Source organism: Choloepus didactylus, chromosome 18 (genome assembly GCF_015220235.1).
Source record: "Choloepus didactylus isolate mChoDid1 chromosome 18, mChoDid1.pri, whole genome shotgun sequence".
Taxonomy (NCBI): domain Eukaryota; kingdom Metazoa; phylum Chordata; class Mammalia; order Pilosa; family Megalonychidae; genus Choloepus; species Choloepus didactylus.
In genome coordinates this window covers 48,651,320-48,908,371 of record NC_051324.1, presented here as the reverse complement: position 1 = coordinate 48,908,371, position 257,052 = coordinate 48,651,320, and the positions used below count along the sequence as shown (strand labels likewise).

The following is a 257,052-nucleotide window of genomic DNA, read 5'->3' as shown; positions in this document are numbered from 1 at the left end:
AGACCATTTTCACCAGCATGTGACAGACTTGGGAATCCTGCATCTTTAGGAAGGGCTTATCCACGTGCAGTTCCATTTGAACTTGCCTGGGTGATCCCTGCTGTTGAGGCTACTTGCAGCCAGTCAGAGCCAATGAGAGAGACAAAGGCCCTGGGTGCACAACACCAGCCCATGTGTGGTCAGGCAGGAGCCTCGTTCCTTTCTCAAGAACTTCAGGCCCATCAGACTTAGAAAAAAAGATGGTTTTTGTGCCAAACTGTAACCTCCCCCAGCTGATGAATGTGATGAATCTGAGAAGACAGAGAGTGGTAAGTTTAGATCAGATGGAAAGGGTCCTGAACGTAATGCTTCCTGTCTCAACATCTGGAACGCTTTTGAAAAGTCAGTAAGGCTTAACAGGTGTAGGAAGAGTTCTTCTCAGAAATAGTATTTTGGTTCATTTGTCTGACTCCATAGCCCCTCCAGAATATGCCTTCTGTAATGAAAAAAATAGTGAACAGGAAGAAGAGATTTTGAGATAAATAATAAGGTACCCTCAAAGCTATCGTCATAAAGCTGCAAATGACCAGGAGGAGTTATTGCCATGTCTGTGGAGAAAGTTCTTGAACATCTCAAACACCTCTTTTCTAAGCAGCCTTCTCCCCTAATTTTATCTGTTACATCTTGATGAAGCATCGTTTGCTGCACGGATCTCTTCCATATTGGTTCAATCAAAGTGATTACAGCCTTTTAATTATTTTTATCTTTTCACTGACTTGACCCCTTACCCGCATTTCCTTCTCATGCCTACTCTGGCCCTCCATTTAAAGCCTCCTCCTTACTCACTCTGATGCTGCTGGTTTGTTCTCAGATGTCTCCAGTATAGCTTCCTTCTTGGCAAGCTTCCTTCCGATCCAGGCAAACCTTCCTAGGCAGCCTTGAATTCAGTAACTAAGTGGCTTGCACCGTTTTCACTGGGTGATTTTTGGTGTTTGCTTATTGAATTTGAATGGAGTTTGAAGTCAGACTCTGTTGAAAATGAGGAGTCAGGGGATCTGGCCTCAGCCTTTTTTTCCCCAAAGTGGAATATGAAAGCACATCACCCTTTTATTTGGATTTAAAAAAAAAAAGAAAAGCTTTCTCCTGTTCTGCTCTTGAAGTAGATGCAAAACAATTCCGTAAGTGGTTCTTATACATTTGGAGTCTGATTTTCACACCCAGTAAGTCTATTTAGCAGACCTACAAATTAGAAATTTTACATAGGCCTCGTATCACACATTTTAGAGGGAAACCTGGTAAATATTTTTACAATGTTTTCTTTTGATCTTTCCCTGTTTGAATAGTTCAATAATAGGCTACAGCAGCCAAGTTCTTTTATTTATTCTAATTGCCTTGTAAAATGCGTTTTTACTTGTTTCAATAACCCCCTTATGCCAAGGTGCATAAGCAAAGCATGCAATGGAGCTTGTCTTGGTTTGAAGTTCTTAGGAGGTGTGAGAGTGTTACTGCCTGTCCATGTGGGTAGCAGGTCCTTAGGTGACTGTCATTTCGGGAAGAGGAACGCTTAGGATCACAGTCGACCCTTAGCCATTTAATGTATATTGTGCTGAAAGTCACAGACTGCTCATCCACTTGACACCAGTGAGAGGAGAGGTTTTAAGAAAATTTATCTATTCTGCATTTTCCCTCCTTGTGTGCATGATTTGAGGGTCAGTATATATCCCTGTTGTTCATCCAGGCTGATAGACTCTCAGTGGTATGCTGTGAGCTTCTGGATCGTTATATAAAAAGAATTGCCTCGCCAATTCTAGGATCTTTGACCACCTTAAACCCAGACAACAGATCTTTGTTTGAAATGTGGAATGCTTAATTGGTGGTCTTGAGGCAGACCCTTGGGCTGAATAATCTTGGACAAAGAACTCCAAAACAGTGGGAGGATGAGGGGAAACATGGAGTCCCAGCCTCTTCTCATCTTTACTCTCGTTTTTTTTACTATAAATTTTAAGATTGGAAGAAACAGAAAGCTGTTATCAGACCATGTTGATAGGGTATAATTAACCCAGGTAGTTGGGGAAGAGAATGTACTGTAATTGCTATATCCAAATGCCCTAGCTTAACAGCTTGATTCTCCAACAAAGAACATGGGCTCTTTAAGAACCAGCTCGAATCTTGCCCTCAAAGACTTTCCACCTGCCCAGAAACTAGTTGATAAGGCAAGTGAGCTTTCAGCATGAGGGGCTTCATGGGTGTTGAGTCTCAGGGTTTCCTGGGCCAGGGTGGTTTCCTGCCCTTTGAGGAAGAAGAAACCATGAGCACCAAAACCATATCAACTGCCCTTTCTATTTTGTATGTTTTCCATGGTCTTGTTTTGAAGAATTGGGGTGGGGAAATAGCAGGTGAGGTTCAAAGTAAAGGAGAGAATTGGATATGGAAAGAGGGTGCCTTGCCTCAAGCACAAGCATCTATTCCGAAAACATAGAGGCAGCTCCTCACATGTGGGTGGATTTACTTCCCTCTCCATCTGAACTCCATGCCCCTCTTCCTGAAGGATTTACAATGTAAGTTCCAGAGAGGAATCCTACTTTCTGTGCACCAGAGTCAACCTGATAGGAATGGGCACCATGGAAAGAACCACCAGTGCTTCCCAGCTGCCCCTGGAAGTGGTTTTTTTAACGTGGAAAAAGAAAACTTTGCCTCACCAAGTTTTTCTTGTCATTGTCTCTTACAGTGTATTCCTGTTAATTCAAATCTGTACTCTGCTGCTTCTCACACACATATGTGCTTTTTTTTTTTTAGGCCTTAGCCTAACCCTTCCTCAGACCCTAGAGAATCATTATTCTACTTTTTTTTTCTTTTCTTTTCTTTTTTTTTTTTTTTTTTTTAATGGGACTAGAGTGAGAACCTAAAGTCGTAGAAAACCCTAACTTTAAAAAGAATCTGTAACCAGCATGGTTTGATTAATTACTTCACCTTTTTCCTCCTAACGACTTGAATGATTTTCTTTCCTAGTGCTATATAATAGATCTGAAATAAGCAAAACCTTTGCTGCTACTCTCCTGGGTTTACATCAGTTTTTTCCTTCCCTTAAGAATAATTTCTTATCTGTGCTTCTCTGATGACTGTTAATTTTTAATATGTGCAGGAAGAGGTGAGCCTGAGATCTCTTACTCCCCTCCTCACTGCACCCCCAAATTACACACTAACCTCTAACTCATGAGCCCATTGGCACATGCAAAAGATCCATGGGTCATGGCTTATCAGACACTGCCATCTTCTTTCTCATCATGCTGCAGCTCTTCGAGTTTGCCCCTGAGGATCTGTGACACCCACTCTAAAGGGCTGCAACAATGGGGGGGAAAGGCCTTCTTAATTTTGCCTTTCTCCATTCCTGTTTCATTATTCGGTCTTCAATGCCTTGCGCTCTTGCCTCTTCCTTTTTCCTCCCAGGAATTGTTTCCAGGTTACCCACCAAGTGCATTTCCCAGCTGTTTTTGCTCACCTTTTGCCCACCTCACAGTGACTCTGAGGAGCACAGACCTGAGAAATGTGGCCTGTGCTGAGCTCAGAGAACTGTGAGGACCACCCCTGCCAGTCAGACTCTGCTCCACCAGACAGAGATGGATGGGTAAATAGTGCTGTTGGAGAAGTTTTTATCTTCAAACCAGGCTCTGTTTCATCCCTGCACCTGGTCAGACTCTACCCCCGCTGAGGGTCAATGCAGAGGTGGTTAGCCCAGGCATCCCTGTCTTTAGCCTAAGCCTTCCCAGCCATTCCACTCACCCTGGAGTGCTTTAGTGTGCAGGAGCTGTTACTTGCTTGTTTCTCCACCAGGCCTGCTCCAAAGCTTAGCCAGCCCCTGGGCTGACAGTTCCCTCCATGGTGACAACACCAAGTTCCATTAGTTGTCAGGTGACTGTGTTCCCACCCAATTATTTGGCGCTTGAGGATGGGGGGAGGGTGGGTTATTTAAAATAAATAAAATCCGAGGTGGCAGTAGAGGATTACTTTTGCTTTAAAATCTTTGGACTAAAAAAAAAAAAAAAAAACAGAGAGAGGAGGACTTTTTTTTATATATAAGTATATATGAAGTAAATTGTTATGTAACTATTATTGTTTCCTGTATGTTCTAATTTTGTTTTATGATATAATTAAAGGAAATAAGCTGTGAAGACTTTTCATTTTGCTGCAGAAATAGCTTGACTTGGAGCTGTGGTTCCTATCTTCCTTGAACCCTAGGACTGCAAGGGTTCCTGAGGCTGAGTGAAGGGGCTTCTTTTTAGCATCATCTCATCCTAACCTTTATTTGAAACCCTGAGCTCCATTTGTCTCTAAGAAAAAAAAAAGACAATTATAAACCAGAGTTTCTAAAACCCTTTGCCTTAATTAATTTGGTTGTGAAAGTCCAGCCTGAGACCTTCATTGTCCTTGCCTTGATTACGAAAGGTAAAGGTGATCAGTGTGAGGGTTACACACAGACGCTCCCAAATCGGATGGCCTCGGCTCCGATCTCACTGTGCAACTACTCGCCCAGATGACTTGGCCACTCAACCCCCTTTGCCCCAGATCTTCACTGATAAAATGGGGATAACAGAACCTACTCTGTAGAGCTGTGGGGACTAAATGAGATAATACTTCACATATTAACACTCCTGTGTGAGATGCTTCTAAAACCTTTATTTCAACAAGTACTTCAGTGTCCAGTGTTTTGTGAGCAGGAGAGCCAAGTCAGCAACCTGAACTTAAATCTCAGAGGATCTACCCTGATCTACCCTACCATGAAGTGTCTACCCTTAGGGAGTCTTGGGGGATCCTTATGCCCACCCCCGTGTGACGGTTGTGGAAGGTACCTCCTTGGTGTCTGAACTTGAAAAGATCAGACTTCCCTTTTCCTCCATCCATCATTAATCAGTTCAGCCAGTGATGAAACATTTCCTGTTGCCTGTCCTCCCACAAGCCAGAGGCCACCTGGTTTATGAAGCACAAAAGATGCTCGGTAATAACTGGGGTAAACAATCAGTAAATAATCATGCAGGTATTTTAAAAAGGATACCTTGGCCCATCTTCCTTCCATATGGGTTTTCACTGTATAGTTATTTTGACTTTTCTGTATGTTTCAAAATTTTCATAGAATTTTAGGGGAGGGGTGAAATATAAGGAGGAGAATAAGACAGATTACAGACTTAAAGGTAAAAAGCAAAATTAAAATGTAAACTTAGAAATATGTAAAGCAAATTATACCCATGGCCTTGGTGTAGGGAAGGATTTCTTAAAGCCTAAAAATAAAATGTTAATAAATGCACCTAAATTCTAAAAATTAAAAACTAGTAATAACCTGATAGCCCTATAGCCTCAAATGCTGTGAGAACAGCTGTTAATAATTCTAGAATCCCTAGAACTGAAGTTTTAAATAGGCTTGGTAATTTGAATGTTGAACAATTTGTAGGGAGCTTTACTAACAGTTTTTGCCCAAACTAATTGAAAGAAAAACTAGCTAGATTTGTTCTTATCCCAGACTCCATCCCTTGCCAAGCTTGTAGTTTAAGCAGAGGACAACTCCCTTGGGGATCATAAATCCAAGAAAGTGAACTGATACGTACAACACATTGGAAATACATACCTTTTAAAAATTAACCTTTAATTTAAAAAAGGTGAATTAACATACGCAGTGTTGAGCAGGTAACACTGCTCGTGGCAAAAGCTCCTTATCCATTTTGCCAGGGCGCGTGTGTGTGCACGCGCCTGTGTGTGTGTGTGTGTGTTTGTCTTTTGCCTCAGGCTTGTCCGGCTCTGAGGACTGAGCAGGGAAGTCTGTCCAGGGTTTCAAGAAAAGTGAGCCTGAAGGGAAAGGGACACAAGATGGTTTGGTTCTTCACCTGGAGCCTGGTGAATCGGCCTTCCGGTGACCGTGATGGGGAGAGGGCCCACAAGGAACCAGCCTGGCATCAGCCTCCTCCTGCGATGGGGTTCCCCTGGGCATAGGTCAGAACCAAGCCAGTAGCCATCTGGACTGCACTAAAAGAGCAGTAAAAGGCATTGACTGGGATGAGGCCAGCCCCCCAACAACCACTACCACTCAACTCCCAAACCTCCAGCAGCCTGGAACACCACCCACACCCGGGTTTTTCAAAACCCCTTTCCAAAGACTTCCTGTGTGCTGTGTGCCAGGCTGACCAGCTCTGGCACGGCAGGAGGCAGGCAGGCAGGAATCTATAGCCAGAACCACAGCAGACTGGCCAGAGGTGCTCTGTACCCTGTGATGTCAAGGAGGGGGAGCCTTATCTTCCCCTGTAAATAATAGACTCCCTCATGGAAAATGGGGGCATTTTCCTCCTTGTGAGGATGCGGGTATTCAGTCACATTTTTCCTAAGCTGGAACTACCTTTTAGCTGTGAATCTCTGTCTCTTAGACAAGAGCTGGCGTTCAGCATTTGCCAGTTGATTGGGACGCAGCCCCAGCCTTCACACCTTCAGGGAAACTTCCAAGCTCGTTCAGTCTTTTCACCCTTCTAGGGCCAGCCAGACACATTCCACTCCTAAAACCCCTACCTTTCTTCCCCATGGCCACAAAGTAGGGTTCGTCCTTAAGATTCTGGACCACCTGCAAGAGAGGAGGGATCAGTAAGGCAATGGTGCCTGGAGCCTTGCAGGGAAAAGGTGGCCGGGAAACCCCCTTCCCTGGTCGCTGAGGAGGATGAGGGTGCTCCCAGGGCCCTGGTGGAAGAGGGCAGTGGATATGATAGGCTGGGAGGGCCAGAGTTGGGCCAGTTTCCCATCAGCTCCACAGCACTGAGCTCATCCAGAGCGATCTCGGTAAGAGCCTGGGGTATGGGCTGCACCGAGGCAGGAGTCAGTGGGGAGAGGGGTCCCAGAGAGAACCAGGGACACCCAGAGGAAGGAGAGGGGGGAGCAGGGTTAGAAAAGGAGAAGGACATGGATCCACTTCGTCTTCACCTATTCCTCACCTTTGAAGAGGCTTCAGGCTGCAGGGAGAGACATAGCCCCTGCGCTCAGGAAGCCCCAATCTGAAACAGCAACAGGACACTGAACCCCAAGTACAGTAACAAGAGCACTGTGGATTAATACTAATAGATGAGAAAATCATACAGGGGTGGGAGAGTAGAACATGGTGGAATAAACCCAGAGAGACATCCTGGAAGGAGAGAAGACTAATCCAGTCATGGAAAGCAGGAGAATGCCAACAGGGGCATCTTAGGTCCCAGGCATGGGGGCGGTGGAGCATCATTGCCCTCTCTCCAGGCCAGAAGAGGTTTCAGGCAGCCCCGACTGAGTTTCTTGTCTTCTGGGGACAGGCCCAAACCTCACCTGCATCAGGGTCCTTAGGAACCTCATTCTCTTGCCTGGAGGCTACATACAAAGTCAGCCGATGAAAGATGAACCTGGACAGGAGCAGGCTATGTATCAGCCCTTTGCACCTGAAACTCGGCTCGGCTTCCACTTCTAGCCCTCAGCCCCAGGAGAGATCTCAGCTTCCTCCCAGGTCTCTAGGGAGGGAGCTCACCAAGCATGTCTTAGGCATTTAATGGAGGCTGGACATGGGGGGAGAAAAGATGAGAAAAACCCATTCTCTGTCCCAGAAACTGAGTGATGAAGGAGGTGGTCATGAGACCCTGACTTTTCAGCTGGGCCCTGCCATCCTTGCTGTGTGACCTCAAGTAGGTCACTGTCCTTGGGCCTAAATTCCTTCCCCTCTATAAAAAGACAGTGGAATTAAGTGGTCTTCAAGGTGCCTTCTGGCTCAAACATTCTATGAAACACCCCTGCTGGCTGAGCTGGTAAGAGCCAATGCAGTGGGAAGGGGACCCTTGTTGGTGTGCCCAGCACCTGGCTCTAAGAGTATTGAAAAGTCAGATCCCGTCAGCAGCACCGCAGATCTGGATAAGTCCTGGCGGATAAGCTTCAGCAGATTGGTGCCAGGCTGGGGGAAGAGGCCTGGCTGCGATCAAGGGTGGAAGGCAAGGGACATGGTTCAGTATTAGTCCACTAAAGGTCCTAGTATACCTGGACACAACAGACTTGGATGCAGGTCTTCTGGCCAGCTGTGTGTCATTGGGCAAGTTATCTAACCTCTGTGGGCCCTGTCCTCAAGGGGTAGTATACAGAGTATATGGGTGAATACATGAGAAGGCCAAGCACAGTGCCTGCTTGGCAACTCTGAGTCTTCAGTCAAGGCTAGCTGAAGAGCACACAGCAAGGCAGGACAGAGACAGGCCTCCTACCTCAGTGTCCCCCTCAGTCCCTATAGGCCTGGTCCCCCTGCCAGACCGCGGCCTCGCCAGTGAGGTTGGCCAGCATCCGGCAGTAGCTGGAGAACCGGTGCCGTAGCAACCACTGCTGTCTCTCCGGGATGGATGTTCCAGGGTTCAGATCCTGAAATATAAAGAGGACAGTCCAGGTAGCACCACGGACACTTCCTCCAGGAAGCCCACAGACTTGAGAACGGGAAGGAGAACACAGCCCCCGCCCTCAGGAACCCCAAGACTGCGAGGGGAGGAGCCACTCGTCCTATCCGAGAACAGGCTTGCAATCTGTGGCCATACCGCATCTGCCCACCAGGGGGCAGTCACCTTGCTCTAGAGAGTGAGATGAAGCCCCTGAGACGGCTTTGGGTTGCAAAGGGAAGACTTCCCTTAGCCGGGCTGCCCCCTAAGGTGTCCAAAGCGAATAGCGGTGAGGAGCAGACCTGTGAAGATGAGCAGAGGCTCAGGGGCTCTACGGAGCGGAGCGGCCGCTCTCCCTGCGCAGCCCATCCCCAGGGCCGCAGAGCCTGCCCGTGTCTGCACCACATTCCCCCGAAGGCGCAGGGCTGAGCCTCTGGCTCCCCTCGGCCGCGCCCTGAACCTGCCCGCCCCCTTGCCTGGGCTGAGGAGCTCTTTTCTTCTCCCACCCCAAGGCCAAAGGGCTGACAGGAGGGGGCTCGGCCCGCCTCATCTCTCCGGAGACAGGCTCTTTCAGGAGTGAGGGAATGTCCGAGCCAGAGGGCTGAGGCGCATGGGGCCCTGCGGCGGGCGCGGGCCACGGCGAGCACTGCGGGCAGACAAACGGCAAGGTCCCCCGCGCTGCCCCGGGAGCCCGGCTGTCCGCTCTCCTCCCGCCCTCTGTTAGGAGCTGACCAGGGGCTGCCCTGGGCCCGCCTCGGTGCCTGCCCGCAAGGGAGGCCTGGTGAGGTTTCAAATCAAAGGAAGCGCAAACCAGCTGGAGGAGCTGCCCAGGGGGAGCAGGTGTGTGTGTGGGGTGGTGCTCCAGGCAGAGAGAGTGGAGGTGCAGTGCAGGGGAGGCCGCCTGGAGGGGCGAACCACAAGGCCTCGGCCCTGGAAGCTTTGAAAAATCGTTCGCCCTCGGCAGGAAACGGGTGGCACCCCTGTGAGGAGGGGTGGGCTGGGTGACCACCCTGGAGCAGCCGCCGCCTCCCTTTTGCTGTTTTCCCAATCTGTACGAGGAGGAGCAACGCGCGCGCACACACACACACCACCTCCATGAAGACCATGCTCTCCCCGGCAGTCTGATACTTGTCTCTCTCATGCAGGGGCTGTTTCTCAATCTTCTCCCTGTCAATCTTCAGCTTCCGGTCAGCTCCTTTGGGCTGCAGGAGGGTGGTGAGGAAGCCTGAGAAGCCCCCACTTTACCTGCCCACCTCTCTTTAGGAGGTGCCAGTGGACAGGCTTTAAGAAAAAGATCAAGCCCATCCCTCTGTATAGAGAGGGAGGCAGCCCCAGAGAGGGATACAGCAAGCTGAGGGTCCCCAGCGGAACAGGGCAGAGCCCACACTGCCAGTGAGGCAGGTGGCAGTGTGGGAGGGAGGGGACAGCCGCGGGCATTGTGCTACCTTGAACACCTTGATGAGGCAGTCAGCTGAATGCAGGGAGCCCCTTGTCACTGGGCTTGAAAGTGTCAATCTGGAGGTGGAAAGGGACGCCTTTCTCTCCACCTTTCTTTTGCGGTGTGAACTCCGTGCTGATGCAGTGAACCTGAGGTGCAGATGAAACAAAAAGAAAACAGGGTGACCGCAGGCCCCACCCATGTTCAAGGGATTCTGTCCAAAACCTGTTACCTGCCTGTCACCTGACAACAACTTACCCCAGCAGCTTTCCATCCCCAACCAGTGCCTATTCTTAAAACATCACTTATTAGTTTCTTTCTCTTGTTCAAAAACCTTCAGTGGCTCCCCATCCTTATGGAATGAGGAGCAAAAATCCTGTGGCCGGTTGAATTATGCACCCCAATTCAGACATGCCCTGAATCCATGTCCCTGTGAGTGTGAACACACTGTAAATAGGACCTTTGAAGATGTTATTTTTAGTTAAGCTGTGGCCCAACTGAATCAGGAAAAGTCTTAATCTATTACTGAAGGCCTTATGAAGAGAAAGCCATGGGGAGGAGCCAGAAGCTGGAAGTCGGTAGTGTTCTGGGGCTCCCAGAAGAGAAAGGAGAGGGCATTGCTATGTGACAGGAAAAGCCAAGGGACCCAAGGATTGCCAGCCCCTGGAACACTCACTGACTCTGGAAGGAAGCATGCCTTCAGGCTCCAAAACCATAAGACAGTAAATTCCCATGATTTAAGCCAACCCACTGTGTGGTATTTCTCATAGCAGCCCAGAAACCAAGACCATACTTGACCCTGGCATCCCAGAACCTGAGAGAGTCAAGGCCAGGCCTCCAGCACAGCTGCTGCCCCACGCCCATCGAGGAGCCCCCGGCCCTCCTAGCCCTCATGATTCCCAATGCCCCTGTGTAGCTCTCCCTAGAGCCCTGAATCCCAAAACTCTCCCCACTCAAATCTGAACCAAGACATCCCTTCCAAGGTAAGGAATTCCGGCAGATAAATTACAGAATGCCCAGTTAAAGTTGAATTTCATAATAGTAATATTTGGGGCATATTTATACTAAAAATATTTGTTATTTATCCGAAGTTCATCTTTAACTGGGCATCCTGAATTTTATTTGCTAAATCTGGCAATCTATTCCAGGGAAGCCTTCCTGGCCTGCCTTCCCACATGGCCCCTAAGCCATCTGTGTGCCTTCTTGACACCAGGATTCCAGGGCCCAGCAGCGGCCTTCCCCTCTCCTCACACCCCCATGCCCCACTGCCCATGCCCTCCCACCATCCTGTGACAGACAGTTAACAAACCTAACCTTACAGGGTAAGAAACAAAGGCTCACAGGTCACATGGCCTGGGCAACGTCCATGCCAAGAAGTGGTTCTGCCTGATTCTTAGGCAAAGAGCTTAGACTATGGTGGACATTCAGAAAAATGACTTTAAAAAATACTGTTTGATTATAAGGGGAAATGTATTCAATGTAGAAAGTACGGAGAACACTGAAAAGATATAAAGAAAAATACAGGCATCATCCCACCTCTCAGAAATAACCATGCTTGTTTCTTCCCATCTTTTCTCTAAGGTGCAAAGGTGCATCCACATACACACACAAGTACACAAGTATATAATACTATAACACACAAGCTTTTTTTTTTTTTTCCAAAAGAAAGAACCAACCTCAAATGAAAGTTTGTATTCAGCCTTTTTTTTACTTACAGGAAAGCAGTTTCCCTTTTTTTTTCCAGAGGTATATATTTTTTAAATAACACTGACCTACTTTTATTCTTTATAAAATTTAATTTTTATAACCAAAGACTCCCCCTTGCCCCTCTTCCCATCCACTGAGCAACCTTCAATCCGCCCTCTATCCCAGCAAATCCACCACTTGGGGCATCTCTCCTAAGTGATGTCACACAATCCTTGTCCCTAGGTGTCCGCCAAGTCTAAGTGCCGAGCGTCCTGCGCCACACTCTCACCCTTCCCGAGGCTGGACCTCATGCCATGCCACGCACGCGCCCCGCCCTGACCATCTGCCCCCCACCCCCACCCTGCCCACAGACGCCCAGGCTGCCCCCAGCCTCAGACATGATTTTTGATGGCTACGTAATCTCCACTGTTTGCCTGTACTATAACTTACTTAAAAGTTAATCCTCCTAATGGTTTATAATGTAGAATGTAGGGGAACTAGGAATAGAGACCAATTAAGGAAGGGGGAACAATAATCCAAGAAGAACAGATAAGCTATTTAACGTTCTGGGGATGCCCAGGAATGACTATGGTCTGTTAATTTCTGATGGATATAGTAGGAACAAGTTCACAGAAATGTTGCTATATTATGTAACTTTCTTGGGGTAAAGTAGGAACATGTTGGAAGTTAAGCAGTTATCTTAGGTTAGTTGTCTTTTTCTTACTCCCTTGTCATGGTCTCTTTGAAATGTTCTTTTATTGTATGTTTGTTTTCTTTTTAACTTTTTTTTCATACAGTTGATTTAAAAAAGAAGGGAAAGTTAAAAAAAAAAAAAGAAAAACAAGGAAAAAAAAAGATGTAGTGCCCCCTTGAGGAGTGTGTGGAGAATGCAGGGGTATTCGCCTACCCCACCTCCATGGTTGCTAACATGACCACAGACATAGGGGACTGGTGGTTTGATGGGTTGAGCCCTCTACCATAGGTTTTACCCTTGGGAAGACGGTTGCTGCAAAGGAGAGGCTAGGCCTCCTTATAATTGTGCCTAAGAGCCTCCTCCCGAATGCCTCTTTGTTGCTCAGATGTGGCCCTCTCTCTCTAGCTAAGCCAACTTGAAAGGTGAAATCACTGCCCTCCCTGCTACGTGGGATCAGACACCCAGGGGAGTGAATCTCCCTGGCAACGTGGACTATGACTCCCGGGGAGGAATGGGACGGAGAACATCTTCTTGACCAAAAGGGGGATGTGAAAGGAAATGAAATAAGCTTCAGTGGCAGAGAGATTCCAAAAGGAGCCGAGAAGTCACTCTGGTGGGCACTCTTACGCACACTTTAGACAACCCTTTTTAGGTTCCAAAGAATTGGGGTAGCTGGTGGTGGATACCTGAAACTATCAAACTACAACCCAGAACCCATGAATCTCGAAGACAGTTGTATAAAAATGTAGCTTATGAGGGGTGACAATGGGATTGGGAAAGCCATAAGGACCACACTCCACTTTGTCTAGTTTAGGGATGGATGAGTAGAAAAATAGGGGAAGGAAACAAACAGACAAAGGTACCCAGTGTTCTTTTTTACTTCAATTGCTCTTTTTCACTCTAATTATTATTCTTGTTATTTTTGTGTGTGTGCTAATGAAGGTGTCAGGGATTGATTTAGGTGATGAATGTACAACTATGTAATGGTACTGTAAACAATCGAAAGTACGATTTGTTTTGTATGACTGCGTGGTATGTGAATATATCTCAATAAAATGAAGATAAAAAAAAAACCACATGAAATAAAAGAGAATGTACTGAGAAAAAAAAAAAAAAAAGTTAATCCTCCTCCAACTGGGGAGAAATGCGGAAATGTTGGACTTTCTCACCTGGGCTATTGCTGATTTTCCTGCAAACATTGAGGACTGCCAATTTAGTGGGCCAGGCCCTCAATCTGGGGCTTTCCCTTGTGAGGCTAGTTGCTGCAAGGGAGAGGCTAAGCCCACTTATAACTGTACCTAGATGTTCCCCCACAGAAAGCCTCTTTGTTGCTCAGATGTGGCCCCCTCTCTCTGAGCCCACTCGGCAGGTGAACTCACTACCCTTCTCTATGTGAGACATGACACCCAGGGGTGTAAATTCCCCTGGCAACACGGGAAATGACTCCTGGAGATGAGCCTAGACCCAGCACCATGGGATTGAGAGGATCTTCTTGACCAAAAAGGGGAAGAGAGATGAAACAAAATAAGGTTCCAGTGGCTGAGAGATTTCAAATGGAGTCAAGAGGTCACTCTGGAGGGTATTCTTAAGCGCTGTATAGGTATCACTTTTTAGTTTTTAGTGTGTTGAAATGGTTAGAGGGAAATACCTGAAGCTGTCAAATCACAACCCAATGACCCTGATCCTTGAAGATGATTGTGTAACTATGTGGTTTGCACAGTGTGACTGTGATTCTGAAAACCTTGTGGCTCACACTCCCTTTATCCAGTGTATGGACAGATGAGTGGAAAATGGGGACACAAATTAGATGAAGAGTAGGGTGGGATGGAGGAGATGGAAAGATTTAGGTGTTCTTTTTTGCTTGTATTTTTATTTTGGAGTAAGGAAAAGTTTCAAAAATTGATTTTGGTGATTAATGAACAACTGCATTATGGTGCTGTGAATAACTGATTGTACACTGTGGAAGACTGTAGGGTGTGTGAATATATCTCAAACTGTATTTAAAAAAATGTAAATAAACAATGGGGGAGGAGGGGAATGGGATGTTTTGGATGTTCTATTTTATCTTAATTTTATTTTTATTTTTTGGAGTAATGAAAATGTTCAAAGTTTTTGGTGATGAAAGCACAACTATATGACGATACTGTGAACAACTGATTGTACACTTTGAATGATTGTATGTTATGTGATTATATCTCAATAGAATTGCATAAAAAATGTTAATCCTCTTCCAGTGGTCATTTTGATGGTTTCAAATCTTTTAATATGAAAAGCAATACTGCCAGGAACAGCTGGTAAACATATCTTTGTGCAGTGACTTGAACACTACTGTAGGATCAATTCCTGAAGTGGAAGTACTAGGTAAAAGGTATGAACATTACATTTAATACATTTTGCCGAAGTGCCACCCTACAGAATGGGTGCCTCAATTCATACTTCCAGGGAATGAGGGTACCTTTTTCCTCAAACCTTATCAACAATAGATTTTTTAAAAAGTCTTTGCCAGTATATATGTATATATAATTTTAAGTAGCATTTCTCTGGCTGGATTTTATGAGGTTGAACTATATACATCTATTGGCAATTTGTATCCTTCCTATATAAATTATCTGCTCCTTTGCCCATGTTTCTATTGAACTTTCATCTATTTTTCCTCATGATATATAAGAACTCTTTCTGTATTAACCGTAGAACACATTGTATGTCATTTATGGCAAGTTTTTCCCCATTTGATGTCACCCTTTAATTTTGCCTATGTATTGTGGATCATTACTTTTCATAAAGCTAAATCCCACACTTTGTAGTTTCTGCCATTGATTTAGTGTTTAACAAGTCCTGCCCTATGCTGAGATTTTGATTAACATTTATCCATATTTTTTTCTTCTAGTTGCATTCTTATTGTCCCCTCACTCCCACCCAAATCACCTTCCTTTCCCACCCAGGCTGTCTGCCACCTCCCTCTGACCTCCAGCCTCCATCCAGCCTCAGCCCCAGACCCACCTGCAGGAACGCAGAGGTCCCCTTACTAGGGTCCCAGTGAAATTCCACCTTGTTGAACTGTGAGGGCAGCACTTGGGGTTCTATCAGCCCCACGGACAGGGGCACATCTGCAGGCTCAGCCCTCCCCACCTACAAGGGCTTCTGAGTTAGAAGGTGGAAGGTCCTCAGTCCCTCTCTGCTCACCGTTGTCCAGGACGTGATCCCCGGACCAGCTCCACCGCCACCCCTCCAGCTGCTGCTGCTGCGTGTACTGCAGGCGCCGGTCATGGAACGCCACCCGCGCGACACTCTGCAGGCCCCAGAGTGTGCATCTTGCAGGTCAGGGGGTGCCAGGGCTTGCGGCAGCAGTCCCCACACCTGGGCTAGGCCAACCCTCCCACCTGCACTCCCACCTGCCTCCCACCCCAGGGGACATCAGGACTGAGATTCCCCACATCTGTGCTCAGCTGCCCAGCTGCCCTCACGAGCTGAGAAACGGGAAGTAACCCCGAGGCCCCGAGGAGTGTCACTTTCCTCATCTGTAAAATGGGGCTAATCCCTTCCCACCCTTAGGCACTCTACCCTTTTCTTTTCCTTTCCTTTCCTTTCTGTGCAGCACTGCTCACCATGTGCAAGCAATGACGTGTGTAACTCCATGCTCCTCTCACCCAGCGGGAGGCAAGCTCCGGAGGCAGGGACCACACCGCTCTCTGCGCTGCTGAATCCCTAGCTCACAGTACGAATTCTGGCCAAGAATGGAGACTAAATAAATATTTTTTGAGAGAAGGAATCATTTGTGTGAAAAACACCGTATAAATATATTTCTAAATCTCAGTTCCGCTCCTTACCGGTTGTGTGTCCTTGAGAAAATATTTAACGTCCCAGTGCCTCAGTTCCCATGAGTCCTGCCCCCCACCCAGCTGTTGTGATGGTCACATTCAATGATGAATTTGGGAGGCTTCTAACTGACAATGACACCACAGTGATGCCACCGGCTTCCTCTCCAGGGGGACAGTTATACCCAGTCTTTGCCTGTTCTGGGGAGAGGGCACACCTACCGTCAGCAGCCAGGGACCTGGGACAACATCACCCAGTGTAGGACTGGCTTGGGAAAGAGCAAGGCGGTGTGTGAGCTCCGCTCTGAGGACAGAGATGGTGCCTCCACCTCTGCCCACCCTGGGCCCAGTCTCCAGAGCTGGCTGCCCCCAATCCCTTCCCTGCCCTGGGCTCAGTATACCCTGGTTCAGGTGGGTGAGGGTCTCCACCTGCTGCTTCACAGCCGGCAAGGTGGCTGCACAGAGCACATTCTGGAATCCGGGGCAGGCGGCTTCTGCGCTGGGGAGGTTTGGCAGCTCCTCCTGCTTCAGGTAGGGCGAGGGCACGAGCTCCCTGCCAGGGGGACGAGGGCACTGATGGCTTCCTGCCCTGCAGGGGCCTTGACTCTCTATGCCAGACCTTCCCAGTTGCCCCAGGGAATAGCCAGGGCCTGAGGGGCCTCCAGGGGACCTCTCTCCGGGGTCAGTCCCAGATTCATGGCGGCTTTACAAGCAGCTGCCACAGTGACTTGTGTATGTAACCGCAGGGCTTGCCTGTTACCCAGGTAAGGCCCCTCCCAACATGTCTTAAGTGGGTGGGTTCTCAGGGTGCTCTGAGATATCCCAGGACCCACCCAACTCCAGATACAAAGGACCACTTCCCCACTCCCAAAGGAATGCAGGAATAGGAAACCCATTCCCCTGGGCTTGAAACAAGTGACCGTATCCCTGACCACCCCATCTTCAGACCAGGCCCTTCCAGGGCCATGGGAGGGGACCCAGGCCTTACCTGAGAAGGCTAATGGGGGCCCGGGATACAGTTCCCCAGGACTGGGCCACAGGTGCTCTGGCTGGTTGTGTCAAAACAGCATCTTGGCGAGGGGTCAGGGCCAGCTCGGTGACAACGAGCTCAGCACTGGGCTGGGCTGGACCCACTGGGCTGCCCAGTCGGGCCCAGCCTTTCTACACAGAAGTGTCCCACGAGAGGGAATGGGCCAGGGACCTCTTATTGGCTGAGCACCAGGGGTCCGAGGAAGTTTGGGACTTGCTGGGGCTGACCAGGCAGGGGGGAAATTGAGAACTTCATTAACTTGAAAGAGAGATGGGAGTACAGCAAAACAAAGTCATAGAGATGAACATCTACTCCCCCTCTGTCCCCAAGAGGCCCAGGGATACTGCGGGGTGCCCTCAGGCTTTAAGACTGACCCCAGAGCCATGGGCCACGTGGCGTCCTGGAGACCCCTGGACCTGGGCCCCTCACACGCCACTATGGGAGGAGTCTGTCCACTCCAGGGGACAGGACAAGCAGACGAACAGTATCACATGGACCCATTTATTTCTTGCCTCCAAATGTCTTCTCCCCTGTCCCCACCACATGCAGGTGCAGTGATGGCAGAACCCCTGTCCTTCCACTGGGGGCTGCCTGGCCAGGGGATGCTGAGTTTACAGAGCAGAGCCTGGCTTGCTGTGGAGACACCCAGGGGGTGATGCTGGGAGGGGGGCAGTGTACTGGAACACCCCATCCGCAGGAAGTGGAGAGGCTGCCGGAGGGCTGGTCTCTCTCTCTGTCCCTCTTCCCTCCCCTGGGCATGGGTGGGCTGTATTTATGGTGCTTCCTGGCCCACTCCCAGCACCTGTTGTTACAGTACAGAGCCCCAGCCCATGCGCCCACCATGGACTAGTATGTTTGGCATAAACAGAGCAGAGAGAGAGCTCTGAAAATGTGGACTCACCTGGAGTGACCCTGGCTGTCTAAGCTTTGTGATACTGGGCGGCCTGCCTGGAGGAGGGGGGAAGACAAAAGGGTGCTGCCCCTACCCTCCCAGGGCAGAGCACCTCCATCTCCAGGTACCTGGGCCCTTGGTCCTGTCCATGCTTCCTCCTCCATGTGGCCCAGTAAAAAGTGGAAGCTGAGAGAAAAGGGAGGAAATGGGAACATTCCTGCTGATAGGGGCTGGAGAAGCCCGAGGTGCCCCACCATGAGCTAGCTCCATGACTGCAAGAATAATCCATTGCCCAAAGTTGGAGTCAAAGCCGCCAGGCACTCACCAAAGCCTCCAAGGGATGTCAGAGCCCAGTCCCAGGAAGGAAGGGAGGGGGAGGGGGAGGGGTGGAGAAGGGTTGGTTCTGGCCTGGGGGGGAGCAGGTGATCTGGGGTGGGGGTGGAGCAGGGGTCCTGGCTGTAGAGTAGGGAGATAAGAGGTGGGATGGGGGCTTGTGCAGGGTATGGAGGCTGACAGGAGAAGCTGGCTGAGGAGTGGGGCACTATAATGTTTAGGTTCATGTGTCAGCTGGGCCCGGCTGTGGTGTCCAGTTATCTGGTCAAGCAAGCCCTGGCTTGATTATTACTGTGAGGACATTTAGGGGACTTAAGTCATCATGACTTGATTGCATCTATGGCTGATTACATCTACAATCAACTGAGGAAATTGCCTTCAACACTGAACGAAGTTCCATCCAATCAGTTGAAGGCCTTAAAAGGAGGAGTGATGATTTTGGCAGTCAGAAGGAAGAATTTCCTTCTCTATTTCAGCTGGCAGGCTTTTTCTGGGGAAGTCATTGAAAACCTCCATCCGAGTCTCCAGCTTGGGGCCTGCCCTATGGGATTCGGACTTGCCCATCCCCACAGTGGCGTGAGACAATTCCTGTAAAAATCTCATAATGTTTACATATATATATGTACACACACACACACACAAACACACACACACCCTTTAGGTTCTATTTTTCTGGAGATCGCTGACTAATATAGGCACCAACTCCAGAACCCAACCCCTCACCTCTTGCCTTCCATCTCTGAGCTGTGTCCTCCCTCTTCTTACTTTGAGTCCATCTCTCGCATCCTTCCCTCTTTGCCTTCCCTCGACCCACCCATCTCACCCCATCCATGTGTTGCTGGGCTTGCTCCTGGTTCTTCTTGGCCCTCTCCCCACCAGAGCCCAGTCATGGGGATACAAACGTCATCATCCTAGAAACTCCCAACATGGGTCATTTCAGGGACAATTTTCTGGGTGCCATTTTTTTTTTTTTGAGGTAAGATCCATATAACATAAAACTAACCATTTTAAAGTGAACAATTCTGTGACACTGAGTACATGTACAATCTTGTGCAACCACCACCTCTGTCAAGTTCTGAAACATGTTCATCTCCCCAAAAGGAATCCCTGAAGCCATTAAGCAGTTGCTCTCCATTGCCCTTTTCCCCCAGCCCTTGGCAACCACCAATCTGTGGAGACATTTGTAAAATATATTTTTCCCCATCCCAAATGCTCACCATTTTCTAGCCCATGGCATGACGCAACTTTAATAATGTGCTTTGGGGTTCCCTAAGCCGACACAGTAACTTATGCTCTGCAAAAATTGTTGAGAAATAGCAATTCAGTGCCCTTCACCTCTATCCAGAGTGTTTTGGTTTTCTATCCCAGGCAACATTCCAATCTGGAGAGCTGGAAAGTGAGGTCTACCCTTCCCCCAAGGAAAGAGGGACTGAGAGGTGAAGTGCCATTCATTCATTCATCATTCATTCGGAGAGCCTGGGTGAGACCCAGGGTGAGTAGAATTCTGCCCTAAATGGGGCTCAGGCACCCCTTGTTCCCCCCACACTGGTGGTCAAAGGGGCTTGGACTTGAGTTCCAGGGAAAATGAAGAGGAAGGAAGTGGATGAGAACACATGGTATTTTTCTGACACTGGAAACACACACACACACACACACACACACACACACACACACACACAGAGGAGGCTAACAATCCCCCGTGGCAGTACCTGTGTGGTCGGTGTGTCCGTGCACACAAAGGCCCCCACCCCAGGAGGGTGGCGCTATCTCCCAGCAAGGAGATGCTGGAGCGTTTGCGTGTACGACTCAACAGCGCCCCCTGGAGCTGGACAATGTGTGGGCCTCCGAGCCCGCCCCGCTCAGTCCTTTGCTCCGGAGTCACTCTCTCCATCCAGTAAACCTCTCCCGTGGTCTCACCACCGTCCCTTTTGTGAGCGGGTGTGCGCGCCCACGCTGAGCATCCGGCAGGGCAGTTTCTGTTGGAATGGCTCTGTTCACATTTCAACCTCGCGGCCTGCTTCTCAACCCTTCCTGCTGCCGGTCGGAGGCTTTTTTTGTTCCTTGGCGCTTTTGTTCTCTTTGGCCTGTCTCCGTGCTTCACAGCGCCCTCTCAAATTCCTCACGGCAGTCATCCCAGTGTGCAGTTCATTTTTTTGGGTACTTTGTCCCATGTCTGTTTTCCTACCAGAATGGAGGCTCTTTGTGGGTAGAGACTAAAGACAAAACACCTTAATCTTAATCTCATGCCAATGAGGCTCATCTAAAAAGAGGATGATGAGAGCCTCCACTCCACAGGGTTATTGTGAAAACTGAATGTAAAAGTGGGCATCTTTTTCTCCATTTGTATTGCCAGTGTCTGGTACACTATAGGTTTACTTATTTAACACTTTTAAGTGTCAGTGTGTGGAAGGTCTATTTAATTAGTAAACAGCTCTTCAATGCTCATTGTGACTTCAGGCTGCTTTTCAAACCCTCTGGCTTATGAGGTAGATGCCTTTTTTCCTTACTATCCCCTCCCAAGCTCAGAGAGATTAAGTAGCTAACCCAAGGTCACACAGCTAGGAGACAGAGTTGGAATTTGAAACCAGGCCATCTGGGTCACAGTCCCAGAGGTGGAATTTTACATGTGGAATTTTGATATGAAACCCCAGGCAACATTCCAACCTGAAGAGTTGGACAATGATATCCACTCCTGCCCCAAAGAAAGAGGGGCTGGGAGGGGGAGCGTTCCTCATTCATGCACTCATTCAACAGCTCCCGAAGCATCAGGGCCAGGAACGTGGATTCATGATCATGGTGATGACCTCGGACCTATCTGAGCTCCAGCCTCTCCAGCTGCAAAATGGGGATAAAATACTTTCTGCTCCACTCCTGGCTGGAGAGCCCGGAGCGTGAGTAAAGTGAATAAGGGTGGCTGGAAGGAGAGTTGGGAGATGAGAAGGGGCTCTAATTCTGGGTAGGGAGGAGGCGGGGATTGGTGGCCTCATCCTGCAAGGGGGGAGGGGTCCTACTTGGCTTGGGAATGCCCTCGGAATGAGCAGCAGGTGGAGCCTGCAGGAGGGAGGGAAAAGCGTGGCCGGCCAGGGGAGCAGCTGGCCCTTCCCTTAAGGTTGTCCTTCCCGTAAGGTTGTGCTGTCTGTGTGGACCCCCAGTCCCAGTGCACGTTTATGACACCTTGTTAGGTAGGACCGTACCCATTTTACAGACTAGGAAGTGGAACCGAAAGTGTGCAACTTGTCCAAGGTCATAAACTGGTAAGGCATGGGCCGGACCCTGAGTCCCCTCACGGCCCCGCATGTGTACCCAGCTGCCCTGGCCAAGACACAGGACTCCTTCCGCCCATCCTCACTGCAGAGCCTGTGGTGGGAAGGACTGAAGAGCCCCCTCCTTGGGCTCCTGACTCCAATACGCTGCCCTCCAGGGGATCTTCAGGGGGAGCTCCTTGAGACACAGGAAGCACTCATTGGCGGAGAACCTTCGGTGGCCTTCCATCACCCTAAGCGCCATTCTCAACCTGGGCTGTGCAAGCCGCCAGAGGACCCTGGCCATCAGTGGCACACAACAGTTAATGGCAAACATAATTTTTTGGTGCAAAAACACAGATCATCTTGGAGTCAAAGGCAAGGTTTGCACAAACATTTAATACAGAGCCATGTCTTTAAATTCCTTCAAATCCAAGGTGAACCACTTGGCCAACTCCACACCCCCCTCATGGTACCTGTAGTCCACTCAGCAGGACTCCTGGGGGCAAGGATGACAAGCCCCTTTGTGCAGGAAAAACCCAGCTTCCTGGCCTAGTATTTAAGGCCATCTGTCCACTTTTGCCTCTTTCACTCCTGCCATCCCTTCCCACACATACCTTGCTAGAGTCACACCAACTTACCAGCAGCTTCCGGAACAGGCTGTTCTGCTTCACACCTTTGTGTCTTTGCCCAAGCCGTTCTCTCTGCTGGGAATGCTCTGGTCCTTCTGCCTTCCAATCTTCTTGATGGCCTCTGCCAAAACTCAGCCCCACTGGCCCCACGGCTCCCCACTGCTCCCCACCCTCAGGTCTGCTCGGAGAGACCCTCTGTATTACTCACGCTCTAGGTCAAGTTACAGGAGGGCCTTGAAGGCAGGGCCCAGGCATCCCAGGGCCCCGAGCCACGCCAGGAACTTAGCAGGAGCCCGTGGTTTACAGGTCTCAGACACAGGCCTCCAAGATGGGCTGATGGGAGCCCAACATTGTGAATGTAATTAACACCACCGAATTGGATACTTGAAAGTGGTTAAAATGGGAAATGTTATGTGGTACATATGTTACCACGATAAAAATTGAAGAATAAGAAATGTAGACTCACAAAGGCCCTGCCAAGACAGCCCCCCCGCCCCGCCCGAGAGACATCCAGCGCTGCTTCCTGTGCAGTCTGCAGGGACTGGTGCAGGCCACGTGGGCTGGGTCTAGACTCTTCCAACCAGAGAGCCTCTCCCTGGGAGCTTTTGAGGTGGACCCGGAGGGTGGGGTTAAAGGCAGGTTCTGTCCTCTACCTCCAAGTCCCCTTGGTATCACCACCTCACACCCCTCCACCCGAGTAATCCAACACCCAGATCCCATTGCATTCCAGACTTCAACCTCCATCTTTTCCAACTCTCAGCAGCACCCCCACCCCGCCCTGCCCCAGTCCTCGCCCAGGCCACTCTCCAGCAAAAGAGCCTCCTTTGGGAGTTTAGGGCCCACAGTGATTATCACTCCAAAATGCTAATCCTTAACACTCCCCCACCAATCCACTGGGCTCCACCCCTTGCTCACCCCAAAGTGATGGCATTGCTGTTACCTTGGTAACAGATGTTTCCAGTGGGTGGGTAGAGGGAATGGACTACAGAAAGAAAGCAGTGGCTTCGGGGCACTATCAGAGACATGGAGGTGGGGTGTGGGCAAAGTGGCACGGTACCTGGGGAAGGGTAGCCAGAGGCAATGACAGCCCCCCACCCCATGGCTGCTGCCAGCCTTGTGTCCCTAGACTCAAGTGAAAAAGAAACAGAATAGAAGGAACATCTTCCTGGAGACATGAGTTTTCTGCACTGAGGAGAGGGAAACACCCCCAACTACTCTGGCCTCCCAAAAGAACAGGTCTCCTGAAGAGCCTCTGCTTGGGGGTGGGGGGTGGGGGCGGGGGTGCAAGTTGCAGACACCAGAGCCCTTGTTGTTCCCTTCTAGGGTGCCTGGGGCACAGAGAGGGGGGAACAGCTCATGCAGGGAGTGTTAGGGACAGTGCCACGGGCAGAGGCAGGGCGGCTCCATGCCAGGGTCCCAGGCTCCAGGAGCTGGGGACAGCAGGGGGCGGGGGGCCCTCCCCCAGCCCCTGGGGACCTGGCTGTCCCAGATGCCATAGCCGGGAAGTGTGTCAGGCACTTGCGTAAGTGTCTTCTATATTTCCATAAAATCATAATTACCATTGCCTGCCATGACCTTAGCTCATTAGAGAGGTATCTGCTCTGGGGCACTAGGGTGGGCTGGTGGGGGGAGGTAGGTGAGAGCAGGACCCGCCAGACTTCTTGCTGGGTTCTCTTCATCCCCAGCCCTATGGACCTCATGCCCGCTCCCTCTTCCCAGCTGGGAGATGCAAACTTAGACTCGGCTCCCAATGACTCCTAGGGGCCCCACCCCAGGAGCCCCGATTCCAGAGCTGGTGGGAAAGACCAGCCACTCATGATTTCAGCTTGGACTGTCTTCAGTGGCCCATGGGGCAGAGGCCGCAGCAGGTAGGGTTTGGGACTGAAGGTGTTTGTGGGAGGAAATGTGTCAGCCCTTTCGAAAGAGAAGCAGTCCTCATGTAGAGAATCTCAGCCGCTCAGAGCCCAGGGGCCCTCGGGGATCACCCAGGTGAGTGCTTCTGAACCTTTTGGAGATTCAGACTCTCTGAGGAACGGATGAAGGCTCTGGGCTCTTCTCTAGAAAATGCTCATCCTCCAAAATTCTGGAACTTCCTGAAGCTCAGCCATAAGCCCAAGGCTAAGAACCCCCAATAAGAGTAATATTAATAATAATATTTATTTATTGTGTAGGTACTCTGTCCAGTGCTTTACAGACATTAACTCATTTAATCCTAAGAGATAAACTATTATTATCTGCATTTTAATCCAACTCCGCATTTCAACCTACTCTAGTCCAACTCTGCCAGTCTAAAAGAAGGAAACTGAAGTCCATCCGGAAATGGACAGCTCTCCATCGAAGGTCACAGAACAGGAAGACACAGGCGGAACCAGGATGAGGACAGGGCTCTCTGAATGTGCTGGACATTGTACCATGTGCAAGTTCAAAGTCATTGTGTCCCTCTCTCCATCTCCAGGCTCTGAGCCTGGTGCCTACCCCCTCATCCTCAGCTCTCCTAGCAAGGGTTTCCCCTCTTGCAGTCTGGGAAGTCCTTCTGAGAGTGTGACTGCACTTATTCTCCTAGCACGGGCCCCTTGCTCTGCCCACCCCTCACTTCTGTCCTCTGGGTCTGAGATGGGACAATGTCCCTCCTTCCCCAGGAGGAACTAGATTGGCTGCCCTGCCGTGTACCCAAGCCACTGCAGTGGGTGTTGTCAGCACAGAGAGGAATGACTCAGATGTGGTTCTTGAAGAACCGGTAGGAAACTCAAAGGCTGCAGGCCAGAAAGGACATCCAGAGGTCATGGGACTCAGCCCCCTCCCCCTCTGCATCCCCCCCTCCTCTGGCTTCTGCACCGAGAGCAGAGGGCCCCAGGGTCGGTCCACCACCCTCCCTGGCCCTTCTGGCGGCGGCACTGATTCCTGTGGGAATCCTTCCCTGTATCTAGCAGAATCTTTTTCCATGGATAGGCACTTCTGAGTCAGTTTCCCCATGGAATACCAGGCTCCAAACTGCTGAAGAAAGCAAGGGAAGGGAGATGTTTTCTTCTCTGTACTTCAGGGAAAGCACCGGGAAATAACAAACCTCCCTGAAGGAAAGAGAGAAAGAAAAAAAAAAAAAATTAACTTTCCCTGCCTGTCTTCCCTGGGCTAAATGCCATTCTGCACTATCTCGTTTGTTCTCCTAGCACTTCAGAGAGGTAGGAACAAACTCCATTTTTCAGATGAGAAAATCAAGGCTCTGAAAAGATTCATGACCTGCCCAAGGTCACACAGTAACCTTGAATTGATGACTATATAGGTATTGGACCCTAAGGAACCCAGAGCCCTTGCCGTGTGTGTGTGTGTGTGTGTGTGTGTGTGTGTGTGTGTGTAAAGGGGTGGGGTGGGGCACTGGGGTGCCTCTCTCCAAGAGGTCTCCAAACACAGAAGTCCCTTCTCGATCAGGCCCAGGATAAATGGGGGCCCTGATGACTGACGCTATCTCAGGATGCTCCAAGCATCCCAAAGTCTGAGGTGGTCAGGGAGGGGAGGTTGGGCTAGCCTGAGCTGGGGCAACAGGGGATAGGGAGAAGTCTGGGAGTGGAGGGGCCTTTAGCGAGACTGATTTGAGGGCCAAATTCAGTCTCAAGAAAGCTAGGAATCAGAGGGAGACTGCAGTGAGTGGATTTGGAGGGGACGGGGACCAAGTCCCCCCCACCCTCCACAAACCCTCATGTCTGCCCTTGTCCTATTTCTGTCACTGGCAGATAAATCTCTACTCCTGGACACAGTAACCCAAGCAGTGCTCCAATGGTGAGCTCATCCCTGGGAGGACAAGGATGGCATGAATGGGTATCGGGGGAGAAGAGTGCAACAGCCCCTCTCCTCCAGAGTTCCAGATGGGACAACCTCCACCACCCTTTCCCTCCCTGAGTGCCCCACTACCTCACCACCCAGGTCAGAGGAGCCTCTGGAGGAGAGACCCAGGAGTCTCTCCACCCACCAGCAGTGAAGGGTTCTCTCAACCCCCAGCCTACATCTCTTGCCTTGGAAAGGCCAAGAGGTGAAGCTAAGCCCCTTGGTCAGGGCTGAAAGGGGCAGGAGGAAAGCGGGCTGGAGTGAAGGAAGGGACTTGGGGAAATGCATGAGGCCATGTGGAGAGGGGACAACTTGGAGGGCAAGACTCCTTCCCCACTTCCTACCTCCTGATCTAACTCCAGTTGTGACAGTATCTTTGGAACGGGGTGGGGGCTGGGTCTCAGGGAGGCTTGGGGACTTTAGGTGTGGGCACTGAGGCCTCTTCTCTGCTGAAGTCCAGTGCCTAGCCTGGAAAGAATAAAATTGTCCTGCTTTCCATTCACAAAGGAGGAATTCTCTGACCTGGCCTTGGATCTACGATGTCAAGTTGTCCCTTCCCTGCTGCAGGAAACCCCTACCCCCATCGTCCAAGCGTGTGTATATTTCCCGGCAAGGCCTCTCCAGGGCAGTCAGACATGGATTTACTGGGGCAGGAGGGTACCCTTCTTCCTCCTCTAAGGTCATCTTCTTTGTCAGGAAGTCCTAACTTGGATCTCACTGTCCGCTGTCCTGCTGTTGTTCCAGCCTATTTCTATTCCCCCAGCCCCATGCAAATTCTAATATGATCTCCCCAGTTTTCCCTTAACCTTGTCACGTCCCCCGCCCCGGTTTTTCGGGGTGAAACTGCCCTCTCCCTTCTTTACCCTCCAAGCCCCTCCCCATCATGTCGAGCCCCCCCAGGCTCCGCCCAGCTCGCCCTCCGGCCCCCGTGGCAGCCAATGGCGGAGAGCCTGATTTGCATAGCGGCGCTGGGGAGCCGGGGAGGGCGGGGGAGGGACCAGGCGACCTCCTAAATCAAAGTTGGGAGGCGAGGACTCGGCTGAGGGGCCGCCGGGTGCCGGGCTAGAGATTGGGGGTGGGGTGGGGGGATGGGGGGGAGCAGGAGGAGGGGGAAAGGGAATGGGGGGCGGGCGCAGAGGACGGCAGAGCCGGCCGGACACTGACAGCTCCGTCGCTCCCTTCCTCGGCTCATCCCCGCATCCCCACTTCCCTCCTCCGCTCGCTGGGAGCAGCATCCTCTGCAGACCCTCGGTCCTCACGCCCGGGGTCGTCAGGCTCCGGCTGCTCAGTTTAATTGCCTCCCCCTCCCCGACCAACCCCGGAACTTTCTCCGCCCGCGCCCGGGAGTGGGGGACTGCCTTGCCTGGGCGGGTGTCTACTGGGGTTCACTGGGGGGCAATCCCCGGAGGAGGGCTTCAGAGTCCCGTCGCTCACGCAGCCTGTCCCCAGCGGGCCTGCCGTCGGGTCTCGAGTCCCCTCTCTTTCCCTTTCCCCCCGACCATGACTGAAATGAGCGAGAAGGAGAATGAGCCGGATGACGCGGCCACCCACACCCTCCCGGGGACCGTCTCCGCCCTCCAGGAAACCAAGGTAACTCGGGGGGCGTGAGACCTGGTCCCCGCCGGGTGCACCCGGGGTCCAGTGCGTGGTCCCCACGGCTCCGCGCCCGACCCCGGGGAGAGGAGTGGGCCAGCGACGAGGAGCCGCACGGAGCCCGGATCACGCGAGCACAACACGCCGGTGCGCGCGTGACCAGCGGACCCGCTTTCACCACCGGCCAGGGTGGTTGTAACTCCGCTTTGTTGGAGGGAATCCGCGCAGCGAAGGCGCAGGGAGCGCGTACCGGTGTGTGGCGGCCGATCGAGGGCGTACGCGCGCGTGTGTGCGTGCGAGGCGCACCCCCTTCGGTGGCAGCCCGGTCTCCGAATCTTAGTCCGTGTGTTTCTTTGCAGGTTTCTCCGAATTTGTGTCTCCAACCTGTTTGGCCTGTCTCGGCGTCTCTATCTCGTTTTTCTCGGTTTCTCTCGGCGTCTCTAGGTGTTTATCTCGCAGTGCCTCTGGGCCTCTCTCGGACCCGCCGCAGTCCTGCGTTCCCTCTTCCATCCCCTTAGGCCCGGGGGGTGCGCAGCGCCCGAGTTCGCTCTGGGGGCTGCGGCAGCGCCGGCCGTCGCGGGCGGGGGTGGGGGGGCTGTTGTTGCGGCTCCGGAGCCCGAAGCTAGGCAGCATCACCCCCCGCCCTGGGAGCGGGACGGTGCGGGGAGAAGGAAGAAGCAAAAAGAGAAGTCATTGTAATTAATGAATGTCATAATTAACCCTAATTATGTATGATTGTTATTCCTGGGGGAGTCACAGTGAATCAATTATTTCCCAGCGAAGGCGGGCGGAGCCCAGGCTCCGGGCCCAGGGAAAGGTGGAGGAGGCCGCCGCTCACATTCCACGCCTCATCCCCAGTCCCTCCTCTCCTTCCCCAAGTTGTAGTTTCTGCTCCTTCCCCGAGTTGTAGGTTCTCCCGACTGACCCGCAAGAAGTTCTGAGGGAGCATCCTGAGCGGTTCTGGGTATGGGGGAGATAAGGGACTGCCACACTCCCTCTCACCCTGGTGTTTGGCTCCCATCCTGTTCCTCGTCATCCTGGTGGGGGGAGGAGCGCAGCGAGGATAGAAGTGGGTGGGGTGTTTGGATCCCCTCACTCCCTGGTATCCTTAGTTCATGGATAACTCTTCCCTGTGCCCCTCCTCCACCCCTCAGGATATGAGGTTAATTCAAGGTCAAGGTCATCAAGAGAATGGAGTGGGGGGTGATGAGTAGGGCCAAGGCACACCAGGTAGCCCCCCATCCCTAAACCAGGGGTACCCAGCTGGTCTCCATGTCCATGCCCCCAGATCCTCACTGGTCAGTCTTCTGGCCCCTTCTGAGCATGCGGCTCTGGCCTCCCAAGACTACAGTTAACTTCCTCCTAGAAAACCAAGTCTCTCCAGGAAAAGGAATGAGGTCCTGGGGTGAAGGGATATTTCTTGGAATATTTGTGGGTCCCAAGCACTGAGCCCCAGCCTAAATTCCAATGCCCCCTGACCTTCTCGGTTGCCCTCTAGTGGCCCTGGGCAGACCTACACAGTCCTCCTGCTTGCTGCCCAGGGGCTTGGGGTCTCCCAGCTTCCTACACCAAGGTCAACACTCTGTGTCCCCCTGCTTAGGAGCTCTCCCAAGTCAGGCAGGGCTACAGCACTGTGCTGCCTCAGCAAACCGCAGGCTGTGGTGGTGGTGGTGGGGGGGGTCAAGGCCTGGGGATCTCTACCCCTCCCAGCCCCGGGATCCCTGCAGTGCCTTCACCTCTGAGTTTGAGCCACGAAAATCCAAACGTCAGGGAAAGAGGGGGATTACACACTGACCTGGTCCCTCTGTAACAGACTGACTGTAGCCCTGTCCCTCTGACCCCTCCCTATAGTGCCTCCACTCTTGTAAAGATCTCGGTAATGACAACACAGTTTGGACAGTGGGATCAGGAGGGTGTGTGTTTGTGTGTGTGTGTGTGTGTGCGCACGCTCAGCAAAGCAGAGATGGAGAGAGACAGAACTCAGGGCCCTTGCCAGCTCCTTCCATCCCTCCACCTAAACCTGGCCCAAAGAAGCTTCTGTCCCCAGAAGGAGGGGGAGGAGGGGAGGCAGTGTGAGGCAGGTACAGCAGAGGTGGCTTATTCATCAGTGCTTGGTGTCCCCCAGGCATTTCTGGCCAGCTCGAGTCCAGGCTCCTGCCCACCCTAAGGTTGGGTCTCACCCCTGCACCCAAGCTACTCAGTGACCTACTAGGGTTGGCATATACCTCTCTGGGTCCCTATCCCAGAGCCTGACACATGGATCGTGCCCATCACCCCTCTTGAAGTCATCCCTGGGAAGACCCCGCCATGCCAGCTCTGCCATCTGAGTCAGCTGGCGCCACGTCCGCCACCACCCACCACCAGCTGCTTAGTGCCCTTTCAGGAGCTGGCGGGAAGTGAGGAAAGAAGGGACCAGCCTGGGGGTGGGGAGGTGGGGAGGAAGCAGGCAGGCCAGGCCTTGCCTCTGGGAGGGAATTCAGAAGAATGGACCTGACGGCGCAGGCTCCAAGCCAGACCAGCAACTGGTGTGAGGGGAGGAAAAAGGATCCGAGGGACAGGGCACATGATGACTTCTCCCACTAGGAATGGGTCCCAGGTCAGTGGAGGCACCAAAAAGAGAGCTGGGAGCAGGGGAGGGGGAGGGGGCGGGGAACAAGGAGTCCCAGGAGCAGGAGGCCCTGGCCAGGCTGAGGCAAAGTGGGGTTTGGGTAGCCAGGCCGGGCGACTCTGGAGTGGGCAGGCATCAGGCCTCCAGCCACAGCTTGACACCTGCCGACCACCCCGGATGGCGTGTTGTTTCAGGGGGTCTTCTCCAACCCATTGGGATCTGGGGCCCACATCTGAAGCAGGCAGAGTTGGGGTTGCCCTCCACACTGGTTATGGGGAACATTTGGTTCCAGAGGCCTCTGGTATCCTGCAGAAGGAGGCTGTTGGCACTGAGGCCAGGCGGTACCAGGAAAGTGCACAAGCTGGAGAGTGGGGAGGCCTGAAACCTCATCTTCTGAGGATTCCTACTGAAGTCATGGCCTTGGGAGTGGGGGAACATGATTGACGTCCTCAAATGCTTGAAGGGCTGATGTGCATAGGAGCAAGTAGCCCTTTCTGCAGCCAAGGTTGGAACAAGGGCCGACAGACAAAAATCACAGGGAGGCAGGTTTCAGCTCTATAGAGGGAAGCACTTTCCAGCACCTGCAGCTGCCCACACTTTCCCGAGAGTGTGCAATTCCCATCATAAGAGGCAACCGAGTCAGACAACCAGTCAGCAGAGATGTAGCCCGAGACATCGTGGGGTGGTGAGGTAGGGACTGCTCTAGGTGGCTGGTCTTTAAGTCCCTTCTAACCCTAACATCCATGGCTGATCTGGTGGAGAGGCCTTTGACACAGCCGAGTGGCAAGGCTGGGGGCCAAGACAGGGCCTGGGGTGGCAGGCCACTCCTGGTCACTTGGGTTCAGGAGCTAAAGCCACTGGTTCAAGTTCTGGCTCTGCTACTAGCTGAGGGTCCATGTGTAACTGGTTTAGCCCTTTGGTGCCTCAATTCCTCAACTGAAAAGTGGGACAATAATAGTCACCCCTCAGAGGGTAGTGCCAGGATTAAATGAGATGCTGCAGGTAAGGTGCTAGCTCAGTTCCAGTGCTCTGACAATGACCACCTTTCATAGATTATGTTTCTGTTTTTGTTTTTTTTTTTGAGCCCAAGCCTTGTATTGCTTAGAGAACATGTAGTCCAGCCTCCTACCTCTTGGATGTGGGGAAACTGAGGCTCAAAGAGAGGAAATCAAGTGACTTGCCTTCAGGCAGCTGTTTTAGTTTTGCCCCCGACTCCAGCACATCCTTCTAGAGAGCCCATGTGCTCTATCCCCACACCACCCACCTCCAGGCCTCTCGGGGTCCATCAGAGTCCCCACTGCCACATTTGGCCCTGGATGGCTGCATAATTGACCTGGGCTGGTATTTATGTTCTAATTAATTGTCCCCCTGTCCCTCCACCTCTGTCCCAATGTTCAGGCATCTGGGACCTGGGGCTCTGCTTCTCACAGATGCACAAAGAAGCTCACAGTGCTGTCCAGGAAGCTGGTTTTGGAAGGAGCTGGGCAACCCTGCATGCCAGATGCCCCCAGGCTCTGGCCTCTCAGCTGGCTCACTGGGGCCTGCCTTGTGCCCAAACACCCCCTCCCCTCTCTCCCCCCTCCATCTTGATGTCTGCTGGCCTCCCCAAGGCTAGAGAGGTGACCACTTCCATGCTGCCAAGCTGGCAGCCATGGCATACCAGCTGCCTGGCATGCCAGCTGGGAACCTCAGGCAAGACTCCCTGCCTGGAGCCAGGCCACTACCCTCTTTCTCTACTCTGGAAAGGAGTGGGCAGAGGAGAGGGGGCTCTCAAGAAGGAGAGGGGAGCCAGGCTCTGAGTTGGAGAAGTTTCTAGCCCTCGCTCTGGGCAAGCTCAATAGGATGTGTTCTGGCGAGTGATGGAAACCAACTCTGGCCTCACTGCAGAATCAACCTGGCACTCCGGAATGGGCTCCCTCTAGGATTCCCACTACATGTGCATCATTTATTCAACAAACATTGACTGAGTGCCTGTCTGTGCTGAGGTCCTGTGTGGGGATTTGAGTAGGTCCTTACCCTCAAGGGACTCACAATCTCCTGGGAGATGAGAAGCAAATGATCACATAAACCTGTAATGGGAGTCAGTACAGGGAGCTGGGGGGATTGGGAGTGGGGTGGGGAGTGAGTGTTCCAGGAAACAGAATTCCTGCAGGAGAGATGGCTTCCCAGTGGAGGGACCATTGGAACAACCTTGGAGGATAAACAGGGTAGAATTAGGTAAGGCAGAGAAGAGGACAAACATGTGCAAAAGCTCAGAGGCTGCAAAGCTCAGGCAAGTTTGCGAAACTTCAGCCGGGGTTGCAGGTGGGGAGCATGGGGTTGGGAGGGCAGATCTGGCCAAGCTGCATGAAGAGTCTCCCGGCCTGGGGGTAAGGGCTTGCACTGGGCCCCCAGGAGCCATTAAAGGTTTTTAGCAAGGCCTTGGCTGCATGGAGGGTGAGTGGGGGTGGTCAGGGTGGAGGCAGGGGTGCTGGGCAGGGGGCTATGGCCCTGGACCAGACTTGGGGTGTTAGGTGCAGGGAGTGATCAGGGATGGGCTGGAGAGATGTTTTGAGGGCAGAATCAGCCAGATGCCCTGAGGATGAGGATCCAGCCTGACCACTTTGGTTCCCAAAGTTTTATTTTTATGTCGCTTGAGTAAATGGTACAGCCATGCAATGAAATACTATGTAGCCATAAGAAAAAGAGAATAACAAAACTCTTTATGTACTGATACAGAACGATTACCAAGATTTACTGCTAAATGAAAAAAGCAAGGCATAAGACAGATAGTATACTAACATTTGTGCAACCAAAAAAAGGAAATAAAGCCTCTTGAATTTGTTTCTATCCAATTTCACATAAAAGTATAGATTGCTATTGAAAAAGTGGAAACCTAGCAATGCTGGGCCTAACTGCTCCCTTCAAAGAGGGCTTGGCGGTCCAGTTTGCCCCAGTCCCCCCCATTCCTTATTGTCCACCTGCCCAACCAGAATGCCTTTCCTCACGGAGATTACCTGCCTCCTCCTGCAGGCGTCTGGGAATGTGACCCATCATCTGGGACTCTGGAGCCTCTCTCTCAGTACTTCATCTCAGCTCTGATCCTCAGCTCCCCTGCTGTCCCTGCTGAAGGAGCTCCTAGAGGGAAGCCTGTCACGGGCCAGCCCCTTCTGGGCTTGCACACACAGCCCTTCTTCCTCTTTCAGCTGCAGCGGTTCAAACGCTCACTCTCGCTCAAGACCATCCTCCGAAGCAAGAGTTTGGAGAACTTCTTCCTTCGCTCGGGCTCTGAGCTCAAGTGCCCAACCGAGGTGCTGCTGACGCCTCCAACCCCGCTGCCTCCTCCCTCCCCACCTGCATCCACGGACAGGGGCCTGCCCACCCCGGCCCCCTCCCCCTGCCCTGTCCCACGCCCCCTGGCACCACTGAAACCAGTAAGGCTGCACAGCTTCCAGGAACACGTCTTCAAGAGAGCCAGCCCCTGTGAGCTGTGCCACCAGCTCATTGTGGGTAGGTGCTGGGCCCTGGGATGGGCAAGGCGAGGGCCTAAGGTGGGTGCTGGAGAGAGGGCCCATGGAACTATCTGCTATTGGGCTCTTGCTATCCGGGTCCCCGGTCTTAACTGTGCCTCTTGCCCTGGGCAGACAAATGAGCAACCTTGGTCAGTGAGTACCCCATAATGCTGTCTCTGTGTTTCCTAATGACTCTGGTTTCAATGCCAGTTCACACCTGACTGTGCGAGGGGTAGGTGCTCAGCCCCAAGGCTGGGGTGTCGAGGCACAAGCCCCTGCTCTCTCCCTATGCCCTAACCCACCTCCTTTGCTCTCTGCCCAGGAGGGTATCCTCTCCTGACAAGGCCCATTTGCCGAAAACAAATTCTTCCTAGGAAACTCCAAGCAGGGCCTGCGATGTAAGACATGTAAAGTCAGTGTCCATCTCTGGTGCTCTGAGGAGATCTCCCACCAGCAATGCCCAGGCAAGACGGTGAGTGGGGACCCTGCAGAGATGGATGGCTATGAGGATTTCCCAGGACTGACACCGTGGAAGGATGAATGCCCTCGAGGCTGGTTCTTCCTGTAGGGTGATCCCTGGGCTTGGCACGGCCAAGCTCTCATGGGCCTTGGCCTCTGCATGGCCTCTCTCTGCCCCCTCTTGCTACAGTCCACCTCCTTCCGCCGCAACTTCAGCTCCCCCCTTCTGGTGCATGAGTCGCCATCAGCCTGTGCCACCAGCAAAGAGTCTCCACCCACTGGTGAGTGTCCCCCCCCCACCCCCATTGCCCCTGCTTCCACTGTCACGTGGTGTGATGAGAAGCATGTGCTTTCCTGTGGCGGGCACTTGCGTCACGCTGGTGCTCCCAGAACTTGGCACAGCCACCATTTCCTTCCTCTGGATGCTCCTGTCTCGAATGTAGGGCTCATTCATTCATTTGTCATCCAACAAACACTTTATTGAGTGCCTACTAAGTGCCAGGCCCTCAGCTCTGAAGATACCCACTGGACCTCAGCTCTGAAGAAGACAGAGTTTGTGGTCTAGTAAGAGAGACCGGTGTCAACTGGGTACTCACACAGTCAGTTAATTACCATTAGGATAAGTGCCTTGAATGAGAAGGATAGGGAATGGAGAGTGTAAAAAGGGTGCTGGCCTCATCTGCAGAGTCAGATCTGGGGGCAGAGGAAGGCTTGAGGCTGGAAGGGGCAGGGAGTGAGAGAGAGAAGGACAAAGAGGCTGAAACCAAGGGGGTGAGAAGGGGAGGGTATAAAGGGACTGTTGGGTGCAAGGCCTTGGTGTCCATTTTAGGATTATTCTCTGGACTTTGTTCTGAGGGCACTATTTGTGTTTTTACAAGAGCATTCTGGCTGCTGTGTGGATGGGAGGGGCTGGAGTGGGAGCAGGGAGAGCAGCTGGGAGGCTGTGACAACTGCTGGGAGAGAGTTTGGTAGCTTGGACCAGGCTAGTGGCAGCAGGGATGGGGAGAAATGGAGACTCAAGAGTCGTTTGCGTGGGAAGACCAGGCGATAGTTAGATGCCGGCAGTGGGTACTGTGGGAAGAGGGCAGGGCTGTCACTGGGTCTGGGCAGACCCGGGAGGGCAGGGGGTGGGGGGTGGGTGCTGGCCTGGGATCCAGGGCATCCGATGGAACAGGCGGGGTCCGGACCGGGGGTTTCCTATGGATATCCAGGGCTTTGGGGCAGAGCAAAGCTAGCCACGGGGTGCCAGCCTGGAGGGTGTCCTCAGCAGGGGCCAGCGGGAAGGTGGACCCTGTCTACGAGACCCTGCGTTATGGCACCTCCTTGGCACTGATGAACCGCTCCAGCTTCAGCAGCACCTCTGAGTCCCCCACGCAGAGCCTGGTACGGTGGGCACCAGAGGAGGCCTCTGGGGGTGGGCCTGTGGGGATTGGGGACAAGGGCCCCTAGGGCTGAGCCCTCCCCTCTCTGTCCCCAGAGTGAACGGGAGGAGCTGACCGAGGATGGGGAAGGCAGCATCCGCAGCTCGGAGGAGGCTCCCAGCGACAGCGGTGAGTGGGAGGTGGGGCTCAGGGGCAGGAAGGGGGTGCAGTGGAGGAGGGGCGCTCCCTGCTGCCTCACACCCTGGCCCCACCCTGGCGTCTCCAGTATTCACAGCCCCAGGTGACAGCGAAGGGTCAGGACCAGAGGAGAAGAGCCCTGGACAGCAGGTGAGGTTCCCAGTTGCCTACAGGGTGGGTCAAGCCAGGGGGGAAGAGAAGGGGGTGCCGCTTCTCCTGGTCATTGGTCCAGAGCGGGCAACGTAGTGAGTGGGTACAGCGAGGAGGGGGTGGCACTGCTCCATCATTTGCTGACCCAGTGCCTCCCCCATCACTGACCCAATGCCTATGGTACCCACTCCTGCTCCCCCAGGGGTGGGCTGCAGTTGTCAGAGAAGTCTCTCCCCTCTCCATCCCTGGCCTAGTCTCCCTGGGGTGGGTGAGGACACAGGTAAGAGAGTCATTGACCCAAGACTCGCTGTGTCCCACTCATAACCCCCAGGGAAGAAGGCATGGTCACAGCAAGTGGAAAGTGGAGTGCGGGTGTCACCCTTCCTTTCACTGATGCAGAGCTCTTCCCACAGCCCCCCAAACCTCCCCTGCGGAAGGACGTGGGGCCCATGTACTCCTATGTTGCACTCTACAAGTTTCTGCCCCAGGAGCACAATGACCTGGCCCTGCAGTAAGTCCCCTTTGTGCTCTGGCTCTGCCCTCCCAGACCATAGAACAGAGTGTGAGAGGAAGCTTCAGGAAACTTCTTACACACTTGATCCTGCTGAGCCCAGACGGGAGCGGAGCTGGCTGCCCCGTGGCCAGGAATGATTTGTGCTGATGTCACAGCTCCTGCCTGCTGCCCAGGGCTCTGTCCTGGAGGTTATCTGCTGTACCTGTGGGAACACAGTGCCCTCCAAGGGCACCAAGCACCCTCTCCCAGCCGAGAGGGGCATGCGGGGCAGCTGGGTGCCCAGGGGCTGTTGGGATGGGGAGGGGGGCAGGTCCCCCCCTTGCCCCATGTGCCGCCCCAGTGCTCTCCTCCCTCAGGCCTGGAGATCGGATCATGCTGGTGGATGACTCGAATGAAGACTGGTGGAAGGTGACTGGGCAGGCTGTGGCCTTGCAGGGTGGGGAGCAGAGGGATCCCCTTCCTCAATGGGCGCTGCCCCCACATCCTCTCTAGGCCCCAAAGACCGCCCTTCCTCCGACCACCGACCATAGCTGAGCCTAGAACCAATGCCGTGCCTGGGCCTTGCTTTCTGAAAGGACCTTCCCTGCCTCAGCCTTGCGCCTCTGCCCATCGCAGGCCTTTCCCAGCTCAGAAGCCACCTGGCTGGGGGCTCAAATGCAGAGCGCCAGGGATCTGGAGGATGGGGACATTGGCACTGAGTGGGAACTGGAACTGCGGGAAGTGGTGGGGAGTGGCGTGGGTGCTTATTGCCAACCCCACCCACAGGGCAAGATTGGTGACCGGGTCGGCTTCTTCCCAGCCAATTTTGTGCAGCGGGTGAGGCCAGGGGAGAACGTTTGGCGCTGCTGCCAACCCTTCTCCGGGAACAAGGAACAGGGCTACCTGAGCCTCAAGGAGAACCAGGTGAGTGCCTGGTGGCCCAGCCTGGGCCCAGCAGTAGCTGGAGGGTGGGTGTGGTGAGAGGCAAGTGGGGACAAGGGCCGGTGCCCAGAGGATGCTTGCCTTCGCAGCAGGAGGGATAGAAGGTTAGTGGTGGGACTGCGGGGTCTCCCTGTTGCCCCCTGTTGGCGAGTTGGGACTGGCGGTCAACAGCGGCCGAATTACTTAGAGGGAGCTTGGGACGGGGAAGAGCACTGGATTAGGAGTTCAGAGGCTTGGGTTTGAATTCCGGCGCTGCTGACTCGCCGTGTGTCCTTGGGCAGGCCCTTCTCACCCTGTTACCTCCTCTGGGAACTGGGAGTGGAGGTGGGCATTAGACCAGCTAATCTAAGAGGTCAGCTCTGAAGGGCTGCTCAGTGTCAGCCGATGTCCTGGCCTTGCTACTGAGCCCTGCACCCTCACTGGTCCTGCTCCCGCACCCCAGCTGAGGGCCCATCAGCAAGACTCGGGGCTGGGTGTAGGCAGTGCCAGACCTCAGCTCCGTGTCTCTCCTGCCCAGATCTGCGTGGGCATGGGCAGGAGCAAGGATGCTGAAGGCTTCGTCCGCGTCAGCAGTGGCAAGAAGCGGGGCTTGGTGCCAGCCGACGCCCTGACCGAGATCTGAGAGGAGCCAAGAAAACTCAGATGCCACCCCTGCCCATGCCTGGCCCTTGCTTCTGGCCCCGGGAGGGGAGCAGACACCCTCGTCCACACCCCCCCTCCGCTGCCTCTCTCCTAGGTGCCACTCGCCATGGCTTGGGAGCCATCCATACTGAGGAAGTTTTCATTTCCTGGGTGGGGGTGCCCTGAGTGGTTTCCTCCTCCGGGACTCGGGGAGCAAGGAAGAGAAAGTAGGAAGGAATAGGGAAGCTCCAGATGGGTCCACTCTGAGCCCAGGTACTCCAGTCCAGTGCCACGCAGAGCCCAGCCCTGGGGGAGCATTTCTGGGGAGCTTCTCTGCTGCTTCTTCCAGAGCGTCTTCCCCTTGCCCCACACCCATCTGCATGCCCGACACCGCCCTCTCCCCAGAGGGCCTCTGCTTGGGTCTGTGTGTGTGTGTGACTGCATATGCCCCTCTGACAGCAGGGCCTTGGGAGGGGGCTTCCCGGGGTCCCTCAGCCCTCCACCCTGGGGTGGGAGGGGATCCGGATCCGGGGCTGTGGAAGCATCCTGAGCCCACCCCCTGGTCTCCCCACCTTTGTCATTCCATCAGTTCTCAGGAAAGTGCTGCAGGAATCTCTCCCATTCCTTGAAATCCAGGCCAGCAGAGGAGGGGAGGGCTGGGGTGCAGGGAGCAGGTGGCAAATCCTTGACTGTCCCCTCAAGCGGAACGACTAGAGCAGAGCACAAAAGCAGCCTCACCCTACCCTTGTCCACTGGAAAAGGACACCTATGAACAGTCTGAACACAGAAACCAAACTCAAAACAAAAAACTGGCCTACGCTTGGTCAGAAACCACTCTGTTTCACTGTCAGGATTCCAGGTGTCCCTAGTTGTGCCGGAACCCCACCCCCAGAGGCTGGGAGAAACACCCCTCAACCCGGGCCAACGGACTGATACTTCCTGTTCCTTGCCGGGCCTCACAGGCTGCCCCTGGGGCCCCATCCTCAGAGCTGCCCTGCAGCGGCCCCTGCTCACCCCTCTTCCCGAGCTCTGCAGGGCAGGGCTGCTGTTTCAGGAGCTCCTTTTCTAGCTGCATCTGCTTCCATATCCTGGACACAGAGCCCTGGGAGACCAAGGAGGACGGTGGGCTGATCTGTTTGGCCACAAGGAACCCCTGGGGTGGGACACACACAGAGGACCCTCCCTTGCAGGCTGCTTTACTTTGGTGCCACCTTCCCCAAGCTCAGAGCCTCCTCTCATGCCCTTGATCACGCCAGCCAATGCCACCCCCCATCCTGGGCACAGTCTCTCCCTCTCTCTCTCTCTCTCTCTCTCTCTCTCTCTCTCTCTCTCTCTCACACACACACACACACACACACACACACACACACTGGGAGGGACACAGACTCCCCTATCCAACAACCCCTGCCCCTTCTACCCTACAGAGGGGGCTCAAGCCACACTGCCCTGTTTGCTGCCATGAGGTCCCCCCTAGCAATATCCCAGGGGCGGGCCCAGTGCCCACTGTACATGAGGCTGCATGATGGGTCTGCTGGGGCATTGCTCAGCCCCCAGACCCCTAATTAAATGTTTCTTGTCCCAGACCATGTGTTCTTGTGTATCTGCTCCAGAGAGAGAAAGGAAAGGGGCAGGGAGTTGGGGTTGGCGGTTGGGGAAACTGGGAGGGACAAGACTGAGGGTAGAAGCATTTGCTGATCTCTGAGAGGAGGGATCTGGGGGCCTGGCGCTGACAGGCGGTGCTCCCCAGGCCTCACCCCGGGCCTCCCAGCAGCTTGAGAAAGGCAGGATCTGGGAAGGTTTTTGAGAGAAGGGGCTGGGGAAGGACGAAAGGAGAATGACGCTGAAAGGACCCGAGGAAGGGTGGAGGAGGAGGTTTAGGGGGCGCTGGAGGTCGGGGGGTGGGGCTGCCGGTCCCTTCGGGTTCGATGAGCACCTGAGTGACGCAGGGGGCGGGCACACACCTGTGCGCCCAGAAGTGCCTCCGAGACCGGCTGTGCCCGGGTGCTGGGGGGACCCAGTGCACACCCCAGATCAGCCTCGCGCAGCCTCGTCCCGGCAGCACCCCCAAGCCCAAGATAGAAACGCTGGCGGCGGGGACAACTGCGGACATGGGACCCTGAGATGACTCAATCACTCCTGTCATTGGGAACCTGGCACGAAAGGGGCCGGCGGCAGCGCCCCCTCCCGCAACCGTGCAGCCGCCCACCCGCTCCGGCGGAGCCGCCTCTTTCCCCTCCGCCTTCCCGGGCGCGTCATCGCTACGTCTTGGCCTATTTATAGGCGGAGGGGAGCCGGGAGGGAGCCAGAGGCAGGCTGCGGGGGTGCCAGGGTAAAGCCAAGCCAGCGCAGCTAGATGAAGAGGGGGTGGGGACCCCGGTCTGGTTTCCAGCCTCCACGCCCGCCTGCCCCAAACACACAAACAAGGTAGGTCAGGTGGAACCAGACCGTGGGTCCCCCTGCCTGAGCTTTCATTGGGCCCTTTCATCCAGGGAAGGCTACAGAGAGGTTGGGGTGCAGAACAAGGGGGTCCCACGTGCATCCTAGGATCCCTGGAAGTAGGGGTGGAAGAGGGGGTCACAAACCCAGTCTGAGCTTAAAGAGAAGGGAACTCACATAAATGGGCACCTACTGTGCCCTGGGGACCATGCAAGGTATTTAATTTTCTTTAATCCTCTCAATGACCCAGTGAAGAAAGTGGTAGTGTCCCTCTTTCACAGGTGAGCAAACTGAGAGATGTTAGGTGGTTTTTCCAATGTCATGCAGATTATCCAGTCCCACCTTGCCCCCACCCCTAATTTTCTTTAAAATTGTGATAACAATACACAACATGACATTACTTATCTTAACCACTTTCAAGTACTCAACTCAGTGGTATTAATTACATTCACAGTGTTGTTACCATCGCCACCATCCAATACCAAAAGTTTTGCATCACCCCAAACAGAAACTCTGTACCCAGTAAGCGTTAACTCCCCATTCCCCACCCCCCACCTCCCACCTGGGAGCCTGAAATTTTCTTTCTATGATTTTTCATAACCCTGCCTTTTTATATGTGGGGAAACTGACGCCCAGAGAGAGTTAATGGCTTGACTAAGGTGACTGAGCAAATCAGTGACCAAGCCAGTCCCAGAAACCATGTCTCTTGCCTCTCAGTTCAGGTCTTTCTCCACCCCTCCTGGGTCCCTCAGCGCCTTAAACTAACAGGATGCAGACAGACACCCTCGAGATGCTGGGCCAGTGGCCCCAGGGATCAAGACTCCCACTCCCTAGGAGGGGGCGAGAGCCTTGCGAGCAGGCCGTCTGCACCCCCCCCCACTTGTGTCTGCCACCAGCCAGCAGCTGGCCTGGGCTCCCGCCTCCTCTCTAGCCCATTTGCTGCTCTGCTGAGCACAGCAGCTTTTTTGGGTGGCTGAACCACTGACAGCATGTTCACAGCCTGGGGGCTGGGAACAGCTGGTGCTGCTATTGTAGCCTCCATCTTCCTCTGTGCCCATTCTGGGAGGGGATGGGCCAGCAACACTATTGGCCTGGGGCAGAGGACACCCAGGAAACTGCTGTGGTGCCAACCTTCCATTTGGCTCTGTTGTCCCTGACCCACATATACCCTCCATCCCCCCCGCCTCAGCCTGAGCTTCACCTGGCATGTACTGCATAGGACACAGGTAACTTAGGCTTAGGGAAGATGCAGAAAGAGCCAAGGACCAGGAGGCCTAAGAGGGTAGAGGGATGGATACTGGGGCTGGGGGTGGTGGAGGGAAACAAGGACAGAGTGGGCCTCTCTGTGCACCCCCACCCATCTTCAACCTTCTTCAGCCCCCTCCTTCCCCAGTGCTTGGGACAGGCTGGGGGCACCTGCTGAGAAGGGCAAGGAAGGTGGCGAGTGTGCTTCCAGCCTCAGCCCTCCCTGGGCTCTGGGAGCAGCCAGCCTGGGCGGGCCCTCTCTAGGCTCAGAGAGGCCACCGGGGAGGCCGAAGGACCCTGGACCCCCTTCTGCAGTGCTTGGCCCTGCAGCAGCAGCACTCAGGCCCTCTGTAGCTCTCCATTCTGAAGCATACCCTCCCACATCTGGAGACTGCAGCCCCAGAATCAAAGGCAGGTACTGGTGTTTGTGCAATGCTGAGGCTCTGGGGGAGTCAGTGCCCCCTCTGGGCTCTTCCTCATCTAGAAAATGAAGTTGGGTTTGCTCAGGGAGTCATTACGGGGGGGGGGGGGGGCATGAACTCCTTGAACCACTTACCCCTTCTGAGTAAAAACTGTGTGATGCAGACAGCTGTATGCTCTTGAGAAAATGGACACATTAAAAAAATTATTAGAGAAGTAGATTTACAGAAAGATCATGCACAAAAGAGTGGGCACATCTTTTAATCAGATTTTCACAGGGCTCCAGGACCTGGAAGAGATCCAGCAATTGTTTTAGGGGATCTTCCTGCTGATGGGAATGGAGCTCCCCACCCCCATGACCACCACTGCCTTGAGGTCTGGGTTGAGGTTCAGAAAGAAGTTACTGAACCCAAGACTTTCTAGGAGGTAACTTCCCACAGGCCCATAACCCCTGCCCAGCACTACCACCCCCAAACATGTTTTTGTGAGAAAACAGCACCATCTCCTGGTCCAGGGTGGAAACCCGTCTCTGCCATAGGCTCAGGAGCCCTGCAGACGGCTGGGATTGCCTCATTCCCCTTTCCTGCCTCCCTCTGATGTCCCAGAGGCCTCCCACCCCTTCAGGCCAAATCTGATAAGTGCCCCATGCATCAAGCTGGGTACTAGGCCAAGGCCTTTCCCCTTCTAGGCCTCAACTTTCCCACTTCAAATGGTAAAGGCTTGGAACAAGAGCTAAAGGATGAAGCACCCACAGGCCTCTGCTGCGGTGGCAACAGAAGTCAGAAACTGATGTCTTCTCATCCCAGACACCAACACACCAGTGGTGGCGGGGTTCCTTTGGACATTTCTCACCAAGTCTAGGACAACCTCCCTTCTGCTGCCCTTTCCCATCCTCCTAGGAACAGAACTGGATCAGGCCAAGGACACCAGGGCTGGAGGGGCATCTACTGCCCCCAAGCCCACTTCCACCCTTCCTTTCCCACCTACGTGCATCTTCTAAGGGACCCTGATCGGCCTTCTCATTGGTCAACCCAAAAAGAGTTCAAGAGAGGGTTGGAGGGCAGGGAGGGAACCAGGAGGGCCACCCCAATCCCAGGTTTACCCAATACTGAGGGAGGTGCCCTATTTCCCCAACTTTCCTGTCTCCAACCCAGACCTCTCACCTGAGCTGACTTCCCTGTATGTAATTGGCTGCCTGATTCCTCCCATCTAGACATCTGTTCCCCAAACCACCAGTCAACATATCCAAAACTCATCTAGTCTCTCCCCACTCTAGTCCTTCTCCTGATCACCAAAGGCCTCGCAAGCCCAAGATAAAACAGCTTTAAATATGCCTCAATAAAGCTGTTTAAAGATAGCTTAGGTAGTAGTTGAAGCTCAGGTCTGTTTCTGAACTGGTAGCACTTGGGAGCCCTAGGGCAACTTCAAGCTTGGATTTCAAGAAGTATAAGGAAAGTATATTGATTTTCTTAAAGAATGTGATCGCAACTAATGTCACAACTGACCACTGATTCCCAGCCAACGTTTTGAAACCACTTCTGAGGCTGGCATTCATGCTCTGCTGTGAAGGAGTTTCGAAGCAGAGCATTTTGGAGGCTTAGGCAAGCAGATTAAGAGGCTTGATTTATTGAATTATTGAATTATATAATTGCCAAGGCCACTATGTACAATCGAGAAGGGGAGCTTTATTTCTTGGTCTCTTCCTCCTTTGACAGAGTCTTGATAATCTCCTCCTTCTTGGCCTGGAGCCGCTCCTCACGGCGCTTGCGAGCCTCCTTGGTCTTGGATCTGCGGGCCTCAGCCTGGTCACTGGGTAAGGCAAGAAAAATGATGAGTCAGTGGCTGCGAAGATGGAACCACACTCCCAGACCATTCTCTTCGAGCCTAGTCAGTTTGAGGAATGTGAGTTGAAGAGTTCCCGCTTCAACTAACCAACAGCCCCTACCCAAAACGGAGTATGGATATTTGCCTCAAATACAACAGCTGTATTCCTGACTGCATGCAACTCAAAATTTAGGCATAAGCACATTTTAATTGTCTCAGGAAAACTCAGTAAAGCCCTCTTCTAAAACCAAGACCAACATCCCGATTCCCATAGGTTCTTTTGGATTTAACCCTGTGCCCAAGAAAGAGCTCAGAACCACCTCCCAAGAGTCCTTTGACCCTTACAACAGTCAAAGAACCTGCCCTCCCACAAGGCTTAGACCAATTCCTAAAAGAAACTTACGCCAAGAGCTTCTTGCGGGCCTTGTCTGCCTTCAGCTTGTGGATGTGTTCCATGAGAATCCGCTTGTTCTTGAACACATTCCCTTTCACCTTCAGGTACAGGCTGTGATACCTGCAAGCAGAGGGAGCAGAGAGACTGGGCAGAGATGGGATCAAGACCCTGTGAGCTGCTCCTCTACCCCAAGGACTCTAAGTGCCTAGGATTCATTTCTTTTCTCCTTTGTCTGTAGGGACCACTCTTCCCCCAGCCGAAACTCTGCACAGCTTCTAGACAGAAGAGCTTGTTTGGCAGATAAAAGTCAATACTTGGGCTATCATAGTGATGTATTGGAAAAAAAAATCAGAGCAGGATGGAATGAATAACTTCCCTGGAAAAGCGTAAGGCTCCTTCCCCAAGGCCAATGAGACAGAGCTCTTATCTTTGCAAAGAACAAGCTTTCAGAGCAGCAAATGGGTTTTGGTGGACCGGGGAGTGCTTACATGTGGCGGTCAATCTTCTTGGATTCACGGTATCTTCTGAGAAGCCGGCGCAGAATTCTCATCCTCCTCATCCAGGTTACCTTCTCAGGCATTCGAGCATTGGCAGTACCCTTTCGCTTACCTACGGGGAAGGTGGGTTAGTAATCAGTTATCGCCCAGGCCTACTGTGGCATGTTCACGCCTCAAGTCAAATACTAGAGCCAGATGATGAGTAAAAAAGACAGCTACCAATTTCTGAAACGCTTTATAATTCACACACTTTACTTCATTTTATCCTCACAACATCCTTAAGTGGTATTACTTCTATTTTACAAAAGAAGATCGCAAATATTTAACATCTTCTTTCCCTCATTCAATTTTTTGGTGAAGCACAAAAAAGGCAATTATTTCCCCATTTGCTTCACGCAGAATTATGAATATGATAGGACACGCACCAAGGCTGTACGGTAGGCTGGAAGAGGCTCTGAATGTGGTATGACTTTCATCTCCCTAAATCACTCTTACTCCAGAGAGTGGTTTTAGGATTAAATAGGACAACATTTAATCTTTGGCATAGAGCAGGAGCTCAATAAATGTGAATTCTTTCTACCAAGACTATCTTCAACTCCAACACATCTTAACAACTTTCTGATTTGTGCACAGGCAGAAAACACATCATGGAATAAGAAAAGGGCTCAAAGATGAGACAGAGAGGGAAGAAAAAGACCAAATATCTGACATTCTCACTCTAGACTCGATGCTTCTTAGGCCACGAAGAAAGGCAGAAAACCACCTACCTATACCCATATGCCTGCCCTTCCGGCGTGCCAAGGTGTTTTTCCGGCATCGAGCCCGGGAATGGACAGTCACTGGCTTGCGGATGATCAGCCCATCCTTGATCAGCTTCCGAATCTGCTGACCTGGGAAAACGTAATGCACCTGGTCACTGAACTGAGGCTCAGCCCCTAAAGCACCAGCCACAACCCACAATCCCCATTTTTAGATCCCTGGCCCAGTGGTCTAAAAATGGTAGAAATTCTGGAACTTCTGTATATTTCTTGCTCTTTTTATTTTTTTTACATTTCTCCCTTTTAAATGTTTTATATAACATAATAACAAAATATATATTTGGAAGTGTGTGCTCAAAATAGTACACAGCCAGCCACCTGCCTTCCCTATTAGCTATTGGTTTAAAACAGGATTTGGATTTTTTAAACACAAACCCCAACAGGTAAAAAACTTCCCAGAAATTAGGTAGAAGTAAACAGGGGTATCTTGTTGCTACCTGCAAGGCTGACATCTGTAACTGCCTTGAATACTAATATGCCAACAGACCCCTCTACTAAAGATCTGAGGCCCCAAGTCTTCTCAATTCCTCATTTCCTTGGCAACCTCTACCCCCAATCCCAGAGTTAACACATTCACAAATCCTGCCTGTAACTATAAAACACTTTAGAAATAATCACTAATATAACATTTCCGCCCTGTCCTTCTGGAAAATGGCAGAAAAAGGGAACCTCTGGCATTGCCCTATTTTTGTGACTCCATTTTATAGGAGCCATGGACTATGAGCTTCCCAGGTCTGTAAAGAGTCAACACAGTCCTGTTATTCCTCTAACACAGGCTAAGGGGAGAGGCAGGGAAGAGAGTGAACAAAGATTCCAAGTGCTCACGTGAGTTGGCATTGGCGATTTCATTGGTCTCATTGGGGTCCAACCAAACCTTCTTTTTGCCACAGCGGAGGACGCTGGAAGCGAGCCTCTTCTGAAGCCTGAGCATACTGTGGCATAGGAAAACTCCATCAGGCCCCAGAAGCCACTCCTGGGCAATAATGTGCATCCCCAGCAAGCTCCACCCTCTAAAGTCTTTTAATGTTGTGATACATCACATACACAGGAAAGTGGGTAAATCACATATAGGTACTTGCTCTAACAGGGCAAACACACCTCCCCACTTTTGCCACCCACACCACAACATTCCCAGAGCAAGGACCTTCCCCAAGTCACCATCTTTGTTAAGACCTTGAACTATCCTTGATGTAGGGGGCGATCTGCCTCCCTGGGATGAAGTTTTAGTCTGAGTTGCGCTTTAAATGTTCTGTTTCCTTGTCTAGAAAATGAGGCTAACGATAAAGTTGGAATGGAGGAGGAGTTCATGCCCTTCCTGGTGTCCAGAACTAAAAACAGTGTTTAAAGTGAAATATTCAAAGCCCGTGGACCTTCTTTCTAATCTGGGGTCTCAGGCAAGTTTCTTTGCTTTCTGGGCTTCTTTTCCTCGTCTTATAACAATAACAACAACAATAAATGACGTCCACATGGCCTCAGAGGTCTTTCTCCTGAGGGACGAATGGAGTGGAAGGCACAAAGAGCTGGCCAATCACCTCACCCTCGGCAGGCGGAGGCCTGTGGCCTGCGCAAGGTTTGTCCCACGTTACCTGGAAGCTGAGATCCGCTCGGCTCCAAGTACGCCCAGCGGGTTAGGGGGCCGCAGCCTGGTCTCCATCACTACCTTTCCTCAGCCCGCGTGGGTCGCCCCCGACACATGTGGGTCGCGGGACCACCCTTCCGCAAGTCTCGGGTTCGCAGGACGCTCCCCCACCCCCATCCTCTCGAACACGGAGCCCAGTGCGCTGCGGCCGACCCCAAGCTCCGAGACCAGCCGCTTCAAAGTTGCCGCCATCTCACCCCCCTTCGCCTTGGTCCATAGTACCGAAACCGTCGCCCCCAACCCAGATCAGCCCACATCGGAGACCCGCGCGCCCTCACCTCATGGCTGCGATAGCAGCGCCGAAAGGAAAGAACTTGTTAAGGCCAAGCCCCTCCCATTATCTGTGAAGGGGAGAGCCCATCCCGTGCTCCACTTTCGCTCGCATTCCCGTCCGTCTCTTTCTTCTTCCGCCACCCTAAACTCACCTATATTCTCTGTTCAGTTCCGAGAAAATAGGATCCCAATACTGGGTATATGTTTTTAACTTAAAAATATAGAAAAGATTCTCCTCCCGTAGAGCAAAGTGGTATAGTCCGACTTTCTAATAGGCATGCGCAGCAAGAGTATCTGATCACGTGGGTAGTGGATGGCCGGAAGTTAGCTGGATTGCGCAGGCGGAGTGGAAGGAATTTTGTGAGAGCGGCCTCCTGCTTGCAGGCATACTAGAATTGCTGGAAGGATATTATATTAGCGGGAAAAAAAAATTAGTGAATGGAGTGAGAGCGAATGAAGGCAGGTATCTTTCAAAACAATCTGATATTCCTTCTCATGGTAGATTGGGAGCTTCTGGAGCGCAGGATAGATCAAAAGACGTTACCTTGTTTTTTTGCGCCACTGTGGGTTCTTAAATTTCTTGGTGCTTCCATTTCTCTCTTTGTTAAATGGACCTAATCCTAATATTTCTGTCTTCCAATAGTGAAGATCACATGAGATGGCGTTTGCACTTTTCAAAGGAAGCTATTGAGACAACCTCTGAGAGCCTTTGGCACTAGAGGCATACTGTATTGGCTGGATGGATGATTGGGAAAAGGTGAAACCAATCAACAAAAACTCTTGGAATGGAGGCACACCCATAGTTCTTTCCTCCAGCTCTGGAGCACCCAGTGTAAGAATTCAAGAAGAGCATCCTGGAATCCAAGAAGCCTAGCTCTGAGTTCTGGCTCCAACTTCTTGCTTGGTTCCCTCTCTCTCTTTCCCGATTCATTTTTTTAAAAGCAGTTTTATTGAGATATGTTCACACACTATACAATCCATCCAAAGTATACAATCAGTGGCTCACATAATCACAAAGTAGTGCATTCACTCTCTTATTTGAAGTTTCCTGGCTGCTAAATGGAGCGGAGAAGGTCAAAAGAGGAAGGGGAGCAATATTTAACACCACTTCCTCACAATATGATTAGTGTTGTCCTCATTTTACATCTGAGTGATGGAATGGAAATTCAGAACCCAGGTCTTTCTGACTGCAAAACCCATGCCCTTGTGTCATGTGAGACTCTTGTTTCCTAGGGGCAGGCAGGAACCCTGTTCAGTGTTGAAGTTGTTAATGAACAAAGAAACAGTGCTAATGTGTGCATTCTTGGATTTTTGGTTGGTTTTATTCCTTCATCCTCACTCCCCCTCCCCTCAAAAGGAGATATGGTTAGGCTTGTCATTCACTGTGTTATCAGATGCCAGGGTGAAGAAAAGGAGTCGGTCTATCCTACAGTCTCCCCTCCAGAACATGGTGGGCTGGGCTTATTTTAGGGTCATAGGGCCTGAACAAGTCTTCTCCACTCTGCTTCTCATCTCTCAGCCTGAGTGGAGCAGGGTAAGGGATGGAATAGGGAGTGAATGGGTCTGGATGTCATGACTGACCCCTGAACAGCACCTTACAGCATCTCTAAACACCCCAGCAATTGATCATCCAATTTCATTCTTCTTCAACCTTCCATTAAACCCAGTGACAGAGGCACAATGCCAGCAATCCATTTTACAGGAGAGGAAACCAAGAGAGAGGTGTAGTAACATACCCAGGGCCACACAACCAGAAAGAGCCTGAGCCAGATGGGCACCAAAGTCTGTTGCCAGAATCCGACTCCTCTTCTCTCCATGGATCTTTCCATGAATGGGGTCCAGTCCTTGGACATTGGTCCCCAAAACATGGATTAAAGGGGAACAATTCTAGGTTAAAGGTCATGAGACCTGATTTTAGCCAGTCTTTTCTCCCTCAGCTCCACATTTCTTCCTTCTTTTCTTCCTCTTCCATGGAATGGGGACCAGTGCCACTCCTGGCATTTTGGAAGGGCCTGGGGATCCTAGCAATTGATTAGAGCAGTAGGACTCCCAAGTCCCTGGGGGACTGCCTCTTGCTGCTGTCCCAGGTGGGATCTCCCTTTGGACCCTCTATCCACTACCCCCCCCCCCCACTCCCGTCTCGGCCCTCCCGCGGCAGCCCAGGGCCAAATTGGAGGAGGAGGGACCTTTTTGTTGGGTTCAAGGCGGCCTCAGCCCCCACGCTGGGGAGAAAGGAGTTAAAGCCGTGTCCCAGGATGACTGGGACCGGGAAGTAGCGGATGCGGGAGTGGGCTGAGGAGAACCTCTGGAAGAACGGTTTGGGACAGGGGTGGGGGTGAGGAGTGCCAGTCATGACAATCTGCGCATTCCCCCCATCGGCGCTTGACGTGCGCTGGGGACCGCCCCCCCTCCGCCCTCTAAAGCGGGTTTTTTCAACCTCCCACTGAGTGTGCGGCCCTCACCCCAGGCCCGTTCCCGGCCAGCGCTCAGCCCCGGCCCGGGCCGGGAGGGGCGTGCCTGCCCCCACTCCCGACCTCCCATTGTCTGTGCCGAGCCCGCGGAGGGGCTGCGAGGGGCGGGGACGGGGCGGGCAGAGGGAGGGAGCGAGGGAGGGGCGGGTGGGAGCGGAGAGGGCGGGGGGAGATGCTGAGCCTCCCGGGGAGGAGGAGGCGGCGGCTGCTGAGGAGAGAGCGGGGAGGAGGGAAGGCAGGAAGCGGGTAGCCGAAGGCCGGGCTGAGCGGCTGGACTGGGTGCGGGCTGCGCGGCGCTGCGCTGCTCTCGGCTCCGACGGCCTCTCCCATGCGCTGAGGGCGCCCGGCTGGGTCGGGCGGGCGGCCGGAGGGGAGGCTCCTCTCCATGGTCCAGAAGACCAGCATGTCCCGGAGCCCTTACCCACCTTCCCAGGAGATCCCCATGGAGGTCTTCGACCCTAGCCCACAGGTGAGACGCGGTGGCCGGTCCCAGGGGAAGAGGGCCATTCCCGCGGACCTTTGTGGGGCCGACTCGAGGGGTGCGGGGTGGAGGGGGAAGCGGTTATATGCAGGGCACCGAGGGGAGAGGAGCGCTTGCGCACCCCCCATCCCACCGGGTAAATGATTGATGGGCGCTTGGCCCGGAGTTGGGCTGCGGTGCTGAGGAGCGGTCGGGGGCGGTCGGGCCGCCTGTCTCCGTCGCCTCCACTCCTCCCCCGCTTCAGGGTCCCTGCTGCTCGGGTACCGTTTCCAGTGGGCTGGCAGTGGGGGTGACGGCAGGGGGGTCCAGGCCTTGAGAAGGGGAGGTCGAGAGTGGTTGGACAGCGAGCTCAGGCGAGGGGTCGACGCAGAGCGCGCTCCCGGGCGCCGGGAGGGGGTGGGTGGGGCGGGGTGGCCCTGGGAGATGGCCGAGGCGATGGTCAGAGGGCGGTGCCAGCAGGCTTCGGAACCGCGGACGGTGGCCCTCGAGGCCGGGGGAAGGGACCAGCTCCCCATCCCAGACGCCTTCGCCCACCCCTAGCTTGGACGGGCTCCCCTCCCCCACCTCCCACCCACGTTGGCTTTCCTCGAGCCGCGGAAAACGCCTCCAAAGTTTGGAAAGTTGGATGGATGCCAACTCACTATCCTGGAGGGGGAGAAGCTGTGTTACCTGGGGGAGGGGTCTGCCGCCACACCCCTACTCACACATTTTTTCTATGCCCCTGGGTTATCCCCTGGAAGGGGCATTCCGGGGTGTGGTGGGTGCCCATGGGGTGATCAGCAGGGCCTGAGGGGATCGTGCCAGGGGATTCCTCTGGGACTTGCCCTTCTCCAACCCAGCAATGCCCCCAGCCTTAACCCTTCTCTTGGTATGGACAGCCGGGAGCAACTGTAACCACAATCATAATGTGGTTGGTGGGTATGTAGGGGGTTCAGGTCAAACCTAAAAATACCTCCCTCCTCCACCCCAGGCCCCTCGGAGTGTGGAAGGCAGCTGACTGGGGCCTTCCTTTCAGCTGTTCCCTGTCCCTCTAGGTGCCCCTCCCTTTTCCCAGCCTAGTGGTGGTGGTGGGATGAATGAGTCTGGGGCTCTCTGGGGATCCTGGTGGGTTTATAGGGGTCCTCAAACAGAGTTTGGGTATATGTCTGGCTTGAGATAAGGGGAGGGGAGGGAAGGTCCTCAAAGGGTCCCCAGGTGCCCTCTTCTTCTATCTACCCCTCCTCCGCCCTGTTCTCAGGTCCCAGGAGCCAGAGTCCCCAGTCTGGTCTGTTGCACATCCAGGTTCTTTAGCCAAAGGAAACTCTAGGATGGAGATTGGGGGGAGGGGCTCGGAGGTCCTCTGAACCCTCAATCACACACACACACACACACACACACACACACACACACACACACACCCTTTTTGGACTGGCCTGGGGCCAAATGTGTATGTGAAGTTGGGGCAGGCGGGGGCAAAGAAGCAGCCCCCTTTACAGGAGGCCTGGAAATAGCTGAAGCCCTTAACCCGAATGTGGGCTGCCCAAGGGGTGTTCGTTTAAGCCAGGAGCCCTGGTCAGTGAGACTGAGTTGGTCACCCCTGTGAGGCCTGGGGCAGGGCCGAGGGGTGTTTAATTGATGTAGCCTGGTGGGTACCATGGAGACAGGGTGTGGACAGTGGCAGCTGGGGTGGAGGCTTGATCCCTCTTGCCCCCCCCCTCTTGGGGAGAGGTGTGGCTTCTGTGATTGTGAAGAGGGGGCTGAGAAAAGGCCTGCCAGGGGTGGGGGGATCTGCCCCCATGGCTCTGGGCCGGGGTTGGATGCTTCTCTCCAAATATGGTTTCAGGCCCTGCCCCTCCTCGAAATCTAGTTTGGGGTTGGGGTTCAGAGCTGCTGCTCCCCTCCCCACTCTGCGGAAAATCGAAGTGAAGAGTTAGGCCCAGGGAAGACGCCAAGCTGGGCCCTGGGTTGGCGATTCCTCCTCTCTTTGGGGGCCACTGGCACGCTCAGTGCTACTCTGGCTCCCGCTGAGGGGGAGGGGACCTTCCCTGACTCTCGTTGCCCCCCCTCCCCAGCACTGCAGGCAGCCTCCGCCCTCCCACCCTCCAGAGACCTCTGCAGCCTGCCCAGAATCTTAATTAGCTTTTGCTGGCTAATGATCCTCTAGCTTCTCAGTGCCTCCCCCTTCCTAGCCTCTCTGGCTGTGCTTGGGGGTTTCTGCGCGTGTCCCCTGGGTCTCTCTTGCATTGCCCCCACCCAGGGCTGTGGTCTGCACCCTCTCCGTGAAGATGGGAGACCCTCCCTTCCCTTGGGCTGTACCACCTCAGGATGAAGATGCCGGCGGGGGAGGGGGGGAGGTAGTGCTGTCGGATCAGGGAATGGTATTCCCAGGGCTTAGCTGTAGCCATGCGCCTGCTGGGGTGAGGATTGGGAAAGGTGCTTCCTGATTCCACTCTCCTCCCTTCCCGGCTTCTCCAGGGCAAATACAGCAAGAGGAAAGGGAGGTTCAAACGGTCGGATGGGAGCACGTCCTCGGATACAACATCCAACAGCTTTGTCCGCCAGGTAAGGGGGGGCTGGGCTGCGAGGAGGGAGGTGGCTGGTGGAGGAGACTAGCGGAGGTGAACAGGCACTCTCCCCCACGTCATTTGTCACCTGCTGGAACTGCCCTATCACCCTGATCCTCCCTGACCTCTCCTGGATGCGCTGTCAGCTGCACCCACTCCCTCAGCCCCCGCGCCACCCCTCCCCCAGCACCAGGCGCCAGCCCCTGCTGCCTGCCTGCGTCATCTCATTCAGGGACAGCCTGGCCTGCCTCCTTCTAGCTTGCTTCGGGCTGTCACCCACTCCCCCTGCCGGCTGTCTGCTTCCATGTCCTCCCCCAGAATCGGTGACAGGGTGGGGTAGAGGCAGGTCTAGGCAATGAAGAGCCCTGGGTAGGTATGGTGAGGGAAATGGCCTCCTCACACCCAGTTTCAGCTGTTCTTTAATATGCAGAAAGAACTGGTGATGGGGGAGAGGCAGGAGGGCGCTGATTTTAAAGAGGACCTCTAGTCCTGCCCCCTTGTCTAAAGGGGGATAACTGAGAAGAGCTTTCTAGGATCTTCTGTGCTCAGTCAGGAAGCTGCCACCCTTGTTTCTATTCTAATTCTCGACCCAGGCCATCTTAGGCTCAGGAAGAACAGTGAGAGAGGCATGTGGTTGCTATGACTACTGAGCATCTCAACAAAGCCTGGTACCCAAAAAAGGAGAGAGGGGCTTGGGACCAGGCAAGGGAAAGTTGTTAGCTGAAGAGGAAATGGGCAGGACCTGTGAGGGCAGAGGGCAGTAGAGGAGGAGGAGCTCCCTGGAGGTCTGCTCCCCTTGGGCCAGGAGAGAGCGAGTGGTGCCCGGCAGCTCCACCATTGATCGGACTGCGGCCCTGTTTGATTCTTCTGCCTCCACAGCACGTGTCACATGTGAGCCCAGGCCTGACTTGAGTCAGGATGGGGCCTTCATCCCAGCGTCTCCTAAGGACACAAACAGACAGAAGGTCCATCCTTCGTCCCTCCTGTTGCTGAGTTGGGCCAGGATCAAGGCTAGGACAAATGACCCTGTGCTCAGTGTTGCCCCTCTTGGCAGAAAGGGGCCTTGGTTCCCTCAGGGTCTGCCAAAGCGGGCGGTCAGACCTGTCCCCTTACCTCTGCCTCCAGTCCTTCCCAGCTCTGATCCCCAGAAGGTGGTGGGGAGTTGGGGGGGGCAGTCCTTGCCACATCTCTGAGCTAAATATACCCTAGCAGTTTGCACATGTAGCAACTCTGCTTGTAACCTGAGCCCCCTGGGGGAACGGGCAGTCAGGGCCACCCCCTAGGCCAGCAGGGCCAGGCACCGAGGGTGCCACGATGGAAGTGCCCAGCCGGACCCTGGTGGTGGTGAGCTGGGGGTGGGGGTGGGGTGGGAGCAGCCCTTCAGGAAAGCTGGGGTGGGGGAGCCTTCATCCTGGCCTGTCTCCTTGACTCGTCACCATTTCCCTGCCTCCTGCCTTTTCTGATGTGCCCTGGTGTGTGTGTGTCTGTCTGTGTCTTGGGGTCAATAAGTGCCTCTCTGGGTCTGTTTCTCTGGCTCCTGGGCATCCGTCACTTTGATCTGAGTACTCCCATTAGGAGGGGCACAGAACCGTAGATGAGTTGGTTTTCACTCTCCTTCCTTCACGTCTCTTTTCCAACTTCTGTTGGGGACCCTTTGCCCAGCTCTTCCCCGACAGGTCTCCCATTTTTGTGACTTGTCTGGGAAAGGGATGGGCAACTGCGCTAGCTAATGACCAGAGGCATCTCGGGGGAGGTGGGACCTTGCCTTCTCTTTTTGAGGTCCCCTCCATGCTAAGCTAATGGACATTCCTGGGCAAATGCGTCCCCACATTGCTGCAATCCTGCTTCTCCCCATATTGCCTCCCACCCCTTGTCGCAGCACCACCCCTGCACAGACGTGTGCACATCCTCACACCTCAGGGACTCAGACACCTAGGGCCCCCCTCTCGTGTACCTGTGTGCATTCCCTAGAACACACCCTCCTGAACATACTACAGCTGCCCGTCCAAGCACATACTCAAACAAGCATGTTCATCGCACTCCTAAGTCTGGACAGGCTCACATGTCTTACACACATGCGTGCATCCCTGAAGCAGTTCCCTGTGCTCTGGATTGACCAGCTTGGTCAAAGCCAGCTTTCTGGCACACCCAGACTTCTGAGCCTGTCGTAACACTGGTACATGGCATCTCCAGTGTTAGGGAAAGGCCTGCCCCCTGTTCTGCTCTTAGCATGCCTTTTCTGCTTGTACCAACCTGGGAATCTTGGGTTTTCTTTCACATCTTATGAGGGCCTGAGGCTTGGGGCTCCAGCTGGGGTGGCCTGATCCAGCAGCGCCAATTAGAGGAGTAGGAGAGGTAGAATTCTATCTCCCCTGACCCTCAAGCAGAAGATAGCAAAATTTTTGATGCCCACTGGCATGCCGAGTGGGCTCCCCACTGCATACAGTGCAGAGAGCTGAGGCCTAAGCTGGTGGCTACAGTCCCTGCAAGGGATGCCATTGGGCCTCTGCTTCGTCTGTCTCAGCTGGTGCTGGGGGTCAGGAGAGGGAAGGAGGAACAGGGAGTGGAGATTCGTCCCCTGGCATTCCTCCCCTGCACTGTGCCCCTATCAGGTTCCCACCCCTCCCTGCGCCCCAAGCAGCTGTCCTGGGATCTGCCTTAACCCTCTCCTTGCTAGCTGTCACCTTTTCCAGGGCCATGCTCTTCTCAGGGGCCTGCAGAGCTCAGCTCCTGGTCCCTTACATTTAATAACACCTTGTGGCATCGTGCTGAGCTGGCTGGGGCTTGAGTCATCTCTTTGGGTGGCCCCTCCATGCCTTCCAAGGCCCAGGAGCTGGGGGAGGCGGCTTTGGCCCTAAGCTGGCCCTCTCTGTCTCCAGGGCTCAGCAGAGTCCTACACTAGCCGTCCGTCTGACTCTGATGTATCACTGGAGGAAGACCGGGAAGCCTTAAGGAAGGAGGCGGAACGCCAGGCGTTAGCGCAGCTTGAGAAAGCCAAGGTAGGAGAGAAGTGGGGAGGGCCTGTGCTGTGCCATTCCCTCCACCCCCAGGCCTGAGAGATCCCCGACAGGCCAGGGTCAAGCCTTGGCCCAGCTGCTTCCTAGTCGTGTGCCCTGGACCTCGATGTGCCTTCACTTCTTACACTGCTGTAAAATTGGGCCACAATAGCTGCCTCCTTATATAGTATAATAAATGTCTAATACTGTTCCAAGCACATAAGAGGAGCTTGATTGATGCTAATTTCCATTTCTTCCCAGAGCCAAATTTCCTGGGCTAGAATCCCAGCCCTGCCCCTTATTAGCTGTGTGATCCTAGGCAAGTCACTTAACCTTTCTGAACTTTAGTCTCCTCATTCATTGAAGTAAAGACAATAGTGCTAATCTTCTTAGGATTTTGAATGAGATGGTATATGTAAAACATGCAACAGTATTTGGCACCCTAAACAGTAGCTGCTGTTATTATTGTGTTGTTATTATTACTGTTTCTTCTTGGTGTCAGTCTGGGTCCCCCCACCACCAATACTTGCCATTCCCCAAAGCTCCTTTCCACCCCGAAAGGGCCGAATTCTATTTTTCACGTTCTGTTTTTATTGTGAAAATAAAAATGCGTACAGAAAACGACATAAACCATTCATGTACATCTTTTAATGAACAATTTACAAACATCTGCATAGTCCCAACCCCAGTCAGGAAATTGTACATGGCATGATGGTTTAACCCTCTGATTGTCATCCTCCCCCATGCTCCTCCTCCAGACCAAGCCTGTGGCATTTGCTGTGCGAACAAATGTCGGCTACAACCCGTCTCCGGGGGATGAGGTGCCTGTGCAGGGGGTGGCCATCACCTTCGAGCCCAAGGACTTCCTGCACATCAAGGAGGTGGGGAGAGTGCTTGGCATCTGGAGAAGGGGAGGGGAGTGGATGCCAGGGAAGGGGTGACCGGAGATCTGGTGGGGAGAGGGCTTGTGAGCCAAGTAGGACTGCATCTGCTGTGTGACCTTGGGCAAATCTTTCCACCTCTCTGGGCCTCTGGGTTTTACCATTGGTAAAATGGGGTGGTAATGCCTAGGTCACAAGGCTGTTGGGAGGCTTTGTGATGAGGCCTGTAATGGGGGTGGCAGCATGCACGTGTAGGGTCAGCCTTTGCTCTTCTCCCTGCCTTTCTGGGGTAGGCAGGCCCCTGAGGGGTGGGGACAAAGGAGGCAGGACTGTCAGAAATGGGGATGTGCAGGGCGGGGGTGGTCCATGGCCAGGAAAGATGCTGGTCCTGGAGTTGTGCTGCAAATTGGGGGGCTGTACTCAGGCTCTGAGGCCTTGGGAGTTGTGGGGAGTGAGGGTGTCTTTGAGGGTGTCACCCCTGGGCAGGGTGGGTGATCTGGGGGCGTCTCCTTCTGGAGGATGGCTGTTGGCTCCCTGCTTCTGATTCCCATCCTGTTCTCCCCACACCACCTTCCATGGTCGTTTGCAGAAATACAACAATGACTGGTGGATCGGGCGGCTGGTGAAGGAGGGCTGTGAGGTTGGCTTCATCCCCAGCCCTGTCAAACTGGACAGCCTGCGCCTGCTGCAGGAGCAGAAGCTGCGCCAGAACCGCCTCAGCTCCAGGTACCTGGCAGGGGTGGGCACAGGGGAGGCACCTCTCAGGGCGCTCCAACCCCGAGGCCAGGCCATCAAGTCCGGACGGTGCCCCCAGGGGGAGCACTGTCCTGAGGGGCCCAGAGCAGCCTGTGGCATCGCCATGTGAGAGAACGAGATCCCTCTCGCCCCCGTCCCTGTGCTAACAAGCTCCCTACGCCTCTCTCTGCCCACACAGCAAATCAGGCGACAACTCTAGCTCCAGTCTGGGAGATGTGGTGACTGGCACCCGCCGCCCCACACCCCCTGCCAGTGGTAAGAACTGCCTCTGCCCTAGGGGATGGGGTGGGGAGCCCCTGGGTGGGATGGGTGCCCCAATCCTGGGTACCCCAACACACTCAGTGCTACTCTGTCCATGAAGGCTAGGAAGTGCCACACGCTGGGCCCCTCCGTGCCCATCCCCTCATGTCTCTCTCCCATTTCTTTAGTGGCTCCATCTCTCTGCCTGACTCCCTGCCCCTCCATTCATTTCCCCCAGCCCTGTTCCATTCACCTCTTCTTCTTTCTTTTTTCCCCATCCCATCCCTGCGTTCTGTACTTGTGTCTCCATGTCCTCTCACTCCTCTCCACCTTGCCTCCCTCCTCCCTCTCTCCTGATCTCTCCGGTCCAGGTAATGAAATGACTAACTTAGCATTTGAACTAGACCCCCTAGAGTTAGAGGATGAGGAGGCAGAGCTCGGGGAGCAGGGCAGCTCTGCCAAGACTAGTGGTAGCAGTGTTACCACCCCACCACCCCATGGCAAACTCATCCCCTTTTTTAAGAAGGTAATTCCTGCTGGGTTCTCACAAGAGGGGAGGTCTTTTGGTCTGGGTTGGGAATGGGGAGTGGGGAGCTGGAATGGATTCAGATGTAGAACTACCCTGATTCTGCAGGGATCGGGGCTTCCTGCTAAGGAGGAGGCAGCGGTAGGATGGCACAGAGGAAGGGCACATACAGCTCCACAAACACCCTTCCCCACTCCCCAGGACAGGCTGTTTCTTGCCATCCCAGTACCCACTCCCTGGGAGGGCTGCCCTACCAGTAACTGAGGGGGTGGGGTCTGCTGGTAATGAAACCCTGACCTTTCTTTCTCCGTCACTACAAATGAAATTTTCCAGGGTTTTCCCCTCCCATCCCCATGTGAAGGGGAGAGAGGAATCGGACTCCTTTGCCCTTTTTGCACTCCATGGGGTTAGGGTGGGCACATGAGGGGAGGAGGGCAAAGGAACCCTTAAAAGGAGCAGGTTGGCACACATTGGGGACAGGAGATGGGTACCAAATTAGGGCTGTCACCCTCCTTAGCTCTTTCCCAAGATCCAGAAAGGGGGCAGGTTATGCTTGAATCTTCCCAAGTCCACTGGACTGACTGTCAGTCCCACTCCCAGCCCTGACCCAGGGTCCTCTCTGGCTCCTTCTTGGCATGGGGTCCTGTCCCCTCTCTCTGGCTGTCTGTCACTAACACGCATGCCCTGTTATCTCTCCTCATCTGCCCGCTCTCCCTCCCTCTCTTGCCCTGGCTCCTTCCTTGCCCTTTGCTCCTGCCTGGGTATCTTCCCCTACCCCTTCCCCCTCCCCCTCTTGGCAATCTCTGGACCCAGCCAAACAGAAGCAGAAGTCGGTGAGTATCACAGCTTTCCGTGTTCCTCTCCCCACCACGGGATGAGCTAGGAAGAACTTCTAACACCCATTCCCATATCTATCTACCATTTCCCCCACCCTTCCTGGTTCCCCCTGGCCATCCTTCCCACCCCCACCCCCATCCTCATCTCTGGGCCTTGGGACAAGGCGGGAGGAAAGGATGCATGGGGGAGCCTGGAAGCTGGGGAGAGGGGCTAATGTCATCTCCATTCTGGGGTTTCCCCTACCTGCTTCCCCCCCCAGACAGAGCACGTGCCCCCCTATGACGTGGTGCCTTCCATGAGGCCCATCATCCTGGTGGGACCGTCGCTCAAGGGCTACGAGGTAGGAGCTCCTGGAGGGGAGTGGATTTAGAGGGGCCCAGGTCTCCAGATCTTCAGTCCCAGGGGGATCCCCCAGAAGGGCTCAGATCCCCAGGATGTCCTGCCTATAGGCCTGCTGACCTTCAGAGAAACCCCGAGAGGGGCCCAGACCCACATGGAGATCCACTCAGAGGGGCCCATTCCACTGAAGAAATCCCTCAGAAGAGCCCAGGCTACCAGAGATACCACCCAGGAGGACTTTTGGAATCAGAGATCTCATTGGAGGCTCCTCAGATCCAAAGGAACCCCACCCTCTGTAGAGGCCCATTCAACTCAGGAATTTCAGAAGAAAAGAGAATGTGAGGGTGCAAATACCCACAGCCCACCCTTCTTGAGTAGCTTCCAACACCTTGGCTTCTCCCTCTCCCTGCCCACCACTAGGTTACAGACATGATGCAGAAAGCTTTATTTGATTTCTTGAAGCATCGATTTGATGGCAGGTAAGACCCTCCCCGGGAGCTGCTCCCCACTCCCACTGTGACTCTCTGCTGCAGGGAATGGGCAGGGTGGCTTGAATGACAACCTGGGGACTCTAGGACTCAAGGCCTGGAGCCTGGAGGGTGGGCAGGATATCCCAGCCCACCCTGATCTCCTGACACCTCTGGAGCCATCCTCCAGGATCTCCATCACTCGTGTGACGGCAGACATTTCCTTGGCCAAGCGCTCAGTTCTCAACAACCCCAGCAAGCACATCATCATCGAGCGCTCCAACACACGCTCCAGCCTGGGTGAGGGGGTCCCCCATGTTGCCCCTGCCCCCTCTTTCTGGGTTGGATATGGGAGTGGTGGGAGGTAGTAGGCAGGACCTTCTCCAGAAGTGCTCTGCTCACCCACTGTCCCCTGGGGGAGGCCCTCTTAAATTCCCCTCTCCCCGTGACTCCATGCCCCCCAGCCGAGGTGCAGAGTGAGATCGAGCGGATCTTCGAGCTGGCCCGGACCCTTCAGTTGGTTGCTCTGGATGCTGACACCATCAACCACCCAGCCCAGCTTTCCAAGACCTCGCTGGCCCCCATCATTGTTTACATCAAGATCACGTCTCCCAAGGTGGGTGCAGGAGCAGCATGGTGTAAAAGGAGGGCTCTGGAGTTGCACTGTCTGGGCTGAAGTCCCAGCTCCACTGCTGACTATAATTATGTAACTTAATCTCCCTGAGCCTCCGTTTCCTTCTCTGTAGAACTGCATCATAGGGTTATTGTGATGATTCAACCTAATGTACCTCATCATGTGTTAGTTATTATTACTATTGTTATTTGAGTCAGGCAGTTCAGTCCCCTGTCTCCACTCTGGTTGACCTTCCATCCTTGGTCCAGAAAAACAGAGAAATTTGTACTTTTCATCCCAGTGTCACCCTGCTACTTGGCAGTTGAGAGAGGTCTTTCTTGTCTTCTGATTTCAGCCCTTTTTGCTGCACTGTCCTCATTTGGACTTTGATAAAGAGGAAATTGGTGGGAAGGTTGTGATTTACTTCTCGGTCTTATTGCAGCTCCATTAATTTTCCCTCCTGGACGATAGTGGGGATTTGAGAAACATGGAGGGAGAGTTTAGGGGAAGGATTTGAAGTCAGAAGGCAGCATGGGGATCGAATCCTAACTTTGTTTTCTTGTTGTCATTGTTGTTGTTTTGTTGTTTTCTAATGAGCCTGGAATCTTGGGGGAATTATTTAGGTTCTCTGAGCTTCACAGTTCTTCACTTATAAAATGGGGATTATAATGCCTCCTTATATTGTTGTTGAGGATGTTGAGTGGAGGTGATTGATGAAAAGAGCCCAGTATACCATCTGATTCTTTTTTTAAATTTAAAAAATTTATTACAGGTGATTTTTTTTAATGTTTCAAAATTTTATTTTTTAGAGCTGTTACAGGTTTACAGAAAAATCATACAGAAAGTACAGAGTTCCCGTACTACCCCCTCCCCCCACAGTGTTCCCCAGTATTAACATTTTGTGTTAGTGTGGTACATTTGTGATAATTGAAGAATCACTATTGTTATAATAATATTATTAACGAAGAGCCATAATGTACATCAGGGTTTGCTCTTTGTCTGATTCTTGATGTCAGCCAGTGGTGGTCACTGTTATCCCGGCACCACTCTATGAGCTGAGTTCCCTGGGAAAGTTGCTTGGCCTTTCTGATTCTGTTTCTAATGGGCATAATGGGAATGATAAGATTATAGCACTTCCTGGGGTGATTGACAGGATCGTATGAGAGAGTGGATGGGAGAACACTTTGTGAACTAGAAAGTAGCAGATGCTTCCATTTCCCCATCCACAGAGCGCTGAGGTTAAGAGGAGGGACCTTGGAGCCAGACTGCCTGGGTTTACGTTCCAGCGCTGCCACTTACTAACTCTTACTAACTTACTAACTTACTAACACTTCCTTGCGCAAGTCACCTAATTTCTCTATGCCTCAGTTTCCTCATCTGCAAAACAGGGGCAAAAATCCTCAGAGGGTTGTTGTGAAGATTAAATAAATGAATAACCATGCAAAGTGCCTGGTTCCTAGTAAGCACTGTATCTGTTCTATTTATTTTTTTGTTTTGAAATAATTTCAAATTTATAGAAGAGCTGCAAGAATAGTACAAAGAATCCCCATTCTTTGAATATCCTTCATTCGGATTCACTAAATTTTTTAACAGCTTTATTGAGATATAGTTCACACGGTGCATGATTCAGCCATTTAAGTTGTATGAGGCAATTTTTTTTTTGATTCTCTAATTTTGATCATTTTGCCATTTTTTCTCTCTTTGTGTATATTCATATAATTTTTAAACTGTTTGAGAGGAAGTTGTAGATTATTATATCCTTTATCCCTACATACTTAAGCATATATTTCTTAAGAACCAGGACATTATCTTACACAACCACAGTGCAATTATCAAATTCAAGAAATGTTATCTAAAATAGAGTCCGTATTCAGTTTTCCCCAGCTGTCCCAATAGTGCCTTTATGGCAATCCCCACCCCCACCCCCCCCAGGCTAGGAACCAATCCAGGATCACATGTTGCATTTAATTGTCATGTCTCTTTGTCTTTAATCTGGAACAACTCAGCCTGTCTTGGGTTTTGAAGAGTACAGGTCAATTATTTTGTAGACTCTACCTTAATTTGTGTGATGTTTGCTCTTGACTAGATTAATTTAGGTTTTGCATTTTTGGTAGGGACGTCACCAAAGTGATATGTCCTTTTCAGGGTATCATATCAAGAGGCACATGATGTCTGTTTGTTGAATCGTTTGGGATGTTGACTTGATCACTTAGTTAAGGTTGGGACTTTGTTTATGTTATTATTATTATTATTATTATTATTATTATTATTATTATTATTATTGAGATAAGGATAATAATAGTCTCTACCTACTTAGGTTATTTCAGAATTAAATCAGTTGATCATGTAAGTGGCCCATTTAGGATGACTATTGTGATGGTTGCTGTGGTTATCATTAACACTGGGAGGGGGGTTGGGGGGGTTGGGGGGTCTGAGGAATGAAGCCTATAAATAAAATTAGAGGAGTCAGGAAGGAGAATCTTTGCCCTTCATATAGCCACAGCATGAACTTTACTGCTAAATCCCAAGGAGAACTTCTGGTATGAGACGCGGGAGAGAGCCTGAGCATTGTGTAGAATGGATGAAGGGTGGGTGAGGTCAATTCTGCAGAGGTGACCAGGGCTGAGAGTCACCGGGCCTCCCCCGGCCCTGACGCTGGCTCTCCATGCTGATTCCATCCGGGACTGGGTCCCTCTAGCGCTTCTTCTGCTCTCCAAACCAGGTACTTCAGAGGCTCATCAAATCCCGAGGGAAATCTCAGTCCAAGCACCTCAATGTCCAAATAGCGGCCTCGGAGAAGCTGGCGCAGTGTCCCCCCGTGAGTGCTGAGACCCTGGTGGTGGTGGTGGTGGTGGGGGCATTTGGGTTCTCCTGGTTTCCTCTGGCCTGCTCGTGAGACAGAGTGACCAGGAACTCTGGGGACAGAACCCTGACAGGGAGTCAGAGGCTGGGTTCAGGCTCCAGAAGCACCACTTCTCTGTGGTGAGTCTAGGAGCCTCTCCAAGCCTTGGTCGCCTTGGCTCTAGAACGAGACTTGGACCGGGGGCCAAGCCCCTTGCAGGTCTGCCAGTTACAGATCTGACAGCCCTTCGGCATGTCCAGGGACCTCTTTTTAGCTTTGTCCTTCAATCCCTTGGCTCCACCCAATGCACCCAGGCCACACTCTCAACCCCTGGCCACGCCCCAGCTCACCCCAGCCCCGCCCCTAACCCTGCCTCCACAGGAAATGTTTGACATCATCCTGGACGAGAACCAATTGGAGGACGCCTGCGAGCACCTGGCCGAGTACTTGGAAGCCTATTGGAAGGCCACGCACCCGCCCAGCAGCACACCGCCCAATCCGCTGCTGAACCGCACCATGGCTACCGCAGCCCTGGCTGCCAGCCCTGCCCCTGTCTCCAACCTCCAGGTACAAGTGCTCACCTCGCTGAGGAGAAATCTCAGTTTCTGGGGTGGGCTGGAGACCTCGCAGCGGGGCGGCAGCGCGGCACCCCAGCAGCAGGAGCACGCCATGTAGCAGGGGCCCCGCTGCTTCTCCCCTCCCACCCGGGGCTTTGGACCCGGGGGGTGGCAGGGAACACGGGAAAGGAAGGCAAGGGCTTTATTTTGTAAAAACAAACAAACATGGTGAGAGGCAGCCTGTGGTGTCTGTCGTGTTTGCTGGGATGGGAGCTGCCTGGTGGTGCCTCCCTGGGCCTGGTTCCATAGGCCTTGTTGGCTCCCTGGGGACTTTTGGATATGGGGCTTGATTAGGAAGCTTGTAAGAAAACCTGAGGAAGACTTGGGATACTCAGTCATGGGATCCATGCCCCCTTGAGACCCATTAGAGGGGGCCTCCCTCTCAGAAGTACCCCAGAGCAGGGGCCCTCAGACACAGGGAAACCCACAGAGCAGGGCCCATGAAACCCAGAGAGATTGCCTCCTCCTCGAGAACCCTAGTCCCTAGGGAGAGCCCTCAGAGAGGATCAAGCATGTGGCACCTTCTGTGAGTTGTCTCTGTACCTTCCAGCCTTCTCCCACCTAAACACATTCCAGGAAAGGCCCTGGTGTGGGCACCCCGCCCTGCCCCGCCCCTTTCCCTTGGGATCCACAGCCCGTCTCCGAGACTACACCATTAAGCATGGGGTTCTAGGTTAGAGCCGGAAGAGGCTCATGAAGCTATTCTAGCCCACTACTTTTCAAATTTGTCTTCAGCAGCAGAGCCTGTTTGTCCACGGAATCGTATGGTTGCTCAGTAGGTAGATAAGGCATCCTTGATCTGCTCGGAGGGAACTAGCGGCTTGACTTCCCCTTCACCTCCATGAAGCACCCCAGAGGCACTTCTGTGCCTCACCACCCCTGATTTCTAGGAAATAGTCTGGAAGCTGCTACTCTAGTGTAATCTTCCATCACACCGCAACTGAGAAACTGAGCCCCAGAAAGGGGAATTCATTCCTCTAGGTCACCCAGCTTGTGAGTGGCCAGGACAGGACAAGAACTCAGGCCTCTCAACTCCCCACCCAGGGCCCTCTGCACCCCTTGTGGCAGCCTCTGTGGTGGCAGTGGCCATCAGGTCACCTTCACATGGTGGGTGTTTGGGGAAGAGGACATGGGGCCACCTGTCTGTCATTGTTTCCAGTGGAGAATAGAGATTCACTAGCCTTCCCCAGCCTGCTGCTTATTGGGGGCAGGGGAAGCCCATCAACTTGGGAGACTCTGCCACCCAACTATGGAATGTGGGGAGAAGCATGGGGTTCTGCAAGCCTATGATTGGGGTCTGTCTGGTGTGGGCTGAAGGAGCTGGAGTCAGTGAGTTTGGGCTGAAATCTCCCTTTAACATATTTGTTAAACTGGGGGCAATGATTAACCACTAATGAGTGGCAATACTAATGAGTTGTTAATGATGATTAACTGCAAGATAGCATCGATGCCATGCATTGAAGAAGCAGTGACTAACTGCTCCCAGGCTGTACCATGGCTGCTTTGACAGTTCATGCCATCTCATGGCTTGTCAAGGTTGGGCATCCCTTGTCCCAGTAGAGGAGCAAATGCCATGAGGTCCATCCTCTGGCTGGGCTCTGAGCCATTTGCCCTGCTGGATAACCCTCCTCCCTCGGCCAGGCTGGGTGTCTGGGTGTTGTCACTAATCTGCCTTGCTTTGTTGTGTTTCTCTCATCCCTGCCTCATCTGCATGGTGTGTGCCATCTGCCTGCTAACCAGGGACCCTACCTTGCTTCCGGGGACCAGCCGCTGGAACGGGCCACCGGGGAGCACGCCAGTGTGCACGAGTACCCGGGGGAGCTGCGCCAGCCCCCAGGCCTTTACCCCAGCAGCCACCCACCAGGCCGGGCGGGCACCCTGCGGGCACTGTCCCACCAGGACACATTTGATGCCGACACCCCCGGCAGCCGAAACTCTGCCTACACAGAGCTGGGAGACTCGTGTGTGGACATGGAGACTGACCCCTCAGAGGGGCCAGGGCTTGGAGACCCCACAGGGGGCAGCACCCCACCAGCCCGCCAGGGCTCCTGGGAAGATGAGGAGGAAGACTATGAGGAGGAGCTGACCGACAACCGGAACCGGGGCCGGAATAAGGCCCGCTACTGCGCGGAGGGCGGGGGCCCAGTTCTGGGGCGCAACAAGAACGAGCTGGAGGGCTGGGGGCGAGGGGTCTATATCCGCTGAAAGGCAGGGCCACCACCGTTGGGAGGCAGGGCTCAGAGCCCAGGGGAAGGGAGGGACAGCGGCTCGCCACTTGGGGTGTATCTTGCCTCCAGGGAGCACGATCTCCCCCTTTCAGTTGCCTTTGTTCAGAGTGGGGTTTCCTTGGTGGCATCATCGCAGGTCCTGGGAGGCCCTTAAGCCTGTAGGTTTTTGACTATCTGCTGTTGGTGATGGGGGGGGGATACCCACCTTTCTGTAGTGTCCTCTTCCACCTAGCCAAGAGGGCTTCTCTCACCCTCCCAGAGAAAAGGTGCACTTCATTAATTCTTTCTCCTTGGGGCTCTAAATGAGGGTCCTAAATGGGGTGGCCATTTCTTTTCCCAACCCAGAGCATTTGGGAAGGGTTGGGGGGCTTTTCGGGAGACGGAGGCTGCAGCATCATTCCCATGAGGCCTCTCTTTCCTGCACCCCAGACCCAGGGCTCCTCACTGCCCACCCATCCCCCCAGTATCCAGGTAACGTTGTCTGGTAGGTGAAAGCTACAGCATAGAGGTCCCAGCTTGGGGAGCGTCCGGGTGGAAACTAGCAGGTATCAGATGCAGCGCCCTCTACCTGCCCGCCCCCCACCAGGGCCATGGCAGTGCCCATGCCTAGAACCCCGAGGTGTGGGTAACCTGAGACACTGTACCCACTCCACCACCTCCATGCCTCGGCCTTCACCTACCCCCAGGAATGAGCTTTGCCTACAACATCCCCTGCCTGCTGTCATCAAAAGAAGGGGACCCTCTGCATTCAAGCCCCCCATCCCCATGCCACCTGGGTGTGGAGCCCAGGGAACTCTCTGACCCATCTCTTTTTGAAACCAAAAAACTACTCCTCCACCCTCACCCTGAAGCCCCAGGGGAGGAGCCCTGTGGGTTGGGGCCCAGGGGTTGCTCACCACCCCAGTGGTTGCCTCAGGACCTCAGGTCTCCCTTGGGGGGCTTGGCTGCTGCTGCTGCTGCTGCTTGCTGCTACTTTGTATTTGCCTCTTGTGATCCTGTCCCTGACCCCACGTCCACTACCCCAGGAGAGGCCTTGGTACCCTCCATCCCCAGGGGTACCTCTCTGCCTCCATCTCTATAGCCCAGCAGCCCTGCCCCTCCCCAGCATCCCAGCTGGGCCAGAGAGAGCCAATCGTGCCAACGAGGACTGGGCCCTGCCCGGCTGCCCGCCTCAGGGATGGGCACCTCACGCCTGTCTCCACCTCCTGTGCCAATGCTGCCCCACCCCGCCCCAGAGGTGGGGTGCAGCTTCCACTCACTGGATAGAAGACACCACTGCCCACCCTTTCCCCCTCCCTGTCTTGTGTCCCGTGCTCCCATCTGTCTGTCTGTCTGTCTGTACTCCCCTAGGAGAAGTATTTTGCCACATATAAAATTGCCGTCCTGTCCTTCGCAGCCGCCTCCCAAGCCTGCTTCTTTGTTAGCACCACACAGCACCACACAGCCGGGCATGTGGGAGCCACCTACATGCAGGGGGAAGTGAAGAGATGGGTGTGGGAATAAGCAGTGCCCTGAGGTGTTGACTCAGAAGGAGATAGAGTCCCTTATTTTGCAGCCCTGGGAGGCATTACATTCAACCTCCATGGAGCTGCGCTGCTCTCAGCTCCCCATTCAGCCCTATGCCCCACACGACTCCCTACAAGTGGGGCAAGGGGAGATGGGCAGCTGAGGTGAGGAGATGGGGCTCCGCAGGTGAGATTCACAGCCATTGGCACAATGTCTTATAAACATGCACTTGTTTTTCTGCTCCCTTGGCCTCGGCTGCTTCCCACCCCCGCCCAGGAGAGGGAGGGTCCGAGCTCCCGGCTTCCTGCCCCACCAATGCTCTTGATGACTGGGTAGGATGACGCCTCCACAACTCCCCCTCCGTGGTCAGCTCCTGCCGGTCTGCCTTGGGGGACTGGAGGGAGTATACACATGGGGCAGGGAGAGGGAGGGGGACTCCTCCAGACCCAGCCTGAGAAAGTGAGGAAGAAAGGCAGCAGGCGACTCCACAGTCCTGCCTTCCCTGGCTGGCAGGACGTGGTCTTCTGACAGCTGTTCTGCAGCCACCTGTATCCTGCCTCACACAGCTCCTATAAACCACTTCTCCATCCTCCTCACTCTTGTTTCTGGGGTGGTGGCCCTGGAGGGCTAGAGCTCCTTGATCCTTCACCTGAATGCTCCTGCCCAGTGTGTGTGTGTGTGTGTGTGTGTGTGAGTGTGTGTGTGTGTGTGTGTGTGTGTGTGTGTGCAGCAAGGACAACAGACATCCCAAGAGCCTCCAGAGGGGAGGCTGGCAGATCAAAGGGAGACGAACTGGATGTACCCAGAGGTGAAATGACCGGCCCCAGGTCCCGTGGGAGGTGATGGCAAAACCATCTCTGCTGGGACTAGACCCTTGTCCCTGCTTCCATGTGTAGTGCTCTTTTCACTGCCATTCAATGCAACCATTTATTCCCTTATTTAATTGCTGAACAAACATTTATTGAGCTCCTACTACCTACCAGGCACAAGTCTAAATGGGAGCCATTGACCATTTCAATACAGCACAATGAGCTCTCTGATGTGAGAAGCAAGGGGTACACGTAGGAAAACAGCACAGGAGCCACTCCCCTAACATGGGGTCAGGAGAGGCTTTCTGGAGAAGGTGAGGCTTGAACGGAGTCTAGAATGATGGTTAGGAGTTACCTGGGAAGATTAGTGTGGGAACTGTTCAGGGCAGAGAAGCAGGTGACATGCATGGCGCATTTGGGCACTTTACTAGCAAAATGTGCTCTCAAAGGGTGGCCAGAGGCAGGTAGTGGGGTCGTTAGAAGCAGGTTGCAGTTAGCCTCGAGTCGTGTTAAGGAGTTTGGGCTGTCTTGAAGCTAGTGTGCAGACATTGAAGTGTTTTAAGCAGCAATAAAAAGATTGCCTTTGTTGCAGTTTGGAGCATAGATTGGAGGGCCTAGCCTGGAAACAGCTGCAAATACTCGGGGTGAGAAATGAGCAGAGCTTGCATTAGGCCACAGCAGTGGGATGGGAAAGGAGGCAACGACGACCAGAGACACCTAGTGGCTGGAATCAAGAGGTCTTTGGGAACAATCGGAAGTGGCCAGTGAGTGAGAGAGAGGAGGAAATCAGGTGAAAAAAAAAACCAGTTAGGGACAGAAATGAGTCTAGGTTTGGACAAGGTGGGTTTAAGGTGCCTGTGGGACATTCAAGAGTCAATGAGCAGAATACAGTCAGGTGCATTGTCTGGAGCCTGGCAGAGATACAGACTGAAGCCTGCTGTTTTAAATCAAGGGCAGGAATGATGAATGCCAGTTTACAGGCAAAGCTCAGAGAGGTTAAGCTACTTGACCACAGTTACACAACTGCAGAGCAAGGATTTGAACTCAGATCTTTGGATTTCAGGTTCTGTGGTGCCCATGACTTCCAAGTCCAGAGCTAATTTCCCTGCCCCAGGATGCCCCAGCTTCTGTAGCGGGGAAAGAAGGGAAAGATTGGAGGAAAGAAGCAAATATCTGAATATGTTTCTGTCTTGTCTCCACATGCCTTCTGCCTGAAATTGCATTTGCCTAGAACTTGCAGGCAGAGCATTTCTAGCTGGCTTGGAGATGTTGAGAGAAAGGGAGAGAGAGAGAGATTCTTGTGTCTTGGTAACCACAAGCTCTCAACGGACTCTGGCTGCACAGTCAGCATTTTGGTGGTTGTCAACAAGTGACGATTTCGACACCCACGAAGTCAGCTGGGATCAATCTACCACAGATGCCTCAGGGATACCAGCCAGGGTGGGTGCAGTGGCTGGGGCCCCCTCTCACCTGGTACCCTTCTCCTCCTTCCCTGTCTAGCTGCTTTCTCTTCTGTCAGGCTTTGCAGAGGGTTCTGGCCCAGAGGGAGCTGAGGAAGGTGTGGTCTCAGGAACTAGGTGTGGCAGATGTTATCCACCGTCCTGGAAGTGTTGAGCTGGGGCCACCACAGCCCTGGGGGATCGGGGGTTTCCCAGTCTGAGACCCTAAGAGAAAAGTCTTGTCATAGCTCCAATAATCACTTCCTCAGAAAAGTGTGCCTTGGTGCTCTCCTAAATTAAGCCCTCACACTTACTGTCGCTCAGGGTTTTTCCTTCCTAGCACATACCACATTTTGTAATTACATACTTCTGTATGTATTTGCCTCCCTCTCTAGACTGTAAGCTCCATGAAGGCCCAGACTGGGTCTTGGCATGTATTCTGACTCCTGGTTCATATTTGTCAAACGGATAAATAAGTAAATGTATTCCTGATGACAATCCAGGCTCTGGCCTTGCAGGGGAGGTGGCTTTTCTTGCTTGTTTACTAAATGTGCTCCCAGCTAGCAGTATGTCACTTTCAGTTCTGCAGTTTCAGGGCCACATGGGTGGGCAGGCAGAATGCACTAAGAGGTTCTTTCCCCCAGGGAAATGATGGTAAAATTCTTCAAGTATGGCTGTTCTCCTAGCACTGTACTCCAACATGACCCCAGCTGAAGCTGTGTCTCCTTTCCTTGCGTGGAAATGCAACCAGCCTAAATGGCTCCTGTGGTCAATTCTCCATCCTTCTAACTCTGGGCATTAAGCTTGGGGCTTCCTCAATCCTCTTAAACTTGTATTCACACTCCTTTTTCAATACTCCAGACACCATTCCTCAGGCTATAACTTGATTCATTTTACTTCAATCCAGCAGCAAGAAATCCCTACTGTGTTCCAGGCATTGGACTATGCATGGGGGTTGGGGAGAGTCCACAGATGAACAAGAAACAGAAATGCCAGTCCACAGTCCCAGGGTGGAGAGAAGCCCCATTTGGCTGGAGAACCAAGCCAGGGCTTGAGAAGTAGGTGGCTTTTATGGCAAGGCAGTGAAAAAGTCTCAGGATTCTTCCCGGCTGAGAAGGTGGTGAAAGGCATTCAGGAGGAGGGAAGGTAGAAGCAAAGGCACAGAAAGAGCTGAGCATGTGTGGGCAGGGACTAGTCAGTCATTCCACTGGGGGTCACCCACTGGGTGAATAACATGGGAGATAAACCTGCAAAGGCAGTGGGGTTGTTCATGGTGGCTTTTGAATGTTGGGTTAGGATGCTGATCAGAATCTAGTAGGCAATGGGGAGCTATAGAAGGTTTATGAGCTGAGTAACAGACACTTTAGAAGGTGAGTAACAGATGCTGATCTGTGCTTTAGGAAGGTTAATAGGGCTGTAAGGAGGATGCTCTGGATAAGGGAGAGGCAGAGGCAGGGAGACCAATTAAATGGTTGTTATGTAAGTGGATGGGAGCAATGATAGGGCTGTAGGTGGGCTGGGTGGGGTGGGAGGAGCCAGCTCTCCTGTGTGATGACTGGAGTCTCCTTCTAACCACCGGTCAGCCTGAGGTTCATTTGCCTTCCCCATTTCTTTTTTTATTGTCTGGGTTTTCCCATTTTAAGCAAAGAAGGAATTTCACAAATGAGAAACTCCCCCTTACTCTTCCTTCCTCCTGTCTGGCCTCCTGGCTCTCTTTGGGTCCAGGTTCTTCTCTGCTGGGACTTAGCATCTGGGATCCCCTCTGTAGGGCCTTTGGCCTCAGGGATCAAGGGAGCCAGCTCCCAAGCAGCAGCAGGTTTGTTAATGAATCCTAGAAGCAGCACTGATTTATCCCCTGTGGTTGTCCAACACCAGGGGACCTGCAAAAGGAGGGGAGAGCCAGCCCCTTCCCTGGGGAACTCACTTTGAGTGGGCCCACAAGATCCACACTAATAGAACAATTAGAGAACTGGTGAGGATTAGAAGGTTCTACCAGCTCAGAGAGGCTCCCTAAGCGCAATGTCCCACACATCTGATAGGTGCAAAAGACGCACCCCCCAGAGCTTCGCTTCAGTCTAGAGCTCAGGCTTGGCACTTCGAGGAGGGAGAGCTGGGATCCGGTTGAGGGGTGAAGGCGCTGAGTCTCTCTGGACTGGGGAGGGGGAAGGAGCAGCGTATCAAGAGAACTCTGTTTTTTACAGGGCGAGGGGGAGGGTATCGGGTCTGGGACCCCATTTTCGTCGCATCTCCGGGGCCGCAGACGGTCCATACCGCCCGCAAGGGGCCAGAGTCCCAGGGGATTCCCAGGTCCCGCTGGTGACAGGCAGGGCTTCCGTGACCTCATAGGCGAAGCCCCGCCCCGTCCTCCCCTTGGGGCGGGGCTCCGAGCGCCGGGGCCAGACCCGCGCCCCCAGAGGCAGCCTAGCCCTGTCCCTACACCGCCTGGGACGCGCCATGGGACAGCTGATCTCCAAGTTGATGGGCGTCTTCGGGAATCAGGGTAAGGGGGGTACAGGGCATCCGAGCGACCTCTCTGATCCCGCTTCTCCCGGGGCTCCCTGATCTGGGGTCGTCGGGGAGGACGCTGGGAGACCTCGGGTTCGGTGGATGCTGCGTGGGCGCTGCCCGCCTGCTCCGCTGTGTCCCCTAGCCTCTCGCCTGCCCGCTTCTTCGGGGCCCCGAGTTTTGGCGCGCCCCAGGGCGCAGAGCCGAGCGGGCCTCCTCTCTCTCGGCTAAACCCTGCGGCCGGCGGGGGTGGGGGCCGCTGCCGGTTTCCTGCGATTGTGACTTCACGGTCGGTTCTTTTCCCAGATGCCTTCTCTTGGCAAGCCTAGGGGGCCCCGCACCTCTCAAGCAATCACTTTTTCTGGATACGTGAAGCGGGTTTGGAGGTGGGGCTCTCAGCTCTTTTATCCACCGTCCGGGAGTGGCGCAGGTGTCCCGGGCCCGTGGGGCGGGAGCCTCCCCTATGGTTTTTTGGGGGGATCGCAGAAGTGGTGTCGTGGATAGAGGTTCCCCAGCTTGCTCGGAACACTCGTCTCCTTCCTGGGAGGCCTGGTGGGGCACACGAGCCCTTGGTCATTGGGTTTGGTCCTGACTTTGCCTTTCCCCGGCCGCGTCCAGAGCACAAGGTTATCATCGTGGGACTGGACAATGCAGGAAAGACCACCATTCTCTACCAATTGTAAGTAACTCCCGGGCAGGGAGAGGAGAGGGCTGGGCCTTCCCGCCAGACAGGCAAGCATTTGGGCCAATCACCGGAGCTCTTCCCTGGGTTCCCGGGTTCTCCTGTAGACTGAAGGAGTGATGGGGAGAACGCTGGTGTGACCTTCCTGGTACAGTGGTCCCTCAGTTCATCGGCCTCTCCGCCTGGCATTAAAGGCCTTGCACTGTCTGGGCAACTGCACGGCTCCCGGCCATCTACCCCAAACCGCTGCAAATCGAGTTACAGATAAACCTGAAGGTTGTCGCAACCTGTCTCTTGTTTTCTGCTGCCTTGCTCATCTCACCCCAGAGCGACAGTCCCCTCCTTTCTAAGCCCCATCCTCTTCCTGTGCTTGTTTAACTTCTCCCCCTTCCTCAAACCCAAAGGCAGACTGCCGCGCTCCCGGAGAGCCAGGTTTGGGTGCGGTTGGGCTCTGTAGCTCCGGGGTCTGCAGAAGCCGGCGCGTGTAGTTGGTGCTGAGTAAACGCCCTCTGGGTCTTTGCCCAATTCGTTCTGTTGGTGGCATCTCTGTAGATGGAACCGCTCCCGTTTTGGAGCCTCTGAAGTACTTTATTTACTTGGAACAAATTTTCCCCTGCAAAAGCAATATATATAAATGGTAAAAAAAAAAAAAAAAAAAAAAGGAAAAAGAAGGAAAAAAAGAAAACAGTACAAGAGTATACAATGAAACATAAATTGCCCTCTCACCCCCACCCATTAATCCCAGTTTATCTTCCCAGACGCAACCACTGTTATAACTTCTTGGTTACCTTTCAGAGGCATTCCTTACATTAATAAAAAAGTGTGTGTGTGTGTGTGCTTTTTCTATGTCACTTCAAACAGAGCACCTCTCTCATGGCTCTGACCTGCAATTGTCTCATTTTTCCTAATCCCCTGGTACTCAAAGTGTGGTCCACAGACCAGCAGCATCCACATCATCTGGAAATTTGTTAGCAATGCAGAATCCTGGGCCCTGGCTCAGAGCCACTGAAACAGAATCTGCACTTTAAGAACAAGACTCCCAGGTGATTCAACTGCACGTTAAAGTTTGGGAAGGCTGCTCTAAGTTTCTCTCTGTGGTCCAGGCCAGGCAGGGCTTTGTCTTGCTCCTGCCTGCATTCCTGTGCTCAGCCCAGGGCCTGGCCCCCTGCAGGTGTTTGGTCAACCTGGGTGAAGTGGTTCTGAGTTAGATCCAGCCTGCCCTAGGAGCAGAGGGGTGGGGGGCCAGGACTAGGAATGGGCTTAATGGGGGCTGCGCTGAGCCCTTGTTACCCTCTCCCACATCCCCAGCCTGACCAATGAAGTGGTCCACACGTGTCCCACCATCGGTAGTAATGTGGAGGAGATTGTTCTGCGGAAGACCCACTTCCTCATGTGGGACATAGGGGGGCAGGAGGTTGTGCGCTCCACCTGGAACACGTACTTCTCCAACACTGAGGTGAGGAGGGAATGGGGCTGGAGGTGCCTCCAAGGCAGCTGTGTGATTTTAGACCAATTTCTTAAACTCTCAGAGTCTCAGTTCCCCCATCTGTGAAATGGACATCATAACAATGGCTTCCTGGAGTTGTTGTGAGAATTTAATAATAATAATAATAATAATAACGATGATGATGATAATAGCTAATGCATTTGTGTCAAGCACAGTGCCTGTTAAAAATTTTGAATACTTCCTAGCAGCTTTGTTTGCTTGCTGGCATTCACATTGGAAGGGGTGGGCCCCTTGTCTCTAGTGGTCCTTCTTTCTTAGAAACACTGTCAGCAGAACTCAGTGGTTTAACTTCTGGAGTAAGAGTGCCCTGGGTTTGAATTCCACTACTACCTCTCTCCAGCTGTGTGGCCAAGGGTGAGATAACTCACTGAGCCTCAATCTTCTCATTTCTAAAATGGGGGATGATAATGGTACCAATTCCACCAGGTCATGGTGAGGCCTAGAAAGAGCAATGAATGCTCAGGGTTTAGCACAGCCTCTGGCACACAGTCAGAACTTGTGCAGTGTGCTCCCCTCATCTGGATAGAAAAGGGAATAAAAATGGGACTAGAATGGTGAGGTCTTGAAACTAGACAGCTGCTGCGAGGCTAGTATCAGGGCAGCTCAGAGACCACTGCAGAAGCACAGTGGGTTCAACAAAGCAAAAGCCCACCACTCACGGCTCCCTTCTGCTGCCCAGTTCATCATCCTTGTGATTGACAGCACAGACCGTGACCGGCTGCTGACCACACGGGAGTTGCTGTATAAGATGCTGACCCATGAGGTGAGCCCCCTGGGGTTGGAGATGGCCCACTCATTTTAGCTGTGTGTCCTCAGACTACCCACTTAGCCTCTCTGAACTTCGTTCTTGATGCCTCAGCCCCTAATCTAGCAGGTCAGGAAGAGCTAGTTATTCCAGGTGGGGGACAACAATTCCCTCATGGTAATTGATCAGGGAAGCCAGAATTCTGGTCCAAGTCCTGAGCCCGCCTCTCACTCACTGTGGGACCCTAGGCAAGTAACTCTACCTCTCTAATTATAAAATGGAGAGGATATCGGATTCCTACCTCATGGGATTGTCATAAGGATTGTATCAACTGGTTGTCGGGTTCTATGAATTTCCAGTATCACTTGGTGTGGTTGTTACTGTTGGGGCAGAGTCCCCATTCCACCCTACCTGGGATTGGCGGGTGCAGTGGGAGGGGAGGCTAGATCCTGGCCGGCTGACCGGGGTGGGCCGCTCTTCCCATAGGCTCTGCAAGATGCATCAGTCCTGATCTTTGCCAACAAGCAGGACCTGAAGGGCTCCCTGACCACCACGGAGATCTCTCAGTTCCTCACCCTCAGCGCCATCAAAGACCACCCGTGGCACATACAGGGCTGCTGTGCCCTCACCGGGGAAGGGTTAGTGGCTACCCCTCCTGGAGCTCTAGGACCTGGTCCAACCAATGGACAGCTGACTGTCAGATTCCTTCTCCTGTTTCTCGCCTTCAAAACCAGGCTCACAGTTGGCTCCTGGGCCAAGTCAGTTTAGCACCCCGCTCAGCTCCGATGCTGTGGGTAAGCAGTGAGCAAGACCGAGTCCCTGCTCTCAAGGTGCAATTCTATTGGGGAGAGAGGTAGCATTCCAACTAAACACAATGGCTTCAGTCCCAATAAGTGCTATGAAGAACATGACACAGGATATAACAGGGATGGAGAGTCACGGGGGTGGGGAGGGGTCTGATGGAACTTCACTAGCTGGGGAAGGCCTCTCGTAGGAGGCCACTTTTGAGCTGAGACCTGAATGAAGGGAAGAAGACAGCCATGAGAAGATCTGGGGGACAAGCCTTCTGAGCAGAAATTTCTGAGTTTTTCGACCTTTAGTTTCCCTATCTCTAAAGAGGAGAGTGACTATACCTAGTCCCCCCAGAATTTCTGTAGAGAGTAAATGACACCATTTGTTCAACAAACATTTATTGAGCACTTACTTTGTGCCAGAAACTGTTCTAGGCTCCAGAGAAACAGCAGTGAACAAAACAGACAAAATCCCTGCCCTCATGGAGCTTACTTTCTAGTGGGGGAGATAGATGATAAACAAGAGAAATAAGAAAAAGCCTCAGTAAGTTTAATAGTGGTAAGTGCTAAGGAGAAAGATAAAGGAAGAAAGGAAGATTGGAAATATGTGGGTGGTATGTTGCAATTTTATATATGATATCCACAGAAGGGCCACTGAAAAAGTAGCCAATGAGTAAACACTGAAGGTCGTGAAGGAGCTGGGCCACATGGAAAGAGCCCAGCATCAGGCCTGATGAACTCTCCTTCCTCTTGTCTCTCAAGTGGCATTGCAGCAGGCTGGGGGTGCCTGGGTCGAAGCAGGGGAGACTTCAGGCACAGTCAGCTCAAGGGACCACACATTTCCCTCAGTGGCCTTGCCCATCCCCTGAGCCAAGAAGAAGTCTCCCAACCCACAGTTATTTCCATTCAACCAGCATTTACTAAGTATTTCCCATGTGCCATGCACAGTGTCAGGTGAGGGATGGGTATGATACAGAGAAGACCAAGACTCCATTTTTGCTCTGGACTTGCTCACAGGCTGGAGGGGGAGCTGGCTTTGGAGCCTCTTCCCTGGACTTCAAAGTCACCCTGGGCTCTGCCTTTGGTGATAAAGTGGGTGGGGAGGGGTCCTTGGAGTCTTGCCCAGAGACATTGCTAAGGGGCCCAGGAAGGGCCCTTCCTCAGAGACCAGCTTTCTGATTCCCAGACATCCAGATCTCTTTATATCTCCTTCCTAACCTTTATCACAGTATGTACTTACAGACTTATTTATTGGACCATTTGTTTGACATCCATCTCTTCTAGAATGTAAGTCACAGAGGGCATGTCTGTTTTTCCATGGATATGGTAGGAACCCCAGTTTCCTGACACAGTACCTGATGAGCAGCAGGTACTCAGGCAGTTCATATTTGTTGATTGAATGATGATTGGATGTAACTTAGGCTGCCTGCCTCAGAATGCTCCAAGCAGGGGCTGGGGATTTGAAGACCATCTTCCTCGTGGAGTATGCTGATCTCTGCCCTGTTTCTCCCCGCAGGCTTCCCGCCGGGCTCCAGTGGCTGCAGTCCCAGGCCACTGCCAAGTGATGCCACAGCCTGAGGCAAACCAGATACTTCAGGGGTTTTGCATGCACAATGTGGATGGAAAACCTAAGTGACTATTACTTGTCTATGATTTCTGGTGGGAGCAGGGGCAAGCTGTGGAAGTAAGATTGCCACCATCTTCCCAAACCCCACTGAGGAGCTGGACTGCACACCCTGAATGGTTGTAGACAGGACAGCAGAAAAAGTTGCCCCTTCACTCCATGGCTGCAAGTCCTTCTTGGAGATACCAGGGAAGCTGTTGGATGTGCTGGGGAATTAGGAAACAGCCCCCTAAATTCAGCCCTCAACCTCTCTGTAGGAAAAATGTGCAGGAAATATGGGGATGGGCAGAGTAAGAGACTCCTGGAAATTCCATTTCCTAGACGCCCCTCTCTCCAGCTTTGTGGCCCTCAGCTATCTTTGTCTCATACCCTCTGCACAAAGAATATTCCAGAAGGCCCAAGGGGTGGGCTCAGGGGGCAGAGCCAAAAGCGGGGAGGGAAGAAGGAGGACAGGACATTCCTGACAAGGAAACCTGATGCTCCCTTTGCACTGCAGGGAGTTCCACTCCTCCCCCCTCTTCCCATTCCCTCTGAGATGTCAGCTCTGGCCACAGCTTTTGAGCTTTAAGCTACTACCCCATAGTACCTCCTTCACCCTGAATGCCTTTCCAATGTGAATCCCACTCCTCCCAAATGTCCCAGATTCCCACAAGGCCTGCCTATTTTGTCTGTCTTTTTGTAATTTTTTTTTACAGTATATTATACATTTTTTACATTATATTCTATTTTTATAAAAGTGTAATAGATGCCATTGAAAACTGGTCACCTCTTATCTTTTCCTGCCCCCCCTCTGCCTGTTCTTCATGCTGGTCTTGGTTTCTGTGCAAGGAACTCTGGCGGGAAAAATCTGCCCTGGAAATGGGAGGGGGATATTTTAGGGGTCCATTTGGCAAGGGACTGGCTTCCAGTCTCTGCCAGGTTGGAGGGTGCTGGGATCTGGTGTGCCAGGACTGGGAGCTTTCTGCTCTGCTTGGGCCTCGGGCAAGGAGTGGCTTGATATTGACTTGGGAGAAGAGGAAGTTAGGGGCCCTGGGGGTTGGAAAAGCCCAGGAGAACTGTCTAGGTAGAGCTGGAGGCAGAGGGAGACCCGCGAGGCCCATCTTTATTCGAGGGAGTGATGATGTTTTCCCAGAAGACCTGGGATGTTTCTGGGGACAGAGGGTCCCTCCCCTTCCTTAGCCAGGCATTGGACATCCGAGGAAGAATCCAGGCACCGATATAGAGGGTTCAGGGTTACTAAACGCTCTGGTTTTCCTGAGGTGTGATTACGGAGGAAGAACTCAGGAATTCTAGTCGTCTGCGCCCTGGTTCTGTGTTCTTCCCACTCGGTAATCTTGACACACCTCTCGGATAAAAACGATAGAAAAAAAGGTTAATACTACGTCCTTATTCAAAGGTAATCCTTTGTAAAAAAGCACAGTTGCGGCGTCGGGGGTATAGCTCAGTGGTAGAGCATTTGACTGCAGATCAAGAGGTCCCCGGTTCAAATCCGGGTGCCCCCTCTTTGTCGCTGGGTTTTCCCGTTTTGTTGTTCCTCTCCAGCCCCTTAAGATCTCGGATCTCCCTTCCCGGAAGGTGGGAATGGACCCCCGGCGCAGGCACTGCTGTTGTATTTTGCAGGCAGGAGAGGATGCAGTCCCCGGCCTGCACTCTACGCGCTTTTCCTGTGTGTGTGTGTGTGTGTGTGTGTGTGTGCACTCTACGCGCTTTTCCTGTGTGTGTGTGTGTGTGTGTGTGTGTGTGTGTGTGTCTGTCTGTCTGTCTGTCTGTCTGAGGGTAGGGTGCCGGCGAGGGCTGTACACCCCTAGGCCTGCGACCCAGAAGGTTCTTCCTCTGGGAGGGAGGCTGAGTTTTCAAGGGCCGTACTTGGGCTGGGGAAGGAAGGCCCGAAAAAACTCGCGTGAGTGTGTCGAGGAGAGAGAAAGGCGCCGAGAAGCAGCAAGGGGGCTCCAGCAGGGCGGAAGAGGGGATACCTGGCCCAGAGGAACGGGATCTGAAGTGAGGGATCTCGAAGATCTTGAGGGACTGTCCCTTTCACTTCTCTAAGTCTCGTTTTCCTTACACCATCAGTAGGAATTTTTAGGTCAGAGTTTTCGGAAGCAAACCTTGCGTCAAGTGAGTAATCTCCTGTTACACTTTTTACTTCTTTTAAATGTCCTATTCCACTTCCACTTCTGTCATAAACGCACCACGGCGCCTGCGCAGTAATAAAAGTAAGAAGCCTTCGCAAGGGCTTGTCGGCAGAGGGGGTATAGCTCAGTGGTAGAGCATTTGACTGCAGATCAAGAGGTCCCCGGTTCAAATCCGGGTGCCCCCTTCCTTGTCTCGTTTTTCGAGGCCCATTATTAATATTCCTTGTTATTTTTCTTAAATGAGTTTTATATTCTTCCGCCATTTCATGTTGACATTTCCTTCACCGTCTGTCTTTCGGACGAGGATGGGGTGTTAGGGAGTGCAAGAAACTAGATTCCAGAGCAGTTGTTCTCAAAATATGGTTTCCGGACCAGCAGCATCAGCATTACTTGGGAACGTTATGAGAAATGCGGAATCTTGAGCCTCATTCCAGAACTACTGAATTAGAATATTGAGAGTGGGACCCAGAAATCTGTGTTTTAATAGCCCTTACAGCTGATTGTAATGTATGTTCAAGTTCTAAAGGCTCCGATTTAAAAAAAAAAATTAACGTCGTTTGCTTCTAATGCTTCTAAGCTGTGGTCCCAGCCTGAGCTCAAGGTAGATCTCGGGGCACCCCAGACGCGTGTATGTGTCAAGAAGATCCCGACCGGAGTTGGAAATCCGTCCGGGGACCTTCCACTCCGACCTCAGGGAAGGTAGGGGCGAGGGAATATGGACCCGCCTAGCCGGAGCCGGCGGTCGGCAACAGAGCCTTGGACAGCTCCTAAAAAGTGAGGGAAACCTCGAAACTCTAGTATTGTGGCTCTCTATGTGGCCACTAGGAGGCAGCAAGAAGCCGTGGCTGAAGCTGCAGCCTCCGGTGATCTATTTGAGAGTCAGTCAAATTGGGATTTAAATTAGACATCAAGAAGAATTTACAGGCAGGCCTAGCCTTGTCCCAGAATGAGATGACAGAGGGTTTAGGGCTGGAGGAGGTCGTCTGTGGGACTTTAGGTCCTGAAGAAGCCAGAACTGGGATTCCGAGAGATTAGTCTTTAGTTATTACTTCCTTCCCAAGTCCCCTCTTTGGCCACAGTGCCAGGGACCCCCACTCCTCCTTTCCAACTCACACTGTACCCTTTTTTGTTCCCACCCATAACCCTCCTCCTGGGGAATTCTTCCAGTGGCGCTCAGCTTCCACACACTTCCAACCCCCGCTTTTCCCGTCCCTAGGCCCCAGCCCCTCGCCCCTCACTCTCACACCCTCCAGCTCCCCAGCTTCTTCCCCGTCACAGGAAGTGGGTCAGGGGAGGGAAGAGGCACCTCCTTGTCCTGACCTGATTCCCCGCCGTTTGTTAAATCTCCTAAATGGCAGGTATTTTTATTCTGCCCTGGAAGGAGAAAAAAAAAAAAGACTATTCCCAGGGCCTGTGGTGTAAATGGGGTGAGGCGTCCCCTGCTCTGGGGCTGGCTTTGAAGACTGACCGAGACAGAGAGTGGGGGTGGGGGGTGGAGGTGGGGACGGACCTCAGTTATCCTGACCGCTCTTCCAGGTTATTTCAGGGTAGGGGTAAAACAGGTCCCCTCTCCCCGTAACTCTGCCATGGCTGGGGGACACAGAGGAAAACCATGCTGGAAACTGGTGGTGATGGTGGTGGCGGGAGATGAAGTGGAGAGTAGCCATGGGACGGGGTGGGCTTCAGGCCTCTGCTGGGGAGAGAAGGTGGGACTCCCCGCAGCAAAGGGAGGTTCCGGGGGGCGACAAAGAACCGGAAACCCACAGAACTCTGAGGAACAGCCCCGAAGGTCGGGAAGCCTGGAAGAGCTGGGGAGGGGGCCCCGAGCCCAGAGGCCAAGGGGGGTCGCCAGTCCCTTCCTGGGGTCGGACCTCTGAGGCCTGCCCTCCGCGGCTTTCCTCGGGGGTGCGGAGAAGGGGAAGGCAGGCAGGAGCTAAGGTGCCGGGTGGGGGGACGGCGGGTGGTCCCCAAGGGTCCTTCCCTCCGAGAGCCCCCAGCCGCCTCACCCCCTCCTTACCCGCACCCCCGTTTTCCGCCAGCCTTGGGAGCGACTGCGGGAGCCCTCGGGGCAGGTCAGGAGGGCTGGGGAAGGGCCTGGGGAGGGCTCCCGAGGCGCCGCACCCCGCCCCGCCCCTGCCGCGCCCCGGGGCCGCCGCCGCAGCTCCGCCAGCTCCTCGCCGACTCGCGCTCCGGCCGCTCCCGCCCGCTCGTCCCGGCCCCGCGCTCCGCCGCCGCCCGGCAGCCCCGGAGACCGCGCCGCCTCCCGCACCCGGCCCCCTCCCTTGCCAGGCCGGGTCGGCCAGTCCCGGCACCCACCATGCGGGGCGAGCTCTGGCTCCTGGTGCTGGTGCTCAGGGAGGCTGCCCGGGCGCTGAGCCCCCGGCCCGCAGCAGGTAGGACTGGCGGGACCTGGCCCGGGTGGGCGGGCCGCGGGCGGGCAGGTGAGGGCGCGGGCATGTGCCCAGGGGTGGCGACGGCCGGGTCGGGGGAGTCGCTGTTTGCCAAGGCCAGGAGCTCTGTGGGCGGTAGGCAGGTGGACAGGGACCCCACTTCCCCAGACACACAGTGTGAGGGTGCACGGATACCCCGACTTCCCCTGCGCTCCTGGAAGGAGACTGGAGGGACACCAGGAGGGGAGGCAGTGAGAGTCATGGGGATCCCTGGCCACCCCTGGTGAGGCTGGGTTCTGATGAGGAGATGGGGAGCCCGCCTGAAGCTCCTGCCCCAGCTATGAGCCCAGCTATGAATCCCTTTTCTCTTCCCTGCCCCCATCCCTAACTTGACCCAGGCCCAGTCTGAGTGGAATTTGGGGGCTGGGTGGGAGCAAGCAGGGGTGAAGGTGGAGACCCTGCATTTCTGCCTGGCAAGGCGGTAGTGGCCTAACTTGCCTTCCTCTCCTTTTTGGGTATCAGAAGAGAGGCTCCTGCCCCAAGGAAGAAATGACTTGCTCCTTCTCAGTCCTCCTGTCACTCCTGATGTCCAAGCCCTCATGTCCTTTTGCCTTAGGTTGAGGGTTGGGGGATTCCCATCCTGCACACTCCCCTTCCCCCATACCAGTTTTCCAAAGTCCCCTCTCCTACTTGGAAGTCCTTTCTGAGATCTGCCTTGAATCCCTCATGCTATAAAAGGAAGACCATTTTTCAACACATAATTTTGTGTTCTGCTCCTCTCTCTCCTTATGTACCTAGACTTTCTCTGGGATAGAGAGGTGGGTATTTGCAGCCAAGTCTCTTGATAGAATTGGGCAGGTAAGGGTCTATGCCTCACAGGCATAGGTGCCCTGGGGCAGCATGAGGGAAGGGGATGGCAAGGAGGGAAGCTGTGGTTGGGTTGTTGTGACTCAGGGGTGTGCTGGCATTAGGCTCAGCATCAGTGACAGCATTCTTGTCTTTAGTGGTCCTGGGCAGGCGTGGATCCCAGCCTCCAGGGTATTGAGAAGGAGCATGGGGTAGGGGGATGGAGAGAGGCACTGATGGTGGGGGTGTGGCCAGAGTGCAGAGGCAGCTGATGTGGAGAGACCATTGGTGGTTCAGAACCACCTGAGATTCCCGTTCTAGTCCCACCACCTCACTTGCTGTGTGACCTTGGGCAAATTACCTTCCCTCTCTGGGCCCATTTTCTCCCTTATAAAATGAGGCTGTTGCCAAAATCTCTGACTCTTGGTGGGATTGTGGGGGGTATTTTTTCTCTTTTATGATTGTCTTTATTTTTCAGATTTTCCACAATATTTATAGGTAACTGATAATTTTTTAAAAATCAACATAAACAGGAAGGAGTTGGACATGTTAATTTCTGAGCTCCTTTGCAGCCCCGACCTGAATACAGAGTGAGACTGGGTTGATGAACCCCTGACTGGGTTGGATGAAGCATGGAGGGGGTCGGGAGAGGGGAATTGGAGTGTAACAGGATGGGCTGAGGGATGGTGGCTGGATCTGGCTGACCCCTTCAGGGTCCAGTGGGGCTAGTAAAGGGAGGCAAGGAGGAGGGGGACAGGTGGTGATTTGAATTGCGTTTCTAAACAAAGGAGACCCTGTCTTCTTGGCTTTGACAGAGATTGATCTGGGAGAAGTGGACTTTCTTTGCAGCGGTAAAGATTGAGGTCAGACCTAAGGAAGCTGTAGGAAGCCAGAAGGGCTCCATAACCTCCTTCTTAGGGTGGGGGAGTGGACCCTGTTTATAAACAGAAAGGACTCAATCTCAGAATGTGCTTTACACAGCTCTCAGTTCAAGACCTCATTTTGCTGATGAAGAAACTGAGGTCCCAAGGAGGGTCTGTGGCTGAGCTAAGGCAAGACTCCAGATTTCTGGACTCCCAGACCAGTGCTCTTTTCGTGAGGCCAGGTTGTGTTTGAGAGAGGGCCTGTATGGAGGCAGGGGTGTCTGCTGCAGACAGACATGGGGTGGACCTTTTTGGGAGAGGGACACCAAGGAAGGACAGGCTGGCTCGACTGATAGTGGAGCCCCTGCGACCAGTGAAAGACAGCCGGGAATGGGACCTGAAGAGGTGCTGACATCCTGCCTCAAGGCTGTGCATCCTCTGGGCTGGTGGTGGCGGGGGGGGTCGGGTCAGGCTCAGGAGGAAGTTGAATCTCCCCGCCCCCTTGCTGGATGGGCTTGTTGGGTGGAGGCTTGAAACTTCATCCATCATTAGAACAGGTGCAGGAGAAAGAAGATGAGTGACTTAGAGATAGAGTCAGGCGGCAGGGCAGACCAGGAGGGGCTGACAGACAGGCAGACAGACAGGCGGGAAGGAAGCCTTAGAGTGCATAGAGGGGGCCAGGAGCGCTGTGGGTCTCGCCCAGGTGGTACCCGAAATGGACATAGAAGGAAGAGGCATCTGGAGGGAGGTGCACCAACCCCTGGTGATCCTGGTAACTTCTTCCTTTCTCTGCCTTGGTTTCTCCTTCTGTAAAATGGGGGCGTGGGGGGCTGGATCAGATTGTCTCTAGGGCTTTTCCAGCCATGATTCTGCTTTTAGCCTCCTCTTTGCCACCAGGGACTTCCCAAGGATCTGAGACTAAAATCTAAACTTCTTACAGTGGCTACCAGCCCGTCCCTTCTCCCCGCAACTCATTCAATATACTCCACCCGCCCGGCCTCTCCATCCCTCAACATGCACCAGGCTGCCCTCCCCTCAGATCTTCAGATAATTTCTCTTCACGTGGGTCTCAGCACAAGGGTCACCTCCTCTGAGAGGACCACCATGATAGCTCTGTCTAGAGTAGCAACAACCACCAACCCTTTTGTCTTTTTCTTTTCTCCATAGCACTTATCACTCTCACATTGTCTTATTTCCATGTTATATGCAGTCAGTAATGCGTCTTTCCTAACTAGACTCTTCATGGGCACAGGGACTATGTTTGCCTTGTTCGCTGCTGTATCCCAGCCCCTGGCACAGGGCCTGACACACAGCAGAGTTCCAGTAAATGTGGATTGACTCTCTTAAAGGGCAACACACAGAGAGCCGAGGTCTTCTCCTGAGCTCTCTCATGTCTCATGTCCCCCTGGGGAGAGGTCCTCAGTTGGGTCCCTGCCTGCCAGTGGAAGGGGACAGGGTACAGCTGAGGTATTTGTAACTGGGAGGCAGGATTTCAGCTCAGAGTCTAGAACCTTCCCTGGGCCCCTCTGAAAGTTGGTCTTTACATGAAATCCAGGGAAGGTAGGAAGACTTTCCTGGGTGCTTTATGTACATTATTTTGTTAAAGCTCAAAACCACCCACCAAGCATAGGTTTTATCATTCCCATTTTACAGATAAGGTTTAGGGAGATTATACAATCTACCCAATGTCACATCATCAGTAAGTGGTAGATTCAAAGTTCGATTCTGAGCTTGGCTGATTCTGAGCCTGTGCTTTCTTCTTGCCTTGATATGACAGTGGGGCTGTGCCCCAAGGGATGGGGCTCCTCAGACCTGTGTATCGCAGGTGCTCAGGGATCTGAGGATGCGTTCCTTCACTCTCTCCTTCATTCAGTTGCTGCTGTGTGCTTCCTGAGCACATGCTCTGGGCCAGGCACTGGGAGTGCTGCTCTCCTAGAGCCTGTGGGTGCTCAGGCAGTGATGACATGCTGGGATCAGAACTGGGATAGAACTCTGGGTGGGACTGCACACAGCAGGGACATCTAGCATCAGGGGCAAGGCAGGGAGAGGTGTTGGGGAGGCTCTGGGAAGAAGTGACATCTTGTGAACTTGAAGGATGAGCAAGAACTCATCGGGAAGAAGATTTCTGGAGCAGAGTAGTCCTGGCTGAGAAAACTGCCGATGTGAAAGCCCCATAGCCAGAGAGAGTCGGGCTGGGTCATGGAGAGGGCTTTAGGGAGAGAGGAGGCTGGAGGAGGGGGCAGGGATCCCATCGCCAAGGGCTCCAATGCTGGGTGAAGGAGCTGGGGCTTCAGCTGGAGGGCCCTGGTGAGTGGGAAGTCTGAGAGAGATGGAACCAACTTTGTCTTCTAGACTAGTTTCTCTGGCTGCAGTGTGGAAGACTGGATCCAGGGCACAAAGGATGGAAGCTTGGAGTAGAAGTAGCTACCAGAAGAGAGGCAATGGTGGCTGAACCAAGTGATGGCCATGGGGCTCGAGAGATTTAGGAGGCTGGAATGGCAGGCTTGGGGGATGGGTGGGAGGAGGGTGGCTTGGCTTTGGCTCTGGGCTGGCAGAACCTGGCCTCCCGGACGTCAGTCCCACTGTCCCTTGCTGCGAAGCAGAGCAGTGCCACATGATGGGGACACTGCTGCTGTCCGCACCACCCCCCCCAAACCCTGCCAGAAAGCACAGTCTCTTGGGACAGCTCCCAGGTTCAGACTCAATGGCCCCCAGTTCAGGGCCCTCCGGGAACCCAGCCCAAGCCAGGCCCTGCTCCTGGGGCTCGCCCTGCATCTGAGAAAACAGGCTGGGGGTGCCGGCTGCTCCTTAACGCACTTTCTGTGGTTACGAGCAGATTCTGGAGCAGGCCTGCAATGAGTTCAAATTCTGCCATGGGCTGTTTGTGTGATCTAAGAAGTTTACTTAACCTCTTTGTGCTTCAGTTTCCCCATTTATAAGATAGATTTAATACCCCTGCTATCTCATGGGGTTATTGTAGGGACTAAATGAGTTCATGCGCCTAAAGCACATGGAAGAGAGCCTGGCACAGAATAAACATTCTCTAAAAGTCAGTTATCAACGTTATTATTATGATATCCCACTAGACTGTGTGCGACTTGGGGCCATGAGTGAATGAATGAACAGCCTGTGTTCTGGAAGCTTCTTGCCGTCACACACACTCACGTGCATAGGCGCAGAATGGGTGCTGGGAAGATGGCGCTCTCCCATGGAAGGCAGAGGGTGGAGCAAGGGTTGGTAAGTGTATGACTCGTGTGTGAGCACGCAGGGAGGAGGACTGTAGGCAAGTCTTTGGGGGAGTGTGCGCAGGCATGTGGGCCCTTACACACGCACACGTGAGCAACCAGCTGTGTTGGCTCCTTTCACAACTTGTAGGGGTGACGTCCTGTCCCAGCGACTGGGAGGGGAAGGGGCGGGGAGACAGATGTGGTGTGGGGTAGGAGGGTGAGGTTCAGGGTCAGGCCAGGGTAGGGCAGGCTTCTTCAGCCACCTCTCCCTCTACCCCTGGCCCTGCCCTCCTTTGTGGACTGTTGGCACCTGGCCCTGAACCCTCTTCTATTTATAGAACCTTCTCATTCATGTTTCACGGATGCTTGTGGCTGCCTGTGCCGTATTTTAGAGATAAGGAAACTGAGCTCAGAGAAGTAAACTGATGGGTCCGAGGTTGCACAGCTTGAGGGTGGCAGGACTGAGAGGTAAGCCCAGATGGCTCCTGCCTGACGCCCCTCTGGCTGAGGTCTCCCTCCTGGCCCTTTCCCCGGCCTTAGGCCTCCACCATGCCACCGCCTTCCTGTCTCAGTTCCAGGTCTGCTGGTGCCTGCAGATCCCTGATAGCCTGCTCTGGGCAGGCTGAATTCCTCCACTTGTTCTGCACATGCTCCCTCCCTGCACTGGTTCCTGCCCAGGCCCAAGGGCTGTTCGCAGGAGGACGTAGGGATCCGGGCAGACTAGCACAAACAGTTCTGTCTCCAGAGGCAGCCATGGCCGCCACTCAAGAGAGCCAAGACAGCTCTGGCTTGGGTCTGGGCAGTGGGCAGGCTGCCTTCCCAGCACTGGGCTCAGGTCCATCTGTAGGCAGCCAGTGGGCATCTTGGGGAGGGGGTCTGCCTCTCTCCCCATGTTCACCAGGAGCATCTGGTTGCAATTAGGGTCAGAGAAGTGAGAGGGGGCCGGCAAGGGTCCAGCAGTCACCAGCAGCCAAGAATGACTTAATTGAATAAAATGTCTAATGACAAACCAGGGCCCCACAGCAGAGAGTCCTGGCCCCAGCCCCAGGCTTGGTCCTGGCCAAGCCTTGCTCAACCTTTGTCATTGCTGGCTCCCAATAGAGTTACCCCAATATTATGCCTTCAATCATGCAATGATTGAGCACCGACTGTTTACCAGGTACTGAGGATACGCATTTGAAGGAGGTGGGAGAGTCCTGTGGGCACTCAAGACTACCAGGACATAGGCACGTAGTCAAAATACCAGTGGGTGCCCTAGGAGAGAGACAGCTACATTTGGGGGTTCTGAGGCATGGGGTGGGGGTGGGCAGAGGCTGAGAAGGATGTTTAACAGAGGAGTGGGCCTGAAATTGATGAAGGCCACAGGTGAGACTATCAGATCCACCTACCTGATGGTCTGGGTCCCATAAACACCTTCAGAGTAGCTGGGACCAATTGAAATGATTATATAAGGCATGTATTTGGGGGCAGAAGTCTTTCTGAAATGGAGAAGGATGATTTTTGTATCCTTCAGAATAAAGGTTACCAACCAGAGGGATCTGGAGTGAACATCAAGTCTTGGAATGGCACCCCATGGTCTGTGTGCAATGCAACCACTTTCTAATCCTGTGCCCCTGGCAGACATTGCTAATCAATCATAACAATCTTTCCTGCTAAACGTGAAAGGAGCCTCTGAATTCTTCTCAATTAAAGTGTTCCTGGCTGTCACTTATTGATTGGAGATGGCATTTGAGATGAAACCTATTCACCATTCTTGATGGTTTCTAAGCTCTTTGTTTTAAAGGGGAGGTGACCTGCCCAAGGTCTTGAAAGTTGTGATAGGACTAAAACAGTGGTTCTCAGAGGGGCAGGGGAGTGGCGATTTTGTTCCTCCCCACCCAAGGGCATTTGGCGATGTCTGGAGACATCTTCAGTTGTCACAATCTGGAAGTTGGGTGCTGTGGGCAGCCAGTTGGTAGAGGCTGGAGCTGCTGCTGGACATGTTACAATGCACCGGACAGCCCCCACCAAGAATTATCCAGCCCAAAATGTCAACAGGATTCTGCTTTCTGGGTTCTAGTTCCCTGAATCCCCTAGAATAATCCTGGAAGATGGGATTATTTGCCATTTCTGGCAGAGTAATAAGGAACTGGTTTGGAAATCTCCAGAGCAGTAGTTTTCATCCTTGTCTGAAGAGTTCTTTAAGTCCAGGGCTTCTCAAAAGCTCCCCTGGGACACTTTTTTTTTTTAATTTTTAGAATTGAAATATATTCACATACCATACAATCATCCAAAGTGTAAAACAATTGTTCACAGTGTCATCGTATAGTTGTGCATTCACCACAATCAATTTTTAAACATTTTCATTACTCCAAAAAATAAAAATAAGAATAGAAATAAAAGTAAAAAAAAAACCACCCAAAATGTCCCATACCCCCCTCCTCTATATTTTCATTTACTTTTTATCCCCATTTTTCTACTCATTTGTCCATACACTGGGTAAAGGGAAAGTGAGCCATAAGGTTTTCACAATCACACGGTCATACCATATAAGCTATATAGTTATACAATTGCCTTCAAGAATCAAGGATACTGGATTGCAGTTCAACAGTTTCAAATATTTCCTTCTAACTATTCTAATAAACTAAAAACTAAAAATAGATATCTATATAATGCATAAGAGTTACCTTCCAAATGACCTCAAGACTCCATTTGAAATCTCTCAGCCACTGAAACTTTATTTTGTTTCAATTCTCTTCCCAGGGGCACTTTTACAAATCTTAAGGTCCAGCCCAAAGAACACACAATTACATCAGAATTTCTGGGGTGGGAACCAGACATCAGGGACACTGAAAATCTCTCCGGATGATTCCATTGTGCACTGAAGTTGAGGATAATCACCCTTTGGGGGCAGGTCAACTTGGATTTGACACTTATCTCCATCCCTAAGCAGTTGTGTGACCTTTAACCCCCGTGAGCCTCCATATCTTACTGTTGTAAGGAATGAAAGGGTTAAGTGTGCAAAGTGCTTGGCACAGAGCTGGGCACATGGTTCTCAGTACATGTTGGGTATCCCTTGACCTGGTAGTCATATGTCTCCAAAAGACAGCATGTTATTGGGGCTTCTACAGAACAGGTGGGTTGGTTCCCCTCCCAGACTTCACCTTGGACTGCCAGGACTCAGTTTTCTGTCCCCTTCTCCCAGATCAGGATGCAGGCCGAGGCTCCGGATGGGCTGTCAAGGGGACCACGCAGGGCTGGCGGCGGAAAGCCCGGGAGAGCCCTGGGCAGATGTTGGAGCCAAACAGGACTCAGCTGAGCCAGGACCTGGGCGGGGGCAGCCAGGCCATCGACACACTGCTGGGCAATGGGACCACGGTGGTGGTGAGTGATGGAGGAACATGGAGGGGGAGGAAGCTGGGGGTGCGGGGCTCACCAGGTGGGGCATGTGTGCTTGTCCGACCCGCAGATCACACAACATTTGGGGTTGGCCCTGGCAGTCAGTGTGAGAGCGGATGGAAGCACCCAGACTGGGTCATAAAATCATAGCGTCTCAGAGCTTCATAAGCTGCCTACTTCCTCCTGGCTCAGAGAAGTGAAGTGACTTGCTCAAGGATGCACAGCATATTCATGGCACAGCTGAAATGGGCCCAGGCTCCCAACACTGTACCCTTCCACTTCCTAGGGCTTCAACTAAACAGTTGAAAGTGGCATTATTAGTCATATCCCCAGCTGCCGGTTCTGGCGCTCCCCAACCCCATTTCTGCCCCACCCACAAACTTCATGGCCTGAAAGTATTAATGGCTACAGAGGTGCAGGCTGTAGAAGGGCACTGATTGGGGCCAAGAAGAGAAAGCTATTAGGTTAAAGCTCAAGGAAAGAACCTCCTCTGCCTCGGGCAATTCTCCTGTGTGTGTGTGTGTGTGTGTGTGTGTGTGTGTGTGTGTGTTGGGGGAATCAGCCCTGAGGAAGTGGCATCCTTGCCCTGTCTGGCTCTGCTCTCCAGTGGCTTTATAGAGGCTGACGGGAAGTGGGGGAACCTACAATCGTGAGGGAGGGAGGGTGTTTTTTCACATGCCAATGAGAGTTTTTTGTATTATGTACATTTGCCTGTGTGTATGTCATTGTGGGCTGTTTCTGCGTGTCTGTGATGAGTGTGTGCCTGTGTGTGACCATGTGGGTGTGGGTTTGCTCACAGCTGTGTGTGCAGATGTCTGTGGCAGGGTATAAAGAGGTAGATCCTCAGGATGCAGGAAAACTATGAAATGAAAAGAAGGAAGAGGATGTGCTTTTTGGTATATATTTATTTTGTTTTGTTTTGTTTTACATTTTATGTTTTAATAACTATTTTTAAATAAAAAATACATATAAATAATCAAAAAGGTCAAATAGAGCTTAAAGCATAAAACAAAAATAGCAGTCTCTCCCCTCCTGACCACCCACCCCTCCTCAGAAGGTATCATCACTTTGGGCTGCTCCCTGGTGTTTCCTTCCGTATTTCTCAGTGATTTGCTTATACTGCTATATCTTGATTTATCATATTTATACATCATCTGCTCACTGCCTGTCATGGTAGATGGAGATTTGGTTTTTATACACTCACCCAGCATTGTTTTACTCTCTCATTCATTATTTTTTGTTGAATCCATATGCTCTGTTTTATATCATTATGATTAATGTTAAGTATTGTTCACTGCTAATCCAAGCAGGGTAAGACCATTGTTTACTTTCTTGTATAATTTTTGTTTTTTCTGGATTCCCACCCCCCACATCTCTCCGCCCATTTACTTAGTTTTCTGCACTTACCATGGCTAAATTTTCTTACACATCCATTGACCTCAAATATAATGTCCAGTTCAGTGCGTGTGGTCAAACCTGTTGGTTATTTCCCCCTCTCCTCTAGTCCTGCTCTAAGCTGGACCAGCTGCTCCCCCGGCCTCCCCACAGCCGCTGTCCTGGGAGACCCCTCGTCTCTCTCCTGTGTCAGGTCCCCTGTCCCCTGGGCCCTGGTCTTCTCTGTTTTGCTTTGCCCCCTGGTTTGTTTTGCTTCCTGAGAAAGGTTACAGAGGAGGAAAACATTCTTTTGAGAACTTGCATGTCTGAAAATGTCTTTATTATATCCTTACACTTGATAGATGGTTTGGCTGAATATAGAATTCTAGATTAAAGATAATTTTCCTTCAGAAGTTTGAAGGTGTTTTGCCATTGCTTTCTGGCTCCCACCGTCACTGTTGAGTGTCTGATGTCCTTCTTATTCTGATTTTTTATGTTATCTGTTTCCTCCCCATCTCTGGAAGCTTTCTGGATGTTCCCTGTAATCCCAGAGTTCTGTGACTGCAGTGATGAGCCCTGCTCTGGGTCTTTTTTCTTTCACCATGCTAGACGTTTGGAGAACTCTCTTAATCTAGAGACATTTTTTTGTCGGTTCTAGAAACTTTTCTTGTTTTATTTCTTTGATAATTTTCTCCCCATCATATTTTCTTCTTTCCACAATTCCTCTTGGTCAGATGTTCATTTCTGAGATCGACTGTCAAATTTTCCTCTTTCTTCTGTTGTCTGTCTCTCGCATTTTTTGTCATGTGTTTGTTAGTTTGCTTCCTATTGTTGCTGATCTATTTCCTGGGAGATTTTTCCAACTTTATTTTCTTAATGTTACTGAGTTTTTCTGCTAGCATATTTTTAATTTCTGAGAGTTTTTTATTATTTTCTGATTGTTTCTTTTCTTTAAAAAAAGCCTCTTGTTCTTGTGTCAGGGATATAATGTCTTCTCTCTCTGAGAAGATATTTTCTCAGAGAGAAAAATCAGAAAAAATTTCCGGATTTTTCTCTGCATAGTTTCTCTTTCTTCTGTGCCTTCGTAGTCTGTCTGTTTTAGTCTCTGCCTGTCATGCTAGAGGCTTTACTTGACTTCACTTGGCTTTCTGGTGGTCCTGGGTTGTCCTTCCATATTTAAGAACGAGACCTTGAAACAGTGATTGGATGCCCCTTGGAGCGGTGGGAGTGTGGGGGGGGACTTGTTGATGGGGACGGTGCTTCACTGCAGAGATTGGGTGACCTCAAGATGTCAGCATCTATAGATTTTTCTGCAGAGAGATCCCCTGGGGAGATGTTGAAGCCTGGCTGCTGGCATTCTGGGAGCAGCGTGGGGAAGGGGCTGGGGTGCCCACCTTTTGGTATGCTGTCACTTATCCCCCTCTTTCCGTCTGGCTGCTCACCCCCACATTCCACTGGGTGAGGTGTTGCAGTGACCGGAGCCCCTCTGAATAAATTTTCTCTGTGACTAGACCCCTCGGAGAGGCGTGGGGGGTCAACCCACTTTGGGTACAGACTTAGCCAATCCCTCTACTTCACCTTCTTCCTTGCTCAGCCTGTTGGCACCTGATGCCTCCAACCCCGAGCCTTTCCGGGGTTCAGCCACGAGAACCAGCTTCCTGCTTGTTGTGAAGACCCTCAGGTGCCCCTTCTGCCTTTTGCTCTGCCAGTTCCCGCCTCACATCTGTTTTCTGCCTTCTTGTAATACATTCGGGGTTATAGATGTCTTCTACTTTCAGCTCAGATTCAGATGCAATCTCTGTTTCCACGTTTTATTCTCCTTTTTTGTTTTTCTCAAGAGGAGAAGGGGGCAGAAAGGACTTTACTTTGACATCTTAAAATTACAAAGAAGTCTGTGAGTCTTCTTTTTTTTTTAATACAAGTAATACATGAACCCATTATCATTGCAAAAATCAATAGTATATGAGATAAAATGAGACTTGTTCTTGACCCCCATCTAATTTCACTCCTCTCCTCAGAAATAATCACTGTTACCAATTTAGTGTGGATTCTTCCAGAATTTTTCTTTACATTTACATATGTGTATGTGTCTAAACAGAAACATATAGTTTTGTTTTGTGTATGTGAGTGTGTGTTTTTTGTACTGATATAAATAGGAGCATACTGTACATATATCTTTTACTATGTGCTTTTAAAACTTAACAGTATCTTAGAGTTCTTTCTGGTTAGTAGATGTGGCTCTTCCCATTCTTTTTAAAAACTGCACCGTCATGTAAATGCTAACATTTGGTGAATCTGAGTAAAGGGTATGTGGGAATTCCTTGTACTATTTTTTTTTTTTATGCAATTTTATTGAGATATAATCACATAACATACAATCATTCAAAGTGTACAATCAGTTGTTCACGGTATGGTCATATCGTTGTGCTTTCATCATCCCAATCAAACTCTGAACATTTTTATTACTCCAAAAAATAAAATAAATATTAAAAAAGAACATCCAAAACATCCCATTCCCCTCCTCCTCCCATTGTTCATTTACTTTTTTTAATACAGTTTAATTGAGATATATTCACACACCCTACAGTCATCCACACCATGTACTCTTGTTCTGTGTGTTTTTTTTTTTTTTTTTTAATCATCATTTTATTGAGATTTATTCACATACCACGCAGTCACACAAAACAAATTGTACTTTCGATTGTTTACAGTACCATTACATAGTTGTACATTCATCACCTAAATCAATCCCTGACACCTTCATTAGCACACACACAAAAATAACAAGAATAATAATTAGAGTGAAAAAGAGCAATTGAAGTAAAAAAGAACACTAGGTACCTTTGTCTGTTTGTTTGCTTCCCCTACTTTTCTACACATCCATCCATAAACTAGACAAAGTGGAGTTTGGTCCTTATGGCATTCCCAATCCCACTGTCACCCCTCATAAGCTACATTTTTATACAACTGTCTTCGAGATTCATGGGTTCTGGGTTGTAGTTTAATAGTTTCAGGTATCCACCACCAGCTACCCCAATTCTTTAGAACCTAAAAAAGGTTGTCTAAAGTGTGCGTAAGAGTGCCCACCAGAGTGATCTCTCGGCTCGTTTTGGAATCTCTCTGCCACTGAAGCTTATTTCATTTCCTTTCACATCCCCCTTTTGGTCAAGAAGATGTTCTCCATCCCACGATGCCGGGTCTACATTCCTCCCCGGGAGTCATATTCCACGTTGCCAGGGAGATTCACTTCCCTGGGTGTCTGATCCCACGTAGGGGGGAGGGCAGTGATTTCACCTTTCAAGTTGGCTTAGCCAGAGAGAGAGGGCCACATCTGAGCAACAAAGAGGCATTCAGGAGGAGACTCTTAGGCACAAATACAGGGAGGCCTAGCCTCTCCTTTGCAGCAACCGTCTTCCCAAGGGTAAAACTTATGGTAGAGGGCTCAACCCATCAAACCACCAGTCCCCTATGTCTGTGGTCATGTTAGCAACCATGGAGGTGGGGTAGGCGAATACCCCTGCATTCTCCACAGGCTCCTCAAGGGGGCACTACATCTTTTTTTTTTTTTTTTTCCTTGTTTGTCTTTTTTCTTTTTTTTAACTTTCCCTTCTTTTTTCAAATCAAATGTATGAGAAAAAAAGTTAAAAAGAAAACAAACATACAATAAAAGAACATTTCAAAGAGACCATAGCAAGGGAGTAAGAAAAAGACAACTAACCTAAGATAACTGCTTAACTTCCAACATGTTCCTACTTTACCCCAAGAAAGTTACATAATATAGCAACATTTCAGTGAACTTGTTCCTACTACATCCATCAGAAATTAACAGACCATAGTCATTTCTGGGCATCCCCAGAACGGTAAATAGCTTATCTGTTCTTCTTGGATTATTGTTCCCCCTTCCTTAATTGCTCTCTACTGCTAGTTCCCCTACATTCTACATTATAAACCATTTGTTTTACATTTTTCAAAGTTCACATTAGTGGTAGCATATAATATTTCTCTTTTTGTGCCTGGCTTATTTCGCTCAGCATTATGTCTTCAAGGTTCATCCATGTTGTCATATGTTTCACCAGATCGTCCCTTCTTACTGCCGCGTAGTATTCCATCGTGTGTATATACCACATTTTATTTATCCACTCATCTGTTGAAGGACATTTGGGTTGTTTCCATCTCTTGGCAATTGTGAATAATGCTGCTATGAACATTGGCGTGCAGATATCTGTTCGTGTCACTGCTTTCCGATCTTCCAGGTATATACCGAGAAGTGCAATCGCTGGATCGAATGGTAGCTCTATATCTAGTTTTCTAAGGAACTGCCAGACTGACTTCCAGAGTGGCTGAACCATTATACAGTCCCACCAACAATGAATAAGAGTTCCAATTTCTCCACATCCCCTCCAGCATTTGTAGTTTCCTGTTTGTTTAATGGCAGCCATTCTAACCGGTGTTAGATGGTATCTCATTGTGGTCTTAATTTGCATCTCTCTAATAGCTAGTGAAGCTGAACATTTTTTCATGTGTTTCTTGGCCATTTGTATTTCCTCTTCAGAGAACTGTCTTTTCATATCTTTTGCCCATTTTATAATTGGGCTGTCTGTACTATTGTCATTGAGTTGTAGGATTTCTTTGTATATGCAAGATATCAGTCTTTTGTCAGATACATGGTTTCCAAAAATTTTTTCCCATTGAGTTGGCTGCCTCTTTACCTTTTTGAGAAATTCCTTTGAGGTGCAGAAACTTCTAAGCTTGAGGAGTTCCCATTTATCTATTTTCTCTTTTGTTGCTTGTGCTTTGGGTGTAAAGTCTAGGAAGTGGCCTCCTAATACAAGGTCTTGAAGATGTTTTCCTACATTATCTTCTAGGAGTTTTATGGTACTTTCTTTTATATTGAGATCTTTGGTCCATTTTGAGTTAATTTTTGTGTAGGGGGTGAGGTAGGGGTCCTCTTTCATTCTTTTGGATATGGATATCCAACTCTCCCAGCCCCATTTGTTGAAAAGACCATTATGGCTCAGTTCGGTGACTTTGGGGGCCTTATCAAAGATCAGTCGGCCATAGATCTGAGGGTCTATCTCTGAATTCTCAATTCGATTCCATTGATCTATATGTCTATCTTTGTGCCAGTACCATGCTGTTTTGGCAACTGTGGCTTTATAATAAGCTTCAAAGTCAGGGAGTGTAAGTCCTCCCACTTCGTTTTTCTTTTTTAGAGTGTCTTTAGCAATTCGAGGCATCTTCCCTTTCCAAATAAATTTGATAACTAGCTTTTCCAAGTCTGCAAAGTAGGTTGTTGGAATTTTGATTGGGATTGCATTGAATCTGTAGATGAGTTTGGGTAGAATTGACATCTTAATGACATTTAGCCTTCCTATCCATGAACATGGAATATTTTTCCATCTTTTAAGGTCCCCTTCTATTTCTTTTAGTAGAGTTATGTAGTTTTCTTTGTATAGGTCTTTTACATCTTTGGTTAAGTTTATTCCTAGGTACTTGATTTTTTTAGTTGCTATTGAAAATGGTATCTTTTTCTTGAGTGTCTCTTCAGTTTGTTCATTTCTAGCATATAGAAACATTACTGACTTATGTGCATTAATCTTGTATCCCGCTACTTTGCTAAATTTGTTTATTAGCTCTAGTAGGTGTATCGTTGATTTCTCAGGGTTTTCTAGATATAAGATCATATCATCTGCAAACAATGACAGTTTTACTTCTTCTTTTCCAATTTGGATGCCTTTTATTTCTTTGTCTTGCCGGATTGCCCTGGCTAGCACTTCCAGCACAATGTTGAATAACAGTGGTGACAGCGGGCATCCTTGTCTTGTTCCTGATCTTAGAGGGAAGGCTTTCAGTCTCTCACCATTGAGTACTATGCTGGCTGTGGGTTTTTCATATATGCTCTTTATCATGTTGAGGAAGTTTCCTTCAATTCCTACCTTTTGAAGTGTTTTTATCAAAAAGGGATGTTGAATTTTGTCAAATGCTTTTTCAGCATCTATTGAGATGATCAATTGATTTTTCCCTTTCGAGTTTTTAATGTGTTGTAATACATTGATTGTTTTTCTTATGTTGAACCATCCTTGCATGCCTGGAATGAACCCCACTTGGTCATGGTGTATGATTTTTTTAATGTGTCTTTGGATTCGATTTGCAAGTATTTTGTTGAGGATTTTTGCATCTATATTCATTAGGGAGATTGGCCGGTAGTTTTCCTTTTTGTAGCATCTTTGCCTGGTTTTGGTATTAGATTGATGTTAGCTTCATAAAATGAGTTAGGTAGTGTTCCATTTTTTTCAATGTTTTGAAAGAGTTTGAGTAAGATTGGTGTCAGTTCTTTCTGGAAAGTTTGGTAGAATTCCCCTGTGAAGCCATCTGGCCCTGGGCATTTATTTGTGGGAAGATTTTTGATGACTGATTGGATCTCTTTGCTTGTGATGGGTTGGTTGAGGTCTTCTATCCTTCTCTGGTCAGTCTAGGTTGTTCATATGTTTCCAGGAAATTGTCCATTTCTTCTACATTATCCAGTTTGTTGCCATACAGTTGTTCATAATATCCTCTTATAATTTTTTTAATTTCTTCAGGATCTGCAGTTATGTCACCTTTTTCATTCATTATTTTGTTTATATGGGTCTTCTCTCTTTTTGATTTTGTCAGTCTAGCTAGGGGCTTGTCAATCTTGTTGATCTTCTCAAAGAACCAACTTTTGGTGATATTTATCCTTTCTATTGTTTTTTTGTTCTCTATGTCATTTATTTCTGCTTTAAATCCTTGTTATTTCTTTTCTTGTACTTGGTTTAGGATTGGTTTGCTGTTCATTTTCTAGCTTCTTCAGTTGATCCATTAGTTCTTTGATTTTGGCTCTTTCTTCCTTTTTAATATATGCGTTTAGTGCTATAAATTTCCCCCTTAGTACTGCTTTTGCTGCATCCCATAGGTTTTGGTATGTTGTGTTCTCATTTTCATTCGTCTCTATATATTTAGCAATTTCTCTTGCTATTTCTTCTTAACCCACTGATTGTTTAGGAGTGTGTTGTTTAACCTCCAGGTATTTGTGAATTTTCTAAGTCTCTGATGGTTATTGACTTCTAATTGTATTCCATTGTGGTCAGAGAATGTGCTTTGAATAATTTCAATCTTTTTAAATTTATTGAGGCTTGTTTTATGTCCCAGCATATGATCTATTCTGGAGAAAGTTCCGTGAGCACTAGAAAAGTATGTGTATCCTGGTGATTTGGGATGTAATGTCCTGTAGATGTCTGTTAAATCTAATTCATTTATCAGATTGTTTAGGTTTTCAATTTCCTTATTGGTCTTCTGTCTGGTTGATCTATCTATAGGAGAGAGTGATGTGTTGAAGTCTCCCACAATTATTGTGGAAACATCAATTGCTTCCTTTAGTTTTGCCATTGTTTCTCTCATGTATTTTGTGGCACCTTGATTGGGTGCATAGACATTTACGATTGTTATTTCTTCTTGCTGAATTGCCCCTTTCATTAGTATGTAGTGGCCTTCTTTGTCTCTCAAAACATCCCTGCATTTGAAGTCTATTTTATCTGAGATTAATATTGCTACACCTGCTTTCTTTTGGCTGTAGCTTGCATGAAATATTTTTTTCCATCCTTTCACTTTCAGTTTCTTTGTGTCCCTGTGTCTAAGATGAGTCTCTTGTATGCAACATATTGATGGTTCATTTTTTTTGATCCATTCTGCGAATCTATATCTTTTAATTGGGGAGTTTAATCCATTTACATTCAACGTTAAAACCGTGAAGGCATTTCTTGAATCGGCCATCTTATCCTTTGGATTATGTTTGCCATATTTTTCCCTCTCTCTATTAATATCCTTTATTGTACCCATACCGAATCTCTTTAGTACTGAACCTTTCTCCAAGTCTCTCTGTCCTGTCTTTGTTTCTCTGTCTGTAGGGCTCCCTTTAGTATCTCCAGTAGGGCAGGTCTCTTGTTAGCAAATTCTCTCAGCATTTGTTTGTCTGTGAAAAATTTAAGCTCTCCCTCAAATTTGAAGGAGAGCTTTGCTGGATAAAGTATTCTTGGCTGGAAATTCCTCTCACTCAGAATTTTAAATATATCGTGCCACTGCCTTCTCGCCTCCATGGTGGCTGCTGAGTAGTCACTACTTAGTCTTATGCTGTTTCCTTTGTATGTGGTGAATTGCTTTTCTCTTGCTGCTTTCAGAACTTGCTCCTTCTCTTCTATGTTTGACAGTGTGATCAGTATATGTCTCGGAGTGGGTTTTTTTGGATTTATTCTATTTGGAGTTCGCTGAGCATTTATGATTTGTGTATTTATGTTGTTTAGAAGATTTGGGAAGTTTTCCCCAACAATTTCTTTGAATACTCTTCCTAGACCTTTACCCTTTTCTTCCCCTTCTGGGACACCAATGAGTCTTATATTCGGACATTTCATATTATCTATCATATCCCTGAGGTCCATTTCGAGTTTTTCAATTTTTTTCCCCATTCTTTCTTTTATGCTTTCATTTTCCATTCTGTCATCTTCCAGGTCACTGATTCGTTGTTCAACTTCCTCTAGTCTTGTACTATGAGTGTCCAGAATATTTTTAATTTGGTGAACAGTTTCTTTAATTTCCATAAGATCATCCATTTTTTTATTTAGTCTTGCAATGTCTTCTTTATGCTCTTCTAGGGTCTTCTTGATTTCCTTCATATCCCGTACTATGGTCTCATTGTTCATCTTTAGTTCTTTGAGTAGCTGCTCTAGGTGTGTCTCTTCTGGTCTTTTGATTTGGGTGCTTGGGCTTGGGTTATCCATATCGTCTGGTTTTTTCATATGCTTTATAATTTTCTGTTGTTTTTGGCCTTGTGGCATTTGCTGTACTTGATAGGGTTCTTTTAGGGTTTGTAGACCAGTTGAAGTCCTTATCTCTAATTTATCAGATCTAGAGCTTCGTGGAGTACACTTTCTCTAACTAACCAGCAGGTGGCGTCCACGAGCCACCTGTTCTCCACAAGCCAGATCTCCCCTGCTTAGCCTTTTTGGTGAGTGGGGGAGTGAGTCTTGTGGGGCCCAATTGGTGTACCAAGCTTGCGTGTGTAGTTGGTGTTGCCTGCCCTGTATGTGGGGCGTGTTTCTGGGCAGTCGGGGAGGGGGGGTGGCCCTAACAATCAAATCTCCCTGATGATCCTAGAGTTTTAAAGCTACTGCAATAGTCTAATCCTTCAGTTCAGTCCTGCCACAGTTTGTCTCTGCCACTGACCCACAAGTCTTTGGTATTGGCGTATGGCTCCTGAGACTTGCAAGTGGGCCCCTCTTCCAGGCTGTGCACCCCGGGTCCTCTGTTGAGGGATGACTGTGCTATGTCACAGGTGAGTGCCGTCCCCCCAGGGCAGTTCTGGTCTGCTGGGCTGTGTTGGGAGGCTCCCAGTCTGCTCAAATGATGGCTGAATGGGGCTCTGTTAATTCACACTGCTCCCCCTTCCCAGCTCTGGGACATTCAGCTGAGGTTGCAGGGAAGGCTAATGTCCACGCCCAGTTTTGTGGTGTGTGCCTGTTATTTGAAGCACTTCCGTCACACTGGGTTGTCTGGGGCAGCTCTGGGCTATGGGGCTGGCGATGGGCAGGAGTGTTTCCTGTCCACCAGGATGGTGGCTGTGAGCGGACACCCCCCTTTTCTTGGGAAGTTGTGTTGTTTAGTGAATTTTCTCAGCCACTGGATTATTGCCTTTTGTCTCAGAGCTCTCTTAGTTCTGCTCTTGACTTGACGTGCCCAAATTTCAATTCTTGAAGCTTTCTGTATTGAGCTTCTTAGAGTAATTGTTTTAGAAAAAGCAAAAAGGATTTAAAAAAAAAAAACAAAAAAAAAAAAAACGGCCCTCCTCAGAGATCTAATGGGTTATTGAAATGCTAATAGACAAAGCAACCAGGGCCATTAAGGAAAGGTGCACAGGGCATAGAGATCAGCCTTGCTTCGGGATTTGCATATGCGCCTCAAGGCCTGATCTCCGCCCTTCCCCTTTCTGTGTTCACCAGAACTCCAAAAATCCTCTGCTTTTATTTTGGAGTTTTTCGTGTTGTTTTTTTTCTATGCCTGTCTCCTCTCTGCTGGGCTGGCTGCTCTCAGAGTCTCTGGTGTCTGGTCTCAGTCTATCTATGGTTGGAGTTTGAATCAGTAGAATGAGTTTCCGATAAGAGCAGCCACTGCAATTCTCCCTTCTCCTTCCTGGAGCTGACAGCCCCTCCTCCCCCGGGACTGAGCCTGGCAGGGAGGGGCGCGGGTCCCCTGGCCGCAAAAACTTACAGATTTCGCTGATCTCAGCAGTTCCACGTTTTCATGAGTGTTGTATGAAGTATGCCCAAAGACAGATTGCTCTGTGGTGTCCAGTCCACGCAGTTCCTGGCTTTTTACCTACTTTCCTGGAGGAGTAACTAAAACATACAGCTCACCAGTCTGCCATCTTGCCCCGCCTCCCCTTGTACTATTTTTGCAACTTTTTTGTAAACCTGAAATTATTTCAAAATTAAAGTTTTTTTTTTTTTTTTAAATGCATGGCATTCTATAACACAGTTACACCATAGTTTCCTTAGCCCTTTTCCTATAGATGGACAAGTAAGTTGACTCCAGTCTGTGGTTGTTGCAATGGGATGTGATCCTGACCAGAAAGGAGAAATGTCTGTTGGAGGGAGCCACGGAGGGATAAGGGTGGTGACGTCCGTGGTCTTGCAGCCTGCAGATATCAGCCTGCACTGTGGGCCTCGGACTTTGGGAAAGCAAACTTCAAAAAGCTTGGAGGAAAGCCAGAAAGTTTAAAAAGGGGAAACTGGCTCATGAGGAGCAGATAGGAGAGTCTCAAAAATAAGATTCTGACTAAAAACTAGGGAGGTGTGTAAGAAGCTGGCGCGGCTCCACAGGGAGCCCTCTAATTTGGCGGAAGAATAAGAGAGAAAGGCAGGGGAGGGGAGGAGAGGGGCCTGTAGCCCTGAGCAGACCCTGAAGAAGGCTGAAAAATGCTGAGAACCGTGACAGGGTAGAGGAGGAGGCGGAAGAAGGCGAAGAAAAGGGGAAGGTCTTAGTACCCCTGGCCCTGAGGAGGAACCACTCTTTCCATTCTGCCCTCTCTTCTTGAACCTGCAGAAGCAAAGAGCAGGGCAGCCATGGTGGGCTGGTGGAGCGGAAGGCTAGACAGGTGAGGGGCCCTGAGAAAGTGACGCCTGGTGGATCCTGCCCCAGCCTTGTTGGGCCATCAGTTTAGTAACTGAGCCCCTGCTCTGGCCAGACGCCATGGTCCAAGGCTATGGCTCAGAGAGGACCGTGCAGACGAGCCACGGAGATGCAGAATTCTGGAAGCAGTTGTCTGTGGGAGTACAGAAAGGAAACTGGAGATCGTTGAGAGCCAGTATGGATTCAATAATCCCAGAGCTGAAAAACAGCAACACAAATTCTTGGGCCCCACCCTGGAGGGACTGGTTCAGAAACACTGGAAATGGAGCCTGGGAATTTGTTTCCTTGAAAGTTCCCAGTATGATTCTGATGGTCAGCTAGGTAGGAGAATTTCTGATCTGTAGCATTTCAATTCAAAGGTTGGTTACTAGTCTGACTACCAGAGCATGAGGTTTCTCAGGCACCACATGGCTGTACTTGAGCGTGAGGCTCCCACCATCTCCCTTTTGACAAGATGGAGAAACGCGGCTGGGGGCCTTCCTGACCCCCTCAGCAGCCACACATCTAGAGTCCACACTGAGAACCAAGGCCACACTAGAAGGAGGCCCTGCTGGCTGCCGTATGTCAACCCGGCTCTGTCTTTCCACCATTTTTATTGATAATGTGGATGAAGCCCTAGAAGAGACGAGGATCAGACTTGCCAAGGTAACGCAGCTGGAAGAGAGGGTTCGGATGTCACATGAGGAACCGAACACCCCAGAACACCTCATTATCAGGCCAGAATGAGGGTCTTCTTCAAGCCAGATGAAACTACCAGAATAAGGGTAAACGCTGATGCTTACAGGTTTAAAACCAGTTGGGAGAGATCTGGTTTAGCAGCAGTCCATGAGGAAAAGGTTTGGGAATCTTCACTGCCTGTGGGCTGGGGATGAATCAGGAGCGTGAAGCGGTTGCCAAGAACGGTGGTGGGAAAGCTGGCTGCCTTAATGGAAACCCATAGAAACTCGGGGCTGGGGCTGCGGGCATCCTGGGGGGCACTTCCTGGCCTGACCATACCTGGTGTTGTGTGCCCCACTTTCAGACGTTATCTAGAAACCAGAGGAGTCCAGGGGAGGGCAGCTGGAGGGTGAAGAGCCTTGACCCCTTGAACCAGAGGAAAGGTTGATGGAGTTGGGGTTTACCAGGAGTTCAGCTTGCTGGAGAGAAGGCTCTAGATGTGGCTGTTTTCTAATTGCTGCAGGGCTGTGACTGGAGCAGAGGGATTAGACTATTTTTCTCCACAGCACTCACTACCTCCTGCGTGAATTATCCGCCTGTTTATATTATCTATCTCACCTCTGGAATGTAAGCACCATGAGAGCTGGGACTGGTGTGTTTATCACTCTGTCACCAGTGCCTGGCATGGGACAGATTTTCCTTCGGTGATGAATGAAGTAGGGATCCCCACCCCCAGCACCTCCAAGGCGAGGGTTGTGGAAGAGAAGAGGATGTGCACTGGCTGTGCTGACGGACTCAGTGGCCTCTGAGGACCCCAGCTCTACTAATGCTTGGATTCCGACACGCGTGTGCACAAGCCCACCGTCACCTGGGTGGTCCGGTCCCGAATCCACAGAGGGGCCTGCTGCCCATTTCCTACTCCACCTTGAACTCATTAGGCCTTTCAGTGTGCAACCCAGGAACGCTGATGATCAGCCCACTTCAGCATGGCCAGACCTCAACCCCGCTCCCTCCTCCCGCTGTCTGCACACCCCCCACCTGGAGAAGATTCAGCTGTGGACTTGGCAGGAGCCCAGGAAAGGGGCCCAGAGACGCCTACTTCTCCTGCATCTCTGGGAGCGTCTTTGGTCATGTCCCTGAGAGCAGGGAATTTCTTTGGGCTAAGGAAACCCGATCTAGACAAAGGCTTGATGGCAAAGGAGCTGGCAAGAGGGGAGAAGAGTGACAGGGAAGAGGATACTTCAGCAGGTTTGATTTGGCCAGTTACAGAAAGTTTCCTTGGGTCTCAGCAGGAAACCACTGACACTGATCACCCATATCCCAGCTTGGTTTGTGCCAACGGGGGCCATATCAAGGGGCTTAGGGCCTGGGCAGGTGGGTGCCTCCACCTCCACCCACCTATGTCCCCCTTACCTCCCTCCATTGTTCCTCAGTATCCCTCCTGGCTGCATGGTGTGGGCTTCCCTTCTGGCCCAGCCCCTCCCACCCCACCCAGCTCAGCCCCCCTGCACAGCCCCCCAAACTAGCCCCCCTACCCAGTTTCTGGGCCCTGTCCCTTTGCCCAGCCACCTCACCACAATGCTTATTTCTAAGTCAAAACCTCTTGCTTTGGAGACCTTGAGGTCTTCACCCTGCCTTCCTGTCCCAGGGTGAGCCAGCAGCTCTGAGGCCCCTGGTCAGAACAATTTCCTTCTTAGATTTTATTCCCACACCCACTCCAGCACCACATCCCAGTAGAAATAGGATTCTTGTCGACACTCAGGCTTGTCAGAGATTTTCCACCAAGGCTAATCCTAAGGCCTTAGGGACGCTGGAATATTTGGGGGTAGGGGGAGGGGCAGGGGTTGGGGAGAATATAAGGCTAAGGCAGCGTCCCTGGAATGTGTCATGACTTATTCTTTGAGAGTCTGTAAGGGGAAGGCCTTGGACAAAGGTTCTCTTCCAGTCTGGGATTTACAAATCCTGCTCCAAGGTTTCCTTGTTTCATGGTTCAGGTCTGGAGCCAGAGTTTGGGAAGAACCAAGCGTAAGAACTTTCCGATTTGGAGGTCCTCTTCCTTTTCACCCGTAGTAGAAAAGACTCCCTTCCTCCCACCCCCATCTTCTCCCTGGCCCACCTTCCCTGAATTCCTCTTTCTTCTCTGGCCCAGGCAGAAATTCCCAGCTCATTTTCCCCCCATGGCAAGGGGAGGCTGAGGAACGCTGCGTGGGGGCAGGTATCACGACATCCAAGTCACTGGGCAGGGAGAGGGACGAGCGAATGCAGTGCCTGCCTGGTTCCTATAATCCTTTAAAGGTGGCAGTTCCATAGCTCCTGCAGGAGACTCCAGAGCCCCCACCTCTCCCATCAAAGGGCCTGGAGGAGACAGGACAGACAGACAGAGGCAAGAGGGCCAAGCAGCACTCCTTGAAGAACCCCACCCTACGGTGTGCTGGGGTGGGGGGGTGGGGGGAGGGATGGAGGTGAGGAGCCTGAGGAAGAAAGACTTCTGAGAGTAGAGTGGGGGGCAGGGGGAGGGGCTCTGGGGAGCTGAATTTCGAGGAGAGGGAAGATAAGAGACTTTGTGAGCAGGAAGGGCATCCAGGGAAGTGGGAAGCAGGATCTAGACGTCCAGTCTCCAGTGCTGTGGAAAATGTCTGGCCCTAGCCTGGCCCTGACACATGCCAGCTGGACACTTAAGTCCTCAATTTATCAAGGTTGACGTTGCCAGCCCCTGCTAGCCTCAGTCTTCCCAAGTGGGGTGGTAAATACTCATCCCCCGGGGTCGAGATTCAACTGCATGATGCCCCCCACCCCTTTCTGGGCTCAGGTGGTTCGTATCCCACCTCAGGTCTCTCTTGTTGACCCTTTTCTTTTTCCTTGGGCAAGTTTCTTGACCCCTCTGAGCCCATTTCTTCATTGGCAAACGGAGATGCCTCTGTCCAAGTGTTATTGTGAAGATGTTGAGCAGAAATGTACATAAAGGGCCTGGCCCAGGGCCGGGAGTGATAAGCATCAGCTGACTCTGCATCGGGCTCAGGTCCAGGGGGACCGACTCTCCTGATTTTCCTGGGACGGTCTTGGTTTTAGCGCTGAACGTCCTGAGTCCTGGGAATCCCCCCAGTCCCAGGCAAACTGGAACATTTGGTCCGGCCCTTGCCAAGCCATTGCTCTGAGTCTCGGTCTCCGCATCTGTAAGGTGGGATTGATAATGTCTCGTAATGTTATGAAAATCAGATGGGCTAATTAGTTGAGTAAATTCACCAGAAAGTTCTAGAAAAAAGGTAACACTCTTCCCCAGGCTTTACTTGGGAGCACACAGAAAGGATCACAGTAACCAAAGAGGATTTCCTGGCTTTTGCAAGCTTCAGGTGCTCCGCTTCATACCCTCACTGTTTACTCGTTAAAGCGTGGCGGCGGCCAGCAGCCTCAGCAAACCTGGAAGCGTTAGGAAGGAGCAGCTCAGACCCCACAGACCTGCAGAATCAGGATCTGATTCCAGGTGATTTACATGCACGATAACGTTTGAGAAGCCTGGCTTTTTACCATAGGCTTCAAAGCCAGGGAAATCATCCAGGATGTGGAAAATGCATCAATAAGTTCACCACAGTTGTACTGATAAAAGCATAGAATTTGGAAGCTACCTAAATGCCCAGTAATAGAGAATCAGTAAAGAAAATTGTGGTTTTTCTTCTCGGTGGACTGTTACGGATTGAATCATGTCCCCAACAGAGACAAGTTGAGGTCCTAATCCCCGGTCCCGTGGATGTGAGCCTTATTTGTAATTAGGATCTTTGAAGAGGCTCTTAGTTAAGTGAGGCCAGAGTGAGTGAGGGTGGGACTTACCCAGTGTGACTGTTGTCCTTACAAGCAGGGGAAATTTGGACACAGATTTGGAAGCAGGCAGAGATTGAGTTATGGATTGCTGGCAGCCACCACTAGAATGCTACAGACTCCGGAGAAAACATGGTCCTGCTGACACCTTGGTTTTGGACTTCTAGCCTCCAGAACTGTGTGATGATAAATTCCTGTTGTTTAAACCAACCAGTCTGTGCTACCTGAGAGTAGCCAATGAAGACAACCATCATGAAGCCATACAAAAGATGGTTGGAAAGACCATGTTCAACATACAAAACTGCTTAAGGTATCCTGAAAAGTGGCAAAAGCAGTCCACAAAGCTGTATGATCAGCATGATGATATCTATGTGAAATTATATTCATATGAGAAAAGACTGGAAGGAAATATGCCAGCATGCGCCCAGATGCTTCCTGGCTTTTTTTTCCATTTTTGTTTTTCCTTATCCTGTTGTCCTAATTCTCTGTGGTTGTATGATATATATGATATACATTTATGCTGTCAACATCTCTGGTTGGCTGATATCCTTTAAAAAGCCCGCATGTTCAATCAGTGCCAGGATAAGATGATTGTTTTATTTCTATGAAGGGGGTGGGGTGGGCATTAAGAAATGCTTTGCTTTGGCTAGAAAAGAAAGCCGGCTCATAACCTCGCCCCACTCCACCCCCTGCTTCCAGGGCCTCCTTAGGTCAGCTTCACCCCCCCCGGCCCCCAGCACCCATGCAAGAGCCCCTTGGCCTACCCTGGAGACCCCCCTCTCTGGGTGATTCCAGGGCCCCACTTCCTGCACTTCTGTGATGACAAGTGTTCAGTGTGGGCTTATTTCAACCCAAGGCTTGAATGCCTCCAGAGTGCATGGGTACACGAGGTGGGGGGAAATAACAGCAGCAACTGACGCTAAAGAATTCATTCCTACATTCTTACTTATGATTTAATAAACACAACTACCCCACGAGGTAGGTATTTCTAACATGTTACCCTCTTCTTAATTATGAGGGAACAGAGAGGTGAAGTCACTTACCCAACGTCACACAGCAGGTGAGTGGCACAGCCAGAAGGACCCAGGTCTTTCTGCCTTCAAAGCCTGAGCTCTGAACTACCATCTCCTTAGGGATAAGAATGAGTGATGTGTTGGTCCAAACACAGGGTCCATCCCTACCAATGCTTCTCAATCTTTGCAGTGTGAAGGATCCCCTGGGAAGCTTGTTCAAATGCAATACTGATTCGGCAGTTTGGGGGCTAAGTCCAGGATTCTGGACTTCTGGCAAGTTCCCAGGAGCTGCTGCTGCTGATCCCTGGAGCACACTTTGAGTAGCAGGGATCTAGAAAACATTCCTGTTGGTTTTATAGGGCCTCGGGGAATAGTAGAGGGAGGGATTGGATTGCCCCCTTCCCCCCAGTAATCCCACCAGCACTTCCTGGATGGGACCCAGATGACAGACCTTGCTGGCCAGGCCTCTCCGGCAGGCCCTGCAGGGTGCCCTTGGTTGCTTGCCCCAGCATTTCCAGGTGCCAGTTGGCTGGCGGATGACAGGCTGATGGTGACAGCTTAGCCGGAGTTCCTGTCCAGAAACGTCTTGAGCTCAGATAAGGTAAATGCCTCCCTGCTGTCAGAAACGAAGCCGGGTGGTCCTTGGGCATGCATAATTGAGGGAGAAGTGCGTTGTAACAGCAGCTGTTTAGGATGGAGCTCAGATCATTTTAAGGAAGCAGCTTCCACAGTCAGGACATTTCCTGGAAACATACAACAAACGCCTCATAACAGCTCCCCTATCAGACGCTTCCCGTGGGCCAGGTGCTGGGCTAAGAGCTTTACATGTATGTGCTTTGTCTAACCCTCAGAAGAACTCTGCAAGAAAGGGAGCTGATGAGGGAACTGATGCTCCGAGAGGAGAGTAGCGTTACGTTACTATTATGTAAAGGAGCCCATTTCTGAACTCGGGTCTATCTGACTCTTCAGCCCATGCACCTGACCCTACAGCAGTGATTTCCAAATTGTGGTCCACAGAACCCTAAGACTTCCCAGAGGTGCTTCCCAGGCTGCTGTGGGTACAGGGTGATGGACAGGAAGTAGCACAGCAGGCAGAGCTCCAGGCCCCTTTCTTTCCTTCCCTCAGAGTGGCTTGGCTTTAATGTGATTTATGTATTGAGCTTTCACAGAAGATTAGTCGGAAGAAAGGATTTCATGGTCAAAATTATTTGAAAACCACTGCTCCACATCACGCTGCCTCCCCAAACAATGTGGGTCATTGACCAAGGCTACTTACAAGCATCTCAAAGAAAGGTAGTTCTCTTTGGTGGACTTGCCACTTGGCCTGGTTCATGCTGGGTACCCAGATAGTCTTTGTAATGTCAGGTCCCCCTGGTCATAGCTTCTAGCCAAGCCTCTAGCTACTGGTCCAAGGCACCTGGAGGGCTGTCCTTGGGGGCAATGTGATTCCCCCACAGATGGCAGGTCAGATGTGGTGATGGTTGTGAATCATGCAAATTCCTTGGGCTGGACACTGCTGGGCACTACCTCTAAATCCTTTTAAAGAGACACACCAATATGGATTACTGTGAAGTAAGCCCTGGAATTGACTGGCCCAAAGAGGCCACTTGGGCCACATAATAATTAGGATTCAGATTCAGCTGTTGTAACAAATGTCCACCTTACAAGGCACTTAGACATGAGGGAAGTCTATTCTTTTCTCACACATTAATAGTGTGGGCGTAAGTCAGCAGGGGCTAATATAGGGTCTCCATGGTGTTGGGGACCCAGGTTCCCTCTGTCTTGTTGCTCTGCCCTCTGCAGCATGTGTCTTTTATTTTTTGTGGTCCAAGATGGCTTTTTCAGCTCCCACCATCACATCTGCATCTCAGCCAATGGGAATTGGGCAAAGGGAGGCAGCCCATTCCTGTTAAGGGCAATGACTCTGTTCATCTTCTGTTGGCCAGAACAAAGTCATATGACCACACCTAGCCATAAGGAAGGCTGGGAAATGTAGTCAAGCTGGGTGGCCATGTGCCTAGGTAAAGCTGGGAGGTTCTAATACTAAAGAAGGAGGGGGAGAGTGGTTATTGAGAGATCACTCTTGGTCCCTGCCATGGGTGGACTTCCTCCATTGAAACCGCTGGTACAAATGGTAGCATTATTTGGGGCCTGCAGTGGCAGAATACAAGGGTCCCCAAGATGGGCAAATCCCAAGCCATGTCACCCTTTTTAGTGGTCAGTCAAGAAACCAGAAGTGAGTAACTGTTGGAAGGAAAAGTCTGGGGAGCAGTGTGTGGTCAAGGAAGGCTTCGCCTTGGGAATTTGGTTTCTCACTTTTCTCTTCCCACACCTATTCTTGTAGTCTGTGCTGGTGAAGGACTGCCTGGAGTCTCCCTGGAAGTCCTTCCTCTGATCACCCCATGAGCAAGACTGTTCTAGCTAGGACCCTTTTTGTTCTGAACAGAACGCCACTTGAGCTGTCTCTAAAAAAGGATTTGTAGTGAAGGTTTTAAGAGCTATCATGGACCCAAGGGCTAGCAGTGAAGAACAGCCAGGCTTCAGGGACCTGGGGAACTGGCAGGAACCCAGTCTGCTTTTTCTGTCTCTCTGGGCACCCCACAGTTCTTGTCTCTTTTTCATTCATTCATCACATATTTATTGAAGGTTGCCATACGCCAGATGCATGTAAGGTCTTTCTCTTTTCCATGAATCAGCATCCTCTGCAGTCAGCTCAAGATGGTGGTTTCAGCCCCTGGGCCTCCGTGACTTTTCAGCTCAGCCCCTCACAGATCTCCTGCCACAGCTCCTCAGTTTCCCAAGTCCATCTTCCCAGGATTGGGATCTGATTTGTTCAGGCTGCACAAACCGTAGGTCATGGGCTTTCAATAGATGGGCTGCCTTTGGATCAGGTGACCACCTATGCCCACTCAGCCCAGCTGAGGAAGCGCAGGGTCATTGGGGTGGGATGTGGAGGGATGTGGCCACTTGGTAGGGCCTGTGGGTGTGGGCAGGGCATCCTGAAATACAGCAGTACAAGGACATCATGCTAAATCTGATGCCACATCTGAATTTTAGTCAGCAGGGCTCCATGCAGTGCTGATGATTCAGAAGCATCCAAAATTCTAGACCGAAAGGATTGGGTGTGTGGGGGCATCTTTAATTGTATAAGTGATGCTCAGTTCTGATGAACTTGGGTAAAGTCTGGGTTTCAAAAGGAACTGGACAGAGACAATTAATACAGACAAGAGAGGATCCCCAACCCCAAATAGGGGCTCTTCCTCAGAGCCTTTTCATGGGGCTTGAGTAGTTAGCAGAACTGTTGTAACTGCCAGGGCATGTAGACAGATGGGAGGACATGGTGAGTCAAGATCTTATTCAGCTCTGCTTCCAGAGAGTAAAAGGCAGAACTTTATGTTCCTGACCAAGCCCAATGTCATTAACACTGGCTTTTGTCCATTCCCCCTTCCTAACTGAACCTTGATCCCCATTTCAGTGTGGGAACCAGGTTGGGTTAAGTCAATCAGACATGACCTGGTCCCTGTGATCATCCAGGGGCGAGCGCAAATGGCCCAGTCATACTGAAGGGAGGGTCTTGTGTTCCACACCTGGTGAGGCATTTCTGTCTTTGAACCTGAACAAGGAAGGGTGTTGTCTTTGTTGCTATAGGCACCTCTTAGGACCACGGGGCGGTTAGACTTAGGACAATGCCCTGAGGACAGCAGAGCCATGGGCATGCTCTCTGCTGCTTGATCCAATCCGTTTTCTCCGTGTGTAAGCTGGGTGGAGCCAGGGTTTCTCTTACCTGTCCCTGAAAGCCTCTTCCTTGTTAGTGTCACATCTTCAGAGAAGAGCACGGAGAATCTGGAGACCCCTTCCTGTGTCCAGGATGTTTGGCTGTGGGAATGCTCTTCATGGACTTGGATTCCTGGAGGACGCAGCTGGTCCCTTCACACATGGCTTTTGTGTCACCTGCCATCAGCAATGGGGGAGGATGCACTCTGTGTGCGAGCTGCTCTGCATATTTTCAGCACAGCTTCTGGCACCATCAGCTGCGGGATCCTTGTGATTCAACTCGTTCAGCCAGCAGATCCCCAACACCCACCCTGTGCCGAGTGGCAAGCCCTGCACTCGACAGGGGCTAGAGGTGAAGAGATGAACCTGACACAGCCCCCGAGCCCCGTAATCCATGAAGAGGGCACGGTGGCCCTTCTGATGTGAGCAGATGTGGGGGAAGGGACTTTAACTGCTGATAAGTGGCCCAAGTCACCTTCCAGTGGGACCTGAGGGACAGTGAGGAAAGGTCACTGTTTTTGAGTGGGACTGACCTGGCTCCAGATGGTTATGTGCCCTTGGGCCTCAGTTTCCCCACTTATAAAATGGGACTAATATTAGAACTCGACTCCCAGGGTTGACCTGCAGTGTTCTAGTTTGCTAATGCTGCCAGGATGCAAAACACCAGAAATGGATCAGCTTTTATAAAGGGGATTTATTTGGTTGTACAGTTACAGTCTCAAGGCCATAAAGTGTCCAAGGTAATGCATCAACAATCGGGTACCTTCACTGGAGGATGGTGGATGGCATCCGGAAAACCTCTGTTAGCTGGGAAGGCACGTGGCTGGCGTCTGCTCCAAAGTTCTGGTTTCAAAATGGCTTTCTCCCAGGACATTCCTCTCTAGGCTGCGGTTCCTCAAAAATGTCACTCTTAGTTGCACTTGGGGTATTTGTCCTCTCTTAGCTTCTCTGGAGCAATAGTCTGCTTTCAACGGCCGTCTTCAAACTGTCTCCCATCTGCAGCTCCTGTGCTTTCTTCCAAGTGTCCCTCTTGGCTGTAGCTGCTCTTCAAAACGTCCCTCACAGCTGCACTGAGTTCCCTCTGCCCGTCAGCTCATTTATATGGCTCCACTGATCAAGGCCCACCCTGAATGGGTGGGGCCATGCCTCCATGGAAATATCTCATCAGAGTTATCACCTACAGTTGGGTGGGGTGCATTTCCATGCAAATCTAATCAGCACCCAAACGTCTGCCCCACAAGACTGCATCAAAGAATATGGCTTTTTCTGGGGGACATAATACATTCAAACCGGTACATGCAGTGATGACTGTGAAATGTCCGGCACACACGGTCAGCTCTGCAAGCGCCAGCATCCCTTCTCCACCCTCCCACTCTCACAAACACTGCAGTGCTCTGACAGATGTGGCTCCTGGCTCCCCTGTCCCAGGGATATCGGAGAGGTGGTCTGTGGGGGGTCTCTTCCGGTCTTGTGGCAGGTTCTGCACGGTGCTGCCCCCTGAGGCAACCCTTGCCGGGGCAGACGGGCTGAACTCTGCACTTGTGAGCCCTGAAGCGGGTTCTCAGGTAATGAGGCTGTCACTCTCCTTGGGATCTGCTGACTCATGGGAGGGATTCTCTGCCTAGGAATTAGAAGTAGCAGTTCCTTTTATTTCTGATGCTCCTTGAGTCAGAACAGATGAAAACTTTGTGTCAGTTTAAAGGTGCCATTGAAGGGCTCCTTGGAGAACTCCAAGAACAAGGATCCCCCAAATGTTGGGAATGAGGCATGTGGTGCATGGCTTCTCTGCAGAGGAGTGCTGGCTGTGGCTGCGGACTGTCCTTCCCGCTACTGAAGCAGGGGCAGTGGGCCGGGGCGTGTGATCCCGGCAACCCCACCCTTCTCTGTCTCTGGTGAGGCAGCAAGAGACACCTTAGCAATGGCTCAGGCTGTTCAGCTGCAGAAGCGTGGCTTCTGTTCAGGGCTCTCATGTCAGACACCCTGAGGTTTGGTGGAAGTTCTCACCATAGGAGTCCCAGGAACCAGGCTGCTTGAAACCAGATCCTTCCCTGAGCCTCAAAGCAGCCGTTTTAAACATGGGCCTGCTCAGGTTCCCTGGCGGAAGCTGTCTCACGCCTGAGAGCATCTGTCTACTGTCCGCTGCTGTCGTGCTCTGTTTGGCAACACGATCCCATCGTGGTCACAGACGGGGGGTGGGTAGAAATAAACCAGGCAAAGGATGAGCAGACCTTCAACAAACTGTGCTTTGTGGTCATTTATTTAACACATCCTCCAAACTGAGCACATCCTCTTTGCTATAAACACCACGGATAAATGCTGACCTTACCCTTGGGGAACACATGGTCTTACAGGAAAGGCGGACATAAAGATAGCAAGTACGAAAGCCAAATAAATCATCCCAAGGGGGTAAAATGTTGAGAAGGAGAAGCCCAGGGTATGAAGAGGGTATAACCGAGGCATCAAGGAAGGCTCTCCTGAGGAAGTGAAAGCCTGATGAACAAGGAGGAGTCGGCTTCTAAAGGGGGTGGGGAAAGAGATTTTGAGGCACAGACAGGTGCCAAGGCCCCAAGGCAGACAAAAGCTTGGTGATGTGGGGGACTAAGAGAAGACCAGCAGGGCTGTAGCACAGAGAGCAGGGGGAGGGGTGGGTGGGGACCAGATCTCTGTGTGTCGGGAGGGATTTGTGTTTGCCCACATGTAACAGCACTGAATTCAGGGATCTGACAAACAGCCAGGGCTGGTCTGGCAGCTCCAGTGTGTCGTCAGGGATCCAGGCTCCATCCACCTCTCCACTCCTCCATTCTTAGGATGTAGCTCTTGTACTTGTATTCACAAAATGACGGTTGGAGCTCCAGCCATCATATCTGCATTCCAGGTAGGAAAAGAAGGGCAAAAGCAAAAGGGACAATTCAGCCAAATTTGCTCTGTTTCAAAAGTCCCTTCTAGAAGCCTCACCTAGAACCTTTAGCTTATATATCATTAGCCAGTTTCTGTCACATGGTAACCCTTAAGATGTTCAGGGAATGAGGGTCTTTAGCTGGTTACATTGCTGCTTGCTACAAAATCAATGCTCTGTTAGTAAAGAAGGGGAGGGTGGGTGAGTATTGGACAGGCAGTGTCCAGCATCTGGTAAGGAGTGTGGCCTTCATTCTGCCTGTAGCTGGGAGCCACAGAATGTTCTAGGCAGGGAACTGACATGGAGGAGGGAAAGGATTCAGGGTTGCCCCAGGTAAGTCACTATAGCATACACCTGTAGCATGTGTTTTAGTGTCCTAGGGCTGCTGTGGCTTAAAAACTTAATCACAAACTCAGTGGCTTAAAACAACAGAAATTTATTCTCTCACAACTCTGGAGGCAGAAGTCCAAATTCAAGGTGCTGTCATGGTTGGTTCCTCCTGGAGGCGCCAAGGGAGAACCTGTTCCCCATCTCCCTCCTGGCTTCCAGTGGTCGCTGGCATTCCCAGGGATTCCTTGGCTTGGAGCTGCATCACTCCAGTCTTTGCCTCCATCGTCATACGTCCTTCTTAAGACCCTCTATGTCTCCTCTGTGTCTCTACATCCAACCCTCCCTTCTCTTTCTCTTATAAAGACCCCAGTCATTAGACCGAAGTCCACCCTATCCAGCAGGACCTCAGCTTAACTCAAATACGTCTGCAAAGACCCTATTTCCAAAGAAGGTCACGCTCACAGGTCCTGGGGATTAGGGCTTGAATGGATCAACAAACTATAGCCTGCAAAAGGACTAAGGAGCTGCCCAGACTCTGGCTTTGAACTTTTGGGCCACTCAGGATGTAGGAAGGCAGATTTATTTGCAAAATTCAGTTCCAGGGCAAGGCACCCCTCACTGCCCACCCTGTTCTCATCTTATTAAAGGGTAGGAGGAAGGGTTCTGGCCTCAAATCCCCTTGCGCTCTGAGGATGTGAGGACCTTGAGCCACAGCAGAGGGGTGAGCTCATCACATCCTGCTTGTCAGGGGCCCATAGTCCAGGGGCAGGCAGACATTCAAATGATGGTCTGACAGCTTGTAAACACGGCTTCCTTTATTCAGACAATTTTTTTAGGCTAACAGATAACCTTTAATAAGTGACTTTTTGTTTGAACTGGTGGGGGGCAGGGGGAGTGGACGAGACGGGCTATAGCTGTAGCTGTGGCAGGTGTCCCAGCTGAGCCTACGGTGGCTTCAGAGCTGGGGTCCTGCAGACTCTCACAGGGACAGTGTGTGTTCAGGCCCCCCCTGGGTTTTTTTGCCTTGAGGCGGAATAAAAATCTCACCCCACGTGATTCCCAGGATGCAGGGTGGGGGACATCTGACTCTTTGGGGACCTCTGTATGCACATTGGCCTGAGTCGGGGTGCACAAAGCTTTGTTTCTTGGCAGGGGTTCATTTGTTTTGGTGGCAGGTCCCCAGCAGAGGTGGGTGGAGAGAGGAGAGATGGGAACCAAGGAGGATAAGACTTGGCATCTTGGCTCCTGGGGAGGGGGTGAGAGCAGGAGCTGTAGGAGCTGCTTTCCTGAGGAAGGCTGTGGGCTCCGGGCGCTGGTGCTGCTGCTTTGGTGCCCGGGGCCAAGCTGGTGAGCAGCGTGTCCTGCTCTGGGCCCTCGTCTGGCACCCGAGGTTGGTGGCTGTGGCAGCAATGGCAGGAAGCACCCCTGGCATGAGCTCTGGCCCCCACCCCAGGGGCTGTGGTGTCAGGAGGGCCAAATCCAACAGGGTGGGACCGTGCGACTCAGGAACAGTCGGCACCTGAGCACAGGTGAGTCACCCCCTGAGGAGTCCCCTAAATCTTGGGCAGTGGGGGCTATTTGCAGAGTGTGGAGGGCCTCCTTGGACAAGAAGGGGCCGGAGGCCAATAAGCAGCTGATGTTTAAGCTGAGCCTTGAAGGCGTAGGAATTCACCAGGAGAAGGCAAGGAAGGCCGTTGCGGGCAGGAAGTCTAGCGTGTGCCAAGGCACAAATGACTGCTGGTGGCCGAGACTGGCAGGGGAGCGTGGGCTGGTGGGAGGGTGCACAGGGATGCACAACGGGACGAGAGGAGGGGAGAGGAGTGAAGCTAGAGGGAAAGCGGGGACTGACTCCTGTTGGGATCTTGCATGCTGGGCTAAGAGGTTTGGGTTCTGTCTCTAGGGCAATGGGGAGCCATGGATGGCTTGCAAGCACAGTGATGTGGTCACACATGTGTTTTAGATTCATTTGGTTGCTGTGACAAGGATGGATTAGAGGGGCTAGGGATGGATTGGCGGGGAGCCGTCTGGAGGCAGGAAGGGGAGGGAGAAGGCAGTAGCAGTGGGAATAGCCCCCTCTGCCTTTCTTTATCTTATCTCCCTGCCAGCCCTGCCCCCACTCCAGATCCCCATTTGTGCCACTTGTCAGAAGAGCACAGTCTGCCTCCCAGCGGTGGGGAGGGCAGGAGTCCCCTGTCCCCGCTCATGCTGGGCTGAGGGCAAGGGCCTGCTGGGCAGCTGGCAGATTGGAGGGAGAACATTGTTTGCCTTGCTATGTCTGCAGCCGCCGCTGCTGGACGGCCTGATTAATGACCCGCGGTGCCCACGGCTCCTCATGGGCTGGCGGCAGCCCCGTCTACATGGCAGGGGCCAAGCGAAGCTTCCTGGCCCTGCCTCCTCTTCCTCTTGCAGCTGATGCTCTGCTGGTGGGGTCCGGTCTGACATTCCAGGAAATGCTGCAACCTCGCCCCTCCCCTGGCTCTTCCATCCTTTGCCAACCACTTCCCCATCCTCCTTTAAATCCTGGCTCCAAATGTTCCTCCGCAGGAGAGGCTTTGTGGAATTAACTCCCAGCCCACTGCGTTCTGGCTTATTCTTTATTTTATTCCCAGGGCTGAGAGTCAAGCACACAGTAGGGACTCCAAAATATGTCTTGAAGGACTCCTGGCTGCTTCTCTCCCCTTTCTCACCCTCTGGCGATCACAGAGTGGGTCCTGTATTACCTTTTTGCTTGAGGGTCTGTGTCTGGTCTTGAATTCTGTTTGCATAAACCCCACCTCCTCCATCAGACTAGCAACTCCCCAAGATGAAGGTTTGGTCTCCTCCTTTAGACTTGTGACTTGTCAGGCACTGTTTTTCTTTCCTCTTAAACAGGGCATTCTCCAAGGGCGGGGACTGTGTCTTCCCCTCAGCCCGGAAGCGCCGTGAAGATGAGGGCTGGGTTCAGGGCTGCCCTGCCTGTTTCTCCCTCATGCCCCAAGCTGAGGGGTCTTCGGGCTGCTGGATAAGCCTCCTGGCTTGTCTGGGAATGGCAGGGCTGAGCGCAGATATAGCACGTGTGGATTTGGCTGGGGCCAGAGCTCTTGGGGTGTGGCTAGGGGCCTGGTGGTGAGCTTTCTGGGGTCCAAGGTTCCCAGGCTTAAACCAGCCCTTGGGCCGCAGACTCAGCACCCTGGGAGGGCGGTGACTTCTCCTATCCAGGAGTCTAAGTGAGAGGGGCAGAAGGCTGGCTCCTGGCATGCCTGCCTTCTCATGCCTCCCGTGGGCTCTGTCTTGGGTGGCGGCAGGAGGACAACCACAGCTACTATGTGTCCCGCCTGTATGGCCCCAGCGAGCCCCGCAGCCGGCAGCTGTGGGTGGACGTGGCCAAGGCCAACCGGAGCCAAGTGAAGGTCCACAGGATCCTGTCCAACACCCACCGGCAGGCGTCGGTGAGTGCCCCAGCCCCCGGCAGTGCCACCCTGGGATGGGAGCCTGGGGGAAGCCCGCCCTGCCTGGTCAGTGGGCATGACTGTGGCCAGAGGTCTGTGATCTGGGAGGTGCCTTCCAGGGGATCCCAGGGGATTTGGCTGGAGTTGGGAGTTGCCCACCTGCTGTCCCAGGAGGCTGCCCTGGGGGATGCCTGCCCCCAACCCTGTCCAGACAAGCATGGGGCAGTGCGGGTCCCAGTCCCTTGACCTGCAGCTGGGCCCATGCTGACTCTCCCATCCCCTGCAGAGAGTGGTCTTGTCCTTTGATTTCCCTTTCTACGGGCATCCTCTGCGGCAGATCACCATAGCAACCGGAGGTAAGGCTGCACCAGCAGTGTCTGGGGGAGGGTTTGGAGATCTCAGCCAGAACCTGGGGGTCTCCCTGGGGAGGTTCATGGGAGACAGGGTTGTGTAGGTGGCCTGAGGGAGGGACCCACATTTGGCACTCTTGGGAGCCCCATTCTGTATTGGGGGCTAGGGGTGGTCAGCGAATGTTCGGACCACCCCCTCGCATCAGCTGACGTGCTCCCTCTGGACCAGCCTGGGCCGGCATGGGCTGTCCCTGTGGTCCCTGTGTTTCTGAGTCGGTGAATGAGAGGGACAGGGAGACAGCATGGAGGGCCTGGGTTCCTGGGACCAGGGGCCCTGAACAGCAGCTCCCTGCTGATATAAGGAGCCCGCCTTTGATTCCTGCACATTTCCCCAGGACTGAGATGGGGAGGGGTGGTGGTCACCTCCTCTTCCTGCCCCTTCACCTTATAGTCTCTTACGGTCTGTATCTCTTGGAGGGGGCCATTTTGCTCCATATTCACCAGACACAGTGCCCACCAGGGCTAGGGTGGGATTGGGGGGCAGAGGCCTAAGGCCCGCTTCCAGTCCCATCTGCGTTGCCTTTACCTGCCCTCGGGGCTTCTTGTTAACCCACGGGGGAGAGACCCCCGGAAGCAGCCCCTCCAGGCCATCTGGTGACTCTTTTCCCCACCCTAGGCTTCATCTTCATGGGTGACGTGATCCACCGGATGCTCACAGCTACTCAGTACGTGGCGCCTCTGATGGCCAACTTCAACCCTGGCTACTCCGACAATTCCACGGTTGCTTACTTTGACAATGGTGAGACCAGAGCTCAGAGTTTGAGTCACAGCTCCAGGAATCCCTTGGTCCAGCCTCTTTGGAGGATCCTAAGGCTCAGAGAGGGCAAGGGACTTGCCCACAGTCACACAGCAAGGCTGCCACCCTACCTTGGTGTGCTTAGTTTTGTCATCAATAAGCTGGGAGTAAAAATGCCTGCTACCTAGCAGAATCTGATGAAGCCCTTAGTAGAGGTGAAATAAATGGTAGGTTCCTTTATTATTCATTATTTATTATTTTTATTATCTCTCACTCTTACCAGAGTGTCCCTTGAGCGCCCCCCACCCCTGTCACCAAGAAGAACAGATACTCCTCCAATTTCTTCTCCTTTTCATGCCAAGGGGCAGGGATAGGCAAGGAGGAAGGGGCATGCCTGGGGTAAGATGTGGTCACAGTGTCTGAGGTGCTAAAGCAGGACCTTCTGGCTCCTGCCCAGCTTTGGAGCCAGGCTGTTTGCGGGCTGCCCTGCCCCGGCCTCCAGTCAGTCCGCACTTTCTCTAAGGGATCCAACCTGTGGCCAGTCCATGCTGGTCCCTGTCCCTGCAGGGCCCTGCTGCCTGCCTTACCTCCAGCCCAGCCAGGTCTCTGCCCTTCTCCGCAGGGACGGTCTTTGTTGTTCAGTGGGACCGCGTTTACCTCCAAGGCCGGGAGGACAGGGGCAGCTTCACCTTCCAGGCAGCTCTGCACCAGGATGGCCGCATTGTCTTTGGCTACAAAGAGGTGAGTGAGCCCAGCTGCAGAGACAGCAGGGTCTTGAGGCTTTCTTTCATTCAGCAAATATTTGTAGAGAACCTGCAACATGCCAGGCACAGGGTTTGTGCTGGGGGATATGGCAGTTGATAAGAGGGCTGTAGTCCCTGCCCTTGTGGAGCTTATAGTCTGCTTGGGGGAGACATGCAGTAAATGTGGGGACAAATGTAGAGTACACTGAGACAAGTATTCCTAAATAGAGGTGCCTGGTGCCATGAGAGCCTATCACAGGGCCTTTCACCTTGGCAGAGGTCGGGGAGGTTTTCCCTGAGGAAAGGAATTGAAATCTGCAGGACAAGTAGGAGTTAAGGAAGCAAAGAGGAGAGAGAAGTGTGTTCTAGGAAGAGAGGACAGCATGTGCCAAGGTCCCGTGGCACAATAGATCATGACTGGTACAGAGCATTAAAAGAAAGCAGCAAGGCTGGAGGGGAGAGAGTAAGGGATGGAGCATGTGAGCGGAGGCTAGAGAGGGAGGTTTGTGGGGCCTCTTGTTCTAGGAGCAGCAGGAAGCCATGAATGAGTTTACACAGAGGTGGGGTAAGGGGATGGAACCAGATTTCTTTTGAGAAAGGTCACTCTGGTCTCAGAGTGGAGAACAGATTGCATGAGGCTCAGAGGGAATGCTGGGAGAGGATGTAGGAGGCCCTTGTCAAGGTCTGGAGAGAGGTGATGGGCAGCTTCTAGTAGGGTGTGGGAAGGTGGAGAGTACAGGTCAGACTTAGTAGGTTAATTGACAAGTCTTAGAGACATATTAGTTGGGGGTAGTGGTGATGGAAAGTGAGGGGCTGACGGCAACTCCCACATTTCTGGCCTGCATTGGAGATGTGCCCCCCCGAGATGGAAAAAAGAGGAAGGAAGTGTGCTCAGGGGTGGTGTAGGGCAAACTTGGAATTTGGATTTGGGCCCATCGGGTTTGAGCTGTCTTTGAGTCTTCCAAGAGCTGACACCAAGCAGGCAGAAAGGTCTGGGGCTCAGTGGGGAGGTCTGGGCTGGCCTGAGAGTTTTGGGGAGTAGATGGAGCTGCCTCTTCCCTGCCTGCAGATCCCTATGTCCATCCTGGAAATCAGCACCTCCCAGCACCCGGTCAAAGCTGGCCTGTCTGACGCCTTCATGGTCCTCAATCCATCCCCAGACGTGCCAGGTGAGTGCCCGGGGCCCAGAGAGGACCTCAGGCGGGCTGGCCTCAGCTCAGACCCAAACCAGGCTGGTGTGGGGGCGGCAGCCAAGGTGAGGGTGGGTGAGTGGGAGCTGAGGGGGAAAAGGGGGCATACTGGGTTTCCAACTTTTCTTTGTTAAAGCAGAGAAACCATTTTTTCCAATAAAATCTTCCATGGGACTCACTGTTCTGGTTGTTGGGGAGAAGGGGAGCCACTTAGCGCTCTCTCCACTTAGACAATCCCCAAAAGCCTGGTTCCTTCCTGAGGTGCCAGGAAAATAAAACCGGGAATTCTCTTCTTTGGAAATTCATCAGCCCTTCCCCCACCTCCCTCCATTCTTCCCTTCTTTCCAGCATCCCAGCGGGCTGGTAAGCAGGCATGTCCCATAAGCACATCATCTGCCATTTGCTCTCCCCACACCAAGCCTGTTGGGAGGGTGTGGGGGTGTGGTGACATCTGATTTACATGTACTTCTGGAAAGAGGTTTTGTGGTCAAGCCTAGGGGGTCTCAACCTATGGTTCTGGGAAAAGGTGGATCTGGTAGTTTTGGGGGTAAAGGGCCCACCCCTCAGCTGGCTGGCAGAGGGGTTGGTTATGCCTGGGTCCTCCCTGCCCGGACACTGGCCAGAGGCTGCTGGGCTGGTGGCCGAACCCCAGGCCTGGTGGGCTGCAAAGGGGAGGCAGAAACACCCCCACCTCACCTCCTCTTTCCTCCTTCCCCTTCTCCTTTCGCAGGGCCGGATGCCCCCTGCTTCCTCTCCTCCATCCCAACTGTCTCTGATACCATGTATTTGTGACCAGCCCCCCACATTCCTCCCCTGTCAATGCCCACACCCCAGTGGCCCTAGACTCAGTTGTAAAGCCCCTGGCACGGAGCCCCAGATACAGCAGGCACTCCTGCCATGTTGAGTTTCTTCCCTCTCCCCTTTTCTCAAACACATCTTGAACTTTCTTACTTGTTCTTCTATTTTAATGCCTTTGTTATGATGCTGCTACCCTGGGAAAATTGTTTTTTTAGCCAGCAGGACTGTTTTCTTGTCTTTGCTATCTTAGTACAGAGCAGTTTTTGAACTTGCACTCAAGAGGCAACAGCAGAAAACTCTTTCTTAAGCTCAAATTTGTGGCTTCCGTTGCTCTATGCTGTGGGGCCCTGTGGACAGCACATTATCCTTTAAGGCCCAATTCCAAACCTAGAAGCTAGAGCCACGGCTGATGTTCAACCGGTACCCACCCCAGTGTGGTTGTGACTGTTGTTAAAATACCGAAGCACTTAGCACTTCCATCCTCTTTGGTAAAGAGCTGTTGATCCAAGACCCCCCCATCACCCCACTTGCCTGGCCCCTCCCCTGACACCCCTGTACCTCCAGTGGTCTAGTGAGTGGCACAGCAAGGCCCCCTGCCCCGTGCTAGTTAGCATCTGCTCTAACCAGTTGGTTGACATCTGTGCTGAGCTGGTTGTTAAATAGCTTCAGTATCACCCTTATTGGGTTAGTTATTTATGGCTGCATAAAAGAGTACCCCAACAACAAACATATTATCTCAGAGTTTCTGTGGACCAGGAATCCAGGCACAACCTAGCTTGGTCCTCTGGCTCTGGGTCTCTCAAGGCTGCACTTAGGGTGCTGGCCAGGGCTACGGGCATCTTGAGGCCCCAAGGTGGGCTAGGGATCATCCACTTTGAGGAGCTCACGAGGCTAAGAATTCAGTTCCTCAGGGAAGCTTCTCTTGGTTTCTTACCTGTGGACCTTTCCACGGAGCAGCTCACAACAGGGCAGCTGGCCTCCCTCAGAGCACACAAGCCAGACAGCAACAGAGGGCAAGTGAGGTGGAAACCAGTGTCTTTTTGTAACCCAACCTAAATGACATCCCATCACTAGGTCCAGCCCACACTCAAGGGGATGGGGTTACCCAAGGGTGTGACTACCAGCAGACAGGGCCCTGGGACCCTCTAGGGCTGCCCACAGCCCTGATTGTAACCCCATCCTCAGTCACTGAGATTTCCCCACCCAGTATCTTAGTTGGATTCTCCCCCCCAACATTTGAGTGATGGTTGTAAGTTTGTCATCTCTTTCTAAATGAGGTCACAGAGCTCAGAGAGGTGGAGTAACTTTCCCGTGGTCACACAGCTATGACCATGTGTACATCGCAGAACGCTTAGGAGCCAAGACTGGTTCGCTTCATCTGTGTCCCCCTCATGGGGCTCTGTGCATGTGGTCTCAGGAAATGTGTGTTGGGTCAAGCTGTTGAATGAGGGTGAATTACAGGAAGTCAGATCTCCTGGGAGTAACTGGATCTGAGGCTTCTCTGTGATTTTGGAATGAAAGGCTATTTTCAAGCAAGCCAAGAAGATGTGGGGAGGTGGGGTAAGGAGAGCCCAGGAGGAAGCACCTGAAAAAACATGAGGGGGCTGCGCTTGCTCCCTAAGGCCAGGAGGAGAGGCGAGGTCTCCGGGGTGGGCCCTGCTGCATTCTGTAACTCCTGATGCTGTTTGCTGACATAAAGTATCCACCTGCCAGGTGAGAGCCAGGGCCTGACCCCCAGACCCTGCCCAGAGGCTGCATGCCTCCAGTCTCCCTTCCCTCCACCGCTCTGTACCCTCCAATCCTTCTTGTCATTGCTTTTGCCACAATCTTTCTAGAACTCAGATCTGATGCGTCCTCCTCTGGCTCCTCTCTGCCTCCAGGATCAAGTAAAACTCAGGGTGGCATTCAAGGCTCTATGCAGCTGGGCACAGCTTATCTTTAGAGGCTCATCTCCAAATCCCGCAGCCCTCACCCACTGCTCTCCATCTGAATCTCTGTGACACGGTTGCCTTGTACAAATGCCCTCTACTCCAACCTCTTGTACCACTTGCTAATTCTACCCACCACTTGGTGAAGCTCAGATGCCTCCTCCATGCAGTGGGATTCATGGTCTCTTTCCCTTTCCTTTAGCATTTTTAATAACTTTAACCCAGAGCTCCTCACCCTGCCCTGGCCATCTGCCTTCTACCCACTAGGCTGTGAGCAACTTGGGGGTCATGTGCCCCCAGCATTGAACCCAATGCCTGGGTGGGGCAGATGCTCAAAAGGTGAGTAACAGCAAGAATGAGGCGTGGAGGCAGTTGCTGGAGTGAGGGCACCTGTTCTAGTTTGCTAATGCTGTCAGAATGCAAAACACCAGAGATGGATTGGCTTTTATAAAAGGGGGGTTATTTGGTTACACAGTTACAGTCTTAAGGCCATAAAGTGTCCAAGGTAACACATCAGCAATCGGGTACCTTCACTGGAGGATGGCCAATGGTGTCCAGGAAACCTCTGTTAGCTGGGAAGGCACGTGGCTGGCGTCTGCTCCAAAGTTCTGGTTTCAAAATGGCTTTCTCCCAGGATGTTCCTCTCTAGGCTGCAGTTCCTCAAAAATGTCACTCATAGTTGCACTTGGGATATTTGTCCTCTCTCAGCTTCTCTGGAGCAAGAGTCTGCTTCCAATGGCCGTCTTCAAACTGTCTCTCATCTGCAGCTCCTGTGCTTTCTTCAAATTGTCCCTCTTGGCTGTAGCTCCTCTTCAAAATGCCACTCACAGCTGCACTGAATTCCTTTTGTTTGTCAGCTCATTTACATGGCTCCACTGATCAAGGCCCACCCTGAATGGGTGGGGCCATGCCTCCATGGAAATTATCTCATCAGAGTTACCACCTATAGTTGGGTGAGGCGCATTTCCATGCAAACAACCTAATCCAAACGGTCCAGCTTAATCCCCACTAATATGTCTGCCCCACAAGATTGCATCAAAGAATATGGCTTTCTCTGGAGGACATAATACATTCAAACTGGCACAGCACCACTGGAGGTGATGGGTGCAGCAGACTCCATCCTCTGCTCTTTGCTGACCCTAAGTGAGGACGGGGCCTAATCCCACATAAGTTTGGGGGTGAGTACTTTGGTAATCGCTTTCTTGTTTGTTAGAGATTTTTAACTTGAGGGTCCAGGCATAGACTTTAGGAGGTCTCTGAACTCCTAAAACTGTATGAAGAAGATGGTGGTGTGAGCAGAGTATATTCATATTCGTGCACTTTATGGGACAAGATCCATGACTTTCATTGGATTTTAAAATAAGCTATGAAAGGAGAAAATAAAAGCATTAGAAGTCATCAGTGAGGAAGACGAGACCTGGGACATACCAAAGACTTTGAAACAATGGTCCTAAAATGAGCCATGGCCTCTGTTTTCAGGGTGGCGACTTTTATGTGGCTAAAAGGTCAGATTCCTTTGGGTCTGATTCAACCCAGGAAGTAGGCACTTAGTTTGGATTAGGTTGAGCTGCAAATAACATTAAACCCCAAATAACCATGCCTGAAACCAGACAGAAGTTTCTTTCTCCTTTATGTAGAAGTCTGGAGGTCAGCAGTCTAGGCTAGTAGGGTGACTTCATGATCATCTCTTCTATTTTCTGTCTCCATCATCCTTAGCATGTGGTTCCAGAATGTTGGACTTCCATCTAGAAGTCTAGGATGGCTACTTGTTCTAATTTGCTAATGCTGCTGGAATGCAAACACCAGAGACGGATTGGCTTTTATAAAAGGGGGTTTATTTGATTACACAGTTATAGTCTTAAGGCCATAAAGTGTCCAAGGTAACACATCAGCAATTGGGTACCTTCACTGGAGGATGGCCAATGGCGTCCGGAAAACCTCTGTTAGCTGGGAAGGCATGTGGCTGGTGTCTGCTCCAAAGTCCTGGTTTCAAAATGGCTTTCTCCCAGGATGTTCCTCTGTAGGCTGCAGTTCCTCAAAAATGTCACTCATAGTTGCACTTAGGGCATTTGTCTACTCTTAGCTTCTCTGGAGCAAGAGTCTGCTTCCAATGGCTGTCTTCAAAATGTCTCTCATCTGCTGCTCCTGTGCTTTCTTCAAAGTGTCCCTCTTGGCTGTAGCTCCTCTACAAAAGTTCACTCTCAGCTGCACTGAGTTCCTTCTGTTTGTCAGCTCATTTATACAGCTCCACTGATCAAGGCCAACCCTGAATGGGTAGGGCCACGCCTCCATGGAAATTATCTAATTAGAGTCATCACCCACAGTTAGGTGGGGCACATCTCCATGGAAACACTCAAAGAATCACAATCTAATCAAAACTGAGACGTCTGCCCACACAATATTACATCAAAAATAATAGCGTTTGGGGGGACATAATACATTCAAACTGGCACACTACTAGAGCCTCAGCTTTCATGTCCAAATTCCAGCTAGCAGGAAGGAGGTGGGGGTGAAGATGGGTATATCCTTTCCTTTAAAGACACACTCTGGGAGTCTCATGGGATGCTTCCACTTTCATTCCATTGACCAGGACTTGGTTACATGACCACATTTGACTAGCTGCAAAGGAGGCTGGGAAATGTAGTCTTTTTTTCTGGGAGGCCATGTGCCCTGCTTAAAAGTAGGAGTTTTATTATTTTGGAAGAAAAGAATATACGTATTCTCTTATATAAGAATATGTATATGAACAAGTAGTGGTCTCTGCCTCAGTAGGTGATCTTGACATATCTGATCTTCAGGACCTCCACTCTTGCCCCCACTATTTCGAGTGATAGGACAAAGCCTGTTAATTTGACGGGAAGTCTGAAATGCATTAAGGCTGAGATTTTCTGGTAGGTCACAGTCAGATGGAGACAGGATCAGGTACATAATTTGCAAGGCCCAGTGCAAAATGAAAATGTGGAGTCCCTTGTTGAAAATTTATTAAGAACTTCATGATGCAGCAGCAGAGCATTAAACCAAAGGCAGGGCCCTGGGTGACTGCCCAGGTGACACCATCATGGGGCCGGTCCTGGGTGGAAGAGGTGGAGGAGACAGGTTCTGGATGGAGGGTGCCTCTCTCTGTCGGAGCACCACATCCCAGCCCTCCCCATTCCAGGGGAAGAGCTCGATCAGAGGTGTTTCACCCCTGTCCTCATCACCCACCCACCCCCCGTGGTTCCACCTGGATCCATCACTGGCTCAGCTTTGCTGATTGAGGGACTCACCATTCTGTTTTCTTTATCACCACGAGTGCCCATAGCTGACCCCAGCTGGGTCACCTGGCCTGTGCTTGTCCTTCTGGCTGGGGATTCTCAGCCAATCTCTACCTGATGCTGACTGATCTCTCCATAACAGCTCTGCTTCCCCTGACAATTGCAGGACATTTTTGAATGCTCTTCCTGGGATTTGGAGGGTGAGAGTGGAGTGTTCATTTTTAAGATCTATGGTAATAATTCCAGCTAACTATAGTGATCATGAGTTTGCACCACCATCTTCCGGTACAAAAGAAGTCACCAAGCCCACCCTCTAGCTGGGGGCAAGAAAATCATTCTTTGGTTACCATTAGGGTAATCCCAACTTCACTATGGTCAGTTGAGGACCCCCGGTCTTTCACAGGCCACAGCGTTCAGGAAGGGCCTCTGGTCTGCCGACACTATTATTGCCACAGATATGCCCATGGTCCAAGCCCATCTGGGCCTACAAAGCCAGGGACATCACTGCCCTTGAATCCAAGCTTGGCTTCTCCCTGGGGTGCTGTGAGGAGTGGAGTTTGTTTCTCCACTATTCAAGAATCCCTGAGCTACTGAGCCCTTCCCTGTCTGGGGGAATCTCTCCTCCCTGAGGCTCCAAACACTTTCCTTTCCACCCCGGATTGGGGGAGGAGGGGATGATTCTTTCATGGTCTCACTCCTGGGGAGGTGAGGGAAGGAGAGGCTGAAAACCGTGGAGTTCTTCTTACCATTACTGCCTTGTATAAACTGTTAAACATGGTTTTGAGCAGAGAGTCTGCAGGGCATGCTTTGATGGAGAGAAAAGATTCATGTGCAATTAGCAGCTTCTTGCAGAGGCACTCAAAGCAAACGTGGGCTTACATACTATCCTTTATTTGGCTGGAAGGGCCCTCAGCAGTCAGTGTAATTTCCTCTCTCCGTTTGCTTAAGAAATCCTTTATTTCATGGACACCATAAAAGCAACTTTGGCATGGCCAGTGTCAAAACTGACAGAGATTCTGAATTAGTGAGGTCAGTTAATGAGGATTTTACTTTATAAAGGATTGCAAGATAGCTCCTGCCCCTTGGATGGCCCCAGGAAGGCTTCAGACGGCCCCAGCACTCTGATCCTCCTTCTTTACCAGACCTTTCCTTTGGGGGAAGCAGACCGGAGTCTGGATATGTGTCAGAGGATTGCGTGGTGCCTTTGCGCAGGGCTGCTGGGTAGGGTGGTAGGAGGCTCCGATGCCCTCTGCAGAAGGCAGAGAAAGACCAGCCAAATTAGGGTGTGGAGGGCGGGATACTGTCACCAAATCTGGCTGATTTTATCTTTCTGCTTCTCGTGATAAAAGATCCTTTGAAATGCTCTTCAATGGGGCCTTTTGTTCAGCCAGGGGTACTTCCTTCTCCCTTTTCCGTTTTCTCTTCTGTTGTTCCCTCCACTCTGCTCCCCTAATCTTAACCTTTCCTTGCCTCTTCACCTTTCCCTCCTTGTTCTACTTTGCCTCACTTCTGGGAGGAACCCCCCCCCCATCTCTCCTCCTGGGCTGACAGCTCTTTGGGGAGCAGGACCCTCATTGTGTTTATCTCTGGGTCCTTTGCAGGGGCTCGAGTCAAGATTATTGATTGAATCAAATGAACAAATGAATAAATGAATGGAACTTCTTTCCAAACCACTCTCTTATATCTTTTATACGGTCACTGTCCATTCTAGGGGGAAGTTTGTGGCTGGACCTGTCAGTCTCCTGATTTTTTTCTGACCCATCCAACTCTCTCCCACTGGTGTCTGGTATTGAAACAGAACGTCTCTTTCTGAACCACTGACGTTTCTTGATTGGGTGGCAGGGTGTTCCGTGTCTGGACCTCAGGGTTTCTGAATCTTTCATGACTGGAGGCAGAGATAAAACAGAACATCTCCAACTCCCAGAAATGTGGCTGTGGGCAGCCTCGTCTCAGTTCCGAGAGGATCTGTTGGCCATGCAGATGGGTGCGTCATTGTCCCTGGGTGAACCCCAGACACTGGTGAAGTGATCCAAAAGCAAATAACTCAGGCAGGGGTGTTAAGGATTCTGTTTACAGAAAATTAAAATATTATGAAAGCCACACAATCAAACAAGTACAAGTTGGCAATCGAAGTGAGCAAATATTTAAAATTAGAGATATATTTCTGCACACCCATCCGCATGCCCCTCCCTGCCACCACACTCAGCCCCACCTTGCACCCTGCTGGCGGGGCTGTCCTTGTCTTCAGAGACCACCGGACAGTCTCTGGCTGCACCCATACTTGGGGCACATCCCTAACCTCGCTTCCCCAGCCTGGAATGTGGGAGATCCAGCCTTAGATCCTGGTGTGAGCTTTTCTGGAATCCCTCCTTTCCTGGTGCTGCTTGTGTGTCTCTGCCCCTGAAATCGGCTCCCTTGCCAAGCCTGTGTCTCCATTCATGCCCCAGCCATGAGTCCCCTTTGTCCCTCCCATTTCACCTTCCTCCTGTCCAAGGGCGAGCTCTGCCTTGGATGCAGGTGGAGAAGTCCTGGAAGCCGGCTCTGCCTAACTCGAGAAGGGGCATGTTGGGCTTCTCTCCCTTTTGAGGAAGCCGCCACCTGTGATGGTCAGGGAGGAAGGGGGTGCTTCCTTTAGGCTGCGGGCTGAAGTTATAATAAGTCACTGAGGTTTTCATGATGATTTGCAATCCATTCATCCACTCACGGTCTTTCCTTGAGGCCCTGTTAAGTGCCCGGCCCTGTGCTAGGGGGGTACTGAGACAGCTAACATGGGGACTCGACCCTTGAGGGAGTGCACAGTCAGGTGAGGGTGGGTGGCCAGTTAAGTAAACGCTGGTTGCGCCTTGCAGTGGGGTGCCATTGGATGCTGTGCAAGGGCCTGGGGAGCTCAGAGGAGGTGCAGCTGCCTGGATCTCATCACAAACCATCCAGCTCCAATGTGGGAGTTAAGGTGGTGGGAGGGTGGGGTGTGGGGGTGGGGCATCCTGTCAGGCAGGAAGGAAGGCCAAGGCCAAAGCCCCTGTCCCCTCCTCACGGGAGCTGGAAGGTTGGGGGGGGAGGAGCTCTGAGATAAGGACTCTTTCTGGGAGGGTCCCCACTGCCTCAGGCCCCCAGACACACCTGCCACCTGAGCGCTGCCCACGGCTCCTGTTACCTCATTTTCCAGTGGGGGCAAAGGCAAGAAACGCATCCAGTCTGGACCAGTCCCAGAGGAAGCCTGGGCAAGGGTGGCACCCGCAGGAAGAGAAGCAGGCAGCCCCGATCTCGGGGGCCAGCAGAGGGAAAGCGAGGCCCACAAGGACAATGGGTGGTGAGGGGATGATGCTTGAGGCCGGGAAGATGAAGGCAGGGGACCAGGACGGCCAGTTTGCTGACACAGCCCTAGGTTCAGGTTGCCTCTCCCGTGGTCTCCGGTCTATCCACAGTACCCCTGGGAGCTACTGAGGGAGCTGAGAGACTCACCAGAGAGGAAGGTAAGGTAAGAGGGGAGGGAGGGAAGGAGGAAGAAAGAGGCTGTCCTGCCTCACGTTCAAGTTTATACACATTTGCCAGGACCGAATGGGGGGTTAGGAGAGGCTGGAAATGCTCTAGAGCAGCCACAAGAAAAGCAAAAATAAAAGGAGTAGAGGGTGACAGGAAAGTGGGGCTCACAGGCTGTGGGCAGCTCTGTGGTCCTGGTGCTTGGTGTACACGAGGGGTCTTCACTAATGCTCAGAACGACCAGGTCAGTGTAGCGTAATTCATCCCCAGCTTGGATACGGCTCACAGAGTGTATGCCTCTTGTTCAAGTTCACGCAGGTGGGAAGGGCAGGGCCTATCTGTGGGGGGCAGGGACCTTGAGCCTCCTCTGCCCGTGTGGGTGCCCCCTCGATGCAGGGCTCGTCTTCCTCCAGGTTCTTGGCAGCCTCATCACCGTCCTCTCCTTCCCACTGGGCCTGGAGTGGTTCCAGACCCATGGGTACCAGGAGGACCCGCCTAGTGGCATGCAAAGGGGTGGTGCCACGTTTCAGAAACAGGCTCCAAGGTGGGGGTGCAGATCCCTGTTTCTTCCTGGGGAGCTTTGCCAGCCCTGATGTCAGCACCAAGGCCCCGTTTCATTGCACAGGATGCATTTCAGACATGTCTGCAGTCTCAAATATGTCAGGGGCTGAGGGGCCTACTCCCCCACCCCACCAAGACCTCCCCACCCCCCTGCTCCAGAGCAGCATGGTGTGGTGAGACGAGTGCATGCTTTGGTGCCAGACCAGTTGGGGTTTGATCCTGGGCTAGGTAGGAGCGCACAAGTCCAAGAGTTGTAAGTGACAAATAGTGATACAAATGTAGCTGATGTGGTCACCAGACCTGGGCTGAGTAGGAGGGGAACATTCCAAGGCCGAAGGTAAACACTAGAAACGCAGCTGATGTGTTCATCAGGGTAGATGCATGTTGAAGCCAACACACTGCCTGCCTGTCTGGATGTCGCTATTCAGGGCCTGCGTAGGAGGGGCCAACCCTGGGAGGGCAAATGTAAGCAGTTTCTGCAGCTCCTGGCACCTTCATTTTAAGGCAGAGTCATTTGGTCACTGGGAGAGAAAATCAAAGCAGCTGGCAGGACAGGGGCTTGCGGGAGCCTATGTGGACTCTGAAGGTCCCAGGGCTTTCCGAACAAAGTGCAGGGGCAAGAAGATAGCTCGTGTTTGAGAGGAGGGGACATAAATCCTTTGGTGTTGCTGAAGAGCTCAGTTCAAGGCAAGGGTAAGTTGGAATTAGGAGGAAGGTCTTGGTGAGACTATTATCAGGAGGTAATGGGGGGTTGTTGAAGGATTTTAAGCAGGAGCAGTCAGATGCCTGCCTTAGGAGGATCGTTTGACAGGAAGGGTTTAGCAGGTCAGTCCTGGAGGCAGGGAGCCTGGTTAGGAGACCACTGCAGCTGCATACAGTTAAAGACCACTGTGCCCAAGCCAGCCTGTGACCAGGCAGGGGCGCTCCAGGGCCTCTACTCAGGATGGGCATAAACCATACAGTCATCCATTGTATACAATCAACTGTTCACAGTATGATCATATAGTTATGCGTTCATCACCACAATCTATTTCTGAACATTTTCCTTACATCAGAAAGAATCAGAATAAGAATAAAAAATAAAAGTGAAAAGAGAATACCCAAACCATCCCCCCATCCCACCCTATTTGTCATTTAGTTTTTACTCCCATTTTTCTACTGATTTTTTTTCAATTTTTTAACTTTGTTTATCAAAAAATTAAAAACAAACAGGCAAACAACAACCAAAAAAACCCCACAACATTTCAAACAAAGCAATGGATTAAGGAAAACAAATAACGTAAAATAACTACTTTGCTTCCAATATGTTCCTACCATACCCCAAGAAAATTAATAAACCATGTCCAAACAGAGGAGTAAGAAAAACAAATAATCTAAAATAACTACATTGCTTCCAACATGTTCCTACCATACCCCAAGAAAATTAACAACCCCTAAGAAAACAATGGAATAAGAGAAAAAAAAAACCTAAAATAACTCTATTGCTTCCAACATGATCTTACTATATCCAAGAAAGTTTACAAACCATAATCATTCCTGAGCATTCATAAAGTGTGGTTTATGAATATATTACCATAAACTCCTAGGGATTGTCCCCGTTCTCTACTGTAGTTGTGCAGAAAAGTTGCTGGGGGAATTATTCCAGCAAATGGATCATTGGCTGGGAATTTGTCACCTTTTTATCATTTCAGGGAATTTATTTCGCCTGTAGGGAAATGGAACGGGCAACAGGATATCTTCCTTCATTTGATACATATTGACATCTGTCATGTGCCAAGCACTGTTCCAAGTGTTAAAGACACATACACAAGGTCCTGCTTATAGAAGAAAGTAGGTTAGTGGTTGCCCAGGGCTGGGAGAGGGTGGTGGTGGAAAGGGAAGTAACTACTAACGGGTATGGAGTTTCTCTGGGGGATGATGAAAATATTCTAAAATGGATGGTGATGTTGATTGCACAATTCTGTGAATATACTAAAAACCATCGACTTGTACCTTTTAAATAGTTGGATTGTGTGCTACGTAAATTATGTCACAATAAAGCTGTTATTAAAAAAAAAAGTCCCTACTCTTGTCATGGCAACATTCTAGTGGTAAATGCATAATTATGGCTGGAAACAGGGAGAGCTGCTCACGTGTTATCATAGTATTCCAAGGTGATTGGTCAGTCTTTGGGGAGTTGACAAGATGGCAAAAACTTATCTGCCACCTAAGCTGTCAGAGGCAAGCTCTCAGAGTAGCAAAGTCAATCCACTGGCCAGGGAGCCTTAGTTCCAGAGAACTCTCTGGTCCTAAACCCTTACCTCTTTGGGCTCTAGAGAGTATCTAGCTACAAGCCCAATAGTTCTCAAAGAAGGCTTTACGTGGAATTACCTGAGGAGCTTTAACAAATATAGTTTCCTGGGTGCTACTCCAGGCCTACTGGAATCCAAATTTCTAGGGAGAGAGCATATTTTTTTTTAATAGGCTTTCTGGGGGATTCTGTAGAAGCTTCCTCATAGAACAGTGTTTAGGATCTTCTATAATCTTCCAGAACTCCTCCCCCCAAGAAACAGATATCCAATGCTCCTTGTAATGCAAACAAGATATAATCATATAAAACCAGTCCTGAGTGTGTTCTGTTCTCTGTAAAAAGATGAGATTTTTTTTTTGCAAACTTTTTTAGATAAAATGAACCATTTCTTTTTTTTTAAATCTTCATTTTATTGAGATATATTCACATACCACGCAGTCATACAAAACAAATCGTACATTCAGTTGTTCACAGTACCATTACATAGTTGTATGTTCATCACCTAAATCAATCCCTGACACCTTCATTAGCACACACACAAAAATAACAAGAATAATAATTAAAGTGAAAAAGAGCAATTAAAGTAAAAAAGAACACTGGGTACCTTTGTCTGTTTGTTTGTTTGTTTCCTTCCCCTATTTTTCTACTCATCCATCCATAAACTAGACAAAGGGGAGTGTAGTCCTTATGGCTTTCCCAATCCTATTGTCACCCCTCATAAGCTACATTTTTATACAACTGTCTTCGAGATTCATGGGTTCTGGGTTGTAGTTTGATAGTTTCAGGTATCCACCACCAGCTACCCCAATTCTTTAGAACCTAAAAAGGGTTGTCTGAATTGTGTGTAAGAGTGCCCACCAGAGTGACCTCTCGGCTCCTTTTGGAATCTTTCTGCCACTGAAGCTTATTTCATTTCCTTTCACATCCCCCTTTTGGTCAAGAAGATGTTCTCCATCCCACGATGCCGGGTCTACATTCCTCCCCGGGAGTCATATTCCACGTTGCCGGGGAGATTCACTCCCCTGGGTGTCTGATCCCACGTAGGGGGGAGGGCAGTGATTTCACCTTTTAAGTTGGCTTAGCTAGAGAGACAGGGCCACATCTGAGCAACAAAGAGGCATTCGGGAGGAGGCTCTTACGCACAATTATAGGGAGGCCTAGCCTCTCCTTTGCAGCAACAGCAAGTGTACAATTCAGGGGTTTTTAAAGTATGTTCACTTTGTACCATCACCATTATCTAATTCCAGAAAATTTCCATCACCCCCCAAAAAGAAACCTTGTACCTGTTAGCAGTCACTCCCAAATCTCCTCTTCCCCCATTCCCTGTCTACTTTCTGTCTCTATGGATTTACCTATTCTGGACATTTCATACAAATGGAATCTGGGATATGTGTCCTTTTGTATTTAGCATCTTTCATTTAGCATAATATTTTTAAGTTTTATCCAGGTTGTAGCATGTGTCAGTACTTTGAGATATTCTTTTAAGCAGTGGATCCTCCCCCAGCTTCTTCAAACAGGAAGGGTGTATTAGTTAAGGTTCTCTAGGGAAACAGAATCAACAAGAGATATCTATAAATATAAGATTTTTTAAAAGTGTCTCACGCAACCATCAGTATGCATGAGTTCAAATTCCTTAAGGCAGGCAGCAAACTGGCAACTCCAATGAAGATGTCTGATGAACTCCTCAGGATGAACTGGCTACTTCAATGAACTCCTCAGGAAATGCTTCTCTGGTTAGCCAAAGTAGAAGTGAAGGTCCTCTACCTGTCTTGCTTGAAAGTCTTCAACTGACTGGATTAAATCCAGCTTGACTGAATTCTCTCATTGTGGAAGACACACCCTTCATTGATGTCATCAGTCACAGCTGCAGCCAGTTGACTGATGATTTAATAAACCAGCCTTCTGGTTTATTAACCAGCCGCAAATGTCCTTGCAGTAGCGGTTAGGACAGTGCTTGCTTGACCAGACAGCTGGACACCATCACCTGGCCAGGTGGACACATGAACCCGACCATCACACAGGGTGGAGATTTCCCAGCAATCTCACAGGACGCCCCTTCCCGGGGTGACCCTGCCTGTGCTCTGCTGCCACCTTGGGAAGTTTTCTTCCAAACCACCTTCAGCTGAGTGAGGAATTTATCTCCCCACCTACTCTGGGCTTCTAGTGATAAAAACCTAATTCAAACTAGCTGAAGCAGATTAGGGGGTGTATTGGGGGCTACTGGATTAGCCCACGGAACCAAAGGAAGAATTGAACCACTGGGAAGACAGGGACCAAAGCAGGTCCCAGGACATCAGGGCCTCAAATGCCATCAGGCCTTTCTGCCTCTCTCCATGAGGTGGCTTTGTGCTCTGGCTTTCTTCCTGAGGCTGGAACACGGCCATTCATGGACCCCAGGCTTGCATCTTCTTAGCTTCACCACCAGAGAGCCAAAGCCTCCTGGTTACAGTTGAGAAGTTCCAGGGAAGCCTCTGATTGGTCCGTCTTGTGTCAGATGCCCAGCCCTGGACCAATCACTGTGTGGCCAGGGAGGCAGGTTCATGGAAGATGGCCACTCCCATGCGGACCATGTGGAGGGCTGGGCTGGGAGCACTTCCCCCAAAGGGGATGCTGTTTCCAGGGGGAGGAAGAGCTGGGCAGACCAAGTACTAAATGGCCATTTTGTGAAACTCATTCGCAAAGCTGAGCAGCTGGCTGCTTGCCTTTCAGAGTGGAAGGAAATTCTACCTCCAGTCATGATTTCTTGGGTGGGAAATGTCAGGGCATCTCCGCTTGCTATTTTAGCAAAGGCCTTTTCATCTCCATCCCAATTTTTCTTCCTAAGGTGGGTGTTTCTGTCTCTCCAGACAAGAAACTTGAGGCCCAAGTAGGTTGCCTATGGTTATCTGGCATGTCAGATCAGAAATTGAATCAGAACTCAGGTTCCCTGACTCTGAGACCCTGTAGAAAGTTCTTGCAGGGACAGAGGCAGGACTCAAACCTCACTCCAGGTGCTCCAAGGTCAGCCTGTCCATCTGCAGACATTGGCAGAGCACTCACCGTGGGGCAGGTTCAGGACCAAATACAATCTAATGCCCTCACCCTGCAAATAGACCCTACTGTCCACATAGTGGGGTGAGCACTGTGGGAGGAGGGAGCCAAGCCTGAGCAGAGAGGTGGAGGGAGCCCGTCAAGGAGGGCTGCTCAGAGGAAGCAGCCCTTGAGCCAAATCTGGAAGGATGAGTTTGACAAGGAGAGAAGGGGTGGAAGAGCATCAAAGGCCAAGGGGACAGCAGCTGTGAGGGCACAGAGGCATGCAGAAGCCTGGGATCCCCTATGTGCTGACCCCAAGGGCAGCCAGGCCTCTGTGTAAAGGAGTGTAACCTGCTTGTATCACAACACTCACGTCTCAAGGTCAGTTTGCCTGTCCTCCTGTCTTCCCGCAGGTTGATAATGACGCAACCTCAGTGGCTGCATCCCAACCCCAGGTTCCACCCACTCTAGTCCCTGGCCCACCCGCCAGGCTCTAGAGACAGGCCTTAGAGCCCCCCCAGGAGTGAGAAGCCCCTGATGACATGCTGTGCCTCTGTTTCAGAATCTCGGCGAAGGACCATCTTCGAATACCACCGCGTGGCCCTGGACCCCAGCAAGGTCACCAGCTCTTCAGCCGTGGAGTTCATGCCACTGCCCAGTGAGTAGGGGTCATTCCCACTGGTGGGGAGCATCCTGCTCTCCAGGAGGCTCCAGCTTTGGGTTTGGTTCCCAGGCCCACCCCTGACCCCTGTGTGGGTACGTGGGCCCAAATTCTCTGGGCCCCCATTTCTCATCGGTAACATGGCCCTGACAACACCCCCCTCCAAGAGCTGTGGTAGAGCTACAGGAGGTAGAGCAGAGGATGTAAACGGCAGCTCAGACACTAACTGACCCGTCCCAGGCCTGGAGTGTGGTTTGTGATTGATTCATGACAGCTATTATTATTCTTGATACATCACTGAAACTCAGGAAGGAGGTACCTCCGAGAACTTTGGACTGAGCCCCCAGGAAAGGTAGTCCAGGAACTGAAGGGGTCCACACGTTTGTCACTGTATTTTCCCTAGAGGAGGGGTGATGCTGGGGTCCTCGGGGCAGGAGGCATTGAAAAGATTTAGCCAGCAGCCCTCCAAGGACCGTCCTCTCCTCCCTCTATGCCCCACTCTCCCACGCGGCGAAGGCCCCACCTGCTGGTGTAGACCCCATAGGAGCAGGGTTGGATACTCTTTGGGACGTGGTCAGAGCAGCTGCGGAGAGTGAGGGAAAGGAGCACTCCCATTCTTGTATTTTTTTTAAAGAGGGTTTTAATTTCCTCTCCTGGATCATGGGACCTCCTAGCTTCTCTCTGCAGCTGGGGCTGCTCCCCACCTTTTCCGGCATATCTTGCCTCTCTTTTGCCCCCTTCCTCTTCCCTGGAGATGCTGGGAGCAGGCAGGTAGAGAAAGAAGAGGCGGAGAAAGCTTCTTCTGTAATGCTAGGCCACACCTCAGCCAGGGCTCAGCAGGCCCTGGACCCCGTCCTTGGTATCCTCCCCTGGATATCTCCCCTGGAGACGCCATGGGGTTCCAGGGCTGGAGCTTCTCTGCAGGTCACAGCCCCCAACCAGTCACCTTCCATCCCAGCAGGAGGCCTGGAGCCTGATAGTCAGGGGTTCCTTGAGGACAGGTGAAAGCAAACCCCAAGGCCTAGGACTTGAATGAAACTGTGTTTAGGAGCAAGGACGTCCAAGGGCAGGGCTACTGCCTGGCAGAAATATCAAAGAAGAAGTGAAATATCCTGGGAATGTGTTTCTGGGACACTCTGTTTGTGCATTTAAACCACTGGCCACCCCTCCAGTGAATTTTGTGTGTTTCATAGCAGGCATGGCATACCTTAGCATTTCAGAACATCTGAAATGCAGGTGAGAAATAAATGTCAGTGGCTCTTATGAACACCCTAAAAGGCGCCTGGATTTTTTCTCATGGCCAATTGAACCGGAGCCTTTTAAGGGGTCTTCAGAGTCACTGGGACTGACCAGGCGATGGGCTCCCATGTCTGGGTGCAGCTGGTTGGGTGGGAGAGATCACTGCTAGCAAGGCTATGATTTGAGTTCCTGGAAGGCCACTTACATTTGTCCTGAGAAAACTCTGCTCCCACCTCTCAGGCTTTTGCCCTTACTATTTGGGGTGGGGCAGGGTGTTTAGCCAAGATGCTTGGAATGATTTCTTCGCCAGTGTGGATGGTTTATTTCCAAACCCTCACACTCCTTGGCTGGTGCCTCCTGGTCCCTCTTCTAAGGAAGAGACCTGTGCAAGGGTGGCCTGGGGTGAGGGTGGGAGCTGGGGCGGGGGAGCCCACGGAGGGGCCTGGAGATGAAGCACTCAGGCTGTAGGCTCAGATGGACCTGGATTCAAACTCAGACCTGCCACTCTTAAGCCCATGACTCTCCCCCAGCCTGAGTTGCCTCCTCTGTGCAACGGGGATAACAAGGGCATGTACGTATTGAGTCAACAAGCATTCGTCAACTGCCAGGCACTGTTCTAGGCCCTCGGGAAACATCCAGGGACAAAACAGCCAGAGAGCCCTCATTCTCATGCTCAGGCCAGTCCCTGTACATTTCCTGCCAATGGCTTTCCATCAGTCCTCCCAGGACCTGCCAAGCCCTGGTAAAAAAAGGACACAGTGCCACCAACAGCCAGTACCTCCCACAAAGCCACTGAAGGTGGCCACGCAGTGCCCACGACAGCCTCTCTCCTCCTCCCCGCTGCCATCTTGTTTCAAGTCCGTGTGATACAAATTGGGTTCCCAGATTAATGGGCTGTGGTAAAGCTGCATGAAAAGCCACACATAGTGAAGAAATACCTGCAATGATTATTAAATGAGTGGTCATTTTCTGTAGTCAGCTGTCACGTCTAGCTGCTGTCCACATTTTCTGTTCAGCAGCTTATGAGATGAGCCCTTATATTACATGCAGTTATTCCAGGCGAGTGCCTGTCTCTCTACAATAAAATGCATGGTGGATGTGACAGCTATTTGCCACTCAGCTCATTCTGTTCACTTACGTGGGCAGCAAGTGAACGTCTCTTAAAATCCAACCCCCCTTCTTCCTGCTGCCCCAGCCCTGTCTGCAGCTCTGCCTGGCTGGTGCCAGCAGGGTCCACGTACCGTCCAGCCACCTGCGCCCACTGCCCTCTCTGCTCTCCAGCTCTGTTCTGCCTGGCTGGGACCCAGCTCTCGCGCCTTCCTGACTCCTACCACTTTCCCCCTCACTGGCTGACTGCGGTTCTGGAACACGCCTGGGACAGGCTCTTCCCCGGCCTCTGCATACAGCGTCTCTTCTCCCCAGGAGAGCTGCTGCTGGGCTTGCTTCCTCTCTCCCCTACTGGCCTCCGCTCAAACATCTCCTCAGAGAGGCCTTCCCAACCCCCTGAGGAGAGCGGCAACCCCCACTGCATTCCGCCTCCCTGTGCCGTTCTGCTTTTCCCACGGCCTTTTCACACCGGATGCCCTGGAGTGAGTTCTTTGTGCCTCTGTTGGCTGTCCCCCCACTAGGCCACAGGTCCCACTGGGCAGCACCTCTGTGCCTCCTGGTCACTGCTGAGTCCCCAGCACAGGGCCCAGTGCCCGGCGCACAGGAGCCACTCAACAAATATTAGTCTAATGAATGAACTAGTAAATGCACACCTCATAGGCCATACTGTGAGGATGGACCGGGCCTCCAGTAGGTAACAAGTCCTGTTTATGGGCGCACACCCTGTGGCTGCACTGTTAGGTATGCTCGCACTTCATCCCCACAGCGGCAGACTCGGTGGCACAACTATCCCTGTTTTACAAATGAGGTAACTGAGGCACAGAGAGGTTAGGTAACGTTCCCAAGTCAGACCTGGGCGTGGAGGAGCAGAGGACAAAGCCCACTCCCTGTGGGGAGCCAGCTTGCTTCCAAGAGGAGAGGGAGGAGAGCGGAGAGGGCCTGCTTCGCCCTCTCAAACTTAGTGCTCAGAGACCCCCAGGAGGAGGAGAGAGTGGGTGGGTGAACAGGGGCTGGGAGCAGGGCTCTGACAGCAGACCCTGTGCCTGGACATAGTGCTCCCGGCCAGCCAGGGTTCAAGCCCTGCGTGGGAGTCAAACCAGAGCATCTTTAAAAATCCCTTTTGATCCTGTGGTGCAGGCGATGACCTGGAAGTATAATGTCCCACATTAGGTGAGATCCATTTATACATGCTACTAGTCCTTTATAGAGCCCATCACAATTGTAATTATGTGGTTTTTATTTGTTTTTATCTATTTAGTGTCTGTGTCCCCACATGACTGTAAGTCCCAAGAAGGTAGGGACAGGGTCTCATTGCTGAACACCTTCTTGGTGACTGAATGAATGAATGAAAAAAGGAAGGAAGGATGGAGGGAAAGGAGAAAGGAAGGAAAGAAGGAAGGGAGGGGGGAAGAGAGGGAGAGAGGGGAGAAGGGAGAGGTGAGTCAGGAATCAGGGCTGTACCTAAGAAGAGCTGCTGCTCATGGCCTCGAGGGTCCCGGCAGTCGGGGTTGCCCCTGCAAGCCCGCGGAGCAGGGCCTGGCGCTGAGGGCCTGCTCCCTCCTCTCTTGCAGCATGCCTGCAGCATCAGAGCTGCGACACCTGCGTGTCCTCGGAGCTGACCTTCGACTGCAGCTGGTGCCATGTCCTCCAGAGGTTTGTGCCCAGGCTTGCCCTCTGGCTCCCGCAGGCAGACTGTGGAGGAGGCAAAGGGGGTGACACGGCCCAACTCCTTGCCTGGGGCTCCTTGGTGGGTCCTCACTGACAGCAATCTGCCAACATAGGGTGTCTCTGACCAGTGCCACCCTGACCCTTAGGACAAGAATGTCACAGCAGTGAGTTTCCCCCTGAGGTTTGTGACCCATCAGGTGTCTGTGTGGCAGGGCATGGCCTGTGGTGAATCAGGCTTCTGAAAGACCATTCAGGAATTCCAGCAGCTGCTGCAGCTTTTTTCTCATATCCAGGAAAAGGGAGAGATGTCCCTTCACGGGAAGGGTTAGTTCACCCGAGAGTTGTGGACATCCCAGAGTCACCTAGGGCACGTGTTAAACATGCAGATTACTGGGGCCACTCAGACCCTCGGCATCTAAATCTCTGGGAGAGGCCTCCAGGAACCTGCATTCTCACATGGTGCCTCATCTGCAAACAGATGTGATAATCACCGGCTTTGAGACACGGTATGATCCAAAGACCCACTACCATTGGGCGAGAGCCCAATGACCCAAAAGTCTACCTCCAGATCTTTCTCAGGCTGCAACAGGATTTCCTGAAAACCAGGGATACGGTAATCGCAAGCATCCATGGAAAGTCGAAGGAACCCACAAAGCCGTGTTTACTTGGTTTTGGAAGCAGAGAAAATTCTGGGTGGCATTCAGTTTTGGGGATAAAGTTCTTATATCTAACTTATCTTCCACCCCTTGTTCTGAAATAATTTCGTTACAGATGAGACTTCCAGCTCTGTTTTCCTGTCCAAGAGAAATAAATGGCAGGAAGGGAAAAACAACAACAAAAAAGAGTTTCTTTGGAGACTAGGGCTCTCATGAGAGTGGGAAGCCCTATGAAGTCTAAGAACCTTTTTGGCAATCTCAAAAATTACAAAATTATGGAGTCTCCGAGTTCCCATGCAGCTGTCATGCAGCTGTCAGTGTTTCCTCTGCTCCTTTCCAATATCCTGGTGCAGAAATAGAAGCTGTCGTCCTGACGGGCAGCCTGCCTGACACACAGACATAGCCTGGAGCCGAGGAGGAGGGGAAGGGCTTCAGCAGGCCCCTGAAGTTCTTCCCACCAGCTGGGCTTTTATGTACTCTCTTGGGGCCACAGTTTGTTTTCCCTGTAAAATGGGCTGGGGTTATGTGGTTCAGAGAGATGTGGCTGAGCAGCACACTGGTATTTTAACTCCTCAAATGCCAAACAGCATTTTTGCCAGCAGTCAGGACACTTTGCATGAAAAGCACAGAGCCTCGGAGAGAATACGTAGGACAGGCCCCAGGTTGGTTCATCCTGGAGTGGAGCTTATCAAAGCATGGTTGGCAGACTGGGAGCAGCCCAGAAGCACCTGGAGAGCTTGTTAAAAATGTGGGTTCCCAGGCCCACTCCAGACCCACTGAATATGATGCTCTGGGACCAGGATCTCAGGAATTGCATGTTTAAAGTGGTCCATCTTGTGTGCTGTCAAGTTTGAGAACCACTGTCTCAGCGATAGTGAGGCTCCCTGGGGCTCCCTGCCACCGACTGACTCAGCGTCCAAGGAGAGCTGAGCCATGAGAATCGCAAAATGGGTCAGATGAAAGCAAAACCCTCGCCCTGATACAACCCCCAGTTAATGCACACACCCAAACCCAGGGGATAACCAGGAGAAAAATGGAACCAGAGATCACGACAGTTTAATGAGGGAGGGTTGGTTAGGCCAGGGGAAGGGCAGGGCCTCCGGCTGTGGATTCTGCCCAGGCTGTGGTTATGTCCACTAGGGACAGAGATGCTCCCTCAGAGAGCGGGTAAGACTGGAAATCCAACCCGGTCCCCCTCACCCCCTTGGCCTGGGCTCACTCTAGTGTGTGCTCCTCCTTGCCAGCTCTCTGGAGCCTCCGCTCTGCCCGAGGTTCCTTCAAAAGCCAGAGGGCAGGGCTGGTGCTGTGGGGCTGGCCAACATGGGCTCTCCCCCCACCAGCTGCTTTCCATCACCTGCTGGGTTCTCTGCCCTCCACGTTCCCTCCACTGGCCCTGCCGTCCACCCCACCAGGACTTCCGCTCTCCACTCAGCTCAGGCCAGATCTGATTTCATCCTCTCCTCATAACTCTCTCTCCCAGTGGCCCACTCTGGAGTGTGAGGCTGTCCTTGATGCTGGGATTTGGCTCTGGAAATGAGGGTCCTAATCCCTGTTTATGGTGTCATTGCAAGTGTTGTATGAGCTGCAGCAGTAGCAGTGGCTGGGCAGCACCCGGTGCTCAGGAAGCACTCAGTAGGTGGCCATTTCTCATGCCTTCCTCTTCAAACCTGGCTTAGTTGGTTCCGGCTTAGAACGTGATGCTATTAGACCTAAATCAAAGGCTCAATCCTTGAAAGATTCAGTTAGCTTTGCCTAAAAGAAACTTTAGTTCCCAGCTCCCAGTAGCATCCACTTCCCCCCATCCCCCTAAGCAGTGGGCACCTGAGAGGGAGGCAGAGGGGCAGAGGGGGACGGCTCAGTCCAGCAGAGCAGCCCTGAGCCCATGGAGACACCTTCAGAAGGCAAGACTGACAGTCCTTGCGACGCCCCGGTCCTCAGCCTCACCAGGGCTGGGATGGGCAGATGGTTGCTGGTGCAAGGGGCTAACTTGCTGCGAATTTCCTCTCAGCAGTGGGCTCAGCCTGATATCCTCCCCTTGCAGATGTCGCTGAGCTCAAGCAGGGCTTGGCGGATTCCCTTGGCCTAGGAGAGTAAAGAACAGAAACTAGAACCTGATGCCACGGAGAACATCCTCCGGTTCATCCTCGTGCCCCACCCTTTCCAGAGGGAAGTGTTTGCTACCTTCCAGCCCAGCTGGGCTGGGCAGTGTCCTCGCTGGGGACCCTTGTCAGCCAGTTCTTAATCCATCCCAGCCTCTGGCGGGAGCCTTATTTCTGCCCGTCGATGATCACACAGCGAGGTGGTGGTGCCCACCTGAGGCCCAGCCTCTCCTCTGCCAATACCCTGTCCCCCAAGCTTAGACCTCTCAACACTGAGGGAGGTTCTCTGAATGAGCAGATCTTTGTCCAGTTGAGAACAAGTGTGTGAACTCTTTGGGATCCCCAGCAGTTTCATAGCAGCATAGAGTCAAGAGGTCCTTACGGCAACCACTGCTGCCTCCATGCATCTGGGCAGGTGTGGCCCTGACCCTGGGTAGCCAGGACAGAGGGGGCTGGGATGCCACAAACACCTTCCCCTCCTCCTGGGGAAGTAGAGGGAGCAGGAGGGTCTGACTCCTGGTCCCACAGCTATTGGGCACCGAGCGCACATGACCAGTGGCCTCAGGATGCTTGACCATCCCGGCCCTGGGAGGTTAGCACCCCCTCTCCCCCCTCATCAGAAGGCTGTTTCCTCGCCGTGTATCTGAGTCAAGTGAAATGATGGGGGAGGGCTTCTGTGCCAGATCCCATCATATCTCTGACCTTTTGCTCCCCCTGCAGATGCTCCAGTGGCTTTGACCGCTATCGCCAGGAATGGCTGACCTATGGCTGTGGCCAGGAGGTGAGAGGTGGAAGTGACCTACTGTGGCCCATGTGCCAGGTTGTGGGGGGCAGTAAGGCTGTCAGCAGTCCCCCCACCCCACCCCTGGTAGCTCTCTCAAGGCATCTTTGGCTCTTGGTGAAATTCTCCCTCTACCTGGAACTTGTTTCCCAGACTGCTCTGAAGCCAGCTGGACCAGACTTGGGGAGGTTTGGAGGGTTCTGTGAGTCCCCGAGACAGGCACTTCTGGTGACTTGGGCTTGAGCGGGCAGCTCTCTGGGAGCTCTCTTGGTCTGTGCCAAGGGTACATTGGTGTGTTCTCTGCCACAGTGGGATCTTCTGGAGAGACCGGGGCCTGGATGATGTCAACGAAGCACCTGCCTGCGGCTCCAGCCCCCTGGCTTTTGAGGGAGGCAGGCACTCTGGGAGTGAGGAGGGTTGCTCCAAACACTTCCCATTTAGAGTCCCATACAGGTTTCTTCTCACAGCTGGAATTTTTCCAGAACACTCACACTTTGATTCTGGGCAGGGAGCACCCATCTATTCTCATGCCTGTTACTAACACAGACAGACCCATTCATCCACACACCTTTCTTCTTCCCTTCCTTTCTCCATCCCTTCTTTTCTCATTTTGACATTTGTCAGGCACATTGCATGTGCCAAGCCCTTCACTGCATGCTGCCCTGCACTTGCTCTTATTTAATCCTAACATGGCTCCCAGTTTTGGGAGCCAGCCCCCCATCAGAGGAGGAAACTGAGGCTTAGTGACCTGGCCTGCGTCCAGCTGGATGGTGCCAAACCCCACTGCTGTGCACTGGCCGCAGTCTGTTTTATACGTAAGGCTGGGTGAGCTGCCTTTGCCCTTTTCTGATGCTTACTGTGAGCATCAGTGTATGTTCAGATACGCTCTATTTGTTTAAGATTGGCCTCTCAGCGCCTTCCTTAGGAAGGACCTGGCGCAGTTGACAGATAAATTGCCCATAAGATATGACACTTTCAGGATAAAGTGGAAGACTTACATGCATTCAGTGCTTGGCTTTGGTTGGATTACCTCTGGCATCTTAAATTTTCTGGCAGCTGAGAAATGCAAGTGTCCAGCTGTCCCCCGGGTTGGGAGTCTGTGGCACAGCCTGGGGTCTCTCTTGTAGGCCGAGGGCAGGACGTGCGAGGACTTCCAGGACGGGGAGCACTCCTCATCCTCCCCCGAGGGCTCCCTCAGCCCCTTTGGCGGAGACCTCACCACCACCTCCTCCTCCCTTGTCATCGACGGTCTCACCACGGAAGGTAAGGCCCGAGCAGCTGGAGGGGGGCGGGGGGGGGGGCAAAGATGACACCTTGTGGGAGAGCTGCTGGTCTGGAACCATCCCTGACAGGGATTGTCTCAGGGAAAAGGAGGTGTTTTCTCAGTGGATAGGAATTTCCCCGTCCTTTTGCAGATGAAGGTCCTGAGGCACAGAGAGCTAGGGTCCCTTGGCCCAGCCCTCCCGGCTGGTGAGAAGCAGAGCCGGGTTTAGAACGAGTGGCCACACGCCCAGGCTGTACCCACTGGGCTGCCTGCCTCAGGGCCATGGGACGGAATTCACCTGCGAGCACAAATAACTGCAGGGGCGGGGGTGGTGGTGGTGGAAAACCAATGTCCCAGCCCAGAGCCAGGTATTTTATATAATTCACCTCATTTGCTCTTCATAACAACCCTCACCAAACCTTGTGAGGCCTGATCATCCCTGGGCAGGTGTGAACTCAGGCCACTCTCTCAGATGTGAGAGAAAGATGGCCTGGATTTTCCATACCTTCATTTCTGACTCAGCCCGCACTGGGCTGGAGTGCTGGGGAATTCCATCTCAACCATTCTGGGACTCGGCTCCCTGCTCGTGTGACCTTACGGGGTCAGAGGTCAGTCTGGGGCCGCTGTGCCCTCCATCTCGGGTTGGGGCTGATCCGCCCCCACCTCTTCAGGCCCGGCCGTCCCTAGGGGCTTCTCTGCCACCTCACAGCCTGGGAGTCATGGCTGAGGCAGAGGTCCGCCCACCTGGAGGCCCCACACAGCCCCCTCCACTCTAGGACCCTCAAATCTCTCCCCTCTTCCCTCACTGCAGACTAAAAGTGAGTCCTTGCCCACTGAGCACCAGAGTTGATTAAGGGACTCTGGGATTTTGAGAAGAGAAAACGTTTATTTAGCAAAGCTAGCCCCGTGGAGACAGGAGGACATTCCTCAGATCTGTCTCCTGAAGCAGGAGAGGTCAGGGGTTTTTATGCGATTAGACAAAGGGATAGAGATAGCAGAGATGCTGGCACACAGTGATCGGCTAGTAAACAATCAAATTGAGGGTTGCAAGTTGTCTACTGCTGTTGGCTGTATAAGCATCCAAATTAGGGATTCCAGGTTGGCTGTCACTACTGATCAGTTCCCTATTTTGAGGCGTGGGCTGGTGACGTTGCCGGTACTTGTAATGCTGGGACCTCTAACTTTTTTGGGGGGGTCGGGTGTTTCTCCTGTTGTTCCTGCTCACTTTGATTCCATTCAGGGTATTTTTTGCTCTGGGTCGCTTGAGTTTCAGGCTTCTTTTTTTGGCACACACTTCATCAGTTTCAGCCAGTGCTGTGGAGAAAGAAGGAAACAGGACTTTTCCTGGAGCAAATTCTTCATCAGTCCAAAAAGAGGAAAGTGATAGCTTTAAGAGGTTAGTAAGGGAGGGGCTATGTTAGTGAGTTGGCGATTTTGGTTCCCCCCCTTTTGATGTTCCTTTCCTCAAGCTTGAGGGAAAATGGGCGATGACTGCTCGAGCTACTTCTGCTGTATTAGGGCACTGCTGTGGGGCACCGGTTTCCCTGAGTTTCAGTGCTTAACTGGTAGAGGAATAATCTGGAGGCTTTACGTTTTTGAAAAATAACTTAATAAGCAAATTGAAAATTATAACTTATCTGGCGGACACCTGCATGAGAGTAACCTCTAGAATGACCTCCCAACTCTGTATGAAATCTCTTAGCCACTGAAACGTTTTATTTTATTTTATTTTATTTTATCTTATTCTATTCTATTCTATTATTTTATTTTATTTTAAACATTTCCCCCTTTTGGTCAAGATCCTCTCCCAAAGCACTGCAGATCTTATGGTGCCAGGGAGGCTCATCTCGGGGAGTCATGTCCCACATAGAGGCAAAGGTAATGAGTTTATTTGCAGTTTGGCAGGGGTGGGGGGCATTGAGTAACAAGGAGATTTTCTGGGGTGACTCTTAGGCATTGATTATAATTAAGCTTAGTTTTGACATTACAGATAAAAGGTTTTATAAGTGCAAGCTTCAAGATTGAGAATTTGGCTTATTAGCATATTTCCTTTTATGAGGCAAGGTTCATGTATTTTAGAGTTTATTCTGTTATACGTTTAAATGAGGATAATTTGCTCATAATTTTAAAATTTTTTAAAAAATAGGTCTTAAATTTAGATCTTGTAAGGTTTTTTTTTTTTTACTTTTTTTTTTCAATTTTATTGAGATATATTCTCACAGCACACAAACCATCCAAAATATACAATCACTGGCTCACATAGTTGTGTATTCATCACCACAATCAATTTTAGAACATTTTCATTACACCAGAACAGAAATAAGAATGAAAAACAAAACCCAAATCTTTCCATACCCCTTATCCCCTCCCATTGTTGACCCATAGTATTGGTGTAGAAAATGTGTTACTACTGATGAACGAATATTAAAATATTACTGTTAACTATAATCCAAATAGTTTGCAATAGCAGTGTGTTTTCCCATATACCCCTCTATTATTTTTTTTTACATTTGTAGTAGTTCATGCAAGAACTTATTTATATTTATAGTGTTAATCAGTGACACACATGACTTCAAACAACCACTTTCAATCAAATTCACCTATAATGCGGAGCTATTACTTATAATCCCAATAACAAGCCACCATCCCCTCTATCCATTCCCAAACATTTAAATTCAACCTTGTTAACAATTCTGTACATATTAGGTAACCACTCTCCTTTCTCTAGCTTCTATCTATCTCTGGGTACCCTGTATTCTATATTTTAAGACTTTGAGTTTACATGTTCTACTTAGTTCATATTAGTGACATCATATAATATTTGTCCTTTTGTGTCTGGCTTATTTCGGTCAGTATTATGACCTCAAGTTTCATCCATGTTGTCACATGCTTCAGGACCTCATTCCTTCTTACAGCTGCATAATATTCCACCATATGTATATACCACATTTTGTTTATCCACTCATCTGTTGATGGGCTTTTGGGTTGTTTCCATCTTTTGGCAATTGTGAATGATGCCACTATGAACATCGGTGTGCAAATGTCTGTTTGTGTCCCTGATTTCAGAGCTTCTGGATATGTACCGAGTAGTGAAATTGCTGAGTCATATGGCAACTCAATATTTAGTTTTCTGAGGAACCTCCGAACTGTCTTCCACAACAGCTGTACCATTTTACATTCCCACCAACAGTGAATAAGTGTTCCTATTTCTCCACATCCTCTCCAACATTTTTAGTTTCCTGTTTGTTTAATGGTGACCATTCTTATAGGCAGGAGATGATATTTCATTGTGGTTTTGATTTGCATTTCCCTAAGCGCTAATGCATATGAACATCTTTTCATGTGCTTTTTAGTCATTTGTATTTCCTCTTTGGAAAAATGTCTATTCATATCTTTTGCCCATTTTATAATTGTGTTGTTTGTCCTTTTATTGTTGAGTTGTACGATTTCCTTATATATTCTGGATATCCAACCCTTATCAGATATATGGTTACCAACTGTTCTCTTCCGTTGAGTTGGCTGCCTCTTCACCTTTTTGACAAAGTCTTTTGAAGCAGTCTTGAGGAGTTCCCATTTATCTATTCTTTTCTTTCATTGCTTGTGCTTTGGGTGTGAGATCTAAGAAGTTATCTCCTATCACTAGGTCTTGAAGATGTTTCCCTATATTTTCTTCTAGGAGTTTTATGTTATTGGCTCTTATATTTAGGTCTTTTATCCACTTGGAGTTGATTTTTGTATAGGGTGTGAGGTAGGGGTCCTCTTTCATTCCTTTGGATATGGATATCCAGTTCTCTCTGCCCCATTTACTGAAAAGACTATTCTGTCCCAGTTCATTGGATTTGGGAGACTTGTCAAAAATCAAGTGACCATAAATCTGTGGGTCTATTTCTGAACCCTCAATTTGATTCAATTGATCAATATGTCTATCTTTGTGGCAATATCATACTGTTTTGACCACTGTGACTTTATAATAAGCTTTAAAGTCAGGAAGTGTAAGTCCTCCCACTTCATTCTTCTTTTTTATGATTCTTTTGGCTATTTGAGGCAATTTTCCCTTCCAAACAAATTTAATAACTAACTTTTCCAAGTCTGCAAAGTAGGTTGTTGGAATTTTGGTTGGTATTGCATTGAAACTGTAGATCAGTTTGGGTAGAATTGACATCTTAATGACATTTTAACCTTCCTATCTATGAATACAGAATATCTTTCCACCTACTTAGGTCTTCTTTAATTTCTTTTAGCAGTGTTTTCTAGTTTTCTGTGTACAAGTCCTTTGCATCCTTGGTTACGTTTATTCCTAGATACTTGATTCTTTCAGTTTGCTATTGTGAATGGAATTTTTTTCTTAATTGCCTCCTCAGTTAGGTCATTACTAGTGTATAGAAACACTACTGATTTTTATGTGTTAATCTTTTATCCCACCACTTTGCTGAATTTATTAGATCAAGTAGTTTTGTCATCGATTTCTCAGGATTTTCCAAATACAGGATCATGTCATCTGCAAATAATGAGAGTTTTATTTCTTCCTTTCTGATTTTGTTTCTTTTTCTTGCCTAATTGCTCTAGCTAGAACTTCTAGCACAAAGTTGAATAACAGTGGTGAAACTGGGCATCCTTGTCTCATTCCCAATATTAGGGGGAAGGCTTTCAGTCTCTCACCATTGAGTACGATGCTGGCTGTGGGTTTTTCATATATGTCCTTTATCATATTGAGGAAGTTTCCTTCAATTCCTACCTTTTAAAGTGTTTTTATCAAGAAAGAATGCTGAATTTTGTCAAATGCCTTTTCCTTATCAATCGAGATGATCATGTGATTTTTCCCTTTCAATTTGTTAATGTATTGTATTACATTGATTGATTTTCTTGTGATGAACCAGCCTTGCGTGCCAGGAGTAAACCCCACTTGGTCGTGGTGTGTGATTCTTTTAATGTGCTGTTGGATTCTATTTGCAAGTATTTTGTTGGAATTTTTGCATCTATATTTATTAGAGAGATTGGTCTGTAGTTTTCCTTTCTTGTAGTATCTTTATCAGGGTTTGATATAAGAGTGATGTTTGTCTTCTTGACCAAAAGGGGGAAGTGAAAGGAAATGAAATAAGCTTCAGTAGCAGAGAGAATCCAAAAGGAGCCGAGAGGTCACTCTGGTGGGCACTCTTACGCACACTTTAGACAACCATTTTTAGGTTCTAAAGAATTGGGGTAGCTGGTGGTGGATACCTGAAACTATCAAAATACAACCCAGAACCCATGAATCTTGAAGACAGTTGTATAAAAATGTGGCTTATGAGGGGTGACAATGGGATTGGGAAAGCCATAAGGACCACACTCCACTTTGTCTAGTTTATGGATGGATGAGTAGAAAAATAGGGGAAGGAAACAAACAGACAAAGGTACCCAGGGTTCTTTTTTACTTCAATTGCTCTTTTTCACTCTAATTATTATTCTTGTTATTTTTTTGTGTGTGCTAATGAAGGTGTCAGGGATTGATTTAGGTGATGAATGTACAACTATGTAATGGTACTGTGAACAATCGAAAGTTTGATTTGTTTTGTATGACTGCGTGGTATGTGAATATATCTCAATAAAAAAAAAAGAGTGATGTTTGCTTCATAGAATGAGTTAGTAGTGTTCTCTTTTCTTCAAATTTTTTGAAGAATTTGAGCAGGAATGGCATTAGTTCTTCTTGGAATGTTTGGTAAAATTCCCCTGTGAAGCCATCTGGCCCTGGGCTTTTCTTTGTAGAGAGGTTTTGATGACTGATTGAATCTCTTTACTTGTGATTGATTTGTTGAGGTCTTCTATTTCTTCTCGAGTCAGTATAGGTTGTTTGTGTGTTTCTAGGAAATTGTCCATTTCATCTAAGTTGTCTAGTTTGTTGGCATATAGTTGTTCATAGTATTCGCTTATGATTTTTTTTATTTCTTTGGGGTCCATGGTAATGAGTCCCCTCTTATTTCTGATTTTACTTATTTTCATCTTCTCTCTTTTTGATTTTGTCAGTCCAGCTAATGGTTTGTCAATCTTGTTGATCTTCTCAAAGAACCAGCTTTTGGTTTTATTGATTCTCTATTGTTTTTTTGTTTTGTTTTGTTTTGTTTTGTTTTGTTTTGTTTTTCTCCAATTCATTTATTTCTGCTTTAATCTTTGTTATTTCTTTTCTTCTACTTGCTTTAGGGTTGGTTTGCTATTCTTTCTCTAGTTTCTTCAGTTGTTCAGCTAGGTCTTTGGTTTTAGCTCTTTGTTCCTTTTTAATGTAGGCATTTAGAGCTATAAATTTCCCTCTCAATAATGTCTTCGCTGCATCCCATAGGTTTTGTTTTTTTTTTTTCTTCATTTTATTGAGATATATTCACATACCACGCAGTCATACAAAACAAATTATACATTCGATTGTTCACAGTACCACTACATAGTTGTACATTCATCACCTAAATCAATCCCTGACACCTTCATTAGCACACACCGAAAAATAACAAGAATAATAATTAAAGTGAAAAAGAGCAACTGAAGTAAAAAAGAACACTGGGTACCTTTGTCTGTTTGTTTGTTTGTTTCCTTCCCCTATTTTTCTACTCATCCATCCATAAACTAGACAAAGGGGAGTGTGGTCCTTATGGCTTTCCCAATCCCATTGTCACCCCTCATAAGCTACATTTTTATACAATTGTCTTCGAGATTCATGGGTTCTGGGTTGTAGTTTGATAGTTTCAGGTATCCACCACCAGCTACCCCAATTCTTTAGAACCTAAAAAGGGTTGTCTAAATTGTGCATAAGAGTGCCCACCAGAGTGACCTCTCGGCTCCTTTTGGAATCTCTCTGCCACTGAAGCTTATTTCATTTCCTTTCACATCCCTCTTTTGGTCACGAAGATGTTCTCCGTCCCACGATGCCAGGTCTACATTCCTCCCCGGCAGTCATATTCCACGTTGCATCCCATAGGTTTTGATATGTTGTATTCTCATTTTCATTCATGTCCGAATATTTATTGATTTCTCTTGCAATTTCTTCTTTGATCCACTGATTGTTTAAGGCTGTGTTGTTTAACCTCCATATATTTGTGAAAGTTCTGGTTCTTGGTGGTTATTGATTTCAAGCTTCATTCCATCATGAGCAGAGAAAGTACTTTGAATAATTTCAATATTTTTAAAATTATTAAGACTTTCTTTTTGCCCCAGCATATGATCTATCCTGGAGAATGTTCCATTAGCACTTGGAAGAATGTATATCCTGGTGTTTGGGGATGAAACAATCTACACACGTCTCTTAGTAGACCTTGTAAGGTTTTTGATTATAGTTTCAGTAAGCTTGAAAGAATAGCAGGGATTTTCCAGGTGGGGAAGTTTACAGTTCTTCTGTAACTGTAAAATGTTTTTCTTCTCTAGTTCTTCAAGGGACTTCACAATTTTTTTAAAAAAAATTTATGCCTAAAACACTCTGAAATGCATTTAGAATCTGTGAACTCATTCTTTATTTCAGGTTCTATGTCAAATAAAGTGGAGTTAGGTTGTTCAAATAAACTAATTAGAGAGGTTAAATCAGATAGTGTGTCACAGAAAATTCAGATTTTGGATAAAATACTTCTCTCCTCCTGGGTCTCACATAGAAATTAAAGTCTTAAAACACAGATAATATTACTGTTTACCTTGTATTTTAATCCACCTTAATCAGATCAGTCTCATTTATATTTCTAATTGAAATCTGAACTCTTCTTAAATTTCTTCAACAGTTGTTGTATGGAGTTGTCTTTTAGAATTAATGTAGTTCCTTTAGTACTTCCAGAGCTGGAGATGTTTAATTTTGAGTCTCAGGTGTCACAAAAACACCCAGAATTCCAGGGAGCTACTAGATTACATGTAAAGAGCAAAGCACCTCAAAATTTAGAAATAGCAATGAAAATCAAGGAGTAAATGTGACTGCTGCAAGAGTTTACAGTCTAGGCCTAATTCTCTTATGAGGATTTTTCACATTCTAGAAATAAAAACTCTTGACGTTAATTTATATTGAGGTCATCAACTATAGACCATAGCAGAAGTTTTGTTCTGTTTCACTTTTACATTTTTTACCAGGTAGACTATAATTTATAGACTTGCCTTGCTTCTCTTTTTTTCAATGCAGTTTTATTGGGATATATTCACATACCATACAATCATCCGAAGTGCACAATCAGTTGTTCACAGTATCACCATATAGCTGTGCATTCATCACCACAATCAATCTTCCAAACATTTTCATTACTCCAAAAGATAAAAATAAAAACAAGAATAAAAATAAAAATAAAAGTAAAAAAGAACACCAAAAACATCCCATACTCTTCCTCCTCCCCGCCCCCATTTACTTTTTGTCCCCATTTTTCTACTCATCTGTCCATACACTGGATAAAGGGAGTGTGAACCACAAGGTTTTCACAGTCACACAGTCACACTGTGCAAGCCACGTATTATGCAATCATTTTCAAGAATCAAGGATACTGGGTTGCAGTTCAACAGTTTCAGTTATTTCTTCCTTCTTTTTTAATGCACCTTTTTGTTGAAGATGAAGCTTTGACCTGTAACTGATGCTTCTGTTTTAGAGAAGCATCAGAGCAAAACAATGTAACTGACAAGGAACTCTGGTTGTCTGTGTGACATATAACATCTTTAAAATAACTAAAATCATGTTATGACTAACAACACAATACTTTGTTTGATATCATATAGATTAATAATAAGATATGTCATGGACAGTGAGAACACTGTTAAATCTCTAGGAGTTTTTTATAATCTTTGAATATTTATATGAACATTTCACCCATACAAATTTAACTAACAGAAGGTTGGAAAATTCCTTTTAATTTTTGTAGTATTTTCTAAACCCTTTCCATGCAATTCAGAATATATCAAATGAATTTAACTATTTTTAGCAATTCATCTTTTACAAGGTGAAAGAACAAGTCTTTTGTAACAGTTTGAAATAAAAAGATATTCTTTAGGGTTTGACCTTGAGGAAGCAAAATGTCAAAAGTTGTCAGGTTTGAATGTTATGTTAAACAGGAAAATGGGTTATTGAGAAACAATATTGGTTCCTTATTTAATTAAAGCTAAGAAAAGACTTAGAAGTGAGAAGTAGGGAGGGCTTGCTATTAGGGCCAAGCCATGATTTAATTGCAGGCTTACAAAAGAGGCCAGTGTTTTTCTATTTTTTTTTTTTTTATTTTTAATAAGAGTTGTCTGGTTTAAAAGTTAAGCTTTAAAAGCACCAATTCCATTATTGTGGGTATCTAGGTGTAATTAGAAGTAACATGGAAACCAAACAAAGTACGTTAATGTTATCATTGGCTTGAAGTTGTATTTATTTATTTTTATTAATATTCCTTGTTCTTTATAAATAATATAGTGAAACCATATAAATGAAGCTATGAAAACATGTTTCACATAAGCAGATTTGTCCAAAGTAATTCATTTAGGTCTGAGTATCCAGGCTCACAAGTCTGAGTGATCAGATTGAATTCTTTGCAAGACCCACCGAGTCTTTAGTAGGACTTGGTAAATCTTATCATTATAAGAGGGGATTTAGGCCAGGACACAGAGGGAGAAGGACAGGAGAATTTCAAAATGCATCAGAAGCTCGGCTACCCCAATTTCTGGGACTCCAGGGGTACATTGTTCTTTGAAAGAAAAAACCATGTATTATATATGGTTTAAATATAAGTATATGTTATGGTTTAATATCATACATGGTTTAATATATGTGTGTGTATATATACACACAATGCATATATACACATACATACACATATGTATACATACATACATGTATATACATATACACGTGTATACATAAGCGCTTGTTATCTTCAAGTAATTTGGATAGAGTTCTCCTAAGAATCTTTGTTAATTTAGTTTTACTATTCAAAGGTAGGAAAATATACATCAAACAAAAGACAGACACAGTAGAAAGTTAAATACAAAACACAGAAACACAGAAATATAAAATTCACTATTTGGAACCATAATTTTGCACCCTTTTTTGCAAGTTCTTATTCTGATACAAAGACACATAAGATTGCACATTTGGGATTGCATCCCATTTTTCTTCTCTTTTATAATACAAGTCTAATTGTGATATAGTATTTTTTTATAGAACCATTCTCAGGCTATTTCTCTATTTTTTTCTCACATATCAATTAAAATTATAATTAGGTGGTAAGAGTATATAATTAAAATACCACATTCTATCTCCCTCATTTACTGCTGCTTCTGGCTGTCAGGATGAAGTGAACCAGTTCTCCAGCGTGGGGTTGGGATGGGGATGGCCCTTTGTCTTCTGCACATACTGTGTTTCCCTTCCTGGTATCTCTTCTGGCACAGGAAGCAGATCCCAAAGCTGCCCGACCCCGCCCAAGCGGGAAGGGTTTTCTGTCACTCACACATGACCTGATATTATGGTTCATGTCACACATCAGAGTCTTTCAGGCCACCTTTGGACATGGAGTATTATCTGCCTAGAATGCCCTTGTCCTCTGAGTGTATAAGAAATTCCTATTCATCCTTCAAAACCCAGTTCTGACTATCACCTGTGTTGGGTGCTGGGGATACAGGGATGAAAGTTGCAGTCCCTACCTCAATTCTCACACAGTACTGGAGACCATGGTCCCCATTTTGCAAAGGAGGAAACTGAGGCTCTATGACTGTGCACTGTGACTGGGAGGCTGAGGATGGAGCTGGGCTTGCAGAACCCCCACTCTCACCCCTTGGCCTCTTCCAGAACACAGGTTTGTGAAATCCACTGCCACCCCCCAGCCAGTGACTGGGCAAGAAAATCTGTCAAGTGGTGCATCCTGCTAACGAGAACAGGAATGTGACCCTTTGCTATTAGATGGTGCTTTACAGAGTTTTTGCCCAACTGGGAGATGTGGCCAGCACCCAGGACACCATACTGCAATATTTATGAGCCCGTTTTAGCAGAACATGGGGGAAATCATTCCTTGCAGTCTTTTAAATTAAATTCACTTTGACTTTTGTTGCCATAACTGTTAAAACTTAAGTGTTCCAGTTACTGTCAGCTCCACAAGCTGATTTGTGCCATCCAGGGAATGCCCTGCCCCTGAGCCTCCTTCAGGATGCCAAGTGGAGAAGAGGCTCAGTTACTGAGCACCTCCTGTGTACCAGGCCCTCCATGGGGTAGCTTATATATGCTGTCTTGGTGTTTCCAAAAATGGGTTTGTGAAGCAATAATTATACAGGATGTTGTCGGGTGCTCTGTCAAAGGGAGTTCCATGTCCAAACTAGCCTGCAAATGCCAAATACACAAAAGTTAACAGGTTCCTTTACTGCAGGACTTCTCAGAGCCTTAAATGTGCTGATGCATATGGTGATGACTCAAAGGGAAGCACCTAGCAGGCAGCTGAGCCCATTTCCCCCATAACCATTTTGTGGAACTAGCCATGCAAAACTCAGTTTGGGAAGTGCTGGGACCTCATAGTCCTGGAAAGGGGCTATTGTTGTCCCCATTTTACAAATGATGAAATAGTTTCTGGAGGCCTCTCCCATTCACCCAGCACCAGCAGCAGCACCAGCACAGACACCGGTTCCCAGCAGGCCCTGGACACCTGTCACACAGGAGCTGCTTGAAGAGACCTCAAGCTCATGGCCGGGCAGGGGAAGGGGCAGGGGGAGGGCTGGGCAGCAGTCTGGACTGCAGAATCCTTGCACTTCCCATGGCTGCTGCCCCAAAGATGACCCAGAGGGGCCGTCCCCGCTTCACCCCCATGATGGGCTATGAAGATGAAATGGGATGGGATGTACATGCACCAGGTCTGGTACCAACCAGGGGAAAACCTGAGGACTCAGGGGCGCCACCCCCAGGTTCAGCTGAGCGTGGTTTCTACGGGGGCCTCTCCAGTCAGTGAAGGAGCAGGAATCCAGCACATGAAGATCACACGTGCTGATTATCACTGCTGACACTTATTCTGCTAACCGTCTTTCCATTCCCTTCCGGACTTTCCTTCCAATTCCATGTGGTCCTGGAGAGGAGTCAGTCTGGCCAATCAGTATATTCCAGACCCTGGTAACACTATTTCTCTCTTGATTTTAAAACATATTGAGGCTAGGCAGTTTTGCACAGAAATATCATTTTTTTCTTTTTATGGGTTCATATCTGAATGTTGCCCAATTATTGAGAATGCATTTTAGGGGGCTGCAGCCATCACTGGTGGTGCTATTACTATTTCCCATGGTTACAATTTCCCTTTTTGGCACCTTACCAAGAAGTATCACAAGAAATTAACAAACTAAGAAAACTGAACAGGAAGCCAAAACCAGTGTGAGCACTTTAGTCACTGACTCCCACATGCCTGGACTTGTGCCCCATATTACCCGGAACCAGGCTGGGCTGAGGGGGGACCTGAACCCACAACCTTAACCCCCAAACTACAAACCAAGACAACACACAGGTGTCATGTAGGCGCAGTAGCTCGTACAAAGTAACTTCACAAAGTTACTCGCCCAGAAGATGTCTGTTTCCAGAACTGTTTCTCTCCTCAAAGTTGGAGCCCTGAAGGGGTTGACGGCTCCGGAGAGGGCAAGAACGAGTCCCGATTGCTGAGCCTCTGGGGAAAAAGGCTCCAGGTGGCCACACAGGATCAGTGGCCCGTGCTCATTGCCTCGTGGGGCCTGGAAACTTCGGGCAGGGGTCTCTAGGACCCTGGTCCCATCTGGGTCACCAAGTCGTTATGGACTAAAAGCGAGTCCTTGCCCAATGAGCACCAGAGTCCATTAAGGGACCCCGGGATTTTGAGAAGAGAAAAAGTTTATTTAACAAAGGCTAGCCCGTGGAGACAAGAGGACATTCCTCAGATCTGTCTCCTGAAGCAGGAGAGGCCAGGGGTTTCTATGTGATTAGACAAAGGGAAGTGGGATAGAGATAGCAGAGATGCTGACACATAGTGATCGGTTAGTAAACAATCAAATTGAGGATTGCAAGTTGTCTACTGCCATTGGCTGTATAAACATCCAAATTAGGGATTCCAGGTTGGCTGTTGCTACTGATCGGTTCTCTATTTTGAGGAGTAGGCTGGTGACGTTGCCGGAACTTGTAATGCTGGACCTCTCGCTTTCTTTTTGGGTCGGGTGTTTTTCTTTTTGGGTCGGGTGTTTCTCCTGTTGTTCCTGCTCACTTCGATTCCGTTCAGGGTATTTTTTGTTCTGGGTCATTTGAAATTCAGGCTTTTTTTTCGGCGCACGCTTCATCAGTTTCAGCCAGTGCTGTGGAGAAAGAAGGAAACAGGACTTGTCCTGGAGTTAGCAAGTTCTTTGTCAGTCTTAAAAGTGGAAAGTGATAGCTTCAAGAAGTTAGTAAGGGAGGGGATTTTCTAGTGAGTTAAGCAGGCGGTGGTTTCACCTCCTCCCGACTTGGGGGATTCTGTGGCTATCTTGGGGAAACTCCTTTATCTTAGGCTCTTTCAATACACCACATCTGGGTTTGGAAGTTCCTTCCCCTAGGGCTAGGGTTTGAAAGACTTGTGGGCTTGAAGCCAAATACCTTCTTGAAAGGGGAAAGGAAACGAGGAAAGGAAAGAAGAAAAAAGTTAATATTTTAAAAAATAGTATTCAGCCACAATTCCATTACTATAGATAAGGAAACAGACACCTAGGGGTAAAGCAGGTTATGCAGGGATGAGGGGTAAGTGGTGGAATGTTCTTTCCATGGGGCCCCAGCCTTTCCAAACGTAGCCGAGGGAACTGGAGAACTAGGGCAGGAGCAGGTGGATCTGGCTGGAGGAAGCCGTGGAGGAGGGCGAACAAATGATAGAAGAGCTAACATTTGGGGGGAATTATTATATCCAGCTAGATTGCCAAAGTTGTGCGTGCATTAACACTCACTCAGTCCTCCCAACAATCCCATATGTTGGCCCTGTATGTTTTATCCCATTTTATAGAGGAGACACTGAGGCTCAGAGAGGTCGAGGACAGGCCCAGAGTCACACAGCCAGGAAGAGGTGGAGCCCAGTCTTGTCTGGCTCTGAAAGCTGTGGTCTCTCCTTCCGACCCACTGCCCTTCTCAGTGCTGAAGGAAACAGAAGGGGGTGTGTGCAGAGTGGGGGCAGGAAAATAGAGAGAAGGGTGAGCATGGGAGACCGATTCGGGTGGTTTCTGTTTCTCTGAAGTTTCCCAAGAATTACAAGGAGCTGGTTAAGGTTCAGGCAAGCGGAGCCTGTGCTGGTGCCGATAGTACCGAAAGCAAAAGGAAGAGGCATTGCCCTGGGGGCGGGGTGGTGGTGGTGATGGTGGCTGTCCAGCTAAGGGAAACCCCACCTAGAAGGAAGGAACGCCTGGTCTGGCACCCCCTCAGTTAACCCCTTGCATGTACTGAGGGCATGGTATGTGCCCCCCACCCCCAAGGTCAGAGGGCCCTTTCCTCAGGGAGTTCACCATCTGCTTGAGCCTCAGAGTCCCAGAGCCCAGAAGGGCAGCTGCTGTGGGCAGAGAGCCCAGGATGCACCTGGGGCTGGATTCAAATCCCCATTGCCACCTGCAGGCATGAGACCTTGGCCAATTGCTCAGCCTTCCAGCCCAGTAGGAGGTGGCAAAATTATCAAGTACTGTACATCCATAAGAAAAACTATTTAATGATATTTCCAGACACACCCAACTTTCAAGGTGTCTTTGAACATCCTCCTGACTCTGCCATTGCAGTTCGCATGCAGTGTGAAGAAAGCCTGAGGAGGCAGCCACGGGATACAGTCTATCCCGGGGTACACTGTGAATGAAAGAGATGCAGCACTCAGCCAGGAGGGAGTTGGGGAGCAGAGAGGGATGTGGGAGCAGAGAGGGACGTGGGCGCAGGTAGCTGGAGGGTGCACGGACCCTGCTGACACCAGCCAGGCAGAGCTGCAGACATGGCCAGGGCAGCAGGAGGAAGGGGGGTGGACTTTAAGAGGTGTTCACTTGCAATCGGATGCTACCCACGTAAGTGAAGAGAATGACCTCTGAGTGGCAAATAGCTGTCACACTGACCATGCATTTTATTGCAAAAAGAGACAGGCACTCGCCCAGAATAACTGCATGTGATATAATGGTTCATCTCATAAGCAGCTGAACAGAACATGTGGATAGCAGCTAGACGTAACAGCTGACTACAGAAAAATGATCACTGATTCAACAAGCATTGCAGGCATTTCTTCACTATGTGTGGCTTTTCATGCAGCTTTACCACAGCCCATTAATCTGGGAGCCCAATCTGCATTACACAGACTCGCTGGGAAACAGCACTTGGTGAGAAGGAGAAAAGCTGTCGTGGGCACCGTGTGGTCCCCTTCAGTGGCTTTGTGGGAGGGACTAGCCATTGGTGGCACTGTGTCCTTTTGTTTACCAGTGACAGGTGTGGACAGGGCTGCAACTGATTTTCACTGGTCTAGGGTTGAAACAAGCTGATTCAAATCAAGTTAATTTGTTCAGTGATGTTTTGGATTACTTTGGTCAGTTTTGATTAACCAATTCATTATTTTCAAACTTGTAGTAACAAAATGGATCCAGAGCTGTGTTTAAATACCTTGCTTATTTTAATTCCTGAAGGAAGCCTACATTTCTATTATGTCTACAACTCTGTTTTGTTTTACTTTCAATTTTTAGGGGTTGCTTTTTAAATTTAAATTTATAAGTATGTAATTATTAAGTAGCGATTTACATGGTTCAACAAAGTCAAATCTATATTTTAAAGAAGTCTAGTTTCTCCCTATGTATCGGGGTCTTGGGGTTTTCCAGAGAAACAGAACCAGCAGGATATAGACTTTAAGAGATTTAGTGTAAGGAATTGGCTCATGGGATGGTGGGGGGCTGACAAGTCCAAATTCCACAGAGCAGGCCGGAGGCTGGACATTCCGGGTGGGCAAAGTGACAGTGAAGACTTGGGTCCGAATTCCTTAGACTGGAAACTCAGGGAGGAGTGGAGGGTGCAGTCTTGAGGCAGAACACTTTCTGATCCCCGCAACCCTCAGTTCTCCCCCTTAAACCCTCCACCCAATCGGATGAGGCCCGCGCTCATCGTGGAGGATGCTGTCCTTTTCTTCAAGTCCACCGATGATGGGTGCTAATCCCATCTACAAAATGCTTCTATAGCAACAACTTAGCAACAACCCGATACATAGGGAGAAACTAGAATTATTTGAAATTTTGTAGATTTGACTTTGTTGAGCCATGTAAATCGTCTGACCAAACAGCTGGACACCATAACCCAGCCAAGTTGATGTGTAAAATTAACCACCACACTCCTCTACCCTCTTCCTTCCCTCCCCCTCAGGGAACCAGTTTTACATGTTTTTTAATGTTTATTCTTCCATTATCTAATGTGATTTTTTGGCATTGACAGATTTACTGAAAATGTCTAGCAGAGCAGGCTGCCCTGTGCTGGCACTGGGAGCATTACTAGGTCGGGAGCTAAGGACATCATGGTCCAGGGAAACAGAAGGATCCAAAATGCTGTAGAGAACACAGATCCCAAGAGTGAGGGGACACAGGACACAGCCTTCTCTCCTCTGAGAAGCTCCAGGGCCAGGGTCAGGGTGAGGCGGGTGAGATACTTGCCTCAGGTGCAAAATTTAAGGGGGCACCCCCAAAAAATCGAGGAGTATTTTAGTGCAATATTTTTAAAAATCAAATTTAATGCTCAAAATTCCACAATGAGCAAAATATCGAAATATTAAAATATCAAAATATCAGACCCTGAACTTACTGACCCTGCCACACTCGCCTTGCCTTAGCCCTAGCCTCGCAGAAGGTTTTCGAGGGTGGGACTTTTGAAAGAGGAATAAGGAAGGGTAGGGAAAAGCATCTTATGCCCAAGGAACAGTATATGCAGTGGCTCAGAGATATGAAATTACAGGGGTCTGGAGAGCTGGGACAGCTGGTTGTGGTCATCAGCTGTTAGATTGTGGTAAGTAACAATAGAAGATTGAAAACAAATTGTGAAGGGCCTTGAACCTGTTGGAAGTTCGTGAACAAAGGAGAGCCAGGAAGAGCCTTTAAAATAACATGGTTGCTGGAGGTGTTGGAGGCGGGAGAGGAATACAGTGCCTGTTGCAATCCTTAAATTGTGGAATTGTTAAATTTGTTTTAAGGTGTTGGTGCTTAAGGCAATACTTTTCAGTCATCTGTAGCATTCTCCTGGCAAGGAGTATTCCTTTCTCCATATGAATCTGCAGCCAGGGAAAAAACCCCAGGAAGTCAAACATTGGAACTTATTTAGAAAGCTGCGATGGGGGATGGGGGGAGGTGGGGGTGTGGGGGTCTCCAAGCAAATCTGATCTTGTGACTCCCCCCCCACCCCCCTGCCAAACCCTTCTATGGTTTCCCAGTTCCCTTTAGGAGACTGCAAGGTTCTCTACTTGATCTTCAGGCATCTGCACATTCCATGCCCCCCAGCTCTGGCAGCTGCCGCTCACACACTCTCTGCCCTCCAGCTACACTGAACTGCTTTTTAAATTTCCTCACCTGACCAAGTTCTTTCACACTCTGGGCCTTTGTCCTTGTTCTGTCCTCTAACTGCAACACTTTGAACTGGCCCCCACCCCTTCTTCGCTGCCTAAGAATCACGTCCCCCAGGAAGCCTTCCTGGGCCCCTCCTGTCTGGGAGAGGTGCCCCAGTTAGAACCACAATACCCTGGGTTTTAATTGCCCCTCTATCCTCCACTTATTAACTCCCCGGGGGCAGGGACCCGTCTCTCTGTTACCTGTGGTATCCCCAGCACCTGCTCCCCACCTCCACCCCCATTCTTCCCAGCCCATCATAAGTGCTCATATAAATTTTTGTTGAATGAATAAACATGACAGTGGGAAAGTTGGCTTGTTCGTGGCCATAACCTGCTCTGTGACTTTAAGCAAGTCACCTCCCCTCTCTGTGCTTCAGTTTCCCTGCCTCTAAAATGAAGGGTTAGAGGGAAACTCCCTGAAGTCCCATCTGGACCTCAAGTGACAAAGGCCCTAATGGTTCCACTAACCTGTACCTTCTCTCCCCTCTCTTTGAAGATGACACCAAGTTGAATCCCTATGCAGAAGGAGATGGTGAGTACAGAACTCCCTGCTCCTTGTCACCAGACCCGCTGCCTCTTGGGCCCCCTCTGGAGTTGGGGGGGGCGCTGCCTGGCCTCTGCTTTTAGTAATTAAGTAGAGTGGGGGAGGGAGGGAGCAACAGCAGCCTGAGCTCCCCAGACCTCGGGCCAGGCGGGAGGGCAGGAGGCTCCTGGGCACAGGCCCCAGATTGAAGAGACACGTCTACACCTAGACATCCCTCATCTCGGCTGTGCGCCTCCTGCACTTCTTCTCCCGGCCTCTCTGCCCTGAAGTTAGCGGGAGAAACAGGAAAGGACTGGCCCCGGGCAGGCCTGGCATTGAGCCTGCAGCTGGCCCTGGCGGTCAACGAGGAGTGGAGGGCAGCTTCCTTACATCATTTCCTTTAATTCCCAACCTGGGTTGGCAGAAAGCACACAGAAGTTGTCTGCCACCAGGGTATCTGCAGGGGCCATGGTGGGCTAATCTACCCTCTGATGATGTGAGGTGGCCTCACCTCCCCGGTTCTTTGCCCAGAGCCTGCTCAGGCCCTTACTGCAACCACTGAGAGTGGAGATGGCAACGCCTTCCAGCTCCAGGTGCTGGGAGACTGTTGTCTGGGATTCCAGCGGTAGAGGTGGTTTCATCCTCTCTCACCACCAGAGGCTGAGTCTGTAGGCAGTAGGTGTGAGTTTGTGTGTCTGGGTGGGGGGTGTCCCTCGCACTGCCCCATGTGCTCCTCAGATCATCAGGGTCAGGGAAGGCCAGTTCGGGGCGTGTCCTCTTATCTCTCCCACCTGTTGGCCCAAAGAGGCACTAACCATGTGCCAGGATAGGTTCTCCTCTGGGTTCCCCCTGCTTATAGAGTGCCAAGCAGTGCACAGGGGCTGAGGAGGACAGTGATTTTTGAATGTACGCAATGTCCTGTTAAAAACTCTCATCCCACCTATTAGCTACGTAAAAAGGATTCAATATTCTGTTACTTTCATGCTTATCTGTCTTCTCTACCTAATCATCTCCACATTCCTTTAGGGAGAGTGAAGAAAATAGCCACCCAAAATAATATCAGGAAACTAGGTTCTTAGTGGCTGGCACTCAATTTGTGTGTCCTTGGGCAAGTCACTTTACTTCTCTGCATTCCTGTGACCTCAGCCATATAAGAACAGAGTTGGACTGGATGAGCTTCCAGCTCTACAGCCTATGGAAAATACTCAGCCTCTTTCTTGGGATGTATTTCAAACACCTGGGATGTTCTCAGAGTGTGCCTGCTAGTATATTAGCTTCCAGAAGACCTGGTTCATTCCAAGGTCTCTTTTTTGAGCACCTACAATGAGTCCACTGTTTTTTCTAGAAGCTGAGGGTGTAGAGGTGAATAAGACCCTGTCCCTGTCCTCTAGGAGGTCACAGTCTGGTGGTGGACAGTGAAGAGTAAAAATATGACCATTTTGCTATCATGATGACTAACACTTACTGAGGACTTCCAAAATGCCAGGCTGGGTTCTGAGCACTTGACAGGAATTATTCCATTTTAAACCTCACGACAATCCTATGAAGCAGTTGCTACTGTGATCCTTTTTGACAGAGAGGAAACTGAGACACACAGAGGTTAAATGATTTGCCCAAGGTCACATGGCAAGTAAGTGTCAGAGCCCATATTTGAACCCAGACAGCTAGACTCCAAAGCCCAAACTCTTACCTGCCACAGGCCCTTTGTGAATTCCTTAAAAGTGCTTTTGTGGCCCAGGTGACAAATGACCACAGCTCTGTTAGACATTTGGGTAACTTTTAAGTAAGTTTGGAAAACCACCTGAACGACGCCAAGACTGACATTGATGTCGCACTTGTAATGCTCCCCTGATTCCTGCTTCACTTTTCAAGTATTTGAAAACTAGGTCCAGAGGTTCTGCCAGCTTTTATCTCAGAGACCTTGTCAGAACCCAGTGCAGTCCCAACCTCCCCCAACTCCCCTGCACGCCCTCCCTGCCTGACTGGTCTCTCCACAGGCCTTCAGAACAACCTGTCCCCCAAGACGCCGGGCCCCCCGCTGCACCTGGGCACCATCGTGGGCATTGTGCTGGCAGTCCTCCTTGTGGCCGCCATCATCCTGGCTGGGATTTACATCAACAGCCACCCCACCTCCAATGCTGCGCTCTTCTTCATCGAGGTCAGTCCAGAACCCGGTCATGGGCCCACCGCCGTCGGCTTCTGGGGGTCCCAGGCCACCCAGTACCCGCCTCTGCCCGTCTCATCCCTCACCCGCCACACACCTTGCTCCCTGCTCCTACCTGAGTCTGTCCAGGTACATCTCGCACTGGCTGGCGCCCGCTTAGCACTCAGCCCAGAGCTCCACACCTGTCCTCCCTCCACACTCCTGTGCGTGTCGGACAGCCCGCCTGCCTTTGCTCCCCCGTTTGTGGAATCAGAAAAGCCCACGGAGGACACAAAGAAAGCCAGAAGTGCCACCCAGTGCCCGTTTAGTGGCTGTGCAGCCAGTTCCTCACGATTGATGGTCTCTTGTGCCCAAAGTCTAGGCTGGACTTATTCAAAGTCATAATGGGACCGAGGTCTCTGCCTTTTTTTGCTGCAATGTGAATTTTACAAGACACGTACAAAAATAATACAAACCTCATTATAGAACTCTAACATATCCCACCCCCTCATACCAAGATCCATCAATTTTAACATTTTGCCACATTTGCCATTTATTTATTTATTTATTTCTCTCTATCCATTTTCTGAACATTTGTGTGTAGGTTGTGTACATCATGCTCCTTGAACACTTAATACTGCCATGAACATTTCCTAAGAACAAGGACACTCACTTATGTAACTACCTTAAGCGTAGTTATCAAGTTATCAAGTTCAAGAAATTTAACATATAAAGCTTACTGTCTATATTTCAGTTTTTTCATATGTCCCAACAATGTCCCCTTGAACCTTTTCTCCTCCCTTGCCAGATCCCATCCACGATCCCATCCAGGATCATGTATTGACTCTAATTGTCATTGTCTCCTTAGTTGCTCTTTCTTCCTTTTCTTCTTTTACATTTGTGGGAGCACACATATGACATAAACTTTCCCGTCTCAACTACTCCCAAGCAGACCATTCAGTGGGACTAATCACATTCATAATTCTCACCACCTTCCATTACTAAACCTTCCCATCTCCCCAAAAAGAAACCCTACATCCATTATGCATTAATTCCCAATTTCCCCTGCCCCACCCCTGGCAACCTGTATTCTAATTTCTATCTTTTGAGCTTGAATATTCTCTGATATTTTCCTTGCCGTTATCATGGGGTTTAATTTAAAAACCTACATCTATAATAATCTCATTTACTTTGATACCAACTTCAATAATATTCACCAACTATGTTCCTATATGCCTCTGTTCTCCTACCTTTTTGTAATTCTTGTCACAAATTATGTGTTTATACATTATGAGTCCAAACCCACTGATTTATCATTACATTTTATGCATTTGCTGTTTAGATCCTGTAGGAAGGTAAAAACAGAGTTACAAACCAAAAATATAATAGTACTGGCATTTATATTTACCCATGCTGTTACTGTCACCAGAGATCTTCATTTCTTCATGCGGCTTTGATCTATTATCTATCTTCCTTTCCTTTCAACCTACAGAACTCTCTCTAGCATCTCTTGTAGGGCCAATCTATTGGTAACAAACTCTCTCAGCTTTTGTTTATCTGGGAATGTCTTAATCTCTCTCTCATTTTTGAGAGACATTTGTACCAGATATTGAATTCTTGGTTGGCAATTTTTTGCTTTCAGCACTTTACGTACATCATCCCACTGCCTTCTTATCTCCATGGTTTCCAATAAGAAATTGGAAGTTAATCTTATCTCTTTTATGTGATATGTTGCTTCTCACTTGGGGCTTTCAGAATTCTTTCTTTATCACTGGCTCTTTTTGGTTTGATTTATAATATGCCAACAGCGTGAATCTGTTTGGGTTTATCCTGTTTGGGGTTCAATGAGCATCTTGGATGTGTATATTTCATGTCTTTCATTAAATTTATGAGGTTGTCAGCCATTATTTTTGAATATTCCCTCTTCCCCTTTCTCTTTTTTTCTCCTTCTGGGACTCCCACTAATGTGTATATTGGTATACTTCATGGTGTCCCACAGGTTCCTCAGATTCTGTTCACTTTTCTTCATTCTCTCTTCCTTCTGCTCCTCAGACTCAGATGATTTCAATTGTCTTATCTTCAAGTTCACAGGTTCTTTCTTCTGCCAGCTCCAGTCTGCTGTTGAACCCCTTTAGGGAATTTTTAACTTCTGTCTCTCTATGAATATTCTCTTTGTGTCATCTGTTGTTTTCCTTTTTCCCTTTAGTTCTTTGAGCATATTTAGGATCATTTTTTAAAAAGACTTTGTTGGTATGTCCTAGGTCTGGTCCTCTTTACTGATGGTTTCTAATGCTCTAATCTCCTCCTTTGCCTAGGACATTGTTTCCTGTTTCTTTGTATGTATTGTAATTTTTTGTTGAAACCTGGACATTTTGATATTTTAATGTATTATCGCTGAAATTTAGACTTTGAGGTATCTGTTCCTTAAGCTTGTATCCAGCTAGTGTTAGGACAAAGCCTTCCTTGAATGCTGGTAGGAGTTAATCAGAGAGAGAGAGAGAGAGAGAGAGAGAGAGATTGAGAGAGGAGGAGAAAGAAAGAAAGAAGATAAAAAAGAAAACACCTTTCCCAGTCTTCACAGATTAACCTGTAGAAGTGTCCTCCTTTAGGGTTTATCCACACAATGAGATTAGAGAATAGCTCCAGGTTAAAGCATTGGGGCCTCCCTGATCCTTTCTGCACATGCATCTTATCTTGGGCATGCCTATGTGGCTTTAGAAATTCCCCCGTTTACATGGTATGAATGTCCCCTCTCCCTAGGAAACAGTTTCCTCATGGTCCCAGGCATTGCACTGTGTGTCCTACAGCCAGCAGTCCCTTGCCCCAGGCAGCCACTTGACTGCTGTCCCACAGTGTTCTGTAGGAGAGCTCTGTGAACCGCCTTCTGCATGCAGGGCAAGTTCTGGGATGGTGGCTCCCTCAGGCCACCACCACACAGATAGGGCCAGACATATGAGCTCCCTGTACATACAGGAGGTTACTCTGCTGTCTCTGGAACTAGGACCAGGGCCTCACATTGGGAATGTAGGCTAGCTCTGTGTTGAGCTGGGGAGAGGACAGCCAGGCACCAGGAGGTCCTACTGCTTTTAAGTAGCCTTTTTCTTGATTGGGCACTTGTCCTGTTACTGCAGCCCTTTAGATGTTTTCTGGAGCTTTGAGAAATATTTCTGCCAGTCTTTGATGGTTGTTCAAAGCTTCTGTGGTGGGGATGAAGCCCTGAAGCGTCTCACTCTGCCATCTTGATCAGGACCTGTGTGGGTTTTTTTAGATTAGAATTGACAAGCTTAAAAATAATGTCTTGCTTTTTCTCTGGGAACTTTAATTGAGGATGCTACCATTTTGAATGCTTCAGAATTCTGAAGAAGTAGCCCGAGTTGTAATATGGGATTTAAGATCCAGCCACAGAGCTCAGCAGTTCCTCCAGTCCTGCTTGCTTGCTCCTTACCAGCTCTTACCAGGCACAGCAGGGGTGTCTCTGTGACCGCAGTCTCCTCCACACAGCCCATGGTCCACTGACCTCATTACCCAGAGGCATGGAGGGGGGGGGTTCCCTCCCTTTGTTTGGAGCACTCTCTGTTTCTTGTGGGCCCTAACCAGTCATTCTTAAGTCTCAGCCTACCAGGGTATCCCCTGGGGAACTGCAGATCCCCAGGCTGCAGGGATTCTGATGGAGCAGGTCTGAGGTGGGTCCAGGAATCTGCCTTTTAATAAACTGCCTTGTTGTTTCTGTTGCAGAAACTATACAATCTGGAGGGTTATCTTGGCATTTCCAGAGCCTTCCAGATCATTCCAGCCCTCTCCTACCTACCCCCTCACTTTTTAGCATGTTTGCTGAGGCGTTTACCTGTGTGGTTGTCAGACCAGTCAGCAAGAGAGAAAATGACCTCCTTTCAAACTCCTTCAGCTTCCAGTTGATTGCCCATGGTCGAGGGACCTTTTAGGGAGAGGAGCGCTAACCTTCACCTGGCTACCAGTAGCCCCAGCAACCTGGGGTCCTTGTGAGAGAGTCTTGGAGCTCTGGGCTGTCCTTCAGGGTCTGGGGTTCCAGGTGGGTGGGATCACACCCACTGACTTTGTATCTGTGCCCTCCACAGCGGAGACCTCACCACTGGCCAGCCATGAAGTTCCACAACCACCCAAACCACTCCACCTACACTGAAGTGGAGCCCTCGGGCCACGAGAAGGAGGGCTTCGTGGAGGCTGAGCAGTGCTGAGAGCCACCAGCTCTCCCCTTTGAAGGGTAGGAAAGAAGACCCAGGGACCCCAAAAGACGAATCAAAGCAAAGCAGAGAAGCAACTTTTCTTGGCTTCCTCGGACAGAACCCTGGGCTGGGATGATGAGACAGAACAAATTGGTCATCACACCCCATATAATGAAGCAGTAGAGAGAAAAGCAACCACAGTGATTATTTTAAGGAACAATAAGTTAATCTCATCCTCTTTTGGTGCGGAACGTCTCCCTTCATGGGCCTTTCCATGGTCCGTTCTGTAGCTGTCCCCAGGAGATGGTGAGACACCACCCTGTTCCTGTTGCCTAAAGCCCCTGTAGATGGTATAAGATCATTACAATCTGCATCAGGGCTGCAGAGTTCCAGGGTCTGTAAACTCCTGAGCTGGTCCTCATGGCTATGGATTGAGTGTATTTAGCCCCAGCTTCTGTGGCTCTGAAAGTTTGAAGAAGGGGTCCTTGCCGACTGCTCAGCACAGGTGTAGCACTGTCAGCCCTGGCATCAAGCCTCAGAGCAGCAGGAAAGCCAGAGGAAAGCCAAATGAGAGGGGAGAAAAAGAACTTGTGGGGACACTTGTGTCTTCAGGCTTTGCTCACCTCCTCACCTGCCCTTTCTGCTGAGAACCGGTACGTCTGCATGTAACACATGTACACGTCTGTGTTTGGGCTTCACCCCCACCTGCAGCCCCACCTCTGCTTGGCCAGCCGTGCTGTGCACGGCCCCCCCGAGATCAGCAACCCCCACCCCAAGTCCGAGGCATTGTCTTCACGGTATGTGCCCATTTACTCCCCTGCCTGGCCAGTTATCAGTGCCAGGAGGCTCTCCAAAGGCAGGGCTTGTAAAGATAGAGTGGCTGGATGGCTCGCTGAAACATGCCCACCAGGGAACTTCAGTTGGATTCTGCTGAGACGCAAAGCTGCCAGAATGGCCAGGACAGAGGAAGCTGGCGCAGGAGTATCAGTTAGCAGGGACTCGCCGCCTCTTCTGCGAGGACTTCCGACGCAAGACCTGGGCCTGGAAGGCTGCTGCCATCTCCCCAGCTCAGCAAGAAGTTTTGGGGGCAGGGAGCTGAGGCTCCCAAATTAAACCTGATTTTAAGGGAGTTCTGCCCCAGTGAGAAGTATGGGCTGATTTTGAAGAACATTTAAAATTAAAATCTATAGCTCACTGTCACGCAAAGTAAAAAATATCAACAGAAAATAAATGTTAAATCATGAAGTCTGTATTTAGTCATGCCTTGTTTATGCATATCACAAGGGACACTGCGAAAGAAAGTAGTTAGTTGAAGAAAGAAGCATTGCCCCGGGGAGGGAGGAAGGGGAGAAGGGTGTCTGCAAATAACCTGAACCTCCCAAAAACGTGATTGATGGTCTCCAGTCACTCTAGGGTTTAGCCTTGGTGAGCAAGCTAATGACAGTCAGAGTAGGAAACCTGCTGGAACTCAGACCCTGGAGGGAGGGGACCTGCGGGAAGGGGAGGGTCAGAATTTGTGGAAGAAAAAAAGACAATGCAGCAATAGGATAGAGTTCCTTTCAAGCTTCTGGGAAGGTCAGAAGGCTCTGAGGGAGCTCTCCCTCAGTGAGAGACGCCCAACCAGTAGCACTCCCGCCCGAGGGTGGGTTTGCTCTCACCCAACCCGCAGAGCATCTTGGACCTTTACGTGTCTAAAATAGCTAGTGGGGCAGTTCTTATTGAGGCCAAATGCAGTGCACAGCACCATTTGTCCCCCTCCCAAACCTCACACTCCTCTTCCCAATGGGAGCTCGGCCAACATTTTGGATTCCTGAAGGAAAAGGACTCCCTGAGTATACAAAGGGGCAATGAAGTGGCAAGGCTCTGCCAAAGTCCAGTAACCACTATAGGTGGAGAAAGACAGTGCTTGGTGCCTCTGCCCCTGGTCAGAGCAGGCCTGGCTGGGATATAAGTTGCCAGAGATGCAGAGCTGTTTGGCAGTGTTACTGTCAGAAAACACGGTCTTAAGTAGTCAGGCCCACGTGATCCTGTATCAAACAGAGAAGCAAGTCTCTTTGCTTTGGTGAGAAGATGAGTTTATTGACGATGCATTAACAAGGAACTGGAGGGGAAAAAAAAAGCGTTCCATGACCAGTTCAGAGTGAGAAGAGTGGTTTGAGCTTTTATAACCCCAAGCAGAGAAAGAAATGGCCAGGACCCAGAAGAAAGCAGAAGGGAAAAAATAGAAGAGAAAAATCTGCTTGGTCGTATCTCCTGTTATCTTGAAGTCCTCCCCTCATTCAGGCTTGTTTTTCAAGGCGCAGGGACTAGTTATCAGACCATATGGTGATATCCCTTGCATCCTCCTGCAGGCAATCCTGGGAGAGTTCCTAGGAACAGGGAGTAAGTTTTTTGTTGAGATTACAGCAAAAGCAAGTTACTTTAACAAGATCTTTTTATGCTTAGAATACTCCAGGCTGCTTTAGTGAAGTGATCTTAATAAATTTTTTTTGTTTTTGTTTTTTGCTACTGAAGGCTATACTAAGCAATTTCCAGCTCAAGAATTATACTATTTTTTTCTACCTATCCAGCTATCAGCAGCAGGCAGCCTGCTTTGTTTACAACAAAGAGAACTAAAGAGTCTCGCTAAGAGAAGCCTCTGGAATTTGAGAGCCTCTGGATTTCTCCAGCCAAAACACTCAGACCAATGGTCTCAAGAAATACAGCTGAGCATCTCACAGAGCTCATGCTAGTCCCTGACTGTCCTTAGGGTCTCTAGCCAAAGACATGCTTCTTACACAAACCCAGGAATCTTACTCCAAGTGTAGCAGATCAGCTTGGTAGCTGTCGAGAGTGATTTGTTTTGATAGGGAATGACCAGATGGAGACACAGGGTGGGTTAGGTGGGGTGGGGTGGGGGTGGAAGTGTTTTGGTGGGTGAGGTGGGGAGGGGTGCTTGTGGTCAAGCCCCCGAGTGTGGCTGACAGGTCCAGAAAGGCAAGGTGGCCCTTCACTCAGTGTGGACAATCAACTTCAGAGCCTCTCCAGGCTTCTAGGCTTCCCCACCCCAGACTTATCCCATCCAACAAAAGCAGGTGGTTGGTGGGTATCTTCTGCACATCATTTCCATGGCACCCTCACAGTGATCCCATGGGTGGGAGGTGGGGAATCCATGAAGGTTCATTACTGTGACAAGAAGTTTCAATCCTGTGAAATTGGACTGCGAGGAATTTTCCATGTTGTACACGGAGATCGGAAGGTCCCAGGAAGGCTCTGTTTTGTAGCAGAATTCTTAAGAGAGCCAACAAAAAATGGGAAGAAGGAGGAATGCAGAGGCTGAGTTCGGAGGAAACTGCCTATATCAGGCCATGGGTACAACCTCCTTCTTCAGTCGGCCACTCTTAGATGTATGGGCCTGTCCACTAAGGTCCCAGGGATTTCTGATTCTAGAACACAAGTGCATGTGAGCCCGGCCATCTACCCCAACACCCAGGAATACCCTGGGTAGAGCAGATGGAATTTCCAAGCTTGACTGACTGGCCACCTCCCTTTGGTCATCAGGCATCGCCCGATCACCACAGCAGGCCCCTGTGCCTCCAGAGGCCACTTCAGGTCTCAGCCTGGAGCCTGAGGTCGAAAACGTCCTTCAGCCACTATCAGAGGCTCTTGAAGGACCTATTAAAAGAATTTTTAAAATTTGTGTATTTTACCAGGGATTGCCTGTGTGTGTGTGTGTGTGTGTGTGCGCACGCGGACATCCTTGTGCATTTTATAGCTAAGAATATTGGACAAGGTCGTAGCTGTACTCAACTTGGTAAAAGTAAGATAGTGGCAAAAGCTGCCAGCCTGCCACACTATTCATAAAGCAAAGCGTTCACCTCTTGAGCTGACCATTGATCTGGTTGTGGGCAGGGCTCCAACTCTCTCTTCTCTGGGTCCTAGAACAGACAACAGACTTGCAGTGAACATTGATCACAGGCTGTGCCCAGACACCATGCTCCATGACCTCAAGAACCAACACCAGGGATCAATGTCACAGATAAAATGCAGCCAACTCTCCCCCCACCCCTAAACAAAAACTACCTGAACTGACAGCATAATTAGAATGATCTGGGCACTGAAGGAACCCTATCTTTCCTAAATGCAATGTATTTACAAATTTAGCGTGAATTTTAAGTGTTGATAATAACAGGAAACATCATTTTATCCAACTTCTGCTGTGTGCAAAATAAAGTGCAAAGGATTTGGGTTGACATTCTGCAAATCACTGCACGTACCTCTCTCACACCTTCACTAAGCACCTGCCCTTGGGAGGGTAGGAACAGCCTCCAGCAGGAGCCCATCAGGAGTGCTCTTCCTACCCACCTGGCCCACCTCGAAGAGAAACACCTGGAAAGAGACCTGAGCTCTGCTTACTTGGGGTTTATAAATCCCTGGAAGTAAACCTCACGGATTTTTAATCTTCTATCTAGACATACAAGATAAATCTAAGTTGAAGCTGTCACATACATGGGTGTTTTGCATTCCAACAACTTTAGCAGCCTCATTGTGTTTTTATTACTTTGTATATTTTGCTCACAAAACATGGTTAAGCAAAGCAAAACAAGGAGAGGAAAAATGTGACCTCCTCACAGTCAAAATCAGCTACGCCAAATTTCAAGCTCCAGATAAGCCAATTTATAAATAAACATGCTGTGCTTGGTAGATAAAGAGGACTGTTAGAAAAGACAATGTGGTGTGGTGGAGAAAGCGCTGAGCTTTGCAGGGAGTCAGAAGGCAGGTGTGTGTGTGTGTGTGTGTGTGTTTGTGTGTGTGTGTGTGTGTGTGTGTGTGTGTGTGTGTGTGTAGCCCCGCTCCCATTGGGGTGGTCAATGCCAGCGGCTTTTCTGGGCCTTTACTGTCTCTGTAACACAAGGGAGGGAGACTAATTGGCCCAAGGTGGGAATATGCACCTCTCTTTAGCAAACAGCCTCACCTGTTTGCTTTTTCCTTAACTTTTTATTTTGAAATACTTTCAAACTTACAGGACAATTACAAAAAAACAAACCCCATACAGAGAACTCCAGTATATTCCTACCCCCCAGATAACCATATCCACCAATTTTTTTATTTTCAACATTAATCTATCATTTAATTGACATTTGTAGTATACCCCATCCACCAACAGTAGAATACACATTCTTTACAAGATAGTCAACACTCTGGGCCATGAACCACACCTTAACAAAATGTAAAAGAACAGAAATCATACAAAGTATCTTTTCAGGGCAAAATGGAATTAAAACAGAAAGAGAGCAGGAAAATCCCAAATTATTTGGAGATTAAAGAACATAGTTCTACATAACACCTGTGTCATAGAAGAGGTCTCAAGAGAATTTTGAAGTAAATGAAAATGAACATACAAATTACCAAATTTGTGGGATGCAATGAAAGCAATGCATTAAATGCATACATTAGGAAAGGAGAATGATTCAAAATCAATAATCTAATCTCTCACTTTAGGAAAGAAGAGCAATATAAACTTAAATAAACTTCTGACTACTCAGATAGCATTCAACTCCCTGTTGCTGCCCCTCTTTTATACCTCTAAGGCTTGTGAGCATGCAGGGATTTAATAACCTTGAACTCCCATCTGACCTTTGGGCAGAATGTGTTTATGTTATGCAGCTTTATCACCTCTCTCTGTAGGTAAACTCTGAGTGTAAACTAAGCAAGTGAACAAAGAGCCTCCCAGGCAGCTTCAGCACATTTGTTAAGATCAGCCATCCCCATAGGCAGAGCCAGTTGGGAGCTGGTCACTCATCCATCTCTGCTCACCAACAGCCATGCTGCGTGACAGCCCTATGGATGTGCACAATCAGCCAAGTGCCCAAGATGCAAATGATGGGCAGCTGAGGCAGAGCCCAGGCCTAACAGCCCGCCGTAGAAGAACAGAAAGGAGTTGAAGTTGTGGAACACTCTCCTCCGGCTGGGACTGTTCCATCTGTCCTCCAGAGTGAACTTCCCAAATCACCATCTGATCACGTGGTTCTCTGTTGCCTGCTACTCAAAGCCAGGGGCTGCTTCTTGTCGGCTGGGCCCATCTTTGGCTGCAGGAATAAGCTGGTGGCAATCCATGCCTTCGGGATCATTTGACTCACAATGGTGGATATGGTGAGAGTCCTGACGGCCAGACCTTGGAGCATCTCCAGGCCTAGTTGTGGATGATCGGCAGCTCCCGGCTGTACGTGATCACCAGACCATACAGGCTCTGCTCCACATGGGTGATGGAGTGATTACGGCATCCTTATAGTAAAAGGACTCAAATAAGAAGAAAGCAAATGAAAAGACACAGAGGGTGAGGTCTGGGAGGGTCTCAGATGAAAGCTTCTGTGTCCTCTCCCCATGGAGTCAGAACACACCACCCGGCACAGCAGTCATGTATTTTCTCAATCATGGAAGCTCATCAGAGGTTTGAGTGTCCCAAGTTTATACAGGGTCTCATTAAATAGGCAAGACTGATAAAATCAATGCCCACGTGGTTGAGCTCAATCTGCAGCACCCTGTCCCCTTCCAGAGGTCAGGGAGGTGGGCTGATATGACCCAGATATACCAATTTTCATATTTTGCCACATTCTCTATATCATTCTATCTATCCATCTATCAATCTGTCTGCCTATTAATTCATTTTCTGAACACTTGAGTGTAGGTTTTACACATCATGCTCCTTGAACACTTAATACTGCCATGTACATTTCCTAAGAACAAGGACACTCACTTTTGTGAGTGTAGTAATCAAGTTCAAGAAATTTAACATTGATGTAAAGCTTACAGTCTATATTCCAATTTTTTCACATGTCCCAGTAATGTTCCTATGAAACTTTTCTCCTCCCTTGCTAGATTTGTCCAGGGTCATGTATTGCCTCTAATTGTCATTGTCTCCTTAATTACTCTTCCTTTTTTTCTTTTAAATTGTGGGAACACACCTACAACACAAACTTTCTCATCTCAACCATTCCCAAGCAGACCAGTGGGATTAATCACATTCATAATTCTCACCAGCTTCCATTACTAAACCTTCCTATCTTCCCAAACAGAAACCCTACATCCATTATGCATTAATTCCCCATTTCCCCTGCCCCCTGCTCCCTACCCCTGGCAACTTATATTCCAATTTCTGTTTCTGTGGGCTTGCATATTCTCCAATACTTTCTTTGTAGTTACCATGGGTTTTAATAAGCTAAATACATAATAATCTCATTTACTTTGATACCAATTTAAGTTCAATACTATTCACAAACTATGTTCCTATAACCCTTTGTCCCCCCACCTTTTTGTAGTTCTTGTCACAAATTACATGTTTAGGCATTGTCGCCAAAGCCGCAGGTTCAATGCTCAATGCACACTGAAATCAATATAGTGACCCTGGTGCTTCAGAGAGAGAAAGGGCTTTATTTCATAGCCACCAAGAAGGGAGACAGGAGTAAGAAAAATCTCAAATCTGTCTCTCTGAGTCCAAAGAGGTTAGGGTTTTTATGGATTCAAACAAGGGGAGGTGGTGGTGTTACCATTACAATAACAAATAACTAAGCTAAAATAACCATTACAATAACAAGAATAAACAATTACAATATCATGTAAAGGAGTGGAACTAAGCTAAAGTAACCAGTACAATAACAAATATAAACAACTATAGTCAGTGGCTATGCATTATGAATCCAAACCCACTGATTTATCATTACATTTTACACATTTGCCTTAGCTCCTTAGGAAATAAAAAGTGGAGTTACAAACCAGAAGTACAATAGTACTGGCACTGATATTTACCCATGTCATTACCCTCCCTGGAGATCTGTATTTCTTCACGTGGTTCAGGGCCAGGACCCCATCCCAAACGGGAATTAAGCCCCAAGCACACAGTGGCCTGTGTGACCAGAACAAGGCCAAGAAAGAAGGCAACACTCTAAACAAGTGCCCCTAGGATTCTGGTCACAATTATGGAAAGGGGCAGAATTAAGATCTAGTCCCTTAGAAAAGCAACTGTGTGCTGCATATAAGGCTCTATTACATGTGGAAGGTGTAATGCAGAAACGTCCCATCACCTTGAGGACTGCCCTCCCTGTACAGGGGTGGATTACGGACACAGCCAATAAGCCACACTCTGGAAGTGCATAATTGATCACCTTGACAAAGTGGAAAGTTTACTCGTTGCAGCACAGTGTATCCAATACCAGCCCTCTTAGTACCAAGATGCACTAGAGTTTAGGACCAGTGTCATATGTAGAAGATTCAGCACCTGAAACAGCTGTTGAACTACCCACTACAGAGGGCACAGGAACAATTTCTGAGTCCACTTGGTACACTGATGGATCTGCTAGTGGGCAGCCTCCCACCTGGACAGCCGTGGTGGTACAACCCAGTACTGACACTATATGGTGGGAGAATGGTGTTACACAAAGCAGTCAATGGGCTGAATCAAGAGCTGTATGGATGGTTATAGTGCATGAACCAGGAACACACTATCTATACCCACAGCTGGGCTGGTTACAAAGGCCTTATGAACTGGATAGCAACCTGGAAACAAGAAGAGTGGACGTCACAGGTCACCCCCATGGGGATGACAATTGTGGCAAGACATCTGAGATGCCCACCAGCAATGAAAAGTAACTGTCTACCATGTCCCTGCCCACACTCCTAACACGCTACCCGGGAATACTGAGGCACATGCCCTCACTTGATTCCGAAGTCACACTACTGAAACTCGAGAAGTGGCCGACTGGCTTCATCAAAAGAGCAGACACCAAAGGTATCAAACCTTATGGAGTTTAGCCCAGCAGTTCCAGCTACCCATCACACTCCAACAACTTATAGACATCACACAGGAGTGCCCACTGTGCTCCCTGCAACGACCACGCCGATTGCCCCACCAGGTGGGACACATCAGCCTATCATAGGCTTCAGTGACCCGGTGGCTAATGGACTACATCGGCCCCCTTCCACTCTCAGAAGGGGTAAGGTATGTATTCACTGCGGTAGATACTGCCACAGGACTTCTGTTAGTTTTTCCGGTGGGAAAAGCTAATCAACGGGCACCCATACGCTGCCTAGAAAAGGTAAGTGCCCCCTACAGGGTATCTACACATTTGTCGGGGAACCCCTATCACCTGACAAATGACCGAAGCATGGGCTTTGGACCATGATGTAATGGGGACTTTTCATTTACCTTATAACTCCATAGGCGCAGGCCTTATAGAAAGAATGAATGGTCTCTTAAAGAAACAGTTGAAAGATGATAAGAAATCCCTACAACAAGGGACTAAAAGGCCCAGATCCAGTTGAAATGCTAATGGCAGTGCCAATGCACGCATTAAGAATACAATAAAAGTGCCAGCCACTTTACAGCCTAAAAGGGGGAATAATAATTTATTGTTGCCTATGCCTCAGATCATGCAAAAGGGGGAAATGAGGTCCTTTGGCCTTGGTGCTGGCCTATGCAGCAGTGCTGGTTAGGAATCTTAAGCCCGTGAGGTACAGGAGTCACCCAAAATATTGTAATATGGCCACAGTTTATACAAAAATGCCTGTTAAAATTTTTATTACCAATCTGGGGCCTCCTATTCCCATGGGAGCTTTATGTATAACTATGTGGACTCTTCCTATGCCCAGACTAATGATCGACATCACGGTGGAGGATCCTCAAGACTAACAGGGGGAGAATAGCTGGTGTTTAAAATCTCCCCACAATGTACCTCTGCCTGGTACCTTACTATCTACCAATGGAACTCTTGCATGTATATTATCAGATCAACAGAACTGACCCCTTACTGTTCCCATAACCATCTTTCTTTTTGCCTGGAGGGCACTAGTGAACATCTTTCTACAGTGGGCTTCAGCGGGAACTCATGACCACAACTGAACCCAGTGTTGGGTTTGCACGGACTTGCCATCTTTGGGAGCCACCAGCCTTCCTTGGACCAGAGCTCCTGCCAACTGAACTACATAGAACACCCTGCTGACGTGGTAGAACTCGCCACACCAACAAGTCTGGAGTGAGACTTTCTCTTTTAAAACTGAAATCCAATTACCATCTTATAATGAGACTCAAGCTTATGTCTTTTCCCTTGTGAAGGAACAAGTAAGTCAGTCTCAGCCTTTATTAGGGTGTGCTGTACATGACAGAATAGGATGGTTGACAGCAGAAGCAGATCTGAGACCCTGTCTGCATGGAACATCTTGATTAGAACTGAGATATGGGGTGGCTACCCTCAGAAATATGTAACTTTAGTGTTAAGCTTCAAAATGATAGCCTTTTCCAATGGCAAAATGCTTCCCACAGACACGGAGCATATGTCTTCCCCATGGGGTATGGAACTGTGGGCAATCTGGATGGCCCTATTTACCTTGTGATTGGACAGGACGCTGCACAAGGGAACAGCCGTATGTCCTTGCCACATTGTATGATTCTTTACCACACACTCCTAGCAACTGGGAAATAGTTAAATCTAGATATTGAGTGAGGCATACCTCCTGGTGGTTTTATCCTTTAGTATTTTTGCCCCGGGGGAGTCACAATGGTCACCGAAAAGCATGTGACAGCTTTAGCTAATCATACAGTTCATGCACTTAATGAATCTAGGTTGGCAATATCATTGTTAAATGACAAGACCACTCAATTATGGAAAGTAGCCTTACAAAATAGAATGGCTTTAAACATTTTGACTGGAGCACAAGGAGGGACCTGTGCCCTTATAAACACACAACGTTGTGTATATATTCCTGATTACTCACATAGTATTTCACAAGCTTTAAATCGTATGCAAGAGCACATACACAGTATTGATCAATATTATCTACCAACCCCTTTCTACTGGATTTAATTCTCTTACTCAGCCTTGACAGGACTTCTTTGCAGGATTACCTGCCCTGTGTGCTGGATTATTACTATTCTGTTGTCTTGTCTATTGATGTTGGGTAAATGGATGCAATGCCTGCCCTAGGCCCCTTGCACTCCTGCCCCTCTGCAGATCACTACCCTCTGGACCACCACTACCAGAGACTGTCTCTTGTTCATAAGTGCTAATAAATCAGTGCCTACTTCAGTGCCTGGCATGTTTTTTGGTCCATGGCAGCACTGGCTCATGTGTTTCACGAACTCAGTTGCAGCCAAAACAATTGTCTATTGTCCTTTCCTTTCAATAGGCAGAATGCTCTTTATCATCTCTTGCAGGCCTGTCTAGTGGTCCCTGCTTTTGTTTATCTTCCTGCTTTTTGAAAGACAGTTTTACCAGATATAGAATTCTTGGTTGGCAATTTTTTGCTGTCAGCACTTTACATATGTCATCCCATTGCCTCCTTGATTCCATGGTTCTCTGATGAGAAATTGGGATTTAATCTTACTGAGGCTCCCTTGCATGTGACACATTGTTTCTCTCTTACAACTTTCAGAATGCTCTTTGTCTTTGGCATTTGACAGGTTGATAATATGCTCACCTGTTTTTTGTTCATTCATTTGTTTTTCATTTCAAGCAGCAGCTTAGGCCAAAGGATCTGTTTCTGTTTACTAAAGCTGCTGGAATGCAATATAGCAGAAGTGAGTTGGCTTTTACAATGGGGATTTATTAGTTTACAAATTTACAGTTCTAAGGCCATGAAAATGTCCAAATCAAGGCATCACCAGGACTATACCTTCTCCGAAGAAAGGCCACTGGCATCTGGGGTTCCTCTGTCAGATAGCAAGACACTTGGCCGGTATCTGCTGATCCTTCTCTCCTGGGTTTTGTTGCTTTCAGCTCCTGACTTCAGTGGCTCTCTCAGCTCCTCTGGGGGTTTTCCTCTAAGCTTCTCTGGCTGTTTCTCTCTCTGAGCTCTCTGGCTTTTTTCTGTCCTTTATCCTCTCATAAAGAACTCCAGTAAAGGATTAAGACCCACCCAGAATTGGGTGGGTCACATCTCAATTGAAACAACCTAATCAAAATGTCCCACTCACTATAGGTCTCCCCTACAGGAATGGATTAAAAGACCATGGGTTTTCCTGGGGTACATAACAGCTTGAAACCAGCTCAGCATCTCTTTCTCCTTCCATTATCCTGATAGAGTGACCGACTCTCCCGTTTGCCTGGGACTTTTCTGGTTCTAACACTAAAAGTCCAGCATCCCAGGAAGCCCTCAGTCCCAGGCAAACCAGGACAATTGGTCACTCTCTCCTTGGAGTCCCCCCACCCCACCTTGGCGGAAGAAATAATGTTAATAATTCAAGCACGCCATGAATTCAAGTACTTGTAGAGCACTTGCTACTCCTCAAAGTGTAGTCACAGGAAGGCAGCAGTAGCATCCCCTGATGGCTGTTTGGAAATGCAGAATCTCGGCCCTACCCACCCCAGACCTTCTGAGTCAGAATCCGCCCTAGGGCAGCTCCCCAGGGCCTTCACGTGAAGCACTTGAAAGTTTGAGAAGCACCCTCTAGAGAACAATGTTACCTACTTTATCACAACTTGTTGGGGAGGCATTATTCCCCTCTTTTCCCAGACAAGGAAACTGAGGCTTACACAGGAGGTTTACTCATTTTTTTATTCATTTGATCCATATTTTTAAGCACCTACTGTGGGTCAGGCACTGTTAAGTGCCTTGCCCAAGGTCACACAGCTAGTAAGTAGCTGAGACCATTCCCAAGTCCAGTCTTCGGATTCCTGCCTGCGGTTGTTCTCTGTCTAATGCAGGGCAGTGCCAGAACTGCATGGTCACAGTTTAATACTGAAGCAGATGGTGGATTATGATGGGGTACTCCTGTCTACAGGCCTTAGAGACTGCATAGCAATGACTCTTGGCTCATGAAGCTATGATCTTACCATCTATTTATTTACATAGTTCCAAGAGCACAAAAACGGCCTAACTGTTGCTGTCTCCTTCTCATGGCCACCCCATCCCCACTCCAGTAACCCTCCCCCCAGGAGACGTGGAAGCTTCTCCATAAAGACTAACAGAACATCAAGGATGCCTTCATGCTACGTGTCTTTTTGAATGGAGGACAACTGATTACTTCATTTGGCACAATAGGGCTGGAGAGAAGAGAGGTGGGAAGGGAGGGGAGAATCCTTACTTGAACCACTAAAACCAAAGAGAAATTCTTTTTGGGATGATTTTTCTGACATTCATAAAACATTTTTACATTTGGTCCCTAGACATAGCTAAGTTATGTCCACGGTTTTCCACAAAGCTGAAAGCACTGAAAAAGAACCATCTGAATGTAGGCTAATAAAATTTCATCATAAATTCCCAAAGTGTTAGGTTAGAGCCCTCCCTTCCAGCATCAGTTTTTCCTCTTCAAAGTATTTTATTCAGAAATTGACTGTAACCATCATGGGATCTGACAGAGTGTCCAAAGGGTATAATGTAAGACTCATCATGTCCATATAAGATGAGACAAATCTGAAAATCCTAAAAAAAAAAAAAAAAAAAATAGCAGATATGGTTTCTCCTCCATTGTCCTGCCCTAAAGTCCCCTTGACTTAGATCCCATTTTGAATTTATGGACAGATATATACTGGTTTCAACAAACCTCAGATGCAATGAGTCATGTACCCAAAGGCAATTTCTTTGCCTGACTCCCCTATCCCAAAGAACTGCCATCCTTGGGCTTTCCATTAAGTAATTCCAGGAGCCTCTCCTCAAGGCCAAAAGGGCATCTGCTCCAGGACCCACCTTCTCCCTTCTCTTCTCCTTCCCTCTTCTGAGCTGCTGAACCCCTCTCTGTTCCTTAGGGTTCTTCTCCCCAAGCCTACTATAGTGGCAAAATCTCTGCTGTGCTCTTCCTTCTGTCTCCAGAGACAAGCACTAACCCCTCTTTCATTGTGGAGGAAGAACCAAAATTAACAAATTGGGGCAGTTGCAAAGTTTATTTACAGTCAAGGGTCCTGGTTTATTTACTTTTGCCCTCTAGAGATGATGATGAGAATGGTGATGAGGATGGTGGTGGTGGCTCACATTTACTGAGAGCTTACTATGTTCCCAGCACCGTTTTATGAGATTTATCTGTATCGTCACCTATGAGGTAGGCTCTATGCTTATCTCTGCCTTATAAAGGAGGCACTGAGGCACAGAGCATTAGACTCCACTCAAGGTCACCAGCTATGTCACTCAGGCAGTGTGATGTTGGCTTTTGGTCCTCAGTTTTGGTTCCTTGGGCTCCTGGGGCTGAGGCTTGCCCACTCTCCACCCTCAACACCTATGACCCTCCCCCCAGTGAATGGTCTGTGGACTCTCTCCTCCGTGGAAGCCTTGCTTCCCAATCAGGGAGAGGAATTGGGTGGGAAGAAGCACCATTCCTCAGTTTCAAGTGTACGTCTTGTATCTCTGAGGCCCCACAGGTGGGGTGTCCCCAAGTTCATTAGGAGTTAACCCTCTCAGGGTCTCCTCTTGCCTTTGGGCCACAGATTTTAAGAGTCCCTCACCTTTTGTTTTCTAGTCTATAAGGGTGGCTATTGTGCCCATTCCACACCCCTTAGTTTTAGAGGGAAAACTGAGGCCCCGTGAGGGGGCCAAGAATGACTTGCTCAAGGCCATGCAGAAAGTAGGAGAGCTCAGGCTGCTGGCTGTCACAGCTAGAGTGTCTGGTGATAAGACACATGCATGCTGACGTCAGAAGGCCTGCGCCGAATCCGGGGTTGGCACACACCACCTCTGTGACCTCACACACGATAGTTAATATCCTGTGTCATTTTCAGCCTCAGTTAAACAGAGGTGATGAAAATAAGAGCACCTCCTCACTAGGCCTCTGTGAGGATTAAACATCCCACAGTATTTGGGACAGAGCATAGCACTCAGCAAGCACTCCAAAAGTCAGCTACTTTTTTACCTGTTAATTTCTGAACACAGCACATCCTCTGGTCCAGGGCACAAAATGGATTTTCTGGCACTTTCTGCTGATTCAATGGTTAGGCAGTGGTTTCCACCCGAAGGAGGTGCTCTGCAGGGTTGCTCAGCAGGCAGTGAGCTTCTCCCTCTCAGGAAGCATCCCATCACCACGGGATAAGGATGGGCACCCACCGATGTCCCCGTGACCAGGCAGCTTCCACTACTCTGAAGGAGGCTGGCACTTAAATGCCAGTCACTATTCATTCTTAGCTTTCTACATTTATCTTCAAAATACGAACTCACTCTGGTGTTCTCTAGGGGTAAAAAAAAAAAAGTTCATGATAAAGGGATATTGTAGAATTCATCCTGCAAAATTCAAAGCCTGGAACTTTGTTAAGTGATTAATTTTGAAGGAGGGTTTCACTACCCAAGGCTGCCTGTTTTATAAATAGACCCAAAAAAGCACTGGATTTACTTTTCTATTTCCTTTTAAACCTAAGTTATATTAATGGTTGCTGCTCCTTTTTAAAAGCAGGTTAAACTAATAGAGCACCTACAGTGAGGTCTGGCACATAATAGGTACCTGGTGCATATTTGTAGAAAGGCTGCAGGTAGAACAGGAGGCTGCAGCTTAACCCAACCCGAAACTCTCTCTTTCCTAGTCTGAGAAATCCCTCTCACGGATATTGAGACGGGAAGAAAAAGGTGAACAGCCTTAGGGTTCTTTCAAAGGCATGTAAGGAGGGACCAGGCATGCCCCGACGTGACTTCCCAGCTAACAGGCCGGGGACGGTGGAGAAGGCCCCTCCGCCCGGCTGGAGACGGAGCCTCGAATCCCTCGGCCTATGGTTTAACCAGAAATCGCAGATTTAGAATCCCCGTTCTGCCCTTGCCTGCCTGCTGTCCTTCACCAGAGGAGAAGGTTGTCCTCCACAGAGCAGGGAAAACAGCATCCGACACAGAGGCGTTTACCACCCACAGCCGCCCCGGGCAGGGGACGCTGGCTACCGGCTGCTTGGCAAAAAAACACAAATTTTAACTCTCGATCCTCAGCACCCAAATACGTGACTCATAGGCGGCCACGCTGCACAAAGAAAGGACACAAATGAGGAAACGCAGAGCAAACTGCCAGACGCACTGTGAGCGTTTCTGCCATGACTTCCTTCCTGGATAGGTCTTCATATTCTAGATTCCCAGTTTCTGGGGAAAATAATTTTCTGCGATATAAATACCCAACAGGAGAGTGGGAGGCGGGGGATCGTGGCCCAGGGCGGATTCGAATCAAGTACAGAAAAGGCTACAGCGGAATGTCTCCCCTTTGTTTATGAAGACTGACCGGAAGGACCCTTGCAGGACGGACCTCGGACCTCGGCCTTCGAGACCCCGGAGAAAGGGAAAAGCTCCCGCCGAGCTTCCTCCAAGGTTTCCCCCGGCTCTTCCACTTGAGTCTGACGGCTAAGATCTCCACCGCGGTGGTTTCTGTTACTTCCATCTGTTTCTTCTTTTCTGGCGACCGTGTGGATTTGACAACTAGCAATTACAAGAATGGAGGTGAGCAGAGGTCTCTCACCAGCTACGTTTCTTATTCTCCAGTAAAGCAAAGCTCCTCCGCAGTTTGGTATGTGCAGGCTCCCAGCCCCGCCTCCACCCCCACTAAAGATTAAAGGATCCCTTGTAGCGGCTTCACAGCTTTCAAAACACTTTCACATGCTCAAGTCTTAAAGTCCCCGCAAGCAGAGCTTACGCAGATGTAAGTCCACTGAAACACCGCCTCGCTTTCCACCCCACCACCCCACTGCCCAAGCCCCAAGCCTGATGTTGAGTTCATTACAAGTATTTATGTTGATAGATCTTCTTCGTTTTCAAAACCCTTTCTCAAAATATTATCTCGTCTGATCATAGTAGTACTACTTTGAGGTCAGTAGGGTAGGAATTAGGATAGAGGAAGCTCAGAGCACTGGATGATTTTCCCAGGTCCCACTCTCTCTGACAGGTAGCCCCTTCCAAGAGCTCATCAGAACTTCAACTCCATCCACCACTAATAGGAAAAAAAGGAGAGCCAACTTTTATGGCGAGCCTTTTGTGGTCCATCCAGACAGTGCTAAGCATTCATTTGCGTTTCACACCAGAAGGCAGAAAGCAAGCTGATTATTTTCACTCATTGCTGGATTCCCAAGGATGTCAGTCAAACAGATTTCTTGGCCACTGACCCAGGGCCCAGTAAAGTAGGAGTTTTAGTAATACAGAAAATAAGAGCTAATTGCTCTTATGGAGTTTGAGGTAGAGTGAGAAGATGAAATCATATGGAACAAAGAACAATACAATCTAATCCATATTTATAACCTACTTTGGTAAGCAGACTGAAATCTGTGAGATAAGGTAGCTAAGAGGGAAGACTTAGAGCAGCTCTGTCCCATATGATGGCCACCAGCTACATGTGTCTATTGAGCACTTAAAATGTGGCTGATCTGAATGCTGTAAATACACACCCAATTTCAAAAAACTTGGTATGAAAAAAAGATTGTAAACATATCTCATTAATAATTTTTATATTGCTTACTTGTTGAAATGATAATGTCATATATGTCAGGTTAAATTATTAAAATTAATTTCAGTTGTTTATTGTTACTTTTTAAATATGGCTACTAGAAAGTTTAAAATTCCATATGAGGTTCATATGTTCTATTGGACAGTGCAGGTTTAGAATAACAATCAACCACCAACATGTTTTAGATGCTTAACTAAACGCTGAGCACTTTTTATACATTCTCTTACTTAATCTTTGTATCCTCTCCACAATTTTATTACTATCTTCTTTTATAGATGAGGAAACCATGGCTTAAAGGAATTAAGTATATAGCTATTAAAAAGGATAAGTTAAATCTATGTTTTGGCATGGAAAGTGTCCACAATAAATTGTTTTTTACAATGATCACACACTGTCAGAAAAATAAAACATCCCTATGTAATTTACTTTAAACAAAGACATTAAGTGATATGCTCAAGGCCATCTAGCTGTGGAACTAGAACTTGAACCCAGGCCTATTATGACTCCAAGTTCATGCTCTTATCCCATGATAATCCACAGAAGTAAAGAAGCTTTGGAGGGCATACAAGCCAGACTCCTGCCCATGTCAGATTTTCTCCCTGCATTGTTCCTTGGAAGGTGGCCAGCTGGCATCTGCTTGGACACCTCCAGTAACGGGGAGATCATTATCTTACTAGGCAGCATGCCCTATTGTTGGCTGCCTGGTTATTAGGAAGTTCCTTCAGCAAATGAAGGGGAATCTGCCCATCCTAAGCGCTGTGTATGAGTTCTGGGTCCTCACAGAGGAGGTGGCCCACTTGATCCTGCCAGGAGGAGGGGTTGGCTTGCACTGGCCTCTAAGGAGAGATTTCAGGTGTGGATCCAGCCCGACATAGACTTCTCACTGCCTTGTAGGGAAGGGAGCCCCAATCCATTTTAGAACCCGCTCCTCCCACCTCCACCACCCAGCACTTCCTGTGGACCGGCCCAGGTAACTCTTGCCTGCTTAGTGTGTGCTTGGTTTGATAAGGTAGCTGTGGGACCACAGCTGCCGCGAACGCCTGCCTTGCCATTCATGGTAAGGCCTCCCACCGCCTGAAAGGATAATTATCTGCCTGCTGTGCTGACAGGTTCCCATCTGGTAAGGGCTGAACACTGTCTTTAGAAAAGACACCAGAAAACACTGAGCTCCTGGCCCAGTGTTGACAGATTCCCTCAGCAACTCTAGGGGGAAAATATTACTGGGGTAGGGAAGGGGGGAGGGAGATAGCACAGAGAAAAGAGGAGGAAGAATCCGGATGCTAATGAATTCCTTGTGATCTCACACTCTCTTATTCGCTCTTATTTTGCTCCTCTGCAAAAATAGATGGGGCTGCCTTGCCAGCTAGAATCTAAAAATGTGCCCAGGTAGACAGAACCTGAGTCCCAGTACAGCCTGTGAAATGCTGCCTACCTGCAAATGGATGAATTTCCAAGGAAGAAAACAAAAGGTGGCATCCTCAAACAGGGACCCCCCTTCACACTGTATTTTCAGGAGCCTGCTTTCCTGGCCTGCACCCCCACCGCCACCCCTCACTGCCCCCTCACAGTGACAACGGAACCATGAACCCAGAAGAAGCGGCATCACCAAACCCCATCATTGCCCCTTCCCGCCTCTTATCACCACTTTCAACACCAAAAAGTAATAAAATTCAGCAATTCTACTCCTAGGTATACACCCAAAAGAACTGAAAATAGGGGCTCAGACACTTGTACCCCAGTAGGAGCACTATTCACAGTAGATAAAAAGTGGATATGACTCAAGTGTCCATAACATGGATTGGAATGGAGGGCAAAATGGTGGCCTTTGCTAGAATGTGGGACTCGAAATAAGCCCCTCCTGGCACTAAATTTCTTGGGGAATAGACCTGCACTGCGTTCATTTTTTACTTCCCAGTGCCTGACACACAGTAGTTGCTCAATAAATATTTGTGGAAAAAAGAAAGAAGGAAGGAAGGAAATGAGGGAGGGAGGAAGAAGCAAAGAAAGGGGAGGGGGAGGCAGGCAGGCAAGGAAGGAAGGGAGAGGAGGAGATAGGGAGGGAGGGAGGAAGGATGGACGGAAGGAGGTCTGTCAGCCAAATCTGTGGTGGGCTATGGAGACTTTTAAGGGAGAGATAACGAAGGCCTTTCCATGGTGGTGGCGACGATAGAAACAGCAAGGTGGGGGAGTCACAGATATTTCAGTAAGAGCATCTATAGGATTTGGCAAGTAATTGGATGTGGGAGGAAAGCAAGAGCAAGGAATCTAGGATGACTGGGAGAATGATGGGGCCATTAATAGAAATAAGTCAAACAGGAGGAGAAGCAGATTGGGGCGGGGGGGGGGCAGTAAGAGGATGGCTTTCATTTTGGACATTTTGAGTTTAAGGAAACAGCAGGGCAACCAAAAGTAGCTGTCCAGCCATTGACTCGACATGTGCAGGAAACGCTCAGGAGGTAACTGGAAGCTAAACTTACAGACTGGGGAGGCATTCACCCCAAGGTTCTGGTGGCATTCGTAGGAGTGGGTGAGATCAGGGAGCAATGAAGAGACCAAACAAGAGGCCTAGGGGCAGGACCTTTTAGGATGCCAACACTTACAGGAAAAGAACAAGCGAGAGTTGGAGAGAGAAGGAAATTCAGGAACGTGCAAGATCATGACAGCCAAGGAGGAGCATTTCAAGCAGGGGTGGTGATCAACAGGGCCAGATGCCCCAGAGGTCAAGTGGCACAAGGCCTGAAAAAGCCCCTGCTGGACTCGGCAATAGGAGATCACAAGAGTCTTCAGAGGGCGCAAAGACTGTGAGAAGTGAGGACAGCACCCAGATTATGGCTGTGGTTAAGCAAGGAGTGGATGGTGAGAGCCAGGAGGCAGCCAAAACATTCTTTGAAGGACTTTGGCAGTGATGGAAGAGGAAAGGAAGGACCCCGGCTTGAGGGGGAGGTGGGTTAGAGGAAGAAGTGTTTTTACAATGGGTGAGATGGGAACAGATTTGTAAGCAGAAGGAAAGGAAGCGGTAAAGAGGCAGTTGGAAGAAAGAGGGCATTTGGTGGAGTAGAGCCAGGTTCCAGATGAGGTGGCAAGGTCAACAGAGCAAAGAAAAAAGCCTACAAATCAAAACAGCATGTAAGAGGTGATAATAATAAATCCTTACATTTGAAATCAACTGAAATGCAATCTACAAAGTATTTTATGTGCTTTATCTCATTTAATCCTATACCAAACTTGTGATGAGCATATTATTATCTCTACTAAAACAGAAGGAGGTTTAAATGACTTACCCAATATCATACCATTAATAAATAGAAGAAGCTGGGATCGAAGAATCAATCAACAGATGTGTGTCTGCTGTGCCAGTTCTGTGTTAGGTTCCGAAGATCCCAAAGAGAGTAGGAGATGGCCCCTGCCCTCAAGGTGCTCAGAACACAGTGGATCAAGCTCCGCTCTGTTGACAATTGTGCTCCAAGACGTACGTGTGTTCAGAGGAGGGCATCTAATTCAGGCCGAGGAAGGGAGGAGAGTAGGATTCAAAGGAGGCATTCAAAAGGAGCTGATGTTTGAGCTGGGTCTGGAAAGACAAACAGGAATGAACTGGCTGAGCAGTGGTGACAAGAGAAAAGGCATTCCCAGCAAAGGAGATTAATGTGCAAGAGCCCGGGGCCTTTGGGAACCGTGAGCAATTCACTGCTGGAACACAGGGTAGGTATGGCAGGGTACAGGAGAGGAGTGTGCCAAGATAGGCAAGGAGTGGGAGAGCCTGGTATGCCACCCTGGAATTCTAATTATGTGAGAGCATAATGTGAAAGTACCATTGAAGAGTTTTAAGCAAGGGAGAGAACTAATCAGATATGCATTCTAGAACATTCTCTTTGGTGGCCTCCTGGAAGCAGTGTGGAGGATGGATTAGGGTAGGATGTTAGGGGAAGCAGGGAGACTATTAAGATCCAAAGGTAGTAGCCCAGGCAAGAAAGGATGAGAGCCTGGACCAGGGGAGTGGCATTTGTAATGGAATAGAGAATGAACACACACACACACACACACACACAGATACTTAGAGAAAGAATTGGCTAGTCTTAGCAGAAGGAGATAAGGAGATAGAAGGAAGGGTCTGGGATGATTCCCAGGTTTCTGGTTTGAACAGAAGCTGGAAGAGAAGCAAATATTGGTGAGTGTGGGAAGTTGGGTAGGAAAAATGAGTTCAGGACAAGTTGGGTTGAGGAATCTGTGGGATGTCCAGGTGGAGATGTCTAGTAGGTAGTTGGACATGAGGGTCAGGCACTTTAGTGGGGAGGCTGAGCTGGAGGTATATCTTTGTGAGTCACCAACATAAGGTAGTGTTTGGAGCCATCAGTGACGGTGAGTGGCTGGAGGGAGAAGAGAAAGGGCCTTGCCCATAGCCTTGAGAAACATGAGACCTGTAAAGTGGGTGAAAAGGAGAGGCCAGAATGGATGAGTAGAAAAAAGGGGACAAAAACTGAATGAAAAATAGAGTGGGATGGGGGGGGGGTGATTTGGGTGTTCTTTTTCACTTTTATTTTTTATTCTTATTCAGATTCTTTCTGATGTAAGGAAAATGTTCAAAAATAGATTGGGGTGATGAATGCACAACTATATGATGGTACAAAAATGTTCAAAAATAGATTGGGGTGATGAATGCACAACTATATGATGGTACTGTGAACAGTTGATTGTAAGCCATGGATGATTGTATGGTATGTGAATATATTTCAATAAAACTGAATTTAATTTAAAAAAAAAAAAAGAGAGAGAGAGAGGCCAGAGAAGTAGAAGAGTAAAAAAGGAGAAAATGCCTTCCCAGATGACAGATCCTCGCTAGATTTCAGGGGGAGGGGAGACGGCTTTTTCCAGCCTGGTCACAGAAGAAGAAGAGAAGTTACAAAAGGAAAGGCCTTTTTAAGCTGAGGAATGAAAGGAGAAAAGGTTGAGTTCCTCTCCACTCCTCTCTGCTGCGCTTTCTTGACTCTTGCTGCAATAATAAGTGCATTCATAGAAAATAAAACATGGTATTTGATGAAATGTGAAGAATCAGATGTTCAAATGTTTCTATTATGTGCTTCAAAACCAGACATGCTGAAAATGGAGACCATCCAATGTGATCATGCTCTCCTTAAAAATGTTCCTTTGATAAACATTAAACTGTTCTGTTTACCAGAAATGTTAATGAGGAAAATAGACAACAGGGTTATTTAGGAGTATTTCAAAATTGAAATTTAAACCATAAGAGAAAACAAGAAGTAATATATATAGATATATGGATATATATATATCTGCAAACTGCATGAACATTGCAGACCTCAGTGGCTCTTGAAATCTTTTTCTGCTTAACATTATGTAATTCTCTATCAGCCAAAGATCAGTTTCACATGCTAAAATTCAGTGTGTATGTGTCATACATTAAAAAAAAAAAACCAAGGCATTGAGAGGAAAAAAAACTTAAATATATATAAAAATTTGGGAACAAAACACATAAAAAGCCCTAAGAATTTTCTAGATGCAGACTTCTATTTCAGGCTGTATAATGGACGTAGGCACCCTGACTGACCCTCCTGCTGGAAACAACTAAATGCTGGATGAAATACTAAAAATATCTTCTTCTAAATATATTAATAAGAGTAAAGGATATTTAGTCAAAAACAAGTGACAGTAGGAACCCAGAGAAGTAAATGGAGCACTTGTCACATCAGTTAGCTTTCAGTTTTCAAGATCTTAAGGAGTTCCAGGGACAAAAGACAAAGCCTGGCATCTGCTGAAGGTGGAGATTCTAACTGGATACCTTTCCATACAGGTGTGACCATAAAGGCTACACCATCACTGTTAGGCTTAGGCTAAACAAAAAAGAAATCTAACCCCACCACCTGTAGGGTCTACAACCAAAATGGCTGGTCTTGAATCTTGGCACCACATGAAAGCAGGGAAAAAAATCTCCTGAAAATTTGTACCCAAGAACTACCCTTAACACAAGTTTTCAGCCCAGATTCATATTATTTGGATAGTCTTTAAAGCCTCCAGAGCAGAATTTAATTTAAAGAGCTTGAAGCACTTGCAGAAGCAAACGCAAATCCTTTCTACAGTAGCAAACTTTCATCTCAGGCCTCAGATAAAGTTTTACGAAATATGAAATCATGATCATAAATCACAAAACCCAAGAAAACAAGGAACCGTAAGCAAAAGAAGCAGAAATAAAGAGAATAATCAAAACTACATAGACTTTAGATATAGGAATATCTGTCTAATCTAAAGAAACAATATAAAATAATTATTTAGAGCATTTAAAGAAATGAAATAAGAATTTAACATAAGTAAATAATGAGAGACTACAAAAAGAACCAAACTATTTTTAAATACATAAATAAAATTTTGGAAATGAAAAACATAATAATTAAAATTTAAAACTCAGTGGACAGGAGGCTAAGCTCACCTATAAATATGCCTAGGAGTCACAACCAGAGAACCTCTTTTGTTGCTCAAATGTGGATTTTCTCTCTCTCAACCTAACTCTGCAAATAAATTCATCACCCACCCCCAACATGGGACAGAACCCCACAGATTGTCTTCCTGGCAACACAGAACACGGATTCTGCAAATGAGCCAGACCCTGGCATTGAGGGATTGAGAATGACTTTTTGACCAAAAAGGGGAAAAGAAAGGCAATAAAATAAGGTTTCAATAGCTAAGAGAATTCAAATAGAGTCAAGAGGCTGTCCTGGAGGTTACTCTTATGCAAGCTTCATCTAGATAGGCCAAATAACCACAGTATGATAAGCCCAAGTCAAGAGTAGTCCCAAAAGCCTTAAAGAATACCCAGATCCCTATCTAAGACTATAAAGATTTCACTCACTAAGCTTATTCTTCAGAAACTTAAAATCTTCAGAGAATTTCTTTGCCAGCTAAGTCCCCAAACCCAGAGGTTTTCAAGAACATCAACTATATGTGTTCCCTTTTCTCATAAAGTTGACAGTCCTTTTTAACATGAACAACTTAGGGAGGTCACTGCCTAGACATCCCCGAAGATCAGGAAAGTGAGTAAACTTGAGGAAAGGGTAGTGACAGACAAGAAGGAATTTAACAAATGATTATGAATACTGAATCTTTATATAGTTTTCTTTTACTTAGTTGCTGGGGTATTAGAATAGCTAGAAGGAAAGAAATGAAATGGTGGAACTGTAACACATAGCATCCTTTGAAATTTGTTCTATAGCTACTTGTTGAATTGTAATTTGAAATCTATCAACTTTTTGTATATATGTTATATTTCACAATAAGGAAATAATGGAAACTATGGTACTATAACTAATAGCAACCTTGGAAATTTCCTATATAGCTACCTGTTAAAGTATACTTTGAAAGATATTATCTTTTTTGTATATATGTTATATTTTACAATAAGGAAATAACTGAAACTGTGGAACTGAAACCCATAATATTCTTTGAAATTTGTTCTCTAACTATTTGTTAAATTTCACTTGGAAAGATATCACTTCCATGTATATATGCTATATTCTACAATAAAAAAATGATAAAAAAATTCAGTGGACAGATTTAATAGCAAATTAGACCTAATTGAAGAGAGAATTAGTGAACTAATGACAAATCTGAGGAAATTATTCAAACTATAGTATATGAGACAAAGAAATAAAAATGAAAGTCTACTCAGATTTAAGAATCCAAATGAATTCCTAAGAGAAAGAAAAAGAAAACCACATTTCAACTCATCATAATAAAATTGCAGAACACCAAAGACAAGATCTTAAAAGCAGAGGGAAAAGTCAGATAACTTCAAAGCTGCAACAGACCAACAGCTGATTTCTCAAGAGAAACAATAGAAGCAAGAAGATAATGGAATAATATCTTCAATGTGCTGACAGAAAATTACTGTCAAGCTGGAATTCTACACCCACTAATTTAGTTTCCTAGGCTGCTCAAGCAAATACCATGAAATGGTTGGGTTAAACAATGGGAATTTATTCACTCATGGTTTTGAGGTTAAGAGAAAGTCCAAATCAAGCATCAAGATGATGGTTTTTTGTTTTTTTTCCCCAAAGACTAGTGTTCTGGGGCTGGCTGCCAGCAAACCTTTGTTCTTGGCTCCTCTGTCACATAGCAATGCACATGGCAGCCTCTCCTGGCCTCTGTTCTCTTCCGGGTTCCATTGCATTTCAACTTCTTGCTTCCATGGCTTTCTCTCTTTCTGTCTGAATTTCACTCTGCTTATAAAGGACTTCAGTAATAGGATTAAGAGCCATCCTGATTTGTCTGGGCCAAAGCTTAACTGAAGTAACCTCATCAAAAGATCCTACTGACAATGGGTACACACCCACAGGAATGGATTAGATTTAAGAACATGTTTTTTTGGGGTACATAACAGCTTCAAACCACCATATCCACTGAAAAGATCTATGAAGAACTAAGGTGAAAAAAGGAATCTCAAACAAACAAACCACAAAAGACTCTCACCAAAGGAAATTCCAATGGATGTACTTCATTCCTTATGAAGAGCAATGGAAGTAGTAAGATAATCAAATATTGACTACATAAGACAATAATGATGTCTTACGGAATTTAAGAAATAAGATATAACTAAAATACATAACATAGTAACATAAAAGTCAGAAGGTAGGTAATTGGACTCAATGAGTTCTAAGGTCCTTACAGTGTTTGGAAAAGATGAGAGGGTAATGATTTACTTGGGACTTTGGTAAGTTAAGCATGCATGAAAACTTTCTAGATCAACCACTAAAAAATAGGAATAGAATATTTAGCTTCCAAACCAGTAGAGGGGAAGAAATGAAGTTATGCAAAGTAATCAATCAAAAAGAATATATGGGAGAAGTAAAAAAGCAGCATAAAAGGGGGAAATCAAAAGAAAACAAAAAAAATAAAATGTGAAGGAAATACATCAGTAATTGAAAGAAAGGTAATGGAATGAATGCTCCAGTTAAAAGATTGTCAGACAAGACTAAGAAAAATCTAGCTCTATACAGTTATAAGAAACACATCTAGACCAGAATTGAGAAAGATTGAAATTGCAAGAATGGAAAAAGACATCCCAAACAAACACTACATAAAAAAGAGCTGATATAACTATATTAGTATCAGACAAAATGGACTTGGAGGCAAAAAAAAAAAAAATTAGATATGAAGAGATGTATAAGTCGGGGTTCTCTAGGGGAAAAAGAAACAACATATCTGTAAATATGAGATTTTATAAACGTGTCTAATGCAGGTGTGGAGATGCATGAGTCCATATTCCGTGGGGCAGGCGGGAAGCCGGCAACTCCGATGAAGGTTTTTGATGAATTACCCAGGAAAGGCTAGCTGGCTGAAGTAGAGATGAAAATTCCCTCTTCTGACTGCTGAATTAATTACCTCTCCTTTTGGAAAGGTTTGGATTAAATGTCTCTCATTGCAGAAGATACTCCCCCTAGTTGATTATAGATGTAATCAGCCATAGACACAATCAACTTACTGATGATTTAAATCCACAAAATGTCTTTGCAGTAAGTAGGCCAGTGCTTGCTTGACCAGACAACTGGGCACCATCACCTGGCCAAGTTGACGCATGAACACAAGCATCACAAGAGGGCACTACATAATGATAAAAAAATAAAAGTGCATTGGAAAAACTGTCAGAGCCTGAAGAAGAGGAAACTGAAAATCCATCATCATAATGGGATGGTAACACCGTTAAGAGATCAATAAACCAAGCAGGAAACACAAACACACACATGTGCACACAGTAAGGATTTCTGAGATTTGAATGGCACAATTAAGAAGCTTAATCTAATGGGCACATATAGAATAATACCAAACCATCAATCCAAAACCTTACAAGGATAGTACAAGGAAGGAAAATTATATGCCAAGCTCACTATGGAAAAAGAAAAAATGCAAATATCATCAGTAAACTATTAGCAAAGTGAATTCAGCAATATTTTTAAAAGAGTATATTATTACTAAGTTGGATTTACCACAAGAATGCCTTACAGATTTAATATTAATAAATCAATGAATTGTTAATTTTCTTAGGTATGATAAAATATAGATAATATATAATGTTTTGTAGCAGAATGTCCTTATTTTTAGGAGCTGCATAGTGTAGTGTCCTGACATGTGCAGATTAGCTTCAAATGGTTTAGGAAAATATACATATTTATATAATAAATGATGGCTAGATAGAAAGGTAGATAGGTAGATAGAGAAAAACAGCAAAATTTTAACAACTGTAGGACCTAATATAGGTATGCTCATTGTACTATTTATTCATTCAACTTTTACATATGTTTGAAATTTTCATAATGAAAAGCTTTGAAAAATAAAAAGCAAGTAATGAAATTCATCACATCTACAGCGTAAAGGGAAAAGGTTTTGACAAAATTGAACATGGAATCATGTGTTAGTTTCCTAGGACGTCCATTAAAAAGTACCACTAACTGAGTACCTTAAAGCAACAGCAATTTATTCTTTCCCAGTTCAGGAGGCCAGAAGTCCCAAATCAAGGTCTTGGCAGGGTTGGTTCTTCCTGGGGGTTCTGAGGGAGGATATGTTCCATGCCTCCCTCCTGGCTTCCTATGGTTGCTGGCAATCTTTGGCTTGTAGCTGCATCACTTCTCTCTGCATATGTCATCACATGGCCTTCTTCCCTGTGAGGCTTCTCTGTATCTCTGTGCCAAATATCCCTCTCCTTCCTTTCATAAAGACACCATTCATTGGATTTAGGCCCACTCTAATCTCGAAGGACCATATCTTAACTTGATTATATCTGCAGAGAACTTATTTCCAAATAAGGTTACATTCAGAGGTACCAGGGTTTAGGATTTGACATGTTTTTTGGAGGGGACACAATTCAACACATTACAATCCAGGATTAAAAAAAAAAAACCTCTTAACAAACAATTGTGAAAGCATTTCCTTTAAGATAGGATACAAGGTTAATATGGATGATTTCCAGTAGTGTACTGAAGGTCCTCACCATCATAGCAAAGCAAGAACAAGTTTAAGAATTGGAATGGAAAAACAAAACTGTCATTATTCATTATTATTCACAGATGATATTATTGTTTATATTGAAAACCTCAAAGACTCTACAGATATACAACTAAACTTATAAGAGAATTTAGCAAGCAAAAGTTTCTTAGCTACAAAATCAAATGGAATTTAAGTACATTTCTATTCAATACTAATAGTTAGAAATTGTGATTTTAAGGGAAATCATTTGATAGTATCAAAAATATGAAGTCCTTAGGAATAAATCTAACAAAAGATATGCCAGACCTCTACAGAAAAAATTACAAAACTTAATTAAAACATGCTAAAAATATTTTTTAAAATATAGAGCTATACTATATTCATAAACTATAAGATTAATGTTTGTAAAAATGTCACTTCTCCCCACATTGATCTATAGATCCAATACAATCCCAATCAAAATCTCAAAAGTATTTGTGAAGAATTTGACAAGCTTATTCCAAAATGTAAATGAAAGTGCAAAGAGCCAGAATAGTCAAGACATATTTAGAGGACAAAGTGAAAGGACTTCTCTACTAGATCTAACCTTTTTGAGAAACAACAGTAATTAGGGCAGTGTGACATTGGAGCATGGTCTGAAAAAGTGTAATGTTGGAACAATGGAAAAAATAGAGAACCTAAAAACAGATACCTACATGTCCACTTGATACATAACAGAGGGATCCTTGCAGATGAAAGATGAGCTTTTCAATAAATAGCTCTAAGACACTGTGCATCCCTACAGAAAAAAAAAATGTTCTACTTCTCACCATACACAATCATTCTAGGTGGATCAGAGACTCAAATATGAAAGGCAAAACTATAAAGCTTTTAGAAGATAAGAAAATATTTTCTTGACCTCAGAATAGCAGAGGCTTTCTTAAACAGGATGCAAAACACACTAACCCAGTCGTTCTCAACGGGGGACATTTTTGCTCCCCAAGGGACATTTGGCAATCTCTGGAGACATTTTTGGTTGTCACACTGGGGTGGGAGATGCTACTGGCATCTAGTGGGTAGAGGCCAGGATGCTGCTAAACATACTGTAATGCACAGGACACACACACACACACATATACACAAACACAATAGTTATTCAGCCCAAAATGCCATAGTGCCAAGGTTGAGAAACTGTACTAACTCAAGACATTCTACGACATTAACATGAAGAACATTTGGTCATCCAAAGGCACCATAAAGAAACTAAAAGTATCTAGAATATACAAAGAACTACCAAGCAATAAAAAGATAGCATAATGGGAAAATGTGTCCATGCAACGACACATCTGGACAGTCCCTTCAAAAAAAAAAGAAAATCCAAATGTCTTATAAACATATGAAAAAGACACCCAACATACTTCATAATCAGAGAAGTATAAGTTAAAATTATAATGTGATACTATTTACATCCACCAAATTGGCAAAAAAATAAAACATGACAGTAACAAGCGTTAGGTGAGGATGAGGAAGGACAGGAAGTCTTACACATTGTTATGGGAGAATAGATTGGTACAACTACTTTGGAAAACAGTGTGGCACAACCTGTTAGAGTTAGAGGTGCTCCTCAGCTGACAGTCAGCAATATATACCCCAGGTAAATGTTGGCACATTTGCTCAGGAGACATGAAAAAGAACATTCTTAATAGCATTGATAGCAATAACAAAAAAATGTGAACAACTTACACATCCATCAACAGTAGAACGCATAAACTGTGATACATTCATACAATGGAGTACTATACATCAGAAACAATTAAACTCTAACTACATATATCAATATGGAATACCCTAAACACATGATGTTGAATAAGAAGCAAGTCACAAGGGAATATATACTGTGTGATTCCATTTACAACAAAACTTTAAAAGAAAAAATTAAAAATTAAATGGTTTCGGGATCCTTTGTAGAAGGTAAAAATGATTTTTAAATGATTAATATAAAATTCCAGATAATAGTAATCTTTGGGATAAGAGAGGAGGATGCAATTGGGGAGGCACACACAGGGGGTTTCTGAGCATGATAATGTTCTCTTTCTTGACCTGGGTAATAGATACACAAGTGTTCGTTTGTATTGTTGGTCTTTAAACTACTCATACTATTTCCATGCATGATTCTGCATGCATGCTATATTTCTGTTAAAATTTTAAGTGCACACACACACACACACACATAAACATTAGGCATATGAACATATGTGGTAAAACTCAAACGAAAAGTAAGGGAATTTATAAACACAAATTCAGGATAATGGTTTCCTTTGAAGGGAGAGGGTAGGAGGGAGATCTGGGAGGGGATCCCAGGGCCTGCCGAAAAGTCAGGATGATACTGTTTTTCTTAAATTGAGTGGTAGAGTACACATAAGTTTTGCTGTGTCTCCTCCAATCCTCACAGGGTGTCCTTTGGCTGAATTTAGCCCACTAGCTTCCGCTGTCTGTTTTCTAGCACTAACAGAGGAATGATACATGAAATATGACCTCGTAAAAGTATCCCATCATATTTAAGAAGGAAAACATTTTTCAAGGGTAAAGTACCAAGTATCTCTACTACTATATCAGAAAATGAGTAGGGCTTATCATGCCTGAGCTCTCACAGTCACAAAAGGCCTCAGATTCAGACCTTTGACCTCATCTCAAAATGAGGTTACAACACAGTCACCAAGACACACAAACAATATTACAGTACATGAAAACTTTTGTATACAGCTCTAAACGTATGTCTCAATACCAGATCATGCTTCCTGTGATGTCCAGTGAATGAATATTTAGTGTAAGTCCTATAATTATCTTATGAGCAGCACAGTTTTATTGCAATGTTTTTCTTAATTTGGAACTCTACCACATTAAATGTAGACATTTAAAATTTTACCACAAATTTTATAACACTGCTTTGGTGTTTCTCCATTTTGTAATAAATCAGGAGCTTTTAAAAATAAGGGTTGCCAGATTTAGCAAATAAAAATACAGGATACTCAAATTTTCATTTCAGATGAACAAGTAATTTTTTTTTTTTAGTATGAGTATATCCCATGAAATATTTGGGATATACTTACACTAAAAAATTGTTCATTGTTTATCTGAAATCATATTTTAATGGGGTCCTGCATTTTATCTGGCAGCTCCTGTTAAAAATGGAAGAACCCAGATGTCCCTACTCCTCTGCCCTCTGGGGTGGGTGAAAGGAACGAAGGTTTACTGGGAGTTATATATAGGAGCCAAGTACATCACAAATATGATCTAATATGATTTAAGGCCCACAACACCCCTATGGGGTATGTATTATTCTATTTTACAAGTGAACACAGAGCTTGAATCATTTATTCAAGATGAGACAGCAGGCATGAGATGGATGAGGAGTCCAAGCCAGATTTGCTTCCTAGTCAGTTTTCTTCCCATCAGAAAGCTTTGAGATGGATTTTTTTTTTAAGGTTTTAATAGAAAAGGGAAAAAATTCTGGAAATACTCCAAAGACTTTTCTATCCTAGTTTAATATCTTTTGTGAAATATTATATATTTCATATCTAATTAAATGTGCTTGCATGTAATTATAAATGAGTGCATATAATTATAAATGAAAACTGCATAGTCCCAGTATGTTTCAAGGAATTTATTTTAATGAAGAGTTTTGCCTTAGGAAAGCCAGATAATCTCTTTGGAGCTGTGTAAACTGAGGATGTCCTGTGGTAGTTTAAAGTGCTTTCCTGTTCTCTACCTTCAGATTTCCATGCCTCATTTGAGAAAACATTAAATTGAATACAGCTCTCTGCTGCCACCTGCTGGAAAAATTACAACACACATTTCTGCTTGAAATCCCGTAACCCCAAGCAAAGCCCCTTGATACTATGGCCATTTAGGTAGTAATTTCAGTTAATGAGAATTATGGCTTCCTAGGTTTTCCAAGTTTTGTTGTTTTCAATTTGTAAGATATTCCAAATGAGTCAAGCCGGAACTTCAGTACATCTTTGACCATCTGGAAATTACTTTTTTAGCAGGGGAGTAGTTTTCAATGTTTTGCAATGACTGTCCTGCCAAATAACAGAAATAATATTTTACTTAAATTATTTTTTAAAGATTTCTGAAAATTTTTAATTTTTGTGCTTTGAGAAGACAAGGACATAATGCTGTCTACTTTCATACACACACACACACACACACACACACACAACCTGGAAATGTGTATATATTTATTAAAAATCTGAATGCTTTAATCTGGAAAGCCTAATTTTTAAAAATCAGAATGTTTCCTAAATTAGAGGCTAAAGTTTGACTTTAATTTTTAAAACAACTAAAAACCACTTTCCAAAATTCACACCATAACATTAGAAGTGCAATTCAAATAATTCCATCATAAAATATAAAATATGCGATTGAATTTATTGCCAGTTGGGGTTGAGCCTGCTTTGGAGGGTGGGAACCAGTTTCTCACACCTGAATTCATCTAATTTTAGGATTTTGTTGTATAGTTGCCTGAAGCTTGATGCAATCTAAGGAGTAATAAAGAAAAGCAGAATCCTATACCTTTCTAAAAATTAATCTTGGGGAAGGACATCTTTTGAAAAGAGGTCAGGAAAAGAATTTAGGAAAAGGAGGTAATGCCCAGTTATCACTGTGCTGCTTGTTCTTTCTGCTTCATGACTTCCAAGACAGAGCTAATATTAGATATTTGGATACATTTATTTATTGCCTCTTTCAGTTTATGATACCCATTTTTAAAATCCCAAGCCACTTCCCAACCCCTCCCCATCTCCTCCATTTGTATTACAGTAATTTAAAAAGTGCATATGTTAATATTGTTTTTATTTCTAAATAATATGAGCTCAATACAAGAGCTTGGAAAGCCCAGAAATGCACAAAAGAAAAACGAACTTAAATCTCCCTTAATTCTGCTGTGCAAAAATAATCACTGCTAACACATTGTCAGTCCTCCTGGAATTTTATATATCTATACATTTTTATTTGAAAAATAGTTTAAGATTGTGCATATAATTTTATAGCTGACTTTTTGACAGCATTTTTCCAGGTAAAACTTGACATAATTCAAATGTAATTACTTGAACTGACTTCATGCCAGCATGCTAGAGTTGAAAACCTCGGGAAAGACACTTAAGCTCCCTGGGTCTTGACGTCCCGGTCTGAAAAATGAAGAATTCTCAATCCTAAAAGTCATGCTTTTCCTGCCAAAATCTCTCTTTGGATGAAATCTCACTGCCATGTTACATCCTAAGGATTATATGCAACAACCCCTAGTTCCACATACCGTTAGTTCATATATATTTTTGTATTTTGTTAGTATAATTTTCACTTGAATCTGCCTTACTATTTTTTAAATTAAATTCAGTTTTATTGAGATATATTCACATACCATACAATCATCCATGGTATACAATCAACTGTTCATAGTACCATCATATAGTTATGCATTCATCACCCCAATCTATTTTTGAACATTTTTCTTACACCAGAAAGAATAAGAATATGAATAAAAGATGAAAGTAAAAAAGAACACCCAAATCATTCTCCCCCATCCCACCCTAGTTTTCATTTAGTTTTTGTCCCTATTTTTCTACTCATCCATCCGTACACTGAATAAACGGCGTGCGATCCACAAGGTTTTCACAAACACACTGTCATTGTTATATAATCGTCTTCAAGAGTCCAGGCTACTGGGTTGGAGTTTGATCGTTTCAGGTATTTACTTTTAGCTATTCCAATTTATTAAAACCTGAAAAGTGTTATCTATATAGTGAGTAAGAATGTCCACCAGAGTGACCTCTCGACTCCATTTTCAGCTACTGAAACTTTAATTCATTTCATTTCACATCCCCCTTTTGGTCAAGAAGTTGTTCTCAATCCCAAAACGTCGGGTCCAGATTCATCCCCGGGAGTCATATCCAGCATTGCCAGGGAGATTTACACCCCTGGGAGTCAGGTCCCACGTAGGGGGGAGGGCAGAGAGTTCACCTGCCTAGGTGGCTTAGCTAAAGAGAGAGGGCCACATCTCAGCAACAAAGACATACTCAGGAGGAGACTCTTAGGCACAATTATAAGCAGGTTTATACTCTCCTTTGCAGTAACGAGCTTCATAAGGGCAAGCCCCAAGCTGCCTTACTATTTTTGCAAGCAATTTTTATGATTCAACTGACTGGTCTTTAAAAAAAAATTAAAAAAAAGCACCATTGTTTCAATTAAAACAAGAACGAAGGAGGAGCTTAAAAATATCAATTGTTGGGCTTAAACAAGAGAGAAGTTTATTTTTCTCATATAAACTTGCAGCCTATCTTAATTTGAAATGATATACTCTTAAAACTAGAAATTAACTTTTAAAAATTTAAGAATGCATATACAAAATGCTCATTGAAGCACTGCATATAATAGCAAAAAAAAATGGAACAATCTAATGAGGCAGGACCAATTAAACAAATATGCCTGGTATGTTTTATAGTGGCATACTATATAACCAGTAAAAATAATGATGTAGTTCTGTATGTATTGACCCAGAAAGATCTCATCTGGAAGGAAATGTACCAAAATGTTAGTGGTTACTGCTGCTTGACTTTTTTTTAACCTATATATACTTTTACATTATTATCCGGTGAAAAGTGGATTTCTTGTGGGACTATTTTCTTTTTTTTTTAATTAGAGAAGTTGTACGTTTACAGAAAAATTATGCAGAAAGTACAGACTTCTCATACCCTCCCTAACCCCAGTTTTCCCTATTATTAACACTTTGCATTAGTGTGATATCTTTGGTACAACTGATGAAACAACATTATTATAGTTATACTATTAACCAATAGTCAGTAGTTTACATTAGGGTTGACTGTGTTGTACAATTCTATGTGGGTTTTTTTGTTTTTTTTTTTTATTCTGGTAACATATATTCAACATAAAATTTCTCATTATAACCACATTCAAATATACAATTCAGTGATGTTAATGACATTCACAATGTTGTACTACCATTACCACTATCCGTTACCAAAACTTTTCCAACACCCCAAACAGAAACACAATACCAATTAAACTTTAACACCTCATTCCCTATCTCCCCCCACTAACCTGTATTCTAGTTTCTGACTCTATGAATTTGCCTATTCTAATTATTTCATATCACTGAGATTGTACAATATTTGTCCTTTTGTGTCTGGCTTACATTTCACTCACCATGATATCTTCAAAGTTCATCCCTGTTTTCGCATGTATCAGAACCCAATTCCTTTTTACAGGCTGAATAATATTCCATTGTGTGTTTAGACCACATTTTGTGTATCCAATCATCTGTTGATGGACATTTGGATTGCTTCCATCTTTCGGCAAATATCTGCTCAACTCCCTGCTTTCAATTCTTTTGAGTATATACCTAGAAATGGGATTGCCAGGTCATATGGTAATTCTGTCCTTAACTCTCTGAGGAACTGCCTAACTGTTTCCTACAACAGCTGCATCATTTTACATTCCTACCAACAATGAACAAAGTGTTCCTATTCTCCACATCTCTCCAACACTTGTTATTTTCCATTTTTTCATAGTAGCCATATTCTAGTGGATGTGAGATGATGTCTCATTATGGTTTTGATTTGCATTTCCCTAATGGCTAAATATGTTGAGCATCTTTTATGTGCTTATTAGGCATTTGTTTATCTTCTTTGGAGAAACGTCTATTCAAGTCTTTGCTCATTCTTTTAAATTGGGTTGTCTGTTGTTGAGTTGTAGCAGTTATTTATATATTCTGAATACTAAACCTTTATCAGATATGTGGTTTCCAAATATTTTCTCCCATTCTGTAGGTTGTAGTTTTACTATAATGATCAAGTCCTTTGATACACAAAAGTTCTAAATTTTGATTAAGCACCATTTATCTACTTTTTCTTTTGTTGCCTATGCTTTTAGTGTAAAGTCTAAGAAACCTTGCCTAATGCAAGGTCCTGAAGATATTTCCCTGTTTCCTTCAAAGAGTTTTATAGCTTGGATTCTTATATTTATGTCTTTGATCGATTTTGAGTTAATTTTTGTATATGATGTGAGGTAGGTGTTCACCTTCATTCCTTTGCCTATTGATATTCATTTTTCCCAGCACTGTGTTGAAGAGATTATTAATTCTCTGTTGAGTGGACTTGGCACCCTTGTCAAAAATCAATTGGCCATAGATGTGAAGGTTTATTTCTGAACTCACAATTCTATTCCATTGGTCTATATGTCTGTACTTGTGCCAGTACCATACTATTTTGATTACTGTGGCTTTGTAATAAGTTTTAAAATCGGTGTGAGTCCTCCAACTTTGTTCTTCTTTTTCAAGACAGTTTTATCTATTCAGGCCCCTCACCTTTCCATATAAATTTGATGACTGGCTTTTCTATTTCTGCAAAGAAGGCTGTTAGAATTTTGATTTGGATTGTACTGAATCTGTAAATCACTTTGGGTAGAACTGACGTCTTAATTAACATTTAGTCTTCCAAACCATGAACATGGAATGTGTTCTGGTTTGCTAATGCTACCGGAATGCAAAACACCAGAGATGCATTGGCTTTCATAAAAGGGCGTTTATTTGGTTACACAGTTACAGTCTTAAGGCCATAAAGTGTCCAAGGTAATGCATCAACAATCAGGTACCTTTACTGGAGGATGGCCAATGGCGTCTGGAAAACCTCTGTTAGCTGGGAAGGCACGTGGCTGGCATCTGCTCTGGAGTTCTGGTTTCAAAATGGCTGTCTCCCAGGACGTTTCTCTCTAGGCTGCAGTTCCTCAAAAATGTCACTCTTAGTTGCACTTGGGGTATTTGTCCTCTCTTAGCTTCTCCGGAGCAAGAGTCTGCTTTCAACAGCTGTCTTCAAACTGTTTCTCATCTGTAGCTCCTGTGCTTTCTTCAAAGTGTCCCTCTTGGCTGTGGTTCCTCTTCAAAATGTCACTCACAGCTGCACTGAGTTCCTTCTTGTTATGTCAGCTCATTTATATGGCTCCACTGATCAACTTAAACCCACCCTGAATGGGTGGAGCAACACCTCCATGGAAATTATCCAATCAGAGTCATCATCCACAGCTGGTTGGGGTGCATTCCAAAGAAACACTCAAAGAATTGCAGTCTAATCAACCCTGATAACGTCTGCTCATACAAGATTACATCAAAGATAATGGCGTTTGGGGGTACGTAATACATTCAAACTGGCACAGAATGTCTTCTATTTATTTAGGTTTTTATTTCTTTCAGCAATGTTTTGTAGTTTTCTATGTACAAGTCCTTTACATCCTTGGTTAAATTTCTTCCTAGATATTTGATTTTTTAATTGCTATTTTAAGTGGGATTTTTCCTTGATTTCCTTTTCGGATTGTTCATTACTAGTGTGTAGAAACACTGCTGATTTTTGCATGTTGATCTTGTGCCCTGTCAGTTTGCTGAATTTGTTTATTAGCTCTAATAGGTTTGTTGTAGATTTTATAGGTATATCTATAGTCATGTCATCCGCAAATAAGGTAAGTTTTACTTCTTCCTTTCCAATTTGGATGCCTTTTATTTCTTTTTCTTGTCTAATTGTTAGAAATTCCAGTAAAATATTGAATAATTTTGGGTATCCTTGTCTCGTTCCTGATCTTAGAGAGAAAGCTTTCAGTCTTTCACATTGAGTATGATGTTAGCTGTGGGTTTTTCCACATATGCCCTTTATCATGTGGAAGAAGTTTCCTTCTATTCCTACTTTTCTGACTATTTTTATCAAGAAGGGTGATGGATTTTGTCATCTGCATTTTTTGTGTCAATTGAGATCATCATGTAGTTTTTTTTCCTTCTTTCTATTAATGCGGTGTATTATATTAATTGATTTTCTTATGTTAAAGCCCCTTTGCATATCTGGGATATATCTCACTTGATTATGATCATGGTGTATAATTATTTTAATGTGTTGTTGGATTCAGCTTGCTAGTATTTTCTTGAGGATTTTTGCATCTATATTCATAAGGAATATTGGTCTGTAATTTTCTCTTCCTGTGGTATCTTTATCTGGCTTTGGTATTAAGGCAATACTGGCCTCATACAATGAATCAGGAAGTGTTTGCTCCTCTTCAATTTTTTGAAAGTGTTTGAGCAGGATTGGAGTTCATTCTTCTTGGAATGTTTGGTAAAATTCACCAGTGAAGCCATCTGGTCCTGGGCTTTCTTTGTTGATCTTGTGGGAATTTTTAATTAATATTTTTAAGAAAAAAGAGCTGTATATTGTTTTAATCAAAGGAATTGGTGAAATCTCCTTCCCTGGGGTTTTTATGTAATGTTACAGGTAACCAGCTGTTTTTTAAATAAACTAGAACAAAAGATCTCCAGCTGTCCTCCAACTCTGAAATTCAGGGATGAAGATGTAATTTTATAACACAGCAGCAGACAAATGTAAAAAGAATGATATTCAAGATTTTCATGGCATTAAATAATAGCTAGGTGCTCGTTTTAGTAACTAAAAATAATTACAACAGATGTTCCTGCCCACACATGCACATCTAAGAGTCAATTTATATTTGAATCGTTGCAAAATTCTGAGTATCAACTAAAACAATATTAATGCTACCTAGATTGGAATGGGTGTATGTGTGTGTATGGGGACACTGCAGTGCGGGACACTGATTACGTGCTTCAACTTGGCGGGCCTGGGCTGGGGGACCTGATCAGCCCCTGGGGAGGGTGGTGGGCACGGGCGACAGCGCCCTCCACAGCCCCCCAGGCCTGAGAAAGTGAGGCCGGAGGCAGGCCCCATTTCCTCACCCCAAAGTACAATCGTTGGGGAGGGCTTGCTGGAGAAAAAACCCCACCCCCGTGCCTTACCCGTACCCTCCACCCTCTTCGTTACCGGAGCAACTCCCGCACCTTTTCAATCAACCTCCACGCCCTCTCAGAACCAATCCAAGCCTTTAACCCCTACAGCTACCCCGCCCTCTAAACCGCCCGATATAAGCTTGTACTCTCCCCTAATAAACTCTCTTGGCTTCTTCACCCTAAAAGAAACGTGTCCCGCCTGTTCCTTTTTCGCCGCCCTCCATACTTTGCACGCCCCCGCCGGGGACCTGGCCAAGTCCCCCGCCTCGCCCTCGCCTCCGGGAAAGAGCCCCCGCCGCCGGTACCCTCCGAGCAATCCTGAGAGCCTAGGATTTAGCAACCGGCCGCCACCCCCCCCCCAGACGAGTCAACTGCGACCGCAACTGGCGCCCAACGTGGGGCTCTGGGATTAAAAGTCGTCTCCACGCAGCGGTCCAGTAAAACCACCCGCTCGCCCGGACGCCTCTCCACCTCCCCTTCTCCTCGCCTGCAAAGTAAGGGCCGCCTCTCCCTCGCCGCCCCGCGGAGCCGCCTCTCCCTCGCCGCTCCACGTCCGGAGCCGCCTCTCCCACGCCGCTCCACGCCCGGGCCGCTCTTCCTTTCCCGCATTAACCTGGCTTTTGCCCCCGACTACCTTTCGTCTTCTCTGTCTATGACCCCCATTCCTCCTAACATTCTCCCTCTACCCCTTCATTACCTTGGTGTGGTCCTCTGTGTCTTCGTTTCTCTGTTCCCCGCGGTGTGCCTCGCCGTGACCGCCCCCCCCCCCCGAACTGTTCCCGTTGCCGGGGGGTCCTGCTTTCTGTTCTCATCGTCTTCTTCAGCCTCACGGCTGCGGTTTGCCTCGTTCTTCTTGCTCGGTGGACAGCCCCCCCCTTTTTCTTTTCTCACTCCGCTATGGGTAATCGTCTATCTGCACGCCAAGCACCCCAAGTTCGCGCTCTGGCGGGTCTCCTAGACACACATCGCTGTAAGGTGTCTGTCCGGCAGCTGCAAGTATACTGGGACCTCCTGCTGCCCTTTAACCCATGGCTCACCACTTGCCATCTTTGGGACCCCGTCACTTATGATCGCCTTATTGATCGGGTCACCAACGCCATGGAACATGAGAACAAGCGCTTCCCTCCCGGCTTGCTCCCCACCTTAATAACCGTCCGCTCCTGCCTTCAAGGCTCCCTCCCCCCTGATCGAGGCCCCATTAAATCCAAGGAGGCCCTATCAACCCAGTCAACAGATTCAGACAGCAATACTAATGTAGACCACGATTCGGACACAGAATCCTTAGTCGAGCAAATTAACAACGCGCTCGAAGTCGCCCCCAGAAAACAAAGCAATACTAAGCCTCTCCAAAATGGCGAACTTCCTCCTTCTTCTTCCACTGAGGGGAGGAAGTGCTCTAGTGATGACGTCAGCCCTAAGCCTGGCCGGAAACCGCATGCGCTTTACCCCGCCCTTTCACAGGGCGGAGTTAGTCCGCCATCTTATGCCTTGGGCCCCGCCCTTTCATAGGATGGGGCTAGTCCACCATCTTATGCCTTAGCCACTCCCACCGCGCCGCCGTCTCGCGACGCTTGGGGCCTCCCACTTCCGCCTCCCCCTTCGGCGAGCTCCCCCTCGGAGCCGCTACCGGCAGCTGCCGCCGCTCCTCCCACCCTGCCGACTAACAACCCCTGGCTGCCTTCTACACCTCAAGGCAACCCTTGGGGCAACGCTCCCCCTACCCCCACTCCCGCGCCAAGCCCTCTGCAAGCGCGTCCTCCTTTCTCTCGTGCTTTTCGCTGCTTTCCTCTTAACCTTACCCCCACACCACAGAAACCGTACGACTGGTATCCCATTGACTCAGATACTATCAAGCAGCTTCGCAGGGCCGTCAAGGAGGACGGGTTAGGTAGCCCATACGCTTCCCAAATACTGCAGGATCTCGCCATGGACTTTTGCATCCCCCAAGACTGGGCCTCGCTTGCCCGTTCCATTCTTAACCCCGGCCAGTTTGTTGATTGGAGTGCTCACTTCCAGGCGGAAGCAGCTAAGCAAAGCGAGCAAGACGCAGCCACTGGAGTCTATTATCACCCCGAAGCTTACTTGGGCACGGGAGCGTTTATAAATGCATCTGCTTATATTAATGCACCTGCCACCTTTTGGCCTATCCTTCGGGGAATCGCCTTGCGAGCTTTTGCCAACTGCTCCGCCTGTCGGCCTAATAAATTCACCAAGCTCTTCCAGAAGCCGAGTGAGCCTTTCGCCACCTTTGTCTCCAGAGTCGAAGAAACCTGCGCTCGAAAGGTAAGTGATCCCCAGGCCCAATATTACATGTGCCCATCCTCAAATCCTGGAAAATCGTACTGTAATTCCCCCAACGAGTACTACTGTGCATACTGGGGGTGTGAAACATTAGCCACTAATTGGAAGCCTCCTGTTCCTAATCATTACCTTACCTTAAAGTGGGCCCCTACAGGGTGCAAACTCCCTACAGTTAACTGGCTCGGCCAAGAAAGCGAGGGATCCTGCACACATCTTAATCTTACAGTGCAGCTCCCCACTGATCCCTCCTGGTTACTCGGTCGAACTTGGGGCTTCAGAATCTATGAGAAAGGAGCCGACCGAGGATCACTTATTCTCATAAAAAAGGAGGCTGTAAGCCAACCATGCCAAAATACTGCATTAAAAACACCCTCTGGCATAGGTCCCAACCAAGTCATTAACCCCCTTTTTCCACAGCTCTCCAGCCGCACCTCAGCTGCAAACAACGTATCGCCAACACCACCACCCCAACCTTTTCTGCCCCCCTCTCGTTACTCCTCTCCCCTCCTCGACCTTATCCAAGCAACCTTCACCTCACTAAATGTCTCCTACCCCAATCTTACCTCCTCTTGTTGGCTTTGCCTCTCCACTTCCTCCCCCCTGTATGAGCCAGTTGCCTCCAACCTCTCCTTTTCAGAAAACACAGAGGACAGCCCCTCGGAATGCAATTGGAATACCTCTGCCGTCCCCCTAACCTTTCATTCAGTCTCCTTTACAGGAAAGTGCATCCGCCCTCGCTCAAGTAACTCTCCCAACCTCACAGCTTGTGCCAACTACTCATCTCCCAGCAGCTCTGCCAAATTTCTCATTCCTCATAACTCCTCCCAATGGCTCTGCTCCTCTACAGGACTTACCCCCTGCCTTAACGTGCAGACCCTCAATACAACTCATGAAACTTGCCTCTTGATTGTCCTCATCCCTAGGGTCCTATACCACAGCGAGGAAGACTTCTTCCTCCGCCTGGAAACAACTGCAGCTCCTGCCCCACTGCAAAAGCGAGAGCCCATCACCGTCCTCACGATTGCCTCCCTCCTAGGTCTTGCAGGCGCTGGCACCGGAATCGCTGCATTAGCCAGTCAAAGCTCAGCCCTAACTCACCTCCGGGCGGCCGTTGACGAGGACATTCGTCACCTACAAGACGCTATTTCCCATCTTAAAAATTCTGTCAATTCCCTCTCTGAGGTCGTGCTCCAAAACCGCCGAGGTCTCGACCTTCTCCTCCTCAAAGAAGGAGGCCTTTGCGCCGCCCTAGGAGAAGAGTGCTGTGTATATGCCAATTCCACAGGTCTCGCCGAAGACAGCCTAAAAAAGGTCCGAGAAGGACTAGAACAACGCAAAAGAAACCGTGAAGCCGCCAACTATTGGTCCCATATCTTTGCCCCCATCCTCCCATATCTCCTCCCTCTCCTCGGCCCCCTACTAATGATTATTCTAGCTCTTACCCTAGGGCCCTGCATTATCCGCAAAATTGTCCAGCTTGCTAAGAACCAAGCCGATGCTGTCTTTTCATCATTTGTGCAAGTCCAGTATCAACGACTTGCCTCCACTGAAAAAGCTGACCCTCCGCAGCGCCACCACCCTCGTCCATCCCGCAAGCAGTGAGGCCCCTCTCGAGCACCCGGGCGCCACACCAACGCCGAGCTCCAGCCTCTCTGAGCAACCGTCAACCCCTTTTCCCCTCCCCGGCCTCCCCTTCCCTCATCCCTTAGCGGACCTCTCCGGTAAGCTTCTTCCTTTAATTAGAACAGAAGGGGGAAATGCGGGACACTGATTACGTGCTTCAACTTGGCGGGCCTGGGCTGGGGGACCTGATCAGCCCCTGGGGAGGGTGGTGGGCACGGGCGACAGCGCCCTCCACAGCCCCCCAGGCCTGAGAAAGTGAGGCCGGAGGCAGGCCCCATTTCCTCACCCCAAAGTACAATCGTTGGGGAGGGCTTGCCGGAGAAAAACCCCACCCCCGTGCCTTACCCGTACCCTCCACCCTCTTCGTTACCGGAGCAACTCCCGCACCTTTTCAATCAACCTCCACGCCCTCTCAGAACCAATCCAAGCCTTTAACCCCTACAGCTACCCCGCCCTCTAAACCGCCCGATATAAGCTTGTACTCTCCCCTAATAAACTCTCTTGGCTTCTTCACCCTAAAAGAAACGTGTCCCGCCTGTTCCTTTTTCGCCGCCCTCCATACTTTGCACGCCCCCGCCGGGGACCTGGCCAAGTCCCCCGCCTCGCCCTCGCCTCCGGGAAAGAGCCCCCGCCGCCGGTACCCTCCGAGCAATCCTGAGAGCCTAGGATTTAGCAACCGGCCGCCACCCCCCCCCCCCCCAGACGAGTCAACGGCGACCGCACTGCAGGAGCACTGAAAGAAATTCCAAGTCAAGTAATTCATCTGTAAATTGAAACTCCACTCTTTCTGTCTTCAAGGAGCTCACAACTGAATGGGATAAGTAAAACTTGCACATACTTAACTGCGATTCAAGACTGAATGAAGTGGCCATTAAAAAGTAACAGCAAAGAATGAAGAAGGTTTAAAAGAGGAAAAGCATATCTAATTATAGAGATTCAGAAAGAGTTAAGACACTTAGAGGAAGTGGCCTGTGAAATGCCCTCAGTCAGTATGTCTCAAACTTTACCACGAATCTTGTTAAAATGAAGCTTTTGATTCAGGAGGTCTGATGTGAGGTCTGAGATTCTGAATTTCTGACAAGCTCCCAAGTAATTGGAAAATAGAGTGGTCTAGGGACTCTTTGAGAAGCAAAGGCCTAAAGGAAATCTTAGGATGTCAAAAAGTAGAGTTGAAAGAGAGAGCTTTCTGAGCAGAGAAATCAGCGTGAACAATGACACCAGGGTAACAGGAAGGGGTTCAGTTTGGACTAGAGCATGGAAAGTTTCGGGGAAATAAGGAGAGTTTGGGGAGATAAGGCTAGAGACATAAAATCTGGCCTTGGGGTGCCACTGAAGGCTTTTGGGCAGGAGAAAGATATAATCAGCAACTAAAATTCTCCATATAAACCCTTATGAATAAAATAAGCCTAACAAATCAATAAAAACTTGAAGTCACTTAATTCAGAGACCAGAAGCAAATATTTCTTCAAATTCTACCTGCCATTTATGAATACAAAATTAGGTATAGGGCCTTGGAAGGAACTGTGCAAGTAGGAGGCCCTGAAGTTTAAGTTTTGGTAGCTTTATGATAGACCTTTTCTGTACCTGAACTGTGCTCTTCTGTCTTTCAGGCATATAAAAGAGATATAAGGTATCTCAAGGGGTTTACAGCGCTCCCTAGGAGAGAAAGCATGCTTATTAAAGAAACAAGTTTTATGCAGGATGTGAATTTAACTTGGGTCCTGGAGGAAGATTTTAAAGGAGGGGAGTAATTTTTGATAGAATTTTCAGCACAAAGAGGTGGGGGGTAAATAAGCTAATGAGAAAAGACCTCTTCCCAACCCACCCCTGCTGGAGTAGCAGGTGTGTGTCTTTGGGAAGGAACAGAATACAAGCTAAGTGCCTGTGACTATGAACCACTGGAAGGCAGAAAACTGTACTTATGCAGCAATTAACACTAGCCCAGGCAGAAAATAGACATGGATCAAATGTATAATATGAATGAATGAAGAAGATATAGATTATAGAGGACATTGAAGAAATGGCAGAGGGATTTCAGTTTAACATGGCTGGCAAAGTGAAGTCACTGTAGTTCTTGAGGTGGGAAATGACAAGGTGGACTCACAAAAGTACATCTAGCTAAACTGGATTGCTAAATCCAAGGACACCAGCATTACTCACCCTCAGCTCACCTTGCTGAACTCAGCAGCACTTGGCAGAGTCGGCCACTCCCCATTCTTGAAGCAGTCCGCTTCAGGTTTCTGTGACTCCATACTCTCTTGGTTTTCTCCAGTGTACTTCACTACCTGCTTCTTTTCAATCTTTGAGAAACTGTCCTCCTCTTCCCAATCTCTGAATGTCAATATTCCTCTAATAATGAAAATTTCCAAGTTTATATCTCCAGTCCAGAGTTTTTGCTCCAATCTCCAGATCTGTAAATACAATTGGCCTCCTTGACATCTCCACTTGGATGTCTCTTAGGCATATCATGAAATCTTAACACTACTAGAAAAGTTCCTCCCCACTTTTATATCTCTGTAGATAGGATTAATAATCACCCACTTATTAAAGTCAGAACCTTGGAAGTCATCCCTAATTCTTCCTTTCCGTCTCCTTACATCCAAATCATCAGCAAATTCAGTTACTTCTATACCTAAAATATACCTGAAACTCAGGAGTCCTAAAAGATCTCACCTCTTCCACTCCTATCCACCTCATTCATTCCCCACAAGAAAAGCCAGACAATCTTTAAATAATGTAAATCAGATCATATCACTCCCCTGCTTAAAACTCTTCAATGACTTCTTATGGTACTTCAAATAAAATCTAAATTCCCACCACTTAAGATCCTTTTATGCATTAGGTACTCCTGGGCCACTGCCTAGGTGCTGCGATCTTGCCTCTAAAAATTTTTGGGACTAGAGAAAAAAAAGAATTGGTTCCAAAAAACTTGCAAAGTCAGAATGCATAAATGTTTGTGACTACATGATATAACAGGATGTCAATACGAAATTTCAACTCAACCTTTATAGTTTTTATATATGTTAATGTAGGATGTAGTTGTATATGTACTTGTTGGCTACAATATGGAATGTATAGGGTACACAGGGGCTCTAAAATGACCCTCTTTCCAGGCCTATAAGGTTCTACATATACCCATCAGTACCTACCTCACCCTAGTCTCATGCTACCCACTTGCTCACTCGCCAGTTCCTAGAACATGCCAAAATCTCTCCCATCTTTAAGGCCTTTGTGTTTGCTGTTTCCTTTTCTCTCAGCCATTCTCCTGGCAGGCTCCTCCTTCTCATTAGTTCTCAGACTAAATGTCACCTTTTTAAAGGGACCTTCCTGACCAATCCTTAAGTACATCCCCCACCAGCACTTTATCTCTGTCACTTTATTTCTTCCATAACACTGCTCAAGGTTTGTAGTTATTTTATTTACTGTTTATTCCATTTTCCCCTTTAGACTAACAAACTCCATTAAGGCAGGAAATATGCGTGTTTTTCTCTATTGTATCCTCAGGGCCTGTTCCAGTATCTGGTCCAGAACAAGCTTCAATAGTTACTGGATGAATGAGTAAATGAATGAGAATTTAATCTTCGAGGGAAGAGGGCCAAACAAGAAAACTGTTTTCTTGGACTCCATCTTGAGAGGCTGGAAGGACACATCCTCCTTTGATTCTAGGCACTCAGATACCTTTAAAAAAACGTTTAGAGATTTTTCTAACAGAAGTTTTGATGAAAGCTCGAGTAACTCACCCGACTGGAGTGAGGAGTGGGGGGAATCAGAAATTGGCCCAAAACTAGGTGAAGGGGAAGGAAGTGGTTTGGAGCAGACGTGTAGGCACGTCAGATTCGCACCCTCCGGGTCTGCGCCCTCTCCTCGCCGAGACTGTCACCGCGCCGGACCCTTTCGTCTTCAGCTTGGCTGGAACTGTGGCTTTAAATTTGAGTTCGGGCTCCTAGAACCTCACCCTAGTTAATTATTCATGAGGGAGGAGGGCACGACGGAGCCCGGCTGGCTTGCTATTCCGAGGGGGCGGAGCCTCCTCCCGCTGGGGCCCCTGGGAGGGTTCTAAAATACTCTTGAGGGCACTAAGGGTGCCAGAATCGCGGGCTCTTCGCGAGGGGGCGGAGCCTCCTTCCCGCTGGGACTCCTGGGAGGGTTCTAAGATCCTCTTGAGGGAGAAAAACACCTTCCGAGCTGGGAATGCGGGCTATTCGCGAGGGGCGGGGCCTCCTCCCGCTGGGGCTCCTGGGAGGGTTCTAAGATGGTGTTGACGTAAGAACGCACCTTCCGAGCCGCGTCGCGGGCTGTTTGGGAGGGGCGGGGCCTCCTTCCCGCTGGGGCTCCTGGGAGGGTTCTAAGATATCCTTGAGGCCGCGGAGGCGCGTGGGAGGCTGGGACGTAGTTCTGGGGCGGACTGCGGTCGTATGGTACTTCTTCCCGAAGAGAAAGCCTTGTGGAGATTTTTTTCTATAAAAAAAAAATTAAGAAATTTGAGAATGATGGAACAAAACTACTAAATTTCATTTTCCTGTGACTCCTTAGCTGGAAAACTATCAAAATCTGTGGTAAAAAGAGATTTTTTTTCCCCCAATATTTTCTTGAGGAGATAGTTTCATTCTTTTGTGGACTGCAGTGGATGGTAAAAAGTGCATCATAATGTAGTTTGATTCTTACATTGGCCAGTTTTTCTTATTGTGGTCTCGGTAGTTTATCTCTGGAGATATTTTGGGCTAATACCTTAGCAGATGGGGTGGCTTTCTTCAAAGGATTTTCTTATGTTAAAACAGAAATCCCGGTGAATTGCTGTTTGACATTTTTCCCTGAAGGGGAGAAAAAAAAAGTTCATCCAATAGGGCCCCCAGACCTTTCAGGAATGAGTGGAAAGGAACAGGAGCATTGAAACATCATTTTATTATTGTTTTGGCTTGTTATTCTCATTCTCTAGAAAGGTGAGAGAAAACCAAAAATAATTTGGGATGATTTGAAATTACACTTTAGGATTTTCAGAAAAATCTGCTATTTCCACCAAAATTTACAGCCTGAGTGAGGAAAAGAAAGAATTGTAAGAGAAGCCTGGAGTTTAAAGAAGTTGGGCTCTATTTTTTTTTTTTTTAAGTAATCTCAGAGGCATAAAAACACACACACAGTGGCTGACACACTAAAGTCACCCAAGTACCAAGTGTCATTAAGTCTCTGAAGAATCCACAGGCCCCACTCAAACGCTGCTTTACAAGGTGCTTCAAAGAAACAGGACAAATTCTAGGCCAGACTTATATTTTATTATAACGAAAATGCTTTAAAACATCTGTGAAAAATGAAAATAACCTTATGGATTGAATAAATTAGGATTCTTTCATTTGGTGGAATTATATGCAGCCATATATATATATATATATATATATATATATATATATATATGCACATACACATATATTGGTAGAAGTATATCTATTAGCATGGAAAGAAATTGCAACAATACTGACTGAAAGCAAGTTATAAAGTAGTATGGATAGGGTGACCCCCGATTTTCTTAAAAAGAAATAAATATTTAAATATATGTAAAGGTCTGGAAGATATAAATCTAAGTGTTTATAAGTGAATTTAATTTTGTTTAGCTGTATTTTGTAAACTTTTTGGCAATGAACATGCTACTTTGTAATTTTAATGATAATTTTTAAATATCTAATGATTATTTTTAAATATCTACTAATTTAAATGTTCCTTAAATGCTGAAGCAATATACTGTGATATGGTTTTAAAGGAGATTCAGATTATGCTTTCCACTAAACACTAAATTTTTTTGTCATGTGTTCAAATATATAACTAATTTTAAATTGACATAAGTTGATATGTAACCTTTTAAGATGAAGAAGTAACAATGTGATTTTAGCAAGTTTCTGCCCAAAGGAGAAAATGCATGTTGGTATGATATATTTGTAATTCTTTGATGAAATGCTTGAGTTGTTACTTCAGTACCAAGGAGCCTTGGATTTGTAGTTATGCAAATATGTGTGTGTATATATAAATATACATATACACACACACATACAAAAGACGGTGGTCTCTGAATTGGAACAATAAAGTGACACACAGACACTGTGTGATGCATAATGTATTTTTTTAATTATTATTTAGTTAAGTAAGTAATCATTGATTTTAATAAGTCCTTTAGCAGATAGTCATCTTTGAAATCAAGTTGTGCAGGCCTTTGCTAAGATTTATCGGTGACTGTTATCAACAAAAACTGGAATTGAGGGAAGAGTTAATTGTTTTTCAGTTATTTATTCTAGCCTTACTAGTTTTACAAGGTTTCAACTTTACTACTTATTTGTTTATTGTACAACACACTCTTGGTAATGGTTATACACACCACTTAATCTGTTAGAACTTGTAGATTTAAGTAGTCCTAAACTTAAAGTCTCAATTTCTTTATTTTTATTGCTTCTAACAAAAGAAAATGTCAGTACTCAGTTTTAAAGAAATGGAAATAACACTACAAATTTTTAAAGCTCCATTAATACTTTGATTTTTAGAAGATAAATGTAAAAGCAACATACTACTTGATAGATAAGAAATGTGTTGTATATTATTGTTTTGATTTTTTTGGTTAAATCTAATTTTTTTCTATTTTATGTATTTCTTTTCTTAGAATATGTCTCACTCAAATACATACAACCCATTTTCTACTAAAACTATTACTCTATTTAGAGTATTTGACCAAGTGATAAAGGATTTTAAAGTATTTCAAATGATGCTGAGATGAATAAATGGAATCAATTTATAGAGTGGAAAGCGCCATAAATTGGGCACCATGTTAAAACTTTTATAAATATGGAGAAACAGCTATTGCCCATCCCAAGTATCAGCTTCTTCATTAAAAACAACAGTAGCTCTTCAAGGCTTTCATTTCCTTCTTCTTTGTCTCTTGTGCTTTGTTTTTCTAACCAGGATGAATTTATGAGATAAGAAAAAGGATGGCATCCAGAATAAACACCAGCTTCACTTTGATCCCCAACCAGAAATACAGACGGAGTAACCGTCGACCCAGCTATTTTTCCAACACCCCTGACTCAGATTCTCAGCCCTTATCAACATTTGGGAATTTTAAAGCCTTGCCATTGGAAATATTCCAAATAATCTTAAGATATTTGTCAGGTGAGTTTTGTGGACTGTGATAAGCTACGGAAGACACTAGAATATTTTTGATTTTCTCAAGAACTAGTTTGTCATCTTAGGGGGTGCTAAAATTTTAATGGAGCTCACATTAAGTTTATTTGATAAAGTTTCAGTATTGTTAGCTAAGGGTGTACAGTGAGAAAGTATACTTAAACTCTTTAAAGCATGCCTCTAATTATGATATGGTAACTTGATTGTTATATTCCAAAATGTGTCTAAAGTTGTTGGGAACTGGATTTTAAACAATTAAAAATTTCCCTTTTTTCCTGCATTTGGGTTTATTATTATTATTATCATCATTATTATTAATGAGTTGACCTGTAAGTTAATAGACTGTACTAATAATGATGTTCTTTGCATTTAGCCCATTCATGCATATATACTTTTTTTTTTTCTTTTGGTAGTGAAGGATATCAGCATGCTGAGCATGGTGTCTAAAACAGTCAGCCAGCACATTATCAATTATATCTCAACCTCATCAGGAAGCAAAAGACTCTTACTGCAGGATTTTCATAACCTTGAGCTGTCTGGCAGGAAACAAGACTCTGCTATACTGAATCACTACAGATGTCTAGGTAATTTATGTAATGAGAATTGCAACAAATAAAGAACTATGCTGAATTAAGGAGATTTTATTATACAATTCTGTAATGCCAGCAGGAAATGGAATATTTCCTAAAATGTGCCTATTTCTATGATGCTTTTATTCTTCAGTGTTAATAAACTGTCCCTTGCCCTTATCTTTTAAGGATGAAAGGATGGATGCACTTTAATGTAAAATGTCAGGCCTCGTGATTTCATATGGATACAATATCACCTGTACTTATTGTCTGAAGTAGCTTACCAGTTTAGGAAATTGGTATATTTTCTTTACTTCACTTCTTGTGTATCTAATGAGTTTTATCTCTGTATTTCTTTTCCCTTTCAACCTTAAACTGGTCCTTAAGTATAGAAAAGAAATTCAAACATTATTTTGGAAGATCATTTATTCTCTTATCAGAAACTATAGTTTCCTTTTTTAAAAAGAACTTTACAGATTTATTAATAAATTATGCTATAATTAAATTGACCTTATCAAAGTTCTATGTAATCCTTCTCTTGATTTGTAGTCATTTATGTCTTTCACCCCATTCATTGATTTCATTCTCCCTAAGAGTGCTGATATTAAATTTTAATTTCAACTTGACTAATGGCACCAACATAATTATGAAACCACCTTATAATTAACCAAAGCCTGGCAGTAAAACCAAATATCAAGGGATGTTGGGATTTAAATAAAGGTGCTATGGTAAGTTAAGTGAACACTGCCTTTTTAGTAGCCCTAGAATGCCAGCTTTAACATAATAAAATAAGACCATATAGACATGTAAATACATCAAAGCATATTTGACAAGTATATTTAGTAATACAATGAAAGGTATTTAATGTGATTACAGCATTGTTGGTATCACTATTTATGATTAGGCTTAGTAAAGTCTATGACAGAATATGACAACTACTTTTTGCTACTTCTCATTATAAATATCTTTTTTTCAAACATCATTAGTTGTAGGGGAAGTCGTACTTGGGTAAGAGTTTACCATTTGGTTTTGATCTAGAGTAACAAACTGGTGATTTTTTTCTCTGTGACCAAAACAATTGCTTAAACAAAGCATTAAGACAATTTTGTGGATATTTCAGTTATAATGCAAATTTATGTTGACCTTAATAGCTTGATTTTAAGAAATGGTTTATTCATGCAATGACTTCAACCTTCCATTTAATTTTGATGCGGACACCTGGCTTATGACTGATTCTTCAGGTAAATGTTTGATGTATCTACCTTTCTTATGTTGCCATTCCTGTCTGAACTGTTCTTATTTTCAGATAATAAAATAACATTTTCAGAATCGTACACTCTGAAGGTTATAAATTTTAATTTACTTCTTCATACAAAACAGCAGATGGCTGGTGTGGAGAGAACATTACATCTGAATCTGTTTTTGTAGGAAAAAAAATTAAAAATGTAGTCTCTAAAGGGTATAGCAGAGCACCTGTGTTAAAAAATAAATAAATAAGTCAGCCAGTATTGGTTTCTATGACAAGTTGCAACCCTTAAAAATTGAAGTTTTGCATTAGAAAAGTCAATCAGAAAACAATTATTCCCCAGCTATGATATGTCATAGGACTAGAAGTCAAAGTATGAAAGGAAAAGAACTCAACAGCCTGAAAACCAAGCACTGAAAGTGTCTTTTTACGTACAAAAACGAGTTTTTAAACTCAGTGTTTAAAACTCAGTTCTGGCCATGTGTTTCCCAAACATAGCAGCTTCTAAAAATAAATTAGATTCCATAGATTCCAAAGAATTACATAAAGTAGTTATATTATGTTAAAAATAAAATGCAGAGAAGATGAAAACTGAATAAAGTCATGATATTCAGTGATACTCAGATATATATTTTTAGTTCAAGAACATTTGCCTTTATAAGAATGTTAACCGTGTATTGCCATTTTAGGAAAACAGACCTCTTACAGTCAGAAGAAACAAATCATACACTTCCTGTCACTGTAGTTCAAGTTAAATATCTCACTGGGAAATTGAAGTTTTGTTTTTTCTTTTTAAAATATCTCAACACAAAACCCTGTACATTCCTAACAAGGAAATTCCATAAAAAGATGTCTTTGAAGGTAAAGTTAGGTACTTATCCAATCTGAATATTTTCTATGAAAAAAAATGACTTCAAACTTTTGAAATTTTAAGTACTTTATTACTTTAAATGTTTGTATTTGGGAAAGGGATATAAAATCTCTTTCCCATTCTTTTTTTACTGTAACAGCTCTTAAATCATTTTCCTTTGTAGACATGATGTTAATTTCAGGAGCTACTGGAATCAGTTTTCTATGGAATAAAGACAAAATCAATTTTCCCTAGGGTGTTTTTACATTTTATTGTTGTGTCTTTTTAAATCAAAAAACTTTTCCATGTCTGTTCCATAGGTTTCACATTTTTTTGCAGGGTTTATGCCAATGCCTCTTATATGTACATTAGAGTCACTTTGTAAACACCATATATTTTATAAGTGTTTTGCACCCTTTCTCCCAAACTTTTTCCTGAAAACCAAATCAGCTACCAGTCCACTGTGAGATACCATATTTGACTTTGCAGTGCTTTACTAATATTCTTAAATTAATTGCATTTTTATTGTTGTTTTATCATGTGTGTTTCTTTACTTTCGTAGGTCTACTATTTAAAAGATGTACGTTGTTGCTGCCCACAAAAGAAAGGCTAAAGTACATTCACAAAATACTCGCAGAAGTAAGGTCATACTTCTGAATAAGTTGACAAACTTGATTTCCAGTTAAGATATTTTATTATTAATATCTTATACTATTTTTAAATCCATCTTTCGTTAGTAGGATTTCATAAATTAGTCCTAAAAATCAAATGCTAATCTAAGGCTTTACCAAATTACTCAGAGATTATAAAACACCAAATATAGTATAGTAGTCTTACTTACAATACCATTTTTATATATATCATTCAAGTTTATTAGGTTTTGCAGAGTTTAAAATATTTTACCTTGCATGGGAATCCTGAGGCTGTTTTGACTTGGTGATTTAGATATTTTATTAAATTGAAATAATTTCTGAATATTAAAATTTTATTGTTTAAATGTACAAAAATATAAGAAGTTATCTTTTATATATAAAATGATTAACTTTTCATGATAAAAGACTTGAAAATGTATATCAATGTGTGTGGGCATGGACTCCAGATAAGATTTTCAGTTTTACTGTACAAACCCAAACAGACATCTGACTCGGATGGTTCAGTTCCGCAAACACTAGTATGCAAACTGTTTCCGATGCGCTTTTTTCACATCAGTATTTGCATTGAGTTCCGTTCTATATTATTACAACAGTTTCCCAGCTATCTTTCTGCCATCCATTTCTTCCTTCTGTACATTCTGTACACTAAATCAAGGTTATTCTTCCTAAGACATCACTTTTATCAAGTTATCTTTCTTGCTTAAAAATCTTTTAGTGATTATTCAATTTCAGCAAGGTAAGGTCCAAATTCCATAGCTGGCATTTAGGATTTTCCCTGGCAATGCATCCTTACTTTGAGCCTAATTAGGCTGGTCGTACCTTTCTTGCCTTTATGTCTACTTCTATATAACTTTGCCTTACTGTTTTCCTCAGTAATCCTTTGCATTTGTATATCTGAATCTTAGCAATACTTTAAGAAATTGCTTGTCTCACATCCTTCATAAGTTTTCTTGATCATTCCCAAATTTCTTTTCCTTACTTTCATAAAGTATCTGAAATAGTGTTTATTCAGTCATTTTAGGCATTTATACATATTCTAACCTGAACTATTATTATAATTTCATATGTGTATGTCTTATTTTCCTTAATAAATTTTGAGTTCCTTGAGGACAGAGACTTTGTTTTATAATTCTTTTGTAATCCCCACTTATGTAATATAATGCTAATCAGAATGTATACTGGAAAAATTCTTTCTTATTTCCATTAAATTTGAATGTCAAACCATGGTACTGTTCCACTGAAAAGGAAGAATTAACAGTTGTTCTCTTCACAGGTTTCATGTTTTAAATTCAGTGGCTGTGCAGTTCCTATGCAGTGCTCAGGATTACCATGTTATGGCTTGTTTTTACAGGTACTTTGTTTAATGAAAGAAGAAAAGGAATGCTTTTTGAACTATTAATAAATAGAGTATGTAAATCTATCTTTTCATAGGTTAGTAGAAGTTATAATAATCTTAAAGAGAGTAAAATAAAATTGTGAAGATTTGAGAATGTATTAATCTGATACTGTGTTTGCTACCTCAGATTTTCTTCTTGAGTTTCTTACAGGTGAGAAATGTTTAACATTTATTTACTCTATAACAATATCCTCAAAATTTCCAGTCTATTGTAAAGACTAGAAATATTGTGGATATATATAATATATATAGTGAGTTTAAAGACTTGAGAGCTAGTAATTTAAGCTGTGATTTTAGAATCAACTGTATGCTTTTAAGAACATTACTGACTAACCTTTTATTGTAAACAAAGAAGGTAATAATAATGACTATCATTTAATGAATCCTTACTCTATGCCAGACACTTTCAAAGCAGTTTACGTTTATTAATTAAATTAAAACTTACAACAACCTTATATGATAGGTACAGTTATTATCCTCATTGTGCAGATGAGGAACTTGAGGCACAGAGCTGTGACATAATTTGTCCAAGGCTAAACAGTGAATCGGTAAGTGGTGGAACTCCAGAGCCAAATCTCTTAACCACTACTATACTGCTTCTTAAAGTAAAAACTAGATAAATATAGGAACTGTTCTTAAGAACATATTTTTTTAAGTTACTTGTAAGTAAGAAGAAACTTTTTGTGGAGGTTTCCCCCTGAATTCTCAAACTCTTAGGGATTCTGTGGGCTATAGCATTCTGTTCCTATTCTTCATGGCGAAGAACCTTCGTTCTCCCTCCACTGGCCTGCTTTCCTCTTCTTTGTAGTCATTTTAGGACCTGGAGTGTCTTTGTATCTCCCGTCTCATCAATCACTGGCACGTGGGGGAATATGATTCTGTGTCCCAGCCTGCCAGCTACCATCTCCTACAGGCCCAGATTCCAAAGGCTTAGGCCCTCCTTTAGCCCTCTTTCAAGTTCATTTTGTTTTGTTTTATTTTAATTTTGTTTTTGTTTCATCAGAATGTATAATACATTCACATGTATTCATGTAAAATTCAAGAGGTATAAAGTGAAAAGAGGTATAAAGTGAAAAGTCTCCCTCCCAGGCCTGTCCCTTGTCAACTGAGTTCCCTTTTCCAGAAGTAACCACTGTTACCAGTTTCTTATATCCTTCCAGAGAGAGTAAGATTAATTTTTAAACTGCTGAAATCCAGTCACCTTTTCAAAAACTAATTTTGGTGATATACCATTTGAATCTCCTTTCCATATATGTTTGTCCATTCTAGTTTGCTCAAAGATAATGTTACATTTTGTTCTAATTAATCTTATTTGCTTATTCACATCCAAATGTCATAAATAAATGCTAATAATTGTCACATTAAGATAACATCATTTTCTTTCATAAGCAGTATCATAAATGATAGCTGGAGGGAGTCAAAGGGGTTCTACTGTGGTCAATGGTCCTGTACTCTAAAACTAAGTCACAGTATGGTTGTGTGTCAGATATCTAAACCTGTGTTCTAAGGCTTTTGCCTACTTTGTTATTTTTCTCGTACTTCCAGAGTTCAGGATTCAGTACCATTTAGAACCCTCTGTAAAGATACTCCCTTTCTAACAAAAAATAAACTGAATTTTGGAGCATTTTTAGGTCTTGATTATGTAATGTTTCTTATTAAATTGAACAGTTCTATGGTGGATAAAAATTGCACATCACCTTGATCACAAGCTACAATTATAAAACAGTAGTGACTGACATTTCGACTTGATGTTCTGAAATTTACAATATTTCCTTTATTTTATTATCCTCAGACCTTAACAGCAGGTTGGGATGAACTTGAGTGCCATCGTGTTTATAACTTCTTATGTGAGCTGACTAATCTTTCCCGTAAGATGCAGACTGTTGTCTGTAGTAAACCAGGTAACAAACTGCAGTTCACAGAAAGCATCATATAGAGATTAAATCGAAAAAATGCAGAATTCAAACATGTATTTTAAAACAAATTGTGGCATACGTATGTAGTAAGAGGACAAAGAAATATAAGGGGAATGATAAACATTGAATTGGATAGTGGGGCAAAAAGGGACATGATTGGAGAAAGAGAAGTGCTCAGAGGGCAACAACAGTATTAATAATATTTTATTCCTTAAGCTGGATGGTAGGTACAAAAATTTTCATTATAGTGCTATTTAACCTTTCTATGTACCTGAAATATTTCATATTTTAAAAGTTATGGTATCCCACAATGAGCACAAGGCAACAGGCACAAGAATGATCATTGCAGCATTATTTGTAACCATAAAAGGCTGCAGACAACCTCAATGCCCATTGTCAGGGTGATGGGTAAATGAATTATGGTATAGTCATGCAATTAAAACCATCAGTAGTTAAAATTAATGAACTAGAGCCAAATGTATTGATAGGATTAAATCTCGAAACATAGTGTTGAGAAAAAAAGGTTGTCAAAGGATACTTTCAGTATACCATTTATATACATATTAAAATGCAAAACAATACTATATATTCCTTATAGTTATGTACATATGTTTAAAAGTATAAACGCATAGTTGGGAGTCATAAAACCCAAATTCAGGATGGTGATCGCTTCCTAAGGAGTGATATACAAAAAGCTTTAACTATAACTAATCTTTAACTTCTTTTTAAAAATCTGAAGCAAATATAGCAAAAAGTAAAGCTTTTTCAAACTAAGTGACTATTACACAGTATTTATTATAGCATCTCTGCTTTTCTATCAGCTTGAAATATTTTGTTATATAACAAATTGTGGCTCAAAAAGGCAGGTTTAGAAGCCCCGTGAAACAACGATAAAATTAATTTATCATTTCCCTCTCTTTATGAAAAACTTTTATTAGCTCTCTGCTGCCTTCAAAATAAAGTCCAAACTATTTATACTGACCTTTACATTCTGGTCTCAACCTACTTTTTTGACCTTATTGCCCACTACTCTCTGTATCCATAGGACATAGGCATATTGCTCTATTTGCTGTGTCTCAGACACCTCTTACACGTTTCTACTTCAGTGCCTTTTTTTCTCTGTATGTGTTTCCTGAAATACTATCTCTCCTTTTCATCCTTTAAGACCCAGTTTGCTTGATAGCTTCTGTAAAGCCTTTCCTGATCTCCCTGGGCCTACAGTAATCTCTTCTCTACACTTCTATGTCATTTGGCTTAACATACGAGGGGGTACTTATAATTGGCCTTAGATTATTAGTAGGATTTTCATTTATGCTTGTCTTATCTACCTAACAAAATTGTACACTCGTTGGGGAAAAGGACTTTGATTTATACTTTTTCTAACCTCATATTGTTGATTAATTGAAAAGGAAATAGAATTAATCTGCATTCTCCTAAATAGTGCCTGGCACTTCTACTCATTCAAAAAAGATTTCCTGAGATCTACCACATGCAAGCCTCTGTGAACAAGATAGCTCTAGAAACTTTCTTCATGGAGCTAACATTTTAGTTGGGAGAAAGGCAATAAACAAAATAATTACGGATTGTAGAAAGTGTTATGAAGGAAATAAAGAAGGTGCTCACGATGTAAAAAACAGGGAGAAGTTCTGACTTTAACTAGGGTTGTCAGGGAAGATCTCTCTGAGGAGATAACCTTTAAGCTGATCCCTGAGGATTAAGAAAGGCAGTCCATGGTAAGAACCCAAGTAGAAGGATCCAGGCATAAGGTTCATGAAGTACAAAGCTCTGAGGCACAAGAGAGTTTGATGTGTTCTAGGAGCTTTCAAAAGACTGAGGTGGCCAGGGCAGAATAAGGGAGGTAGACAGTGGTGAGAGAGGAGAGACTGGATCACCAAAGATCTTAACCATGGTTTAGATCAAATTCTAATTCAGAAAAGCAGAAAGGATCCAAACTTACATTTTAAAACACCATTTCAGCCATTGAATGAAAAAATGAATAGCAGAGGCACAAGAATGGATGCATACAGACTAACATGAGAAGCCTGTAATTGTTGAGTAGGTAATCCTTTGGTAACCCAAAATTTTTATGAAGAAAATGAAATAGTTCTTCCAATACAAAACTTGATGATATTTCCCTTTGGCCTTTTTCTGCATTTGTTTCTTTTGAAATCCAAAATTTTATAATATTCTGTTAAACATAAGCTTGTCTTTTGATTGACCCATTATTCAAAGTATTGATTATAAAACAGGAAGATAGTGGTAAGAAGATAGTCAAAACAATGAAGTTAGGGCAGTTTAAGAACAGATAATCTCTTGGTTACTTGCTATCTAGAAACCCAGTTTCAGATCACTCTGTAACCACAATGGTTAATATGTTGCTTTGACTGCTCTCCAATATGCACATCAACCTTTCTAGGAAGATGAGTTTGTAATTTTGTCTTCATAGGAAGTGCCCGGAAACTGGAATTAAGGATCAGGCTGTTCTGTAGAAATGTTTTGCTTGATCATTGGACACATCGTAGTGACTCTGCTTTTTGGTTGACTCGTATATTAAAACCATGGCCAATGGTGAATCAGGCAAGATTACTATATATCATCTTCGGGCCAATATCTCCTCATGATGGTGAGTACTCATTTTTCAGGGATGTATGTTCATAACTGGTTGATTACTTTCACTTTAGGAAGCTTATCTTTTTGTATTTGGTCACTTTCATCACTCCTAATGACTAAACTGTTTTCATGATTGTGGTATGCTACATTAACTGGTGCATAACTTCAGCTTCAAGGCAGAAGTTCTGTCATTTCTACTTTACCTAAAATAGATGCTTTTTCTTTTGAGAATCTTAACTCAAGGTTATGTTTGTTACTAGTGAAGATTAATGATGAAACAAGTCAGAATTGCTGTTTTATTTAATTTTGGAAGTATAATATGGCTTTTCTTTTGTTTTGCAAATTTTTTGCCTTTCTTATTGAGTTTTACATTTTTTTTAGTTCACATTGACCGTGTCAGGAGTCTGTCAGCTTAAAGTATGCTGACTAGCAGCAGGAAACCAAAATGGGGATACAGTTTTGTTGTGTGTAATCCACAAAAAATATTGGTCATAGGTGAATAATCAAAAGTTGATTAATTACTCTTTTCTGATATAAATGTTTGAAAGATTCTCAAAAACAGCAGGCTCTCTTTTTTTTGGAAGGATGTCAATAGGTTTTAATTTATGTTAGCAAGATTATATCAATTGTTTATTCTAATTTCTGTTATGGGGGTAGCATTTTCTTTGAACTAGAAACATTGTTCTGTTTGATGAAACTACCTTTTCCTTACTTCATTTAGCTTTTGTTGCTGTGATTTATCACATCAATCAGAGATATTAAAATTTATACTGCAATCAGAATTAACCTTCCATTTTGAAAGTTAAAATGAAAGTAGAGTATTTAAGCAGTGAGATTCCATTTTCAAATCCAATTATCTTTCAAATAATCCATGAAGTCTTTATTACAAAGACAACTATCCTGTCATAGCCTAGTTTTTGTTTCAATTATCATTCAGGACAGGTGATTTGGCAGAAAATGATAGAAGGACCTACAGATGAATCCAGTCTAAAAGGTTTGGCTAATGCCATTAAATTACTATCTGACACAGGCACTAAAGAGTGGACAGCAGATGATGTCATCAGTCTTGTAGATGAGCTATCAGGTAAAAACATATTTATCAACATAGAGTAATAGAAGTTTATTACTAGAATGCAGTTATTAAATTTTAAGAATAATTCTACAGGTAACAAATAAATTGTCTATTGGAAATCACTAAATGCTCTAAAACATTTAAGGAGTTTGGCTTTATGTTTGAAGAGAATGCTTATAATCAATTTACTTTCTTTCAGTTACCAATTTCTGTATTTCTATATACATATATTATTATTATTAGTTGAACGCTTCATGATTTAATTAGCTCAATTATTCCCATTTTGCAAGTTCTCAGAAACACCCTCGTGGATTATGTAAGAAGAAAAGCCCTCTCCTCTTCATACAACAGGAGAGATGAAACAGTTTTTCCTATCCCTGCATAACCCTTTAGATTCTGAAGTTTACAAAGCTTCATTACTTACACAGGATTAGACCACCTTGTCTTCTGGTCTGTTGGAGGGAGAATTGCTTTGATTATATTACTAGTTCATGTTAAGAGCCACCATGACATGGCAATAATCTCTATCTCTGATTGAATGGTGTAAATGAAGAACTAAAGCATTTTTCCTGAGCTTTTCCTTTGGTACTAATTATATTTCCAATAAAGTGATATAATATTGAATATATTTAATTATATTTACTATAGCTATTGTGTAATTTCTCATTAAATAACTGTTCTTCCTCTAATAAAAGTGGTTCCCCGTGAGTGGCTTCTAGAGAATAATGCACGTCTCCTAATCCTAAGTGGGAATAACATCTGTTTCACTTTCATGGCTAGTAAAGCTGTGAATGGACGAGTCATTGAACTGGCAAGGCTGATAGTCTTTTTGGCTTTGGTAAGTAAAAACAAAGGTTTTTTTCTAGTACATCGTTTAACATTAAAGTCAAGCTACTGGGTAGCTACCCTGAAGAAACTGAAATGTACACAAAATATTTTGAAAGAAAACCTATTTAAGTATATATTTTTTAATGTTCCTTTTTTAAACTATTAAAATATATACAATAAACAGTCATATTTGGAAACACCTTATATTAACCTCTCCCCACTTCACATCTATGTTGTTGTACAGCTCTGCCAAGTTACATTCCTTTCTTAAAAATTCCATTTAAAAAGAAAAGGCATCTCTTTAGATTTGTTTCAAATAATTGTTGGGGGAAGGAGAATATGGAAATGATTGAGGGCAGAGTTGAAATAAGATTGGTCATTATTGAAGCTGGGAGATGAGTGCTGGGGATTCATTATATGATTCTCTCTGCTTTTGTATATTTAGAATGTTTTAAAAATAAAAAGTTTTAAAAATACATTTAATATTCATTCATTTAACACAAATACATTGAATACTTACTATGAGCCATGAATTGTATGGAATTCTAGGACTATGGAAATTAATAGAACACAGTCTCTGAGCACAAGTTGTTTACTGTCTTCTAAGAGAGATCAAATATAAATAAATAAATTGCAATTCAGTAAATTAAGTGCAAAAATATATGTACAAAGGAGGATTATGGGAAGATGGTAGAGTAGGAAGCTCCAGAAATCAGTCCCTCCATGGAAACAACCATTGAATTGCCAAGAACTGTCTGAATCAACTATTTTGAAATTATGCAGTCTAATGAAACACTGTGTAGCCTTCAGGGAAGAGCTGGAGGAAGAGGCTGGTAAATTGCTGCAAATATCAGTGAATTTCACCCACTATGCAGTAGCTATCATCCAGCATGCCCCAACATGTAGCAGATAACAGTGGAGACTGCAGCCCCGGCTCTTGGTACTACTTGCTGATGCCAGAGTGGGCTATAAGGACCTAGGCCTCCAGAATCCAGGGGTGTGTGACGATTACTGATTACTGCTTTGATCAGCTACTTCAGATTGTGGGGAGATGGGCTCTGAGGATGGCCATTGTTCCAGCCGGTCCCAGGCAGACTTAAGTGACAGAGGAATCTTAAAGTGGCAGCACCTTTTCTCTCTCTCTGTCTCTGTCTCTCTTGCTCTCTTTTCTCTTTCCCTACCCATTTGGGAGCAAAAATAATTTGGAAAATCACGAATTGATGGCTTCGCCCACAACAACAACAACAACAACCACAGCCACAAAAATCCTAACAATCCCAGAGGAGTGGGAGACTAGATTTCCAGAGTTATAACAGCGTAATACTCAGAATGTCCAATTCTTAACAAAAAATTGCAAAACACGCAAAGAAACAGGAAAGTATGGCCCATTCATAGGGAAAAAAAGAATTTGCCAGAAACCATACCTGAGGAGGCTCATACATTAGAACTATTAGTAAAAGATTTTAAATCAGCTGTCTTAAATATGTTCAATGAGTTAAAGGAATTGATATACAAAAAAAAAAAAAAAAAGGAAATTAAGAAAATGCTGTCTGAACAAAATAAAGAGCTGGAAATTATGAAAAGGAACAAAACAAATTTTGGAGCTGACCAGTATAGTAATTGAAATGAAAAAACCAATTAGGTGGATTCAACAGCAGATTTGAACAGGCATATGAAAAGGTCATCATACTCAAACACAAGACAATTGAACAGAAAGAAAAAATAATGAAGAAAAATGAACAGAGCCTGAGGGACCTGTGAGACACCATCAAGCACACCAACAAATGCATCATTGGAGTCCCAGAAGGATCAGAGAGTGGGGCAGAAATATTTCTTCAAATAATTGAAGAAATAGAGGCTGAAAACATCCCAAATCTGATGAAAGACATGAATATACACATTCAGGAATCTCAGTGAACTCCAAGCAGGATAGTCTCCAAGATATCTACACCAGAACACATTATAGCAAAATTGTCAAATCCAAAGAACAAGAGAAGATTTTGAAAGCAGCAAGAGAGAAGTGACATGTCACATACAAGGGATCCAACATGTCACATACAGGATTAAATAAATCCTCAGATTTATCTCAGGAATGCAAGGGTGGTTTAACATAAAATCAATGTAATATACCACATTAATAGGATGGGGTGGTTTGATCATCTCGATGCAGAAAAGGCAACATTCTTTCAAAAACCCTTAGAAAACTAAGAGTAGGAGGGATGTTTCTCAACATGATAAAAGGCATTTATGAAAAACCCACAACAAATATCCTATTAAATGGTGAAATATTGAAAGCTTCCCCCCTAAATTCAGAAACAAGGCAAGAATACCTGCTGTCACCACTGTTATTCAACATTGTGCTGGAAATTCTAGCCAGGGCAATCAGGCAATAGAAAAAAAGAAAAGTCATCCAGATTGGAAAGAAAGAAGTCAACTTATCCCTATTCACCAATCACATGATCCCATATATAGAAAATCCCAAAGAAATATTAGAACTAATAAATAGATTCAGCAATGTTGCAGGATACACGATAAACACACAGAAGTCACTTGTGTTTCTATACACCAGTAATCAATGACCTGAAAAGGAAATCAAGAAAACAATTCCATTTACAATAGCATCTAAAAGAATAAAATATCTAGGAATAAATTTACCAAGGAGGTGAAAGACTTGTACACTGAAATTTAACAGCAACAACAACAACAACAAATTGTTGAAAGATATTAAAGAAGACCTAAATAAATGGAAAGACATCCCATGTTCATGGCTTGAAATACTGAATATTGTTAAAATGTCAGTACTGTCTAAAGTGGTCTACAAATTCAAAATTCCAACAGCCTTTTTTTTTTTCCTTTTTGCAGAAATGGCAACAGTGATCCTCAAGTTCATATGGAATTGCAAGGGGCCCCAAATAGCCAAAACCATCTTGAAAAAGAAGAACAAAGTTGGAGGACTCACATTTCCTGCTTTCAAAATTTACTACAAAGCTACAATAATTAAAATAGAATAGTGCTGGCATAAGGATATATGTATAGAGCAATGGAATAGAATTAAGAATCCAGAGATAAGTTCACAATATCTATGGCCAGTTAATTTTTGACAAGAGTACCAAGTCCATTCAATGAGGAAAGAATAGTCTCTTCAACAAATGGTACTGGGACAACTAGAAATCCACATGTAAAATAATTAATATGGACCCCTACCTCTCACCATATACAAAAATTAATTCAAAATGGACCAACAACCTAAATATAGGTGTTACTACTATAAAACTCTTACAAGAAAACATAAGGAACTATCTTCAGGACCTTATAGTAGGCACTAGCAACAAAAGAAAAAACAGATAAATGGGAATTCATCAAAGTTTAAAACTTTTGTGTATCAAAGGACTTTACCATGAAAGTCAAAGGACGACATACAGAATGAGAGAACATATTTGGAAACCACATGCCTAATAAGGGCTTAATATCCAGAATATATAAAGAACTCCTACAACTCAACAACTGAAAGACAAACAACCCAATTAAAAAATGGTCCAAGGATTTGAATAAATATTTCTACAAAGAAGATATTTAGATGGCCAATAATTATATAAAAAGATGCTCAACATCATTATCCATTAAAAATGTAAATTAAAACTACAATGAGCTACTGTTTCACACCTGCTAGGATGGCTACTTAAAAAAAAAATTGAAAATAACAAGTGTTGGAAAGAATGCAGAGATATAGGAACCCTTATATTAAAGGTGGTGATGTAAAATGGTGCAGCCATTTTGGAAAATAGTTTGGTGATTCCTCAGAAAGTTAAACATAGAATTACCATATGACCCGGCAATTCCACTCCTAGGTATGTACTCAAAAGTATTGAAAGCAAAGACTCAGACAGATATTTGTTCATCAGTGTTCATTGCAGTGTTATTCACAATGGCCAGAGATGGAAGCAATCCAAGTGTCCATCAACAGATGAATGGATAAGCAAAACATGGTGTAATCATATAATGGAATATTATTCAGCCATAAAAAGAAGTGAGGTGCTAGTACATGCTACAACATGGATGAACCTTGAAGACATCGTATTGAGTGAAATAAGTCAGACACAAATGACAAATATTGTATGATTTATCTATTAAATGCTTAATGTAAGCAAATAGAGACAGAAAGCAGAAGAGTGGTTATCAAGGGTGGGGGTTGGGAAATGGGGAGTTATTGCTAAATGAGTATGGGTTTTGGTTTGGGATGATGAAAATTGCCTGGAAGTAGATAGTGGTGAAAGTTATACAGTATTGTCAATGTACTTAATGTCAAAGAATTGTCCACTAAAAATGGTTAAAAATATTTTTATGTTATGTGTATTTTATCACAATTAAAAATTAATTAATTATAATAAAAGTATATGTACAGAAAGGTCCATACAGAGGTAGCAGAAAAGAGGAAATATGTGGGGTAAGTAGAGCACAAAGAAGGCTTCCCAGTCCCGATAGATATGGGTTTTAAAAAAGTGAATTGGGGGCGGGGCAAGATGGCAGACTGGTGAGCTGTAAGTTTTAGTTACTCCTCCAGGAAAGTAGGTAAAAAGCCAGGAACTGCATGGACTGGACACCACAGAGCAATCTGTCTTTGGGCATACTTCATACAACACTCATGAAAATGTCGAACTGCTGAGATCAGCGAAATCTGTAAGTTTTTGCGGCCAGGGGACCCGCGCCCCTCCCTGGCAGGCTCAGTCCCGTGGGAGGAGGGGCTGCCAGCTCCGGGAAGGAGAAGGGAGAACTGCAGTGGTAGCCCTTCTTGGAAACTCATTCTACTGATCCAGACTCCAACCATAGATAGACTGAGACCAGACACCAGAGAATCTGAGAGCTGCCAGCCCAGCAGAGAGGAGACAGGCATAGAAAAAAAAAATAACACGAAAAACTCCAAAATAAAAGCAGAGGATTTTTGGAGTTCTGGTGAACACAGAAAGGGGAAGGGCGGAGCTCAGGCCTTGAGGCGCATATGCAAATCCCGAAGAAAAGCTGATCTCTCTGCCCTGTGGACCTTTCCTTAATGGCCCTGGTTGCTTTGTCTATTAGCATTTCAATAACCCATTAGATCTCTGAGGAGGGCCCTTTTTTTTTTTTTTAATCCTTTTTTCCTTTTCTAAAACAATTACTCTAAGAAGCCCAATACAGAAAGCTTCAAAGAATTGCAATTTGGGCACGTCAAGTCAAGAGCAGAACTAAGAGAGCTCTGAGACAAAAGGCAATAATCCAGTGGCTGAGAAAATTCACTAAACACCACAACTTCCCAAGAAAAGGGGGGTGTCCGCTCACAGCCACCATCCTGGTGGACAGGAAACACTCCTGCCCATCGCCAGCCCCATAGCCCAGAGCTGCCCCAGACAACCCAGTGTGACGGAAGTGCTTCAAATAACAGGCACACACCACAAAACTGGGTGTGGACATTAGCCTTCCCTGCAACCTCAGCTGATTGTCCCAGAGCTGGGAAGGTGGAGCAGTGTGAATTAACAAAGCCCCATTCAGCCATCATTTCAGCAGGCTGGGAGCCTCCCTACACAGCCCAGCAGCCCAGAACTGCCCTGGGGGGACGGCACTCACCTGTGACATAGCACAGTCATCCCTCCACAGAGGACCCGGGGTGCACAGCCTGGAAGAGGGGCCCACTTGCAAGTCTCAGGAGCCATACGCCAATACCAAAGACTTGTGGGTCAGTGGCAGAGACAAACTGTGGCAGGACTGAACTGAAGGATTAGACTATTGCAGCAGCTTTAAAACTCTAGGATCATCAGGGAGATTTGATTGTTAGGGCCACCCCCCCTCCCCGACTGCCCAGAAACACGCCCCACATACAGGGCAGGCAACACCAACTACACACGCAAGCTTGGTTCACCAATTGGGCCCCACAAGACTCACTCCCCCACTCACCAAAAAGGCTAAGCAGGGGAGAACTGGCTTGTGGAGAACAGGTGGCTCGTGGACGCCACCTGCTGGTTAGTTAGAGAAAGTGTACTCCACGAAGCTGTAGATCTGATAAATTAGAGATAAGGACTTCAATAGGTCTACAAACCCTAAAAGAACCCTATCAAGTTCAGCAAATGCCACGAGGCCAAAAACAACAGAAAATTATAAAGCATATGAAAAAACCAGACGATATGGATAACCCAAGCCCAAGCACCCAAATCAAAAGACCAGAAGAGACACAGCACCTAGAGCAGCTACTCAAAGAACTAAAGATGAACAATGAGACCATAGTATGGGATATGAAGGAAATCAAGAAGACTCTAGAAGAGCATAAAGAAGACATTGCAAGACTAAATAAAAAAAATGGATGATCTTATGGAAATTAAAGAAACTGTTGACCAAATTAAAAAGATTCTGGACACTCATAGTACAAGACTAGAGGAAGTTGAACAACGAATCAGTGACCTGGAAGATGACAGAATGGAAAATGAAAGCATAAAAGAAAGAATGGGGAAAAAAATTGAAAAAATCGAAATGGACCTCAGGGATATGAGAGATAATATGAAACGTCCAAATATAAGACTCATTGGTGTCCCAGAAGGGGAAGAAAAGGGTAAAGGTCTAGGAAGAGTATTCAAAGAAATTGTTGGGGAAAACTTCCCAAATCTTCAAAACAACATAAATACACAAATCATAAATGCTCAGCGAACTCCAAATAGAATAAATCCAAATAAACCCACTCCAAGACATATACTGATCACACTGTCAAACACAGAAGAGAAGGAGCAAGTTCTGAAAGCAGCAAGAGAAAAGCAATTCACCACATACAAAGGAAACAGCATAAGACTAAGTAGTGACTACTCAGCAGCCACCATGGAGGCAAGAAGGCAGTGGCACGATATATTTAAAATTCTGAGTGAGAAAAATTTCCAACCAAGAATACTTTATCCAGCAAAGCTCTCCTTCAAATTTGAGGGAGAGCTTAAATTTTTCACAGACAAACAAATGCTGAGAGAATTTGCTAACAAGAGACCTGCCCTACTGGAGATACTAAAGGGAGCCCTACAGACAGAGAAACAAAGACAGGACAGAGAGACTTGGAGAAAGGTTCAGTACTAAAGAGATTCGGTATGGGTACAATAAAGGATATTAATAGAGAGAGGGAAAAATATGGCAAACATAAACCAAAGGATAAGATGGCCGATTCAAGAAATGCCTTCACGGTTTTAACGTTGAATGTAAATGGATTAAACTCCCCAATTAAAAGATATAGATTCGCAGAATGGATCAAAAAAAATGAACCATCAATATGTTGCATACAAGAGACTCATCTTAGACACAGGGACACAAAGAAACTGAAAGTGAAAGGATGGAAAAAAATATTTCATGCAAGCTACAGCCAAAAGAAAGCAGGTGTAGCAATATTAATCTCAGATAAAATAGACTTCAAATGCAGGGATGTTTTGAGAGACAAAGAAGGCCACTACATACTAATAAAAGGGGCAATTCAGCAAGAAGAAATAACAATCGTAAATGTCTATGCACCCAATCAAGGTGCCACAAAATACATGAGAGAAACACTGGCCAAACTAAAGGAAGCAATTGATGTTTCCACAATAATTGTGGGAGACTTCAACACATCACTCTCTCCTATAGATAGATCAACCAGACAGAAGACCAATAAGGAAATTGAAAACCTAAACAATCTGATAAATGAATTAGATTTAACAGACATATACAGGACATTACATCCCAAATCACCAGGATACACATACTTTTCTAGTGCTCACGGAACTTTCTCCAGAATAGATCATATGCTGGGACATAAAACAAGCCTCAATAAATTTAAAAAGATTGAAATTATTCAAAGCACATTCTCTGACCACAATGGAATACAATTAGAAGTCAATAACCATCAGAGACTTAGAAAATTCACAAATACCTGGAGGTTAAACAACACACTCCTAAACAATCAGTGGGTTAAAGAAGAAATAGCAAGAGAAATTGCTAAATATATAGAGACGAATGAAAATGAGAACACAACATACCAAAACCTATGGGATGCAGCAAAAGCAGTGCTAAGGGGGAAATTTATAGCACTAAACGCATATATTAAAAAGGAAGAAAGAGCCAAAATCAAAGAACTAATGGATCAACTGAAGAAGCTAGAAAATGAACAGCAATCCAATCCTAAACCAAGTACAAGAAAAGAAATAACAAGGATTAAAGCAGAAATAAATGACATAGAGAACAAAAAAACAATAGAGAGGATAAATATCACCAAAAGTTGGTTCTTTGAGAATATCAACAAGATTGACAAGCCCCTAGCTAGACTGACAAAATCAAAAAGAGAGAAGACCCATATAAACAAAATAATGAATGAAAAAGGTGACATAACTGCAGATCCTGAAGAAATTAAAAAAATTATAAGAGGATATTATGAACAACTGTATGGCAACAAACTAGATAATATAGAAGAAATGGACAATTTCCTGGAAACATATGAACAACCTAGACTGACCAGAGAAGAAATAGAAGACCTCAACCAACCCATCACAAGCAAAGAGATCCAATCAGTCATCAAAAATCTTCCCACAAATAAATGCCCAGGGCCAGATGGCTTCACAGGGGAATTCTACCAAACTTTCCAGAAAGAACTGACACCAATCTTACTCAAACTCTTTCAAAACATTGAAAAAAATGGAACACTACCTAACTCATTTTATGAAGCTAACATCAATCTAATACCAAAACCAGGCAAAGATGCTACAAAAAAGGAAAACTACCGGCCAATCTCCCTAATGAATATAGATGCAAAAATCCTCAACAAAATACTTGCAAATCGAATCCAAAGACACATTAAAAAAATCATACACCATGACCAAGTGGGGTTCATTCCAGGCATGCAAGGATGGTTCAACATAAGAAAAACAATCAATGTATTACAACACATTAAAAACTCGAAAGGGAAAAATCAATTGATCATCTTAATAGATGCTGAAAAAGCATTTGACAAAATCCAACATCCCTTTTTGATAAAAACACTTCAAAAGGTAGGAATTGAAGGAAACTTCCTCAACATGATAAAGAGCATATATGAAAAACCCACAGCCAGCATAGTACTCAATGGTGAGAGACTGAAAGCCTTCCCTCTAAGATCAGGAACAAGACAAGGATGCCCGCTGTCACCACTGTTATTCAACATTGTGCTGGAAGTGCTAGCCAGGGCAATCCGGCAAGACAAAGAAATAAAAGGCATCCAAATTGGAAAAGAAGAAGTAAAACTGTCATTGTTTGCAGATGATATGATCTTATATCTAGAAAACCCTGAGAAATCAACGATACACCTACTAGAGCTAATAAACAAATTTAGCAAAGTAGCGGGATACAAGATTAATGCACATAAGTCAGTAATGTTTCTATATGCTAGAAATGAACAAACTGAAGAGACACTCAAGAAAAAGATACCATTTTCAATAGCAACTAAAAAAATCAAGTACCTAGGAATAAACTTAACCAAAGATGTAAAAGACCTATACAAAGAAAACTACATAACTCTACTAAAAGAAATAGAAGGGAACCTTAAAAGATGGAAAAATATTCCATGTTCATGGATAGGAAGGCTAAATGTCATTAAGATGTCAATTCTACCCAAACTCATCTACAGATTCAATGCAATCCCAATCAAAATTCCAACAACCTACTTTGCAGACTTGGAAAAGCTAGTTATCAAATTTATTTGGAAAGGGAAGATGCCTCGAATTGCTAAAGACACTCTAAAAAAGAAAAACGAAGTGGGAGGACTTACACTCCCTGACTTTGAAGCTTATTATAAAGCCACAGTTGCCAAAACAGCATGGTACTGGCACAAAGATAGACATATAGATCAATGGAATCGAATTGAGAATTCAGAGATAGACCCTCAGATCTATGGCCGACTGATCTTTGAAAAGGCCCCCAAAGTCACTGAACTGAGCCATAATGGTCTTTTCAACAAATGGGGCTGGGAGAGTTGGATATCCATATCCAAAAGAATGAAAGAGGACCCCTACCTCACCCCCTACACAAAAATTAACTCAAAATGGACCAAAGATCTCAATATAAAAGAAAGTACCATAAAACTCCTAGAAGATAATGTAGGAAAACATCTTCAAGACCTTGTATTAGGCGGCCACTTCCTAGACTTTACACCCAAAGCACAAGCAACAAAAGAGAAAATAGATAAATGGGAACTCCTCAACCTTAGAAGTTTCTGCACCTCAAAGGAATTTCTCAAAAAGGTAAAGAGGCAGCCAACTCAATGGGAAAAAATTTTTGGAAACCATGTATCTGACAAAAGACTGATATCTTGCATATACAAAGAAATCCTACAACTCAATGACAATAGTACAGACAGCCCAATTATAAAATGGGCAAAAGATATGAAAAGACAGTTCTCTGAAGAGGAAATACAAATGGCCAAGAAACACATGAAAAAATGTTCAGCTTCACTAGCTATTAGAGAGATGCAAATTAAGACCACAATGAGATACCATCTAACACCGATTAGAATGGCTGCCATTAAACAAACAGGAAACTACAAATGCTGGAGGGGATGTGGAGAAATTGGAACTCTTATTCATTGTTGGTGGGACTGTATAATGGTTCAGCCACTCTGGAAGTCAGTCTGGCAGTTCCTTAGAAAACTAGATATAGAGCTACCATTCGATCCAGCGATTGCACTTCTCGGTATATACCCGGAAGATCGGAAAGCAGTGACACGAACAGATATCTGCACGCCAATGTTCATAGCAGCATTATTCACAATTGCCAAGAGATGGAAACAACCCAAATGTCCTTCAACAGATGAGTGGATAAATAAAATGTGGTATATACACACGATGGAATACTACGCGGCAGTAAGAAGGAACGATTTGGTGAAACATATGACAACATGGATGAACCTTGAAGACATAATGCTGAGCGAAATAAGCCAGGCACAAAAAGAGAAATATTATATGCTACCACTAATGTGAACTTTGAAAAATGTAAAACAAATGGTTTATAATGTAGAATGTAGGGGAACTAGCAGTAGAGAGCAATTAAGGAAGGGGGAACAATAATCCAAGAAGAACAGATAAGCTATTTAACGTTATGGGGATGCCCAGAAATGACTATGGTCTGTTAATTTCTGATGGATATAGTAGGAACAAGTTCACAGAAATGTTGCTATATTATGCAACTTTCTTGGGGTAAAGTAGGAACATGTTGGAAGTTAAGCAGTTATCTTAGGTTAGTTGTCTTTTTCTTACCCCCTTGATATGGTCTCTTTGAAATGTTCTTTTATTGTATGTTTGTTTTCTTTTTAACTTTTTTTTTTTCATACAGTTGATTTAAAAAAGAAGGGAAAGTTAAAAAAAAAAAAAGAAAAACAAGGAAAAAAAAAAAGATGTAGTGCACCCTTGAGGAGCCTGTGGAGAATGCAGGGGTATTTGCCTACCCCACCTCCATGGTTGCTAACATGACCACAGACATGGGGGACTGGTGGTTTGATGGGTTGAGCCCTCTACCATAAGTTTTACCCTTGGGAAGACAGTTGCTGCAAAGGAGAGGCTAGGCCTCCCTATATTTGTGCCTAAGAGTCTCCTCCTGAATGCCTCTTTGTTGCTCAGATGTGGCCCTCTCTCTCTGGCTAAGCCAACTTGAAAGGTGAAATCACTGCCCTCCCCCCTACGTGGGATCAGACACCCAGGGGAGTGAATCCCCCTGGCAACGTGGAATATGACTCCCGGGGAGGAATGTAGACCCGGCATCGTGGGACGGAGAACATCTTCTTGACCAAAAGGGGGATGTGAAAGGAAATGAAATAATAAGCTTCAGTGGCAGAGAGATTCCAAAACGAGCCGAGAGATCACTCTGGTGGGCACTCTTACGCACACTTTAGACAACCCTTTTTAGGTTCTAAAGAATTGGGGTAGCTGGTGGTGGATACCTGAAACTATCAAACTACAACCCAGAACCCATGAATCTCGAAGACAGTTGTATAAAAATGTAGCTTATGAGGAGTGACAATGGGATTGGGAAAGCCATAAGGACCAAACTCCACTTTGTCTAGTTTATGGATGGATGTGTAGAAAAGTAGGGGAAGGAAACAAACAGACAAAGGTACCCAGTGTTCTTTTTTACTTCAATTGCTCTTTTTCACTCTAATTATTATTCTTGTTATTTTTGTGTGTGTGCTAATGAAGGTGTCAAGGATTGATTTAGGTGATGAATGTACAACTATGTAATGGTACTGTAAACAATCGAAAGTACAATTTGTTTTGTATGACTGCGTGGTATATGAATATATCTCAATAAAATGATGATTAAAAAAAAAAAAAAAAAAAAGTGATGGGGCAAAGCTAGCCCCGCGGCTCGTCCACGGCCACCTCCTGGGACGGAAGGGTCGCTGTCCCCTGCAGCCCCGCCTGGCCTGGAGCGAGCTTTAATGAGGATCTTTTCGCTAAGGCGCAGTGCCAGCAGAGTCGCACGCATTCCTATGTTGCTACGGGAGAATGGTGTCCGAAAAATCACGACTTAACCGCAATAGAAAAGGCCCATTTTCTTAAAAGACTGTTTTGCAGAACAAACCACTTAAACCCAAAGAGAAGTTTTAACAGTGTATTTGTATGGATATAGGGAAAAGCCTGTTTGGGTTATTATGGGAGAGTTTCTGGTGGGGTAGACCCTAATAAAATCAACTCTTTTTTTTAAAAAAAAAAAAAAAAAAAAAAGTGAATTGGAGGAGTTCACCAGGCAGATAGAGGAAGGCAAATTATTTAAGGCATCAGGAACAGCATGTGCAACACAGAAGTGGAACAGCATGGCCTTTTTCAAGGGACTGTAAGCAGTTGGGAAGTAGCAGGAAGTTAGGTTAAATTGGAAGGGAGAGGCAAGGTAATAGAGGGCCTGGTAGGCCATTCTATGGAGCTTGCACCCATTGTCCAATAGGGAGCCACTGAAAAGTTTTAAGAAGGCGAGAGACATGATAAGTTTTGTGTTTTGGGAAGGTCACTTTGGCAGTGCTATAGTTAATGGAAAGGAGAGGAAGGGGTAGATAAACCTTCTCTAGAAAACCTCTGATTAACATCTCAACTCTGATCATTAATTTTTTCTAATTTGCCTCAGAGTTGTCTTCTTTTATTAATAATGTTCTTAAGTCATTATTATATGTGTGTGTGTGTGTGGGGGGGTAAGTTATCTCCCAAAACAGATTGCAGGCTCTTTGAAATCCAGGACTGTATCATTTATTTCTTTCACAGTGCCTGGTATGGTGCTTTACACATAGTAGGTATTCAATAAATCTTTCCTATCAAGTTGACATTATTTAGTTACACTACTGTATAGTGTATTTTCATGCTGTATATTATGTATTTATTCATGTGACTTAAGTTGATCATTTAGAATGTTAGTAAATAAACTTTTTACCTTTCAGTCAGTTTAACCTATGAACATATAATCTTTACTTTAAATATATACCTTTTAAATAATGGAGAAACAAATATTCCCTAAAACTCTAATGATAGAAAGTGATAATATGTAGTATTCTCTTGGCTATTGAAATTGCCTATTTGTCTGTCAACCTCATTGGATTCTTTGATAATAGGGGCTTTATGGCTCATCGTTACTACCTCTAGCTCTTAGCAGGTGCTCAATAAATATTTGTTAAATTAGTAAATGAATGTTGTGTTATTGAATTATGTTCAGTAATTGTTTTCAATGTTCTTGCATTCATAATCTGTGACACTCTTGAATCAGGCTTTTATTTACTCCACACATTTTCCCACTAAAATTGCACCATTTAAAAACAAAGGATTATAAGATATAAGAGCATTTCCAATTTGTAGACTCAGTTTAGTGTATGTGTAATAAATTATATGACAATGTCACAAAAATCATTGACAATACCATTTTCAAATTCTAGAGCTTTCTTCACATGTAGATTTACAATGATGCTTTGTATTTCTAAATCAGGTGTGTGAGAAAGAACTGTACTGCATGGATTGGGCAGTTAAAATGATGCAAAAAGTTTGTAAAGTCTTTAGCACTCCAGTGGAAAGAAATAACTTCCTTCAAAGTGTGGCAAATGCATTTGCATGTGTTACAATGGAAATGCTGCAGTCAGTTATGTCTGGTGAGTACTCATGGAGATGGTGCACAGGTATGAGGAAAAATATATTCTAGTTTCCACTTAAGACTAGTGGAGACATTTATTATTCAATTAACCAATAGAAGGAGCAGACATATCTTTTTTGTTTTTCCATGAGATATTTAGTGCCTAGTTTTTGTCACTTTTCAAAATCTGGTATTGGTTTTAATGAAAAATGTAAAGCTCCTCTATAAGAATTGATTTCAGTTTTGCACAGGATAAATTTTTAACTTGTTCACTTACCAAATATCATAATCACCATCATAATACCTTATATCTGTGCAGTTTTTAGTGTACTTTTACATATATTATTTTACAGTTTTATAAGGTAGCCAAAATGATAATTATCCCTATTTTACAGATGACAGATCTAAGGCTTAGAGAGATTACCTAACTTGCCCAAGGTCATAAAGTTAGAAGCAGAAGACCAACATCCTATTCTTCTGAATCAAGTCTTCTTATGTAATTCCATTTTGAATGCTTAACGTCTGACTTAGTAAAGGTCACTAGTTAGTCTTCTGTTAAAATATTACTAGGGAAAATTGGAACATCTTATATTTCAAATAAATCATATCTTTAAACATTTAACTGTCATTTTCCTTTCCCTACTGTCTATTCCTGTGTATGGCATATAGGTGACCATGATGAAGACAACAGAAGCTTTTTGAATTTGTTCCATCTTGTGCATGCACAGGCTAACTTCCATAAAGAGGTCCTGTATTTGACCATGATGAATACTCTCTCAACCTAAATACTCAGAAAGCCCTGTCTTTAGAGAATACCTCACTAAACTAACAATTAGAAGAGTGCTACTTTTTCACACCTGAAGGATAGCATCCATGGAACTTTTTAACATCTAAATAACCTAAGAATTCAAAAGATGCATAGAATTTTAGAAGCAACTGCTTACACCATTATTATATAAAAATAACAGGCAAACCCAAGAATGTATTGAGGTTCTCTGGAAAACAAGCTGTGCCTCTTCGGATTTGGGTAAATCTGACACCAATCCAAAATGGAACATTACCTGTCCAAGAATCTGGGGCCAACCCAACCTGCATGTGTGAATGGTTGAAGCAAGAGCAAATGCGGGTTTATATTTAGAAAATATCCAAATTCACTAAATAGTATGTAACTGTTTGCTTCGCTTAGGTTATGTGGACATAGCCTAGAATGTTTTCTGATTTGCAGTGTGGTGTTTTGGAATGTGCAGAATGTAAATCATATTCTTTATCACCTTCTTGGCATACAATTAAAAAGAACATTATAATTATATTTTGTTCAGGCTTTGCATGAACTAAGATAAAGAAACTAAAGGATGTGTGTGTGTATATATATATACATACATATATATGTGTGTGTTTATGTGTGTATATATAAATTTCTCTAAGATGGATAATATAAAAGGTCTATAAAAAGAGGAAAGTTTATGTTATCTCAATGCAATCAAATCACCTTTTATACTTTCCTGGAGATTACAGTTCAATGTTGCCAATAAAGGAAAATATAAAGTGGAAGAAATAGCTATTCTGCTGCCAGAACAAACTTCACAAGAAATTTTTGTGTGTCGTCTTCAAGGTTTTCTTCCCATCTTAGAAACTGGGACTTGAACGAAGGTTAGAGCAGCCCAGGAGAGAGTGGGGTTTCTTTTCACTCAAGGAAATGGGTTCCAAGAAGCTCTAGGACTATTTCAGCCTCACTAGCATCTGCCTCCACAACTTTCACTATCAAAGTAAAAAATAATACTGCCTAACGAGGCTGAAATAATACTGGCAGCCTCCTGGATCTCCCATTTTCTTCTCCTTAGTTTTGATCACTTTGCTTCTGCTGAAGACACACCCCTTCCCACTGTAATACTCAGAGGCTGGCTTTCTTTTCCCAAACTCTTGATTTAACTCACCTCTGGAGCTGATGAAGGGAAGAAACACTAGAAGACATGGAAATTACTAGTGGAAGTGGAGTATAAATTGGGAGAAATTCTCAAGTGTTTGGCAAGAGGTGCTCTGTATGTTAGAGATTTAATAAGACAGGAAGAGTGAAAATTGTGGAGAAAATATAAATTGTGACAACAGGATTCTACTGTATTTCAATACCAAAAACACTTACCTTCACTTTTGGAGGGTCAGAAATTAACTGCCTTTCTTTGATGAAAAGTCTGCCTGAGAATATCTCAGAGCATTTCAGGGAGAAAAAAAAAAATTGTCCAGCTATAATTCCATTGATGACAGAAAGAATTTTTTCCAGAGTTTAGCATTTGCAATTTTATGCAGAAATGAAGTTCTTGCTCTTATCCTAGTTTCATTTTCCTCTTTTTAATTTAAGAATTCACCCTCAACTGAATAATAATGATTAAAGTTGGCAGACACCAGAATGTAAAATTACACCTTAATTAGCCTTTTCTTCCCTCTCTCTCTCTCTCTCTCTCTGTCTTTCTCATCTCTATCTCTAATTTGTATCGCTATCATCTCTCTCTTTCTTTTCCATGCATCCTTTGGAAAGCCTAATAGATTTATTTATCAAAACAATAGTGATTCCAGGTTGAGAGAATGCCTATGAAATTACTTGGAGAAAAAAGGAAAAATAAGGAAAAAGTAAAATATATAATATAGTGAATATTTAAAATATTTTACTAAATGGTAGAAATTTCATTCTTTTAGAGAAAGAAATTTGGTGTTGTGACATTTCCTTGAATTATCATTTTAAATTATTCAGGTCTCCACAGTGGTTATTTTCAGCAAGTTTACAGAAATAGCATGGTTTAATTTTAAACATTTTTGATCCGGACTTTGAATCTCATTGCACACCTGGACTGACATAGCTGCTGCTGTAAATTTTTAACTCACATTATTTCATCATTCTCAGTGATTGTGAGGTTATTATTTCACCCTCCCCAGAAATCTGGAATGTAAAATTTGACTCATTCTTTAGGAACAGTACATAAATGGTATCATTTTGCTACCTATGGAAAGTAAACTGACAAATTCTTTATTTTGTTATTAATAAATAAAAATCATTTGAACTCATATTTTCATTTTCCTCAATTCAGCAGTCCAGTTTTTTTGCCGAGTACATTTGTCATCATGAATAAGGTATGAAGTGGAAGATTAACTTTGAAAAGCATGAATTAAGATTATCATTAGTAGTGATATTTAAGTGATGGCCCGGGCAGTTTTTGCCACACAAAAAAGGAGTATTTGCCCCCTGAAAACAACAGGAGGCAATTTCTAACTAACTATAGAACAGTCATAATAACATAACCATGTAAACTACTAACTGGTCAGATAATTTAGCCTTTTTTTCTAAATTAGAAGGTTGATCTGGTTTCCAGCTCTTTTTTCCTTTTGATAGTGATTTTCTCAGTCTCCTTTGACTCCTCTTTATAGAATGATTTTTACTTTCACTAGAAGGCGGGCCCAACAACAATTCATTATATTTATCATTATTGTTTCTACATATACGCACCACCCCATAATAGTACTAATAACAAACTAATGATGCTGCTTTTCTTAGAAACTAATTTGGAGTTCATATCTTGTGATAAATACTCTGTACCTTATGAAACCATAGAACATCTCTTTCTAAAATTTATTTGGATGACTGCTTCTCATATCTTTCTGTCCCCCAACTTGATCATATTCCCAAAGCAGGCAGTAAATTACTATACTTGGGAATCAAGCTGTTTTTTTATCAGCTGCTCTTGATAGCATGAACAATAGACATCTTGTTTCACATGTTATTTTTATCTGTTAATAGAATAAAGAATTTGTCAGTTTACTTTTACTGGTAACAAATGATAAACACTTTTTCTGTCCCATGATAACTCAGTTCATGATTTGAGTTCTTCTGTTAATAACAAGGGTTTTATTGCCAGGATAATTACTCACATTTGGAGACTAGAGCAATTTATGAGGTGCCCAGCAGAAGGTGCAGCTGGAAGAAGCATCTTATGTCAATAGAAAAACAAAAGTTAATCTCTTCATGTGGCAATTACTCGAGTTAACTTCTTATGTGAATAGTACTCAATTATATGATTACATATTTTTGTGTCAATTAATGTTGTCAACAGTAAAAACAAAGCTGCTACAAAAGCATCTTTGGTTATTGGATATCTTACTAGCAATGTGACTTCCTTGGCAATTTTGCTAGCAAGTAGCTATGGAACCTGTAAAAAATCAGGATATGAACATATGCTACTTTATTTATTGGGACATCACTAAGAGAGGAAAGATGACCTGAAAGACAATTGTATTGGACAGTCTTCCCTAGGTAAAAAAAAAAAAAAAAAAAAAAAATGTGCCAAAGGACTAGCTAGAAACACTTCTTTTTTCATCAAGAAAGCAAATATTGCCTGGGGAAATGTTTCAAGTAACTGGAGACTTTTAATACAAACTGTTTAGCACTTGAAAGCCTGTTGAATTAAAAAAAAATTATACTTGTAGACATTCTATGATCACTGTTTTCTTGAAGGCGCATAAAACTGAAAAATATGTATTGTCACTTAAAAATATTGTATTTATGGTAAAATGTCTTTGGTACCTAAATATTTAATAGTTGCTAAATTTTATTTAATTTGTTATTTATTCATATGAATAAAATAAAATTAAAATTAGAAACATTTCCATCTTGTTCAGAATTTGTCCTTATAATAAATCATAAAGTGTATAATGCTTTTAAAGTGTTTATTTGTGCAGGAACTTATCTTTACATAAGCTGTAATTATAGCTCTGCTCTGATCAGAAAATGAAATGGTTTAATATAAAATAATGTTGCAAATAGCTCTATATTTATATATATGTATACCTATGCTTAATATTACAGTGTGTAAAAAATTAAATAATTTAGTTTACTAGCAACAACTTATAAACTGAACAGTAATCTATAAGTAGAACAGTAATCTTTACTCTTTTGCTATTAGTTTGGAGATCAAATCCTCAAGCAATTAATAATCCAGTTGCTCCTAAACTAGAAATGCTACTTATCTTAGTTTAATACCAGTTTCAAAAAACAAAATACGTAATCAAGTATTATGGATTACTTGCAATTTCCCATGACTATAAGATCTTGCAGTGTTTTTCTAAAAACAAAAAGGTTCTTAAATATTTCTAAATGTATCTGTCTTAGCATGTTAATTTTATAATAGAAGTTGTTCAATGACTTCTGTTTCTCCCTTTATATATGACTTTGATCTTATTTTTGTTTAAAGTAGATGGAGCAAAACTGACTTAGAAGAGGCTAATCTAGGCCAAGCAAATATTTAGTTTGATAAAGCTTTAACATGTAATTTACAAACACAATTTTTCTCTTCAACTAAACTTAAGTACTTTATTAAGGAAAATTTAATTCCCATTATTTTTTAGTAATTTAAAACTAAAATGATATTTTAAGGACTTTTGCAGTCTAAATAATTCTAAATTTAAGACTTTTAAAAAGCAAGTTTTCTGAAATTCAATAAATTAATATCATGAAAGTTTGGGTTTGATTCCATACACCCAGAACAGTGAATCTTAGGTGGTTCTCACTTAGTAATATTAACCTCTCCATTATTTAACTATTTCCCAAAATATATTCTCTTAGTAATGCTTTCTTCTGAAATAAAATATATTACTTTTCCACTCCAACCTCCTATTTTCACCAAGAAAGCATGTATCAGTGTTATGATTCTTAGTATTATGTCACACTAATTTTTTTCTAAGCAATTTACAGTCCTTCAGAGATGTTTTCACTACATCAATAAGAGGCAAGTACAATCATAGGCACAATTGCCCTGTGACACCAATATATAAAATTCATACAAAACTTTATGTTACATAAGTAATTTTTTATGTTTTATTATATTTTAAGGTGCCAATATACAAACAGTTTAAATGTGAAATTTTTGAAAAAGTTATTGAAATGACAAACAGTAAAGCACTGTTATAAACTGGCTTATTATAGCATAGTTATAGATACAAAGCCATAAAATTTCTTCCAAAGTTAAAGTATTTATTTTTTAAAGCCATGATATTTCACAATTAATGAAAAGATGAGTAATCTTTCTGCCCTTATGTTGTGCCCAGTATTATCACTGGTGTATATAACTGGTGTATAACTGAAGTATAACAGAAATTAAATTATTTTTTCACTGAATTGATTAGTTGTTTCAACTTTGTATGGATACAGACTGAAGAGCCTTGTCCTCATAAAGGATTTCAGAGCAAACTTGGTTACTTAGAGACTATACCATGAAGATCTACACCACCATGATTAACTGCGTAACTTGGACCCCTCCAAAATACTGTCACTTGCCCACATCACCTACGTAAGGCGATAGAGCCAAAAGCTTGGGAAAATTTTAAGTTGAAACACAAGGTTATGCCAAAGAGTCAGAGGAGGATATTAGTGGAAAACATCACATCAAGGACTCCACAGATAACTGAAGATGCTCTCTGAATGTGTTATTTTTCAGAGCCATGCTCCTTGCATTAGTGTATCTGTCAGATTACCTTTTTGTCACCTATACCATATAGTATTGCATTTGTTAATATTCCCTAAACAATTTAGGCAAATTATCATTCATATAATATATGTTTGGGATAGTTGTTGCCATATTTTCCTCACAATATAGCTATTGGGGCCAGAAAAGATTTTGCTATTGAGCTTTTATTATTAAGTATTGTGCTGGAGAAGGTTAGTGGAAAGAGACTACTGGTAAACTATTAAGAGTTTGTTCCATGGGAATTCTATTCTCAAAGATGTATTTTCCCAAGACAATGCATCCTGGAATTCTAGAATTTTAAGATGGAAAGAGACATCCCTTTCATTTGACAGAATTTTCTAGACCAGCCCTTCCATTTGACAGAATAATCTGAAGCCATAAAGGTTAAATGACTTATCGAAGGTAATATAATTTGTTTTTTGCAGAGACAAAATGTCCAGAACAGTGATTTTTCTTGGTCAGAATTTTAAAATGCAAATTTTCCATTTTATTTGTGACATATATAATATTGCCTCAAATTTATTTGTTTTTAAAACATGGAAACTGAACACAATGTTATTGACAATAAAAGCTGTTAATTAAATCTTTATCCTTGTTTATGTTTAAGCAAAAAGAGAAAAGCAAATGTAGAATGATGATGATAGACTTTTTGAACGAACATATACCACAGATCTGGGGGCAAATTCTACTCTGGACTCCAAACCATGTTTATGGTTTCTTCAACCCTAATTGGACAGAGAAATATGTTGAAATGTTCTTTCAGAAAAGGAACATTTGACAAAGTATAAACATTCATTTTGGAGTAAGAGAGCTATTCCCCAAATAGTAAGTATAACCATCTTATTTCAATAATTTATAATTTATTCAGGCACAAAGAATGAGGACTATATAACAGTTTCTCTCTTTAAATGAGAAGCTGGGGCACAAGTGGGATGAGGTGGAGAAGAAATTATAAATCTTAAAATCTCAAATGACAAGTTCCTTTTGGCTAGAGAGTGAGATAAGGGAAACCACAGAACCCCAGATTGTGCAATCTGTGAAGACAGGGCTAAAGTGACTGTTTTGTAGATGAGGATAGACAATGTGCACTTGAATTTACAAAGTTGTTGAACAACCCCTGCATGTGAGAGGAGAAAAGGAAATAACATTTTATCATAATATACAGACCTAAGGAAAGGCTATTAACATTCATTTTTGAACAGTTCTCCATGGTAATTTTAATGAGTCTACATTTCAGCTTTCTGTGCTCTCAAGGCCCTTTATCTACAGCTCAAACGCACGCAGTTTCTGCCAGCTGTGTCCATGAATTCCTGATGTGCCAGCCGAGCACTTCTGCCTCTGAGCTCAAAAAGCCCCTTTCTTGCCAGGGGTTAACCATCTCCGGAAGGTTCTGGAAGAGGTCTGCTAGGCAGCCGGACTGCTGTTGTTGCTGAGAGGCCTCTTGTTGGACTGGAGACCAGGAACTGTGGAAAACCCAGAAACAAAAAGGCTCAGATGGGAACAGCAGCAAAGGTATAAGCTCCTGAGTACTGGTCATGAACGAGGAGAAGATTTAGGAGTTCCTCCCTCCTCCCTGCCAAACCCCACAGCTGGGAAAGAATGGACGTCCCCCGCCACCCTCCACCCCTCAACCCAAGTAAATTTTGTTTGCTGTCTCATCCTAAGTGAAAATGAGTTACTAATAAATGCAAGCACAATTTTAAACCACTCTGCAGGCACAGTAAGATGTTTAACCTTTAAATACCTGGAGAAAAAGAACAACTTGTAGTGTGAGCACCTAACCTGAAGAAACCAAGTCCTTCCCTGCTATGCACACCACTCCCAACCAATCCTACCTAAAAACCCTTTGCACTGTGGGTTTTATTTTTAATTTTAAACATCTTATTTTAAACTAGGTCTCAAATAAAAAAGTTGGCATTCCTTATTCTTTTCAGAGTGCTCTGAGACATATTACATTAATGCATCTGAGAAAAAAAAAATAGAAAAACAAACTCTATTTTCTTTCTGAATCAATACCCGAAATTATGACCAGAATCACAAATCCACAGGCGCGTCAGCGAGGCGGGTACTCCGTGGTTCGGCTTCATCCTTCCCCTCTGAGCTGTTCTCTTGTAGGCTCCCGGCTGCAGGCTCCAGGCCACTAGAGCAGATAGATAATGTAGGACAGAATGACCAGGCCTATGATGGCAAAGAACATCAGGATGAAAATATCCAGCATTGTGGAGCCCCTGGCCAATGAGGCCCCAGGATTCCAGGGAAACCTGGGCTGTGAGCACAGAGGTTGCAGTCAGGAAGAGAAATGGCTCCCTCCACTGCTCACCCCTATTCTTTTCCTCTCCCCCTACAGGAGCCCGGGACTAAGGGATGCTGCTGCTCCAGCAGCTGCCTACTTCCCTTCCAGCCCTCCTCCCCCATACCACAGGCAACCAATCACAAAGCCCGGAGGTGGGTAACCAGGGAACTGCTGGATTTAGACCAGGCAGAACCGAAGAGGCTCAGTTTTTCCCCAGGAAATGATATGGATGTAGGAGGGGATATGATCTCTATCCAGATCCCCTAGGAATGACGACTCCTGACTTGTCTCTCTTTTGCCTTTCTCCTCACATCTCTCTTCTAAATTGTGACCTCAGAAAATAATGTTTGAGAGTTGGGTGGGCCACTGGCAAATTATAAAGGTCACTTTATGGGGGAAAATGCACAAAGGTTTTGTGAGTCTCAGCTGGCATCTCTGCAGATGAAACTAACATTTTTGGGAGTCCTATACTGTGCCAGATCTTGCACACATAGTATAATTTCAACCTCCCAACAACCCTTCTCTAGATAAAGCTCAGAAATGGTCAGTAACTTGTCTTATGTTCCATGGCTTGGAAATAGCAGAAACCAAGATTCAAACCTAAGCTTGCCTAAGTCCATATTCTTCCTACTTGCCTGAAAGGCCCCTTAACCCTACCTGCACTGCTCGGTTTGTGATTCGTTTTCCTCATGTGACCCCATTTACAGTATGAGCACAAGAGTTCTAGCTATCTATTCCTTCATCTCTTCGTCGTCATCACCCACATTCTTGTGTGCTTTTGTATCCTTTCCAGAGAGCTCAGCACAATGTCATGCACATAGAGGACAGTGAAGAATGCCCAGTTAGGTCTTATGCCTATGTAGAGTAGAAGTGCAAATTCGAGATAATGGTTTCTTCTGGTCATGTTTTACTTTTTAAGCTGTGATGTTATGTCTTGTATTGTTTTATGCCTCTTTATATAAAACTTAATGATTTTCTAGGAAATTTTAAAAATTCCCAATGACATCTTGTCTCCTTGGCTGCACCCCCAAATGATTCTTGTGAAGGGTCTGGAGGTAAGGGCATTAGGAACTTAGGCTACTTCTAGAAAGAGGTCTGGAGACTCCTCCCTTGCCCACCCCCCAGAAGGCAGACCCCAGAGCTTTCTGTGAGCAGGGAACAGAAGAGACTTGGTGTCTGTGCCCCACAAAGCAGACCGCCCCCTCCAATCGCTGTGAAGGTGAATGAGGCCTCCTGGGGAGAGGGAGCTGCAGCTCCACAGACAAAAGAAGGCAGGCCAACAGGAGACACAATTTGCCAACTAATTTCCTTTTATTGGGAAAAGAT

The 257,052-nt window shown here is 46.9% G+C and overlaps 7 protein-coding genes and 2 non-coding genes across 20 annotated transcripts; 7 read left to right on the top strand and 2 right to left on the bottom strand.

Moving 5' to 3' along the window:
• The first annotated feature begins 27,105 nt into the window (after nt 1–27,105).
• On the top strand, nt 27,106–39,450 carry STAC2 (SH3 and cysteine rich domain 2). Of its 2 annotated transcripts, none has more exons than XM_037809083.1 (11): nt 27,106–27,549; nt 33,346–33,649; nt 34,026–34,123; nt 34,301–34,391; nt 35,381–35,493; nt 35,588–35,660; nt 35,758–35,819; nt 36,233–36,330; nt 36,690–36,741; nt 37,099–37,236; nt 37,772–39,450. In XM_037809083.1, exons 1-11 carry the CDS (start codon nt 27,460–27,462, stop codon nt 37,874–37,876), a joined length of 1,224 nt encoding a protein of 407 aa, XP_037665011.1. In that variant the 5' UTR covers nt 27,106–27,459; the 3' UTR covers nt 37,877–39,450. The 2 variants fall into 2 exon arrangements, with proteins under 2 accessions (XP_037665011.1, XP_037665009.1); XM_037809081.1 differs by having other exon boundaries at nt 35,378–35,493.
• Nucleotides 39,451–43,580: 4,130 nt separating this feature from the next.
• Nucleotides 43,581–47,475, bottom strand: RPL19 (ribosomal protein L19). The gene is made up of 6 exons (XM_037808891.1): nt 47,427–47,475; nt 46,335–46,441; nt 45,459–45,581; nt 44,683–44,803; nt 44,204–44,314; nt 43,581–43,785 (listed from the first exon to the last, which is right to left on the bottom strand). Exons 1-6 carry the CDS (start codon nt 47,429–47,431, stop codon nt 43,662–43,664), a joined length of 591 nt encoding a protein of 196 aa, XP_037664819.1. The 5' UTR covers nt 47,432–47,475; the 3' UTR covers nt 43,581–43,661.
• A 2,632-nt stretch (nt 47,476–50,107) lies between these two features.
• CACNB1 (calcium voltage-gated channel auxiliary subunit beta 1) lies at nt 50,108–71,469 on the top strand. The gene is made up of 14 exons (XM_037809337.1): nt 50,108–50,361; nt 52,828–52,914; nt 55,796–55,915; nt 56,671–56,793; nt 57,383–57,519; nt 57,728–57,804; nt 59,129–59,148; nt 59,412–59,492; nt 59,912–59,970; nt 60,149–60,258; nt 60,423–60,574; nt 63,294–63,389; nt 63,795–63,980; nt 65,771–71,469. The coding sequence occupies exons 1-14, from the start codon at nt 50,278–50,280 to the stop codon at nt 66,233–66,235; spliced, it is 1,797 nt and encodes a 598-aa protein (XP_037665265.1). The 5' UTR covers nt 50,108–50,277; the 3' UTR covers nt 66,236–71,469.
• Nucleotides 71,470–71,673: 204 nt separating this feature from the next.
• On the top strand, nt 71,674–78,624 carry ARL5C (ADP ribosylation factor like GTPase 5C). Of its 2 annotated transcripts, none has more exons than XM_037810318.1 (6): nt 71,674–72,512; nt 73,136–73,196; nt 74,508–74,655; nt 75,386–75,469; nt 75,938–76,245; nt 77,759–78,624. In XM_037810318.1, the coding sequence occupies exons 1-5, from the start codon at nt 72,467–72,469 to the stop codon at nt 76,217–76,219; spliced, it is 621 nt and encodes a 206-aa protein (XP_037666246.1). In that variant the 5' UTR covers nt 71,674–72,466; the 3' UTR covers nt 76,220–76,245; nt 77,759–78,624. The 2 variants fall into 2 exon arrangements, with proteins under 2 accessions (XP_037666246.1, XP_037666247.1); XM_037810319.1 differs by having other exon boundaries at nt 71,684–72,512; nt 75,938–76,089.
• A 672-nt stretch (nt 78,625–79,296) lies between these two features.
• TRNAC-GCA lies at nt 79,297–79,368 on the top strand. The gene has a single exon. It is a non-coding gene; the product is annotated as a tRNA-Cys (tRNA).
• Nucleotides 79,369–80,111: 743 nt separating this feature from the next.
• On the top strand, nt 80,112–80,183 carry TRNAC-GCA. The gene has a single exon. It is a non-coding gene; the product is annotated as a tRNA-Cys (tRNA).
• Nucleotides 80,184–82,188: 2,005 nt separating this feature from the next.
• Nucleotides 82,189–172,683, top strand: PLXDC1 (plexin domain containing 1). Its single transcript, XM_037809379.1, has 14 exons — nt 82,189–82,391; nt 90,509–90,687; nt 119,043–119,186; nt 119,473–119,542; nt 120,213–120,335; nt 120,955–121,073; nt 122,145–122,244; nt 138,151–138,246; nt 142,167–142,248; nt 145,739–145,799; nt 146,927–147,062; nt 165,064–165,099; nt 167,088–167,248; nt 171,328–172,683. Exons 1-14 carry the CDS (start codon nt 82,316–82,318, stop codon nt 171,445–171,447), a joined length of 1,503 nt encoding a protein of 500 aa, XP_037665307.1. The 5' UTR covers nt 82,189–82,315; the 3' UTR covers nt 171,448–172,683.
• Nucleotides 172,684–173,493: 810 nt separating this feature from the next.
• On the bottom strand, nt 173,494–218,507 carry LOC119513920. Of its 9 annotated transcripts, none has more exons than XR_005212718.1 (5): nt 218,270–218,507; nt 216,701–216,940; nt 192,073–192,359; nt 175,293–175,352; nt 173,494–173,804 (listed from the first exon to the last, which is right to left on the bottom strand). XR_005212718.1 is itself a non-coding variant. In XM_037809381.1 (5 exons), the coding sequence occupies exons 1-5, from the start codon at nt 187,397–187,399 to the stop codon at nt 173,711–173,713; spliced, it is 603 nt and encodes a 200-aa protein (XP_037665309.1). In that variant the 5' UTR covers nt 187,400–187,428; the 3' UTR covers nt 173,494–173,710. The 9 variants fall into 9 exon arrangements, 3 of the variants coding, with proteins under 3 accessions (XP_037665309.1, XP_037665308.1, XP_037665310.1); XR_005212716.1 differs by having other exon boundaries at nt 216,690–216,940; nt 218,270–218,505; XR_005212717.1 differs by having other exon boundaries at nt 216,690–216,878; nt 218,270–218,502.
• A 413-nt stretch (nt 218,508–218,920) lies between these two features.
• Nucleotides 218,921–251,258, top strand: FBXO47 (F-box protein 47). 2 transcript variants are annotated; one of them, XM_037810077.1, is made up of 10 exons: nt 218,921–219,085; nt 221,469–221,675; nt 222,101–222,271; nt 224,915–224,991; nt 226,279–226,356; nt 228,194–228,302; nt 230,764–230,940; nt 232,695–232,837; nt 246,784–246,943; nt 247,594–251,258. In XM_037810077.1, exons 2-10 carry the CDS (start codon nt 221,495–221,497, stop codon nt 247,707–247,709), a joined length of 1,212 nt encoding a protein of 403 aa, XP_037666005.1. In that variant the 5' UTR covers nt 218,921–219,085; nt 221,469–221,494; the 3' UTR covers nt 247,710–251,258. The 2 variants fall into 2 exon arrangements, with proteins under 2 accessions (XP_037666005.1, XP_037666006.1); XM_037810078.1 differs by lacking the exons at nt 246,784–246,943; nt 247,594–251,258 and adding exons at nt 231,865–232,011; nt 235,690–235,745.
• Nucleotides 251,259–257,052: the final 5,794 nt, after the last annotated feature.

Bases quoted from the DNA above. Each gene is read 5' to 3' on its own strand.
- PLXDC1 (XM_037809379.1), top strand. From the start codon at position 82,316: ATGCGGGGCGAGCTCTGGCTCCTGGTGCTGGTGCTCAGGGAGGCTGCC. The intron at 119,187-119,472 runs GTGAGTGCCCCA...CATCCCCTGCAG, and splicing joins ACACCCACCGGCAGGCGTCG to AGAGTGGTCTTGTCCTTTGA. The intron at 119,543-120,212 runs GTAAGGCTGCAC...TCCCCACCCTAG, and splicing joins GATCACCATAGCAACCGGAG to GCTTCATCTTCATGGGTGAC.
- STAC2 (XM_037809081.1), top strand. From the start codon at position 27,460: ATGACTGAAATGAGCGAGAAGGAGAATGAGCCGGATGACGCGGCCACC. The intron at 27,550-33,345 runs GTAACTCGGGGG...TTCCTCTTTCAG, and splicing joins CCGCCCTCCAGGAAACCAAG to CTGCAGCGGTTCAAACGCTC. The intron at 35,494-35,587 runs GTACGGTGGGCA...CTCTGTCCCCAG, and splicing joins AGTCCCCCACGCAGAGCCTG to AGTGAACGGGAGGAGCTGAC.
- CACNB1 (XM_037809337.1), top strand. From the start codon at position 50,278: ATGGTCCAGAAGACCAGCATGTCCCGGAGCCCTTACCCACCTTCCCAG. The intron at 57,520-57,727 runs GTACCTGGCAGG...CTGCCCACACAG, and splicing joins CAGAACCGCCTCAGCTCCAG to CAAATCAGGCGACAACTCTA. The intron at 59,493-59,911 runs GTAGGAGCTCCT...GCCCACCACTAG, and splicing joins CGTCGCTCAAGGGCTACGAG to GTTACAGACATGATGCAGAA.
- ARL5C (XM_037810318.1), top strand. From the start codon at position 72,467: ATGGGACAGCTGATCTCCAAGTTGATGGGCGTCTTCGGGAATCAGG. The intron at 72,513-73,135 runs GTAAGGGGGGTA...GGCCGCGTCCAG, and splicing joins GGGCGTCTTCGGGAATCAGG to AGCACAAGGTTATCATCGTG. The intron at 74,656-75,385 runs GTGAGGAGGGAA...TCTGCTGCCCAG, and splicing joins CGTACTTCTCCAACACTGAG to TTCATCATCCTTGTGATTGA.
- RPL19 (XM_037808891.1), bottom strand. The intron at 44,804-45,458 runs GTAGGTGGTTTT...CCTTCCCCGTAG, and splicing joins GGGCAGGCATATGGGTATAG to GTAAGCGAAAGGGTACTGCC. The intron at 43,786-44,203 runs GTAAGTTTCTTT...TGCCTTACCCAG, and splicing joins GCCCGCAAGAAGCTCTTGGC to TGACCAGGCTGAGGCCCGCA.
- FBXO47 (XM_037810077.1), top strand. From the start codon at position 221,495: ATGGCATCCAGAATAAACACCAGCTTCACTTTGATCCCCAACCAGAAA. The intron at 222,272-224,914 runs GTAATTTATGTA...TTACTTTCGTAG, and splicing joins GAATCACTACAGATGTCTAG to GTCTACTATTTAAAAGATGT. The intron at 230,941-232,694 runs GTGAGTACTCAT...CTCTAATAAAAG, and splicing joins GCCAATATCTCCTCATGATG to TGGTTCCCCGTGAGTGGCTT.
- LOC119513920 (XM_037809380.1), bottom strand. The intron at 186,556-187,579 runs GTCAGTCTTCAT...TTACCCCTAGAG, and splicing joins GTCCTGCAAGGGTCCTTCCG to AACACCAGAGTGAGTTCGTA. The intron at 173,805-186,244 runs GTAAAAAAGTAG...CCCTGTTCCTAG, and splicing joins CTGTGTTCAGAAATTAACAG to GAACTCTCCCAGGATTGCCT.